General features: G+C 41.3%; 14 protein-coding genes, 2 long non-coding RNA genes and 2 other non-coding genes across 28 annotated transcripts; 9 read left to right on the top strand and 9 right to left on the bottom strand.

Annotated features, from left to right (window-relative positions):
- The first annotated feature begins 2,105 nt into the window (after positions 1-2,105).
- On the top strand, positions 2,106-3,431 carry LOC137191371 (uncharacterized). Its single transcript, XR_010930393.1, has 2 exons — positions 2,106-2,403; positions 2,693-3,431. It is a non-coding gene; the product is annotated as an uncharacterized lncRNA (long non-coding RNA).
- An 11,359-nt stretch (positions 3,432-14,790) lies between these two features.
- On the top strand, positions 14,791-23,172 carry crabp2a (cellular retinoic acid binding protein 2, a). The gene is made up of 4 exons (XM_067601408.1): positions 14,791-15,146; positions 19,754-19,932; positions 20,519-20,635; positions 22,492-23,172. Exons 1-4 carry the CDS (start codon positions 15,065-15,067, stop codon positions 22,540-22,542), a joined length of 429 nt encoding a protein of 142 aa, XP_067457509.1. The 5' UTR covers positions 14,791-15,064; the 3' UTR covers positions 22,543-23,172.
- A 3,542-nt stretch (positions 23,173-26,714) lies between these two features.
- On the bottom strand, positions 26,715-33,474 carry LOC137191384 (uncharacterized). Of its 2 annotated transcripts, XR_010930400.1 has the most exons (4): positions 31,910-33,474; positions 29,126-31,803; positions 28,517-28,668; positions 26,715-28,389 (listed from the first exon to the last, which is right to left on the bottom strand). It is a non-coding gene; the product is annotated as an uncharacterized lncRNA (long non-coding RNA). The 2 variants fall into 2 exon arrangements; XR_010930399.1 differs by having other exon boundaries at positions 28,517-31,803.
- Positions 33,475-36,649: 3,175 nt separating this feature from the next.
- Positions 36,650-65,723, top strand: itga10 (integrin, alpha 10). The gene is made up of 30 exons (XM_067601415.1): positions 36,650-37,381; positions 43,753-43,864; positions 44,002-44,111; positions 44,202-44,290; positions 47,083-47,197; positions 47,296-47,423; positions 48,058-48,206; positions 54,813-54,963; positions 57,757-57,922; positions 59,708-59,781; positions 59,873-60,017; positions 61,010-61,158; positions 61,282-61,425; positions 61,614-61,820; positions 61,912-62,042; positions 62,278-62,444; positions 62,579-62,721; positions 62,830-62,940; positions 63,037-63,122; positions 63,222-63,363; positions 63,476-63,568; positions 63,684-63,760; positions 63,901-63,990; positions 64,084-64,168; positions 64,314-64,427; positions 64,499-64,606; positions 64,708-64,821; positions 64,919-65,014; positions 65,099-65,212; positions 65,302-65,723. The coding sequence occupies exons 1-30, from the start codon at positions 37,330-37,332 to the stop codon at positions 65,353-65,355; spliced, it is 3,516 nt and encodes a 1,171-aa protein (XP_067457516.1). The 5' UTR covers positions 36,650-37,329; the 3' UTR covers positions 65,356-65,723.
- Positions 65,724-65,780: 57 nt separating this feature from the next.
- On the bottom strand, positions 65,781-76,781 carry polr3c (polymerase (RNA) III (DNA directed) polypeptide C). Its single transcript, XM_067601416.1, has 13 exons — positions 76,658-76,781; positions 74,134-74,280; positions 73,263-73,527; positions 72,632-72,945; positions 72,382-72,486; positions 71,860-72,033; positions 71,716-71,767; positions 71,536-71,596; positions 71,297-71,447; positions 66,975-67,076; positions 66,812-66,861; positions 66,129-66,278; positions 65,781-66,017 (listed from the first exon to the last, which is right to left on the bottom strand). Exons 2-13 carry the CDS (start codon positions 74,278-74,280, stop codon positions 65,933-65,935), a joined length of 1,656 nt encoding a protein of 551 aa, XP_067457517.1. The 5' UTR covers positions 76,658-76,781; the 3' UTR covers positions 65,781-65,932.
- LOC137191382 (piggyBac transposable element-derived protein 2-like) lies at positions 69,436-70,767 on the top strand. Its single transcript, XM_067601420.1, has 2 exons — positions 69,436-70,152; positions 70,259-70,767. The coding sequence occupies exons 1-2, from the start codon at positions 69,472-69,474 to the stop codon at positions 70,574-70,576; spliced, it is 999 nt and encodes a 332-aa protein (XP_067457521.1). The 5' UTR covers positions 69,436-69,471; the 3' UTR covers positions 70,577-70,767.
- A 22-nt stretch (positions 76,782-76,803) lies between the features above and the next one.
- rnf115a (ring finger protein 115a) lies at positions 76,804-87,406 on the top strand. The gene is made up of 9 exons (XM_067601421.1): positions 76,804-76,949; positions 81,790-81,848; positions 82,094-82,148; positions 82,390-82,673; positions 82,870-82,938; positions 83,039-83,111; positions 83,219-83,312; positions 84,660-84,775; positions 86,156-87,406. Exons 1-9 carry the CDS (start codon positions 76,872-76,874, stop codon positions 86,273-86,275), a joined length of 948 nt encoding a protein of 315 aa, XP_067457522.1. The 5' UTR covers positions 76,804-76,871; the 3' UTR covers positions 86,276-87,406.
- An 85-nt stretch (positions 87,407-87,491) lies between these two features.
- Positions 87,492-93,731, bottom strand: gba1 (glucosylceramidase beta 1). The gene is made up of 12 exons (XM_067601417.1): positions 93,596-93,731; positions 93,339-93,416; positions 93,026-93,217; positions 92,790-92,936; positions 91,904-92,037; positions 91,612-91,784; positions 91,432-91,521; positions 91,176-91,323; positions 90,220-90,444; positions 89,510-89,673; positions 89,285-89,401; positions 87,492-88,096 (listed from the first exon to the last, which is right to left on the bottom strand). Exons 2-12 carry the CDS (start codon positions 93,409-93,411, stop codon positions 87,991-87,993), a joined length of 1,569 nt encoding a protein of 522 aa, XP_067457518.1. The 5' UTR covers positions 93,412-93,416; positions 93,596-93,731; the 3' UTR covers positions 87,492-87,990.
- dap3 (death associated protein 3) lies at positions 93,596-109,469 on the bottom strand. Its single transcript, XM_067601418.1, has 14 exons — positions 109,370-109,469; positions 101,342-101,570; positions 101,119-101,160; positions 99,661-99,774; positions 99,450-99,551; positions 99,148-99,256; positions 98,494-98,586; positions 98,243-98,373; positions 97,406-97,486; positions 96,677-96,841; positions 96,514-96,573; positions 96,312-96,401; positions 95,272-95,389; positions 93,596-95,167 (listed from the first exon to the last, which is right to left on the bottom strand). The coding sequence occupies exons 3-14, from the start codon at positions 101,155-101,157 to the stop codon at positions 95,082-95,084; spliced, it is 1,188 nt and encodes a 395-aa protein (XP_067457519.1). The 5' UTR covers positions 101,158-101,160; positions 101,342-101,570; positions 109,370-109,469; the 3' UTR covers positions 93,596-95,081.
- LOC137191373 (histone-lysine N-methyltransferase ASH1L-like) lies at positions 103,406-119,404 on the top strand. Of its 5 annotated transcripts, XM_067601409.1 has the most exons (14): positions 103,417-103,941; positions 106,800-107,695; positions 108,594-112,713; positions 114,579-114,930; positions 115,112-115,285; positions 115,377-115,471; positions 115,554-115,627; positions 115,769-115,814; positions 115,926-115,966; positions 116,058-116,128; positions 116,258-116,433; positions 116,964-117,055; positions 117,164-117,306; positions 117,387-119,404. In XM_067601409.1, the coding sequence occupies exons 2-13, from the start codon at positions 107,012-107,014 to the stop codon at positions 117,290-117,292; spliced, it is 6,054 nt and encodes a 2,017-aa protein (XP_067457510.1). In that variant the 5' UTR covers positions 103,417-103,941; positions 106,800-107,011; the 3' UTR covers positions 117,293-117,306; positions 117,387-119,404. The 5 variants fall into 5 exon arrangements, 2 of the variants coding, with proteins under 2 accessions (XP_067457511.1, XP_067457510.1); XR_010930396.1 differs by lacking the exon at positions 117,387-119,404 and having other exon boundaries at positions 103,411-103,941; positions 116,258-116,446; positions 117,164-117,308; XR_010930397.1 differs by lacking the exon at positions 117,387-119,404 and having other exon boundaries at positions 103,411-103,941; positions 116,258-116,442; positions 117,164-117,308.
- Positions 119,405-120,021: 617 nt separating this feature from the next.
- Positions 120,022-136,349, bottom strand: rusc1 (RUN and SH3 domain containing 1). Of its 4 annotated transcripts, XM_067601411.1 has the most exons (13): positions 135,640-136,349; positions 130,885-134,257; positions 127,736-128,629; positions 126,502-126,624; positions 126,301-126,377; positions 126,097-126,114; positions 125,510-125,684; positions 125,027-125,132; positions 124,830-124,876; positions 124,234-124,742; positions 123,906-124,150; positions 123,477-123,644; positions 120,022-122,698 (listed from the first exon to the last, which is right to left on the bottom strand). In XM_067601411.1, the coding sequence occupies exons 2-13, from the start codon at positions 134,129-134,131 to the stop codon at positions 122,533-122,535; spliced, it is 5,775 nt and encodes a 1,924-aa protein (XP_067457512.1). In that variant the 5' UTR covers positions 134,132-134,257; positions 135,640-136,349; the 3' UTR covers positions 120,022-122,532. The 4 variants fall into 4 exon arrangements, with proteins under 4 accessions (XP_067457512.1, XP_067457515.1, XP_067457514.1 ...); XM_067601414.1 differs by lacking the exon at positions 127,736-128,629; XM_067601413.1 differs by lacking the exon at positions 126,097-126,114.
- A 100-nt stretch (positions 136,350-136,449) lies between these two features.
- fdps (farnesyl diphosphate synthase (farnesyl pyrophosphate synthetase, dimethylallyltranstransferase, geranyltranstransferase)) lies at positions 136,450-141,012 on the bottom strand. The gene is made up of 10 exons (XM_067601419.1): positions 140,852-141,012; positions 140,309-140,461; positions 140,076-140,216; positions 139,564-139,644; positions 139,330-139,452; positions 139,158-139,246; positions 138,960-139,032; positions 138,680-138,757; positions 138,426-138,560; positions 136,450-137,244 (listed from the first exon to the last, which is right to left on the bottom strand). The coding sequence occupies exons 1-10, from the start codon at positions 140,852-140,854 to the stop codon at positions 137,044-137,046; spliced, it is 1,077 nt and encodes a 358-aa protein (XP_067457520.1). The 5' UTR covers positions 140,855-141,012; the 3' UTR covers positions 136,450-137,043.
- Positions 141,013-141,449: 437 nt separating this feature from the next.
- fam189b (family with sequence similarity 189 member B) lies at positions 141,450-150,262 on the bottom strand. The gene is made up of 14 exons (XM_067601423.1): positions 149,092-150,262; positions 148,935-148,991; positions 148,024-148,131; positions 147,746-147,862; positions 147,503-147,610; positions 147,196-147,356; positions 146,941-147,040; positions 146,761-146,833; positions 145,612-145,909; positions 145,124-145,485; positions 144,999-145,040; positions 143,884-144,059; positions 143,607-143,753; positions 141,450-143,444 (listed from the first exon to the last, which is right to left on the bottom strand). The coding sequence occupies exons 1-14, from the start codon at positions 149,323-149,325 to the stop codon at positions 143,190-143,192; spliced, it is 2,238 nt and encodes a 745-aa protein (XP_067457524.1). The 5' UTR covers positions 149,326-150,262; the 3' UTR covers positions 141,450-143,189.
- A 1,019-nt stretch (positions 150,263-151,281) lies between these two features.
- On the bottom strand, positions 151,282-157,057 carry rab13 (RAB13, member RAS oncogene family). Its single transcript, XM_067601424.1, has 8 exons — positions 156,482-157,057; positions 155,659-155,719; positions 154,763-154,823; positions 154,536-154,613; positions 153,501-153,590; positions 153,159-153,224; positions 152,959-153,009; positions 151,282-152,845 (listed from the first exon to the last, which is right to left on the bottom strand). The coding sequence occupies exons 1-8, from the start codon at positions 156,603-156,605 to the stop codon at positions 152,774-152,776; spliced, it is 603 nt and encodes a 200-aa protein (XP_067457525.1). The 5' UTR covers positions 156,606-157,057; the 3' UTR covers positions 151,282-152,773.
- Positions 157,058-158,641: 1,584 nt separating this feature from the next.
- Positions 158,642-164,161, top strand: rps27.2 (ribosomal protein S27, isoform 2). 2 transcript variants are annotated; one of them, XM_067601426.1, is made up of 4 exons: positions 158,642-158,749; positions 160,179-160,287; positions 160,853-160,963; positions 162,979-164,161. In XM_067601426.1, the coding sequence occupies exons 1-4, from the start codon at positions 158,744-158,746 to the stop codon at positions 163,005-163,007; spliced, it is 255 nt and encodes an 84-aa protein (XP_067457527.1). In that variant the 5' UTR covers positions 158,642-158,743; the 3' UTR covers positions 163,008-164,161. The 2 variants fall into 2 exon arrangements, with proteins under 2 accessions (XP_067457527.1, XP_067457526.1); XM_067601425.1 differs by lacking the exon at positions 158,642-158,749 and adding an exon at positions 158,773-158,805.
- On the top strand, positions 160,616-160,747 carry LOC137192034 (small nucleolar RNA SNORA13). The gene has a single exon (XR_010930495.1). It is a non-coding gene; the product is annotated as a small nucleolar RNA SNORA13 (small nucleolar RNA).
- On the top strand, positions 162,048-162,179 carry LOC137192026 (small nucleolar RNA SNORA13). The gene has a single exon (XR_010930488.1). It is a non-coding gene; the product is annotated as a small nucleolar RNA SNORA13 (small nucleolar RNA).
- Positions 164,162-178,681: 14,520 nt separating the features above from the next.
- kcnn3 (potassium intermediate/small conductance calcium-activated channel, subfamily N, member 3) lies at positions 178,682-226,286 on the bottom strand. 2 transcript variants are annotated; one of them, XM_067601428.1, is made up of 10 exons: positions 225,615-226,286; positions 223,840-224,966; positions 212,692-212,787; positions 199,991-200,287; positions 198,807-198,928; positions 196,312-196,453; positions 191,290-191,400; positions 184,560-184,687; positions 182,640-182,709; positions 178,682-181,837 (listed from the first exon to the last, which is right to left on the bottom strand). In XM_067601428.1, exons 2-10 carry the CDS (start codon positions 224,938-224,940, stop codon positions 181,406-181,408), a joined length of 2,499 nt encoding a protein of 832 aa, XP_067457529.1. In that variant the 5' UTR covers positions 224,941-224,966; positions 225,615-226,286; the 3' UTR covers positions 178,682-181,405. The 2 variants fall into 2 exon arrangements, with proteins under 2 accessions (XP_067457529.1, XP_067457528.1); XM_067601427.1 differs by having other exon boundaries at positions 225,608-226,286.
- Positions 226,287-240,938: the final 14,652 nt, after the last annotated feature.

A 240,938-nucleotide genomic window follows, 5' to 3' on the forward strand; every position in this document is an offset into this window, starting at 1 on the left:
AATATATGTAACTCTGGAAGAAGAAACTTTCCTACCTCAGATTGTACAACCAGCAGCCCATGAGACCATAAAGACAGTGTTATTATTATTATGATATGGATAAAGGGTGAATTTTTTCCTAAAAGCTAAAATATGCAATATATTTCAATGAATGAGGCATATGACTCTGAATGTGGAAGGGTAGTTATTCAACTATGTTGTTAATATTGTTTACATCAGTCCTTGCTGTTACAGAGCATATGTAGCTTATTACGTACCTTGAATTTACTGACTTTATTTCATGGTCACTTACAGTTAGTGGTGTGATTAATGGATATAATGTGTAATCTGATTGTTCTCTGTGGATCTTGTATATGTTTGTTTCCTGTAGACCACAGAAAACCTCATAACTGTCATTGACTTGGAAGTTCTGCATCACTGTGGTGACGGCTATTACACCTCAACCATTTAGTCTCAGTATTATATTACATACAGTATTGTCATCATCATCATCTGTCAAGTAGTAGCTTTACATGCACACCAGTCCCTGTTGTGTCTTATCCTGTTTAATCCTGTTCAGAGTATGATATTGATCTGGTTGTTAATATCTCTGTATGATTCTCTATTATTCAGGTTACTGATGGTCTGTGTGGGAGTCTCTGTCACTTCTATACTGAGGTGCAGGTGTTATCAGTATCTCTTAGTATCTACGTTTTATGATCCAATATTTATTTTAATTCTTAATTTATCCATCTTTATAGAACTTGTAGTGCACACTTTGGCCATGCATTAAAATAAGTGAAACAATTCAGATGTTTTACAGCTGAACAGCTCTGCATTAAGAGTATATAATGTTTTTGTTTCCTATAATATTCTGTATAGTGTCCTATTGTATCTAGAATGTGCGGACAGGATTTAGACAGATACTCATTAAACTAAGTATTAACTTAGTTTCAACCAACAGCAGCTTGTAAGAGGCGTGATTCACCCACAGAATGTTTGAAGCAATACAAATAAAAAAACACACACCCCTGGTGATAACAGCATGTTGCTCATGAACCATTGTTATCTGTGAATTCAGGAACACACCCAATGATACTATTGTACACATGATGCAGCCTCTGCTTCTCCACCCTGAGCTGTACAGGCAGCAGTCTCACACTTTTAAATTCATTATGACCAACATGAGTTTGAGAAATTTTGTCCATGAAAAAAAAAAGGAAAATGAAACCGAGACACACTGTTTTGTCAAAGTACAAAAGTTCAGGAGCCTTTAATCTGGTGGCTACATGATGAAAAACAAGGCTAATGTGTATTGACTGCTCACTGGTCTTCCTCAGACAAATTAATTAAGTACAAGCTTCAATCACACACGTCAATATTTACACAAACACACCCGGCTCCCTCACTAGCCTGTACTCAATCAATACATGCTACGTCACAAGGGTGGTAGTACACAGAGAATGTGTACTGAAATGCTGAATCATTGTTAGGTCAAGATGACTTGCATGACCTTAACAGACATGTACCGCTTAGTCAGGGACAGACAGACCAGCTACAGATGACTTGGGGAGATGTTTTTGCATCAGTCAATAGACAACGTCAATAGATTGATGCAAAAACATCTCCCCAGGTGTTGATCTTTGAACTTTTGTACATGCAGCATTGTGTGTTCAGCATCCTGTAACTGCATTCTGTGTGTGTGTGTGTGTGTGTGTGTGTGTGTGTAACTGCTTCCTGGGCCCAGAATTAAAGTACTTTCATTAAGACAACTGAGACTAACCAGAGATTTTATGATTTCATTATCTATCAACAGGTAATAAAGAAATCTATGAATAAACCTCCTATCACATGATATAATAGTAAAGAAAATATGTTTGAATAAACAATCTCACAGATGATAATGAAATGAAAAATTAAAAAAATAACAAATTTTTAAAAATTTTGCATCGCTTGTAATTTTAGCCGTCAAATCACTGAGCAGAACAGACACTATTTATTTAAACAAAGATAAAATCTTTATGTGAGATAGTCATATCCCAAGTAAATTTCCAAGCCCTAATGATCAAAACAAGGTCAAATGTATATTTAAAGTTATATTAAACATATATTTTAAAAGACACAATTTGAAAAAAAGACATATACACAGCAGTGCTGAGGACAACATACAAACGGTGAGCATCCAAAAATAGCTGACTGGACCTTGAATAGGTATTTATAGCAGTAACTGGATCTCTTCTCACCATGAACGCTGCTCTATAGCACAGCCGTGTGGCCCTGCACAGACAGCTTAGGCCCCTCCCTCTTACTTACACATAGGAAGTGAAATGCGGGACTGAAACTGAGGAGCTAAGAAAGACTTCACAGCTGGAGTTTTTACGTCTCTTTGTGGTTCACAGAAACCTCCAGCGGTGCTAAAAAAAGGTAGGGAAGTTCTTTCATCAAGCAAGCAGCTGTTTTCAACATCCTCTCTTGCATTCAGGTTTGAAGAGCGACACAGACAGACAGCTGGGATTTTGTCAGACTTTGCCCTTGCACACACTGTTTACCTTCTTACGTCTCGTGGAACTCATTTAGGTAAAACGGGGGAGAGGTGGGGGGGACAGAAAAAGAAAAGACTTGAAGTGATGGTAAAAAGTAAAAGGTTGTAAAATGTAGTTTTTGTTCATGCTGATATGATGTGATGTGATTTGTGGTTTTTGTTTCTCTCAAGGACTGCTGGGTAATGGCTTGTCTCAGGGTTCTTCTCACTCTCATTGCCTTTCTCCTGCTGGGTCATCACACAAATGCTAAGAACGACGCTCCCTGCCAGCTCTCAAAAAAGAATAACGGCTTCAACAACTTTGTCGAGCGCCACATCCGCTCTGGGACTCCTAACTCTCTCAATCAGAATGAATGGGAGACGTACATCAAGAAGAACGGGGGCTGTGAAAGACCCACACAGTCCTTCCTCCATCCAGACGAACTGGAAAAGGTTAAGGCAGTCTGCACCAACAAAGGTGGGAAGGTGTACAAGGATAACCTGTGCATCAGCGATCAGCTCTTCACTTTCGTCACAGTGAGGAGTGAGCCGGGGACCTGCGGGATCAGGAGCGTCCGTGAGGAAACTAAACATCTGATCCTGGCCTGTGAGGTGCTGGAAAACCAGTGTTTGCCCGTCCATTTTGAGGGAAACTCAAGAGATTCAAAGCCAAGTAACAACGCCAGAGGCTGCCAGGACCCACAGACTCGAGGTCATGCTCCCAGCTTTAAAATGACGTGGCTCTGGTTGTTGTCTGTTCTTCTTGTTATTATTTATGGCTATTAACATTTTTTTTTAATTTGAGGAACTGGATGAGACTGTTTTTATCAGTGGAGATTTTGCTCTTTGGAGTCAAAGCCAAAGCCATTTCAAGAATTTTTTCGCTTTAAAACTATTCAATCTTAAACATCACTACTATATCAACCACTTTTTTTTTTTTTTTTAAAAAGTATTTTAAATATTTTTTAAAATATTTTTCTATTTCCTACTATAATATGCTTGTGTATATCTGTGACTTTGCTTTTAATGGTTGTGAATGCATCTTTGAGATTTAGAGTAGGGATTAGTGCATGGCATCTCATTTCATTTTAATTTACATTTAGTTTGGACATTGATTGCACAGATGTGTTCAAATCGTGGACTTGCAAACATTTTACATTTAAAATAAAGGAATAAAAAAGTGATTAAATTGCATTTATCATTTATGAGTTACTAAACAGAATTCAGACATTTACACCAAGAGTTTGAATTCATCTGCAGTAATTTCCACATCACATGTGATACAGATTACTAGATCACAGCCCGCAACGTTCAGCGTAATTACTCCCAATTTACAGTGTAATTTTTTGTTCTAACGGTGTAACAGTACATGTAGGTACCAGGAAACAGGATGTGCAGTTATGGAAGTGGGTAACAATCTGTATTTAACAAAGAATAACAAAGAATTTATGCCGTGGGTGTTTTTTTAACTAACAGGTACCTATTCTAATATTATGGTTTATGTGAGACCCACTGAGCAACAATGCCGGCGCAAAATTATGAGCTATTAATGATTGATGAGAGGACAATAACACTCTACGTTATTGTGGATTTTCTTGAGTCATCCTCCCTCTCTTCGTTCTTCAAAGGACATCTACGTGAAAGGTACAAGAGTAGCGTAGCTCCGTTGAGGAATAAGGCAGTGCGTGTGTGTGTGTGTGTACGTGTGTTTAAGTGTGTGTAAATGTGCGTGTGCAGTTGCGCGAGCGCAGAGGGCGAGTGGCAGAAACATGACGTGAACGCGAGCAGAGCAGAGGAAAAGTTTAGCAGTAACTTGTCAATGTGGCAGTAAATGTACAGTACAGGCTGGGTGTCAGTTACTAGATGCAGCAGCTCCTCAAGACAAAGAAAATACTCACCTATCGAAGGAGGTTAGCCCCGAAGTTATCAACAACGCGTTAGCTTAATTTGACCAAGCTCACTTAAGGTGGACTGACTTTTAAGGTGGACCAGCAATTCTCATTTTAGTGTCAATCTGAGCCGCTCTTTAACAGAGAACGAAGAAATGAGTTTTTCATATTCCCCCCACATATGGCAACCTGCTGAAGCCAGTTGTAAGCGGCCTAGCATCACGCAGTAATGAGTAAAAGCAATTGGCACAATTTGGAGACATTTTGGAGAGGTTTGTGGTGACACCAGTGACACCACAAACTAAAAACTCCCCAGCTCCCATGAGGTTAGGCCCAGAGGTCTGTAATTTTATACAGGTGTGCTTGACAAGATGTAGAAAGTATGTGGTGATTTACATGGTTCTGGCATAAATCATGTCCTAGTTATTGTTATTTAAATATGACTCATTATAGACAAGGACCAAAAACACTTTCTTGAGGCATATTTGAACCATATGCATTTTGGCCTCACAGTTCTTCAGTTATAAGCTTTTCCATTTGGGTATGCCAAATAGATGAAAATTCCCCCCCAAAAATGGTGGATGTTAAAAGGTTAAAAAATACATTATAAATTCTTTGTAAGTTCCCAGATTGTTAGCCCCTTATTCCATAACGTCACATCTTGTTCTCTTGTCCCTACATGTAGCCTATGTACTGTACTGTTACACTGTAAATTGGGAGTAATTGCTGTATGTTGCAGGCTGTAATCAAAAGCCTTACTGATTACTGCAACAAGCTGTACTTAACTTTGTTTCTTTGTTACAGGTAAAGTCTATACTTAGACAACCAAAATACTATTATGTTAGGTAATCAAGAGAAAACCCTCAGTCTGTGAACTGTAATGAACATAACACCAAATTTGTGGACTCATCCAAACACAACATCCAACGATTAATGTTGTTGGCTCGATATCTGTATTATAAATGTTCTGAAGAATGGGATGTTCAATACAAACTCGACTGAACCCTCCAAAACCACGTCTTTGTCAGTACGTCCAAGTTTCCAGACCATGAATAGTGCTGGGAGGCAGTGATTCATGTTTGCAAATGGTGAGTTAGTCATCCAAACATAGAGAAACAAGACGTGAGGAGACTGTGTCAGAGTTTATCTTATTTCAACAAAATGTACCATATGCACACTATCACTGCCACAAAAAGCACAAAAACTGCAAAGAAAATATAACTGATGCAACAAGGATCCTCTCGTCAACATGTTCTGGTTTCAATCCAAAACCAAAATCGTTTGGTTTTGGATTTTGGTTTTTTGTAGAAATAGTTGGGGTTCAGTTCTACTATGCAAATGGGAAAAATAAATTCAGTGGTACATGTTGCTTCTTTTAAATAAAACTGTATTTAAAATAGCTGCAACCACCGATTATTTTCATTTATTGATGAATCTGCCATTCTCTGAGTAATGTCTCCATTTCATCAAGTAATTGTTTGTCTACATGATGTCAGAATATTGTGAAAAATGTCCATAACAATGTCTTAGAACCCAAGAGGACATATTCAAATTACTCATTTAAACATATTCAATTTCTAATGAGTGTGTTTACATGCACATGAGTATCCTGCTTCTGATCATATTCAGGATATGACATTTACATGGAACATGAGAAACCTGGTTATTCATATCCCGGTTTACACGATTCCTACAGTGTCCAAGTTTCTGATAATCTGTGTCCAGTTGTGTCTTGTTTCCTCAACATCTAAGCCTTTCATTTCTCTAGCGACAGATTCAGGTTTCTCAAAACTGGGATAAGGTCTTATCCATGCTACTGAAACCAGGATATTGTGTTTACATGCACAACACATAACTTGGATACTCCAAAAACCTGATCATAACCAGGATACTCGTGCACATGTAAACACAATCAGTGATATAATAAGCTGCAAATACTCACATTTAAAAAGCTGGTATCAGAAAATATGCAATATCTAATATGTATGAGTTATGCAAGTCTTCTCTTTTGCTTTTCAGTGTGCTCTGGGGTATTTTCTCTCTGCCTTGGAGCTTCCACTAAAGTAGAAATCCCCCATATTTATGCACAAGAATCAGTTACATCTAAACACCTTTTCCATCACTTTCCCTCTCTTCCTCTCGCTAACCTACCATGATAGCCATAATGATAACCCTAACAATAGCATACACACTTGTCTATCCTTTAGAGAGATTCAATACTTCCCTAACTCTTAACCCTGACCTTTAATTCTTTAACAATTAACCTCTTACAAGGCTGGATTTACCCACTGAGGGCCTCAGGGCATAAATGTGCGGTGGGCCCCTTTTGACCCCCCTGTTTCTCCCATTCTCAGTCCATTGTGTATGTATTTGTAATTAGTAATTAGTTAAAAGTAACTTGACCTTGAAACTCAGTTTTAGCAGTGTATGCAGTATCCACAAACAAATGTTCAGTTATCAAATTACTACAAACTGAGCCACATTGAGAAAGTCCTTTAAAGGGTTTGAGGTCCCGGTGCAAACTTTGCCTGGTTAGTAATCCAGCTTCAACTCTTAACACGTTCTCGAAACCTCACAGTAACCTTGTCCCAATCCCCTAGAACAACTAAGGGCCTGCATGGATTACATCACTCTGCAGGTCTCCCAGGGAAATTTAGTTCTCACGGAGACAGACTCACACACAGAGTTTTGCAACAGTTTTCTGGACAAACCTGCATATCTTCTAACTGCACCTGTGCCGACGGGAATTGTGAGTGGGTCTGTGTGTGCAGTCATGCGAAGTTGTGTGCCCCAAACAGAAATAAACACTAACTACAATAGTTTGATTGGTTACAGTAGGCCAGTGTCGCTGCACATGCCCAGACATCTCCTAAATGTCAAGCCAAAAACTTCCAGGGGTGAGCCAGGAGACAAAACACTGCCTACTTGTCAGCACTAGATGGCAGGAGAGTACCTTATTACTCAGATCTAGAGTCCCAGGACCCCAGTCAAAACTGAGTGCAGCATCTTTTTGTCCAAAGACTTTTATGTGCTTTGTATTTGGTCCATTAACATTAAAAATACGTTTTTATGATTACTTTTTAATACTCTTCAATAGAGCATCAAGAAAGATTCTGAAACCTGATCTTTTTTTTTTTTTGCTTTTTCTGAGGCATTAAAGCTGCCTGACTTTGCTTCTAAATATACCAATGACACTATGTCTAAACATAGTGATCACGTAAACACAACTTTTACAAAAAGTTACAGTCACACTCAAGAAGATGAAATATGAAACTTAAGTATCCAAAGTCACCAACAAGCTCTCATTTTTGCTGCAGGATCGGGAGTGCAGTTGCTGCTGTTATACTGTTTTTGTTGCACAGTGAAGCTCCAGGCACCACATACTGTAACTGCACATGTGTCTGAGCTGATGGTAGTGCTTACAGATGATCCTTTTGGAAAGAATTGCGGCCCTGATCTTGTAAAACTTCCACCACTTTCCATCCTGCCACAGTGCATAATTTTAACCTCTACTTTCTTTTACTTAGTAGTTAGGTTCTGTCATCGTCTGCCTCGTGCTTCTGCTGCAGAGGCAGAGTGACACAAATGGTTTTCATCTTATAATTCTGCTTTCTGATTAGCTTTATTATATTCTCAAGTTCTCATGGTCCATCCCTCCCTCACAGGCCCGAGGCGATGTCATAAGACTGTGAAGAAATCACAGGATGCACTTGAACTTAATGTTATTTTTCTGTTTTCTTCCCAGAGGCACCATAGAATGACACCATGGAGAAAAAACCCCCAATAAAATACATAAATACGTTGCCATTTTGTCTGGTAAATCTGGAGACTTTAGGAACACACACTGGTCACACACAGTGCAGTAACAGTGACCTGAGGATGACCTCCAGTGGAGTCTCCAAGCAAAGTTGAAGTTAACTATGGCCATACCTAATCCATGACATCATAGGGACACACATGCACATACAGTATACAAAGGCACATGTGCACACACACATATACTGCATGCAATAAGACACACACATGCGAACTGCTGATACACATGACTGAGGAAAAAGCAAAAGTGAACAACAATCGTTGACTCGGGGCAAAGAGGAAAGGCAAACGGGAGAATAAAAGAATGAGTGCAGAGTGAGAGGCAGTGGAAGGGTGGAGGGCAGAACAGGAGGATGCAAGAAGAAGGAGGGGCTGATAAAAAACAGGGCTGCACTTTTATTGAACTTTTTTTTCAGAAAAACAAAACACATGGACTTAAAATAAGGTGAAAAAGCTGTTAAAGTATGGGAACCGAGGCTTGTTTTTCTTCTCAGCTTTCCATCAATCCCCTCTTCTCTCCTTGCTTCACACCACCTCCCAACTCCTTCACTTCACTTTCTTTACATATTTGACCTTCTTCCCGATCCTTCCCCCCCTATTTCTTGTCCTCTGTCTTCCTGTCGAGTGTAAAGCAATTCAGCATCATTCAGCCATATACCATTACAGTGTTGTTGTGACGTAGCGCCTCGGAGGGGCCCGTTGGATCGTTAAACTGTGGGTGGCAGTGAGACGGTGGACAAACTGCAAAAGCAAGAAGGGGATGTTTAGAGGAGCTGGACACATGAAGAGGACCAAAAAATAACTTTGACAAATGTTTTAGCACATCTTTAGCTCTTGTCCATCCTAATCCAACCTCTCTCAGCTCCCACTGGCCCTCCGTCCAGACCGACTCATAACAAATGAGCGCGATAATTAAAACCACAAAGACTTGAGGGGGAGGGAAGAAGGATTTTAGGAGAACAGGAGGGAGGGGGGGGGGGACTAAAGGACAAAAGGAATAGAGTGTGAGTAATACAGGCGTCTGGGCGCAACTGCCCAGGCATCTGGAGGTTTAGTCTCATGTACACAAGGAGACTCAGCTTGAGTCATGTATACACAATCACACACACACACACACACACACACACACACACACACACACACACTCAGATATACTTTTCATCCAAATACAAGAAATACCAGGTAATGTGACATGGTGTGTGCGGGCCAGGAAATTCAGTCACTATTTGCCTCTGATGCTTTCTTTTTGATTCCTGTAAGATGTGATTTTACCAGAGATGCACGATAAATGAGGTAGAGGAAGATTTCAACGCCCACATGCAAACAGGGGCTTGCATGAGCACGAACACACATTTATGTAGACAAAGCAGAGGCGTCCCATATTTACAGTATTCACAGCAGGTTGGCCTCGTCTTGCCCTGAACTTCTGCCCACAGTTTTTGATTTACAGAAAGAACAAAAAAAGAGGATATTGGCGAGGTTTGCTGACACACATCATGCTCACAATCTCTCGAATTTCAGTCTCCCTTCTCTTTCTCTCTCTCTTGGTTCTGCTTTTCTTATCTTTTCCTCACGCATGTGAAGTTAAACGCTGCCATCTCCTCTCCTCTAATCAAACCCACATGGTTTGGTGGGTCAGCGTGCCAGTAGCCCACAGTGTCGTGCACACACGTTTAGCTGTGAGCGTGTGTCGGTCACTGTGGCTGTTTGTTGTGCAACTGTTGTGAACGTCACACACTTGTGAACCATTAAAATGAAACTTCCTCTTGCAACCATCTCATCACACATGGTATTAGTCTTTAAAGCTGTCAGCAATTCAACAGTGAATTGATTTTTGCTTCTCTGACTGTAACTTTTAGAGGTAAAACTGTCCAGTCTACACAAGAACAGAGCAAAGATTAGAGAAAAGGACACCACTTTGTGTCACTGAAATGGTTTTCCTTCTTTCCCGTCCAGTTAGTCATCTCGCAGCCGCCCAGAATCATCTTACGACCCCTTGAGGAGTTCCTGACCCCCTGCTGACATGAGTGTAAATCATAAGAGAAAGATAAAGTAATTCCTGCTACTTTTGTCTGACTGAATTTTGCCCAGTGGCTTCCTGTGAGGCTAAAGGCCAGTGATAATGACTTCCAGGAGTTGGTGGCCTGGAAGGCCAGGGTCAAGTTCACATCTGGGATTACCGGGGTTACTGGGGTGAGCGGTTTTTACTGGAGGTCATCCGGATGATAAAGTGGAGAATGCTACTGAAGTGTGACTTTACTACGGACTGATTACACACATTAACACAAACTGGCTCCAACCTGTGCAGACGAGATGCTTCTTTTGGAAAAATCAGATTGCAACACGAATGTGATATGGATAACATTTATAGTAGGACACTAATATGCTGGACATACACTGTAAATGTTGAATGAAGTGTACATGGGGCAAGTAGTTTCTCATTCCACACCCAGATAAGGAAGGGTTCTTTGGGACGGTAAACAGCCTGTGGATGTTCCACAGATATGGTTCAAATCTGTGTCATTTGAATAAGGAGAGGAAATAGGAAACAATAAGCAATACAAGAGGAAGTGAGAGTTGAGATAAGGTACAGTTCACCCCGGTGAGAGTGTTGATACACAACTCAGCCTGATTTCAATGGGCCCCACAAACCCAAAGAGCAACAGAGAGAGAGAAATCACAGCATAGCTGTTCATGGTCTTTATCTTGCTACTGATTCACTCAACTGTATCATAATAGTTGTAGTCATCTGTTTAAAGTGCGATGACAGAATGACATGAACAGGAAATACATTAAAAAGATGGATATAAAAAAGGGCTGCAACTAATCATTGTTTTTGCCAATAAATCTGTTTTTCAAAATTAATAATTTAATCTATAAAATGTCCATCTAAATTTTCCTGTCCAAGATTAATTCCAATTAAAAAAGCAAGTTTTGTTCAACCAACAATTCAAAACCCAAAGATGTTTAAAGTTCCCCTCCAGACATGTATTAAGACATATAAAAATGCTGTGTCTGGTTTTTCCACAAATTACCTCATTAAAATCCTTCATCTTCATCTTCAGCCCTCCCCATTAAAAATTCCAGAATATATGAATATGCAAATATTAATATAATTTCAGAAGTTTAACTGCTGGACAAGATGTCTCCTACTTCACTGTAAAGTCCATTCTCAATGTTTGTGCACTGGAGGCTTCAAGTTTCCACACCACACCAGGATCACCTTCCATACTGGTTGTGACATCACAAATCCTGCTCGTAGGTCCGCCGCTTAAAATCAAGTTTTCAATGAGCACAAAGACACTTTTAGCAGATGAAAGTGAAAACAGCCTTCTAGTGTCAAACTCTTCACATAAATCATTCTGCACAGTGAAGCTCAAACATCCAACTCTAGGAACAAGAAGAAAAACATATTTTTGCGTGGAGGGGTAATTTAATTTACGATTATATAAACCAGAGCAGCAACTCCCTAGTTGGAGAAGCTGGAAACTGCAAACTGCTGTTTAGCTTCTTTTTTTTTTCCCCCAATAAATGACTTTTATGACTGTTAGCGGATTATCTAAAAGGTCAAAACTCCAGCAACACTTGCAGTATATGGAACAACTTTATTGTTCGACCAACGCGTCTCAGCTTGTGGCCTTCATCAGGGTCATTGATTATTAGCATTAATGGATGATTGAAATATAGCTTCAGCACTGTAAAATATAATTTCAAATATCAGAATTTCTAAAAGGGAAACAGAAAATTTCTTGGCATCCTCCTCTTCTTCTCTATAATTATTGCCGTTTATTTTGATTGTGTTTTTCACTGTGAACTGAACTGATAAAAGTTCAAATATAAGCATAAACAAGTAACAATGCACTTATCATTTGCTTGCACATGCTAAAGCCTGTGAGCTTCTTTGAGTGGGCAGTTGGTGATATCAGTTACCAACAATGTTCCTTATGTGTGAGAGAGAGATAGAGAGTGCAGAAAGATGAAGATGACAGAACAAAAGGACCAAATAGTATACAGGCAAATAATAGTTGGAAGGGAAACATAAGGAAACAAAGATGAGTGAAATAAAGTTGGCACTGGAGGAGCAAACTAATACTTCTTACGTCTCCAAAGACAGAGGAGTCTCTCTTTACATATCTGTCGCCTTCTTTCTTTCCCTGTATCTCAACCTCTCCATCTCTGTCACTCTCTGTTTGCCTTTGATCTCCTGCTCTCTCTGTCTCTGTCTCTCTTTGCTGACTCACTCTCCCTATCCTTTTCTCCACAACAATGAGATAAAAAATGACCTGCACTCTGGTCCCAAACTTTCTTACTCTTTCCCTTCTTTTCTTTCTTCTCCTTTCGATCCTCTTCCCCTTCTCCCTCTCTTCAACGTGCTTGAGGAATGTGTCAGGGCAGCACAAAAGAACAAAAGCTTGACAGGAGGAGGAGGAGGAGGAGGAAGAAAAGGAGAAGGGGGGGTGGGGGGGGGGAGAAAGACAGAGGGAAAGTTTTGCATGAGGTAAAGGAGAGGCAGAGAGGAGAGGCGGAATGGAGGGAAGAGAGAAAGGTTGAGAGGAGCAGAGCACGGATGAGTGCATTTGAATGCTGAGCGGTGCTTTGTCATTACGTGCTGACATGCAGCATCACACACATTTCAGAGCTCTTTATCAAGCCCCCGCTCAACAGCACGCACACAAGATGGGTGAGGCTGTCACCGCGCTGTACTGCACGGTTGCCTGTTTGATTCAGTGGCCTTTGATGCGTTTGTTGTTATGTCATGGTAATATGCTATTGGCCTGTGGCGAGGCTGAAGATGAATTTTCCAAACTCTAGACAGTTCTCTATTGTAACCTTTGTGTTTGCATTAGTCACTTTCAAAGAAGGGGACATGATCAATTCCCTCTTTCTAAACAGACGATGTTCGACAGACCACCATCGCAGCAGAAAGACAGAATAATGCTGCGCTTTAGTGTTTAAGTATATACGTGGACGTGGACCCATCTCACCCTCATATTCTACTTTTCTACTTCACTCTGGCAGGCTGTTTTTTATTTCAACATTGGCAGAGCAAATCCTTAAAAAGTTAACAGCTGCAGAGAGAATGGTGCAGGAAAGAGAGAAGAGGAAAGAGGATGGGAGTGGAAATCACAGCTCTGATATGGTTGCCTGATGGTTCACCTCTGTTTTTTGGACCAGCAGGAATTTGTGAGGACATGCTCTGATTGTGGCATGGTGTGTGGTCAACATGATGGTGGTGGTGGTGGTGTATCTGTGTGTGTGTGTGTGTGTGTGTGTGTGTGTGTGTGTGTGTGTGTGTGTGCTGAAGAAGGAAACAATGTGAGCAAGCTTTGTTCACATCAAACAGCCGCAGGGCCTGGTGCAAGGTGCTGGATTTGGACACAGGTCTGTGCGTAAAAGCGCATATCGCGTTACCAAATATCAATCTGAGGCTGTTATTCACCTTTGTTTAGTCAGTGTGTCTTTGTTATAAGTCTGACACAGAGCCAGTGTATTAGTGGGTTGTGTATATGGAGCCTATGGTTTGCTGGAAGACCTTGATGAACCCCCCCCTTTTCCTCCAAATCGCCCGGGTTACCTCGCGCTAATTCGCCGTGCAGTGTAGCGGATGGGATCATCCATCAAGAGTCAATAGTTAACGTCGGCTTTGTCCCGTTGCCATCCATCATCAGCGCGTGCGTGCGTGCGTGCATACATACAGTGTGTGTGTGTGTGTGTGTGTGTGTGTGTGTGTGTGTGTGCGCGTGTGTGCGTTCTTCACAGGACTACCTCCGACCCCGGGGGCCCCTGACTCTGCCCCACTGGCCCGTCTGACGCGCTGTTCCAAATGCTTCCTCTCCTCCTCCTCTCTCGCCTTTCTTCCGTCCTAACAGCGGGGGGCGAATGCCGACCTGCGCCAACCCCACCTCTTATTTTAATCTCCTTCTCTCTCTCTCTCTCTCTCTCTCTCTCCCTCACGGGTGCGGGCTGTTTTTTCCTCCTCTGACGCAGACCCCGTTAAATGGATAGCCCACCGGTCGAGGCCAGAAGCTGTATCCCATTACCACCGCTTTTATTTTTATGACACAGCGCCGCAGCGCACAGGAGGCTGGGGGTGAACTTGGCCTCCCCCCCCCCCCCCCCCCGTCTCTCTCTCTCTCTCTCTCTCTCTCTCTCTCTTGTTCTCTCTGCCACCCATTCAGCCTGCCAGTCTGGCAGTTGACTGGTTCTTCCTTCACACCGCCCTGCCAAGACGACATATTCTGTCAACAGACTGGCCCGGCTTACATCCTCCCTGTTCCGCACTAATAATGTACTGCAATAGTGTCATTCATTCAACCATGACATTACTGGTTGTATCACATGTGGCAAAGCAAGCCTAAATATTTTATATGGTATTATATATAGGACCATCAGGGCGCGGTCATTTTGGCTGAAGCAAGGTAGCGCGTGGATAAGAGGCAGGGCAGCTCTGAAGTGCACGTTGCCTCCAGAGGCGTGGTTAGGTTGAGGCACTGTGAAACTTTGCATGTAATCTGGTGGCCTGTGGGGCGTGTCCGCATAGAAAGGGGCGTGTGCACCCCTACACAAGTATCCTTTGCTTTCCGTGCCATTCATTTGAAGCGCAGCCGCTCATGACGTGCACTGGCACATAGATGAGATAAGAGCTCTGACAGTCAGTCAGTCATCCCAGGGAGAGGGCAGAATTAACTGGGCAGTCAAAATCAAACCATCCGGCAGGCGCACACACCCAGACAAGAGCACAGCTCTTGGGACAATTGGAGCATTTTTGACGCACAGACGCGCACGGACAGCAGCACCCGGTCCAAACTTGGACCTGACAGTTAACCTGCATTAAACCTCAAACTACCTGCAGCCTAACATGGAGCGCAAAATCCCTGACTTCGCCGGCATCTGGGAGATGAAGAGTTCTGAAAACTTCGAGGAGCTCTTGAAGGCGTTGGGTAAGTGATGGAAAAGAATATTAAAAAAAAAAAAAAAAAAAAAACCTCACCGTGACCTAATGTGGCAGCTTGACTAATTCTTTGCGCAAGAGTGGTTTCTTATGATCCTTTCATTTCTCTGGGTGATGACACAGATCAGACGTGTCAGCTCTAACTGTAGCTTTCTCAGCACATTATAGGTCAAATCTTCCTCTGTGTCCGTGCACCAGCGAGGATCACCCTCTCTGCACAGCATGGGTGGGGGGTCTTTGTCATTCTGCAAAACCCAAAACTCAGTGCTTGGCCCCCAGCCAGCCTCACCCCTCTTTCTCCCCCCCCACCTTTGGCCTGGCCTGCAAAACACAATAGAGACAAACGGCGGCACATCTGTCTGTGTCACAGCCTCAGATTGTGTGTGTGTGTGTGTGTGTGTATGTGTGTGTGTGTGTGTGTGTTGAAGAGGACCGTTATGACACGATACAGTGCAGGACAGTCGCATCATTATCTGAAGTGACAGTCAGTAATCGGGACAAACACCTGCTGCTGAGATTCACACAGTTTTGTCTGCGTCTGCGTAATGGCACTGGTGCAGTCCGGACAGGCGTCAGGGGTGGGTATGTGAGTCGTTAGTAGCCAATTCCCATTAGATGGCCCGCCAGTGCACACCTGGAATTCATGTCATCATGTAAGCGCATATGGAGAGATATGACTGTACCAAACAACGCCCGCCGCCTTTTATCTCATCTCTCTCTCTCTCTCTCTCTCTCTCTCTCTCTCTCTCTCTCTCTCTCTCTCTCTCTCTCTCTCTCACACACACACACACACACACACACACACCCTTACTGTCAAGTGTATAGTCACCACAGGGCGGGAGCTGGAATTAATATTACCCTGACTGACTGACGCACCAATTAGTGTTTAATGTCTCACTAAACCTGTCTATTTATTCCCATCTCTTTTCTGTTACTTACTGTATGTGTAATGTCTGGATATCTCAAGCAAACAAGTTTGTGTGTGTAATGTGTGTGTGTGTGTGTGTGTGCGCGCGCGCGTGCGCGCGCGTGCGTGCGTGTGTGTGTGCGTGTGTGTGTGTGTGTAGCTATGTAAGGCAGGGAGGGGGACTTTAACAAAGGAAAACAATGATGAGATGGCAGGGCGGGCCATAATGTGAGGATAGGATTGTTTTTGTGCATATTTTTGCATGCATATGCACCTGTAAATACTTGTGGGCGTTTTCATGATGTGTTTGTGAAATGTGTGCAAGAGTGCCAAAAAGAGAAGTGCATGACAAGTATTCATGGAGGACGAACTGCTAGAAGAATGCAGGTTAAACTTGACTGAGTTAAACTGCTGTACCTGAGCCAACTGTCTCTCTCTCTACCTCACGCGCACACACACACGCACACACAGACACACACACACACACACTAACAAAGGGACAGATGCAGACATGTATCACCGCATGTGTTCCTATAATGTCCCTCTGTATTGGCATGACAGACAGAGAGGAATGACCCCTGATCCCTCGTTCTATTAGGGGGCAAAGCGCAGCTGGATGCAGCCTGTCAGCACCCACCACCTCCATCCTCTCTTCCTTTCCTCACTCCTGCTCTCTTCCCTCATCTCCCCTCGTCCCAAATGCTTCCTCTGCCCTCTGCTCCTTGACCTCTGACCGTCTGTCTATCTGTGTGTGTGTGTGTGTGTGTTTGTCTCCTCATGTGGCCAGATCTGTGTGAATTTAAGCATTTTGGTCGCAGGTTCGTAAAAGTCTGCTGAGGTCATTTCTAACCTCTAACAACTGGCAGTTACTTGAGAAGCTTCAGCCCCCTCCGTGGCTCCCAAATGGCCCAGAGGCCAGCACTTGACTCCTGAGTCTGAGCCAACGCTGTAGAGACACAGAGGTCAGTTAGTGTCTGCAGGTCAGTTTGTTGCCTTTTAGGAAGGAGACATTTTTTCTCAGCAGAGTTATATTTGTATCTATGTACAGTCTAAAATATATACTATCAGTTTCTTTCTGATCTATAGTCATTACATACATATATAATGGTAAGTGGTATCCGAATTATTTAAATTATATGGAAATGAAGTATTTTTAGGCTGAATCCGTCCATTAATTGATTTTTGATTTTTTTTTGTTTCCAAATACCAAGGGCTGCAACAAACAATTTCCATTATTGACTCTTATTTTTTTTCTTCCAAAAATGTCTAAAATTTCACAAAATGTTGAAAAATGGCAATTTCCCAGAACCCAAAGTGATATCTTCAAATTTTCTGACCAACAATTTTATGTAATTTACAATGACATAATGATGAAACCAAATCCCCACATTTTTAGAAATGTTTGACATTTTTGCCTGATAAATGACTTAAATGATCTATCGATTATCAAAATTTGGTGGAAAATAATTTTTTCTAATCAAGCACCGCCCATCTTTGCCACCACATTACTGCATGTATGTGTGTTTATTTATATTCATTCACAGGAACATCTTAGGTGAAGATCAAAATTAACCACTGCTCACTGAAATGACTCCACTGTGACTTTATTAGGAGCAAACACAAGCTTTCGCCTGTAGCTTCTTCAGGTTTGCTCAGTCTATATATATATAAATACATACATACACACACACACACACACACACACACACACACACACACACACACACATATAAATAAATGCTTCATTATAAGTAAAGGTCTAGTATGAAAATTATTAAAAATTATTATGATGTATTATATGGAAGCAGCCTTTTAATGCTGTTGTTGTTGATATAACTGGTTGCCGTAGGGATAATTTCACTCTTTTACTGTAACTAGTAACAATAACTGTAACATAAATGTAGTGCAGTAAAAAGTAGAACAGTACCAGTAGAACAGTACCATGTGAAATGTAGTGGACTAGAAGTATAAAGTAGCATAAGACAGTACCTCAAAATTGCACTTAAGTGCAGTACTTGAGCAAATGTACTTAGTTACTTTCCACCACTATCTTCACATCTGTGAAATTATGATTTAAGCTATTTGTAAAATTAATTCAATTAATTGTCAAATTAAATTGGAAAGAAAGCACATGCTGCAAATGGATAATGATGTTTCCTGCATAGTGATGTTCTCACATGCATGAAATTTGCCGACTCACAATGAGACTCTGACAATGCACATACATGCATAATGTGTGTGTGTGTGTGTGTGTGTGTGTGTGTGTGTGTGTGTGTGTGTGTGTGGTACATACAGTGCATACAGTGGACATCCTGGTGCATGCTGAATGACTGTGCGTTTCGGAGTGTGTATATATTTACCCTTGATGACAGGTGGGAATGTGTGAGAGGTGAGAAGTGTGAAACCCAACTCAACAGCAGATACACACACACACACACACGAAGACATACACACACTTCCCCTCACACTTGGACAGAGATCTTCACACACCACACACAGACCACTGCCCCTCGTCTGTCTGACTCCCCCCTCCTCCCTCCTTCCACACCAGTCTGCCCCTCGTTTCCTTTCTTCTCCCACGCTGTATCATCATTTTCCCTCGTTCCTTTTTTCTTACAAGTCTTTCTCATTTCCTATTTTCTATCATATCCCCTTCTCATCCTTTATGTTTATCTTTTAAATAAAGGCTGATTGAATTTATGATGAAATTACTATAAAAAAAGAAAAAAAGGAGATGTTACCATTTTAGAACATTTAAAATTTGCATTTTCCTATAAGGAAAAGATTCTATAAACTATGTGACATAGTTTATAGGGTTATACTACTGGTTATACTACTGCAATATCTGAATTGCAATCAAATCATATTCGTTTATACACATGGGTAAATTTTGCAAATAAAAAGATTAAAGTTGAGGTGGTTTAGCATCCTCTAAATCCCTGTTTTCTCACTTCCACAACTTCACATCCATCCATAACTCCAACAACTTCCCTCTTTTCACTCTGCTGCTTGTGCGGTCCCTCACACACACTCGATCATTATGAAGTGCGCTACGTCTTGAAGATGTTAGCCAACGATAATACGCCTTAACTAGAATGTGCTTGTGGAAGATGATGAGGAGAATAATGCAGATTATATGGCAGAAACGACAAACCACCGTATTAGTGTGCGTGTCTGAGTCTGTGAATGTGTGTGGGCGCATGCAAATAAGATTAAGGGGGAATGCAGATGTGCTGGGCATGCTTTGTCATATGACCTCATTGTTTCCTCTGTCATCATTATTGGACAGAGTCGTGCAATGCTAGGCTGCTCCTTTTACCCTGAGTGTGCACAAGAACACGGTGTACAAGCAGCAACACCACACAACTCAAACTCACACACTCACACACACACACACACACACGCAGGGCCTAAGGCGAGTGGTTTGCATAATTTGGTCAAAACAAGTTTAGTTTGCCTTGCTCCTTAGGGCTGTATCCTATAAACCTACACTGTTTGACACAAAAATGAGTTTACCCCTTGTAGGTATGTGATCGCATGGGAATATTCATTCAAAGGAGTCACAAGTGTGTGCAAGAGCAACACTGTGTGTGTTTTCCTTTATATGAACTCCCAGATTTCTCAGTACAAATACTCTGTCTAGTTTTATCATTACCATTGTTTTATACGTGTGGATGTGTGTTTTTCAGGTGTAAACGTGATGCTGCGTAAGATCGCGGTGAAGGCGGCCTCCAAGCCGTTGGTGGAGATCACACAGGATGGAGAGACGCTGTCCATTAAAACCTCAACATCAGTCCGGACCACTCACATCACCTTCACTGTGGGGCAGGAGTTCAACGAGACCACGGTGGACGGACGTCCCTGCACGGTACACAACACATGGACACGAACACATCCCTAAATGCTCTCTTAGTTCTACTTTCTCTGCATACACACACACACAGCAGTAATGGGTGTATGGTGAGGGGGCTGTCCAGATTACATCAATCTGTTTGATTTGGCTTTTCATCATATTTGGACTGGTAGAATATTTTCGCCCCTCCCTTGGTCTCCGAAGGCCTATCATGCTTCACACTCTTTATGACCCCTTTCAACTTCCCGTCTTCCGACAGTTCCCCCTCTTGCCCTTTCTTGCCCTGAGTCCCTCCCTAATTCTCTCTGTTGCTCTCCCCGTTTTCCCATAGATGGCCTCTGTTTGGCCGTCTCCAAAGCAAACACATGCAACCAGCCAGTGCTTTGCTCTACTAACGATGAGCGCATCACAAGTTATCACCTCTCAGTGATCGCCCTGCTCCACCATTCTTGTTGCTGCTTTGTTTCTCCATCAGCCACTCCCTCGTTATCGCTCACTCCTTTTGGATGGCATTGATTCATCCATACATCAATCCATCTATCCACCCTGCATTTAACATGTTTCTAAGGGTTTTTCTCCCTCTGTCTTTCTCTCTGCTCAGAGTTTTCCACGTTGGGAGACAGACAGCAAGATCACCTGTGAGCAGACCCTGCAGAAAGGAGAGGGGCCTAAAACCTCCTGGACCCGTGAGATAACCAACGATGGCAAGCTGATCCTGGTAAAGGGCACTAATCATGAGTGAAACCAGAGTTTAGGTTCAGAAACAATAAGATTATACAACTCAAAATACATTGTAATATTGTTGTACATATGGGGTACCGATAAAATACATACACCAGAGTTTTTAAATTAAGTGATAAAATGGGTTTTTTTGCTTTTTTGCCTAAGAGCTACGTAATTTCAACAACATGAAATTACCAACTTTATTTCCAGCAGCACACTTGTCAAATTACAGACCCTCAACACAAATACTGCAAGGATCCAAAAAGCCAGATGAAATTTAGCTTAGTTTTACAAGTTAGCACACTACTATTGGAAAATGTTAAAAACCTCACATTTGATTGGTAACATAATTTCCGCAGTAAAGTAGTTGAGAGGCATTTATTTCCAATATGCATTAAAGAGGAAGTCCTCCGATAAAGTATGTATACACAGTGGTCTTGGGTATTACTACTGCATATGTGAAAAAAGCCTCATGTGGTTTCAGAGGGAGCAGCGTGACACTTGATCAATTGCATCAAGTGATGTCATTTGGGGCTGAAGAATACAAGTTTGAAAATGAAACAAATCTGTGAGCGTGGAGTTGTGACGTTACCAGGCCGCTGTAACACGCTCCTCATCTCTGCTTGAGGCTATGAGTTGAGGCAACATTGGCTGCTACTAGCATAACACACCTGAATATATGACTGAACTGTTGTTGGTCAAGTTGCATTGTGGGTAATGTAGATGCTAGGTTTTTGGAAGTGTTTGTGGAATAAAAATACAGTATCTCTAGTTTTTGATACTTTTTAAACTTTGATACTTTTAACTATCTGTCCAGCAGTGTTATTGGACTGCAATGCTATATCGGTGGAGTACACTTTTAGATGCAAAACCATTTTGGAAACTGGAAGGTCAAGAAGGTCTGTACTGGTAGCAGCCGATATATCTTATTGGTGCTCCATATGTACAACAAAATTACAATGTAATTTGCAGACTATAGTGTCGACTAAGTGTCGCCTTTAGATTATATAATTATATAATTGTGCTCAGAGTACCATAAGGCCAATCCAATTATTCCCCTGGCAGAAGATGAAAGAGCTTCTGTCGAGATAACAAATGCAAGTACATGCATCAGCTTGAAGTCATGAAAGCAAGTGTGCAAGTAGCATCTGATCAAAAGTCAAAACACAACAGGGGATAACAAATAATCATGATGTGACTGACATGTGCAGTGAAGGCTAATAAAGGTTTGATTGGATTCTGAGTGAGTAATAACATGTCTGTCCACAAACTGAACTGTATTAAATGGGAAACCCCACCCAACCTGCACTTCAGGTTGACTAAATATAACTTTGAGAAGTATTTCAAATAATTATTTGACTAAGGTCTACCAGTAAACCAGTCCAACCAGAGATGAGACACATCCTCCACAGTCCTCTCTGGAGTGAATAGTTTTTGAATTTTTTAACAAATTGTAAATAGAGAAAGTATTTGTGGAGCGATGGATGTCTGAGGGTTGGCATTAAGTTCAGATCTAAGACTCCTGATGTGCTCTTAAGCACCAAACCCAGAGCTGCTTTTCAGAAGCCAGCAGCAGTATAATTTTACGAGTTTTATGCACGTAACTGCTGAACAAAGCATGTTTGCCTCAACAGCTTTCCGTAAATAAAGTTTGTTCAAAATAGTTTCACTGTGTGTTGACAGATTAACTGCTGGAGACATAAAAAATAGCTCAATTTGGAGGTTTAGAGACAATCAACATACAATGGCTTCTTCTACAAAATGCTTAATTTTTAATATGAATTGACATTACGTCATGGATTACTGTGCCAATATTTTTTTAAATGTCTCCATTTTCTCCTCTCTTTTCAGACCATGGGAGCAGATGATGTGGTATGCACCAGAGTGTACGAACGACAATGAACAAGAGCACTTCTTACTTTTCGTCCTTCCAGCCCCCTTCTCCTGTATCACCACTTGTGTCACTTCTCCCGTTGTCAAGACAGCGGCTGGGGGGAGATAGCAGCCTATAGTTTTATTCCAATATCTCTGTTAGCTTCACTATGTAATAATTGTGGTAACTGTATCTACTTTACACATATCTACACCTTGGTCTTATAGCTCCTGAGTTATGTCTGTCTTTCCAGCTCCATCAAACGTGACCAGCTGGGGTTTTAAACATAAAAATCTGTGTTGCTTTGTATGTTTGATTTGCAGCTCATTTATTTGGCAGTGTGTGCATGTGTGTATGTGTGTGTGTGTGTGTGTGTGTGTGTGTGTGTGTGTGAGTGAGACTATATTTGTAGATGTGTAAACCAATCTATATGAACTCTTCCAGTTTCAGGTCAGTTTTGATTTGTCCCTCTTTTCTGTTTCTTTAGCCCTGCCCCACAACTTAAACCTTTTCTATTTCATGACATTTTATATTTATTACTACACTAGAGTCCGATACAGTACTGCTAAGGTTTTTACTTTGTGTCTCTTTTATATGAAATGTGATCATAGGAAACAACAACTTTCTATGGGAAAACAATAAAGCACGATCTTAACTCAGCTTGATGTCGACCCTTGGCTGTCCTGTGCTCGAAACCATTAGGAGCGTAAAAGCAGTTAACAGCGCATATGTTTTATGGTTTGTGAGTGTAGCTGCAGAATATGTGCACATTAGATGGCTCCATCTTATTTTAGGCTTTCTGTCAGCTGTCTGCAACTAGAATAACTTGTCTGTCCCCTCCCTTAAAGTCTCTCTCTCTCGCTCCCTCTCAGTTTTTCTGTCTTCCCATCCCTCCCCTCCTTCTCTGTCAATCATCTCACTGTACCACATGCCCTCGTTCTTCCTTGCTCGCCATGTTTCAAGGCTGAAAATATTTCCATTTGGCTTTTTTTTTTCTGTCTACACACTATTATCACTCATTTCACATGGATCATCTCATCCTACAGTTTTCCCAAGCATAAGAAGGGACAGAGAGAGAGCCAGTTGTGGGAAACACATCATGAGATTCTTCTGGAAAGGTTTTATTTCCGTTTCATTTACCAACTGGCTAATTTGGTTCATACTTTTCTGGAAAGTCTTAAAAAGGCTGCTTGACTTAAAGGGATAATTCAACATTTTGGGAAATGTGCTTATTCACTTTCTTGCCAAAAGTTAGATGAGAAGATTGATACTCTCACGTCTGTACGATAAATATTAAGCTATAGCCAGGAGATGATTAGCTTAGCTTAGCGTATTACCCAGACTATTGAATTTTTGCTCTGAGCATCCTCATTTATGAGCATCTGTTGTTATGGTAACCAAGGAAGGAGATGAGACAAACCGAAGTCAACTTGGACCTGTTTTATTTGCATGGACACTGAGTCACTTGACCAGTCATCAAATGGTTAGGGAGTCAGGGTCAGTGGGCGTGTCTCTGACGGCAGGAAATGCCAATTGGATTACAGGGTACAGCTGATTGACAGCAGATGTGCTTAACAAGGAGAGGGCTGTTAAGGGACGTGGAAATGGAAAAGGGGCTGGGGAGAAAGATGGATGACCTGGGGTTCTAACACACACATGCACACACTAACACACACACACACACACACACACACGTACATACAGTTAGACAACAAATAAAAACTAGATAGGTAGGGATTCTTGAGAGAGGAATTTAGTGATGCTAAAACAGCTTTTTTTTTTTACAGACTATCTCTTCGTCATTTCTCCTCTTGCCCTGCAGCTGTGTGTAGTTACAGTGTGACCCCAATAAAGTCCCCTCCTCTGCCTCCTGCCCTAATAAAAGGGGTAAATAACTACCCCTCCCTCTCTGTTTATTACCCCCTGGGGCAGTAAAAGGCAGCTGTCTGGCCCTCCTTCAAAACGCCCGACCTGCACCGGACCCCCGTAAAAACACACATCTACACACACACACACACACACACACACACATTCACATACCAAACTAAAAACACACATTCTGGGAACTCTTCACACATACCATCAAACACTCACACTGTACACGCAGCTCATAAAACACTGTCGTGGCTCACCCAAAAGGTGAACAGACAAACTGCGTGGTGCTCAAAAAAAAACTCCTCAAAGACGCACCACCACTTGAAGGACTGAAAAAACAAGAACAAACTGAGCACACCATCTCGGCTGCTCACATCCTGAATGCATCATTATTCCTGCAGGTTGCGGCCTTTCCAGAAAACGTAACAAGGAACAGAAGGAACTGAACAGTTTGGCAGCATCAGGACAAACATTCCTCACTCATACACTCTCAGAAAGTCAAGAAATAAAGGGACAAGATGTATAAAACCTGCAAAATAACACCTGAATGATGAATGACTACGCCTACACATAACTAATGCACTTCATGCATCAGAAGCAAGTGGAAATCTGATATCCTCTCACATGTCTGACAAGGCAACAATAGGCAATCAGTGAACATCTGAATAAAAACCCAACATTGGTGCTATTGACTTTTGTGTGAGAGCAGGTTAATTTAGGTTCCCCGGGGCCACGACTAAGTCAGGGTGCAGTGTGATAGATGACTTATGTGCAGGGAAGAGTGGAGTGTGTGGACTGAGTGTACTTGTCTGCATACTTGAGCATATGTCACAAAGCAAGATGGGTGATTTGTGATCTGGTTCAGGCAATTATCGCCCTACAGGTCAAGTGTATTCTGAGATAGATAGTAAAGAAGTGGGAGGGCTGGTGGAAAAAATGCCCTGCAGGCGGCAAAGTGAAAGAGCATGATGGGTAAAAAAGAGGCCCATTCTCTCACAATGCAACATTTACATGAAAGTCTGTTGCACGCACATATTTCGGAGAAAGAGTGTGCATGTGACAGTGCGATGACAGGTAAGTGTCATTAACCACCCTCACATACTGTACAGTCTCTGTCCAGGATATTGATTTACACTCACCCACACCTGCAAGCCTGCACAAACTGATACGCATATCTAACATTCACACGCACCGCACCGATCTCCTCTGGCAAGAGCAATTAGACCACCCAGGAACCTCTGAGGCCTCTTGTAAAACACTGGTCAAGAATAGTACACATAAGGGCATACCACACACCCACACACACTACTGCTCCTACATTGTTACAGTTTGCATGTTTATGGCAGAAAGTAGAAAAAAGAAGTCACCGAAACCACACTGACACATGCATAGTCTCACAAACTATGCAGATGCACATTTTCAAAGATTAAGTTTTGAATATGATCTTATATCATCTTAAAAAGCAGCCTTTCTTTCTCTGCTGAGATGCAAAGTTAATAAGCCACAGAAAAGACATGAGAGAGTGAGGAAAGCATGCAGCAATGGTCAAGGTGAAGGAATCTGGAAAGAGTGTATAATCTGTACCTTAGCCCTCTGAGCCACACAGGACGCTCAAAGCACAAAACTCAAAACACACTTCAAAAACAATTCACTTCTAATGTCTGGGCAGAGAATCCTTCCATTAGGGAAATGAAAACCAAAGAGGAGCAGAGAGATGTGGAGAGTTTGAGTCACAGACTGAAGAAGTGGTGAGGTAAGGACTATTTAAAATGATTCATATACTTACGCACAAACTGGTCAAAAGTTTATACATATACTTATCACAGACATCTACGGATGTACTGTCAGCTCAGGAGGGAGGATTCTCCAAACTGATATCACTGCCCTGACATTAGCTGTATCATCCTCCCCCTCTGTGTGGGACAATGGTCTTACAGTAAACCAGAGGTGAGATGAATGAAGTCTTTGTAAAGATGAAGAATGTAATAATAAATCTGATTACAGACTCTAACATTGACCTCTGGATGGACAGAGGGAGGCAGGAAAGATGGAAGATACAGTTTGAAGACAGAAAGGCAGTGTGTAGGTAAAAGAGACGTGCGCCCCGGTAGCCTAGATGTTAAGACACATGCCACATAACCGTAAGTCTGCGGCTCTACTCCAGTTGTGGATCTTTGTTGCATGTCACACCCCCACCTCTCTCTCTTTATTTCCTGTCATCTCTGTCTACTGTCCCTATCTAATTAGGGCATAAAATGCGAATAAGAATGTTTTATACATGTGATGCTCCTATGAGTATGATATATATGATATGAGGACACCTCAATTCAATTAAAATCTTTATTGTCATATGCACAGAGAACAGACAGTTGCACTGTACAATGAAATTTTTACTTTGCACTCCCTTCCAGCCGAGAATGAAATATAAAACTATGAATGTTATAACAACTATGAGAGTTAGGCTATATACAATATATACAAACTTCACGAGATACAATATAAAACTATGGAAATTTAAATTATGAGCAATACCAAATTTACAAGATGAACTGAATATGATACAAACAAAAAGGGCTACATCTAAGGAACATGTAAACATAATTGTATTGATATAATTTAATATATTAAAGGTGCATTGTATGTGCAAGGTATACAGGGAGGTAGTGATTGAAGAGATCGTTCAAGTATAGCCAAGAGCAAAGAAAGTATGTGGATGCCTAAATGTTATGCTCATACAGTATGTGATCATTGAATATCTAATTTCAAACCCATGGGCATTAATATACTGCTATAAAAAGTTTGTCTCTTCTAGGAAGGCTTTCTGAGAGAGTTTGGAAGCCGGCTGTTGCGTGTTAAGGTCTGGATCACAATTAGCTTCCAGTTCTTCCCAAAACTGTTGGATCGGGTTGAGGTCAGGGCTCTGGGAAGGCCAGTTAAGTTCTCCCACACCAAACTATGAAAACCATCTTTATGGACCTTGTTTTGTACACAGTGGCCCCAATTTTTGCTGAAAAGTTGTAAGCATGCAAGCAAATAAAACTGCATGCTGTACAAATCTAGGTGAACAGGTGTGTCTGCATACTTTGATCATACAGTGCAGCATGTACACATGTAGGCAGAAACGTAAGAATTATTATCTGTGGAGAAGGAGAAAGTGAGATAGAGGGGGTGAGAAGGGAGGAGCATCAAGCATTACAGGGTGATCAACTGTCAGAACACCATGACTCATTCCTTTTTTATAGATCAACTCACTGTACACTCACACATGCACAAAGGCACACACTCACAGGCCTATTTCATCCATGATTTGTTTTGTTAAGATAACTGTATCTTCCACTACTACTGTGCTTTTGTTATGGATCAACATGTTCATCACACAGAAAAAAAACAAAAGAAGAGTGTATTCAGTCCATTAAGCTTGAACTGATCCTTGAGAGCCTTGGGGGAATCAAAAAGGTCTACACGGTGGAAGATTATTAATGTCTAAAGGAAAAAATAATAGGTGGAGTTAGACCAATGGTACTTTGAAAGAGCCTGTGTTTGATTACCGCATGCATGAGGTTCAGCTTATCACCCACTCTCTCTTTTCCCCCTTTCTCCTCTCGTCTCCCTCCCTCCTCCTCCTCTTTCCTCTTTTGACCAGCTCCAGACGGTGGCCAAGCCAAAGCATACCAGAGACCAGCATGTCATAGCTGGACACATAGCGGAGGTGCACTGTGGTGTTGTTTGATTGATTACAGAGGACTGTGATTTGGGAAACAGGGGTGGAGGAAGCACACCTTGTTAAAAAAAACAAAAAAAACCTAGTGGCTCGCACTGGCCTACAGGCTGGCATGCACCTTCACACAAACACACACACACACTGCAACATGTGTGTGCATGAAAGGAAATCCAAAACTGCTACCCACAAGTTGATGTTTGCGTAAGAGAATGTTTTCTCTGGAAATAACAATGCAGTGCAGCTCCTGCCAAATCCATAAGGAGTGACGTCTCAGAGGCACCTGGTGACAGATAGAAAACAGGCTCATCTACTAACACTTCACTGTCACTACCCTCTAACTTATGCACAAATCACAGTTACTGTACTACCCTGATAATATGTAACACTATGCTGCTATGGTTTCTTACTGCTTTCCGTCCATCCATCTACACTGCCAAACTCCATGTCTGACGTTGATTTACTGATCGTCCAACAGGCAAAATATCCCATGGACATGCCAGCTAATGTTGTACGCCCAGCGGACATTCCATTGGCTCCTCATCCCAAAATGTGCATTTGCCTTGAAAGGAAAAAAGGTGGGCACACAGAGAAAGAGACGTCAATTTGAAATCCAATCTTCTGCTGCTGACCTAGCTCACATGCAGTTTAGAACATTTTCTGGTGGTGTATTTCTCAGTTTTATGGTCTTTGTAGCTTATTTTTTACCAAGAAAATCTAGAAAATATTACAGCAGCTCTTAAATGACTTGTCAATGTCAAATTCCTCAGTGGGAACACAGAGCATGAAGTATGCTGTCCACCTGTATTCAATATTCACTTTACTGTGCAGCAGTGGTTTGAAAGAGCTGTAAGGTATCTACTCTGCATTGATTTAAGTTGTGCTGTTACGACAGCTTGACTCTGCAAAGTTCGATTTTATGTCTGCTGTTAATGGGCTCCTGCATAACTCCCACTGGTGTGAAACAGACTGTGCGTGTGTGTGTGTGTGTGTGTGTGTGTGTGTGTTTTGGCTCTCACACTGGTTCCACCTCTGTGCAGGAATCTGTGGTTGTGTACAGTGAGGTTTGGTTGCGTGTGAGCTAGCTCATCTGACTTTACATATGGCTGCCAGTCAGCACAGCTATGCTGCCAGTCGAGTTGCAGTCAACAGCCACCTGCCAAAAACAATGCTAATGTGGGTCACTGCAAACATAAAAAGTGTACCTGTCTCTGGGTGTACATTGTTATTATGGAGCTATATCAACATGCCTCTAATACTTCTAACTAGACTCTCCATGATTGCATGTGAACTGGAACAACTACGATCCAAGAGGAGCAAGACAGAGACGGTGCAGAAGAGGAGGAAGGCAATAACGGCAAGGACACTGATGGAGACCAATGTCAATTAAGCAGTAATGGGCAAGGACAAGGGCAATGATGGAGAGCCTGGGGTCAATGTCCAATAATCATCATTTTTTCCCCCACTGGATTCATAAATCAAAGCTAATGAAGTTCTTCTCATTTCAAGATGTGTTGGCCACTTAGGAGTTTACTCTCCAGCCTCACTGCACTCTCTGTCCCAGTCCTGGCAGATATCCATCACCCCATGATGAGTCTGGGCTGATAAAGCTGATTTGCTAGAGACAGAAAAAGACATTCAGCAACATTACTCCTGATGTTGAAGGTGGAATTCAGGATAATGAATCTGACATCAGCTGACCATCATGAGTCACGGCCCTCACAAGTAGAAGATAAATTGGTCTTGGATGATCTTTCCAATCAGCTAAAAAGGGGAAATCCACCAACTCTGACTAGCTGTTACAGTATTCAAGCTCACCAAGAGTCTGTTTAGTCAGGCTTGGAACATACATTAGTTGAAACATGGCGACATCAAGTGGTGACAATTGAAAATAGTTTTAACAACAGTCAGCTGTAACATGACTTACCACAAAGTTGCTTTCCTGAGATTATATTATGTTTCTCAGATTTTCATAAACCACAACACTAAATATAGTTTGTTTGTCAACCTACAATAAAAGTTGCTGTGATATTGAGTTTTCTCACAAGAACAGCAATAGCTTTTAATTTTTGCAATAGCCTTTTACTGCAATCTACATAAATTGTATTAACGTATCAGTAAGTAATAAAATAATCCAGTAATTCATTAGTTAACAGCAACTTAATTTTCTGATTTTTGTGTTAATTAGAGCAAATATTTTGCTGATACAGTGTGTTATCCACCACTGGCAGGACTCTGCTTTGTCCCTTCAGTTTTAAAGTAGATCACTATGGAATAGTTAATGTCCAATAGCAAAAGGATTTTATGCACTGTATATTTGCTATTTATATTTTATTCTGTATTAGGTGAGCTGCTTCACCAATCAACAGACATATCACAAGCACAGTTGGGGCAGGATTTAGGACCATAACCTTCAAATGAATACAATTCTTGACTTGAAAAAATGATGACAAATTTATGAAATTTCACTGTAGCAGCTATGGGCCTGTGCAATTTAAGACACTATTCAGTCAAATTAAACTAAACAACATATCCAAATCTGGAATAAAAGATCTTGTGAATGAATGTATGGATCAATTCAGAGGAATTACACAACATGTACTGTAACCTATGTCTCACAGACTCCAGAAATTACAGTAAATGTTTGTATGTGGATCTATCCTGAAATGTAGATTGTCTTTTTTATTCCTATTCCTATGAAAATCTGTCAAACAAACTGGGGTTTTCTGGAGTAGGCCTATGTGTGTAACGTTAGTGACCCAGAAGAGCTCAGAGGAAGAGTCTGTGAGTTAAATGAGCAGAGGTATCTAGCTCATTTCTATCTGTATTAGATTATGGTGATGTGATTTACATGGATGCAACATCATCCCTATAAAAACTGGATTCTGCTTATCACTCTGCATTACATTTTCTAACATTTGTAGTCTCATGCACTCACCATTGCATTTTATATAATTCTTTAGGATGGTCCTCTCTATACCAGATGAGAAAATACACATGTTGCTATTTATTGTCAAGACATTGTTAGGTAAACTACCCACTTATATCTCGAGCCTTTTATCCTATCATACCAGCAACTATAGCACTATGGATTCTTTTAAAAGTCGCACAGGTGCACTCAGAGCTTGATAAAACTGCTGTCTCCTTTTTCGCACTTTGGGCATGGAATGAGCTCCAAAATGCCATTACCGTAGAAGCTCTCCCTTCTTTGAATACCTTTAAAGGTATTTTACAAACTGCCCTGAAGGAAACATGTCGCTGCTTTACATAATCTTTGACTTGAGGTGGACTGTGTTATGGATATTGATGGCATGGCCTGTATGCCTCTCTTCTTTTACTCTTTCCCTTGTGTAGCTTTGTATGTGTTCTATTATGTCAAACTGCTTATGCTGCCATCTTGACTAGGACTACCTGAAAGAAGAGATCTTGTATATCAATGAGATCTTCCTGCCTAAAGAAAGGATAAATAAATAAACATCTAGTCAATGTTTTTAATAATGTAGGGTAGCGTTAAATGTCAGGGTGAACTCCAAAACTGACAACTCTCCATGTTGTCGTCTCTCATATTCTATGTCATACATGCTTCACCCTCTAATGGGCTTCGCTATTGGTAATTCAGAGAGGACACCCGTCGAGGACTTCACCATAGGCCTCCTCACCCATCCACATGGGAGGCCCCAACCTTGTGTTGTGGTCCCTAAGATGGTGCCCATCTTCACTTATGCTCAGCACGAGTTGGCTGCTCCACTGAACGTGAGACCTCCAACTGTGGCTTATGGGCCATACACCATGGTCTAGTGCACCTGTGTCCCATTCCCTCCTTCCCGTGTGCTCCCTCCCAGGAGGGAAGGGGCTGGACAGGTGGGCCCATTTCAGCTCTCCCCGTCGATCACAATGACCTGCCGCATATGGACTGTCACTTGGCATGGGTGTAGCTTTGCAGGCCCTCTCTCAGCCTGGCTGGACAGGACTCTGTGGCGGGATAAGGAGTTTCTTCTCTCCAAATTTCCTGATGGCCAAGAAATCAGGGGGCATGAGACCCATACTGGACCTGTACTTCATGAATGGCCACATTGTGTGGAGGCCCTTTCGTATGCTGATGGTCAAACAGCTGCTGGAAATATATCCAGCCAGGTTACTGGATGACATTCAAAGACTTGACTGATATGTCCTTCCACGTCCCCATCCTACCACACAACAGGAAGTACCTGTGATTTGCGTTACTCCTGCGATACTCTCTGGCCTTGCACACGTTCTCCAAGTGTGTGGAGATGGCACTGGCACCATACAGAGAAAGGGGCGTGAGAATCTTTACCTACATAGACAACTGGTGGATTCCCGCCGTACCCAGGTAGGAAGTGGAAACCTACACAGTGCTGGTCATTCATCACATCAAGCAGCTGGGCTTCACCATCAATCCCAGCAGATGCCCTACTGTGGGCTGCTTTTAGACTCCCACGCCATGACTGCATGACTGTTGGAGGAGTGTGTGGAGCCAATATCACAGCTGACCCAACGCGTGAGACCTGCAGCCTCAATTCCAGTGAGAAGCATCATGTTGCTCCTAGCGGCCCAGCCAATGGTGCACCTGGGACTGCTGCAAATGAGAAATTTCCAGTGTTGCTTTGCACAGCTCTGCGTTGTGGCACCGGAGAGTCCAAGTGCCAGGTGGTTCCTGAACCTGGTCTGACTAGTGGTGGCAGGTTCGTGGCTGGTACCCACAGCGTTATGTCAGGTAGAGGGCACCATCCTCTTGTGTCTGGTTCTGAGACAATGCCTCCTGGCCTGGAAGTTGAGAGGGTGAGACTGAGAGGCTTGGGCCTCCTGGCTGCGGTTGTCTCCACCGTCCAGAACGCAAGTGCCCTGTCCACCTCCAGCGCTTATGCGATATGTTGGCAGGTGTTTGAGGACTGATGAAGGGACAGGGACCTCAATAGTGTTCATGCCCTTTACAGGGTATCCTTGATTTCTAGAAGGGCTTATTCAATAGTCGGGCTGCGTCCACTTTGGGGGTGTTTGCAGCAGTGATCATGGCAGGCCACGACAGTCTGGATTGTTTCATGGCCAGGAGTAACCCACTGCTGAGGCATTTCCTTCTTTTCTTGGTTTTTGGCTGGGTTGAGACCTTGGTTAGTTTGGGCCCAGCTGGGGTTACACCTCATGTCTAAAGGTCTTAGATTTTAACCAATAGCGAAGCCCGTAAGAGGGCGGAGCACGTACGACATAGAAATAATAGTTACCTGGATGTAACTCCAGTTAAGTACATGTGTAGCCCTCTAACCACAAGCCCAGCCGGGCCCAGTCGTCTCTGCTGAGCTCCAAAGGGAGACAATGGGCGCAATGGGCCTTTATAAGGGGACGGCATGCTACACAGGTAACTACTGTTTTCCCTGGTTTACAGATGTATGACCACTAGATACCAGGACTTCAAGACAAAATCACAACATTTAGTTTTAAAGTTGTTGGACAAAAACTGCCTACTTACCTCACGGCAATAGGGTCAACACCTTGAAGTCTTGAAGTCTACCTGATGAATGTAAGTCCAATATTTCCTGGTGTTTTAACACTCGTTTGGTCAGCCAAGTCATTGGCAAAATAACATAAATGTTCCTCTTCGTTCACCTGTCACTCGGTGCTGGGAAAACGGTCAGCTAGCCAAAGGTCCTCGATTGCAATCAAAGGACACCAAACATGTCTATCATTTAGGCGTTTATTTAATTTGTTACGGGAATAATGTCGCAATTACGAGCTCATTGAAAGCAAGTCACTTTTCATAAGGAATTATCAGGTGTGGGGAAAACGACGCCAGGTGGGTTTAACAACAAAAACATGACTTTAGTCCGATGGAAAGTTTGTAACGTTACCATACACAATGGGTGCTTTCGATGATTTAGCATGTCCTTATACACAGTATGTGAAATGAGGTTCGCCAGAAGTACCAGGATGTCCTACTACATCTGGTCACATTTTGCACAGAGACGAAACGCTGGTGTTTTTTGACAACCGCCGCTAGATGACGCTGTCGCCATGTTGGACTGAAACGCCATCATATTCATTCAAATTCATCACATCTTGTGTAACCAAAATCGGCGAATCTCACAGTCAAATCAGAAGCGCAAAAGAAGATTTCTCCAAATAAGTCATTAGCAAATTGTATGACACTTAGATTACATACAAGTGATGACACTAGAATTACCACTGAGGTTCCGCTACTCTCAATACCTGATTGATAAAATGGCAAACCCAGAAATCCCATTCAGCAAACACTCCTGTATTTAAAAACTTATTTTTATAAACATTAAAATGTAACAACAAATGCAAATGTGTGATTATGTGCTCTCATTTTGGTTTGCAATCTTGTAAGTATGACTGAAACTTTAAGTGTTTCAGCATTTAAACAAACGCCCTCTGGCTATATTAGAATAATAACACCGAGTTGTAGAGTGAGGCATTGATACTGATAACTAAAAACTTATTTGTCTTTAAATATGCCTGGGGGGGTCTTTAACCATATTTATACAATAGAGAAATACAGACAAAACCATGCATGAAGATTATAGAATCTATTAAACATACTCCAAAGTTTATATCACTTATACCTCTCATTCATAAATAGAGTAGAAGAACAAATAGAAAAAGTTATTTTCCTGATTTAATTGTGTCCTCTGTACCTGCACATCTGCTGAGGATCTACTATAGAGAGCCTGAGAGTGGCGCCCAAGAGCTTTGCAAGAATATGCTGGACAGAGGGTTTTTTTTTTTTTTTTAATTCTTTTAACTCCCTAGGCGACCTTCCTTCCTCACCTTATAAGGCAAATCTCAAAACCAGAAAATAACTCTAACCTTCACCTAAAACGTCTATAAAGTATTTGACTGACCAGCAGAGCTCATTGTGGGGTAACACACATGGGAGGGAGTAACTACCTGGGAGTCATGGTCCAGGGCAGAAAATATCTATAAATATTGGGAGATTTGGGATATTTGCATTTTTATGTGGTGCAAACACACAACCAAGGCATCTGTTCATTCTCTTAGGTTATACATGTCTTTTTTTTTTTTTTTTGATTGGTTAATTACATGATGATGTCTACACAGCAAAATATGATAACCAAGTATATAATTTTGCATGTACTGCTCTACTGCACTGCATTTCATGCCCTTTAATACTAGCCTGGCATTTGCATGCATGGGTGGGATGGGTGACAAATTAAGGAAAAAACATCGTTAAGTTGTTGGCCTCCAGAACAGCTTCAAGGCTTCTTGTTATAGACTCCTTTTTATACAGTATATTTTCCAAATCTTTGAACTCAACTGGAGGGATAAACATTATTCTTCCAAAAGTTATTCCCTCATTTGAAGTTTTGATGGTGGTGGTAAGTGCTATATAATGCGTCAGTCCAAATTCTTCCCATACGTTTTCAATTTAGGTTGAGATCTGGTGACTCAGAAGGCCATAACATACAGTATGATTCACAACATTTTCATACTCATCAAACCATACAGTGACGCCTATAGATGGGGGCCTTCTCATCCTGGAAGAGACCCCTCCCATCGGGATAGAAATGATTACTTTCTGTTGTGCAAATGAAAAATTAGATTTTGCTCAAGAGGATTTTATACACAAAAAACACAAGATTATCCAGATATATAAACATCAAACTCCAGAGCAAGATGTTTGTGTTCTCTCCAATGAGTATCACCAGTTTTTGTTTCGTTCCGTCCATTTTGTTCATTGAAACTAATTTTGCTGACCTGAATCAGATTCATAGGTCTGTTTTACAGGAGACATTTTAACTTGTCTTATCAGAAACAGCACAGGTGGGACAAATAAGATTAACAATTGCAGATATGCTGGGAAATGCCCCCCACAACAGACACACTGCAGTCAAGCATTCAGGCCTTTACCATGTTTCCTTTATATGAATCTGAGTTTGAATAATTTAAATAAAAGGCTGGCATTGCTTTCCAATGACCTTTTTTATAAAGGGTTTGTACTGACACAAATGAAAAAACATGGAAGCTTTCATTAAGCCAAAAGCTTTTCTTATTAAGGGTTTATAAACGTAGCCCATCTAAACAGCTAATTAACCATTAATAAAGCATTTAATTACAACTTATAAACAGTTTATAAAGGGTTCCAAATTAGAAAGCAGCACCAAAAGGCTTTATTATATATACCACAATGTTGTAGATCTTAAAGTCAAGTCAGAAGTGAAGTGAGCAAACGAAAAGATTTTGTGAGAGAGAATCCTCAGAGTGTGTTTGAAAGAGAGAGAGAGAGAGAGAGAGAGAGAGAGAGAGAGAGAGAGAGAGAGTGTGTGTGTGTGAGTGTGTGTGTGTGTGTGTGTGAGAGAGAGAGAGATGTGGGTTTTGAGGTTTGTCAATATGAACCAGGCGCTCAGAGAGGAGTCTGGTGGATGGAGGAGGACGGATGGAGGAAGGGAGGGAGGGAGGTAGGGAGGGAGGTAGGGGAGGTCTGAGGATAAATGCGCTCTTTCATTTCTAAGTTAGACATACCCGCTACTAAGGGCACATATTTACATCGACAGAAACTCATTTTTCTTATTTTAAAAATCAGTGGGGGATTATGGACATCAAGTTGTCAGAGGGACAGCGCACAACAGCGCACCTCAGACTTTTGGCTTGATGAGCGGAGTTTCTGTGCGCAGGAGAGCTTGATCTTCAGAGACGCGCTCCGGAGGCAGGAGCGGTGCCGACGCACTGTTTTACACATTAGTAATGGTTTAATGACTCTGAACTGCGGCCCCCTTGTTGGATGGGACAGGTGCAGGATTTTCTCGGACAAAACATGGGTCACTGAGGGGTCAATTAAGTTTTTTTTCTTTATTCTTACGCAACAATATAACTTAATCTACTGTGTTGTCACTCAAATATTCCTACTGGGACATTGAGAAAAAACCCCAAACCACGGAGAATAATGCTCGTGTAGAATAGTTTCTTTTAATTTTCATCTCTTATTTAATAACTCAAGACTGCTTTTGTGTCCTGAAGTGAGCCAACCCCTCCACACACACGCACAGTAGACATGCAACTGCAGCGCAGTTTGACCGGAATTTACGCATCTCTGGGGGAAAGCTGAAAAGGTGTGTTTGTGTGTGTGGTGGACGCCGATGCACTGCATTTCCACCAGCTCAGGGGAGACCACTTCGTAAACAGAAAAAAAAAATTAGAGGAGAGACTCTCCTTTCATTCGTTTTCATAAATGGAGCTGCGTAAATACCTGTTGTGCCTGGAGTTCATCCTCCTTCTCAAAGGTAAGAACTAACTTAGAGTCAGTTTTTCAGTTGTATTTAGGATTTTGTTTTACTTTTTTTTACATTTCCAAAGTCCATGATCTGTTAAACCTGTTTAAAATAAGATGAAACTGCTGAATTGTTATTGGAAAATTATTAGTCACTGATCGTAAAGCTTAAATTGTGAACTCTCTAAAGTCAACCTCTTATGCGTGATTGATGCATCTTCACCGCCCAGTTGCTCTCTTGTCCTCCTGCACTGTCTCACTAGGTGATATGGTCATTAACCTCTCCCAACTTTTGAACTTTGACAGACGGCATTTGTGAATAATGGCGTCACACGTGCCTCCCTGAGTCCCAGAGAGCTTTGTTCTGTGTGACAGTAAACGACTGACCATGACGACATTCCTAACATGATTGTGTGCAGAAGAGCAGCAGAGAGGCTATATTATAACATATGGCAAAACTCCATTTGCCAAATGGATCAAAGGTGTAGGAAGTTGTGCTCGAGTCCAACAAAAGTGAAGGTTCCTGGTTCAAAGTCTGGTTCTCAGTAAATCTATCAATGATGTCAGTACTGAGGAGATATTTCATTCTTACTTGAGGCCTTCAGCCACCAGAAGATGTTTACTGTTGGGATCCATCAGAGATACTTGCATATATCCTCTGCCAAAAGGTTACTGGTTCATCTCCTCTTACAGCTGACATGTTCTGACCCTGGCAGCTGCGTAACTCGACCTCAGAGGCCCTATCAGCCATTTCCATCTCTTAGACTTGATGTCTAAAGTTCCCCCTAATAAGGCGTCTCTACCATGTGTGTGTTTCTCCATGGAGCATGAACATTAGATTCCCTCCTGTACTCATGTTCACTGCGGCCTCACACACCTCATTGAGTCAGTCCTGCTCACCGGCAAGAAACTGAAGAAAAAGACCATTGTTGTCTCCCAAAACTAAGTGTTTATGCAGCCGATAAGCAGCAGTTTAACTGCACGCAGCCATGAAATAAAATGAGATCAATAGGCTTAGAAATTATGTTGTGCAAGGCATGTTACCTCCTCAGAATCACACACACGAACTCTAAAGCTAATCTATAGATTGAGATGTTGGTATGTGTGCCACAATTTAGATTGTAAACAATTATACTGTTCTGCCCGTATTCATGTGATGCGAAGTGCTTCTGGTCCAGAAGCTAAGGAAGCGTTGAGTTCACTGACACCACACACATATAAACACATGCACAGCAACCTATTTACACACGCCAGCGGCCAAATGTTGCTTGCGGTCAGGCGCTACACATTACCCGCCATTATATGTTTAAATCAAGCGTGTATGGGGTAACTTTTTCACTGTGTTTAACTTGTATTGTAGCTTATGTGTGCGTAAGTGTTCTCGCATGTGTGGGTGAGATTTCTGGCTTGAGCCTGTGTCATACAGGAGCATGTAGGTGAGCGAGTATGTGTGTTATGTTAATGGTTTCAGCAGAGCTCCCCTGATGCGGTCAGCAGGCATCCCATGATGTTGAACACAGGTGTGTGTTTGTGTGTGTGTGTGTTTTCATGTGTGGCCATTCATAAATTCTTGCTATTATTCTCCCAGCTATCTTCCCTCTTCTATTTTTTTTTTTTTTTTTTTTTTTACCCTCCTATCATTTGCTGTTTCGTTCCCACTCCCCCCTCTTCCTCTTCGTCCACCCCCATTCCCCACGAGAGGGTGACAGAGATGAGAACAGAACACGATCGAGATAATGGAGAGAAAAGCTGTGAAAGAGGGTGAGAAGAGGTGAAGGAGAGGGATGCATGGGAAACATTATGAGTCAATTTAATAAAGATGATAGAAACAGACAGTCCAGCAGATACCTCTACTGCAGGACATTTCACAGAGGTGCTATAAGTCAAGGGATGTAAACAAAAAAGACAGAAAACCAGACTTGTTTATGTTAGTCCAGTCAAAACAACATATATCAATGTCTTTGCATGCTGCTATATGTTTTGGCATTTTTCTATGGTATCCAAAATATTATAGTGTCAAGTTAATGCACATACAGACATAGAAACTCAATCACAACCATACACATCCAGCAGCGGTAGCGCCCAGAGCTGAACATGTGGTTGAGAGAATCTGGACCCAGTTTGGCATGATAAATGTTTGCATCCAGTTGTCATGGCGATGGGTGGTCAGACAGGCTGCGGTACAGTGTCATATATAAACCCAAATGAAAATGGAAGCAGAATAGAGAGGACAGGACAGGGAAAACAGGGAATGATGGCACAGTTTGTGGGAGTCAGACGGGCTGAGGAGAGTGGGGGGCTTGTGGTGGTAGAGTTACAGTGTGTATCTGTGTGTGTTTATGTGTGTTATAAGAGAAGGGGTAAAAAAAAGAAAGAAAGGCAATTTATGGTTTGTGAGGGAATGAATGAAATAGGAGGATGGAGGAGAAAATCAGTAGCAGGGGTTGTTATCAGAGGCCTGGTTTGTTGTGGAAAGAAATTTGGAATTGGAGAGGGTGGGCGACGTCGCCGCAAGAAAAGACAGAAGCATTTTACTGCACCAAGTGTGATTGAGCGGTGGTTGGAATTAATAGGAGAGAATAACTTGTTTAAACAAGGCTGGATAGATGGATTTTTATTCTTTCTGGCCATAAAAATAGAAGATTTAGTGTTAAGGAATTACTCCTATACTTGCCTACGCACAGTTCCCATCAGTGAAGTGTATTAAACATCTGCGTAGAATCAGATAAATGGCTCAAACTCATCAAAGTCACTTGAGGTTTGGATGTAGAAGTAATGGAAGCTCACACAGATCTGCAAGTTGCGCAGAAAGTAGTTGGAAGCCACAATTTGTCTCTATATTTGGCCAATAAATGATGTAGATGCTCCCACTTTGGCCAGTAAATCCTGGTGCAAGAAACAGAAGAAACATGACTGACAAAACCAGCTGCAAGGAAGAGAAAAGTGAAAGAGCAGGTAGAAGTAACTACAGTACGTGAGAAAGATGGGAGCAGAGATGGAACAGTAACAGTGAACATATCTAGTTTCCCTCTCAAAGCCAAGTGGAAGCCCCCTCTGATTGGCCTGGCTGAGGTAACTGTCTGTGTATGTCAGTGTGTATTTGTGAGAAAGTATCTGAACACAAGTGTATGAGTAGCCAGTGTATAATCACCGCAGCAGTATTCTGGTCTTGTTTCTGGTCCTGGACTAGTTTTCTCTAATGAAGTCACTGTGTTATGTACAGTAGGAGAGTTACTGTAGACTCCTCCAGATGCTGCGAAATTACAAGTCAAATTTATTTAGAAACCCCCCTTGAACCAAACACATTCAACACACCCTGCTTTTCATGGCAACAAATAACATACAGTAGATACACAAATGGGACAAGTTAAATACCAACTGCCAAGAGTGGTGTAGTGTTTCTCAGACTGAAATGAAAATACTACATGATGATGCTCTTTAATTTAAGTGAAATTCTGTGGCTAGGATAGTCTACTTCCTGTCAGCTGCTGATATCAGCAAACACTGCTGAAAAAGGAAATAATGTGGTTTGAAAATTTTAAGCATACACCTCTAGGTTGTTCATGGCAATCGTGTTATCATTTCTTACTTTTGAGAAAACACAGTGAAGTGCAGACCAGTGTGAGTTTCAATACGAGTCAATCAACACTAAACATCTCACGCAACTCTTGGAGCTAACGTCAAGGTTAGATTTGACAAAATGAGGTTCTGCTCTTTGAGGGTGATATCAAAGAATCAGCAATGAGGATTCTTCTGGAAGAACAAATTCCCCCACAGTAAACATACATAAACATCGAATCTTAGTTAAATCAACAACACGGAGGCACATAAGCAGGAGGTCTGGATGGTGGAGGGAGCCTTGGTAGCGAACAGCACTGACATAAGTGTGAATAGTGAGAAGTGTTGTTTTATGATAGCTGCACTGTGCACCTGCATGAATGTGATTCACCATCACTAGTCAGCTGGTAGACAGACAGCTGATGAACGAGTCAAGCAATTGTGAAGCATGAATGAACCAACTGATGCAAATTAGCAGATGCAAACAAGACTTCAGTGAGCACTATGCTCCATTAATGTTGTATGATATATTTATGGTCATTAATATTTTTCTTGTAAATTGCCCCTTTTTTGTCCACTACAGGAAACATATCTGCTCTATTTCTGCTCTATTATACCTATTTCTTTGGTTTCATGATGGTGCCCCCCTATATTATTTTGATGAAATAGCATTCCATCATCTGCTTACATAGCTGCAGTCCTTATTTCGATACAGCAAATCTTGCATAAAGCAATAACGTGGCGTTCGACCATAGGCAGAGCAGATGGTCACACTGAGCCTGATGGCGTCCTGCTACACAACACAAGAGCCACAGACTCTGAACAACAACCCATATAAGCTTTCCTGCTAAAGTCTCCTTCTTATCTAATTTACAAATATGAACACAGGTCTTGTCCTGCACCTCAGCTTGCTGAACGAGCCACCAAACAAACATTCAGCAGGGAAAGATGCACTAACGTCAGTTAGCAGGCTAGATAGCTAATTAGCTGTTCAGCTGCAACAGTTTGATCAGCATGTAAACACACCTGCAAATGTCATTTTGGCCTGGTTAGATACTGGTTTGGTCACTGATCTTCAAAATCCCTGTTAGCAACACACTGTATGTCCATGGCTAGCTACAGCAGTTTGAGTACTTTGTCCGTTCAGCGTAACACCGCTAATCTGCCAGCTAATGTCAAACAAACCTCCAACACGCCCCCCAGCCCGCTGAGACAAAAAGGATCATTTGTGGCATTTCCCCAAAGATCTTTATTCTTCATTATGATAATATAAAACTAATAACAATATGAAAAAAAAATACACATTGACAGTATTTTTAACTGCAAAGAGGGATTAAATGTGATTAGTGTCAGTTAGACGGAAGTAAATTTATTTGAAGTAAATATTTGATTTGGAAAAAAACTGATGTGAAAGAATGATTATAAGGTTGTTTTGTGTAACTTGTATTTATGATGATTTATTGATTGATTTCTTTTTAAAAAAAAATAACCTGAGTAATCGATGGACTATAATACCAAAAACATTTGGGGAATAAAACATGGTATATCGCAGTTGTGAGCCTTGTTTAGTTTAAATAAAACTTTACATTCCTGGATGCACCAAATGCGTTAACAAATTAATTTACACATTGTGAAGTTCTGTGTTGCTGCTGATGACTAATTAACCCTAAATGTATCCCAGATGTTGAATTCTAAGTATAAAAAGGTCATCAGTAAACATTTGTTACATTGATTCATTCAGTTTCACTGATAGCCTGACTGGAAACATTTATGTACCTTTATATCATTTCTCTGGTGTTCAAAAACAGAATTTGGACTTTCCCTGCAGATTGTGAAAAAATAAGTTCGGTTTCATTTGTCTTGCCAGTTGTAATGTGTTTTCATGCCCTAGTTTTACACGTAAATGTCAACAACTCGGTAAACTGTCTGAAAACCATGTTGCTGCTCTCTGTCCTCTGTGCCTCTCCCTTACTTCTCTCTCTCTCTCTCTCTATGAAGGGCGGGCTTGTGTGTCATAACAGGGGGTTCACTATACTTCAGTTTTTCTAACCCACACCCTTCCCTGCCTTGCTTCTTCTCCCCTCTCTCCTCTCTCTCTCTTTCGCCTCAGACTGAACTCCCTTTTTTCCTCACAGGTTGCCTTTGGTCACTCTGTTTATCCGTCTTTTTGACCCCCCCCTTCTGCCAACTCAACCTCTCCCAAAGCCGAAAGGGAAAATAATAATCTGACTGCACAGTAGATGTAATTACAGTTGTTTATTCACAGTCTCCAGCTCCATGTTTTGGATGTTTTTTCATAGATTTTAACTGGCTGGTGAATATTGTTTTTGCCAAGTAATTTGAATTTTGAGTACAATCTTAACCCCTTAACGTCCAGCTCTCCCCTCCCCCTTATGTAGCTTTGAGGTTAGAGTGTCATATACCGTATATATTCTGTATCATCTTGTTCCAATTTTTCACTGAAGCTATATGCTGTATACAACAAGTGAAATATTTAAATCCCAAGACTCCATGTTTGTTATGGCTGCTGCACTCCATCATTTGGAAACATTCTCAGTGTCTTATAAATAATTTAATACACATTTCCATAAAATTTAGCGTGACTTATTTGGTATCTTTGGAAACTTTAGGATCTTCATTATAATTTGAAATAAGGTTATGTGGGATTGAACAAAGTTTGGCTGCAGTGCATGAGTTTGTAATGACTGATCCATTGCTCAGTGGGTTTTAAGGGAATGGCAATCATACATGCTAATTGTTAAAATAACACTTTCATCTTTTGTTACTTTACCATCTGCGTAATAATCTTTTTGTTATTTTTTCCAGAGTTGTGTCAGTGTTTCAACATAGATGTAAAGCATCCACGCATCTTCACTGGTCCAGAGGACGCTCTGTTTGGCTTCTCTGTTTTACAGCATGAAGCAGGCGGAGAGAAATCGTAAGTTTGTTTGTGGGGATGTGAGTGTGAAAGAGAGACAAAGAAAGAGACGCAAATAGTTATAAACAGTCATAATTCTTATGTGTGATATTTATTGATATATTAATAATTGACTGGCAAAATGTCATTTGCCGAAGAATGTTGGTCGGTGCTCCCTGGGACGGGCCACCCAACAACAGGAAAGGAGATGTGTACAAATGTGTTGTGGGTGAGGAGAAGAACTCAAACTGCAGCAAAGTGAATCTAGGTGAGAGACACAAATTACCATGACAATGAACACATCAAGTTTATTTATGTTACCTGATGCTAAACTGCTCTATCTGTCTGTCGATGTCAGGTGAAACTGCTCTCCAGAATGTGTCTAAAAACCTGAGGAATTCTCACCTGGGAATGACTCTCACTCCCGACTCACCTGACGGCTTCCTGGTATGTGGTCTCAACTCTAGAAAACAAGGCTTTTTATTTTTGCTACGTGGGTTGTATGTGGGAGCTGGAAGGGATGTGGTGAGACCAGGTTGTGTTTGTTTGCCAGACTTCAAATGAATTAGCTCCGTTGGTGTGTTTTTATTTGACTCAAGATGTAACCATGTATGGTTCACTGCTCGCTCACTTCCTGGACATGTTGTTGTGATTCATACACACATTTACAAAGTTCTGCAGAAAGACTAATTATTTACACGCATACACACCAGAGATTTTAAAAGTGATTTGAGACTAGGTTAAATCAAGTCTCAAGTCTGTTAGAGCAAGTCTAAAGTGCTTGTTGACAATTTCAAGTCAAGTCACAAGTCATCAGAAGCAAATTACAAGTTAAGATATAGTCTTGAATGTCTATGATTAGAATGACACTGCTCTAGGACATTTTCCTTTCAAAAATGTGGTAAGTAGTATTTTTTACATAAATAAAGCAAGGCCCGCATTTAAGCTAGTTCAGAAAGTCAACCAGTTCACTGCTACTCTCACGTCATACTTCTTCCACTGCAACATATATCCGAAGCAATCATGATTGCAATTATGATTATTGTGGTATACTTAAGTTTCAGTCAGTGCTCTTCTCATTCTTTTGCTCCCATGCCTGTTGCCACACAGCTCACCTGAAAACAATGCTGACACTGCTGTTGCTATTGTTCATATTAAACTGTTCTCAAACTAATGGTAATTTTAATTATCAAGTAATCTCTCGTTTATTTTATTGATTCATGGATTAATCTAATTAGTTTATAGAAGGTCAGGAAATAGTGAGAAACATCTGGTACAAGTTTCCAGGTCCTGAGGTGGATTTAAAATTGCTCATTTCATCCAACCAATAACCTAAAACCCAAATATATATATTTAATTTACAGTGATATAAAACAGAGAAAAACAGCCAATACTCACTTTTGAGAAGATAGAACCACAAAATGTTTGGCATTTATGCTTAACAGATGATTAAACGATAAATCAGTTATCGAAATTATTTTTAAATTATTTTTTTTGTGGATTGAATAATCGATTAATCGTTACAGCTCTAGTTCATATAGCATTTCAGAAGCCTCTTCCCTCCCCAGCTTCCACCTGGAGGCTCTGAGGCTACATTCCCCTTGGGAGGAAGTTATTATTGTCACTCCCCACTCCCTGCTGTGCTGATGTTTCCTTGAGGAAGGTGAAGAGATCAGAGCCTAGATGCCAAATATCAACACTGTACATATTATGCATTCACACAGTAATTTATCCAATGTCAGTTGACTTAACTATGGTTGTGCTTTCAATTCATAGGCTGTGTGTCTATGCAGTGCCTGCCCGTCTTATTCAAGTTCCATTTTTAGGGATGTACCAGATACAAATTTGAGACATGAATGTTTTGGTTCTCAAGCCAATGTAAAAATCTTTAGTGAGTCAAGTCTCAAGTAAGTCAGATATCAGAACAGTAAAGTCCAAGTCTTAAGTCTACTGCTCTGATTGACACACACACTTATGCTTGTATTACTGTTGCTTTCCCATCATGATTTCTCCAGTTCTGAGGCTTCTGGCTTACAGAAAAAATACAGTGTGTTCGAGAGTGTGTGTAAGTTAGTGTGTCCAGGATCCTGTGTGTGTTTGTGTCTGTGTGTGTGTGTGTGTGTGTTAAGCAAGTGTGCTTGCGTGTTCTGGTGTCTGCCAGGCTTTTACTGCTGTTTCGGGTGTGGAGTCGTGTACAGTTCACGAAACGCCAGCCAGCATAGCCCACTTTAATGTGTGTGTGTGTGTGCGTGTGTGTGTGTGTGTGTGTGTGTGTGTGTGTGTGTGTGTGTGTGTGTGTGTGTGTGTGTGTGTGTGTGCATGTGCACGTGTGTTTATCTTAACCCCAGTGGTCAGGTCTATAACAGGATCGGAATGCGTCTCCGGCCCTTTGTTAATGACAGACCTACCAAAAGCCATAGCACCTCTCTCACTTTTCTCCGTCTTCTCACTCCTTCCTTTCTCTCATCCCTCTCTCCATCCCTTCTTCTCTGCCTGTCTGTGTGCCTGTGGAGAGACCCATCTGTAATGACAGGGCGAGCAAAACCAGGATGTCTCTCTTTCTCTCATTCTACCCCCATTTCACCCCACTTTCAGTCTCCCTCTTTTGTCTCTCAGCTCTGTGCACAAGTTTGTCTTTTATCTTTTGGGCAGCTCTCCTTTCTCCACACTCTCCCCCCTTATTCCCTCCTCTTGGTATGAAACCCAAATAAACGGCATGCTTTGAAGACAGAAGTATTTTTATATGATACCCCCCCCACCACCACCACCATCCCACCCGGCCCCACACCCCACCCTCCTTCATTTAGCACAATCAGATTTAAATTGCTTTACTGGTCTGGTGTTCCAGCTCTGTTAAACCACTCATGACAACAGTGATTGCCAACATGTCAACAATAGTCTCTCTCTCTCCCCCTTTTTTTTCTGTCCCCCAAACCACACTATTGTAGTTTTTCCATGACTTATTCCCTCTCATGACTTGTTCTCTTTTTGTTCCTTGCCTGCATTCATTTAGACTTTTTTTTCTGTGTTTATGCGTGGGTCACCCAGTCACATTGTCTACGTGTTTAAAGCCTTTGATAATAACCAAACAACCACCTACACATTTTGTGAGCGGAACCCAAATACTTAAAAATATAAACTGTACAAATTGACTGTAGACGCTCCTGAAATTGCTGTAAAACAGATGCTGATGTGTGTGTTTTGTGTGTGTGTGTGTGTGTGTGTGTGTGTTTTGGCAGGCATGCGCCCCTCTGTGGTCCCAGGAGTGTGGTACTTCTATGTTCAGCACTGGCATCTGTGCCTCCGTCAGTGATGACCTAGAACCAAGAGACACCATCGCTCCGACAGCGCAAAGTAATAACACATTTGCACACAAACACACAAACTGAAGCAACATGCTGCACAGACCTGTTTTAGCCGACCAAATATTTTTAAACTCCCACATGTGACAGGATGCTCCACATACATGGACATTGTTATCGTGCTGGATGGCTCCAACAGTATCTACCCCTGGTACGAGGTCCAGAACTTCCTCAGCAACATCCTCAGCAAGTTCCACATCAGCTCAGACCAGATGCAGGTAAAACTGCAAGTTGATGTGTATTTTCACTGCCTATAAATATTATTTACATTAGTAATGGAAACTTGTGGGTTTAAAATTGAGTTTCATCTCCCAATTAAATCTCTGGAACCCCCTTTGCTTTGCCCAGAGCAGTTTTGGGGGTTTGAATGCACAGTGTGAGCAGTAAGACAAGCTTTGAGTGAAAACATGCACAGAGTGACACATATAAAGAACCAGTTTGGCAAATATGAACAGAATGAATTGCTGTAGTAATGTAAAGGGAGCCAGGCTTGCTTGAGGTTTGGAAGGAGGGGGGGATAGTGGATCAGGGGACATTATTCTGAGCTAAACAACAAGAGGAGTGAGAGGGGGTTTGGGTTTTGAAAAGGGAGGGTGGTTGGGGGTGAAGGGTAGCAGGCAATGTGAGGTGAAGAGGAAATACCTCTGGTTTTTGAATGAATTCAAAAATTCCCCAAGTGCACTGTCTGCTTTAAGAACAGGATTGGTACTTAAAGAGATAGCTCACCCCAGAAACACAAGTCTCAGATGTTGCTTTCCACAACTATGCGCCGGCACAACCATGAACATGTGGCATTGTTGCAATTCTTGTGTTTTAATTTTTGTGTTTGTGTGTGTGTGTGTGTGTATTCAGGTTGGCATACTGCAGTATGGCGAGGTAGCAGTCCATGAGTGGTCCCTGAAAGACTACCAGACCACACAGGAGGTGGTCGAGGCTGCCAAGAACATCAGCCGGCAGGAGGGACGAGAGACGCGCACTGCATATGCCATCCAAATGGCGTGGTAAGCCTGTCAATCACTGTTACTCCACTCTTACTGGCACATACTAAAATGTTGGCTGGCTCGCTGGAAACTGTCTGGCTGTTTAGATTTTTGTGTAACATTCTTAGGGGTTTTGTCTAAATATACCATTGTATAATTTATAGTTATAATGACAATCATTTCTGTGTTGTTTGGTCTGTGCCTCTTTTTCATGATATACTCCAGTATTATCCCATCAGGATGCTTTTGATTTATAACTTAGTTTCAGACAATTTTTTAGATTTAACAGTGTAACATGTACTTAAGCTGCTATAATCAATATTTTATATTAACAATGGATCAATTTGACTTGGTGATGAAACGACAGATTTTGTCACCTGACTATACAGGCCCACACAGCTCCACAGAGCTTTTTAGTGTCTTTTATATTATTGTTTTGGTTTCACGGCTTGCAACTTTACTGTTTTGGTTCATTCTCACCATTCTCATCAAACATGTTTCTAGCCGCTGTGTAACCAGTCAGCAGTTTCAAGGGTCCTAAAAATGCATTATACGCTACCAGCAAAGCACAAAACAGAAGCCAGACAAAGTTAGCGACTAGCTGGTGAATACAGTCGAGCGTTTAGCTGCTGAAGTGCCAGATATCTCCCTCAGGAGTTACTGAAGACAAGAAAGAGCTAAAAGGGAAGTAAATATTGGACTTTAACAGGTAGATACAACAAACACAACTGCAAATGACTGCTAATGTTGCTCTCTGTCTGCTAGTGAACTAAATTATTCTTATGTTCGTATAGTGTATTTGGAAGTGCAAGCCATCTGTGCACCAGTTACTAAGAGCAATATATAAATGGTAAAATCCTGATAAAATGCATAGACCATCTTTAATGTGCTCCTTTAACTTACTCCTGACTCCTGATCCAGTCTGTCATCACCTTCATGACTTTTCTTCGTAGAAATATGTTGGGGGTGTCTGAGCTGGTAACCCAAGTCTAAAGAAACAGCTCTATAGGTTGAGGGTCAGTGGCTAAGTGAAAAAACCTCTAAGTCTTAAAATATCTTTTTAGATAACAAAAATAAAATTCCTGCTTTATTAAAGTCATACCCATAGAGCACCACACCCAGACCTGCTGTGTGGCCATGACTTCCATTTTGGAATGTGTGTGTGTCTCTTGGAGAGGTGTTCAACTTCTACACACACACACACACACACACACACACACACACACACACACACACACACACACACACACACACGCACACACACGCTCAGGTAATTAGTTCCTGTTTTCTGGTACATTTAAAGGTAAAAGTTGGAGAGGTTTAGAGGAACGCTTTAAAGGTAGTTGAAAAGCAGTGACTGGAAAATGGAGGCAGTAAAATAGTGTAACTGTGGTCTTAAAACATCAGTGACGGGAAATCCAGACAACCTCACTACGCACTCTCTCCACTCTGTACCTTTTACTGTCGCTACCTTTCCCTGTCAGATGGTGAAAACACGATAGGTAGATTTGTCAGCGCTCATTCAGAAAAAAGAAATAGAGCTTTTCTAGAAAAAGTCAACTTTAATTTGGTATCAAGGGGAGGTAACATCAATTTATTCAAACATATGCACTTCCACTCAGACACACACACACACACAGATGGAGAGATAGCAGGGTTGGCAAGGGGCAGGAAAGTGATGGGGTAGAAAAACAGCGAGATTAGCTGAGCTGGACTAGCTGGCTGCTGGCTCAGCACGGCTGCAGGTGTGGCACAGTCTGACCCAGACTGGTCAGCCAAGTAGTGCTCCTACAGCTGTAAAAATACACACGTCGATACGTACAGTACACACAGGCACTGCTGAACACCTACACATACATCAGGGGCTTTACACTCAAATGCTCACACACATAGTCCTGTCTTTATTTCTATACTTACGAGGCCAACATTGACTGCATTCATTCCCTGACCCCCTAGTCTCAACTTTAACACTTGTCACTGCATGTTTGACCTTTAACCTTTACCCTAACCTTGTCCTTATTATAAACCTACCCCTAAACCGCAGCACTTAGCTAAAATAGGTCCCAAAAGAACAGGAGACATGCAAAACATCCTCTCTAGATCTCTAGAGACTTGGACTCGAGTCGCACTTCAGTCATATAAATGAAACTTAAAACTTGACTTTATGACTGTCCTTAGTCCAGGTTACTTGAGACTTGACAATCTGGGACTTCTGGGAAGTTGGTGAAATTATTGTAGTTTAAGTGTTAGCTCACCCAAGTTGGTAGAAATAAATCCACCTAATGTATAGAACTCAATACACAAATGACATAAAAGTGTTGTGATGAGTGGAGAGAACAAATTAAAAGAGGAAACATCCAAAAAAGAAAAAAAAGCTTAAAAACAAATTGCAGGGGATTACAGTATCAATCATTAGGGGGGGAAAGGACCAACAACACCTTATGGACGCATGGCCACACAGGTTGAATATGGAATACTTTGATAAGGAATAGTTTGACTTTTTGGGAAATATGCTTATTCTCTTTCTTGCCAAGAGTTATGAGAAGATTGACACCGCTCTCACGTTTGTACATGAAATAGAAGGCTACAGCTACCAGACGATTAGCTTAGCTTAGCATAGAAACTGGAAAAAGGGGGTGAACAGCTTTTGTGTTGTTAAGTTGTACAGAAAACTTGCTGCAGTCTTTTCATCACTGTGACGGGAGAGGAGACTCCAGGAAGTTACTGCTCACAACCAAGAAATACTGCAATGTGTCATTTTTACACTTTGATTTTTATGTATGGATTAAACAAACAAAGATATAATGTGTTAATTAGTGAGCTATGGAGCACATGGAGTAATCCTCAAGGAACATGGAGAGTTCTTAACAGCATAATTAAAAAGGGTACTGGAAAAGCAGACAATCCAAATTACTTTGTAAAAGATAATACAATTATAAAGAAATTACCAATGAATTTAATGATTATTTTGTAAATGTTGGATATAATTTAGCAAATGAGACTGTGGAGCCAAGAAAAACTCCTACTCCATCTTTATAGGGTATGTTGAAAGGGAAATACTTGACATTGTTAAAAAATAAAGAATAAAACGTCCACTGATTGGACTGAAATTGATATGTCGTTAGCAAATAAATATTATAGAATGTACAGTGAAACCATTGACTCTGTAATCAATCCTTCCAAACAGGTATATTTCCCAGCAAAATGAAAACAGCAATAGTCATTCCTGTTTCAGCGAGCAATTTCTCTGCTTTCCCAGTTCTCAAAAATTTTAGAAAACTATTTCTGCTAAGGCTCGATAATTTCATAGAAAAACACAATTTATTAAGTGACCATCAGAATAGTTTTAGAGCAAATAGATCCACTTAAACGGCAGTGTTGGAACTGGTAGAAGCAATGGACAACAAGGAATATACTGTGGGGGTGTTCATAGACTAAAAGAAAAGTATTTGATACTATTGATCATGGCTTATTAAACTGAAGAGATATGGTATTAGAGGGATGGCATACTGAAGTCACCTTAATGATAGATATCAATATGTACTAAATATGTAAATGTTGAATCTGATTTGTTGAAGGTTATTTGTGGGGTTCCACAAGGTTCAGTGCTAGGCCCCTAACTGTTTAAACTGTATATAAATTATATTTGTAAAGTGTCTAAATTATTAAATAATTATTAATTATTTGCTGATGACACTGATTTATATTACTCTGGGAAACATTTGGAAAGGTTTCTGAATACAGTGGAAAGGGAATTAAAAGTCATAAAGAAATGGTTTGATATTAACAAGTTATCATTGAATTTAAATAAAACAAGGGTCATAGTATTTGGTAATCGGCAAATCAATAATCAAGTAAAAATTATGATCATTGCTGTTGAAATAGTATGTGTATAAACATACATTTGAAAAAAAAGATCATAAATTATGTTGGAAACCATATATAAATATTGTGCAAACAAAAAACCATTACCAAACCATTACAATATTATATAAAACTAAAGATATCTTGAGTCAGACCTCACTATATATATTGTATCAATTGTTTTACATTACCTACTGTGTGGAGATATGAGGAAACACATACAAAACCAACACTAATCCAATTTTCATGCTACAGAAGAGAGCTAAAAGAATTGTAAATCAATTGGATTATTAAACCTAGCAGTGACAGGGTTGTCTATTACAATATGGTCGGTACAATGAGCCAAAGCTTCAGCCTACAGCTTTTCGGTCAATATTTTTTGTTTTCCTTTTAATTGAATGCCTTATTGTTATTTATTTATTTCTATGTGCATTCATTTTGGAAAATTGTTAATAAGGACCAAAATAAATTACTACTACTACCACTACTACTTACTACTATTACTACTGCTTTAGGGGTGGTGTTAGGTGGATTTTGTTGGACAGAGCCAGGGTAGCTGTTTCCATCTGTTTCCAGTCAGTATGCTAAGCTAAGCTAACTGTCGACTAGATGTAGCGTCAAATTTACCTTACAGACATGACAGTGGTATATTCTCATCTAATTCTCCAAAATGCCAAACTATTCCTTTAATTATTAGGCCTATGCTTGGAAAGGACTTGGTCTCAGCTTAAAAAAAAATAGTGTCAACAGTTTTCAAAGGAAAAACTACTAGGAAAAGATACTGACCCCCAAATTGCTCCCAATACGTGTGTGTGTGTGTGTGTGTGTGTGTGTGTGTGTACGTACGTCGCTTTGGACAAAAACATCCACCAAGTTAATGTAATGTAATGAAAATGTTGTGTTGTTTTGGTGGTCAACATTCAGACACATAAAAAACTTTGTATGTACTTATAAAGGGTTGACATAAGTTGACTTGGACGTCCCCTCAAAAAATTTAAGACGTGACCTGAATTTGCCCCAGAGCACTCAAAGCAGCTCTGTAGTCATACACTGAACCCCGCCAACACTTGATGCATTTTCAATCTACCATGCACACAGGTACCAAAAATAGTACATTTTGACATTTCCTGTGCAGAAGGGCACTGTGTAAAGCTTACATGTAAATGACAGTATTGAACTCCAGATTTTACCGTTTCAGTGCGGAGTATGGCAGACTGATGGCATCAACATCAAACAGAACTCTACAATTGGATCATCCACTGATTTTATATTGCTCCACCCGTCTGAGATGCTCTCACTCACCCACACACACACACACACACACATGCACACAAAAGTACACACACAGACCGCTGCGCTGTGTCATTACCACACTGCTGTGACTCCATAAAATGGGTTGTAAATACAAGCCGGCCTCCCAATTAGCTTCACTCACTTTCTCTCTTCTTTCATCTCCCCTTCCCTCTTTCCCATCTCCTTGTTTCTTTCATCTTGATAATTTTGTGCCTTCTGCCTTTCATTTTTATTCTTCCTTCCCTTCTTACCTGTTTGTCTGTCTTGTCTCATCATTTCTTCGTCTGTTCCCTCCGCCTTTCTTCTTTTGTTTCTCCCTCTTTCACTTCAGTTTTACTGTATAGTTCACACCCCCTAATACCACATCAGAGCAGGATTTGCGTGTCTCAGTTTTAATGTTTGTCTTCAATTTAGTGTCTTTGATCATTATTTAAGTGCTTTAACTTTGCATTCCCAACCTCTTTTTCTCCTTCACAGTTGCTGCTTTTGTTATTTCTGTTCCTCTCCCTCTTCTGTAGCTATTTCTTCATTCTTTTCAGGCTTCTTGTATTTTACCTTGTTACAATATTTCGTGTCTCATCTTTCCCAATCTTTTACTCATCACATTTGTTTGTCTCCTTTATTTTCCTTCCATTCCTCTCTTCCGTTTTCCTCTCTCCTCTCCTCTTCTCCTCTCTGCACCCTATGTAATTTGCAGACTGCATAGGGGAAACGGTTGTTTTTAACTCTGAGTTTCTTGCGGCTGACCACAAAATGTTATATTTAGGCAAGGGTTGGAGTTAGGCCTGAAAATGACTGAGTTCACTTGCAGTGACTACTTTTCTCAGTTCACTGTTTGTGTGTGTGTGTGTGTGTGTGTGTGTGTGTTGGTCTGAGGCTTACCAACCCTATTGAATGCTTAAAGCAGGTCTCACTGAGAACAGGTTTCCTGCAGACAAACAGGGTGCGGCTTTGGTCTGTTCGTGCGTGTTTGTCATTTAGGTTTCCTCTCTGTATCGCAGCAGAAGCGGATGGGAATGTCACAGATGCGGTTGCTGTGTGCAATGACACATGCACACTGCATGCGATGACCAATTTGAGTCAACTGGCAGCTAATGGATGTGTGTCAAGTATGCCTAATAAATATAGTTGTGGAAAAGTCCAGCTGCGATGTGCGCCATTTATATCATACTCGATGGGATCTCAGATCCAATGTCTCAGTGTTTTACTAGCTATTCATTTTCTCAGAGAAGCACTTGAAATTGTATATTATTTTATAGGTGGTGTTTATTTGAGATTTTAGGAAACCAAATGACTGGAACTCCTTGGTATCCTCCCTCTCCCTCAGGCCCTTTCACTCCTTTCACTTTGTACTCTCCTTCTTTTTTCCTCTTCTCTTGTTCTCTCTGTCTCGATTCAAGATCAACTCGGCTGGATGTTTTTAGTAAAGTAATTTGACAGCATGAGAATCTGTTCTTTCTTTTTTTGTAGCACGGAGGCGTTCAGTGCTGAGCGTGGGGCGAGAGAGGGCGCCACCAAGGTGATGATTGTAGTGACAGACGGAGAGTCACATGACGGGGAGGAGCTACCGGATGCTCTGGAGGAGTGCGTGAGCAGAAACATCACCAGATACGCCATTGCTGTGAGTATATCTCTACAAGTGTAGCCCACTGAATACGATGGCAGGTCATTCTGCTTTAAGGAGAAATTTTGTGTTTAGTTTGAGAGTCTTTGTACGTCATTATCCTCTAAATGTTGATTTTTCTACCATGACAAGAGTAAAACTATAGTGGAAAACACATAATCACCTAACCTACATTATCAGTGAGGTGTGAAGAGCATCCTTGACATTCTTCACACATTGTGAGAAAGTGGCACGCTGACCGTACACTCCCTCAAGGAACCACAAACTACCACCGCCGCTCCCCCAAAAATAACATTACCAAATGAACCCCTTGGGTCTACTAAAATAGCCAAGCGGGAACAAAAACTCTTCCTTTCCAGCCCCACCCGCCCCCCTCAACAGAAAGAAACGCACTGAGTGGTGCAATGTTTTTTGTGTCAGAGGGGACAAATGCTGGTGGCAGGGCTAGTTACAACCCTTCCCTTCGCCACAAGAGAAGCTGAGGTAACTTCAGACTCTACTGGAACCACAGTGGAGGAGAACATGAGCCAACATAGAGGAGGAGTGGCACTATAGACATACATGAAGATTGGATATGCTAGCAGGCTATGGATGGAGAAGATAGTTACAAGTCTCTCTTTGAATGCTTAGTAGTCACACTGTTTGCATCGTCCATTGCTGAAATATTATAACATTTTATTAGTAAGGGGTGAGTTCAAAATCTGTCTAGAATATGTTTTTAATTACATGGTTTGCATGTACTTTGTTGCTAACCATGTATGGTAGCAATAGTACCGTTCTGTTTGATCAGACCCAGATCCCATCAAAATGTTTTTTCCCATGTCTTCTCTTATTCTTTCTTTAATACTGTCTAAAGGAGGACATGTTGGGAAATGAAATACAATCTGTCGATAAAGGGTTGATTGCAAAAAATGTGTTTCCTCACTTATTTCTCGTGGTTTTGAGCCATGTTGGTAAATTTGGGTTTCATTTTGCCAAGTTTTGAGATCTTTGGTTCTGATACAACATGCCGTAGGTGAGAGAATTTTTGTTTGTGGTGCTCACAGCATTCAAAAATGACATTTAAAATGTTGGAACTGGGGCGCCCTGGAAGCCTACTGGTTTGGATGCACCACATAACTGCAACATTCATGGTTCAGTTTCGGCCACAGACCTTTGTTACATGTCATACCTCTCTCTCTACCTCTGCTTCCTGCACTCTCCGCTATGGAATAAAGACAAAAAATACCCCAAAAAACCTTTCTCCTGCGAAATAGTCCCTTTTAAACTGTCTAGTGTGAGGTTTGTGGATTGTCCAAAGTTTTCTGGAAAGATAGGTTACTAATATGTTGATTTTGAAATTACTTTCACCTCAATTGCATTTGGATGGAAGTAGAAATCTCATACGGATATCTGAGAAAAAAGCAGGAGCAGGGAGAGGCTAAAGGTTAGCAAACCATAAATTGTGTTAAAGCATGTTGTTATTGTCAAATTACTGACTGCTTAAATAACCACTATAACTATTTGACATTTGCACAACATAATGCCAGGTCAAAAGTAGTTTAATTTGAGAGAAGGTTACAGACAGCCAGAGAAAGAAAGGCGCAAAGTACGGTTAGAGCACCGATTGTATACGCAGCCTTGAATTCAAAGAGAAATGAAGAAAACAAGAGAGAACGAGGTGGGTTTTGTGGTCAAGTGTTTGCCCAAAAAGTCAAAGCGATCACAGGTAAGTAACACTTGTAACAGCAGCCATGTTTTGGGTTAGGTTGTATGTGTGTGTGTGTGTGTGTGTGTGTGTGTAGTGAAAATGGCTCACAAGGGAGGGCAGAGCATTCAAAACAAGACCATGGTCACTCCAGACTGTGTTTTATACATCAGTGCAAATCAGCGGGTTGAAGTTTGTGTTTGTGGGGGAGCAGTTTGTGCAGAGCCATGAATATAGTAGCTACAGTTGGATTCATATTTTCATACACAATTGTATCGCCATATCACTAAAATCTGGATTTGTGCTTTACATTTTAACAAGACCTATCCCCTTTTCTCTTTTCTGTCTTTTCTCTTTTTCTGTTCATGACTATATATAAAAGTCACTTGGCAGCCTGAGTGGAATTTCCCAGTCTCTATAAGATCTTAATGTACATATTTATATGGAGGCTCTCTTCATATTACACACTACACCCCTCTCCATGTCCCCCTCCCTCCGTCCCCTACCCTTTGAAAACAGAGGATTTCCTTAGTTTGCTTGGCAGCTGGAGTCACAGGGGGAGATTCTTGGGTTTGGTTTCTCTTATGGAATTTTCTCATTTGTACTTCAGGTGTTAAGCTGTAGGTCACTGCTGCCACAGTGTATCTTCTGCATCATTCATCTCTTCACCTCTCAGCCAGGCCTGTGCTCCTTATTTACAAGTCTCTGATGGCTCCTGTTTCCTCTGTTCTTACGCTTTCCAGTCAATTTGTTGCCTTTAGGTATTGCTTAATTACTGGTAAATTACACAGGCAGTGACATACCTATAAAGTGAGATTATTTTCATTTCAGTCTTGCTGTACGTAGAGGTGGTGCTGGCCCTCCCTTCCCTCAGACTCTATCATATCTCTTCCTCTCTTCACTGTCTGGAACATGGAGAAGTAATTGCCCTGATAAATGCCAAATCTCTGTTTATGCTTTCTGTTTTTTTTGCTTTCATTCCCTTTTTCTGCTTCCAGCTTAATCCCTTAATGTTTTATTTGTGTTGTCTTACCTGTTTATTCATTTATTCCTTTTTTTTTTTTTAAACTTTTTTTTTCTCTTTCTCCCATGCTGGGATTCAGGTTCTGGGTCATTACATCCGCCGGCAGCAGGACCCTGAGACGTTCATTAAAGAGATCAAGTATATTGCCAGCGACCCTGACGACAAATACTTTTTCAATGTGACTGATGAAGCTGCGCTCAATGACATCGTGGATGCCCTGGGAGACCGCATCTTCACTCTCGAAGGTGTGTGGTACAAGGGTGAAGGCTGAGGATGAATTAAAGATACACTAGTTTAAAAAAGAAGAAGAAAGAAAGCCAGTGTGATACTTATTTAGCTCAGCAATGATCTCTGCCGTTGTAAACCACATGATTTTTATAAGAAGGGCTAAATTTAAAATGATCCACCATGCTTCATATATAGTCACATGATGACATATACAGCTGGTCACAAGCAAAAGCATAAAAATCCAGATATTTACTGTATACTGTATATATAGTCGGGTTTTTTAAAGTCCAACTTTAGTTTCAAGTCATTGCAACCTTGTATTAATGCTGGGAAATTCTATTTTAAGATGATCAACTTGAACCACAAATTCGTTGCAATAAAGGATAGGTTCATAATTTTTAGTCTTAAAACTTAAGTCAGGTGGCTAAATGAACATTAAAACAGGTTTTGCTTGCTGTAATCTTTCCTCCTGTTCATACTGACTATTAAAATATCCCTTCCTAATGTGCTTGAAATGTTAGTGATGGGGGACAAAATCCACAGTCCTTGTTTCATGGAAAAATGTATTCAGAAGTTTATTTGATGCTAATAAGAGGCGTCAGACATCTGAGTTAGTCAGATCAGGTGATTGTCTTCCACATGTCTTTTTTAGCATAAAATTCCCCCTTTGTGTCTCGATGGACAATGTTTTCCTGTTCAGCTGCAGTGGAAGGATTGTAACAGAAAGAGAGAATTTGGCATTAAAAATACAGTAACTTTGAAAGATGTCCAATTGATTTGACTAATTTGGACGGATGAAGCCTCAAATTGGCGTTAGATAAACTTTTGAATATCTTTTTGCATGAAACGAGAGCTGTTGATTGTGTCCCTCATCACTAACATTAGAAGTGCATTATTAAGGGAACTTTTAATGGTCAGAACAGGAGGAATGATTCCAAGAAAAGCCTGTTTCAATGTTCATACGGGCATCTGACTGTTGTTTTAAGATAGACTTGAAAAAAATCAAGCATCGTCCTTTAAAGCACAGATGTATTGATGTCAACCAGAAAAGTTATGTGCAAAGTTAATTAACAACTTTAGTTTGTGGTATTATATGGATAATTTTCATGGAGCACTGTTATCAAATCACTATATTGAATTAATTTAGTAGTAGTAGTTATTTCATCATACGACAGCAATTAAATGAGTTATTAAATGAGCTTTCATATTTGATATTTTCAACACCCATAATATGATGTAAATTTTCATTTGGCTCCCTACTTACAAAGTGATTCACACTTTTCCAGTTACTCTTCTGGATTAATTGAGAATGGTTTGATCAGTAAATTAGATTGATTAATCGACCAATAATAAAAATAAGGAAACAAACATGTGGATACCAAAACTGGAGGTAGAGTCTGCCTGAGAAAGAAGAAAATTAAATACAAGAATGTGAGTCAGAAGAGGGCAGAAAAGAGTGAAGGAGGATTGGTTTCATGTGAAAATATAAACATTAGTCCCACAAAGAAAGCAAGAGAAGGAAAAGAAAGTAGTGTGCAGCTATCACAATAGAACAAGAGAAAAAGGCTGATGAAAAGTGATGCCACCTTTAAATGTTTAGAGAACTCAGAGGAAGGGACAGGAGGAAAGGAAAAGAAAGGAAAGGGTGAGGCGTTTCTGCCACCTGTGGTCTTCAGGGGGAGCAAGGGTGCTAATGATGCCATCTAGATCAGATCCTGGGAGGGAGAGGAAGGAAGGGAGGATATGTGCAAAGAAACGTGATGATTAAGAACCCTGTCCTGTTTGTCTCCGTCCACCTTTAGGCACACTTGGCTACAACGAGAGCTCTTTCCACATGGAGATGTCTCAGATTGGCTTCTCCACGCACACGCTGGATGTAAGTCCAACTTGTAGTTGTTTATCTATCTGTTGAGTGAATGTGTTTTTTTCATTTGTGTGTCTCATCCTCGCCCTGCTCTGTCTCTCAGGACGGCATTCTGTTTGGGATGGTGGGCGCCTATGACTGGGATGGCGGAGTGCTGAAGGAGGGGACCAACGGACGCATCATGCCGCCCAGAGAGGCTTTCGAGAGCGAGTTCCCACTGGAGCTCAAAAATCACGCCGCTTATCTCGGTACAAAGATATCACACCACTGAACATAGTGCTCAAAGTGCATGACTATCACAGATTATTGTGTAATCAGAAACCAGGAAATCCACTGATATTCAAGGCTTACTCCAAATGAAGGACAGGCATTGTTGCATCCAGTTGAAACCTTGAGACTGGAATGATGCCCTTGTCCTTTTTTTTGGAGTAACCTCACTCTTATTGTGTTACTACATGGTATAACATGGACTAATTTGAAAAGTCTGTCTTCCATGGTGGTACATTCATGTGTTGGTGGAAAGCCCAGACATGAGAGCCTTATATTTGGCTGCAGGTCCAGATTCAGCTTCTTTGCCGGAGCCCTCTGCACTAGCACCTCATTTAACTGAATGCTTTTCCACATGGGGATAAAGTTGGCCCGAACACAACCTGTAAGAGTAGATAGTTTGGTTACACTTAGATTAAAAGCAAATTTATTGAAGAATATGCATGTAAGCATAATATCAGCTTAAATATCAAAGGTATTCAATTTAGATTTTGATGGGGTGGCCTAGGTGGCTCCAGGCTGGAGACCTTTGTTGCATTACATTCTCCAACTCTCATCTCTTCACTGTCAGCTTTCCAGTGAAGGCATAAAAACCAACGGCATTGTGCCCCAGTAGCCTACTGGTTAAGATGTATGCCACGTACCAATGTCTATGGTTAGATTATAGTAGTGGACTTTTGTTGCATGTCATTCCCCATATCTCTCTCTTCTTGTTACCTGATATCTCTCAACTGTCGCTGTATAATAAAGGCATAAAAAATGCCCCCAAAAAACCCCAAAACAGTGGCAAAGTATAAGAAAAGAAGAAGAAAGAATTACGAGAAACATGGTCAACAGCATAAGTGGAAACTACACTTGATTTGTAGTAAATGGGTTAAAAAAATACAAAAACACCAGTGTGCATCAGTGACTCTTCATTGAAGGATTGAGTTTCAGTGTTTGATGATGTGTGTGTGTGTGTGTGTGTGTGCAGGTTACACAGTGTCATCTGTGGTAGTTGGTGACTGGAGGAGGCTGTATGTAGCCGGGGCTCCCCGGTTCAAACACAAAGGCAAAGTCATCCTGTTTGAACTCAGTAATGACGGCGATGTCAACATCGTACAGGCCCTCAATGGAGAACAGGTAGAGCTCCCTCTATGTGTTTAATTATTTTAACAGAAAACAGAGGGAATCCCATTTGTCTAAAATCAAAGCAATGACTCCCTCTACTGGCCGTAGCTGAAAGAACACGTTTCTCTTTTTTAGATTGGATCTTATTATGGCAGTGAGGTGTGTGGGCTGGATATCGACCAGGATGGCATCACTGATGTCCTTCTGGTTGCTGCACCAATGTACCTCGGCTCAGGAAACAAGGAGGCCGGTAGAGTCTACATCTACACCCTCAGTGGGGTAAGAAAGCAGTGGGATGGTCATTCTCCACCTCATGGATTATTACGCAATCATTATGAGAACACACAGGTTTCCATAACATTTTTCCTCAATAGACTAATAACATTATCCCTTTTTAACTCACTGGAGTGTATCCTGTTACCTACAACTCTTCCATCCTCCTTCCCTCTGCTTTCTTTTTCTCCCAGGAGGAGGTATTTATATCTAACGGTACTCTGAAGTCAGAGGAAAAGTCTCAGGATGCCAGGTTTGGTTATGCACTGGCAGCCGCTCCAGACCTCAACCACGATGGCTTCACCGACCTCCTAGTAGGGGCCCCGTTGGAGGACGAACACAGGGGGGCCATCTATGTCTACCATGGTGACGGTATTTACATCAACCACAATTATAAACAGGTATTTGCCTTTTTCTCTTATAACCACAAACTCACTGATGCATTTCAGAATCCAATCAAACTGACTTCTGTTTTCTTTCTCAACCTTTCAGCGTATTCCAGGGTCATCAATTTCCCCCTCTCTGCAGTATTTTGGCCGCAGTCTGAGTGCTCGGTTGGACTTGGATGGAGATGAACTAATAGACTTGGCGGTGGGAGCACAGGGCAGCGCTGTACTGCTCAGGTGTGTAGAGAGAAAAGAAGGTCATTTTTACTACAGATTTTATTTGCAGTCACTGGGAGAAATTTGAGGGAAGATATAACTGGATAATACATTAAATTCATCACTCAGCTAGTTTCCTTTTTTATTTGAGAAAATCTTTAATTTTCTTGTTAGATTAAAATCATCCGCTGGCTACTACATTTACGCAGTCACATGGCTAAAAATCTAATTCTACTTTATCCTTGACTGTCCCCAGCTCTCGCAGCATAGTCCAGATCAACGTGAGTCTGTCCTTCCAGCCACACTCCATCAACGTCATTCAAAAGACCTGCCAGAGGGGAGGCAGAGATTCAGCATGTCTCAATGCCACCGCCTGCTTCACAGCCGTCTCCCGTTCCCCCGGATCACACAGCAATAGCTTTGGTAAGACACTTCATTCTTTTGTAAACTTCCAAATTCTCTACCCTGATAACAAAAACTGCAAGTTTTGGGAATACGCCAGAATAGGAATTTTCCAGCACTCACCATCTGTCCCAACTACCTGCTTCCCTCCTCAGAACTGTGGGTTTCGGCCATGTTGGATGACAGGAAGTTGTCAGCACGGGCCCTGTTTGATGACAGCTCCCACCGACAGACCCAGCTGGCAGTGCAAGTTCACACAGGACAGACTCTCTGCTACAAACTGCCCTTCCATGTTTATGTGAGTGTCTGTAAGAACACCAAATACACTGTATCACAAACACGTGCATCAGGACTGATTGAGACTTGATTTTTATCACTTACATTTGTTTCCGTCTTTCTTTCACAGGACACAGCAGATTACATCCGTCCAATTAGCTTCTCACTGCGGTTTAAGATCAACGACACAGAGAGTGGTCCGGTGTTGGATGAGGGCTGGCCAACCACTGTCAAGAAATATGTGAGTGAGAGTGGATTACTAGCTTTCTTATTGCATCACATTTCCTTTCTTTGTTCTCCATGTAACATGATGTCCTTCCCACTTGTACCTTTCCAGATCTCATTCTTTAAAGACTGTGGTGAGGATGATGTGTGTACAACAGATCTGGTGCTGCAGGCTCATATGGACATCTCTGGGACAAGGTACAAATTTGAGATTTTCCACTACCCTCTGTTCTTTCCACGCTATTTTATTAATATGAGTTCAATTTTCTGTGAGTTTTCACTGTGTTTTCTCCACAGACAGAAGCCTTATGTGATTCGTAGCCCTCGTAGGCGTCTGGCGGTGGAGGTGCAGCTTGAGAACAGACTGGAAAACGCCTACAACACCAGCCTGACGCTGCATTATTCACGCAACCTGCACTTCTCCAGCCTCAGCATTAGGGTAAACCACACACATATACTGATAACACATGCAGCGCCACGTGAAACGAACCCTCCACATGTATCTACATGCACACTACCTAACACGACCTCTCTCTTTTCTTTTATTGTAGGAGGATGCCCACTTTAAGATTGAGTGTACAGCACTTGGCGCCAACAGCCACTCATGTAACGTCAGCTATCCAGTGTTTCGCTCGCAGTCAAAGGTACATTTATATTGAGGAAATAGCTCCATTGCTCTCTCGACCGGGCCCACTCATACTTCACTTCCTTCAGGTGAAATGTGTCACTTCAGCAGGCCGTTCTCTTCTTTGTATGCAGGTGAACTTCATGTTGGAGTTTGAGTTCAGCTGCACAACTCTGCACAATCGAGTCCAGATGAAGCTCACTGCTGCCAGGTAGAGCAGCATGGTCTTCATACACCATGCACACAGTTAACAGATACTGAACACTTCAATAATAACACTGATTTTTTTTTTATTCTGGTGCCACAAGACACTGTCAGGCACCTTAGTTTAAATATTTGGTTCTCTTACAGTGATAGCGTGGAGAGAGAGGAGACTTTAGGGGACAACAGTGTTCAGCTGCAGAGTTTTGTTCAGTATGAACCAGACCTGTTTGTTAGCAGGTATGTTTGTACAGCATACAGATATTTTAGCTTCTCTTGGACATAGTTTTTCTGTCTTTTCTTGCATATTTACATGCTGTTTTTTTCCTGCAGTGAATCTAATTTGAATAGATATGAGGTTCATCCCACTCGGACAGTGTCAGAAGCAATAGGACCGGAGTTCTACACTCACCTCAGGGTAAAGATAAATGCTCATTGCATCAACTTTAATGCAACCTATTGGCTTCAAGTTTTGTGAAGCTCTAAACTTGAAGTCACTGGGTTGCAATCACTCTAAAAACAAGACAAGGCAACATTAGAATAATGTTTGTTTGTGTTTGTAGCTGCAGAATCTCGGCTGTTACTCTGTGAGTAATCTGGAGCTGAGGCTGCATCTGCCCTCTGTGGCAGCAGGAGACCGAGTCTTCATGACTGTCACTGACGTCTTTTCATACAACGTGAGTAGCGCTTCATTAGTGTTTGTATCTCTCTTTTAGATTGTATCTGACATATCTGAATTGCCCCGCAGGCTACAGGAGTGAACTGTAGCGTGCTGAGTGACCTGGCCCAGCTGAAGGCCAGACAGAGAGACGTGCGCCCCATCCACCCTGAGGACATGATGCCGAATGACGTACTGGTGAGGCCCTGATAGCACGGCAGCTACTGAGCAGTGTGCAGCATCAGCGTATGTGTTAATGCATCATTTGCTTGTGTGTGTGCGTATATCTACATGTCTAGAATTGTAGCAGGTCATGGTGTACAGAGGTTGTGTGTCAAGTCCAGGAACTTCTGAGAGGGCAGGCCGCAGTCATTCGTGTCAGCCGCAGAGTCCACGATGATTTTTTCAGAAAAGTGAGATACACAACAGCACACAGACAACTCATTACAGCCAAATTCCTCTGCCCTATGAAACAAACATTGCTCATCACTTCTGTGTCTCCTTCTGTAGGCCAAATACAAGTCGGCGAGAATAATAGGTGCCCATTACCTCGCAGCTCAGGAGACTAACCTCATCACACTGGGCACAGGAACAGTCTGGAGAGAGGTAAGACTATAACAGGATATAGAACATCAGACTGGGAATAACATCTATTTTCTGTAATCTCTCCTTGTATTTCTCTTTATCTAGACTGTACTGGAGGTGCTGAAGGGCCGAGCAATTCCCATCTCGCTGTGGATTTTGATTGGTAGCATCATTGGAGGTTTGCTGCTACTGGCGCTTATCATCTTCATACTATGGAAGGTATTTTCATGTTACACTTAACTTCAATCTCTTATGGAAAATATCAGTGTTATGGACAGAATATCAATCTCAATTTCACTTCTCATCAGCTCGGATTCTTCACACGCAAACAAAGAGGAGAGGACGAGAACCACGAGGACTGAGCCCAGCTTTTGCTGCCATGACAACAGTCATTTCATGACGACTACCAGAGTCCGCTTCTTTCCAGGCACAGAGATAATCCTGGGATGGGACTCAAGACACAGACACAACAGGGACCTCCAGGACCAAAGAGAGCATCATGAGGGTCCAACAGAAATGCACTACCCACTATTTCCAGGGTTGGGAGCACTTATGTAAATAATCTTTTTTTAATTTTAAGGAAAAAAACAAAGTGTATTAAACCACAATTCTTCTATTTAATATTACAGATGTTTTCATGGTTTTACATTTCAAACAATCACTTCGTCTTTATGTTTGTCCTACAATTTTGAGTTTGTTCTAATAAAATTAAAACTGTTGAAAAAAAAAAGTATTCTTGTACTCGGTTTATTCATGCATGCTGATGTATGCAATAAAAACAAGCAAAAACAATATATTCAGATTTTATTCTGCTTCAAAATTAAACATTCCAGTCATAATAACTATAAAACATCCACACTTGTTAGCATTCATACACAAAAAGTAAAGACAAAATACTATGTTCCATGGGTGAGTTGTGATGCTCATATAATCTGACTCTCAACTTGTGGATGTGGCAGTGGAGTTGACGTAAGATTCTAGCAGAAAGATGGTTTCATCGACTTGGTTCTCTGCTGAATCTAACCTGGAGGGAAAAAGGACAAAGGGAGGCAATCAGAATAGGAACACCGCTAGATCAGGGATGTGACTCGTCTGCTATAGAAAAGGGAACTGCAGTTTTATTTTGTCTTCTTACTTGTTGATGTGAAGCCGTAAGGACTCCAGCTGTTGCTTTTCAGGAGCAGTGATCATCTCCTCAACCTCTGTCAGCTGTTCAGGCTCGGCTCCACTGGCCTGCAGAGATGCCAGGATTGCCTCAATTCGCTGGGATTTCTCCAGCAGACGCCTGTCAATCAAATGTAAAACCATCAACCTTTCATCTGTGACACAGTGAGAGTGAAGCTGCAGTCAGAGCTAAATCAGCCTGATGAAATTTACCCGTGTGGTGTGGCCAAAAGCAGGAAAGGACAGGAAATAGCATGGGTGGGGTTGTGAATGTTTGACTAGCAGGCAAACAACTGCAATCAACAATGTAGTAAATTTAACTTGTTTGATCAAACAATTTGATATCATTAACCTCTGTCACATGCATCATCCCTCCTTCTCTGCTGCTTGCAGGATTATTTCAACATTAAGTTATTAAAGAATATAAACAGGCAACATTTCCTGAATGAGAATCAATAGCACCCTATGTGTCAAAGTTATATCACCTCTTTCAAAGTAGCATTGTGACACCCAGCTCAACATAGAAATGAATAGGATGCAAAATCCAGTCTGACTGCAGTGCAATGTGCAAGTTGATCAATGTTCATGGGAAATTATCTGGTTTGAAGGCTCAGTGACACACAGGAAACATAGAATTACTAATGATTGACTCACTTGCTGTTGCTGGTCTCAAACAGGCGTCTCTCTATGAGGTTTGCCACTGTCTGCACAGGAAAACACAAACAAGACATCAGCGAAAGCACAAACCAGCAGGAACAGAGCAGAATTATGCCACTTGCACTCTTCATCCAAACAGAGTTTAGGTTAATTGTTTCACCTTGTAGCAGTTCTGAAGCAGCATTCTTGCAGTAGGGAGTTGGTTGACGGTGTAAAGATAGAAGGTACGAGAGGGAGCGTAGTCTGGAGTCTTTGGGATTTCCTGAGGAGAAAATATGTAATGGCTGTTTGAGAAAATGAGTGGGTAGATTAAAGATTCAGAAGTAGGGCTGCTCTGTTAAATGTGATGACTCAAGTCATCTTGGAGTCCCCAGTCAAACTGTCAAATCTAAATTTTTATCTGTCAGTGAAATTGCCAAATGGTCACTTTTATTAAATTCACACAGCACAGAATAAATGATTAGGCCTTAATGTTTCACAGGTCTAGTTTTTAAAATGACTAATTCACTTAGTGCATCTTGAAGATGTATGCCAAACAATTTCCAAAGTAGCTTTTTGGACCGGACTTTTCCTACTTTCCAGGCACTCATTCATGTTCATACTTTAGGAAAACTGGCTTGGAAAGACTTGAAACTTGCTTTTTTAAATGTAATTCTGTCACAGTGATCAGTGTGTCCTCTTATATTTGTCAAATATGCATTGTTAACCCTGTGAGGCCCACAGCTGCAAAATTACATACATCACTTGTAGCTATCCAAAAAAACACTGTAAATGTTTTTTTAAAGACCACATTTACATAGTCAATGGGTCCTATTGTTCATCCTTGCAATGCTATTGGATAGTAAATGTGTTTATATGTCCGGCCATCTGGCCATGAACTCATACAGCCTGCAAACTTTCCTTGAAGCACATCTTTTTGTTTTACTCGACTGGATTTGTCAAGATTCAAGTAAGTAAAACACTTTAAGCATTTTTTGTGATGATTTCAATGTCTAGAACATGTAGATATTCAGTTATTGTGGAATACATCAATCAAAATTGATTTTGAGCTTGTTATGTCTGTGTTGCAATTCTACATATCTGGGTGAGGTTGGTGGTCAAAATAATGTGCACGTTACATGGGGACATTGCACTTTTCACATGTTCACATATGGAAAAAAATACTACAGAAATATAATATCTTTTATAACTAAGTTCTAAATCTCTTTTCTCTGTTAAAATTTTGAGTTTAGACCAGAATTTAATAAATGAATACGTTATTTCTGGTTGCAGTATTTGAAACTGTATCTATATCTTTTTTCTGGGCTTTTTGTTTGACCAAAAAGCATCTTGTTGCATTAGGCAGAAACAGGTTCTGAATGTTTTGGGGGGTGAGAATAGTTCTGAATGTGGGGATGCACTAAGTGTTCTGGGGGATGCAAGTATTTCTTTTAGTATGATTAGTAGAGAGGTTCTGAATGTTTTGGGGGACACTCGTTGCATTGTTCGTGGACAGGTGAGAATGGTCCTGAATGTGGGGATATAAGTTTGTGGGGGGATGCATGTATTCCTTTTAGTATGATAAGTAGAGAGCATTATAAGCTCTCCAGACAGTATTGTGGGAATTTAGTGGAATGTGCAAATAGGATCAGGACTAATTTGCATTGAAATTATTTAGCCTGGAAAATACTTAGCTCTCTACCCTGAACACTTGGTACACCACCCTATCTATTCCTTCAGCTTATCTACTACAATAAAATACTCATGTATTAATACTCTATGTACTACACTATAAAATACTCTATGTATTATTTATACTGTACATATATATTTATTTTTTGTACTTTTTCCATTTCAGAATGCAAGCAGCAAAGAGAGATCTGCTCTACAGTGTGCAGGATGTGATTGTTGCTGTCAAAAATGGAGAGAGTGATTTTGAGATGGACTCAGACGACACTGATGTGAGTGATGAAGAGGCAGATGAAGATGTCCGTGAAGTGGACAAAGAAAACCAGCAACCCACTGACTACCAAGCTGGTGATTTTGTGGACATCAAGCCCCAACAAAACAAACAGGCCATGCCCCATGACAGGTATCGCTGGCTGAAAAAGGATTTTATCAGTCCCAATACTGATTTTTCTGGTCCGGCTATCACAGATGATGCCGTTTCCCTCCACACACCACTGGAGTACTTCCAGAAGTTTGTATCAGAAGACATGATTCAGGCTCTGATGAAAAACACAAATGAGTACAGCTTTCAAAAGAGTGGAACATCTATAAACACCAATACAAAGGAAATTGAAAAAATGATTGGCATGTACCTGAAGATGGGCCTCATGCAAATGTCTGGAGTCTGTATGTATTGGGAGACAGACACGCGGTACCCCCCTGTTTCTGATGTGATGCCAAGCAACAGATTCCAATCTCTGTTGACATCATTACATTTTGTAAACGACTTGAAAGTGTCGGAGACGGAAAAGAAAGACAAACTCTGGAAACTCAGACCATGGCTTGATTCGTTTAGAAAGAAATGCCTGCAGGTGGTGCCAGAAGAGCACAACTCTGTGGATGAGATGATGATTCCTTTTAAGGGGAAATTCAGCAACATTAAGCAATATATGCGAGGCAAACCACAGCCATGGGGGTTCAAACTGTGGGTAAGAACTGGAAGCTCTGGCATGCTCTGTGACTTTGATGTGCACCAAGAGAGTGTCGATGGAATACAAGCAAAATCTGAACTTGGACTGCCAGGTGATGTTGTGATGAAGCTTGTCTCCACGCTTCCAGAAGGTCAGAACTACAAAGTCTATGCAGACAACTACTTCACCAGTGTCCCATTGGTAGTTAAGCTCCTTGATCGTGGAATTCATTACATGGGAACAGCCAGGCAGGTACGCCTACCCAACTGTAACCTTGAAGACGAGAACAGCTTGAAGAAAAGGGGGATAGGAAGCTTTGATGTCAGGGTGGAGGGGAACCACAACATCTGTGCTGTCAAATGGTATGACAATGGGGCAGTCACACTTGTGTCATCCTTTGCTGGACCAGAGCCTGTGCAGAAGATTCAACGCTGGGATAATGCCGCCAAAACCTACATTAAAGTTGAGAGGCCTTTCATTGTGGGTACCTACAACAAATACATGGGAGGTGTGGATCTGTTGGACTCATTTGCAGCCAAATACAAGTTCCCCATGAAATCCCACCGCTGGTACATCTACATCTTCTGGCACACCATTATCCTCGCTGTGATCAACGCCTGGCTCCTCTACAAGCGGGACTGCAAAGCTCTCAAGGTTTCTAGGAAAGAAATACTGAACAGGAGACAGTTTCAGGCTCAACTAGCATCCTCTCTCATCCTGGTGAGAATGCATTTCTGCTATTTAATGCTTGTGATATTTTTAATATTTCACTGTTTATAATATTTTTGACTTGTATCTTAATTGATTCTGTTCTAATCCAATTCAGGTGAACACAACTCTCACTGCACCATCTTCAGATAATGGAAGCCCAGTAACAACGACATCAAGGAGCCCTTTGAAAGCTCAGAAGAGACCATTGTCAGATGATGGGAGTCCACTAAACAGGGTCCCAGCCAAGAGGTCAGCTGTACACCCTCCACTGGTTGTACGAAAGGACCAAATCGCACATTTCCCAGTGAAGACGAAGATAGGACGCTGCCGACACTGCAATAAAGGATACACCAACACGCTATGCAGCAAGTGTAATGTTCGTCTTTGCTTTTCGGAGGAAAAGAACTGTCTTTGGGACTATCACTGTAAATGACCATGGCTGATGGGACTAAGACGAAATTCAGAGGCCATCCTCAGGTGATGGGAGTCCATCAAACGGGGTCCCAGCCAAGAGGTCATCTGTACATTCCCCACTGGATGTATACATGGACCTAACTGTTTTCAGTTTTGTAAATACAATTTTATCCTGTTTTTTTGTATCAATAAATGACCATGCATACAAAATATGACTGTTGTGTGATTATTATTCATGATATTATACTGTTATGGGGCTAAATAAGCAATCAACCCTACAAATGAACCGTTAGTTGTTCTGTATATTTGTTCAGACAAGGTGAGTACAAATACAGAAATTCTGCTCCCAACTAGGGCCAACGTTGCAACATTTCCCTAAAAGTTTACTAAAACGTAAAAACCCTTTAATTTCTGCATCAGAGGCCTCCTACAACATGTGACAGGTGATAAAAATTTAGCTAATTTTTTGTGTGGTAACACTTGAGACCATGGAGTATTTTGGAAACTCTTCCATGTTGTGTTCAAATGATTGTGGTATTAAAAGTAAAAAAAATCTAAAGAATGCTTTGTGAAATTATTAAAATATTTATTGCCTTTAACATTCAATGTGTTTTGTTGTTTTTATTGATTTGTCTGATGGTAGTGTGGTAGTGCTGGCTGTGTATCAAATTGCCCCTTGGGGATCGTAAAGGTTTTCTTGACCTTGACCCTGAAAAATCTCCACATGTCAAGCACCTACCTGTAGCTGGACCAGGTTCTGTGAAAGCAGCGTGTAGAGCATATCTTTGGCCTCCTTGGCTGGAATCATGGCAAAATCCTCCACCTGCTTCTGCTCCAGGTGACGTTTCCTTAGCAACAGACGGAAGATGCGCGCAGACCGGGATCCGAATCTGATTTCCGATTCAAAGCGAACAAATCAATAATAAGTTTGTGATAATACGGCGTTCACATGTAAACAGAATTAAAACACAAACTCACCTCTCCTGTACTACAGATTCAAGTGTGGCCCGTGCTAGATTGGCCAACGCTCTGTGCAGATCTGAGATGTGAGTCAAGAAAAGCATCTGTGCATTGTGTTTCATGAGATAAATGGTACAAACCAGTGTATTGGTTCTTGAATAAAGGCTCAGGACTGTCTAAATTTTAAAGAAAAGATACTGACAACGTACATCCCTCCTCCGCTTTCACCAGCCTTCCCCACAAACTCCATCTAAGAAATGAAATGGACAAGAAGATATAAAAAATTACTGAGGATAAAAATTAAGAATGGAAAATGTGATGTTAGCTTTGCAGAGGTCATACCGGGTCATCCACCAGCAGAGTGAGGTACTGGTCTAAGATGGGTCTTGGGATGTTATAGGTGGCTGGGAGGGACTTGAAGATCTCATTGGCTGAGAGGGGCTTTGTGCAGGTGGCTGCAGGCGAGGTCGTCACCTCACTCATCCTCAGCATAGTCCTCACTATCTCACTGCTAGTCTAGAGTTGTAAAGGTGAAAGACAGTGGGAAGATAATCAATCATTATAGTCACACGCAATCCTCATATTAATTGTCCCTGTTATAGAAAAAAGGCAAAAAAGATAAAAGTTACATAAACCTTCTTTGATTGTAACACTTTTCTGATATCCCACATAAACTGGTGGTTAATCAGCCCTTTGAAATGGGACGATAAATTGTGAATATATTCCTGGCTTCAATAACAAACTCACTATAACTGAGGTGCCACACAGCTTACATTCTACTTGTTAGTGACATGCAAGTCAAACTTTTAAAAAATATTCTTAATTATTCCTAATACATTTAAAGCCTCCGTGTGTAAACCTGACCTGGTCCAGTTTGTTTGCTACGGCACCGATGATGGCCTGGTCTCTGAAGTGGAGATGGAACCTCTCAAAATTCACTTGCCAGTAAATCCCCTCATCACCATGTGTCTGAGCGAAAGAGAAACAGATTGTACACAAGAGACAGTCAGCAGCAGAGACAGAAAGATGGCCGGTCACACAAAAGAGGTGGAATATCATTTTCGGATCTGACAGAAAAAAAAAAAAAAGTGACTAAGTTGGTCAAAACACTCACCTCTGAATCTAACTTTGCCCTCTTTGCATTCCTTTGCTCCTCTCCATCCTCAGTGGATAGCTGGCGTTTACCTCGCCCTATGAGCGTCACATGAGGCACCCTGTAGCAGTCAGGGAAGCTCTCTGGTGTGGGCGGGGCGGTGCTAACAGGGGTAGCAGGAGCACCAGGGGTAGCAGACGTAGCAGGAGTCGCTGGGGTAGCAGTGTCTGTTGTTGTTGCTGCTGTCACCATTGGAGGGCAGCGCTGAAGAAAATGGGTCTCCACCAGTTTGGAGAAGGCAGAGGTCACTTCATTGTAGTCCATACTGTGTCCATCTATAACAACAAAAAGACATAGAGGGAAGAGAAAGCTGCTGCTGTGAAAACACTTCTACAAAAAGTGACATCCATCGGTTACACTCCCCACAAATCACATGTAAACCTACTAAGTCATCGTATGTATTTGAAAAATGCCTTCAGCTACAGTTCTTCTAATGGCCACTAGATGCAGGCTACAAAGAAACTACAACAATATTACAACTTGATGGCAATTTGGAGGAGCCTTTTTCCATTAACAAAATATATAGAAAATATAACGACTTTTCCCTTTTGAGTAATAAGTGATACATTCTATGATTAATACAGACACTGACCCTCCATGTTCTGTGTGAGGCGATCGGCGACAGTCTTAACAGTGCTGCTCATGGTCATGTGACCTCTCTGCAATAACTCCTCTATGATTAGCTCTCCAGTGTCACCATACAGGGTTTTGGCGGTGTAGATGTAACGTGGGTAACGCAGAATTCTTAGAATAAAATCACAGCGAGTCCGATACTCTGTGGGGCTTCCTGGTCCTTTGCGTCCTGCGCTGTACACACAGACGCCATGCTGCACAAGCACGCACAGGGACTTTTTTACCTGGAGGAGGGAGTGAAAGAGATGCTTCACCATCATGACTTCTTTTATATGCACAAAAAAACCAAGACAAGAACACAATCAGGTTAAGGCAGAAAACCATATAACACACTTGCACTAAATTCATGTAATACTACTCGTCTCCTCAGTAATCACATTTTCCTGTATCCCTTCCAAAAAGAGTCTTTATCTTTATCTTCTGTGCACCAGTGTAAACAAAAATCAACCATGCGGAGCATATTGTTAGTTTTACTCTCTCTCGCACTGTTTAACTCATTAATCACAATCTTATGAGTTTGTCCAGCAACATGACGTTCCAACATGGTGATCAAAAAAGCTTTTAAAAAATCATAAGTAATTGTAGCTGCAAGGGTATAATAATCAGGTAACTATGGTGTATGTAAACATACTGCACCAAAAATGGCTTGACCACCCACATAGCTGAACTGCTGCTGGACTCTAGCTGACAATGTTGAGAAGCAAATAATGAGTGTGTGTGTGAGAGACGCTGTGCAGATAATATAATATACTGAATTAAATATCTGATAACAGTGTTTCTGTGGTGTGAAGTAGCTGCTATAGAGACAGTAACAAGTCTAGAAATGGTACCAGGTCCAGGGAGATGCTGGTCTCATGAATGATGGCTCTTAAATTCTGAGCTCCATTTCTGAGCAGGTGTGTTCCTACTTTCTCCACCACCTCTCCAAAGTGCTCCCGCAGCAAAAGACCACACAGACGCACCTCCTGAGCAGTCATCTGCATAAAAAAAAAGAGAGGAACACATAAGTGATGAAAGGTCTCACATCTGTACTCACTACATTGGCTGTCAGAAGACTTCCATCATGCTAAAGAAGGCCTCTGTATCAACACAATAATCAATACAACACTGTTCTTTAATATACTGTATTTGGGTTTAGCTTTCTAGAACACCTGATTTAATAAAGCACTAATTAACAAAGACACTCAGCAGTCATCAATGGAGATAAATGTCAGCTCCAACAGCAAAAAGCAAAATGTTGTTACTGTACTGAATATGACTATAAGGAATGAGACCATTTTACAGAAGCCTTTCCCACAATGTGTGAATTTATTTATTTTTATTATATTGGAGGAGGAACAAACGTTGCTATGTGAAAAATACTGGTTGCTATCTGTTCCTATAAGAAAAATATACGTTCAGGGGTACAAAATGTGCATCTTATTACCAGATATTATAAACAACTAACAAAGAATAGTCACATCATGCTTTTTTGATGTATTGTCATTATATGTCATATAAAGTTTATCAGTTTATTACTCATTAATTAAATGATTCTGTCATTAAGTCATTCTGTATTGTACCATGATCACTGTGCTTCAAAAATAGGCGGGTTAATACATATATGCATGCAATATATATTTTAAAAATATATAGTATGTATAATCATGTCCTGCATGTGGTGGCCCAAGACTTTACTAACACATTTAGGTTTTTTCTTAAAGTCTTCACCCATCTGTATGTTGATTTAAAAAATGAAGGCTAAAGGCATCTTAAAACTTAGACTTCAGACAGAAAAAGGTCTCGATGACATACAGTGATAAGAAAATGACTGTATCAGGTTTTCCAGATTGCATATACAATGATGGCTATCTCAGACATCCAGGCACAGGAATGAAAATGAATATTAAAGTGTCCACTTTTAACAGTGTAGAGAAGACTTCTGTAAGCAGGGCTGATGGGTTGTGTAGCACCTCAAAAACTTTTTTGCTACAAAATTATATATTTTGATGACTCTGGCCAGATTAACCTACAACGGGGCCCTGGGGCCAAAATGAGCTACCTGGGCGCTATTAATCCTCTGTTCCTCCGCCACACATCAAACTATTTGCTGTGTGTTAATGTAATTAAACGCATATTGATTTTGTAACATGCACCATGTAAGCACAATATCCACTGAATAATAAAGTTAAAAAAATAGATTATGATAAAGAAATCCTCTCCAAGACAGGGCCACAAAATCACCCACTGTGACTCCTTATAATGTCAGTTAGATATTGTTCTTCCACTTTAGTAATGCATATTCACAAACAAGTCACAATTAATCATATTACCCCACACAGTGAGAGGCTTTTTGGGGCCCCTGGGGGTCTGGTGGCCTCAGCTAGTTGCCCAGTTGGTAAACCAGCCTCACTTTAAAGTTGGAAATATTTAGGTAAACAAGCCATGTCAATTTAGGGTATTTATGAACACATTGCTAAAAATCTACTGTTCAGCATCCTCTGCTTCGCAGTGTGTGCAGGTATATTTACATTTGCCTGTTTCTGCCTGATGCATATTTTGATCATCTTTAAAGTACTGTCTGTATATACTCTTATCATGTGTATATTCATTGTGTAAATTATTCAAGTATCAATAGTTGGTACACTCAGTTCTAACATCCATGGACAATCATGCACCTTACTATTGATAATTTACAGTGTACTATAGCATATTAACATCATTAAACAGTGTATACTCAGCAAATAGCAGATTATAGTTATGGTTACATCTCTATTTCTATTCTACTTTTAGTTTCTCTATTTTAAATATTTGAGTCAGTCTATTTATTGTTCATAATTTAGCATTTAATTGCATTTGTTTCTTTTATCAACCCCATTGTTTTTATATTCTGATTTATGTCAAGTGGCTGCTGTAACACTAAATTAACATTTAAAAACAACTAACATTAATTAAGTACTGTATCTATCTATCTATCTATAATGATACAACATGAAGTGATCATCAGAAGGCAGAGATAAGGCTAGACATAAATCAGTTTTTGTATTCTGATTTATGTCAAATGGGTGCTATAATCCTTTGGGATTAATAAAGTATCTATCTATCTATCTATCTATCTATCTGTCATAATACAACATGAAGTGACCATCAGAAGGCTACACAGAGATAACGCTGCACACAAACACAGTGAAAAATGTCTTCAACAGTTCTTGTTTACAATATTATAACGACAGGAAGCTTCCTTTGACATAAATATTAGTGACTACTGTGCAGTCCAGACAGCTCAGACACTTCGTACTCTATAATCAAAAGTTTGCGTTTACAGCTCACTATTACGTCATCCGAAAAGTTTGCTATGTAGTTGTTGTTACAAACCTTTCAGATAGACAAGCTCCTGGTCACAGACAATCTATGCAGACTGAAGACTAAACACATGCGGCTGCTCGTTGACAACACATGAGCACTTCCGGCTTTGCTCGCTGGGATTTGGCCCCGGCCGTGCCGCGGTGCATGCCGGGCTGGAGGCGGACAGCTGTCTTCGGTTTGTGGAGGACCGACGTCAGTGTTTGTGCTGGTCGGTCTGGGGAAGATGGCGGAGGCTGCGGCTGTTCCCCCGCATCGGTTTTTCTGTCACTGTTGTAAGGGAGAAGTAAACCCCAAACTCCCGGTAAGGCAGACGTGTTTTTCTTCCTGTATTTATCGCATTTTCTTGTATAATCCGCGCAGTTGACAAGTCCGTCTTTATCCCAAAACACCGTGTGTTGCCACAGCTAAACCCAAGCTAGCCTGTTAGCAGTTAGCGGCGTTTGTTGTTGTTAACTCACTAAATAAACTCGTGATGTCTTGGACAAATTTTACACACCAAAAGCAAATGTCAGCAGGGTTTGTTAGGCTTGCAGTGTTTAAGACAGTTTAGTCAAACTGCTGTGCTTTTAGCTCTGCTTTGACAGCTTGAGATTATGTTGTTTTTTTGCACAAAACAACACAAACAGCTGAGAGGAAGAGGGTTTGTGCTATTTGCCTTGACATCTAGTGTTATAGACATTGTCAACATTAGTCGTTGAATGCAGCTATAACTAGATTTTCGTTTTCAGTTTTTGTTTCTGATAACACACTCTTTACAGGACGAGTTGGGGTTTTCTTTTGGGACCAAAAACATTTTGTTTTAGTTTCAATTTCAAAGTCAAGTGAGTGAAGTGAGACTCAAAGACTCATATGCTTGTTGCTAGACTTTTACAAACTTCAAGATTCAGTCAACATAGATTTTATACATCGAGAGTAGTTTTAGTGGCTTTTCCATTTACACGCACTTGCTAGTTTATTAGGAACACTTAAATATAGCTAATGCACTCATCACAACAACAGCCATGCTATAAATCCTATTATCATGAGAGCTGTAATGTTCACTTAAAACTGTAGTAAAGAGGTGCTGATTCAACTTTATTGTCATTTTGGAGGATGTGGTTTGTTGTGGTGCAGTTGAATTGCATTTTCTTATACTGACAAAAACTGAAACATTTGTGGATTAATCGATTAGTCAATAGACAGAAAATTAATTGGCAATCATTTTTATGATCAATTCATCATTTATGTTGTTTTTTTAAAGCCCAAATGCTGCATGTTTTTCTAGTTCAGGATAGTTAACAGAATATCTTTGGGTTTGTGTCTGCTGTTTGGACAAAACAAGTGATTTGAAGAGGCCAGTTAGCATTTTAGGAAATTTTGTAGGCTTTATTTACTATTTTTTTGGCCATATATACGTCAAATGATTAATCGATTTAAACAAGAAGATTAATTAATATGTTAATAATGTTAATTACTACCCTAATACCAAGAGATTGCTTCTAAGGTTTAGTTTACTCTAAATTATATAAATTACGTGGTCAAAATATACCTAATAAACTGGCAACTGGGTTTATATTGTGTTATGTCCCCGGCAGTCATTGTGTGGTTAAGTCAGTCCGCAAGATTATCTCGTAGTTTGACTGAATCCTTATTTTTATGGTATGGCAGAGGGTAATTCCAGCCTGCCTAGTCACTGACTCTAAACTGGCGTGCTTGTCTCAGGCGTACTCAATCCTGTGGCATGTCTTCACTGAGCCAAGTGACTGCAACACCCAAGTTTATTATCACCCCACACTACTACAACGTATTCCAAGGACCATGTCTCAGTCATGTATCCATTTTTACAACAGATAACTTTCTTCAAGTCAATGACGCATAACTTGAATGAGCTTGTGTGAGCGACCGATTCTGCTGATGACCCTGATTTCACATCTCAAAAAACTTGAGCTAGTACAGAGCTGTTAAATTGGCATGTGAATTTGTGCATGATATTATTTTGTGTTCTGTTTATAAAAGCATGGAGTAAACTCAAAAAAGGTCATTTTAAAAGCAATTTTGCAACCCCACTTTTTTATATAAATCTGTCTGTATAAGTTATTATTAAATGCTGATTTCTATCCCTGAAGTTAAGAATCCCTGACTGACACGGGACAATTTATGTTCCAGCTGAACAAGCAGTAGTGTTTTCCTCATTCTATTCAATGCTTTCTGAAACCCTTGACATGTTAGGTGTGGTTGGCAGAACAGCTCTACCTCCTGGGTTACATTTGTAAAACACTAGCAGTCATCTGATTGATATTATCAATTGCAAAGACAAACTGACATAGTGCTCTTTTTTTGACCAAGCCGGTCAGCATAATGTCTGTACATATGTACTGTATGTTGTATGAGTCCCCTCTAGGGCTGGACAACATGACAGAAATCACAATATTAATAATTTGCAAATTTGCAGTATTTGCAAAATAAACACATATCTGCAACCTCCATGGTTTGATTCCAGCTGAGGTCTCCCAATGTTTCCTATCTCTCTACACTGTCAGCTGTCGAAAAGAGACGAAAAAATTAATCAGAATCAGAATCGGAATCAGAAACAGGTTTATTGCCAAGTAAGTTTTCACATACAAGGAATTTGCTTTGGTCTGATGATGCATAACAATAAACAGGACAAAAACAGGCAAGAACTGCACAATACAGGAAACATAAGTGACAAATTAACAATAAGAGATATGAAAAAATGTTATAAGAATAAGTATGATATGTCTGTTTTTTAAAAAATAATACAGCTGTGCAGTTTTGTACAGGAATGTGCAAAATATCGTCAGGGAATGTGTGCAGAAGTTCACAGTATGAAGTATAAGGATTTGTGTAATACAGAATATGTGTAAAATGTGTGTTAATGTAACACATAAGTCAGATGTGGACATGTGCGTTAATCTACGTGTGATGTCAGTGATGGTCAGGATAACAGTGAGTGTCAGTGGGGGTCCTGTGCCTTGTTGATGAGGCCAGCTGCAATCGGGAAGTTCTTGTGCTGCGAGCTTTCGGTCCTGATGGACCACAGCCTTGTGTCAGAGGGGAGTGGTTTGAAGAGTTTGTGTCCAGGATGGGAGGGGTCGGACACAATCTTTCCTGCCTGCATCAGGGCCCTGAAGGCGTGCAGGTCCTGGAGGGATGGCAGGTTGCAGCCAATCACCCTCTCAGCAGAGCGAATGATATGCTGCAGTCTGCCCTGGTCCTTGGCAGTGGCAGCAGCGTACCAGATGGTGATGGAGGAAGTGAGGATGAACTCGATGTAGGTGTAGAAGTTCACCATCATTGGCTTTGACAGGTTGAACTTCTTCAGCTCCCGCAGGAAATATATCCTCTGCTGTGCCTTCTTGGTGAGGGAGCTGATGTTCAGCTCCTGGGTGATGATGGTTCCCAGGAAGTGGAGGGCCTCCAAAGTGTTGACTGGGCAGTCACACAGGGTGGTGGGGGCTGGTGGGACTGGGTTCTTTCTGAAGTCCACAACCATCTCCACTGTCTACGCTGGTCATACCAGGGAACCAGATGGTCAATCTCCCCCACAGGGAAGAGAGTAGAGGGGAAAGGACGCAGCCTTGAGTGGAACCGGTGCTGATGGTCTGGGAGTCAAGGACATGTTTCCCCAGCTTCATGTGCTGCTTCCTGTCAGATAGGAAGTTGGTGATCCACCTGCAGATGGAGTCAGGCACATGCATCTGGGAGAGCTTGTCCTGCAGCAGAGCCAGGATGATGGTGTTAAAGGCAGAGCTGAAATCCACAAACAGGATCCTGGCATATGAAGCAGAGGGCCATGTTTACTGCATTGTCCACAGACCTGTTGGCTCTTTAGGCAAACTGCAGGGGGGTCCAGGAGTGGATCCATGATGGTTTTAAGGTGGGACAGTACAAAGGGCTCAAAGGACTTCATGGGGGAGGTGAAAGACCAGCGTGCTTAGGTCAAGGTGACAGGTATGTTGTCATTGAGTTCTGTGGTCCTTAGTTTTTTTGGGGACAGGGATGATGGTGGAAGTCTTAAAGCAGACTGGTACGTGGCATGTCTCCAGTGAGATGTTTAAAATGTCTGTGAACGCCGGAGACAGCTGATTGGCAAAGTGCTTCAAGGTGAAGGGAAAGGCAGAGTCTGGTCCAGATGCTTTACAGTGGTTCTGTCTCTTGAACAGTCTGTTAACGTCCCTCTCCAGGATGGAGAGAGTCGTCATTGTGGTAGGGGAGGAGGAGGCCTCTGAGGTGGGCAGTTGTGGAGAGGCCCGGGCTCTTGCTGAGGTGTGGGAGGAGAAACTGGTCCTGTTGTCTTTCAAATCAACAGTAGAACTCATTCAGGTCGTTGGCCCAATATGAGTCATTAGTGGAGTAGGGAGCTTTCGGTTTCTAGTTGGTGATCTGTCTGAGGCCCTTCCAGACAGAGGCCGAGTTGTTTTCTTAGAACTTCTGTTGAAGTTTTTCACAGTACAGTTGTTCTCTCACCGCCTTGCTAAACCTGTATTTAGACTCTTTAAACCGGTCCTTGTCCCCACTCCTAAACGCTTTGTCGCTTTCCAACCTTAGCTGTCTGACTTTAGCTGTAAACCAGGGTTTGTCATTGTTGTAACTAACCCTGGTGCGTGATGGTACACAGCTGTCCTCACAGAAGCTGATGATGATGTCACGGCCTCTGTGTAATCATCCAGACTGTTGGTGGCAGTCCTGAAAATATCCGAGTCAGTACAGTCCAAGCATGTGCGAAGATCCTCCATAACTAATATTAAAAACCTTAATAATACATTTTGTTACAATTTATAACACAATAAGATCACATCACCACAATATAATCCAGTTATTCATTTGAAAGAAGATTTGTCTGCAACTACTTAGATCATCATTTTAGTCATATTTCAAGCAAAACTGCCAAATATTTTTAGTTCCAGCATCTCCCATGTGGGAATGTGCTGCTTTTCACTGCTTTTTATCACTGGCAACTGAATATCTTTGGCTTTTGGACAGTTGGTCGGACAAAGATTTCATAGGTCGCCTTGGGTTCAAGGAAATTATTATGAGCATTTTTAACACTTCAGGGGTTTCATTTATTAACTCATAAAACATGGACATTACAGTGCTCCCATCCTAATCAACCAAACTGTCTTTGTCCTGTCTCTTTCTAGGAGTACATCTGTCCAAGATGTGATTCAGGGTTTATAGAGGAAGTAACAGAAGATTCCAGGTAAGGGACATATGTCTGTCTCACATCTCCACACAACATGAGATGTTATGGCCTGTTAGTGTTAGTCTGGCACAAAAGTAGATAGATGAGCTGTTATAGGTTTTCTTGTGCTTATTTACAAGAACCTACATGTTGCAACATGTAGTTATACTGTGCAGTGAACACTAAACCTGAATATGTGCAGAGGGTTCAGTACACTTTGCTAATAATGCGTCTTTTGTCCCCTTGTGCGCTCTTTCCCTCAGTCTCCTAGAGGGTGGCGCTAACGGGATAGATGACACAGCCACACAGTTTGCAGAGGTATGATTTCATCTGAGGGGATTTTGGGAGAAGAGGGTGGTGTAGGGGGAAAAAAAGGATTGATTGTGATAATTGTCTGTGTTTTCATTAACTTCGTCTTCTTCTTTTCCTTCCTTTGTCTCCACTCACCTGTCCTTCATTTTCTAATTACATGCTGGCTTCCTCTCTTCTTGCCTCTTTCTATGTCTGAAACTCCCACTCTCTTCAAACCCTTACCTGTCGTATCCCAACATCTCTGTAGTTATGGCACCTGTTGTTACTGGAGCGGCCGTTTACAACAGACAGCGACAACCCTGACTCAGAACCCCGGCTCCCTGGAGGGCGCTTGGGAAGTCTCAGTGACCTGGGAGGGTTGGGAGGTGGACCAATCGGGGGGTCAGTCCCAGCAGGCCTAGGGGGACCCATGGGGGGTCTACTAGGAGCCGGGGAACACTGGGGACCAGGACGTCCCCCTCGCCTGCACAGCCAGAGGAGATACCGGTCCAGAGGCAGCAGCAGGCCCGACCGCTCGCCCGCTGTGGAAGGGTGAGTAACTGACTGTTCAACCTCACCCACTCATCCATCCGTCTTCCTCACTGGCCATTTGGCTCTCCTCTCCGCCTTGCATACTCCCACTTATTATAATGACAGTGCTATTTATGCACTCACATGTTCTTATTTTTGGTGATCACATAAACTATACCTAACTAACTAATTTCTCTCTCTTTCTTCCGTGTCTCAGGATTGTACAACAGTTTCTTGCCGGTCTCTTCGCCAACTCTGGAGTCCCCGGCTCACCTCCCCTCTCATGGTAAGATGACACTAATTTAGTGTCACGGTGTTTGAATTAAAGCATCTATTTTAAACTTAGATTATTTTTTATCAACTTGTGCTGCCTGCGTCTCTTTCAGGACGGGGATGCTGCACTCTAACCCAGGGGATTACGCCTGGGGGCAGGGAGGGTTAGACGCAGTGATAACACAGGTAAACCAAACTTAATGTAACTTCATACCAACTTTGTTTTCTTGTCACATTTTAATTTCTCTTCAGTTTACCTGTGTGTGTGTGTGTGTGTGTGTGTGTGTATGTAGTTACTAGGTCAGTTGGAGAACACAGGACCTCCACCAGCAGAGAAAGAGAAGATCTCTTCTCTCCCAACTGTTAATATCTCTCAGGAACAAGCAGGTGAGACATTTCTCATTTTTTGCACTCTGTCTCACCATGTTTCTGTTGTCCTTCAACTACAAATTATAACATTTCTTGTGGACACAGTTTGAGCTGTCAATCTAATCCTCTGCATGTAATACCTTAATTTAGAAAGTTAGCTAAGCACACACCTTTGGTTTGACCATCTGCTCGTGAATCTAAGTTTATCGGTGAAGTCATAACCAAGTTCTTAGTAACTAGCAGCTAACTTTAAAGTAGTGATTTACAATAGAGTTGCATCAGAACAACTTGTTACCAGTGTGTCAGTCTGTGTGCTGTCCTGTCAGAAAGCGATCAATAATGTCATGACAGAAGTCAACTGCATCACCTCTGTAAAGTTAGGTATGGCTTTGTTTTATTTGAATGCTTACATGGAGACTCGTGTTTCATAATAAGAAGTATTCATGTCGTTTAATGAGACAAGAAAATATCCAATTTATGCTACCTAATAGTAGATGTAGATATTTACAACTATAACATCTAATCTCTGCATATGAACTAGTTTGTGCAATGCATTCTGCTTTAATTTGTGATATAAAAATCCCACTTGAACTGGAACATGGCCAAGATTGAACTTATGAAGAGCTGGAACAACTGGCTGCTGTTTCTCATGTGTTGGTAATTCAGCCGAATCCATGCTTTATGCATAACAGAAATCAGTGCACTAATTATAGCTCTTCTCTTTAAAAACTGGGTAATAACACATTTGTCATCATGTAAATACATGCTTATTTGTTAAGAAGTTCGTGCAACACTTGCATATAGCATGAAAAGTCACTCGTGGTTATATGCTGTTGCTGCCTGCCAGGAGAAAACTCTGAAACTTTGTCTGTTCGGGATGAGATGTCCATTAACCTTGAGAGCAGTTTGGGCCATAAATAACTTTTAAGATGATGTCTTTTTGCATGCTGGTCTTTCACCTCCCCCATTTTCTTCCAAGCCTTCTTCGAGTCTGTTTTCAACTTCCTCTTCTGTCTAAGTTGTCCTGTTTACCACAGATCTGTAGCTGTGTGGTTGCGGTTTTGCAGCCCAGCTTTTGCAGGGCTGTTGATTGCTGACTTACCTAAATAACTGGCGATCTGTGTGCTTTTTTCAGGCCTGAAGGCTTCAAAAATAAATTTTTTGCTCCTGTGTTTTCAGTCAATACGAAACCATGCTTAGCACCCTTAATATTGTTTAATATTCTGCTAAGAAATTTTACCTACTGTAACTTTTAGAACGAGGCATTCTCAAGTTATTATAGTGACTGATGATTACTACTGAAAAACATGAGGGTATTGATATCAGGTAAGTTATGAAATCACATTTCTATCGTGTCTCCTGCAGACTGCTGTATGGAATGTCCGGTGTGCAAAGAGGACTTTGGGGTGGGAGAGCCTGTCAGACAGCTACCCTGCAACCACTTCTTTCATTCAGACTGTATAGTACCATGGCTGGAAATGGTGAGTCACAGCAAAGGAGGCAGAACTTTTTGGACTAGACTCAAGACATAGATCCTTAATGACATGTAGTAGTGTATATGAGATATGCACCATACTCACGAGGGTATTAAAGGGGACATGTGATTTTCTGTTATTTTTATACTGGTATAATGTTGGACACCTATGTTAAACAAGGTCAAAGGTCCAAAACTTTAGGTGAATATATGTAAGAATGCTGCTTGAAAGTCAAAAGCCCAGGCTTCAGCCTGCTCCGAACGCTTGCTTTGCAAAGTTACCTCTACTTCCTCCTTGTGATGACATCAGATTGTTCGTGTGTGCCCACAAACGGAGATTGTTCCATTGCTTGTTTGTGTTACATATTTGGATTGGTTTTGGGCTCAAACATGTTTTGATGTATTTTTAGAACTTTTCATGTCAAGAAAAGAATGAGTAAAATAAGTGAAATCCTACTACTGATATGAGTTTACATAGCCTCCAGATCCTGCTGAGGGACAGTTTCCATTGTGGGCTCATTGTGAGGGAGGCCTTAAAGAGACAGGAGCTAAAATGGCCTGTTTCAGACAGGCTGAACTGAGGGGCTGTATGAAGAGCCAGAATAAGATAAAAAAGGATTTTTTAAAACTGTAACTCACAAAGTTATTCCAGTAGAGCCTCAGAATAGAAATATAGACCTGCGAATGTGGATGATATGTTCTCTTTAGGAACTTACAGAAACATATGCTTTAGTTCTCTGGTAATCACCACTGAAACATTAGGGCATATTTTAGGATTGCTTCTGTTTAATGAATGTCTGTCTAATACTGGATTTTGGGGGCTGATACCAATATTAGGGAGTATAATATAATCTTATATATATACAGAATATATACATAAACACACATTTTTTGCAATGATCCCTCAAATGTGGCTATCAAACACATGTGATGAAGATATGTAATGGAGACATTAAATTTTATAGTTTAACAATAAACTTCATTTTATAAAATGACATCAGTGCACTGAAACAGTGAACTTCACTGCGAATTTAATAATTATAAATTGCCATAAATAAAAAAACATGAACAAAAAAACCATATATACGTATATATTAAACTTGAATTAAGAAAAAGGATAAAATATATATAAAATGCTGCCTACATAACTTTAAAAAATAAAAACAAATATTGGCGTATATCAGACAACATATACGCCGATATCGATATATCTATGATAGGCCAATATTGGCTGACCCATATATCGGTCAGGCTCTAATTCAAAGTCAATGAACAACCACAGCATCATGAAAAATAGGACTAGAATAAGAATTCATCTGTTAAAACTCTAGTCAGACACTTATGAGAAAACTGCTCAAAACTAATGTTGTCTACATGTCGTTCACAGCATGACACGTGTCCAGTGTGTAGGAAGAGTTTGAATGGAGAAGACAGCAGCAGCCAGCCCTCGTCAGAGTCCCCCTCCCTCTCCATGGACCCTCGCACACAGGAGAGATGGTCCTTCTGAGACGCCCACCTGTCTCATCCCTCAGTTCCCCTCGCCTACATCCAATGACACACAGAGAAGCCAAAACGCTTCTCACTTTCCTCTGTTTCACCTCTGTTGCAGTCATAATCATCTCAGTTTGATTTTTTTTTTTTTTTTTTTTGTATTTTTCTTTTGTGTTTTAATGCCTTTCTCCTGATCCATGTACACAAACACCCATACAGACGTCTCTTTTTTTTTTTTTTGCCTAATAACAAACCAGCCTCGATTGATGATCAAGCCCATGTCCTCTCTACTTCCACCTCTCAAGCCAACTCCTTTTCCATCTTTTCTGGAAATGCACTGCTGCAATACACTATTGTGGAGAAATGCCAGACTTTATATAATATACTGTTCTCTCTTTATTTGCCCGATGATTCGCTGAAACCTGCAACTGAGCCCTGTAGGGGTTAATTTCACTCTCGGCATTTACAGGAGCTGAATGTAAAAACATGAACACCTGAACAATATATGAACCCTGCAATAAATTTTATATTTATGAAGGGTGCAATGGCTATTTTTTGTCGAGATTGAGTCAGATTTTGATTGATCTCTAAGGTTATTTATTATGGTGGCATTTATATTGGATTACATTGTAAAGGTGTTCATGGTATTGCGTCCACCCTCTGTAGTGTACTTCAATTAAAGATGCAACTGAGTATTTTATAGGAATAATGTTGAGTTGTTGCTGTTTAACGCTCACTTATGGGAGCTGTGACATCATATGAAAGCAAGGGATTCCTCACACCTTTCGGGACTCATCTACATCTAAAAAAAAAAAATTAAATGTCGTACCAGTAAGGGAATAAAATTCAAATCTTCAGAGCTCGGCCCATAATCTAACGCTTTAGATTTCCTCCTCTTGGTGTATATATTATAGACAGATGGCATCCCTGTGTCATTTTATTCCTCTGTTGATGACTGTCTTATGTTTCGCATTTTTATCACTTTTTTTAATGTAAATAATTTTAGTCCAACAACTTATGGTTTGCAAAGGAAAAAAAAACATTGAGAATGGAGACACAAATGTGAAATACCTGGTTATCAAACTGTATATTATATATATGAGAAAAAAATGTCTATGATGTATTAATAAATTGACAAAAAAACTTATCAGTTGAATTTTCATTGTGTCATGTTATGATCTGTGCATCCACGAAGCATCCGATCAGATTTAAACATCCATTGAAACGACATATTAAGGCTGAACAGTGTGTGCTTTATTTAAAATTAAAAACAAATTAAATAGCAACAGTGAAAGGCATTTACAAACTCTGTACATTATTTATATTCTTTAGAGATGTGAAAGAGGTCACTTCAAGCATCTTATTAGTTAAAAGTCAAAAAGGCACCAGTTGCACTTCAGCAGGTCACTCTGGTGTTGATACATTCATTACTTTTCCTGATCACAAATCAGTGCAGAAAAAAAACATTTTAGGATTATAAATGAAAACCAAATGAGGTGAGGTTGCTCTTGTTTGCAGAAGGTTAATTTAAGTGACCTGAAATCACTAAAGCTGTGCCAAAAAGCACAGCAGATAAGAAAATAATTTAGAATCTGTTAATTTTAAAAAAAAATGTGCGTGAGTGGCTCGATACTGAAAAAGTATTCCATGTAATAACTGTTTTGTTAATGTTGATGTTCCAGATGTAAAGGCTTACATTCAGGAGAAACATGTGTGAACCTGTACTAATGATCAGTGTGTGTTCCAAGCAAGTGTGAGTAAGGAATGAGCCGGAGCTGTGCAGGGGATGTAGCCCACAGCGGGATCCCAGACTTCAAACTGGATCTCTGATGACGACCTACAAAAAAACACAAACACATAGTTCAGTAGAATGAATTAAGTCATTCATGTGAAAATTTATTAAAGATCCCCTCTAGAAATGTTTTAAGATGTATATAAAATACCCTACTTTGAATAATAATTTCTGTCCAATATGGTTTGTCCACAAAAAAAGGTTAATTATCTCGTTATAATGACATCTCCCCCGTTTCCCTTATTAAAGTCAAGTCTAAATCTAATTTATTTATAGAGCACATTTAAAAACAACAGTTGAATTACAGAAAAATGTAAAACACAGTTAAATAATTAAAACAAAACAAAATAAACAGATAGGTAAATGTAATAACAATTTCATCATGCTATGAGAAATTACTCATAGCATGTGACTCAAAAGTGATTCTATAAAGGTGGGTCATTAGCTGGGATTTAAAGGTAGTGATAGATGGGGAGGATCTGACAGCGAGGGGCAAACTGTTCCACAGTCTGGCAGCATCGATGGAAAAAGCTCAGTCACCTTTTTGACCGGGAACATGGAACAGAGAGAAGTAACTGATCACAGGATCTGAGGGGTCTGGATATAGAATATGGACTGAGGAGATCACATTCAGAGCTTTAAAAATAAATAAAAGAATCTTAAAATCAATTATGTATTTCACTGGTAACCAGTGGAGGGAGGCCAGTACAGGGGTGATGTGGTCTCTTTTTTTTGGTGCCAGTGAGGAGTCTCGCTGCTGCATTTTGAACCACTTGCAGACAAGAACGAGGACTGACTGACTCCCATGTGAAGGGAGTTGCAGTAGTCGAGACGTGAGGTGATGAAAGCGTATAAAATGTCTCCAGATGAAGAATCTAACTAGAATCTATGAATACCAGGACTGGACATAAGATGTCTCCTACTTCACTGAAAAGTCAATTCCCAGTGTTTGTGCACTGGAGGCTTCAAGTTTCTGCATCACACGTGTAAGTTGCATACTTGCCCATGATTGGCTCCAAACTAGTTGTGATGTCACAAATCATGCTCGCAAGTACGTGCATTAAACTGGGAGAAATTTTCCTTCTTCAGCAGATGAAGGTGAAAACAGATTTCTAGTGTCAAACTCTGCACATACATCACTCTGCACAGTGCTCGAACATCCAACTGAAGCAACAAGAAGAAAAACACATTTTTGAGAGGAGGAGGACTTTAAACACTTTCCACATACAGTACCTATTGAGTATGATGAGCACCGCCGAGCCGTCCGGTCTGATGAAGGCAGAGGATTCCAAGTCTGTTGCTACGCTGGCAGACACACCCACTCTCTGAGACCCCTCCCACAGGAACTTACTGTGTCAAAAAAGGAAATTTCTTCAGATCTCATTTGACTGCCTGACAGGTGAAATATGCCATTCAGCATGAACAGTAAGAATGTAAGACTAAATCCTAGTCTGCTACCTGAAGTGGGCCATGCTGTAGAAGTTCGGCTGCTTGTAGAAGACGTCTCGCTGTGCATCCACTATCACAGGGCTGTCCACGAAGTTTTTAACCCAGTTTGGCCCACCAGTCTGGTCCAATGCAAGGTTCCAGTCAGTCCAGCCCACCACATAATGATTTAAATCCTGCCATGGAAAAAAAACCACACACATAGTTGAGTATTTGGCAACTCATGTGTGTTTTGTAACATTGTAGTAACATCTGTAAGTCAAGCTAATGGACTGGTGCCAGGTGTTTAGTTTAAATTTCACAAGGACAGCACATCTACATAAACACATCCCTCCTGATTCTCAAGAAGTCCAGGGAATGAATGCAACCATGACAAAACGGATAAAAAGAAGAGAGTCCAATTTCCTTTGAGAGAGAGAGAGAGAGAGAGAGAGAGAGAGAGAGAGAGAGAGAGAGAGAGAGAGAGAGAGAGAGAGAGAGAGAGAGAGAGAGAGAGAGAGAGAGAGAAGAAACAAAACACCAGTTCCAGCTTGCTTTGATGGCCTGCAGGCAGTATCTGGAGAGCGTGCAGCAGAGTGCAACTTCTAAACCTGCGCGGCAGCGTTGAGGGAGGTGACTCACCTTCCTGGAACAACTCACGGCTTGTCAAGTCTCACATCTGTTACCGTGGATCTGACTGAACAAGCATAACCCTCATGCAAAAGATAAAAAAACGATCTTACCTGTAGAATGTCATGTGCGTACTGTTCAGCCCTGTCCCAGCTCCCCAGCTTCACCCCTCTGTCCAGTGGGTTCCAGCCAGCGCAGGCCTCAGTGCCAAACAGGTAATACTCTGGGTAGAGGTGATGGGTGACTCCCAGGCTTATCTCAGCTGGGACAAGGCCGTCCATGTACCAGTGGACTGCCACACCGTGAATGTACCTTCCTGCATGAACATCATTTAAGACCTGGAGGGACAAGAGGAGACAAGACTTGATTTAAAGCGTGCTTTCATGTAAATGCGTGCAAGTACGGCACGCATGTATCTCCTCTTTTGAAAGCCCCTTTATAGAAAGAGCTTTGTTTAGTTTTTTTTTCTTCTTGTTTTTCCTCCTTTTCCCTAAAGACATGGTTTAGATTCTCTATGAAAAACAAACTTATCTCAGCTACAACACAAAACAAAGGCCTTTCTTCTGTTTGATTCCTATCAGCTGCATTATCCCTTTTAGCATCTTCCCTCCATGTTAACCATTTGGAGCTCAAAGCTGTGAAAAGTCCTTTATTCCTGCAGTTGCTTCACTACTGACTGAATGGTAGCTGACTACATTTGTTTTAGCTTTCTCTTCGCATCTAAACTATTTTATTCTATTTTAGAGACCAATTTTGGCTCAAGGACAGCTGTGAGTAAGTGGACCTTGAGCTAAGATTGTAAACTGGTGTTTCCAAGGTCAAGAATGAACCATCAAGTTCAACTTTTTTTTTGCTTGTTTATCTTATGTCTCTAATTTTGTTTATTTAAGTTATTGTGAACTGTGTTCTGCACTTACTGTTTTTAAGTTGTTGGTTTTTTTTTTTTTTTACATATTCTCTTTTGTTGTATGGATTTTATGTTGATTTCTTTTCTGCAACACCAGCGTAGTCTCAGGTAAAATAAAGTTTACCGTGACCTCTCCCACTATCTCTCTGTCCTTGGACTCACCACTTTAGCCCAGTGAGGCAGCAGCAGGCGGTTGTCATCTAGTATGAGGATATGCGTGTGTGGGTATGACGAAGCTTGCAGCGCAGGGCCCAAATCCAAGGCCACCCAGTCCCTCTGCTCCTCAGGAGTGAAGCCCAGGGCCTGGAAACTGCAGAGAGACAAAAATACTTCTCACTCTGTGATGAAATTTAGGAGCCATGATGCTCAATTTTGTGTCACATCTTTTGTTTGTATATAAAATCCTGTGAGGAGAGACCTGTAGTTTGTCATCTGCCCTGCAGAGGGCTCATTCCCTGTAGTCAGTGCCCAGAAGGTCAAGTTATATTTAGCATATTCCTCAAGGAACCTGGCAGGAAAGAGGGAAAAAAACAACCATCGGAATAAATTTCCCATGTATCAAGAATTATCAAAATGTTGAGATAAAGCAACATGTAACCTGATGTAGTAGTGAGCCCAGGTTTTATGCTCTTTGCCCCCTGGCTGGCCCTTCAAGGAGCCCTTTCCTGTGAGTGCACCATTAGTTTTCATCCAGGCGGGGGCACTCCAGGCGCTGCCCAGCAAAGACAGGGGGTGAGGAGACAAGGCCTGGGCACGCTGCAGCAGAGGGATCTGAGAGGAAGAGGAGGAGGAGAGATGAGAGGGATGAACTGAATGACGTTTGTGTGTGTGTGTGTGTGTGTGAGAGAGAGAGAGAGAGAGAGAGAGAGAGAGTAGGAGAAGAGAGAGACCTTCATGTTGATGTCCTCGGGGGCCAGTGTGAAATTGTCCAGGCTGTAGTCTCCATGTGTGTCAGCGTAGGTGTACAGACGGGTAGAGAAGTCACAGCTGGCCATGGGCACACGCACCACGCTGTAGCCGATACCTGCCAGACACACAGCATCACTGCCAAGTAGATAATAATTCAGCACTATCATTTATTTTCCGTTAGCTAAACCATATTGTGATGACATGTTTAGAAATGTTGTTCAAATGAGTGATTCCAAGCAAGTTGTAATGAAAATCTAACAAAATGAGTTATTGAAGCTTTTCTTTTACACATATAAAGAGTTTAGTCTCAGGTAAGTGATTCTGCATACATTTGTCATATCATGATATATACTGTAGATTAAAACATATCCTTATTAATACCCTAACTTAAACCCTCTTATAACAACTGCTATCAATGATGCTGCACGATGTGATGATGATTCTGACAATGTGGGGCCCTGAATAACTTGTACATAGAGACACCTTTCACAAAATATGTTAAATGCATTTTCTGTTGGAGCGGGATGACCGTTGCTATGTGAAAAACACAGGTTGCTATGTGTCCATATATGGGCCCAAAAGTGACACAGAAAATAAACAAATGTGGAAATCAATAAATTAATGCCTGAATAAATGTAGAAATAAATGAAAAAATGTAGAAATAATGTGGAAATAAATAAAGAAATGTGGATAAAAAAGAAATGTAGAGATGAATGAATAAATACATTAAATTTTATATATATAAAACAACTGGCATATGAACAGTCATAGTTTTTTTTTTAATGTATTATTACTCTGCAGTTGCATAGAAAGTGGTGTGTGTTCAGTGGTTATAGGTGTCCACATACTTTTGGCCATATAAAATACCTTCAGCGGAGAAGTACTGTCGTAGCAGCTGTTCCTGTGCTCCAGCAGAGAGGGACAGGATGTTGATGGCTGCTGCATCTGTCATGGCTCCACCAAACCCCCTGATCTTCTGGTACTTCTGGTAGGGAACAATGGTCAACCTGAGGCCTGAAAAGAGACACATGAACAAAAAAACAAAAAACACCTTCTCCAGCACGTCTGATATTGCAATAAAAGCTCACAATCTGCTCACTCACCTGCTCCGGTTCTGTTAACCTGGACTTGACCCTGGCCCGCCTCTAGTCTGCTGCCCGCCCTGCTGCTCAGGTAAGAGAGGTACTGTCCCAGAGGAGGGAGGGTGAGTGATCCCACACTGTCACAGTAAGTTGAATTACACTCACACACCACAGAGTCATGGCCAAAGTCCCTGGCAACACATTTATTGCTTCCTGGAAGAAGAAAAATAAGTCAGAGAAACATTTTTTTTTCAGTGTGACGGTGAAGAATGATTTACTTAACAAGCAAGCAACTTGTTGAGTAAATCAGCTGTTTTCTTTGGTGTTGTATTACCTGTACAGAGAGTCACTTCTACTGTGAGGAAAACAAGGACCAATAGGACAGATGATGACAATGACAACGCCATTTTATCTGGAAACAAAGTAGATACAAATTAGGCTCCGGAAGTATGAAATTTAACTAACAAAATCAGGCAGCATTTCAGACTAAAAACGGCAAATGAACAATGACACAACTGCTCTGTCCATTTAGCTGACACACACACATTCATTGTTTTGTCATTCAGAGCACTTTAGAGGAGATCGTCTCACTTTAGAGGATCCAGACAGAGACTCTCGCATGTCCTGCGGGTTAACTCAAGTATTTACACTGAGGCGTCACCTCAACTTTGTCCAAGCTGCCATACTAACGGCTCCCAGGCTGTTGGTAGTTTGTTTTTGACGATCCGGTCATGTGATCCTGTCAACGATCACGTGAACAACCGCGCAATGATGTGTAGCTGCCGCCAGGTGGTGCTGTTTCACAAAATGAGTTAGAATAAAAGATTGGACTTGTTTGACCTTTTGTGTTGTTTTGACATGGTTGTATAATATCTTCTCATAATAGATAATATCTGTTCTATAATACATCCATGTATTTTGATCTCATTCAGGATAAGCTTTTTGTTTATAATGACACAGGTTTTTGTGCTGTTGTCAAAACTAAAACATTCATTGCTTGAATTCATTTAAATAGACACATGACAATCTACTAGTTTCCTGAACATGTTAAGAAAAGAGTCATTAAAGGCACCTTAAATTCAGATTTTTTAAATTGTCATAGGCCAATTGGTTGATATCATTATCCCTTAAAAAAAAGTCCCTGTTCTGAATTTGGTAAAACTGCATTTTCGGATGACTCACCAGACAAAACTACATAACAATTCATAACCTTATCCTATTGTGCAATATGTAATTGTTGTAAATTATTTTTTTATGTGACTGTTAGATACTCTACACTGCCTTTTGGCAAAGTCTCTCTTGAACAGGAGAGCATGTCTCAAGAGTTTTTGGTTAAATTTAGGCTCAATAATAAATAAATTAATAACAGAAACTGATGTAATTGAATCTTTCTCCATGGTGTCTGGCTTACATCTGAATACCAATGACTGTGAACTTTTAGCAATTAAAGATTGCATGTTGACTTTGGTATTGCTCTAAAAAAAAGAAAGTGTCACTATGGATTTGAACTAATAATCATTTATTCTTGAGCTGCAAAGATTAGTTGATTAATCGATTAGTCGATCAACAGATAATTAACTATATTTAACTATTTTGGTGATCAATTACTTTTGTCAGTTTTGAAAGAATAAAGAAGAAATGCCAAATTTATTTGGTTCCAGCTTCTTAAATGGCTATATTTTCTGGTTTCTTTAGTCCTCTATGATGATAAACTGATTATCTTTGGGTTGTGGACTGTTAGTCGGGACAAAAGAAACATGTTGGGTTGCATCTTGGGCTTTGGGAAAGTTATTGACATGATTTTTCACCATTTTGTGACATTTTATAGACCAAACAACTAATAGATTAATCAAGAAAATAATTGACAGATTAATTCATAATGAAAATAATCATGAGTTAGAGCCCTAAATGACAAAGACAATAATCTTTTTTTACTTTGGTCACCATTTTATTATCAAAGTAACACACATGCATCATAATTTATAGACATTATAGACATTTGTATGTTTATGTATTTCTAGGACACTGATATGTGTGTGTATGTGTGTGTATGTGTAGGATTTAAGTCTCTGTGACTTCATAAGGCGGCACAAATTTTTTCGAACATCCATGGATTTCTGTTGCTCAAAAATATGAGTTCTTTCTTCCCTTCCTCTGCTCGGCCTGATGAGGAAAGAAAAAGAATCCAGAGTGACTAAAACAGAATCACATGAATGTTTGTTTTTGTTTTTTTTTAACAGAAAAGCAACCACAGTATCAACACTTACTCTGTGGATGCTGTAGCCAGTGGCGGTCCATGTAGTAGAGGTAACAGCTCTCAAACTCCCTCTCACTGTAGTTGGGCACTGACACCGGGATGAACGGGTCCATGCTGTCAAACCCTCTCTGATGATCAAACACACAGGTAGGAAGTCAACATGATGGACAAATCTGTTTTCGTCAGGTGAGGTTAACACAGAGCCCGCCGTCCTCATAAATGGTATGTTTGAACATGAAATGATCACACATAAGATCAACATAATTTAACTTCAGAAAAGGCTGAATACATCTGTACACATCAGCAATACAGACAATAAACTTGTAAGAAAAAACATTACTGAAAAATGGTATGAAATGCATCACAGGTCAGGTCAATATTTATATAATACTGATGAAAAGAGGAGGCGAAATCAATAATGCATATTTTAAAATATTAATTAACCCATTATATAATACAAGTTGAAGTCAAGCCCACATAGTCAATGGCCAAGAGATGAATATTATGCATAAGCGCAAGAGGCGGGAGATTGAGACTTGCAGATAACATTAAAAATGACCAAATATTATTACAAACCTCTGCAACAAAACCACCACAAGGTGCAACAGTGTCTTTGACTAAAATGATAGTGAGCAGTAGACAGGATGGGGACAGTACTGACGCATTTGAGAATTTACTATGTTTAAGTTTCTGTTCGGCAAAGCTTTGCTTATGTGCTTCTCCACTGTTCCAAATAACCCAGTTGATACAGAGAAAAGGCCTCTATGTGCTAAAAAAAACTCTGAGACTCATCCTTTGTTGACAAATGTCATATGTAATCAGTTTCCTAGCAATATTACTAGATACAATGGCTGTTTTGTTGCTCACAGACAACAAAAAACTTGAGATATCGTCCACAAAGCAACAGAGATGAATTGTGCAGTCTGGAGGTCAGCTTTGTAATTTCCTGACTAGTGGACAAGGTTAGAAAAGACAGGACAAGACTAAGCTGGTGTCAGAGCTCGAGGGCAAGTGTTATAGATAATACAGTACAGTAAAATGACCTCTGACCTCTCCCAGCAGCTCTTGAGGCAAGTAGTCAGATTTCGAAGTGTAGAGAGACCCGGTCTGAGACAGAGATGTGATGATGGCGCCTCCGATCTGAGACAAGAAGGTGAATGTTAAAGCAACAAAAAAAAACCTGAGATATATTATTATATAATATAATATTTTCATGCAACTGTGGTCAGCGCCTTTAGGGTGTTGTTCTCACCAAGTCATTCTTTATCAGCTTCCTCAGGTTATAAACCAAAGTGAGCTCCTCCAGATCCACCTGATGACAGTGAAAAGGAGACACATGTGAGATCTGTGGGAATTGAAGTGGAGGCATGAAGACAACTATGAGGAATGACAGGACTGTGAATGTGTTTTCTCACAGCGCTCTTATCCTCCTTCTTGATGGTGGATCTTCCCCACAGGGCGTTGACACCATCCACAGCCACGGCCAGGCGAAAGTCTGACCCTGGCTGCCCGCTTTGCTGCCTCAGCTCCTTCATCACCGCCCCCACCACATCGCTGCTGCTCTTTGCGCGAGATATACCCTACAGCGAAGGAAACAATGTAATATGTAGGGAAATCCTTCAGTATGAGATCTAATCACAGTAAGACCACAACAAGCTCACAACAACAGCCACAAAATATTAGTTTCTATGACAAGTCGGGTGCAATATGGCAGCACTAATGTCTGAAAGTTTCCCTTATTTTAGAGCAAATGGTAGCAGAACAAGATGACTGATTGGACAAAGTGAGAAATTCATAGTGATCTTTTCTGCCTTTGTCTGTGTGTGGTACAAAAACATTGCATTGATCCATCACTGTGCTCAGTTCATCGACTATTGATCACCACAAAGCACGGGCAAGGTGAAAGATGAAACTTAAATGATCCCTGTAGAGGAATCGGTGGGGCAGAGGGAAAGAATAGGTAATAGATAGAAATACAACAAACTGATGAAAATGTCTAAGAGGGGGAGATAAACCATCTGCATTTCTGATGAACACAAAAAAATACTAAGAACTAACGAAAAAAAATCAATAAACCAAGGTGGCATATCCAAACTCCCCACTCGTTTTGCATTTGTATTTCTCAGAGACAGCGGAGGACTCACCTGATCCACCAGCTCTCCTAGTAGACTTCCCTCCTCAGTGAACTCTCTCTTTGTCCACACATAGCGCTGCTTTGTCTTTATCTGGGAAGGAAACAGTGCGGTTTCATTGATAAGGTTTTCATTTGAGTTCCTGAACAAGGTTTCCGATGTTTTTTCCCCCCCTAATGTTTTCAATCTTCCCCACACAGGTGTTGCAGAAAATAAGATCTTAGGTTCACATGAAGCTAAAATGTTTTAGTTTGTTCCACGATTACTAACAAATGATTACCATCAATATCTCAACCTTAAATCTCAGACCTTTGTGTGATTATCTTGTTTAACAAAATGTGTGTATAGCACAAGTTACACTCTAACTAGACCATTTATCTTATTCTGTGACAGTATTTAGACTGTATGCATAGATTGCATATAAAACTATTGCATTCATATTTGTATTTACACTCTATAAAGCAGAGCCTGAGTACTTACTCATTTTATTAAAATGTCAGAGTTCCTCTCATATGATAAACCAAAAACACTATTTGCTAGATGCTACTGTGATATGCAGAGACTCTGTAAATTCAAACTCTTCCTTTTTCTGCAGTATATGTGGGTAAATAAATTCAGGTGGTGTCATTAAGCAGTTCAGTTACTTGTTATCAGCATGTGACAGACTCTGCTGTGAGAGCACAGTGAAGCCACATTTATGGTTTATAAATACCTTCGTGCTTGTTAACAATGTGACACATTTCGCACTCTACAAATCTTGATTTGAATGCCGTCTAACCAGATTCAAATCAGACAGCGTACCCCATGTAAATTAAGTCTGTTTGATTCTCACAAAATAAAAATCATTACCTTTGAAAGGAATTGCTCGTTGGTGGTCCTGAAGTTGCGCAACCATTCAATGGCTTGTAACGGCTGGTCAAAACGAGACGTGTTATAGGACGAAGGCAGCAGCTCCTTACAGTTCTTCACCCAGAGGTGGGCTGTTTGAGGCAAACACAGAGGATGGTGTCAGTCATAGGATGGTGACTGTTGACACATTCTGTATTTCTGCAATGCTTAAAATGTATGTGTGATGGTGTGTGTGTGTGTGCTTGTCTCACCATCAGGTATATGCAGCACCAGCCATCCTTGTGTATAGCAGAAGTGGACTGTGTGACAGAGAGACATCGTCTTTCCACTGCCCTTTAATCCATCTGAACAACTCGATAAGGTTAATAAACCAGGAGCATCAAGAGAAGAACAGAGTTTCTGCAGTGTTCACCAAATTAAATATAAGACTTTAAGATGTTTTAATACCACTTTTCAATAACACTTTTTTGTCAGTACTTGCCAGCTATAATTTCTAGTAATATAATTAATCAATTAATGTGACCTGGAGCCAGTAAGGAAGAAACTGATGGATGGGTTAACAAATTACAAGATAATTTATGTTTTTGCTAAAATTTTCACTTTCACTACCCATTATGAGTTGATGAACTTCCTGGCTACTGTTGTGAGCAGCAGCAACAGTGTTTGCTACAGCTCTGATGGTGCTGACTGCAACTCCACAGAAAAAAGGATGTCACAGCTTCCTGCAGCACAATTCACTGTTGCACCAGTTTCACTTGTAGTTTATAGATGTATAATGTCTCCTGACTGACAAAAAAAGTATAACTAATGCTAATGTCTACAACAGGCAGGAACTGCGTGCGTGTGTGCATGTGTGTGTGTGTGTGTGTGTGTGTGTGTGAGAGAGCAGATGTTTTAAAGGATACAGAATAGATATCGAAGAGCAGGTTTGCTGTTGTCAGTTTTCTTCAGGTAAGAGATGACCTCCAGTGCAGGCTGCCTCACCATCACACAGGCTTCATTAAACGTCTTCACCTGAAAGCATACACAAGAATCACTACACATGCTCTTTTTCAGGGTGTTCCTGAAAAGTGATACTTCCCTGGTTAAATAAAGGCCAAAAAAAAATAAATTTTTAAATATGTGTCTCAGACCACAAGATATATTATGAGCCAACAAGTCTAAAAAAATATATGTTTGTGTGAATAAAACATAAACAAGAACCAACCTGTTGTCGATAGCGCCAGGGGAGGCCATGAGGGAACACGGTACGGATGTGTGCAGGGGGTATAGTGTAATATTGTCCAATATGTTTCTCTGACTGACATGCCTATTGAGGAAACAAAGATTAGACACAGACACCGTCATGTGTGTTCATTCTGTCTGTTACTGATCAGCTCAAAAGCGGTCTGGACACCGTTGAAGCCAGATTCACTTACTGGATCTTTCTCATGTGTTCTGAAGACTGAGAAGGGCTCAGGTTCTGACTCTACAGCCACAGCCTCCTGCTGCTGGCCACATCCGCTGGTATGAAGGGATCGTACATGCGTTACCTGCAAAGGTTTAGATTGAATGAATGAATACTTTCATGGCGCACAGCTAACATGGGCTTAAAAGACATTGCAGGTAACACACATAATACTGTAACCCTATGGGTCAAAACATAATATATTGGATATAAACATAACAAATTGGTAATAAGCCATTAACAAAAACTAAGCCAAGCAGAGCTGCTATGATTAGTTGCCAACTACTAACTTAACTGCCAACTATTTTGATAATTGATTAATCATTTAGATGCATTTTCTAAAGAAAAAAAGTCCCAATATTCAGATTCCAGTCTGTCAAATGTGAGTATTTTCTGGCTTCTTTAGTCTTCTATGATAATAAACTGAATATCTTTGGGTTATGAACTGTTGGTTGAACAAAACAAGACATTTGAGGACAACATCTTTCACCATTTTCCAACATTTTACAGATCAAACAACTAATCATTTAATCTAAAAAATAATCAATAATGAAAATAATCGTTAGGTGCAGCCCTTAAGCCAAGTCAACATCCTTGTACGTAATCATGTACTGTAGTCTACATTCATCTTTCATGTTGAGCCGGGATGTCTGGCAGGTTGAGGGTGACATGTTGGATGCTGTATGCAGCATGTTCACAATTTTGGTTTGCTTTATATTTCATCAAACCATTTTTCTAAACAATTTTCAAACAACAGTCTTAAAAAATAGGTTCATAGGTTCTGTCTGACACTGAAACAGGTTTTGATTGCTGTAATCATTCCTGTGGTTCATACTGACAATTAGACGATCCCTTCCTAAAGCACTTTCAATGTAAGTGATGGGGGCCAAAATCTCTTTGTGCAAAAATGCAGTTTGATCTGAAACTAATATGAGGTTTCAGCAGCTTGAGTTAGTCAAATCAAGTGGATACCTTCCACAGTTAACGTCCACAGTTAATGTCTTTTTAGTACGAATTCCCTGTGTTATCCTGTTGAGCAGCAATGGGAGGACAGTGACAGAAAGAGGGAAGTTTGTACTAAAAAGGCTCAAACTTTGGAAGATATCCACTTGATTTGACCAATTTGAACGACTGGAGCCTCAAATTTGATTGTGGATTCTGTCTCCCATCACTTACATTTAAAGCACACTAAGAAAGGATCTTTAAATGGTCAATATGAACAGGAGGAGTGAAGACAGCAAGAAAAATTGTTTCAATGTTCACGTGGGCACCTGAGGGTTGGAAAATTGTGAAACAGTGAAACTATTTCTTGCCTCCTCGCCTTACAAACGGGGCAACTTGTCCTGTATATCACTGTCAGGGTTATGTATCTGCAGCTTCCCAAATAACGCAATGGCACCAGAAAACACACTGTTTATAGCTATCTTACCGTTTGTCGTAGTCTGAAGGACAATCTTTGAAGGGCCATGATCTAAAATAAGGAGGACATAGTGAAATAAGGTTACATTCGAGGCAAATAATGCACGAATACACACACCAGTGTCCTGTAACCTTGCGTAAACACTTAAGTTAGCAACTAGCTGCTGGAGGCATGTAATCTACAGGCAATGTTAGCTGTTTGCTAAGCTATTTGAGCACAAATAGCCGTTTACCTGCAGGTCAGTTCATTAAAGATTAAGTGACGACAATTTCTGTGTATATCTCCTACTGACAGACGTCCCAGGAGTCGGTTACGGAAAGCGTGAAGTACACACGTCCAGTCGAAGTCAATGTGCCAGATCTGTCACGGACACCGCCATCATGCAGCACTGAGCAGGAAGTGACGTAACGCCATCCCAATTCTTTGTAGCCAATCAGGTCGCACGAGTCAGGCGACAACAACTGGGGAGAAAATGGAGTTTTATCAGACTTTGACACATTTCACCTGTAATCATTCAAGCATTTAGACAATGACAGCTCTAAACACACTTGGGAGGAGATCAATAATGATTAAACCATTTGAAGAAGGAAAGTTGTGTTTGAAAGCATAAAATATTTTGACAGGAGATCCAGGGAGATTTTGCCTCAAGACACAAAGGGCCAATTAAAGTACTTTAAATCCTATAATCTCAGTTGACAAACTGAGATCTATTGTGGCTCTAGGAGGATAATATAAAAAGCAGATGTTCATATGGGAAGAACAAAACTGCATAATTTCATTTTTAACTCGCTTAGTTACTTAATCGTCAGATTTCCACACATGTATGTAGAAAAAGGCACAGCCTAAAGTAAATATCCTTTATATGAAATGTATAGATATGTCTGGTTCACCAAATTTGCAATGAATATGCATCACTAAAGTATGTTATCAACTAAGGTGAGTCCTGTATTATCAGGCTACTTAGTCTCTGTCTAAATTTATTTAAAGGCCTATACTCTCAAAAGTTTATACTGTGCTCCCATGATGCATATTCCTCAAAGTTGTGTTTAATCAAAATGTCTCAAACTAATTTACATACATGGGTCCAGGTAGTGCAGCTACTATGAAATAGGTGTATTGGTTATTTTCTGGGTCTTGATTTGAACTTGACAGGGCGCATACATACAGCACAAATTGTGGGAGATGAGGGGTAGGAGGGATTCACATGGGCTCACCAAAACCTTTTTACCCATGGGCCTCCTATAAAACTTAATCTGGTAATGTGAATGCCCCAGGACCCAGACTCCCAGGACCCCAGGTTCACTGTATGTAATTTTCTTTGGAAATTGTGTTCTCCAAATTTTTGAATATGCCCCACGACAGCACAATATCAATACTAATGACATTATGAGAAGTCCTGCATCATTACCTCATCATCAAGCTCTGTCTTGTAGATGGCCCTGAATCAAGATCTTTTTAAAGGAACTTTTAGGTGATATCCTCAAATGGTGCATATTCATAAATAAAATTGTGTATTCTTATTTCAATGACCCAAAACAAATGGATATACAGCATATATTTTACTGAGTTTCTAGGTAAAATATAATGTCATATACATAGTACTTGTGCTTAATTGGTTTTTGGAGGTGACTGCACACATACAAGGGGGTGAAGGGGGTGGTCAGTAGGGTTCCTAAGACCCCATTGTGGGTTAATTCAGCCATGTATATAGACCTATTAACAAAAACTAGTTGCAGTAGTAATTAGTATAACCACTTTAACTACTGCTGTTAGCACCAAATAACACAATACTACTAATAATGATTAGTATGCACTTTGACTAATATTTCTATATTTGTGTTGTCGCTGTATTTATGTTAATACTGATTAAATATATTTAAAACATGTATATAAAAATATAAGTTTCGGTGTTTGTAATATAAGATATAGCCGTGTTATACCTGCTTAGACACTAGTTCGGGAAAACATCGCTTAGTTTCAAGTCAGTATTTTCTGTTGAACTAATACATAAACAGCTCTATGTTAAGTTTTTCATAAGTGCTTACAGACCAGCCTCCTTTTCACTTGAAAGCAACATGACTTTCAAAGACGTAACTTTTGAGCAGATCCCTGAAAATCCTACCAGCAGTCTACTTTAGCCAAGTCGTCGCCATTTTATTAAGCGTCTAAATAGCCCTCCCCAGTCGCCTATTATGAACCGCAATGAGATCCTGTGCTGTTTTACCTCCTCCTCTGGCCACATGAAAATGGCCACGCAATTGCATTCCCGCACACCCACCAACCACTCTGCACTGTCAGCCTGTAACCTAGCACACACACACACACACACACACACACACAAACACACACTCACACACACACACACGCACAAACACACGCGCACAAACACGCACACAATGCTGCAGCCTTCAGCCCGTCGTCATGACACGTTAACAGCTTGTATGCATACGAGAGCAGCACAATCTCAGCCATTATTACTGGCGGGAGCGATGTAACTTTCCCCGAGAGAAGTGGGCAAAAAAAAAAATAAAAAAATAAGATCCAGTGTAACCAGTCCGCCACCTAGCTGCGGAGACGCGCCTACGGAGATCTGTCGACTGTATGATTATGAAAACACCCGCGCCAATGTTGTTGCACAGTAGGCTCTGCGCTCCGATGAGACCGAAACTCGGTTTTAGGGGGTGTTTTAACCTCCGCCGGCCGTAGTTATGTAATCAAAGCAACATCTAATGCACCAAAAGCTCCGGATTGCTGCTGGTGCGAAGGGGAGAGCAGGACAGCAACACCTTAACCTCCTGCCTAAACGCAGTTGGCTCCGGGACGCGCTCTCGGGTAAGTAGCCTACGTAGCCTTATTACAGCTTGTCATGGCAGTCTGTATTAATGTGTGCAGGCCTGTCATCATCAGCGAGCCCAGAGCACTGTAGGGTAGTGAGAATTTTGTGCATCCGCTTTGCGCTAATTTTATCCCTTGTTGCTGAGTGTGTTTCCCCCCTCTGTTCTCCGTGCATGGTGATATTTCTTATTTCAATGTTGCTGACACCAGCAGAAGGGCTGGCAGAGGACAGATAGAAGAGAGAGGAGAAAAAAAAAGGTGGCACGGCACTAATCCACATCACAAACACTACCCAGCGAGCACATTTTTTGATGCTGCGTAGCCCCCACTTCCATATTGAGTTTTAATTTGCAGCTGGGTGTGTTTTAGGAGGCGTAAATGTGGGATATATTTCGTTATGGAGATAGGAGTGACGACAACAACAACACGTGCATGTGTGTATCATTTGTAAGTGCGACAGCATCAGGCGGATAGTGATTTTCCGAGGTGCGCAAAGTCATTATGGAGAAGGAAGCTCCTGTTGACGTCCCAGTAAACCAGTGATAGGTTGCTCCAGTGCGGTAACACCCCCACTGCCCATACTGTATCTACAGTAGCAACATCAGTCAGCCTACGCAGCTGCGACCTGGGTACACAATGTACGACCAACACACTTCTGATACACTAACTAGGGGAAAGTATGTGTGTTTGTGTGTGTATGTATGTGTGTGTGTGAGAGAGAGAGAGAGAGAAGAGGAGGAGGAGGAGAAGGAGGAGGAGGAGGAGGAGGAGGAGGGAGACTCACGTGAGAAACTTCCCTGTATATGTGGAGTGAGGCTGCTGCACTGACTGTGAGGCTTTCATGGTTCAATATTTTGTGATGCCATCACAGCAGCCTAATTTCCAGCTGGGTTTGCTCGGCTCATGCTGTTGTCAGGCAGATGATAATGGTGTTGTAGTTATTGATGATAACACCGTCATGGGATGGTGATGATGGCTGGAAATATGGTGGGCCATTATCATGATTTAATCGTCGCCTCAGCGCTGCCGAGGAACCACACTGACTACAGTGTCAGGTCCACCCATCATCCTGTCACTGGAAATAGCTTCTGGTCTAATGTTAGAATAATTTTGAGTTATGTTTGAGAGGTATAGCTATGGAGAGTATAAAAGGCGATTAGTATGCACTTTGACTGATGTTGAATGGGTTTGCCCTTTTAAGTTTGAAAACCTGCCACTCTTAGTCTCTTCTTATAGTCTCTTTGCACAACAGGAGTGAAACCCACATGGCTCGAGCTTCTCCTCGGGCCTGTATCCTCTTCAGTTTGCTCTTCTTCATACGGGTCAGGCTTGTAGTAATGGTGATGATAGAGGTGGCTGCAGTTATTCAAGAGGACCACTGTCCATTTCTACGCTCATTTTATTTTATTGTGAGGAGGTTTGGCCTTGGAAATGCTTTCCAAAACTGTTACATAACAGCAGTTACTGGAACAGATGTTGATTTGAGCTCAGTATGATTCAAGGAAAAGGGTTTGGGTGTGGAGGGACCAAGAGGCAGGAGAGATAGCCCACTGAGCTCTTAAATGAAAACATTATCTGAGATGCTCTTGTAAGTTTAAGGGGGCAGTTCAGTGTGTTGAGAGACAGTTAAGCTATTTCATAAGAGGCTCTTGGGAGAGAGCTGAAAAAGAATGCTTGGCAGGGTGTGTTTTATTAGAAAATGGATGAGTGTCTGTCTCCCTTAATGAGAGAGAGAGTATAATGAAGGAAGCATGACAGAAGATGCTGCTTCCCTTTGCCGTGGTAGGTTAAAAATTGGGCTGAACGCGGTACGAGTAAGAGTGAAAGTTTTTCTGGTGAGGAGAATGTTATTTTAGGGTGTGTTACTTGCTGTAATGTCACATTAAAAGTCCATTTACAATGGGGTCAATGAAAAGCTTACTTGACTTAGAGGAAGCAATGGGAGGAGGAGGAATTTGCACTCCTTTCCAAAAATAAGTTTTACCCTTTCCTACGGATTTGTGTTACCACTACTGAAAGGGGAGGAGGGGAACGGTCGGATCGTGAATGGAGGGATTTAGGTTGGAGAGGAGGAAAAGAACGAAGTGGAGGAGGAAATATGGTTCTGATTAACATGGATACAGTGCATGAGTTGACCATTTTACTGTGTGGTCTACACAGAGAGAGAAAGAGAGAGAGAGAGAGAGAGAGAGAGAGAGACAGGATGGGACCAATAGAGAATGCATGCAAAAGCTTACAGCCAAACATGAAAAGGGGAGTTTCGGAGAGAAAAGAAAGTACAGCAGAGCAGAGGGAAGGGTGGGAGGAGAAGTGCTTGTGGGAGTAGCTGAGAACAGAAGGAGCAAAGACGGTGGGGAGAGGAGGGGAGGAGACTGGATCAAGTGTTTGAATAAGTGAGGAGCTGATTGATTGATATATTGATTTGAAGAGAGGGGGGGCACAGTCAGGATTAGAACATAAGTAAAAGTGTGGCGGTTTAAGTGAGTGTGTGCTGTCTTTCAGAGGTGCCGTTATTTACCGACTGTCAGAGAGAACTAGCTGAGGCTGTTTTTTAAGAATGTGAGTGAGTAGGTCTCTCTTCCAGTTAATGCAGAAATTCTGGGAATTGGCAGCGTTGATTGGTCTCCTGGGTTTTCTGTATGATGAGATCATCTCTGTGGACACAGACTTTAGCACCTCTCTACAGCTGCCTGCGGGAAGGGGACTTTCCCCTCAATTCCTGTGCTGCTGCTACTCAGCATCTGAGCTCACTGAAATGACTAATCACTGGCCTCTCTATCTTTCTGTCTTTGTCTGTCTGTCTGTTCCTTCCCTCTCTCTCTCTCTCTCTCTGTCTCAAACTTACTCCTTCTCAGCTCAAGCCTAAAAGTACAAGAGAGACCTTCCTCCGCTGGATGAAGGAGCCTAACTGTACTGTTACAGACTGTTAAAGGATCTTTTTTCAAATCTCCTGACCTACACCTGCAGGCTGCTCTCAGCACTTGACCTCACCAGCCCCACCGGAGGCATTTAAACGTGTTATACTGGGAACCCCACAGCACCCTGTTTCTCCCCCCTGACTTCTCTGATGGACCAGAGAGTGAAGGGGGGTACCCCTCCAACCACGAACTCCACTCTGGACCCCTCCCCTGCACCTGAAGATGCTGACCAGGACCAAGTGGCGGAGAAAAGGAGGAGAGGTGAGGGGGAGAATGGAGATGTAGGGAAGAAAGAGGAGGAGAGAAGAGGAGCTGGGAAAAAGAGAGAAGGAGACAAGGGGGCAGTACTGGAGTTGCTCATCGAGGGGCGCTGTGGAAGCGCAGGGCAGCAACAGCTTCAGATATCTGGCAGAGAGACTAGCTGCCCTGAGGGGAATGTACGACTCCGGATTGGACTCCAGGCCAAACGCACCAAGAAGCCGCCCAAGATTTTGGAGAGCTATGTCTGCAAGCCCACCATCAGGACCTATCAGAGACAGGCCAGGGGGGGACTGCTGAAGGGGGATGGAGAGGGAGGAGCGGGCCAACAGAGTAAAACCAGTTCTACTCCAGACGAGGCAACCAGGGAGAATCGCTCAGGCTTGGATGCTGTCCAGACCACATCCAAACAAACTGCATCTGCTGCTTCACCACCAGTTGCATCATCATCATTATCATCGTCATCATCATCTTCGTCATCGCAGCCACTGTCTTTATCATCGACATATACTACAGCTCCTACCCCAGCCTCAGTCCCTGCCATAGCCAGCCAAGGGACCAAGTCTGCCAAACAGGTAAGTTAAGGGCAATTTACCTCACACGCACACAGTCTTGTCATCTGTCAATGTTAAACCTATTATTAGTTGAAGTTAGCTTAAAGTGGGAAAAAACCCAGAGGGATACAGTGACTGAAGGTATTAAAGGCACAAATGTTATGTAGCTCTGTTTTGCTTTTTGGAGTTAACCACCAGACATGTTTATGTGGTGCAGAATTGCCCCGCTTTGTGCTCAGTTGTAATAAGGTCAAATGAACAATTGTCTCAATACTGAAACCTAAGCAGCGCATTTGAATAAACAGACCTATAAATAGGATAACAGCACAGCAACCACTTGGAGCTATTACAGACATTGGTCCATCAGTCCTTATGACAATCACCCAAAGGGAAGCTTATTGCTTTAGCTGCACAAACGCCACTCAAGCTGCAGCATACCAAAATTACAGGACAAGTACGAAATGTCAAGCCTTCTCATCTGTATTAGTGGCAATTTATAGCTACCAATAGCACAGCTTTCTCTCTCTCTCTTTCTGTCTCTGCCTGGCTCTCTATATCTGTCCCTCTCTTCTATTTTTACATCCCCTCTTTTCTCTACCTGCTCTCATTTATCTTTCACTCCCCCTCTGTCCCTGTCCCACTCCCTTCCTCTCTGCTTCTCTGCCTTTGTATTTCTCTTTTCTGTGTCAACCCCATTCCTGTTTCCATCACCTCACTATCTCCTTCTACTCAGTGTGCCCTCCTTTCTCTGCCTGATTGAGTCATTTTGTCCTCAGTCTCTCTTTTAATGGGCAGACAAAAACAAAAACATTTTGGTTATTGTGTCTTCTCCATTGTCCTTCACTGTTGTCATCAGCAAACTAATGGATGTCGCAGCCATTGCTGTCTATGACTGAGATTGCGTGTTTGCATTCCCCAGGTTCCTATCAAACTGGCAGATAAGACAGAGGCGAATTCAAATGGCTCATCTGAGAGAGTGAAGAAAGAGAAGCTTCCTAGCGTCAATGGCCAGCCAGTACCTGCTGGACTCAAACCCTGCTCGCCCACAACAGACCAGACAGCTTCAACAACCTCTTCCACCCCATCCATCCAAACGCTCTCTGCGACGGAAACCAGGAATGAAGGAAAAACCTCCAAGAAACATAATGGTTTGGTGCAGACAAAGAAACAGAAGGGGCTATCGAATGGAAAAGGCTCTGCTGACAGCCTTGGCAATACCCCTCCTTCGAAAATCAAAGTTGGAAAACACAGCAGTTCCTCCTCTGTTTCTCCCATGGACTCGTCTACAAGACCTCCAGTCTCCACCAGCTCCTATAAGAGTAGACCAGACTCTCCTTGCTCTCCCTCGGTCACCCCTAAACCACAATCCTCCCCCACTGTGGATCCCTCTTCGGCCCAATCCCAAGATCAGGATCCCTCCCTACAGCCCTCACAAGAGAAAAAGAGAGAGAAAGAGAGGAAAGTGAAGAAAGAGAAACGGAAAGAGAAAAAATCAAAGCGAGATAGGTTGGAGGCTGAAAGAGCAAAGAGTGAAAGCAGAAAGGAGGAAGGCAAAAAGAAGAAAAAAGAGAAAGGGAAAGATGGTAAATCGAGGCACGGTAAAGAAAAGGATGAAAGACATAGGACTGATGATACATGGAGGGATGAACTCAAGACTGAAAGAGGAAAGGCTGAGAAAAAGAGTGATAAGCTTACCCCAGACGGACAAAGAACAGAAGATAATAATGCAAAATGTGGTGAAACAGTTGACTGTGGTAAATTAGATAAAACCTCTAAAGTAGTGAACCCAGGAAGACCAGATGAGAAGGACAGGGCGGACGACAGTTGCAAACCAGTTAAACAAGCTGAGCCAGCAACAACAACAGGTGACACCAGTAAATCAAAAGAACAAGATGTCTCAAGACATTCAACTGTGCCTCCAAACCACCCCTCTTCTTCTGCTCCTCCCTCTCTGCCCACTCCTCCTGCCCGTGCCCCCGTTTCTCCCCCTTCCTCCCCCCAAGAGCAGGACAGCAGACCGCTCAAGAAACGTAAAGCCAGGCGGCCCAGCTGGACCAAGCTGGTGCACCGAGCTCAGAGGGCGGAGAATCAGGAAGCCCCCTCAGATTCTCAGCATAATCCTTTACTAAGTTTTCCCCAGAACCCCAAGACGTCCCTTCCTGCCAAGACTGCTATTCAGCAGACTGATGAGTCACACCCAGCTCCCTCTAGCTCCTTAACCAGCAGCTCCTCCCCTCTCTCTTCTGCAACCAAACCTTCATCCCCAAAGCAGAGTCACCCCACATCAGATCCTAGCCCCCCTGCTTCCAGATGCCCTGTAACCCCTTCCCGAAAAAGGGGCCGCCCTAAATCCCACACCTATATCTTAGATGAACCTCCCCCTAGACTGTCACCAAACGCCATCCCAACTGAGGTGCCGCCTTTGGGGTGTGACGGAGTTCAGAAAGCCCCTGTGCTGGAGCCAAGTCCAATACTGCAGAGTGCTGCACAGTCTAAATCCAGCCCGAAGAAGCGTGGCCGTCCTCCCAAACGACCCCTCCCTGAGGACCAGAGTGGAGATGCACTGAATCAAACTGATGATACCCTCAGGAGTACAGATTTTCATCCTCCTGAAAAGGGAAACAGGCAGCTAAAGATCAGGAGGCTGATAAATGAGATGAAGAAAAGAAAGAAGAGGAGACTTCACAAAGTAATGCTGTCTGGGTATGTAGGGAAGGAGGCAAGGAGAAGCGAGGCAGCAGATGGCGAGACCTCTTTAAGAATGTGTAAATCGATAGAGACTACAACAGTACACACGCTCTCAGCCCTGTCCTCCTTTGGGGGTAAGCTGGGCCCTCAGATCAATGTTAGCAAGAGAGGGACCATCTACATGGGCAAGAGGCGAGGACGCAAGCCTAAAGCTCAAACAGCTAACCTAAATTCCAACTCCCAGAACTACACTCAGTCGTCTCTGTTTACCAATCCCTCTGAAACATCTCTCTTCTCGTCTAACCAATCCCAGCCTCCTCCGTCTCACCCCTTTCCCTCCCCATCTCTCACCCACTCCAGTGGGGCCCAGAGCCCTTACAGTGAGGGAAGCGTCACAGAACCTACATCCCTACTTTTTCCTCACCCTTTCTCCCTCCCTTCCCCATCATCCTCCTGTACCTCCCCCCGTCCTCCCTCCTCCTCATCCCTCTCTCCCTTTGTGAAGAAGAGTTGTCCATGCCAGGGAAGGCATCACTTCCCCTTTCACCAGTCTTCATGTAAGCTGTCCTGTCCCACCCCTCCACTGCATCACACACCTGGCTCTCCTGGCCACCTAAAAGAGGCCACCCCCTCCCCCAGGAGCGAATCGCACAGCGAAGAGACGTTGCCTAGTGACAGCGGCATTGGAACGGATAACAACAGCGTCTCTGAGCGAGGGGAGATGAGGGGAGCTCGAGGCATGCTCAGGTTGGGTCAAGGGTCAGTGATTCTAGGGGGTCAAAAACACTCCTCTTTTGTGGACCGTTCCTCCTCTGTCTCCTCACCCCTCTCTCACATCCCTAGACACACAAACCCCATCACCAACTCGACTACTCTGGAGCAGCACAGAGATAGACACAGGCACAGGCGGAGGGATTACGACTGCTCCTCTTCCTGTACTTGCTTGTGCCCGTGCCCCTGTCCAGGACACAACAAGTGCACTCATTCGGACTATTATTCTTGCCTTGGGCACAATGCACTGAAGAGACAGAAAAATAAACACAAGAAGAAGCACCAGCAGCTGCACATGCAGGATCCAGAGTTTCTGTCTGAACTAGAAGATCTGATCGCTCAGTTCAGCGAGGTCCATATCGGAAGGAGAAGTTGGGCAAGGACAGGATTGGGACAGGGATTTGATGGGAGCGGAAACGCTGCTGGGGGAAGGCGCCATCACTCTTCCTCTCATTCTCTCCGCTCCAACATCTTCAGGATCAATCTGAATGGCTTTTACTCGCCTCACCCTTCATCTTACTCTGCTAATCCCTCCTTCTCCCCCCAGCCTTTCTACCCCTGCCAGCCAGTGCATTGTAACAGAAAGCCGGACCGTAGGCAGTGCGGTTGCCCTTCAAAGTTCCAGGAGACCATTGAAAATATGGGCTTTTACAGCAGCTATCCCCCAGCCACAACACTTTACCACCACCTACCCAGCTCCTACCCGCTTCCATCTCCACACCAGTACGCCCCACATCAGCCCCACCATGCCCACTTCCTCCTCAACCCTGCTAGATTCCACAGACGCAGGAGCAGGTTGCTGAGGGAGGGAGCTTTAGGAGGAGAGGTCGAAGGAGATATGGGAGGAGGCGGTGGAGGAGGCCCACACCTCAGCTCAGGGTTCACATCCAGCCTCTCCTGTGGCTGTGGCAGGAGCGAACACAAACACAAACACAAACATCGTCACAGGCAATGTGAGCGAGACATGGATGACGAGGAGGAGTTGCATGAGGATGAGGAGGAAGACGGTATGGAGAGAGAAGGGCTGTCCAGTTCAAAGCCAAGGTCAAGATTCATTTTAGGGCAAGGAGAAGGAGTAAGGAAAGGGACAAGAGGAATGGGGAGTATGATGTCGCCTTGGTTATGTGAGAACGGAAATGATTCCTTCTCCTCTGCTGCTGCCTCATCATCTTCATCTTCAACCGAGAGGTTCAAACATACATCTCTCACCTCACTGGGCCTGGGTTCCTCTCACCTGTCTTCATTTGGAGGAGGCTGGGGTGGCCTGGGCCAGAGTTGGACTAAACTCGGGGGCCTTGGAGGTACAGGATTTGGAAACTCCAGCTGGAGATCCTTCAACGGGGAGCGACACACAGGCCGAATTATTGAATCAGACGGAGAGGACGATGATGGGGAGGACGTTCAACAGTCACATCTGTACAGGACGTCCCCATCCCCGACACATACCAACCTGTTCACATCAGCTGCCATGGCAACAGGGGGGCGCGGTCTGAGGAGTGGATTGGCCAGTAGGAATCAAGGAAGTGGAGACCGGTCATGGAGGAGAGACGAGCCAGCTTGGACAGAGAGGAGAGAAGCAGGTGAGTATGTGTAAATGATTTAATCAATAGATGCATGAATGAACAGATCACAGACATGTCTTTGCTTCTGTTTGGTTCAGTATGAGGTTTAGAGCTGTGACTAACGATTATTTCATCATAGACTAATCCGCCGATTACTCATTGATTAATCATTATGACTATAAAATGTCAGAATATTGTAAAAAAAAACAAAACAAACAAAGACTGTTATAATCTCTTAGACCTTACAATGACAAATTGTCTGATTGTCCGAATTCCAAAGATATTCAGTTTAATATAATTTAAGAGAAAAGCCTCAAATTAGTAGACAAAACTAACACATTTTTAGCATTTTTGCTTAAAAAATAACAACTATTTGATTATAAATATAGAGGCTGGTTCATTTTCTGTCTTGTTTAATCAAGTAATTGTTGCAGCTCTAATGAGGTTATGTCAGCTGTAGATGCAATGGACGTACTGCAATGTTAGTATTTCACTGGCTGGAAACTGTCTGTGCTGATAAATGTAACAAAAGCTCCATTGTTAACATTGTTTCTTGACTTGTGTGAATAATGCATAATTGTATTCTGTTATATTGTTTCACTGAGAGAAAGTATGAATATATTAAAATATTGACAGTAATCTAGATAATATTGAAAATCCAAAATCAACTATGCTTATCATTGAATACAACAATATCAACCAAATCATAACAGCTAGCTGACTGACAAGGATTTATACCAAGAGCCTCTTTTCACTTTCGCAATATGACAGATTTTTATATTTGCACAATGTGGAAATGAGATCGTTGCAGCAATAGTTTGCCCAATATAGTGACAGCATTGCTTTTTCTCAGGTGTTGTTGAGCCACACATCAAAGCCTGGAGAGTGTTTGAGAGGAAATCAGACTCCGTTCTTTTTATAGCCAATTTCTGACTCCTTCTGCTGAGCAGGGGACGTGCTTTACACGCAGCCACTCAGCAACCACTCTGTTGGAATTTTTAAAAAGTGTTATAGCAGGAGAGCAGCATCTTGATGGGAATCTGCCAGAAAATCTTTGAAATCTTCCCGGTCTGTAGCGAACCGCACACAGTTGCAGCCCAGGGCTACCCAGTGAACACAGTCATTAGTTAACCGCCACATTGGCTATTTAAAGCCTGGCCTATCCCTCACTGCTGGCCAACAGGGCCTATTTGACTTGGAAAAATCCAATAAGGAAAGAGTGGTCAGTCTTGTTAGGGACTGTGGAAAATGGAACAAAAAGATAGATGACCTCAGAAGTGATTGATGAAGGAGAAGCATAGAGGTCAGAATGGGGGCAAAAAAGCTTGTGAGGGGAAAATGTTGTTTTTTTGAAAGAGATGGAATACATTTGACATCAGTTCATCATCTAATTAAACACACATGTGTTTTGAAGTACAGCACACTAGCATGGGCACACACAGACACACACACACACACAGACACACACACACACACACACACACACTTTTCCCTCTCTCCCTCCCTCTTGCCCTGTCTGTTCACCCTTTTGAGATTACGTTCCACATTAAAGGAATGTGCAAAAACAATTTGTGTACAAGAGTGTGCACATTATGCACTGTAAAAAGTATGCATGCAGCACTGGGTTTGTGACCATTCTTGTGGTTTTTTGCTGTGTGTGTGTACATAAATCACTTCTTAATGCATTTCCCAGAAGTGATCTGGTCAGAGGAAATGTTGTGACTCACCTAATCTGTGGTCCATCCGCATGACTCAGCCTAGAGTGGCCTCACCTCACACCTCCTGCTGGCTCAATCACTGATGCACATCTGTCTCATTTCCTCTCTGCCACTTACACCCCACCCTCCCCTCCTGTCTCCCTCTTTCTGTTTCAACGACTGCAGGTTTACAAGGTGACTCAAGAAGCCGGGGGCAGCAGAAAAGTGTGCCAACACCAGACAGCGTAGAGGTGAAAAACAAAAGAAGGCCAGGACGGCCCAGGAAGCACCCACTGCCCTCCACTTTATCTTCCCCCACACACTCCTCTGCAGCTCCCCCCATGTCATCACCCGACCTCTTGCCAGGATACAGCCACAGCAGAGATGGGAGAGAAGTGGGAGGGAGAAGAGAAGAAAGGGGCCCGGAGAGAGATCGAGGAGGAAACGACACAGTGCAGCAGGTGACAGAGTCAGAGCTGCAAGCCAAGAGGAAGAGAGGACGAAAGAGAAAACATGGTGACTCTCCCTGTCATCAGAGGTAAACGCTCACAACTCCATTACATAGCACCTGAGCTGGTTGACTTGAAAATACAATACAGCCACTCACTACTGCTATATTAACCCATCGTTTTCAGCACTGTGTGCTAAACCAGTGCCTTTTCTTTCTTTCTCTTTTTCCTCTCTATCATTCTATCTCTCTCTTATCTCTTTCCTTTTAGTGTCGCCGAGGATAAACCGGAGTGTGACACCCCCACTGAATGTTTTAGCCAATCAGATGTCGACCAGGCTCCGTCCCAACCAGTAACCGTCCAAAGAGAGGAGAGAGCAGATGGTCCTCCCAGGAAGAAGTTTCTGAGGGCTGGTCTTTATTCTGATGATTATAAAACTACAGAGTGAGTTGACTGAATAAATAAACAAACTATTATAACAGTCTTTTGTTATCATTTATCCATTTGTTTATTTAATGCTCTGTCCCTTTTCTAGTCCGCCCTCTCAAGCTCAGCAGTTATGCAAAGGGAGTATGGACTACACCCCAGGGGAGCATGAGTTTAGCCTTTTACCTGCTCCTATCCATGTTGGTGAGTAGAGAAGAATATGCAAACTCCGCTGTAGTTTGTTGCAGCTGTGGTAGTTTATTTAAACTCCCTTTGTGTCCTACAGGGAAGTACCTGAGGCTGAAGCGAATTCATTTCCAGTTGCCCTATGATGTTATGTGGCTCTGGCGACACAACCAGGTACTGTAGAGCTCCACAACACAGCAGCAGGAAATTAAAAGGTCAAGCTGAGGCATCTTTGAAGTAAAAATAGTGTTGAAAGGAGATTTGTGAACTTTCATTAATCTAGAAAGGTGCAATTATCATGTTGTTTTGTTACAGCTTGAAAGGCAGCCAGCTGTCCCCCTGAAGAGGAAGCGGCGTTACTGTGAGTTTCTAGTATTGGATGTGTCGTCTTTAGGTTTAGTTGAAGGGTCAGAGGAATACTCTCATACAGTATCTTACTCTATTTCTCTCTCTGCTTTTTAATTTCACTCAGGCCGGGTAAAGGAGAGGACTGTATCCTCTCACCAGACAGCGGTGAGTTCCTGTCACTACAAGCTGTTGAATTTGGGCAAAGAATGCAACCTTGACAGTTAAAACTTACATGCATTTTCTCTTCGTTGTACAGGAAGAGAGCTCTAGTGACATTACCAGCCTCTTTCCTCACCTCGACATGGAGCCTTTGACCAGCAGTGAGAGGTACGGAACGAAAACAGACAACAGTGATTCACATTTCAAGATGAACTCTTTAATACGCTGTTACTAAACTAATGTTAGCGTTGACAGCTAAATGATGTGCTGAATGTTTCTCCCTCTGTGCTGGGCCAGGAGCTTTGTGGTGAAACACCACGTATTCCTCGTGAGGAACTGGGAGCTTGTGAGAGACAGACAGATCCGAGTGAGGATAGAGAGGGAGAGAGAGAGGGACGCAGAGGTAGAAGAGAGGGACTCACAACGTCTGTCCTGTGATGGAGCCAATGGGGACGACAGCCACATCAAGTCAGGTCCATGAAGCAAGTGTGTGTGTTAGTTTTTGTTTCTGTAGGTGTTTGTGTATGCATACGTGTATGTGGTTGAACACGTTTTCATTTTTACTGTACATCTGTATAGACTTCTTTTGGTGTCCTGTGTTTGTGTCTTTTTATTTTGTGTGCATGTATGTGTGTGTGTGTGTGCTCCGCTTACAGCCTGCCGTCCTCATATTTGGCTTGTCTCTCCATATCATACTCAGCAGTACAAACTAAGTGGTTTTCCAACCACAGAATTTCAGCCTGCAGAAATGTTTCCCTATTTCTGTCATCTGCCGCTGGTGTCCAAGAACCCAGCAGGCACCAGCTTTCCCCATTAACAGTGAAACCACACAGTTTCCATCAAAGACTCCCTGACTGATTACAGATAGGAATCAAAGGGAAATAAGGACACTCGCATAATTACAGATACATCTGTAAAAGAAATGATGTGCTATTTTGATCCCTTCCCTCCTGCACTGCCTTCACTAACATATTCAGTATATTGTGTGACCTCTAACCTACAGATCAACAAGTGGGGGTGGAGGTGACGGTTATCAGCAGTGATCCCCGCCAGCAGAGTCAGGACACCTCCAGCTTGCTCACTGCCAGCCCCTGTGTGAGTGAACAAACGCAGCTCTACCTACGGAAAATGTCTTTTCTCTCAAATTTCCACAAGTATAAAGATCTGTTTTAGTAATTAGTTGTGCATTCTCATTCACCACAGCCCACCGAAACCCAAAACAGACAAGAGGAGGAGGGAGAAGAAGAAAAGCGAGGGGAAGAAGAGGTTTGCAGCAGAGAACAGAGGAGGAAACGACTGAATGATTTACTTTTGACCCTGCAGCATTCATAAGCTAACGGAGAGAGGTAAGTAGAGCATAAGATACAGAAACAGGAGAGAGACTCAGAAGTATATGCGCTGTTTTGTTGACCGTGCCTCTGCGTAGGTGGGACCACTCCGAGAAAAAGGACCAGGCCCACTACAGGACAGATGGACAGGAACTGATGTCACAACATGGCTATTAACAGTAGCAGCGCCACAGAGAACAAGCCAGAAAGGAAGAAGAAGAGTTGGACAGTTATAGCGGCCGATAATGCAAGAAAGACATCTCACACACTGACAGATGAGTGTGTTGAACCTAGCGCTCTGAAGGGCATCACACCAAGGATGAAACCATGGCAACACATCTTTTGTCCAAACGGCAAGGGATGAGAGAAACAGATAAACTGTCCCGGATTAAAGAAACAGACCAGCTGAAATGAATTTGCACTAGTGCTGGATGAACAAGCACACTAAAGACTGTATGTATGCTGAGTGGACACACTATAAACACACACACATACACTTTGATTGCTCTTACTTCAGCACCTTAAGCAAACTTGGGAAAGACAGACATTGCTCTGAGACTGAAAGCAGACATATATGGTATTCAGAATTTTGGCTCTGAAGTTTCCAAGAGACGAGGAGCTCACACGCTGCCCAGGGGGAACAAAAATGTAGCCTGGGCCCTAAGTAGGTCAAAATTGAACCCTCATTTACTCGTTAAGCTTTCAAAGTCACATTGCACCTTTGGGAAATGACATGAGGAGAAGTGAGCCAGTTTAAAAGCTGTTGAGACAGTGTTAGGGTTTTCTTCACTTTACCAAGACAGTGTCTGCTATGTACCAGTGAATAGACAGGGGAGGGGGTGGGCTTAGTGATAGGAATGTTGGCATCGCTGCAAGAGAATTTCTAATGAGGTTTTAAGAAAGAAGTTATTTTTGAAAAAAAACACAAAAAAAAACAGCTTGTCTGCTAAAGAAATGGACGAAATATATTCATGATAGGAATGTTTATTGTTAACTATTTTCAGTATTGCTTCCTGGGGAAGGGCGGGCGGGAAGGGTAAAAAAGTGTTTTTGTTTACTTCAGACTGCCTTTGAGAATGTTTCACTCTTTGCTCCAGAGCATTGACAATCAGAATGTCTCGGGGGGGTGAAGGGGGGTGTGTGGAGAGGGTGGGTGGGTGGGTGGTGGTGGGGGTAGGGGGGTAAGAAAGGAGAGAGGAAAAGGGAATGAAACATGGAAGTGATTCGCCCCAAATGCTCTGTAGAAGTGCCATGTTGTCTTGTGTACGTACCTAAGCGAACTCATGCAGTCTTTAAAAGCAATATCTCCCGTGATAAGGACTATATAAGGACTTCCTTTGTTGTGTTTTATTAAGTTGTGAATATTTGGGGATTGGAGGTCTTTTTTTTTTCTGTACAGATGCATAGTAGATTGTTCTCATTTTAGGAGTATCGGGCTAATCCACTTAGTGGACGTAACCATAAGCGTTTAGTTTCATGTGAATGTACATAGAAAGAGACCTGTTTTCCTTCTATCAGCGGTAGCGTGTAAAATTAGTGTTATACATGACGATACTATTCGGAATATACATAAAGGTTAATAATCAAATCCTTCATTTTACTAAGATGTTTTTATCAAATTAAACAGCTGACCAATATATCAGACATTTCTCCTTAAAATTGACTATGATTGTATATGATTTTTTTTTAAATAGAATACATAATTTGTCTCTTTTTTTTTAGCTGAGTGTATGTTTTTTTATTGGTCAGACAATCAGTGACCGTGAATTAGTTTTTTCCAGTGTTAGATTTCTGCTCTCTTTCAGTAGTGTGGCTTCTAATAACAAGCCAAAGAAGTGCAATTTCTTTGACTGTTTACATACTGTATGTATATTTTTCCTCTTTACTTTTTTAACTAAGAGCACTACATTATTTCCAGTGGATGATTAACTTTATAGCAAAGGTACACATAAAGAGTTATTTATCTAGTTTGCATGACATGTAACCTTTGCCTGTTGCCTCTGATAATGTGCATCTGAAAAACAAAACATCAAAAACAGTTATAACTCAACGCCATAGAATGTCAGTTCAGACTTTTTGCCTCTATATCCATAATAATAAAAGCATTTTATGTCTACCAGTACTAAACCCTGCACAATCTTTTCACATCAAGGCCTCCTTCTTGCTGTGTGTTATGTGTTTTGTGGGCAATGCTGCAGTGATGTTAATCAGCTTGAGCTAACAGTGCTATCTAGTGGTGTTAGATTGTATATCTCACACTGTGTTGTCCTCCATAATGACCCACAATGGAGGACGCTATCAAAGGAACAGGGCTACAAGGTGGGGGAGGGCTGCTTCTCATTGTGGAGATTTATTCTCTCTCTGCCCTTCACAACATCCGAGGGCATCCTGGGATCTTTTTATCTGAGCAAAGAAGTGAGAGATACTACGGCATTCACCAGGAGCTTAAAAAGGAAGGAGTACACAGTTAGATATTAAACATGTTTTGCAAAAGACACAATCATGAGTCTTTACTTCCTTTCCTTCCTCCTGCAATCTCACACGTGGTGCCAGGTAGCTTCCTGTCACATTTCAAATAGCAACACATAGAGGATGTGCAATTCATGTTGAACATTTTCTGAGTGATATGTCCCCTACAATTTTATAGGATGGCTTAATACATGAATTCCTGATTTTTTTAAAGCCTTTTACATGAGCTTCAGTGCAAAAATATGACTCGAACAGCTGAGCAGGTTTGGTTTATATTGATCATTTTTATTTGGTGTATTTACAAACAAGCACATGCAGGAGGTGGACAGTGACTGACACTAGAGGGGCACTGAACTATATGCAATAGTAGGACACAGGGGAGGTCTACAGGCTACATGACACCAGAGAGAAAGGGAGGAGGAGGAGGAGAGGGAGGTACAGAACTCATCGTTACACTTACACACACATTCAAGTGAAAGTGCAGGATGTGCAGACACACAGATGTGCTCACACTCATCGCTGCTTTCCCTGCCACGTACACCGTCATGTGCGCACACACACACACACGCACGCTATCTCTCTCCTTCACACACATAAAGAACCCAGATAGATAGATAGTGATTCCTTTCAGAAACCTCAAGATCAATAAATAGTACATCCAATAAATTAACAGCTTTTAAACAAATGCATTTTGACCATTATCTCACATTTGGATAAATGCACGAATAAAAAAACAAACAAACAAACAAAAAAACATTATACACAATTAAATGTGTCAGCTGAGATTTTATCTTTTAACAATTTTCTTGCAAAAATCTATTTATCATCCATTTAATGGCAATGAAGATGCAATTTTATTGTGTTCATTGGTAAGTTATGAGCACTGGTCTAACTTAATGCTACTGTTGCCATAGTGACAGTAATGCTACATGGCATTGACACAATAACATAAGCAAACCTTGAAGAACTGAGCTTTCCCTGACTGATCGATAGCAATACTCAACAATGAAACTTTCCTGCTGAATTAGTGTTAGCCTTTCATGACAAGTTAAAATCAGGCGCTTTTAATTTTACTTTAACTATTTAAGCCTCCTATTATTTTAACAGGCTTTAGGTGTCATTTTGCACAAAAAGACAAAAAGGCTTTTAAGTTGCACATTTACTCATGTGCATAGTCATCGACACAGAATCTAGAGAACTAATAACTGCAAAGCAAAGTATTTTATATGATTAACATTAGAATCAACATATAACTTCCACCACTACCACTTCTACTACCACTTTCATTAATACCAATGATTATGATGAGCAAACATGGCAGGAAGGGTTAAGATAAATACAAAAGCTGAGGTACGAGGTGAAGACCAGCCACCAAACCTACAAACTTTACAGTAGCCGTTATGAACTACATACATCAGGGTTTCTCTTACTGCATTAAATTGGAGTTCAGATAGTGTTGAACAAGAGCTGAGCATAGTTTTGTGAGGCGTTAAGTCCAACCCATGTTGGCCTGTGAGGTTTTTGGGACAAGTAGAAAGATTAGCTACAGATTGCTGTTGTCTGGGTTTGCGATCTGGGTAGGTTTATCTTCTATAACTGTGTGGGATAGATAAGATATTTTCTGGCATTCACTCGAAGCATTCATGGCACATTACAATGCATACAGTGTTTAAAAGGTATGAGGCTAAATCTTATCATTTTTATGAATATGATCTCAAGACAATGGCAATACATGAAGCACACAAGAGGGAAGATACTGGATTTCATACTTAAAACAAACACATACACCTTTCTTTTTGCATGTATGACAACCACTTAATGTGTGTGTAAAGTTGCAGATGTAAAGATAAAGAAGTAATCCACTCAATTTTAATCCACGTCCTCACTGCGGCCACAGTATTAAGCTGCTGCTTGTGTCTCACTACCTGCTTTCTCTTGTTCACCTATCTTTCTATCTATTTTTAATATCAATCTCAATTTATATACCTATATATATATATATTTATGTATATTTATACAGTCAAATATAGCAGAAACATGTCAAACACACATGAACCAGGCGATAAAGGTGAGAGGTCAATAGGGGTGAAAGGTCAATAGAACACAGATCTACACAGCTACAATTCACTACATTACTACGCAGTATGCAACAGGAGCTACGGCCCAGTACTCTAGCATGCTTTCTCCACTCGGCAAACCTGTGAGTCACGACTCTCTACTGCTGATGGCTGGAGATATTAACGTGGCTACCGCCAGGCTGTCGACTGTCGCCTCCTCACAGCTGGCAGCCGCTGATCTGTACGCACTTAGATCTGCTAGCGGTTGATCCCACAGAATTTCCCCTGTGATCATTTTCAGATCAGCGGCTGACAAGGAAGGGAAGGCAGACACTGAAGAAAGGACATTTAAAGGGATACTTAACTCCAAGATCAAAGTTCTTCCAGTATGAAATGGTCTAAATTTGACTTGAGTCATTATTTCACACCATCTGCTGCATTCCTGCTGCTAAAATCCATTAGTTTAATGCTACCAAACTGAATGGATTGCGATGGGAAAAATCTCCCATATGTTCGTAAAGGGAGAGGGGACTGCAGGCTGCTGCTGATGCACGTAAAGCAGAGCAGATGGTGTTAATGCACTCAAATCAAACTAGAACCACGACAGCGTGAAATATCCCTTTCAGAGTAGTGTAGCCTCACCATAACCTCTCAATATTCGCCTAAAATATATTTTTTTATTTTTCATTGATTGAGTGCAGCAGTTATGGTGCCGGAGTCACATGATGAGCGAGGTGTAGCCAATAGGTACCAGCCCCTCTTTATCTCCCTGACGACAGCGGATCCAGTCTTGATCAACGCCTCCTAAGATTACGAGTTCCTCCCCCTTGCAGAAGCTGAGCTCCGAACCTGTTCCAGTGTGGTCACACAGCGTTCTTACTGACCTGAGGACAGACGACAGACTTTCTCAGCCAAAATGGGATACATGCACACCAACCACAAACAGTAACGTCATCCTCTACGTATGATGTAGTGGACTCTTGGATGAGTCACAATGAAGGATTGCTCCAAATCTGACTGGTGATTCACTAATTTAAGTCTCTTAAAGACAAAAAATGACGACAGGAGCGCTTCTGATGTTCCCTACACAGATGCAGATGGTGCCTGAAATTTGATTTTTTTATGTGACACCCTAACCATGGATGAATGCACATTTTTTACATTAAAAAAAAAGTCTTTCAAAGATTGACATTTTTACATTAAAATACTGCTTCCCCATCAAGCCCACTGATATTTTCTTAAATGCCAGAAGATACATCCCTCAAAAATATGTAGTGTCTAAAAAGTTATTATATTAGGTCAGTATCATTTCTAAAATAATTATAATTACATGATAATAAAGAATAGGTGTATCAATCAAACTGTTAACCATACATTTTGAGCTTAGATTATAGCGCCACCATCTGGTTTTGTCAAAACTGGGTTGGTGGTGTCTTGAATTCAATAAAATCTTTAATATTTTTAATAATAGAACCCTTAGGACAATTTGTGTGTGTTTTAAAGCCTGCAAAAATGACACCCTTCAAGTTTCATTAAAAATAGATAGACAGTGTAAGATATCACTTGTAATATAACATTTCATGGACTGAAGAATAGACACAGCCTTATCTATCATTCCCTCCCCCAATTTCATTGTGTGGCATCACTTCATGTCTGTTGTACCTGAGTGGTCTGGGTTTGTCCTTCATCTCCAGTGTGTCAACCTCTCTCTCTGACTCTGGCTCACTTTCTCCTTGGGCCTCCGCAGCCCTCCTTACCATCGGGGTGGAGCTGCTGCTCACCATTCGGGTCAGCGCTGTGACACCAGGAGCCAACCACTGAGAGGGACGCCTGAAGAGACAGAAAGAAGAGGGCAGAGGGAGGAATAGAGAGAAAGAGATAACGAGTGGGAGGGGACAGGGACAGAAAGGGTCACAGTTACCATTCACACAGTTTATTGAGCAGTTTCAAATGTAATAATGACCAAGTTTTAATTCTATCAAAACACTAGAAGACCTGATTGCTCTGATTCAGTGGAGTAAACTGCTGTGGTGAATTCTGGAGACACAGTGAAACCTCCACAGAACAGGACACATATATCCATTGATTTACCTGGATGGTGGTGTGTGACCTGTTGGGCTGTTGGGGCTTTTAGAAGCACCAAAGAGACGCCCCAGACCCCAAGGAACCTGAGTGCCACTGCTGACCGGAGCGAAGTCACTCCCTGCCTGGACCGGGAGATCCGGCAGATCCATCTTCATCTCCTCCCTTTTCCCTGCAGACAGGCTCAGCTCAGCCAGATTCTGGCTCAGTCTGCCTCCCCAGCGCATCACAGCCCCCCATCCCTGCTGGATAACCTGTGATTAAAAAAAACACAACACATGTCAGCCCTGCAGGATCACACAATAATAAATGACTCAAACACTGAAAAGTCACACACCTGTCCAGCCTGCTGAGCAAGGCTGTCCTCCTCGATGCTTGGAGGAGGTAATTCCCCAATTTCCTTCTCCTGCACCCACAACAGCTGCGGACTTGTCTGCCCGAGGCTGACCGAAGCCTTTATGGGTGCAGCATTGCTATTTGTTGACGCCCCTGAACCTCCATTCTTTGGATTAGCCAATGGTGACGAGTTTGCACCATCTTTATCTGCCTGATGTTCTGGACTTCCAAAGTCTACTTCTGAGAGGCTTTCAATATATCTGCAGCCTGCGTTCTTAGATTGGGACCCCTTTGTTGACAGCTGGAATCCTGCATCCTGACAAGGTGGACTGGGGATCTCTGGACTGTGACTATCATGCTCTAAGTGGTGGTGCTGAAAGAGCAGGTCAAGGTTAAAGGTCAGCAGGCTGAGAGGCTGCAGCACCAGGAGCAGTTCCTCAAACAGAGGTTGGCAGGCGGTTAGCGACAGACACATAAAGGAGGAGGGGCGGTAGTATGTCTCCAACACATCTGGGAGACAGAGAGATCATTGTTACTCACATGCATCATTGTTATTAAAAAAAACAATGATGTGAGATGCAAGTGAAGGAAACTTACCACTGCAAGACTGAAGGTGAGACAGCCAGAAATCAAGAAGCTTGGTACTAGAGGAAAAGGAAAGAGAGAAGGAGAATACTGAGGAGAATACAGAATGGATATGAGCAGAGAAATCAAAATATTTTTAACTATTGATTTTCATAGCACTTTTCCTTGCCAAGGGTGAAGACCAGAGAGGGTTCAGAGTCAGTACTTACTTCAGTAGGCCAAGGAGGAATGCGTTGAACCTGTGTTTGCTCTGTCTGAGCTGCGGCAGCTCTCCAACTCGAACTTGCAGGTTGAACAAGGCTTGTGTTCTAGGGCCTGGATGAAAAAGGTGTAGTGGATGGGGAGAAAATACAGAGGGAGAGAGGGAGGGAGGGAGAGAGGGAGGGAGAGAGAGAGAGAGAGAGAGAGAGAGATCAACAGTAGAACTTACAGAGGTGAGTAAATAACTGCAGTGAAGCTTTGCCACTTGTGGGAAAATCGATATCTGCATCCTGTTGTTCATTTTAATCAGCATTTCAGACACTAAAATCAGAAGTATTGACTGATGTGTGGGGAAAATGAGAGACAAAGTCCAGGGTTTATCAATAGAAGGCAATACAGGAAATGTAACCCACAGAAATAATGGACTAATATCCAATTCTAAACACTTAAGTTTATAAATTTTAATTTCTCAATGCTATTAGAAGTGCTACCTGGCTTGGTGGAGGCCTGGACCAGGCCCCAGGCTGAATTTGGCCTCCTGCCTGCAATCAGGTCACTCTGGTGGGGTTTTAGGCCATCGGTCAGCAAACTGTGCAGGGCGGGGCAGAGACACTGCAGCACCAGACGGCCCAGAGATGGATTTATAGCGCTGTCTCCTGATAAGGCCTGAGAGGAGAGGAGAGGAGAGGAGAGGAGAGGAGAGGAGAGGAGAGGAGAGGAGAGGAGAGGAGAGGAGAGCAGAGGAGAGGAGAGGAGAGGAGAGGAGAGGAGAGGAGAGGAGAGGAGAAGAGAGGGGAGGATAGGAGAGGAGAGGAGAGGAGAGGAGAGGAGAGGAGAGGAGCATGAGAGGAAATGGGATAGAGTGAGGAAAAAGATGTGCAGTGATGGGGAGAGATCAGAAAGGATGAGTCAAGAGAGGAAGGGAAGAAAAATGGGACACACACGGGGGTTGAGAGAAATACGGGGCAACGAGGGTCAGTATGTTGTGATGAGATATGATTTGGGAGGGGGATTTGGAGTTAGTTTACAATAAATTTGAATGACTAAGAGACTGGGTTATCTAAAGATATTCTAGTACCTTGTTAACTGAGAGAGACTGAGGAGAGACAGAACAAAATTCGTAGAGTCAGAACAAGAAGGAAGGGAAAGGGAAAAGCATTTTTAAATAAATTCAATACAATATGATATTTTGTTTCTAGACAGAAAAAGACACAAAAACAATAACAACAATAACAACATTCAAACAAAAAGAAATCCAACTCTAAATTCAGTAATGACTAACCTTCTGAACTACGGTCCGAGAAGAGCTGAACTGGGCCAAGACGGCTTCCACTGCCACACTGACCGCACTGACCAGAGCTGGAGGGGAGGAACAAAAGTCTACAGTTAAATGGTAAGAGCTACAGCTGGGTAAAAGACAAACATGCACAGCTGGACAGGGAAACACACACACACACACACACACACAGATGTTCATCCACACCTTTCTTCTCCTGCAGGCACAGAGAGGACAGGCCAAGACCTCTCATTGGATGCTTCACATCTTCGCCCATCCAGGATGTCTCTCCTCTCTGTACAGTTCCAGCGAATGACACACTGCGAACAGCTGACAGTGGCAGTAAAAGAGGAATGACTTACTAGTATAAAAAAAAATTTAATTCAACAGGAGCAAAACAAATCACGACAGAGAGAGATACCATAACTAAAATATTTGTGTCATTAGTGGGAGCAATTAAGCAATGGGAAGCACTGGAGTAGGCAGATACAAGCAGATGGTGATACTGACGACAAACAGCATGTGAGCGCATCCTGTAAATATTAGTTTACTGTGGCCAGTTTCCACATATGAATCTGTGAAGAGGTCTTTTTGTCTGCATCTGGGATAAACAGGATCCCATGCATTAACCTTGACTCACACAAATACACTAATTCAAACACTCACACATACTTAATATAGGCATAAGAATACATAGGAGGAACTGTAGATACAATTGTATAAGCTACCACATGAATCAGGTCAGATACAATTACACACATGTGCAAAGGGCAGGTGTTGTGTAAAGTCTGATGTTTATATAAATATATTTATATAAACTAGTTATATAAATGCAAACATTCATATAATGAACAGGATGCTGTGAACCTTAATTACTGTGATATCACCTTAACACATACATACGACAATAAAAAAGGTTTAACATAAATTAAAAAATTTGACATTGACATCATCAACAAGCTACTTGGGTTGTGCTTTGCATGAAATGCATGTGTTCATGTCAACACTCCGTGCAAAAACAAAAACAACATGAAGGCAGACAGAACAGACAAGACCGACACGAAGACGGACAGACGAAGACAAAGAGGGAGAGAGTGATGAGAGTGAGTCTAGACACCCTCTGACAGGAACAGCTGTTACCCCTCTGAAGGCCCTTTGAAGGCCCTTTGCAGATTTGAAAGGACAGTGTAGATAAGACGTATCGGATGACCTGCGGGGAGCTGCCTTCTGATACGTCTGAACAGCTACAGGTACCCAGTTCTTTCAAATCTGCAAACCTCTGGGGCTGAGCAAATGACAAAAGTGTGAGGGCCACTATATTAAGAGAATAAATACAGACAGACAGACAGACATGCACGCATGCAAGCAAGATGTCAGACAGACAGACAGACAGACAGAGAGTGTAAGATGTAGGGAGAGAGAAGAGAGAGAGAAATCTTACTCGCCACGCGCGACTGCAGAGGAGCCTGGTGGAGTTTTGGGGGTAGGGGGGGAGCCCTGGGCGGTATAGGAGGGTAGAGGTTTGGGTAGTAGAGGGGAGCAGTGAGGGCAGGCAGGGTGTGCGAGCGGGGGAAAAGCGGGGAGCTGAGGCAGGAGCCTGCCGCACCTGGAGGGGGCGCTCCTGAGCGCTGAGGAGGGGAGAGGGCTCCTATAGGGGAGAGGCGAGGAGGGGCACCCCTGTGCAGAGGGCAGTTTTTGGGGTGGTACAAGTAATAGGTGGGGAGAGGGGGGAGCTCTTTGGATGTCCTGGCCTTGTTGCTGTTGAGGTCTGCGTGTGAGTGTGCGCGCTTTTCTCTGCTGTTTGAATACAGTGAATCCCTAGCATTGACACTGTTAGAATACGTCATCATAACATCGATGTTCTTATACGGGGTGGTGCAGCCTGGTGCTTCGGTTGTGCTACTAACAGGTGTGTCTGGTTTAGCGGGTGTATTGGTCCGATCCTCTGAGTCACTGCAGTAGAGAGAGTCAAAATTACTGATAGATGTAGAGCCCCTGTCATTGGGTTTGGAATCACGGTGTGCAGAGTGTGTGTTTTTCTTAAAGATATTCCCATAATCATGAGAAGAGTCTACACCAAGATCAGCCAGGGAATCAGAGTTAAACCCGGAGCTTATATCAGCGCTGGAATCATCTCTGTGGATATAAGCTGAGCTGGCAGTATGCGCCCACTGCATGTTGCAGTGTTTGTCTGTGGACTCTCTGCCCACATGGCGGTGGGGCCTGGAAACTGTGAGGGGATGGGAGTTACAGTAGCCTGGGCGATAGGAAGGGAGGGCAGTGTGGAGGAAGTAGGGTTGGGAGGACTGGGCGAGGGACAGTGGGGGGGAGGAAACTGCTTATTGGAAAGGGCAAAAAGGCCAAAAATTGTGAGGTGCAGAAGACAGGAGAGGGCAGGCGCACAAGCAGAGTAATGAGGGAGCGAAGCGAAGCCATGGACAAACAATGGAAACAACAGAATGGGATGGATAGGTGAGAAAAACAAGGAAGAGTAAAGTAAAAAAAAATGTGGCAAATAAATGGGAAGGAGAGAGAGATGCAGAAAATGTTAGTGTCTGTTGAGAGAAAAATGCACATTCATGAGTGTATTTCTGCAGATATCGTTATCATGTAACATCATGCGGTAATGCAGTATTTAAACAAGTCAAACAGTTGATCCACAGTTACACACTGAAGGCGCATGAGAGTCAATGGGGTTGATTTATGAAGTGCAATAACTACAGTTTTTCTTTTAGGAGGATTGGACACAACAGGAAATGATACCGTTGCCATAAAACAATAGCTGTTGAGCAGTCTTAAAGCTGCATAGTAGAAATACTCAATCCATCAATCAGCCACTCATTCAACAATGACACCATATTTAAAATGCCACCATCAATAACAAAGATTCATCATATGTATGTTAAGGATCCAAGTTTTCTTTACGGCATCTGTTTTCACTTTCTATTCCATACTTGCTTTGAGAGATATAAATATTAAATACAAGACACCGCAGTGAGTGCCAATCTTTATGCTAAATGTTTTTTACTTTACTGCAGTGCGTGCCATCATCACCTCTGGATCACCTTCTCTCTCTCTCTCTCTCTGTTCTCAGCTTTTGTTTTCTAACTCTCTCGAAGCTCCTTCCCCACCACCCTCCTCTCCCCTCCCCGCCAGTACAGCATACAGTGTAATGCTGAGTCAGTCAACAGATAGCAGAGATCTGTCCGTTCCGGCTCAGTCACAGAGTCTGTCTGTGTAAAGATTCAGAGACTGACACTACAGTTTTCATTGCACTCAATTACCTGTGACAGACTGTAAGACTACAGGCTACAAAATGAGTTAAAGAGCAACCATACCTTGGTTAGACTTGAGCTGTGTTTTAACTGTAACCTACACATGATACTTCCTATTTTTTCTGACACTGGCTGTCAGTAATTGGTCCATGCACTAAGATCCACCCCTCAGGTTCTTAAAGGTGTATGCATCTATTTCTGGTTTCATTCCCAACTCATTGCACTTATTTTGGGGCAACTTTTTCAGCATATAAGTTGGTTAGTTCATTTGATAATTATTAAGCAAAGGTAAATGATGAAATAATGATAATGAAAAAGAAATAAAATTAGCAGTCATTTAGCATTTAGAGATGATAGGTGAGACTGACTGACTAGTCTAATCCTTTGTAAGTTTCTCTGTGGCCCACTACAGCACTGCATGAGATAAGTAACTTGATCTGAGCTATCTGTGCCACTCCAGGGAGCAGGGGGGTGGGTGTGGGGTGAGGGGGCATGAGGAGACAGGATAGACAGCGAGAGAAAAGCATATTAACATCCCAAGCTGATGGGATTTAAAACCAGTAAAGAGGCAGAGAGAGAGAAGATTTAAGGATGCAGACAGAACGAGAAGAGAAAGGAGGAATGAGGCAAAGAGAGAGAGAAAGGTAATGAGCTCAGTGGGCTCTCCATTATGCCCCTCCCCTTGGTCTGAAGAGTGGATGAATAATTGAATAAGGCAGTGATGACATCACACTCTGATAACCAGTGCAGGAAAAAACTGGCTGGAAAGTTTCCAACCTCTCCTTTTTCCTCATATTACCTTCAGGCTTTCTCCATCCATTCCTCACTCTTATGTTCCCTTTCTAGCTTGCACTGTCTTATTTGCTTCCCCCGTCTAAAATCACCCTCTGTTTGTCGCTCGTCATCATATCCATCACATCACGCATCACTGTTTTCTGTGACTCATGCTCGTCCTCCATCTCTTCACTCTTCTTCCTTATATAATTTTGATGAATGAGTCTACATTTTCCATCTCCCTTGGTTTTCTGTTCCTTTCAATTGTACCGACCAAGGATGTTATTTGTGCATCACTGAGGAAGTGAATAAACTGACTGTTAGACTGTCTTTCTCCATCTGTTTTTGCAAATCCCAGAGTTATTGTGCTGTCCACATTACACTGAGCTACTGATGTGTTTATTTTCTCCAATGCATACACATGAATGCACACACACAGACATAATACTTAGTTTGAAAACTTATAAAGAAGTATTCTCAGCTATCAGATGCTATTAAATTTAACTTTATCTTTAGCAGCATCATGAAAATTACTGCTCACCTGCTGTTCTTGATTCAAAAGTCCTTCCTCCATCAGCTCGTCCTCTCACCTCCACCTCCTCCTCTTCTTCTTCCTCCTCTTCTTCTTCTTTCCCTTCCTTTTCCTCTCTCCTAACTTCTTCACCCTCCCACTCTCTGCCCATGGTCCACAGGCTGCTGTCACTGACCGAGGAGCCAATCTTCTGTGATGGGCATAGCTCTGGACGTCCACCCTCCTTATCAGCTCTCTGGAGCATTTCCTTCAAAGCAGCCATTGAGGTCAGGGCTGGTGGCGGTTGCATGAAGAAGGCCTGAGCCTGAGAGGTGTACTCCCATTGGGTGCCATCGGTGCCTGTCTTCTCTCTTCTCCACTTCAAGTTGTACAGTATATCTGGATCTGGAGTAACGACTGTGGGGTCAGGGTCTGGCTCCATGATCAACTTTGTTGGTGGGGAGGCGCTCTTGTTGCGGAAACGCAGCTCTTTGAACGTTGTGACTTTTGGGGCTGATCCTGGAGTTGACCCTGATGAACTGATCTTCTTTGTGGTTTCTATGTGTGATTTTCTCATTTCAATGGGCGGGGGCTGTGGTGGGGCATCACAATCAGGGGTGAATGCTATGAGCCAATCAAATCGCTCAGGCTGTGCAGAGTTAGCTGAGAGAGTGCTAACTTTGGGAGTTGGCAAAGACGGAGGGATTGGGGGTAAGGGACGAGGAGGAGGAGGAGGGGGAGGCGAATCTGGTAATTCGGCAGGATAATGGAAAGTCTCAAAGCTCATATTCTTCCCTTTAGTTTCATGCGTATTGCTAAGACCGGTGCTGTAGTAAGGGTCTGAAGTCAGACCGCTGTTCCTCTTCCTTCTTCTTGCCATCTCGGTGAAGGAGGTGGTTCTTTGTGCGTCCTCTTTCTTTTTGCCTTCTGTGGCTTCTCCGAGTACATCTACTCTTCGATCTCCATCCAACTTGCCTCTGCTGCTCCATCCATCTCTGGCCATCAACTTGGAGTCGCATTCCTTTTCTTCCTCACTGTCTTTTAGTCTGAATTCATGTAGCTCCACAGATCTAGATGTGATAAGATTATCACCGTTGCCCTGGTCCTCTAACCCTCCTACACAGTCGCCAAGCTCTGGGCTGAGTTTGAGGAGCTCAGCTTGGGTCAATCCTGCAAGCATCAGTAGCTTCCGAATCTCCACATCCAGTGCATGGAAGGAGGGGGGAGGAGGCAGGGCAGGTGGTGGTGGTGGTATGGCAGGGGGAGATGAGGAAGAGAGTGAGATAACAGGTGGAGGAGGCAGAGGTGGAGGGCGTGTGGTAGGAGGTGGGAGGGACAGAGGGGTCTTTTCCTGTTCGGCTTGAAGAGCAGCAAGACGCTGTGCTTCCTTCCTGGCAAGGTGTCGTTTCCGAGGGGGAGGGATGGGAGGAGTTGGGGTGGGGATAGATGGAGGTGGAGAAGGAGTGGTATAGAGGGTGAGGTAAGGGACGGGTTTAGAGGCAGGGAGTGGAGGAATGGATGGGGGAGATGGAGGTAAGGGTTTCTCACATCTAAAAGTGGTGAACGTGGGAGATGAGGAGTTAGGGGAGAAAGTCGACAATGTAGGAGAGGTGGAGACAGCCATGGAGATGGTCTCCCTGCTGATATTGATGTAGGTGTGGAGGTCAGAGCTCACGCTGGCATGACGCGCTGGAGGTTTGGGGGGTCGAGGTGGTGGCTCAACAGGGGAAGGGGTGAGGGAATCTGGAACAAGAGGATCATCACAGTCTGAAGGAGCAGTGAGGTCAACCCCAGCGTCAGAAAACTCCTGAGAGTCTCCCATACTTCCCCCGCGGTTTTTGTACAACTTCCAGGAAATGTCGATGTTACCCATTTCATCCATGACATCTGAGAGGTCTTGCTCCTCCAGATCTCCAAGATCAAATCCCTTGTCGTGGAGTCTAGCGATGTAGGCCAGTTTTACTTCCCTGTTAACTTTCTCCAAGCGATCCAGGTGATCTAACCTATCCCTCAGAACATCCCAGTGCTGCTCCCCCTCCAGATCCCAACGAGCCACTTGGATCACCTGGCTGAAGCGCTCCATTTTCCCAAACTCCCCTACTGATTCTAAGAAGTCAAGCAAGCCTAGCTTGGTAACCTCTGAATCACCTTTGACTCCTAAGTAGTCAGGAGAGGGGGAGTCTAGGGCAGAGGGGTAGCCCTCATCTGGGGAGCAAGGAGGAATGGGGGAGTGTGAGAAGGGATTACGGTTGAGAGGAAGGGAAGGGGGTGAACGTGCAGGAGGCTGGCATTCAGGGGCTTGCGGAAGAGAGTGGTCTTTGGGAGACAGAGCGACAGAAAGATTATCTTGGTCGTGGGAAGAGCAGACGGAGGCGGATTGATCTGCACAGTCAGACTCCAGGTCAGAGCAGGAGCTGATGGAGGTGGAGGATGAAGAAGTAGAAGAGGTGAGGGAGAACTCCAGGAGGGAGGGGGGACAGTCACAGCATGAAGGGACCAGGGTGTCATCATCATCGTCATCATCATCATTGTCACCTTCATCATCATCGACGTCAATATCAATATCCCCGCTGTTCTCTTCCTCATCTTCCACTTCCTCTACTTTTACATTTTTCTTGTTGTCCAGATCAGCGTTTTCATCTGCATTCTTGCCTTCATTTTCCAGATTGGCAGCAGGGCGAGCAGAGGGATCCAGCTGGGCCTGTGCTTGTGAAGGAGGCTGAGGCTGCTCCTTGGCCCCTGTCCCATCCTGCCTCTGGGGTAATGGGGCCGGAGGAGGAGGAAGCTGCATTTGCTGTCTGAGAGAGATGGTGTTGTTGTTGTTGTGGTTATGGTTGAACATACTGTTGTTGTCCTGTGGTGAGCGGCCATCGCAGCACAAACACGGGAGGCTTGGCTCGTTGCAGTTGGGGTCAAGAGGAAGATCAGGGGGAAGCGCAGGAGGAGCGGCTTCAGGTGCAATTTGGGTTGCTGCCGATGTACGAGCAGTCTTCGGTTTGGGTTTAGCTGATTTGGAGATGGTGGAACCCTGTTTTTGTGAGCCAAACCTGGACTGGTTTACTGGTGCTCGAGGCTGCACTCCCACTCTGGTCCTGGAAGGAGCAGAGGGGCCTTTAGAAACCCGGCGTGGGGAGGAAGTAGTGATTGTGTTCATGTTTTTATCCTCCCTCTGAAACCCAGGGCCATGAGACTTTGGTCCAGCTACGGTATTGTTCCGTCGGTTGACGTCAAAACGCCTAGCCTTTGGAGGCTGAGAGGAGCAGTTTGAGGACTGCATTGTGGGTATGGGACTTTTAGGATACTCTGATATTTCTGTTGCTATAGAAACAAGGGTTGTAAAGGCTGGACAGATCCAAACTATGACGCGCCGTGACGGTCACATCTTGGCTTGACTCCCAAGATCCTGTAACATCAAAGGAGAGACACACAGTGAATAACGACTAGGAGCAAACTCTGCTCATCAAAGACCATTTTCCTGCTCTACACATGTTTTCGTATTAGGGTAAGTCTTTGAAGTTAAACCCGTCATCTGGACTATTCATTAAAAACTCAATTGCTTTTGGGCTTTCTGTTTTATAATTATCACAGCTTAAGTCCTGGGAGGACGCAGCAGTGATATGAACACACACTGTGTCTCAAACAATCCTATTAGAAAAGCCAGTTATCAAGCATGACCACTTAAGGAAAATAATGTTGCATCTTTTGTTAAGTGATACACTGAATTACTACAATTCATCTTAACATAGCTTCTCTACAAAATTCCTGTAATTGTATTTAACATCTTGAAAATATATTTTTGGGGAATATTAAAATGCTACAAATATTTGGACTTTTCATAATTTGCTTTATTGCTTTTACAAATCCTATCTATGTATTCAAATTCAAACACCCACACACCCGCATATCACATGAAATAAACCCCCCCCCACTATAATAATTGCAGCTAATTTTGAGCCTAATAACTGTCACTCATCATCTTCATCTGTTGTGTCCTGCTTCACTGAGCAGTGATATTCATGAGTTTACAGTAGTCAAGCTGTCTCCATCTGTGCTAGTCCATCCTTACAAGCTGACAAGAGGCAGAATAAGATCTTGATCAAAAGAAATGACGAAAAAAAAAACACCCACCCACCATACCTAAAGCAATGACTGAACATAAAGCACATTTAACTGGAGCGTGAAATAATCAGGCAGCACTGAACAACACTGAGCCTGCCTTTTTTTAAAGCCTACCGAAGGCTATTGCTCATATATTCCTCCACAGTGCCCTTCACATAACTGAGGAATATAAATCACTGAAGTGCTTGCTTACACTGGGCCTTTGTCATAATGGGCACTAAAAGCCAACCAAACCTTGAAATAAGAGAAAAAAACAGAATATAATCACTGTGCATAACTGTGCTGTGTTCAATATTTACCCCTGCATTTATTGATCCCACAGAGCTGATGGAGACAGGGAGGATGGGAGGAGGGGGAGGAAGGGAGGAGGAGGAGAGGGGGGGTGGGGGGGGGTACCTCCAACCGCATCGCCCTGATATAGGCCCATCCGCCCTCATTATAACTCAAATATTGCACCTTGCATTACATCCCATTTAAAACGGACAATAATAATAACATTTACATAAAAACTGTCCAATAAATATCACTGTTAAAAGCAGAATTTCTTCATCTACGCAAGCTCCGTATGAGAACAGGAGGTTTTGCTTACCCGACGGGCCCTTTCAGGTTTATTTTAAAAACGAAAAAAATATATTCACAGACATAATAAAATGGGACTGCACTCACGGTCAGATTCAGGTGAAGATGGATGAAGGTCTCCATCTCGTCGGGTTCTCTCGCATCCCAGTCCGTGAATGTGAGCTTCTCTCCGACGTTAACAACCTCAGCATCTGTCGTCTCGCGAGCATCCAATAAACTCTCGTGAGACCCCACCACCATCACCACCACCACCAACATCAACGCCTCCATGCCAAACCACACCCCTTGCTTTCCTTATCATAACATCCAATTTATCATAAGTCATAACTGTAATTGCATGCATTTAATCTGATTTAAAACGTATTATCGTTTAAAGGAGATGTTCACTTTTTTTCAAGTCAGTGTTAAAATAACATTCATGTCCATATGTACACTGAAACAGGTTTTGGTTGCTGTAATTGTTCTTTCTATTCATACTGGTTGTGAAGAGATACTTTCCTGGTGATGTAATTCTTAAGAAACAAAACCTACAGTCCTCATGATGTGCAAAATTTCTTAAGTTCAGCTGAAGGAATTATGAGGCGTCAGCAGTCTGAGTTTGACGAATCAAGTGGGCGTATCTGAGTCTTTTTTGAGCAAAATTCCTTCTTTGTGTTACTATCCCTCCACCACAGCTCTGCAAGGAAACACTCATGGGAAACCAAATGAATTTATTCTAAAAAAAAAACCTTTTTCCCCATCCAGTATAAACTGCAAGAACAATTATAATGTGCTATTTCAGTGCACATATGGGCATGTGAATAGAACATAGACTTGGAAAAAACTTAACCTAAACCTCAAACAGAAGCTACACAAAAACAACTAGATATCAAGAGGATGAAACAGAGACACACAAAATACTAGTCATGTATTTTTTTTTATTAAAATTCAGGCCAGTACAGACTTTATAGCAGCAATATAAAAATATATGGAATTAAGAAAGCCTATGTTCTGTCCTGTGCCTGGATGCATCTTACGTCATACATGCACTGTCCTTTTTGGCCCCTAATCAATTAATAAATCTATTCCTACATGATCAAAACTAGTTCGACAATTTCATTTGTAGCCTCATCCTGCCATACATTCTTTTAACAAAGTGAGCTATTTAAAACAATCCGTGTGTGTAATCCATAACGACATCATTCCTCCTCAGTAGAGAAATGAGTGGAGAGACTGTACATAATGCGCTAGGTTCAATAAATAGATAACAAGGAGCAAAAGACAGACTATTCGATAACATTCACAACCAAATATTTACGAATCACTGAAAAGTAAAAACAAAACTGCCTGCAGGATTTCTAAATATCACAGTCGTGTTCGGGCCATGCTGCTGTAGTCAGAGCCTCGTCCCACTCCTAAAGTTAATCTGTGCATCATGACAAGAGTCAAAAGGGGGACCGGGCTGATGTACCTGACACAGTTTATATAACTTCCAGAGACCATCATTCTTTCTCACTTGTTCCTCTTGTAGATTTTCTTGGCAAAGTTGAGGAAAACTGAGTGAGGAAGGTTTTGAGCGTGACATGCGATGAGCTTCTGTAGCCGCTGGTAGCTCTCATCTTCATAGTTGTGGTACAGTGTTGGCATTTGCAGGGTGTTGTACAGAGCTTTGACCTTTTCCACACTGGCATCATCATGGCGTCCGTAACATGCCTGAGGAGGAGATTAAAAAATGAAATGAACTTTGACTAATGTACTAGCAAGTGACTGTAGCACCTTTTAAAAAAAAAAAAAAGGTGAGACTAGAAGCCTCCACAAACATTGAGGAGACAGAAGGATAAGAACCATAAATAAAAGGGCAGCAAATACAGTTTGATTGTTCTCAGAAGCAATTTTTTTCTGGGGTGATGAATAGCAAAGTTTCTATTGATGCAAAGTCTTGATTACATTTGCACTTTTGTTTGTATTATTGAATGATGTTTTAGGTAAAAATATAGTAGAAAAAGTATTCAATATCGGGAAAATGTGATTGACCATCAACACTAATTCTCTCTTTTAAAAGAAAAACAGCCAATAACACACCAGAAAAATGTATGGTTAGTTAATGTCACATCAAGAACCACTTTGGCTAAACTCTTGTGTACAACCACCACAATTTCTTAATGTGGTAAAAAACAAACAAACAAAACCCAACACACATTTATCCGATGCCTTAATTAAATCCAAAGCATTAGCATTGATATTTATTTATCAGAGAACGTGTCATTGGGCCAATGCTCAATTTTAAATGTGTGGCACTACAATTGTATATAATTAATTATGCAAAGCATGCAATTTTTTATGCTTCTATGCCTCTGACATTTTGTGAAGGAAACAGTGCATAAAACCTGCATTTTAAATAGAGCTGCAATGATTCATTAATTCTTTCGTTAACAGAAAATTAATCAGCAAGTCTTTTGACAACCGATTTATCGTTTGATTAATTTTTTATGAAAAAATGCCAGTTTCTATATTCCTCTATGAGATTAAACTGAATATGTTTGGGTTGTGAACTGCTGGTCGGAACAAAAGAAAACAATTGAGGACGTCACGTTGGCCTTTGGGAAATTGTGATTGACATTTTTCACAGTTTTCTGACATTTTACAGACCAAACAACTAATCAATAAATTAAGAAAATAATCATCAGATTAATAAATAATGAAGATAACCATTAGTTGCAGCCCTTACTTGTAAATATACAGTACATTGTAATACCACACTTCTTTAATTTCTTGTATAAATGCCCTCCAGCCAAAGAATCCTTGCATATCTCTCTGCACATGGTTTACAGCCACATAATATCAGTACATATTTGAGGTATTCAAATTGAAAGGCTTGTTATATGAAGTCCCACCTCCAGCTCCACTCTCTGTTCAGGAGTCATGACTTCCATGGCCGTCACTACCAGCCAGCTGCATTTGTTATCCTGGATGTCTGTACCAATCTTTCCAGTCACAGCAGGGTCTCCGTAACAGTCTAGGTAATCATCCTGTAAATGAAATACACTTGGTGATTATTAACACTGTTCGACACAATGTCGCCTGCAACATATTATTCAATATGTGCAGAATTTGAATAAGATCGTTGTTGACGAGTAAAAGTAATTACCTGTATTTGGAAGAACTCTCCCATCTCAAGTAAGATGTGTTTGGCATTATTGTGTTCTTCTTCACTCACAATTCCAGCCTACAAAGATATGATAAAATCATTTTAAGGAAGAGTATATTTTATTTTCCCTGTCAAGACTGTCCCAGCTGTAAAGGCTGCACATTTACAGCACTGGCAGCATGTATTTATGCATGCTGCCAACCTTTTAGTGTTATCACCACCATGATGCCTATCAGTTCCTACTGTTATGTGTTCAAATTTATGATATAAACACACTCACCATGTACATTGCTGCTGCCACTGGGAGGTAAAAGGAGTAGAAGGCAGTCTTATATTTTACAATAGCTTTATACCTGTAAGACAAAGATAGAAATGTAAATGTAAACAACATTTTTCTCTGTAAAATTACTTTATAGATTTAATTTTACAACTGTGTATGAGGTGCCTCCCTTTTCTCTTCATGCCCTTGCTTCCTTACCTCTCCATGGTGAATCTATTGAGGTCAATCTGACCAGGTGGAGCCGTCATGAGGTCCAGAGCTTGGCCGAGCTCTGTCTGGAAAGATGTCTGAAATAAACAGAGTTACAATAAGAATACTGTATGTGTGTATGAGTGTGTGTGTCTTTTTCTTCAAATCAAATCTATAGTACCTCAGTAAATAGCTCAAGTAGGTGGACATAGTAGGGCTGATCCCTGCAGTGTCTGCGAAGTAGTCTGTAGATTGACCCTTCCAAGAGAAACCCATCATTGATGGCATCCAGACCTATTCCATCCTTTAAGACAAACAGACAAGATTTACATGAGACACTGAGTAACACCATTAACAAGTGAAAAATTATTTACCACACTACAAAAAAAGCGATTTGGAATATGTCAAGTCTCACCTTCTTGTACCAGCAGGGTTGTCCTCTCCGAGTCACAGATGCATCCATAATATCATCAGCCACGAGGAAAAATGCCTGAAGCTACAAACAACACAAGAGACGCAGCTGTAACACATAGCACATGGAGTGTGACATCTTTTCTAAGTGTGAACTGATGTCTTCACAACAGTCACTCTGAGCCTTTCCTTGTCTGAAGTTTTAGCATTGTGTTAGGCTGCACATAACAACCTAATTTTATGAAGCCAGATCTCTTTCTTGTGCTTAAGCTACAAGACCTCTTTTCACTGTAATGAAGGATCATTCGTCTATTGCAACAGCGTGGCTGAGTTTTTAATTATTTTTGGACAGTAATGCAGGTCTATGGAGGAAAAGGCTACACCAGACTTTGGACATACAGACAAAACTTGTTTATAGGATAAATTCACAACTCCTTTTTGGTCTTTTTAATGAGATTTATGACAATAATATTTCCAGACTTATCCTTTCACAAGCCATGACATATCATAACTCACCAATTCAATGCACCAGCCAACCAACAGAGCCCGCTGTACGGTGTCCTGGGTGAGCTGAGCGGGTGGCAGAAGCTCCCGCAATGAGCCAATCACAGACAGGCCTCTGTTCCTCTTGCCTCCAGGAGCATTGTACACCAAAACCTGAGGTGGGGGGAAAAAAAGATGGGAGGGACGATTCACTTTAAGTGGCCGAAACAGCCCATGACATGACTGCAAGAGACAAGACAACATACCTCTCTCAACCTGTTCAAGGCATCAGCTAGCACATGATCCGTGAGGTCTCTCTCTGTCAGCTCCGCCACTAGCTCGTCAAACTGGGCTTCAAACAGCTGAGCGTCTGACTGCAGCGCCTTTCCACCGTGCGTCCCGTTGCAAATGCTATCACCCTGGAAAGACGACGTGCAAAGTAGAGATGTACTATTTTTAAACTTAAACGGAGGGACGGTAAAGAACACGGTCCTGACCATTCTTTGAGCATTAATGAGCAAGCTTAGCAGGCGTCTCATTCCCATAACAACCGTCCGAGTGTCCCGACCAAACCGGAAACTAGCTGATTAAACTTGTTTGACTGTAACAGGTAACAGTTACAGTTAGCAAAGAGGAGCAAGGATTAAGAAAGGTGAAACACTATTATTATCGCACAAGTTCCCCTGTCATGAAAAGGAGCGTTGGCTGACGTTAGCTTACATTAATTTCCCACATCCAGTCTGTTATCAACGCTAGCTATAGCACACCAAATATAAATATTTTTTATTCACACACATGCCTTTACTTACCATAATTATACTGTCCGCTTATCCTAAACTATTTAGTATAATATGGCGAAATCGTCTCTCTTCTGTTTTTGCGACTTGCTGTCAAACTTAAAGTCTGTGAACGTCTCCTGAATCCAGGATGTGCTGATTGTAGTTCGCAGTCACGCCGCTGTCCGTTTTATTACATGGCAGCAGGACTAAGGTTCCCAACGTCCCTTGCGAGTGGTGCATGTGGGCGTGGCTTCGGAAGGCTCCATTTGACATTGAGCATTTTCATTGGTCGGCCGCATCGAACCAGGATGGGCTTTCACACTGGTTGACCAATAGGATTTAAAAAGAGGCGGGGTTTGAGTGGAGTGGGGAGATTAGTGAACCTATGAATGAGCCTCAGCTACTATAATTGTAGTTTCACTGATAAAAGTAGAAAAAAAAGGAACAGAGAAAAAGAAAAATAATACCAACCTTTCGTTATAGTCTGTAATTTTGCCCTTTATAATATGTACAAAACATCAGCATAGGTATTTTTATTTTATGTCTATCATTTATTTCATATGTTGAAATACATAACTTGCATTGAAAGTTTTGCCATTGACACTGCATTTAAAATCTGGAATAGGTGTCATATTTAGATACATTTATTATTCAGGTTTCAAGGCTGTATCCTGTTAAGCCTGCCATACAGATATACATTTCTTCAAATAAATAATGCAAGACAGGAGGTAGAAACTTAGTGCCTTAATAAGGGGGTGTATGAGTGTGCCTGTATCTGTGTGCAGGCTAAGTGTGTATGTGTGTAAATCTTTAAAATTAGTTACATATGAGTGTATCCAAAATGTGCCTTTACCAATATGGAGCCAATAATCATCACTTGGTGAGCACATCAAAAAGACTTTCCAAAGAAAAAAACTCCAATCTGACACACACATATATTTATACGCTTCAAAATCCCATATCCAGAGCTGCCAGACCTATAATGTTCACTATCACCAGAGTGTCAGCAGCCTGAGGCTTTTTTTTTTTTTCATTTAACCACCCTCCCACAACTGCTGCCAACACATAATGTGAAGCCTGACCTCATAACAACTAAGTCTGTACATTTATGGCGAGAGACTCTTCATGTCATCAGAGTCACAGTGCAATTTACACCTATTTATCATACAGGATCAGGCTGCTTTAGCCGATGTCACAGATATGCCTGCACACATGAAGCATTTTCAAACCCTATTAAAATCAAATTAGGATGCAGAGGCATGTTTGGAGCCATCTGGTAGAAAACTTTGGGAATGCTGCCTATCTTTGACTCTGACCTTCCCTTTCATCTATCTTTTAACACAAACACATTTCAAATGGCTATTATCATAAGTCTTGGGTGCAAGAGAAAAAAAGTAAGAAGCATTGTCAAAACATGCAGATTAAGACATTCTGAGGACATGTTACTTAGTTACACAGACGGTCAGGATCTAATGCACAAGATTTCCTGCTGTATTCGGGAGGCTGCAGCAAAACATGCATACATACGCAAATCAAACCATCGGAGGCCACCCACAGAGAATACATTTCAAAAGGCTGAGCATGTGTCTGTGGCGTGCATTAATGTCAGTGTTAGAAATGCTGGCTGCCTTTCATTGAAGGCCAATGTGGAGGTGGACAAAGGCGTGGAGAAAGTCATCATTTCAATTGCAAGAAGAAAAAAGACAAAACTCAGTAAAGGGTTTTCCATGTGAAAGCATTTGTCCTCATATACACCCCCATCTGTTTATCTTACATTATACTCAGCTAGCTATGTGTGGATAGTCTATTATGATTTTTTTTTTTTTTAATGGAAGACAAAATAAGGGATTTTCATGATCACTCCACCTGAGCCATCCTGTGGATGAATAGCAATTTACAAAAGGGCCAGAAGCATATTGCAACCCATTATTATGTAATAGACTGAATGTACACTAAGTGGTTGTTGTAGCATGAATGCTAGAAGAGTTCTGTCTCCAGTCTTGAGGAAAAGATGTTTCCAGATGAGGACTGTGAGGGACGGAGTGAAGAATAAAGCAGTGTCGATGCTTCTGGTACGTTGGTCTCTGGCTAGAAATAAACATCTAGTTACCATCTCACTACTGATGAACAGTGAAGTAAGAGTGAACTCTGGCTTGATGTTCAGAGTGATGAAGAGCACCACTGAATAAGGCCATAAGGCTTCAGGAAACTGAGTTGACAAAGAGAAAAAGGAGGGAAGACTTTCAAAATTTCAGTGCTAGATGACTCCGCTAAACTAAATCCTTATCATTAACCTGCCTTTTTCCTTACAAGCTCTTGCTTGCGCCTTATTTTCTTCCTCCATCCCTCTTTCATTTTCCTCTCCTCCTCACAGTGCAGACTCTGAGTAGAGAGCTCCTGATGACCCATGTGGCAGATGAGGCGTCACTAATCGCAGTAGTGACACTGAGGAGGAGGAGCTTAAATCTCCACAGCTGCGCAGGTGGATCCCCTCTGGGGCCCGGCTGCTGTGATGCCGGTTGTGTCGACTGTCACTATGGGAATGGTGGTGTCCACGGTGATGAGGGTGATGGGAATGATGGTTGGGGGGTCCTCGGCTGGTACTCCAAGGGGTCCGCAAAACCTAAAGATGATTTTATCAAGCAGAAATTTACACAAATGACTGATGTAGTGATCTGGACATATAGTTTGGTGTAAGAGGAGATGTGAAATAATATTTTAAATCTAAGAGAGAATAAATAAAATTAGTTAAGATTAGTTAAGTTAAGAGAATTTATTGTCATACTTGTTCCAAGGGCAGGTGGTTGGTGGCAGCACCCTCAGCACCACTCCTCCTTTTAGGCCCCGGTATTGTGCCCCCAACATGCTCGGAGGAGGGCGCAAGGTTGCGTTTAGAGCGCTGCAAGAAGCGAGCCATCAGAACACGAGTCACCTGAAGGACAGAAAAAAATCAGTAAAGATAAAGAAGGAATAAGTCAAACAAACAAAAGTCACATACCGTACTATTTTATATTTTAGTGTTTATTCTTCCTGTATCATTTATCAACAATTTTCAGACTAACCTTAAGGTCCCCAAGGGAACGGTGGCAATCTTTAGGTAAACGCATTGGGGAGGTGGGTGGAGGTTTGGAGGGAACCTGCACCCCGGTAGCATCTGATTTCATGTTTTCTTTCCTTGGCAAAGCTGCAGCAGGAGGCAGAGAGGTGCGGGGCAGCAGATAAGCCTCAGAGGATGGACCTTTGGGAGATGGAGTCAGAAAAAAAAAGAAAGATTTTGGGCTCATTTGTCAAGTTTTAATACTGTTATGACCCAAAGTTGGTCTAATGGAGAGGTGAGTAAAAAAACTAGAAGAATATGAGAAATCAATTTGCATATTTTCTATTTTTTTATTGACAGATATTGATGCTCAAATCTAACTTTAGGGAGAACCCCGGCCAAAATAACAAGCCATTTCAAAGAAGTTTACATTTTCCGCAGTGTGTAAAACACTGTTTGACTTGTTACTTGCAAGACTGTCCTCATACTCTGCAACAAAGAATAAGGGAATATATTTTTTAAGTTTTAAAATGTAATAAATTAAACAGCATATCTCATGCTACTTAAAGTCTCAAAGAAGAAGGTTCATGTAGGGTGACTCCTGCAGTTAAGTCCAGTAACCGTGGAAGATATTTTGCTGTTTCATGATATGCTGCATGTGAGGTACTATATTCAGACATTGCTGTGTAATCCTTTAGAAATCAGGGTGTATCATTTGAAAAACAAAATGAACTGGTGAAGCACATCATTTTCCCACACAACGTAATCTAATTTATCAATGGAATCAAATCATGGCTAATTTAGAAGTTGTCGAGCAGTTTCATAAATCACATGCACATGTAGACAGATTTGCATGTCTCCGCTGGTGCTTAAATCTGCTCTAGTGTCTAACACAGTTTGATAAATGATGGCCATTAACTGCACATTTGTTGAATTGTATCTTCTAAAAACAACTTAGAAGTGTTTTCTTTTGGGCTTCATGCCCAATTAGACAGTCAAATCTGACAAGAGACACAAGAGAAGAAAGAGGCAATGGCAACAAGCAACAAAGGCTGTGAGCAAGATTTAAACCCTGAACGTTTTAGACCATTGAGAGATGAGAGAATAACATCTTAAAGCCCTTTAGATAACAAGTCTTACCCGTGTCTGTAGATGCCTTGCTGCCTCCTGAGCCAAAGTCAACTGAAGAAGAGGAGACACAATAAGAAGTTATGAAAGCAGAAATAGTAAGGTAAGACATGTTTTCATGTTGGGGTCCTAATTACTTGTATCAGTGGAGGAGCCGAGGCCTGGCTCACTGTGTGACCTCACGAGGCGTAGGAACCCTTCGCTATCCCTTCTCACATTCTCTCCATCTTTCTCACTCTTTCCAGCCCTTCGTCGAAGGTACAAAGGTTGACGTGGGAGGGCCGGCCCGTTACCCTGACCACCAGCCTGCTCACTGGCAGCTGAGGAGGATGAAGTGGGGGGAGCAGAGGAGTCGAGGCCAGCTCCTTGGCGTGAAGGAGTGGAAGGGCGAATTCGAATCTCTGGGATGGAGGATCGCTGTTGAGAGGTGGAGCCCCCTATTGCTTCCAGCTGGGAGCAGCTACTAGCTAGCATGGCCTGGCGACGCAATACTGGAGACCTGAAGGACAAAACGGGAGAGCACAAAATAATATTTCTGTTTGTGGATATAGAACACTTCTCCCTTGTTATATTGAAAATTTGAGACCTTACAATATTATGTGGCACTATGTATGTTTGTCCTCACCTGTATGTGGTGGTAGCTGTGCTGGGTGAAGAGCAGGAGTTGGACCTCTCTCCTCTGAGAAAGCGCCTGGCTCTGGGTCCTCCTGCCAGTGGACTCTCTGGTGTTTGGGACGGGGGACCACGGAAGCTGATGTACTCCCCTCCATCTCCCATTTCTCCCCCCTCACCAGCAGACCTGTTGTACTTCTCTCCCTGGGGCCTCACTCCCACCTCCATCAGACAGGAGTCCTCGGAAGGGGAGGAATCATCGGGGATGTCCACGATCTCTGACATCAGCAGAGAGCCACTGTCCATGGACACTAAAGAAATAAAATGGTAATTCTTCATTATCAAGGCCAAACTTTAAGTAGAACATTGTTATCTGAAACTTACAGCAAAGTTTGAAAGATAAAATGTTGTGTTTCTTCTTCTTATTTTTTTATTTTACTTAATTTTGTCTATCCCCTTAAAGTACGCCATAACTTACTTTAATTAACTTTTAATGCTCATTTTAAACTCATGAAGACATGTCTTTTAGATGAGCAACATTTCATTCTTTTTATTAACACATCTTAAAATATAGATAGAATTTAAACTATTGTCTAATCTAATACAGAAAATGAGTTTAGACTTTGTCACAGTGCCCAAAAGCACAACAAAATCTCCAAATGTCCTTCCAACATGATGTTTACCTTTTTAAAATGAGCATTTTTCACAGTTTGGATTGAGATTGGGGGCATTATTGGTATTTCAAATTTAAACATTGTAGCAAATAAATGTCATCATCTACATTCAGTCTCACATTCAACGGTTATTTTCATCATCAATGATTCTGTTTATTATTTTTTTGATTAACTGATTCACTATTTGGTCTATAAAATGTAAGAAATTTCTAAAATACAGTCATCATAATCTCCAAGATCTAAGATGATGTCTTAAAAATGCTCATTTTGTCTGACCAACAGTCCAATACCCAAAAAAGTGTTAATTTTACAGGATAAAAAAGAGAAACACAGCACTGACTGGATTTTCGGTTGATAAAGTAATTGATTATAGTGCTTAACAAATCATTGGTAGTACCAACAGCTTTTTTTAAACTACAAAACCATAATAACACTACTTCTTTCATCAAGCACAAGTGGATCTGTAAAAACATGTGATGTTTTCTCACCCTCTCCGCTGAAGGCAATGGACGTTCCTCTCTCTCCAGACAGCTCAGTGCCATGGGGGTCAAACATTGTTGCCTTGACAGTCACAGTAGACAAGGATCAGCATGGTCACCAGATACATCACACTAACACACAAGCACTCAGACACAGACACACACCATTACATCTATACTCATGCTCACCTGGCTGACAGCTCTTTGTCCCATCACAGCTTCATAAGGAGGAGGGCAATCAGTGGGGTAGAGAGGAACAGGGCTCTCCATGGAGCCATTATAGGTGATGCTACGAGTAAATACAAAAACATCGAAGTCAGTTCTGTCAAAAGTGTCCATATTCTGATGATGCAAGTGCATGATTGTCACATACTGCACAAGTGTTTTCCAGGATGTGGATGTATGATAATACATATAAAGTGCTTGTTTTTCAGCTTTTGGTACCTCTGAGCGTCTGTCTCAGAGCTGCAGGTGTACTCAGGAGGATAGTAGGGGGGCGGAGGGATGGGTGGAACAAACTCCTCAAAGTCCATGATGTTGGTCAGGAAGGCGTCCTGAGGAGTAGTGCATTCTGGGTTGACGGAGCGAGAGCGATGTGGTGCCAACTAGGCGGGGAGAGGAGACACATCAATATCATACAACAGAGGGGAATAGGGGTACAACATTTTTAGCTTAAGGCAGAAGTGTGGTTCTTTTGCTGAGTACTTTTCATTTGTAAATGAAATGTAGAATGTGCTGTGTCTTTGCTCACCAGGTGCACAAGGTCCAAGGAGAATATGTGGATACTGCAGGTCACAGTGGACAGAGTGCAGATGATGGTGGAAAGAATGCTGAGACCACATGCACTGAACAAAAGGTCCTGTAGAGCAATATGCATTCAGAAAACTCAAAATTCTACGACTACGTATAGGCATTTTTTTTTTGACTAAGTTGTAGGAATAAGTAAAATTTTATGTTCAAATTGGGTCTCCAGTATAGATAATGTTCTACCCACCTTCAGCTGACGTCTGACTGAGTGGCAATCAGTATTCGGGTAGAGCACTAGGGTCTCCTCCTCTGTGATGGAGCAAGAGTGACTGGGTGCACAACACACACAGTGTTTATCCTCCACCTACACACATTCCCAAACACAGAGAACTGGTGTAAATTACTCATCTGTACACTAAAAACATATCCTTTTAACAAAACTATTCCTAGCACATCCCCCATGCATCTGGCTTGAAGGGCGTTTCAGCATGAGGCAGAAGACAACACTTGCATAACGTTGTGTACCTGGCAGGTGAGCATAGACTTGACCATCTGTGCATTCTGACAGGAGAGCATTGAGCCGGCCAGACTGAGGATAACACATACTGCAGACAGCAGCATGAACAGTGACACCTGTGGAGGAGCACAGAGCCAAGGTTTGATTCAGAGCAGGGTGACGAGACATGTGACATGGAGAACTGAGAGTTGTATTCTCCCAAACAAAGACTACAGTCAGTTTCACTGATACGTATTCTTTAGATCAGAGAGGAGGTACTAATAAGTGAAAATACCTAATTTAGTTTTTGGATGGACAAAAAACTACAAACTTTTTTTCCCTTCGTGGCATGGCCAGATTAACCCACTAGGAGACAGACACACACACTCAGTTTTACTTTGTCTGACTTATGCTAGTTTGTAGTAAGTTTACAGAATATGTAAAAATAATATTAAAAAATGTGTTTTACAACTACACAGAGGTCCCATCTAAAAAGTGCTCCAAAATTAGGAAATAATATAAGAACCATTTTAAGGCCCTATCAGTTTTCAACTGCTGTTTCCCATGTCAAGAATGAACTCTGAACCTCAGATTTGAAGCCCACATGGACAATAAGTCCTTAAAGTGCTCCAAAAAATAAGAAAATTTAAAATCTAACTGGGCAAACTCCATCTGCTCATGAAGACTTTATGATATGATGAATGGTAACTAAATTGACCTTGTGGTGGGATTTTCTCAAGCTTTCACTTGAGTTTGTATCATGCTAGTTGTGTATGTTCCAAAAAAAAAATTCAGTGGTTGACACAAAGTGAACCTCTGGCTTTTGGAGGGCCCCTGTATGTCTTGGGGCCCTGCTTGCCTTTTTGCTAATCCAGTCTTGCTCCATGTCACACTGTTTGACATTTAAAGGATAGTAAGCATCAGATGAAAATATACACACCACCAGCGTTAAAGGTCTCCTCCATGAGATTATTCCAACGATCCCTGATGCCACCACCTGGAAACAGAGTACACATGCACAAGACAACACACAATTTAAGATCTCTGTTGTTATATTGTTAATAGTGTATGTTGTTGTCAGTCAATTTCATACTTACAAAGAATCCAGCCCAAAACGGGCAGGACTGCCTCACGCGTGCTGAGGAGGTGAAGGCCATGCTGGTGAAAGAGAAGGCCAGGACCATGGCCCCCAGGCCCAGGTGGCACAGCCCCAGGTACAGGAGCAGCCGTGCACCACCAGGCCCCCGGCCTGACATGCCACGGCGGCTGTCTGACCAGCCTCGAGACCCCGAGGCTGAAACCACGCTGCTGGAGTCTGACGGCGAAGGCATGTTAGGCTCTTCTGTGTTTGGAGGAAGGAGGTTTGACGCTTACTCTGGGATCATAAAACAAAGTTCAGCTGTGTTGGTAGATGCAGAGGAGAGTAGAAGAGGGAGAGACATAAATTCTGGCATGAGAGCTCCACTCTGTCACAATTATGCACCAAGCTCTCCACTGGCAGGTGCCATAGTTTCTGCGCAATGCCCCATGGTGTGCACTATAGTCCCGTCAGTGAGTCCAAGAACTTTGTCAGCAGAAAGTTGAGAATTGAGCAGCCACTACACACTCACAGCCACCGTACTCACCTCATTTGACATTTCAGCCATGATACAAAGACTGCTTCAGTCAATACAGTGTCTCTTTCACCCAATGCAGTTCACAGGCCATTATAGCCAATACTATAGCAGTCTATACCATTCTCCTGCTCAGTCGTTTCCTGATTAAAACACAAGCACAAAAACTGGGCTAGTTTTTAGCAAACTGTACATTTTTGTTATACTCATTTCCTTTTTTCTGCTCCCTCCTCTCCCTCCTCTCGCCAGTGGCATTGCGGTAACTCGAGACCCGAGCAGGCCGCAAATTCTAAAGCATCCCGAATAAAACAGCTGATGACTCGTTTGTTTCAAACCCAGCAGAGATGATACGAGCCGGTCAGTTCGCGTGTCCGGTCAGGAAGAGCATCATCCGAACATGCGCGCTCCCCTCTCGCGACCTTCTGTTAGGTCCTCATGCTGTCACGGAAGAAAAGACGGTGTGGGGATCAAAGCCCAAGATCAGATCAGTTCGTTCGGGAAGCGAGACTAATTACCTCGACATGAACAGGAAATAAATATCTTCCATCGATTTTCAAACTGCACCAAAAATAGCAGCCGGGCTGGGATGAATCTTTCCTCGCGGGGTTCGAGCTTTGATAACTCCACCTCGGGGGTTTTGCGGTGGTCCACACGCACCTAGACCCCCCCACCCCCCCCTCCTCCTCCACTGCCTCTTCCCTCCCTGCAGTCACGCGGGCATCCCGTTCAGCCCGTGTGTTTGTGTATGTGTATGTATCCCGGACGTTTACCTCACAGCCTCCCACCAGACGTCACATGAACATAACAACATATCCTATAGCCTACCTATATCCAGGATAACATATTTAAATTTGTCCAAGTTTGATTTTCTTCTTTTTATTTGTCCCTCCTGTCTTTCCTCTCCTGCTCCTGCGTTTTTTTTCTGTTCCTCGGCGGAGCTCCGACTCTGGAAAGAAATGTATCGTGTTTGCAAACCGAAACCTGCCCTATACGTGATGACAAGGCACGCAAAACGTGCAGGCAACTTGAAGATGCGGCAGAGCGCGCGCACACCGTCGTGGTGCTGATGCTGCGAAGGAGGGGCGGTTGCCTAGCGACAGGCTGCAGCTCCTGCTGCTGCAGCAGTGAGAAAAAAAAAACAAAACAACAAACTATACTGGCCGTTGTGTTGGGAGGACAGTAGTTAAAAACAAGGCAACATGGGGTCCTAGTAGAGGGAACGAGTGTCCTATAGGTGCCTGGTTTTATCTACAAAATAACCAGCAGTGTGTCTGTTAGTAGACATGTCTCCTTTCTGTGTCCTTGAGACACAAAGCCACCTCCTGCTTAACTCTGTGAAATAAACATACTTCAATCTTTAAGTTGGAAAAAAAACTATGATTTAAAATTGTCAACAGTAATGCACCTGAACAATCACAAAAAAGTAGATAAATGCATAAAAGACAAACAAAAATAGCGTCAAATGTCAAAAATAGACTATGGAAATGACTGCAAATGTGAAGGCTGAAGCCCAAAGTTATTGTTTCAACCAAGCTAGATAGATAGATATCCTTTATTGACCCCCAAAGCGGAAACTACAAAGTCTACAAGCTACACTGTCCAGATAATCCAAGCTACATTCTCTGATTTTTTCATTGTGCCAACAAAAAGTTTCAAACTACAACACAAGCACTATTTTTTTTTTTACTGTTTTCAATTTTTATTCAGCAAGCATCAGGTCTGTAAACTACATACAAAGTCTTGTGGCAGGTCTACAGAGAATGTGAAAGAAACTTGAAAGACAAGATGTGGAAAATACAGTACGTCTGTGCAGAAAAAAAAGACTGTCAGGAGCAGATGAGCGGATGAGCAGATGATCACAGTAATTTTGAATGATCTGGAAATTGCTACAACAGGGAAACTGTCATGTTTGACATAGATAATGTGTGGCAGTGTTTAGTGGGAGAATTACCAGGCACTTCAGATAAAAGGCAAGACCCACTAAATCAATTCAAAATGCGGGACGTGTAACCGCTGCTGCTTCCCAGGCTCTCACATCCTGTCCATTCACTTGCTTTATCCATCATTCTTTCATCTCTCCACTCATCTTCTCATATTGCACTTATCTCTGTTCCTATCATCCACATTCTCAATCCCTTCATCTATTAAAACCAGGCTTGTTTACCACCAGTGTTTGTTTCGAGCTTGAACTCCATGCAGCATTTATTAGGGTGAAGAGAAGGTTTTCAGCTAGTCATGGGATGTGGTCAGGAACTTTTCATGATATATAGTCAGAATCTTTCGTATTTAATGGCATAGATTCTGATGGTAATGTATACTATTTAAACATCTCATCCGGGGAAGATATTTATGTGAAACTACACATGTGGGGAAAAAATGTGTCTCATATGACACTGCAGGAATAAGATGTCTACTTGTCTGTAAATCACTGGATTTAAAACAGTAAACTGACAAAAGTGAAGGTGCACTGCTAAAAAAAGGTGTTTTGAGACTTCTTAAACAGTCAGTTAACCAGTTCTGCTCAGTATTTAAACCATCTAACAAAACAAACATTTCGGGTTCAAGACTACAACCAGAAGTCTGCTGTGTTGTAGGTGAACCAAAACACTTTCCATCAAACTCCTCTTCTACCACTGAACTGTTTAAAGACCACTACTGTACTCTACCCAGACCAAAAAAAGATTAAAAATACCCAGATCTAATTCTTAAACAACACTGAACAGCACTGTTTCCGGTTGATAATGCGGTTGTAAGGCAGAGAAATAGTGTGCAGGGTGGAAATAGAAAATGTGTAGCTGAACTATAGGGAGGGGACTAGTTGATGAAATGCTGTGTCATAGTTTTAGAGACATTGAACACTCCACTTTGCAACATTTTCATGGCAGAAAAAAATGCTTGATGAATGATAAACTATGACCTCAGTCAAATTTCAGATCAAAGGAGGATCAATTATTTTTCTGGCAAAATACATTTTTTGGGGAACCACACTACAAACATTTGGAATACAGATAGTGTAGGTATAAAAACATACATTTGGCACCTGTATGTATTTGATATCTGAGCCCACCAGATGGAGACAGAAAACTTGCTGTATTTTTCCCCGGTAATACTGATGTGTTCTTTAACTTTAATGGCGACTCAATAGGTGTGCTGGCTGGTGTCACATCTAGAGGAGAACACATTTGGAAGATTTTTTCTCTGTAGTGCTGGTGATTTTCACCTCTCTGCCTGTGGGGCCCTGTCAAACAAAGAAAAAGAACATGACATGTACATTAAGGAGCCGACAAAGCTCCATAAAGGAGTAAACGATTCACTTTGATTCATATGATATGTCATTGTCTTCTGACTTACCGGTTTCTTGTTGGACTTCTGTAATATGTCACGTGCCAAAGCCAGAAACGACTACAGACAGAGATAAAGTGAGATGAAATGAAGGTTAAGATCTGCAGTATGTGTAGCATATTAACACATAACTACCAGAAGGTTACAGGTAAAGTTAAATGAGGTATGAAAACACTGTTTTTATTTTCAGTGGTTACGTTCCGGCTCACCTCCTCAACGTTAATGCTGGACTTTGCACTGGTCTCAAAGAACCTGATGCCATGATCCTTTGCCAGCTGTCAACAACAGACACAAGGTAGGTATAATAAAGACATCCTGCTTCTTATCTTAAGTAAATACAAAGCTGGTACATCAAAAATATGTGTAATACATGCTCCCTTCCACAAATAACCATTCCCTCTTATATTAAAATAGTAGGAAAAAGTCAACAAAGTGCCCACAATGGTACCATTGTTCACTGAATTATCTCTACTACTTTCATACTACTACTCCAAAATGAAAAATGATACAATAAATAGAGTACAATTAAGTTTCTGTTTGTCTCGTCTCACCTTTTCTCCTGTCTCCTTGGTAACTTTCCGCTTTGCTTCGATGTCGCACTTATTTCCTAGCAACATCTGACTGACCCCGGCTGATGCGTTCTGAGAAAGACAGGAATGCAATTAATTGATTAGGCCAAGTTGAACTGAGTTCACGTGGACTTAGACAAGAATGTTTGCTTCGCGGAAATGCACATTTAAGAAGATGAGATCAAAGGGAGGCAGAGAAGACTTCTTTACATCAAGTCTGAACTGAACAGCCAGTGAGATTCAGAGATAATCACAGCTGCTGCTCAGTGGGGGATAAATAGAAAATTAAATAAAAAAATAGGGTAACAACCATACAGGGTAGCTGGGCAATAACAATGGATCTGTATTTGTTTTGACACATTCTAGATTTTCATAATAAACAATAATAATAGATAATAATAAAGATCTGTGATACAGATGTTTGCATACTTTTTCAGTTTTGGTAAGAATGTATCATAGTTGAATATGTAGTTTGCATTCTGTGTATGAATACTTTCACATTTCCTAAAAAGTGATAAACAAAATAGGTCATGATTTTCTTTCTACAAACTATTCCAGTTAAAGGGTGAGTTCCCCTTTTGGTATCTAGTCATACTGAGAGTTGAGGTTTTCTTTGGGTTTTGTACTGCTGATCACACAAACAAGACATCTGAATACACCACCTTAGGCTGTGGGAAATTATAACGGGCATTTTTCACTATTTTCTGACAATTTATGGACAGAACAATCAATTACTCGAGAAAATAATCTGCAAGTTTACTGATAATTAAAATAGTTTAGTTTTCATTAGAACAATTTCTTCTGTAAAAAGAAGCTGGTGGGGCAAAAGGGAAAATGTGGAAAACAGATTTGGGTGAACTGTCTCTTTTACCAGTGATGCAATGACTGATTCCAATAGCTTTGTTACTGCAGAGAGTTAAGACCCATACTCATGACTAATATGGATTCAACTGACTAAGCACTCTTTTTAAGTGTTTCCTGATTATCTTTGCTGTGGCTAAGTGGAAACAGTCTCACTTCTTTGATACTCTTCATCCAGTTCTGAATGTTTTCGAAAGACTTCTCATCTGTGATGTCGTACACCAGGATGATGCCCTGACAGAGAGAGAGAGAGAGAGAAAGAGAGAGAGAGAGAGAGAGGGGGGATTTAAGCAGTCAGTCAGAGGTACACAGAGCGCACAAAGGGAGCAATGATGTCAGCCTGATTATCCAGTCTGCTTGTTCTGCAGGCGTCCTGTGCTCACCATGGCTCCTCTGTAGTAGGCTGTCGTAATGGTCTTGAACCTCTCCTGCCCTGCTGTGTCCCTGCACAAAGCACACACATTCAAATCTAAAAAAACGTGCACTGATGCATGGACTTTAAAATACAAAAAAAAGTGGTCTAAAGAAAGTCTGAGATGCTTTTAATGTAAATCAATTAAAAAGACAGTATAGCATGAGAAAAAAGGTCACTCTTATATGACATGAAGTGACTCTGGGTGGTGGCCATGTGTAATGAATATCTGGACATTAAACCCTGTCATAAAGTGCTGATTTGGAGAACAAGAGGGAGGTTCCTCCTTCCTCTCTGGCAGGCAGAGTGCAAAAGAACATGAGTTAAAGGACGAGCTCAATTTTTCAAGCACCAAAACAACAGTCAGGTGTCCATATGGACACTGAAAGAGGTTTTCCTCGCTGTAATCATTCCTCCTGTTCATACTGGCTGTTAAAAGATCTTCTTCAAATGTGCTTTCATTGTAAGTGATAGAAGACAAAATCCAGAGTGTGTCCACACAGTCATTTTATGAAAAAATGTATTTACAGGTTTATCTGAGTCTAAGTGAGTCATATCAAGTGAATAACTTTCACATTTACAGTGTCTTTCGCATAAAATTCCCTCTTTGTGTTTGCTTGGACAGTGTTTTCCTGTTGAGCTGCGGTGGTAGTATAGTAAAAAAAAAAAAGGGACTTTGGCACTTGAAAGATATCTGCTTGATTTGACTAATTTGGACGTGTTTCAATGTTCATTCTGGCACCTAACTGTTGTTTTAAGACAGACTTGAAAAACTGTGAGCCCATCCTTTAACGTGAATGTTATCTTCCTCATCAAATCACAAAGCAAGGCCTTTCCAGACAAGTCAGAGGAACTGTCATCTCTTACCAGACTTGTAGTTTCACTTTCTTTCCATCCACCTCAATGGTTTTAACTTTAAAGTCAATGCCTAGGAGACGACAAGAGGACAGGAAAAAGAGTTAAATACCTCAGATATGAACAAAAGACACACCCACCCAGGCACACACACATTGCTGAGTAGCATATATAGGTCACTCTCAGCTGGGTGGAGACTGATTCATAATCATTTCCACTGTGACCCCTCAGTGCTCTCTACTCCTTCTGCACACTGTATTCGGGTTTTGTTTTTTGCCTGGGTTTCCTGCTGGATGGACAAGCTGACAGACAGACGGACAGACAGACAGACAGACAGACAGACAGATTGCAAGGGGCAGAAGAGAAGGGGGTTGTCCTGTGCAAAACTGTGCATGCCAGACAGCCAACCATTCTTCTGGGAAACGTAGAGATGGTAAAAGAGATAGGAATGAGGGTGGGTGGACCTTCTGAGAGCCAAGTGAGAAGAATGAGATCTGAGGGAGAGATGGGGGAGAGAGGGTCAGAGGGAAGAGACAGCACTCACATTCAACGAGGATAAGAAAAAAAGAAAAGAAAAAAAGCAAAGATAAGAGAAAGTTTGGGAAAAAGGGGAAGAAGAAGTGAAAGAACACAGGCTAGTTGAGGCATGAAAGCGGTCTGAGAAACCAGTTTGTACAGTGGCCCGTATCAAATAGAGGAAGAATGAAATGTCAGCATTCAACAAACATTTGTCTTACTCATATCCCCGAGTTACACGAGTAACAGAGAAGCCAATCATAAGCTGGCGCAGAAATGTCGCAGGCTATTAGGGAAACATTACTCTGTAACAACGTACCGATGGTTGAAATGTAAGTGGAGTTGAAATTGTCCTCAGCAAAGCGAATGATCAGACATGTTTTGCCCACTCCGCTGTCCCCGATGAGTAACAGTTTGAAGAGGAAATCATACTTTTTCGCCATGATTGGTGCTGTTCTTCAGAGTTGAAGCAGAACTCAAAGGGGGTAAAAGTTGTGGCTGGATCCTTTTCATCGACTCAAGGCTTTCACTCTTGATTACAATTTCCTCTGTGATTAAAATACAGCAGAGTTTTAAAAAAAAAAGTTGTAACGAGTGGATCCTCTTTTTCTTTTTTCCCCCTCACAGACTTGTCACCGGTAAATTCCGATCCCCCTCAGTGCCTCTGTGCTCTGTTTGGACAGAGCTGCTGGATAAAAAAAATTACACTAACATCCAAAGTTGACCAGTCCACTGCAGATCAGCGTTCATCACCAAAACTATTCACATGTTATTTTACTTTCAGCCAAGAGTCAGTGTCTCTCCGTTTACAAACATACCCGGGTGGCTACGTGTTTTTTCTGCCTCCCAAAAAAAAAAAAAAAAAAAAAAGTTGCTGTCGGCCCAGATCCCAGATCCGCTGAAAGGCTACGTAGAGTGGGAGTGCTTCATGGGAGTAACGGCGCAGACTTGCAGGCACGCAGCACCGACACTAGATGGCGCCGTTTGATCAGCTAAAGCAGCACTTTTTCACGTCTAGGACCCCTAAACTGACACAATTTTGACCACGGACCCCCATTTAATAAGATTTTGTCCCAGGGTCCCCCATCTGGTAGGATTTTTGCTTTTAGGTGTTTTATTACAGAAAGTGTATGAAACCCATGGCCAAAATAGTCATACATTCTGTCATTGTGTCATTTATGGAAGGATTATAGTGAAAATAAATTATTCCCCTTTTTGCTGGAACCCCCTCAAGGACCTCTGAGGGTACCTGGACCTCACTTTGAGAACCACTGAGCTAAAGAATAACATTCCTATGATACACCTGAGGAGACAGTCAGTTTGTGGTACTCACAAAAATTATATACATTTTCTCACAGCAGTATCTGCTTTATTTAAAGTCCCCTTCCACTCAGAAAAATGTTTTTCTTCTTGTTCCTTCAGTTGGATGTTTGAGCTTCACTGTGCAGAATGATGTATGTGTAGAGTTTGACACTAGAAGGCTATTTTCACACTCATCTGCTGAAAGTGGAAAGTTTCTCTGTGTTCAGTGAAAATCAGATTTTAAGGTGTGGGCCTATGAGCAGGATTTGTGACATCACAACTAGTATAAAGCCAATTCAGGTCCAATATTCAACATACACAAGTGTGATGTGGAGACTTGAAGCATAAACACTGAGAACAGACTTTACAGTGAAGTTGCAGTTAAACTTCTGAAATCAAATATATTTGCATATTTATAGATTTTTAACAAGGGAGAAGGAGTAGATGTAATTTAAGGATTTTTAAGTAAATTACTACTTAATTTGCAGATGAAGAGTTAACATAAAAAATATATAATTACCTATTAAACAAAAAAGATGATGCATTGTTATAGCTGGAAATATCCCACAGTATATAAAGCCTAAATGATTTATCATTTCAGCCCTGAAGTTTCAGTCTAACCTGCGCCACCTACAGGCCAGGTAAGAAACATCTCAGCTCATTGTGACACTTCTGCCACCTGCAGGCAATCAATGTTAACTGCAGGCTTTAAAAATAAATCTGTAATTTTACATTTAAACATTATTCTAAAAGTAAGTCTTGTTTACCGGAGCATGTTGTGCTTTGAGTGCTGTATATACATTTTTAATTATAAATTTGTAGTTTTTAACAGGCTAACTGTAGTTTAATAGTAGAATAGTTCCTGACGAGCTCTTCTTCTCCAAACAAGCAAGACTTAAATACTAAATAAATGATAAAAATATAAACAGATACCAAAAAATAACTATACATCTTTTCAAAAGTGGTGATTTAACCACAAGTTTTATCGATTATATGAGTTCATCCACAAATCAGAAACGGGTGTAATACACTTATGCACATTTTTAAAACACTTTATCAAATAGGTGGTTAATTATTTATTTATTTATTTTTTTTTATTTTTTTTTTTACAGAATCACAGATTGAAAACACCATATATTTAAAAAAAAACAAAAAAAAAAACAAAAACAAAAAACATTTATGCCAGTAAGTTTCCCTCCCCGGGTGTTTGCTCATCAGCCAACAGTTTCCGGTTTATCGTCAGTGTGACTTTTTCCGGTCAGAGTCCAAACACGCAGACATGCCAGTAAGTAACATCACGGCTTTTACAGTCGCCATCGATCGATGAAAAGTGTTTTGACAGTGAGAATATAATGTGTTGTTAAATTGTGTTTTGTTTCTGATGTTTTCAACGTTTTGATGTCGCTGTTATTTAAATGTAAAGATCTGTGAGCGGACGTAACGTTAATATGGCGGAACACGTGTAGCGACAGCGGCGCACGTTGCTAGTCGGTACAAAAATATATAGTTATTTATACAATATACTGTTACATTTAACATCTGATGTTGTAGATGACTTCATGTCAGTATGGTAGTTATAGCTGGTCAAACCCGGCACCAGCTTCAACATAAAAACTGCGTATTTAATTAAAATTGGCTGCGTTGGTTATCAGTCACGTGTTCGTTTCTTTTGGAGGATCAAACTTTCCTAAATTAGACCTAAATAACGTTTTATCTTCTGTAATTAATCACTAAAAGATTCATGTGTAAATCTGCGCACAGATTAATATAAAAAAAATAAAACGTTTAACTATTATTATAAGTATTTTAAGTCTTATAATTGTATTTTTGAAAATGATATATTGTTAATTATATTATTGTATATAGTAGTGTAGTACAGTGTAGGGCTGGGCAATATTACAATATTTTTGACCAAACACCTCGATATCGGTATTGCGACAATATTGTAGGGATGACTATTGGTGCTTTCACAAAATACTTCCACAATGAGATTTTTGATAATCATCAGTAATGTAAATATAATGGCTAAGTGGGTAAAAGCAAATAATAGAAAAACTAGAACAGTCTAAGTTCAGAAAATTACATCACTTTACTCTAATGCAGCCTTTAAAACCAGGAAATATTGATATAATATCGATATTTTTCCCAGCCCTACTATAATGAATGTAGTATAGTATATAGATGTTATATTAGCATATTAATAATTATATTATTACTATGTTAGTATTAATGATAAATTAGTAATACAATAGTATTATAATAGTTATACAGTTCATAATAGATTGCAAATCCGTAGGCATGGATTCATAAATCGAGCATGGTTTATAAACTGTGCACACATATTTCTAAACACATGGATCTTTCTTTTTTGTCAGCTGACCCCAGAAGGGCTCCAGAAATCACTTTAATAACCCTGGGAATATTTTGTCTTTCTTAATTTGACCATATTTACTTTCATTTTAAAGGTGTGTAGTAAATTGATTCTGACCTTTGTCTAGTGTTGTAAGATCGACATAAACTGAAAGTTGACTAAAACTGAAACTCATTATGTTAGAATAAACTGGAAGTTGACTAAAACTGAAACTCATTATATTGAAATAAACTGGAAGTTGACTAAAACTGAAACTCATTATGTTAGAATAATAGAAAACGCCCTGGATAAAATGAAAATATCAATATAGACTGACATTCATCTGTTGTCTGTTTCTTTTCAGCTTGCAAAGGATCTGCTGCATCCCAGCTCTGAGGATGAAAAGAGGAGACACAAGAAAAAACGTCTCGTCCAGAGTCCTAATTCATATTTTATGGATGTCAAATGTCCAGGTGAGTTTGTTTACGTAGCAAAGCCCCAGACTTTGATCATAATTGGCATCATAAACACTGGAACAAAGTAAAAAAAAAAAAAAAAATTACAACTTTGTGATAAAGTAGTGGCATTTCATTTGAGTAAAAAGGAGACAATAATTATAGTCAACCATTACTTTTTATTTTTGATATTTTAATAGGCTACATTTTTTTTATACAGAATATACTTGATATTGAAATTTAAAATGAACCCTAAATGCAATTAAACCTTAACTGAGTGTAATTCAGTTTTGATTTTGATCATTTTATGTGTAAAGGGTTTGAGTCCCTCTTCCGCATCTACATTTGCCTTTATGTGTTGCCCTTTCATTGCTTTCTTAGTGACAGGGGTGTCAAATAAGGCATACAGTGACACTTGTGGCTGTCTGTGAAGTGAGTTTTAACTGACTCGTTTTAACAAACCGCTGCAAGGACACAAATAATTGAGTACAGAAATGTTGGCAGGAGGCTGTTGTTCACTGTATCACAGTTTCACAGCTGTCCCATCCAATGATCTGTTTGTGTGTGTGTGTGCTGTTTGCAGGATGCTACAAGATCACCACAGTGTTCAGTCACGCTCAGACTGTAGTGCTTTGTGTCGGCTGTTCCACAGTCCTCTGCCAGCCTACAGGAGGGAAAGCTCGTCTGACAGAAGGTACAGAACACAGTTATATTCTGCATAGTGAAGAAAATTGTTAACCTTCGTCTTGTGTGTACACATGCATGTACTAATAATAGATAATTCATGACTTTTAAGTGTACTGCCGTTTAATACCATATGACAAAAGGCATCACATGTCCCTGCACAAGCCCAAAAACTAAGACCCAAATCAGACCCTGACTGGTAACCTGACCTGAAACCAACCAAAGCTATTGATGTGTCCCATGTGCATACTAATCCATATTGTTTCCTGCAGGTGGTATGCAAGAAATCAACATACTTAACTGTTTAATACTAACAGACAATAATATACAATGGGGGACCTCAAAATTCCTGGAATTGTGAAACTGTCATTATAAATCTTTCAGTAGTACCTTTCTAATCCCCTTCAAAGTAGTCTCTTTGAAATGCGATACACTAATCCCAGCGCTTGTCCCATTCCTGTAAATATTTCCTGCAGTCATCTTTTGTCACCATGTACAGAGACTCCTGTGTTTTTACTTGGATGTCTTCCACCGTAGCATCTTCTTCATTTCAGTCACAATTTATGTATCACAAAGATGTAGGCGCACACCCTACTCCCAATGCTATCGATGGCTTTTTGGGTCCAGTAAATTAAACTTAAAGAAACGGCAAAACACTTTTCCAAAAACTATTTTTTTTGTTTTGTTTTCCGAGGTGTTTCAAGAGGATCCACAGTTGTTTTATTTTCTCTAATTTTCTATGTATCCTGCACTGTAGGAGAACAGTGTACATCAACAGTCAAACTTTAAGTGTTTTTGAGTATACTTAATTTTCTACACACTACATCCTTATAACCAGTGTTGGTATGTAGTATGGATTTTGGACACAGCTTATATTTTTGTTGTAATTTTGTTTAAATGGACGCAGATAATAGACATATAAAGAGAAAAAAGAAAATCAAATTTTAAATGAGTTACATTACAGAGTAATTAAACCTGAGCCCAGGCTCAAAGCTTTGTACAATAAACTTTCCCAAACCTGGTGCTTTGTCGGGATCCGTTTGCGTCTGGTGGCAGAGCTTTACTGTACAATACACATGTGACACGTGAATATTTGCCTTTGTGTTGCCCTCTCATTGTTTTCTTCATGAACAGGGTGTCAACTAAGGCATACATTGATTCTTGTGGTTGTGACAGAAATTCATCATCACTGATCCATTTCTACACAGTCAACTGCAAGCACAAATAAGATGTTTTTCAGTCACACAGACGTGATCGGACTTTGAACAATAAAGCAGGACGTACCTAATCTGATACTTCTGATAAAGTTTGTGATAAAAGATCAAGTTCCTTCACCAGTCAGACTACATTGAATGAACTATGATACTCTTAATACAGTATGTTGGTGAATTGGTTTGAGCTGAAGGTTGAGGTTTGTTTTTACTGACACTCTCACTGTCCCACCCACCTACTCTACCCTGTGCTCTGCTGCCGTGGTAACCAAGGGCACTCTGCTTTCTGTCACTATGGGTGCAGCAGCAACCTTTAGCGCTAACACCACACTTGTTTGGAAGTGATTCAGTTGTTGAAAAGGCAGGTAGCATCAGTTATAATGTTCTTTTATCAGTTATAGCCTTGTCAGTGAGTCAGTTTATATGGCATTGGAGATTGTTTACAGGGTGCTACGTCTACTGAAATACTTTTCTGTAAATTCGACAAGAACATACACACACACTCAGTTGCCATTTTGTTAGGTACACCTGTCTAAAATGTAAAAGTTTAATACAACAAAATGTTTGCTCCATTTACACAATTGAGGTTGGGCAAAATATTAGAAACATGTCTCAGTATAATATTATACACACTAAAGCCTCCAAAATGACCATAAAGTCACTTCTCAAACAGTTTCAACAAAGTCTGAACATTTAGACAGTTGTGAATAAACTGGCAACTGTGTGTATAATATGTGTGTGTGTGTGTGTATGTATGTGTTTTTGGTAAATTTACTCCTAAGCTGAACTGCAATGTTTCTCCATCTTTCCCCAGGATGCTCATTCAGGAGGAAACAGCACTAGTTTGAGCAGAGATTGGTGTGACACAACTGAGAGAAATGAACCAGAACTTGATGGTCATCAAGTGACACTGCCATGGAGCGGAAGCAGCCAAAAGGGAATGGAGAGCGGGAAAACAAAAATCATGTAATATAAGAAGCCTATCTAAATGATAATAATGCGCAGAGAAATACTTGGCCTTGTCAAGACCCCACCACATATTCATTTATGCTTCTCTGTTAATAAACTTAGGTTTTTTTGTTAAAATAATCTTGCATGTTTGCCATCTGGTTTGTTCTTTGTATGTCATGAAACTCCTTAGATGTCATTTGTCTGGTAAAAGACACTTGTCAACTTAGAAACCCTTTCAGGTGGAATGATATGTGAAAAAATCAGGGCATTTGAGGACACTGATATACACGTATATGTGGTTTCAATATGTTTTGAAGCAAGAGATTTGCATTTGTTTGCAGTGCGGTTCATCCTTCATTGATTTTAGCACAAACATCTAGAGAAAAGTGAGGGGATGAAATGAGCCTTGCAGATATTTTCCAACAGTTTCTCAGCACTCTATAGATTTATGCAAACTTCCTTTCATAAATATTGACCGGCTTTAGGAAAGGAGACACACTGTGGCTGAAAATGCAAATTACATCTAAGAAACAGTCTTTTTACTACAGAATTTTACTACGTTGACGCCACACTCTGCATAATTCAGTGTTGATTGATGTGTGTTTAGAGCTTGTAATAAATACAGACACTAAATATATATGTATCTGCCAAATAAATGCCGCAGTGAAGTCAACATTTTATTTAAGGAAGATGATGTCATCAGTGCCTGCTCCACAGGCGGCGGTGTCTGCACATGGCCCCGCTCTCAGATTCAGGGAAAGCCGTCGCTGGCTCTGCTTCTGTTTCCTGCTGCTTGTAAAACAAACACAGTGACGTGACAGCTTAAATGTCATCATAATGAACACTGAGGTTGTGAATTTACATCTGATTGCAAGCTTCCTGTGAAAACGAGATCGATTCTTGTTAAATTGCACAAAAATCTGTTGCTTGGAAGAAGTGGGAACTGTTACGAGGATTTCAATGAAATAATTGTGGGCATGTAGGCCATTTGCACACTAGTATGTGACAGAATTGAGTTGTACATTGAATAAAGAAATAAATCAGGAGAGAGTGATTCAGTGATACTTTTTACTTGTTGCTATGGTGACATTTTTTTGTGTCTTGCTTGTATATTGAAAAAGGCTTACAAATAAAATCTTGGTGAATGGGAATGTGTTTCTGATGTGTCTCCTGGTTACTGAATGACTAATACAGGATGATCATATATTCTACATAACTTCATATTTCATACTATGCTCTAGTGCTGCCACTGCAGGTCTAATTTACTCCATAGTTCTCATTCATACTTAAAAGCCTTGTGATGGATTTACACCTTGGTACAGTATGTTCATACAACCATTACTGGGTGGATGTATAATTTATATTCTTGTTTTTACTGTATTACTGCCCAAAATATTGGAAATGAAGGATAGGTGTTTTAGTGCAGCAATCAAACCTGAAGATTCGCAGTGAAAAGCAGACTTGCGAATAACTAAATGGTGGCCAATGGTGCACATCCAGCAAACCAATATGGTCTATATGTGTTCAGGAAGTGAAGAAGTAGCTCTGCAACTACACAAGCTGTCTCACCTGGACACTAAATGATGATTAGCTGATTGTTTTTAATTTGTTTTTTGTATGCAGATAATGACAATTGTGTTTCAACCTTTGAATTGGACCTGTGGACACTGACTGACACTGTTACAATGTGTGTCTGCTGAGTATAATTACACTGGTGGAGTGGAGACGGGGTCTGAACTCTGTCCAGGGAGATGGAGTCAGACATTGTCAGTGAAGAGCTGTTCTCTGTCTGTCAAGGGTCAGAAAGCACAATGTTCAGGCTGCTGCTTTGAAACTAAACCCAACAGGAAGCGAAACAGTGCTCACTGCATTGTCATGTCCAAAGTTAAATCCTTAAACTAGCCCAACACTTGTGAAACAGAAATCGATATCTGCGCACAGCTGCAGGTGCACACAGTGTTTTATTGATAACAATTTCTGTTGACACTCAGTATTGATGCTTAATTCGGAAGTGTCCAATGTAAAGTATTAATATTGGACAAATTAATTATAAGGACATAAGGAACACTGACAAAAGTAAAACAAAATAGATAAATTAACACCAAGTTGAGCTTTGGGGTGTAACAATTCAACAAAAGTGAAGCATTTTCTGTGTTTTCTAACTTCCATAAAAGGGGAGTCTTTGCCACAGAGAACGTAACAACTTATTTGTCCAAACATGGAATTGATTCATCAAGATTGAAGATGCCCAGATTTCATGCTGTGTCACTGAATTTGCTTTGATGTGCTCATAAGACTTTAAACTGACTTTACGGCTCATTGAAGTTTTAAAAGGCTGCATCACAAATAATGTGGATTTTTGTGTATATGTTTGTGTGGGACACACCTTGAGGGATGAGAGCACGTCCTTGATACCAATCACAGTGAGCCCGGCCCTGGGCTGGGGGCCAGTTAGAGACGGGGCCAACACGAAGCAGTGAAACGCCGGCAGGTAGGACAGCTTCTCAGGGACACCTGAGAGCAGTTGTGACAGAGAGGGGACTGACCCTGCAAAGAGGCCTAAGAGAGAAATGGCGAGAGGGATGGCAGAGAGCAGCTGGAAAACAGACCCCTCCTGAGGGCGGACAGACACTCGGCATCTGGACACACCTGCTGGTAATGAAAAAAAGAGGGAGAGTGCACATTGTACAGTGAAACCCTGCCAAGCAGAGGATTATAAAAGGGCTATTTATGTTTATTACTGATGTTGTGATCATAGTGTGGTGATCCTTTTAACACAAACTAGAATGTTAAACTGTAGGTAGGGGACAATAAATTGCTCTGTCTCAGAGTGCAGCTTACTCTCTGTAGTCTTCTTCTGTGATAAATTACATGAAGCTGATCAAGAGCAATAGGAAAAGAAAAAAAAACATAGCTACATGGTGTATGTAGGCAAAATGTATTGAGCTGTTTTTTTCTGGTCCTAACATGCTTTTAGTTTCTTGTAATACATGTATGACGAATGTGATGTGTAGGTTTGCACAAAGACAGATGCACCAAGTGTTTTTTCAGGTATATTCAGTTGATGTTTAATTTCTGTGATAGTGAATGGCCTCACTTTGACCCGGAGACACGACACATTCCCATAGACACATGGGCAACACAGAAGTGACTTATGCATTTATCCATCTATACATACATTATTCTCACTTCCATATATTCCTCTAGCCTGTCATAGGCCATCACAGTCCCACTCTGCCCTTAAACACCTAACGAAACACCCAGCTGACCTGAGAGACAGTTTGGTTTTCTGTGCCATGGCCCTCCCACGCTGCACAGGGATGAAACCATGAAAAGAAGCACATCACACTGGAGAGACCAAGAGTTAATGTACATTTACACACACACACACACACACACACACACACACACACACACACACACACACACACACACACACACACACACACACACACACACACACTGACACACGCAGTGTTTTGTTTGTTTGCTTGAGTTTCTCCTTTGCCAAGGACAGAGCCATTACACATCATTAATATCCAGCGCACAATTAACTGACCTGAACACTGATGAGCAGGGGTCTGGCTGACCCCATGTGTCTCCATGGCAACAATCTCCAGCAGAGCAGAGTCAGTGTCTGTACCACTTGTCAGAGGCCCCTGGGAGTCTGCAGGGACAAGCCGTGTCCTGTCACACACTGACACAGTGCATGGTGCACAGGGCAGATGGCATCTCTGGTACACAAGACAACAACACACAGTGGTTATGACAGACTCTTGATTCCTGGCTAAAATGTATTTGCTACTGCTAGAGTATATTAAACTCTTCAGAAAAACTTGTTTTTGGTTTACAGGTAGACACAGGTAGGGAGTGAGTGTCATGGTCATGCAAGCAGATGCTTGTTGATATAAAACTTTAAACTCTGATTCAAGGAGAATCTTCCAACTCACTCTGTTGCCTGTATGCCATAAAAAATGACACATACATAGCCACACACAGACAAACGCTTGCACACACATGGAATCTATTTAATATGAAGATTAAGAACAACTGAAAATTGGATTTAAAATAAAATATTAATGCCAAAATACGGGTGGTAATTGGATTGTAAAAACACCATTTGCAGCACTCTCACAGTTTAATTGCTTATTGTGTTGGTAATGACTTTGATGACTCAGGTTGATCTGTAGCACAATTAGCAGGTCATTTGCATTATCTCTCCATTTTTTCCACCTCTTTTTATTCTGAACAGTCTTTGCAATATGAGAAGATCCTGTTTACCATAGACTGTGGTGAACAGTCTCTTATTTTAGTAGGAAACACACAAACCTACAGATGTATGGACACATGAAATATGAGTAAAAATAACTGAGCTAGCTGAGACTGAAGGCAAGACAGACAGCAAAAAAAGATATTTTGGTTGGACAGGTTATACTTCTTCCATGTCTAGGTAGAAGAAGATAAATATGATGAAATATCAGTGTAAGTGTGTGTCCCTTGTGGGTTACATCGGGGAGGTTGTAGAGGTTTAGGGTGAGTCTGTGCTGCTTCAGCATCTCACAGAGGCAGTCAGAGTACTGGCCCCTGAGCTCTACAGTCACAAAGTTAATAAATTAGTAATCATACACTTATATACACACACAGACACACATATGTGTATAAACCATGCAAATGCACATATACTATGCACATACAGACAAGCTTGCATGCACGCGCACAGAAATACACAGCTGCAGGACTGAGGGTCACTGTGATGGATGCTATTCCTCCATGGCTGTGAGCATTAAAAACCTGGTGACCCGGTAAAACAATCAGTCATGTCAGTTTGTCACAGCTTGGAATTAATCATTCTTGTGTCTGTGATCATTTCCTGCATTAATTATTCTGCCCATGTAGCTTAAATAGTCTGCCGGCTCTGAGTGTCTGCCAGCGCCATGTGTGAAAGAGTATTTGGGCTGAGCAAGAGGAGTTAGAGGGAGTCACTTAGAGGGATTTGAGGATGTCAAACTGCATCCCCTTCTGGTCTAACCCTACTAAGTGCAGCTCAGCACACCTACTACATGACACTGGGAAGACTAGAGATTTGAATTAGAGGTGGAAATCAGGAATCACTTTGCTGATGCGAATCACTGCGTTCAGGTCAGTTCAAAAACTCATAGTCACTGACTATATACGTTGTTCACTTTTTTCCTAAACTAAGAGGACGCATCACTGTTCAAATACACCTCAGTTATTTATCTGTGCTTCAGGTGGCCCATATAGTAAATGAGCACATCACCATTCATATGACCCCGATGACCAGAGCTGACCCTGACTATCTTCAGTTCAGTAGTACTTTCAGTCAGATGCTAGTCCAGTTCAGTACAAAACTAGTCTATGCAAGCACTGCACATATGTTTAATAGCTTAGCAGCCTATTGTTTATGACAGACTTGTCAGATGCTTTAATGAGGAGGTAACACACTGTGAATCCCGGCTCAGCTGGCAATGACAACCTACTGATTCAGACAGCGACGATGATGATTCATTAAGTTCACTTTGATTAGAGAGTTCACTTTCTAATGCAGTTCTCAGTGGTAAAAATATGAAAACACCAAAAATATCTGTTAAAGTCATTTAGCAATGCAATGAATAGAGTGACGGAGGGAAATGAGCTGGAGGGAGAAAAACAGGGTGGCAGAGAGATGTAAACACAATCTGTTCCAACCACTGAGAATGTTTGAGCACACTGCTTTGTGTTGGCTAATTGCAGCCTTGCTCAGTGTGTAAGGACTGCTGTCAATAGTTTACATGGGAGACAGGCTCAGAAAATGTAAATATATAATCAGTAGCCAGATGCCGCTCAGTTGTTTTGGTTAGCCAAGTTGTTACGGAGTATGTTTACACACAGGTGGCAAATGGATTATTTCCTGTCAGTAATGTCCTGCGGTTGGAATAAATAATTTGATAAGTGTACACATGCCTATTTCAACTGGTAGTTTACACAAAAAACAAGTAGATTCATTCTGTATTTGAGTGATAATTTATGAAAGGGTGTTTCAAAATTACAGACACACTACAGACACAAATATGTAAAAAGGATGAGACTGAATGTCTATGCCTCAGTTTGTTATGTAGGTTGATACAATAGTTTAATTCATTCATCCTATTGTGTTCATTGTCTATACCCACATATTCTTGTTTAGGGTCATAAGGGATGTGGGATCTGTCTGTGCATGCATTTGGATTAAGGCAGGAAACACACTCACAACAATAGGCAATTTACAGTCTCCAGTCCACCTGACCTACATTCCTCGGGAAAGTGAGAGAGCACCGCAGCAGCACAGAAACAGACACAAACATATCAGGCAACATAAAAATTCTGAACACCATTCTTATTTATATAACACAAATAACCTAAGACCTAATAACCTGTGACATAAGAGTCATCATACGATCCACTGTACACATGTTCATCCAAAAAAATGATGTAAAACCCTGTAGAATTGCTGATCGATACGGTGAAGTGAATCAATACAGAATTTATTTTAACTCAGTACCCAACGCCCCAGAACTATCACTGCTATAATTATTGGCACTTCAGTGCAATATGGAATAAAAATAAATAATGAAATCTTAAATCATTCTCACATTACATGAATTTGACTTGAATATCCAATTTGTAATATTCTCAAAATCCATTCCTGTTGGAATCAGCCAATCAACAGCTTTCTCTGTGCTCATTAAAAAATAAATAGTCAGTGTGAAGGACACCCTGATTGCTAATCAACAGTTTCACATATGCGTGCATGTGAGCGTGTGTTTGTGTTTTTGTGACTCCCCTTGCTCGGCATCCTTTCTAGTCTGTGTGAGGAAACTCCCCTCTGATACAGACACAGATGGTTGCTACGGAAACCAGCATCACTTCTCAGGAAAGTAAATGGAAAGGGTTGGAAGGATGTAGAGAGAGGGGGTGGTGGTGGTGTGTGTGTGTGTGTGTGTGTGGGGGGGGGGGGGGTTAAAAGCACTGAGTCCAAAGGAATATGAATTTCTAATGTAATTCTGTCTGTGTATGTGGTGTTTGCGTGTGCACTTGTACACGTGCGTGCTTCAGTGTCTTTCTACATAAGTGTGATAAGAGGAAGAAGTTATACCACTAGCAGGAGGGAGGCAAGATAAAAAAGAACAAAGGAAATTAAAGTAAATGAAGAAACTTTTTGTACTTGTGGGGTACTGGGACTGAGGGCAGGGTTTGGCCCCAATGGAGGGTAGAGTGGAGGAGGAGGATGAGGAGGAGGAGGAGGGATTGAGACAAAGTAGCAGGGGAGCTACAGACCACTCTCAGCTTGTTCTCTTCCTTTGATGACTGCTGGTTAGAGCCCTGAAGTTTTAACAGTGACAAACATCAGTTGCTGGACAGACACACATGCACAACTTTGATATAAAAATATAGGCTACCAACTGGTCCAGAGACAACTGCGGAATGAGGCTGTGTTACTAAAAATATCACATTTGACTTGACTGCCACCTGGACACCAAAAGCTACACACTGCTGGCATATTGGTGACCATGCCTAGGCTTTAATTGGCCAACTGACTCCACCTCCTCCAAAGGATCAGAGGCCAGGACTTGGGACTTGCCTCATATATAATAAGCCATGTCACTCTGACAGAGGGCACGCCTCAGACATAGAAACCTAGAAAAAGATAGAAAACGTCACACACAGTGAGTGAACTGGGAATTAAATGTACAAGTGGCACTGTGCTGTGAGTGTAGTATGCAGAGGAGTTACAGGTGCAGTAGCAGAGTTTTATCAGTGGAAGTGGCTACACTAGAAGTCCTGTCAGGAGAGGAAGCAAAGCACAACTCCCCAGTGGCATCATTAAAAATCCTATCGTCTCCCCCTTCATCGCGATTCAACTGAACAGCCTGAAAAATAGGTCAATTAACAACCTCTGCTCTCTTACTCCCTCTCTCTTTTTCTCTCTCACTCACATACATGCAGGCACGTCCCCTGTATGCAGCCTGAGGGGAGTGTGGGCGGCCAGTGTTGCCATGGAGCTAATGTTGTGCTGGTCTGTGGTGATAGTGACAAGGGTATGTCCTGGTCCCAATGCCTCTACCTGCGCAGCAACTGGGACCACGATCAACAAGGTTTACGAAACAAAAAATTATTTCCTGTATTTTGGGAAAAAAAGGACAAGGGATGTACTCACACACAGCAGCATTAGAGTAACACTTCAACAAGTGTATCTCTTCTTTCTAGGAATAATCATCCCCTTTCATTAAACTGCCTAGCTGAAAGTATATTTAACTTCAGTCTACATTACTGTATAAACTGCTGTTGGGATGCCGGCCAACCTTTTTAGGACTTGGCATGAAATATACATAAAACATTTATGGATTTTGAAAAACAAAAAGGACTGCAGTACCGTCAGGGTGTGTTTGATTTGAATGCCTAGGAAGCTGACTGCACACTTAACTAAAGCTTGAAAGGATCAGGTAGACATTTAAGAGCCTGTAATATGATCTGTTGTGCCAACACACACAGATACACACAAACACACACACACACACATTTTATCCAGTATCGCTAATGGAATGTCAACATTACTTCCAGGACTGCCTATGTGAGAGAGACCTCACTAATCCAATTATATCTCTAATGGCATGAGAAAAGTTAATTGAACAGAAAAGTCGGAAAACATATTGCAATAAACTCTTAAACCTTTTAATGTGGGCATAAAATGAAAATGTCTGTGTAGGTGTCTAGGAAATGTAGGGTTGGCAATAAGTAAAGTGAGGGATGGTGATTTGCTTCCTCAGCTTTCCTGGGCCAAGCCATTCAGAGCTGAAGACCACAGATATCACTAATGTAAGATGCTAAAGTGTTGAGGTAATAAAAAGTATGTGTGCTGTAGAGAGGATGCTGGACAGACACTGACTCACCCCCCCCCCCCCCAACCAAATACAGTTAAGGATGATGCGAAGATGTAACTGGGCTTCAATATGCAGTAAAAAGAAGTGTGATAGTGTTGAAGTTTTATAATTTAAAATAGTCAAACCATCTTTAAGCCTCACTGACTATAGTTATTATAAAAAATGACATTGCAACACTTTTGCCTGCAATTAAGGTGCCTTGAGGCCACATACTGATATGGAGATTGAGCGGGGTGCAGTCTATGGCCTCCAACAGAAGGTGGAATCACTGCAAACTGGTCTGGTTCTCTCGCTCCCTGCACAGGCAGCGTGATGGTCTTCGCCCCTGCAGTTTCGTCTCTGGAGGAACACAACATGACTAGGCCTTAGCACATCTGGACGGATGAGAGAGAGAGAGGAAAGATGGGTAAAGAAGGGGGAGTGTGAAAGTGGGAGAAAGTCAAAGTGTCACAGTTCAGATACAGAGCAACAAGAAAGACAGTCCAAAATGCAGACACACACACAAGCTGATTGGGTTGAATTAACAGCACTTGTTTCAACATGAAAATACTACCACTTAAAACTATGGTCAATAAACAGGCTTAGAGTTTGGCAAAATGGAGGCAGTCCAAAAAGGGAAACCAGACTGATATTGCAAAGGCAGAAAGCAGATCACAGACGGCAAATGCAGGCAGGTTTATGTAACTTGGAACAGACTGGCAGGAATGGCTTTAACAATGGCAGTATGGCAAATTAGTGAAAAGGGGTAAGCATATATACACTGGGACTTAATGAGTGATGAGGGACAGGTGTGCAGGTGCTGCATGATCAGGTGCCTGAGCAAAGGTTGGGAAAGTCTAAGGGTATCTGTTGGAAGGACAGAGTCAACAAAGAATACAGGGACACAAGGAGCGATTGAACATTTTGCTTTTGTTACTATGAATCTATAATTTATTTACAGAATGTGTGTGTATACACTGACCTATCCTGGGATGGTGTTTTTAGGATTATATACATCTCATACCTGAATCACATTCCAGCCCAGCTTCTTTCCCATTATTGTTTCCTCCTTTTATCATCACCACGGCAACACGACTGTCACTCTCTGACCAACTCACAATGCTGCTCCCGCACTTCTACTTGTTCAGACACACAGACTCATCAACATGTAAACACACAAGTGCAAATACAATCTTGCTGAATTCAGTACTTCCTCTAATCCCTCTCACACATAGATACATAAATACACACTCGCATGCATGTACACACATGTACAGACGTGTATGGATCTGTCTCTGGTTGCCAGGGAAACACACGGACATGGGGCATCAGAATAAGGGGTTCGCAGATCTGCACTTCCCAGTGAACTATGACTGATGGGGTCATTGGAGGGTTTTTACTGCTATGAAAAGTCAGGGAGCAATAGTCTGTGTATGTGTGTTTGTGTATGTGTGAGTACATGCACTGTTGTCATGTGTCTGCTGCAATGCTGAAGAGCCACAACATAATATGTTATGTTAGTAGAAGCTTCCAGTACAGGTAAGCACCTCGACTCATCTCTGCTGTCTGCACAAAGAGAAGTCAGAGATAAAAGGATGGTGTTGTGATGGGAACAGTCTCCCGCTGACAGAACCTGGTGACATTTGGGCTGCTTGTTATGATGATGACATTATATTTGACAGGTGTAGCACATGATCGTGGATGAGCACAGGCAGGTGAAAATTGTATCCGACCTCCAGCGTCCATCCGTCTGCCTCCTCTTCTAACAATAAGGCTACATGCACACACAGTGGACAGATACACTCACTCATAGGCTGTCATGACTATTACAGGAGTGTAGTGTTAGGTCTGTTTTAAAGATCCCCTCCAGATGAATTCAGATGTATTAATACATATACAAATACTCTGCTTGGATAATTACCACTTTAAAATCCTTAAAATTGCATCTACTCATTCTCCCTCATTAAAAATTACAGAAACTAAAAATATGTACAGTACCAGTCAAAAGTTTGGACACACCTACTCATTCAAGGGTTTTTTCTTTCTTTCTTTCTTTTTATTATTTATTTATTTATTTTTACTATTTTCTACACCATAGAACAATACTGGAGACATCAAAACTATGTAATAACACATATGGAAATATGTAGCATACAAAAAGTGTTAAACAAGCCAAAATATCTTTCATATTTAAGATTCCTCAAAGTGGGTGCTGTTGCTTGACAGGTAACTGGTAATCTGTCAGACCAAGGGTCACATCTAGGCAGGAAGAGACAGGAAGAGTATAAAAAGACAAATAAGGAAAAGAAAGTAATTGTTTCATTACATACATTTGCATCTTAAAAGACACAATAGTTGATGCTATTAATCAACAAATAATTTCAGATTTTTTTAATAGACTGCATATAGTGCATTTATTCAAAGCTCTTAATTATTTACACACATTCACACATACACACACTGATGTCAGCAAGCTACCATGCGAGGCACTGGCCTAACCATCGGAACTATTACAGTTCAGCTTCTTGTTTAACCAAGATTGAATTGCCAACCTTGCTATAACTGCTCTACCTATTGAACCAATTTTCTACAGTATAAGCACACGTGCTTCACTTTGGAAAGTAGTCAGTTATTATGTTAAGTTTGTGTTTTATAACAAATAAACCTGCAAAAATATGTGTTTTTGTTCATTCTACTAATGCATCTTAATTACATTTATTAAACTCAGTTCTTTCTGATGTTAAAGTCATGGCCATCTCTTGATTTGTTTTTATTAAAACGTTCCTGCAGTCATATTCTTTCACACTTTGGCTAAGTTTGGATTGGAATAAAAGTAAAAATCCAATTTCCATTTTCACCTCTTTGACTGTCATGTCTCTACATCTGTATGTCTTTAGCTGTATATCAGCCCAAACAGCCACACTGAAAAATAGAGAGACTGAAAAACAGGTGGAGAGAGAAACAGTGAAGCAGAGGCTAAAGTGTTAAAGACTAGTGAAATAAAAAAGATGTCATACATTACAGACATTACCTTGGCCTAAAAATTATAGCCCCCAATCATGAAAATGCTCATAGCCTGAGAAAAATGATGAAAGCCCTGGGAGCAGAAGAGACTGCCAGTAAATAACATAGATAACAAGCTCATCACGTCTGGGTATCTGCTGTGCCCTGGGCAGTGCATTGCCTCAGGCTGCCTGGCTTTCACACCTCTTTTACTGTTACTTTATTTTCACCCTGGGCTGAACAAACAACAGGCTGGGTTTATATGACGCCTGTTTTATGGAAAAAAAAAAAAATCAATTTCCTCTGTAAAAGAAAAATGGTGTGAATACCGTGACCGCCTTCACACTCAAGTAGATTTACTTACACATGATAAGCCCTGAAAATATCAGTGTGTGGTCACCTTTGGGACAAGCATTGGTGTGAACTAATAGGAAGGCGTTTAATTTAAATAGCTTTGACTCAACTATCACTAATCAGTAAGAAGATGTGAATAAAGGGAAGGTGCAAAACATTTGAATATTATATATTATATATTTGTGTCATATATTGTCTGTAAAAGGACTCAAAAGCCAACAACTACATCCGTAAATGGGTGGGCTTTCCTCGATGTCTTTCCAGCACAGCACTGTTTGGGAGAAACACTCTGAAGCTTCCATTGAAATCCATTAGCTTGGGCTACAAACAGGAGAAAGTGAGCCTTGTGTTTGAGCTGAGACACTTACCTGACCTGTCTACCCAAAACACCAAGGCCCAAGTTCGTACAGGAAGCAAGAGGAATATAATGCAGACAGTAGACCAGACCATCAATCAACTAAAACAGCAGGAGATTATTGGATTGCTGCAGCCAGGCAGAGCCAGTTTTGGATGGGGAACAGCACCCAAGATGTGGTCCAAAACCAAAAAGAAGGAAAGGAAAGACCTTGTGATTTCTGAAATTGTGAAGATGGAAGAAGAAAGCTATAAAATCAGAGCTGTGACCCAAAGGCAACAAGGAAGCTGGACAACTTGGGAGGCTGTGATCAACAGGGCTGTTATGTGGGCGGATATGTGGAGGATGACTGAGGCTGAGCTTCTTTATCAGGGCTACATACAATACCCTTCCCAGTCCCCTGATGATTGATGCAAGGCCGGTACGGATGCTGCCACGACCGGGTATGCGTAAGTTAGCTGAAATCCTGGAGGCATGCAGGCTGGAAGCAAACAGGGCCAGCCTGGTAACATCACAGCAACTGATCCAGTTTGTCAGGCAAGGGGCTCACACTCAGAGCAGCAGCATGAGGGAGTGGTCTCTCCTGTCAACCAGAGGCGAGTGGAACATGAGAGCTGACCTCAACCATCAGTTGAAGTTCCCACAAGAGATCACCACAACCTCCCTACGGCCAGATATCATGCTTTGGTCTACCTTCACTTGGATGGTCATTATGGCTGAATTGACTTTTCCATGGGAAGAGGGAATGGAGGCTGCCTTTGAGAGAAAGAAGGAAAAGTACACAGAGCTGGCAGCTGTGTGCTCACAAGTAGGGTGGAGGGCGTTCACCTATCCTGTGGAAATTGGTTGCAGAGGCTACACTGGAACATCCAGCCAGCGGTTCCTGAAGTCTCTTGGGATCACAGGCTCCAAGCTGAGGAAGGCTCTCAAAGACCTTGTGGAGGAGGCAGAGCAAGGGAGTTTCTGGCTCTGTAAAAAGGACAAGGCGTGGGGAAAGCAAGGGTCCCTGGGCTGGCTGCAGGGGGCGGTAGGGAGACGTTCCTGACGCTGCTCCACCACTTTGAGATGTTACGGGTTTAAAGGAGCACAATGTCAGTGAAGGGTGGCTCCTGGCTGACGACCCTGCAGCTGGCACAATGGCACCATCAGAGGTGTGTCAGGCAGAAAAGCCCAGCATGTAGACCCACCTGTGTTCATATGTGTTCTAATGTGACTTATTTCATCAGGTTTTGCACATTTTTCAGACTATTTTAAACAGTGATTTCTTTATTACACCCTCAGGATGGTCTCTTGAGGCAAAAACTCATTTTTTAGAGTCCTGGCCACAATTACAGCACAATGCAAGAATATGTTGTTTATTCGTTAGATGAGACTGGAATTTATGTATTCCTCTGTTCTGTCTCTTTATACTCTGCAAATATTAGTTAGACAAATCCACAAGACAAGTCAGAAATGGTTTAGATGAACAAATAAAAAATCAAAGAGAAAACTAACTTTGACTATTGTGAGCTTTTTTTCACTGCTAAAACATTACAGCTAATGTTGTTCCAAGGATCCTGGGATTACACCCAATTAAAATGAAGACATCTGACAAATATGCAAATCCGAAAACAAACAATCCTGTGTTATAAAATGCATCTCTTGCTGGCAAGGAATACTTCCAACTGCAATTTGAATTACAGAAAAATGGAAAGGAGGACAAACAATTTTGCAGTTTGACTGAAGGAGTGACCAGAAATGTTTTTTTTACCACAAGTGTTCAGGCATGCTCATTTCAACAAGGACCAAACTGAAAATCAGTTAGCCACATAAGTGCAAATGAATGCCTACCCAGCAAGTAGAAAATGTCTTTCTTTCTCTTGTATTGGTGTTTTTATTTTAGACACCGTGCGTTTTAGTAAATTAAATTATTCCTGCTTGCTTTCAGTCGAGTGAAGTTTTGGCGGTATGCTGTATGCATACATGCTGTAATCTGTCTTAATTCTCGGTAGCAGCACTGAGTCATCTGCATCATTACATGTTCACTGTTGTTGCACTGATTGTTGCATGCCAAGTAAAAGTTGTAGGAGGTTTACCACAAACATAAACCTATAAGCAACACACTGATACACCCCTTCCCCAAACTATCAGTGAAGACACAAACCATTTTAGTTTTTGCTGAATACAACTACATTGAAAACAAACTGGAGATACCAATTCTATCCACATTTAGACAGTCTTTCCTAATAAGGTGGATTAACATGTGTAATTGGTCCTGGAATTTGACAATGGCCGGACCACAAAAGCACTTGCAGGTGTATTTTAAGTTAAAGGCCTATATTTCATATTTCAGGCATCATTTATATTTAGTTATATAGTTAGGTAATATATAGCCTATTGTGGCTTGCTCAAAACACCTATGTCATAGTTTTTCTATTCAGTAACCAATAAATAAGGAAACTATTTGAATATATCCTACAAAAAAACCTTTCAGTTGACCTTTTAACCTTTACCAAGTTGCTGTCCATGGTGCTTCGTCAAAAGATCGCAAAAGGAGGAGCAAGATGTCGTCCGCCTCATTGTTCCATCAAAAAACAGAAAATACCCAACTTATTATGTTCCATAAATGAGTTGACAGTAGTCACAGATGAGATAATCTTCTTAGTGAGAGATATGAGTAAAAATAGAGATACGGGTGACATGCAAAATAAGTAAAATTGCCTTTGGCCTTTCTAAAAATAGTCTTAGGTAATTATTCAGTGTGTAGATAAGCAAAATTAACCACAAGATTTGCTTATTAAGGTCAGACATTAAACTAAATGGGGAATACCTAATGAGAGATATATCTAATCTGTTGTTAATTCAATAAGTGGCATTTTTCTTAATCACCGCACCATTAAGCCCCCTTGGCAGCCGAGAAAGTACAGAATAAAATAAATAAATAAAAACCAGCCACACAGAAAACATGGAAGCTGTAATGTTATAGATATATACTTTATTAATTCTCTCTGATAAAATAAAATTACAAAATAATTTCAACCTCAAACGGCACTTTCCTTCTTCATAATTATTTAACGTATTGTTAATACATATATCATAATTGTCATAACGAATGAGAAGAATACTATAGTTTAGTAATATTAGATATCAGCTATAACTGCGTTTAATCATAATGGTAGAAAAGACTAAGCAATCCAAAGCTAGATTTCGTTAACAGCATACTGTACAATATTCCAAGCGTATGTAATTCAGTATTCCGGCCACAGCGTGTCGCTATAAGACAGTTTTGAATATTGTCTCCAATGCAAAGGGTAGGCTTGTCTCTTTTTCCATCACACCATTACAAATCCTCTCAGATATACCTTAGTCTGTCTATGTTTTATTTATTTCATGAACAGCTGTTCCTTCATGGCCATTTATCCTTTATAAGGTTTATTTGTGTTCCCTTGTGTTCATCCGAAGTCCACCTTGAGCTGTTTTAAAGCAGTGAAGAGCAGTCCATGTACAGCACTGTAACAAGTCCATGCCCAGATTTTCACAGTTATTCCCTCAGAAATATTGTCAAGATATCTGCAACGCCTCCTGCTATCTTTTGTCCCCAGTGACAGCAGCGTTCCCTGCCTCTTATTGAAGTCCATTTAAGAGAGAGCACTTTGGTTGTTGAGGTGTGTGTATTATATCTGTATGTACATGCGTGTGAGTGTCTGTTCTTGTGTCTGCATGGCAGTATAAGTGATCGAGCAAGCGAGAGTGTTTGAGTGTAGGTTCCTATTTCTTTACACAGAATACATTCATGATAACAGTGAGTTGTTTTGGGACTGCAAGCCTGAAAAAAAAATGGCAGTTAAGTAAAGTCTTCTTCCCTTCATGAAGGGTCATAGACTGACATACACTGTGAAAAAATATTAATCACATTAACTTATAACCACACAGATAAATCAGTGTTGGATTAAAAAAAAAGTCAAATTACCAATGTAAAAAAATCAACATTTTAGAGATTTTAAGTAAAACATTTTTTTCAGAGAATGAAAACAAAACAACAGATACATACAGCATCTCAACCAACCTGACTCCACAGCTACGTCTACATGAAAAACAAGATCATTTATTATTGATGGATAACGTTCTGATTGTTATTATAACTGTCTGCAGTAGAACTCTAGGTAGAAACATTATTTTTTAATGACATAAAATGAGAAGACCCACTACATATGGAGCATTAAATTTGTGCAAAGCTCCGACTAGTCGAGTCAGCGTTTCAAATATATAATATATAATATATGTGATATCATCTTGAACATTAATAGACCAGGTTGAAATGCTAGTTTCATGAATGCTTGTTTTATAAACCATCCCAATAGTAATGCACTTGATACAACTATTAATTGAGTTTTTCCTTTTATATGAAATGTTCACAGAAATTAAACAAAATCTTCTACAGTCTCATTTCAGTACAGCAAGCATACAGGTACACTTTAATGTCAGTTAAACTAAACTGGTAATTCAATCAATAATATGCAGTAATAATGCAATAATAAAGTCCTGTTATAGTTGTGTTAGCGCATTTTATCATCTGCTACTATCTTTTTCATCACAAACAGATGTTAAGATGACTCATGTCACTCAGTATCTGCTTATTTCAACTTGATTTGTAATTTGAGTAGTTCAGTGAACGGTTACAATTGAACAGTTTAAGTGTCACAACTATGCATTGTATGTCTAAACTACTGCGTTACAAAAAAAAAAAGAAAGTTGTTTGGATGAACATTTTTTACAGTGTGTCGACATTGCTTGGCAGTGCTCTGTGGAGATTGACAGTGCATCCAGTGCTTGGCAGTATAGGCTATAGTATTATCTGGTGGGCTAGTGCATTAATTTCTTTATGTGGGTGCAAATAGGGCCTGCATTGTGAAAGATTGTGTACTTATGTTTGTGCTGTGTTAACTTGTATTGCGTGGATGTGGAGTTGATATAATGCGTGTGTGTGTGTGTGTGTGTGTGTGTGTGTGTGTGTGTGTGTGTGTGTGTGCGGTGCATGCCACTAGTTTTTTTTAATCGTGGTCGTATTGATCGAACCTTCTGTTAAAGGGATGCTCGTTAACACACAATTAGCATTCAGATATAAAATACATCATAAGGATAAAAAGTCATGGTCATTAATTCCTGATGAAGGGAGAGAGAGATTGGGAGAGGGGGAGGGAAGGAGAGAGAGAGAAAGAGAGAAAGAGAGAGAGAGATAGAGAGAATAAAGGCCTTTTTCAGTAATTAAAGTGGATTCCATTTAGGAGCTCTGAGTTCATATAATTATTCCTCGTTATTTCTCCTCCTCTCTCCTTCCCCCTCCTCATCCTCTCTACCTCCATTCCTCACCCTCTTGACATCCTTCCTCCCCCTCACACCTTTTAGAGTCTCCATTTTATCTCCATTTTTCTTCTTCCTTCCCTCTTCAAGGAAAGCGCCCCAAAGTCCCTAACATGTCTCATCATTCATACTAGCCATCCATCTTAATCCCATTATTTCTCCTCATCGTCCCGTCTTCATCCCTCTCACTCGTGGAGCGTTAGTTTCAGAGGATTGCCTCACATTTCTCTCCTTCTCCCTTGTTCCTCTCGTTTAGTCTGTGGTGAGAGGACACGCACATCCCTCTCCTCTCTCCCTGTTTCCTTGCCGTATTTGTCCTCTCCTGGTCCTCAGAGCTGTCTTCAGCAGCTAGAGGTACAGGTGTTGGGGTTGGGACTTGCTTCCAGGCTCCCCTCTGGGCTCAGTGGTGGGGGCGACAGAGGGGAATCCAAGGCCAAAGTAGGGACCTGGGCTGAGGGTGGTGCTGGAGCTGTGACCTGGACTGGAGACATTGCGGTTGGAGCAGTGGTTAATGAACCTGCTGGGGACAGTGGGACCACAGCACCTCCCCCTCCACCTCCACCCCCTCCTCTGCCATCCCTCACATCTCTCTCTCGGAGCAGGTGGACCAGGGCGGCGTGCTGAGCACTGAGGGTAGCTGAGAGGTGGGCAGGCAGGGCGTTGAAGCCGGCGGTGAGCTGCTCCACCCGCTGCTCCAGAGACAGCATCTGGCGCTCCAAGTCCTCGCTGCGGTCGTTGAGCTCAGACATGAGCTCATACATGACACTCTGCATCTACAGGGGGAGAAGAGTAGAGAGGAGAGGAGTGTGGAGGACAGGAGAGGAGAGGAGAGGAGAGTGGGAGATGAGTCAGTGTACATGGAGTACTTTGAAGAAGGGAGACAGATTGCAAATACGTAAACAAGAGTGCAATGAGAGTTGCTTTATTGAAGCATGTTTAAAGAAAATTATTTTGAATGGAATGAGGGGAGACAGTAGAAGGAGTTAGAGGGTAAAGAAAAAGTAAAATGAGGGCAAGCACGAGGCTCAGGAGGAGTGAGTAAGACACTGAGCAAAAGGAAAAAATGTCCAAGAAGGAGGAGAAGCTGGAATGAAGAAGAGGCTGAAGGGAAGTCTCTACGTGGGTGTTATAACATTGTGAAGAAAGAGAGAATAAGAGAGAGGAGAGAGAGAATGAAAGGAGCACACACACACACACACATACACACATACACACGTGTGCTCACATTATCACTCAGACACCCACACAGTAACAGAAAAACAAGAGCACTCCCCACCCTCCTCTCATTTCCTCCTCACTCTCTCACTCAGTCATCCCTGTTTTAACACTTGTTCCGGTTGCTAGGAGACGCAAAGCCACAGAAACGTGCAGGTCAGCATGGAAACGGAGGAATGCTGTGCTGTATTTTGGTGGGGAAAAGGCATGCTAGGTATGCTAGTCCGCATAAATTATGTGCTACTTATTAACTGTATGATGGTTGTGTGTCAATGAAGTGTACGTCCTACATAAATGAAGAGCAGCGTGTGTGTGTGTGTGTGTGTGAATGTATCAACTGTGCGTGTGTGTGTGTCTCACCTTTGAGAGGTCCACTAGTGTGTTGGCTTGATCACTGAGTTTCCTCTGCTCCATTTTCACACTGCGTAATCTGCAAACAGGTGCACACACAGGCACACATAAATACACAAACACACATGCAAAGAAATGAAACACACAGTGGTCGGTCCAGAGAGCTAATCCCTCCGGGTCCCGATGACAACACTGTGGAGCGGTCACCTTGCCTAGTTCAGCCTAATTTCTAGCTGCACTAGATTTGAGTGCAGAAACACAGTAAGCAGAAGACATAATACACACATACATTTTTTTGTTGAAATAAGACAGAGACCTTAAAGGGTATGTTCACATTTTTTAAAGTCTGTCCTGAAACAATAGTCAGGAGCCCTCCTGTTCATACTGACCATTAAGAGATCCCTTCATAATGCATTTTCAATATAAGTGATGGGGGACAAAATCTAGTCCTTCTTCTATCTAAAAATATATTTGAAGAATTATTATAAGCTAATATGAGGCTTCAGTCATCAAAATGAGTAAAATCAAGTCAATATCTTCTAAAGTTATTGTCTTCTTAGTGCCAAATTTCCCGTGTTTGTTACAATCCTTCCACTGCTGAACAGGAAAACTGTCCATCAAGACACAAAGAGGGAATTTTTTACTAAAATGACTCTTACTGTGGAAGATCTCCACTTTATTTGACTAACTCAGATGACTGAAGCCTTGTATTAGCTTCAGATAAACTTTAAATAAATTTTTTCACAAAACTGGATTTTGTCCCCCATCACTTACATTCTAAGTGCGTTTGGGGGCGATCTTCTGATGGTCAGTATGAACAGGAGGAATGATTACAGCGAGCAAAACCTGTTTCAGTGTTCATTTGGGAACCTGACTGTTGTTTTAAGACAGACTTGAAAAATTGTGAACATATCTTTTAAGCTCTAGATAAACGAAAAAGGTAATTTTAATATTAAGAAACCTTCAGGGTAGTAAGGCCTACAGGGAAATAAACTAAGGGGAATAAAATAAAATAAATCATCTTTCTACGGTCCAATTAAAAATAGGAGCTCAACAAAATAATTACTGAACTACAGGTCTAATCTGTGTTCATGAAACAAACCCTGTGGCTTCCTCCATTATAGTGAATTGCAGACTGATTTTATGAGGCTGCACCCCCAGGTGAACTTGTCTCAATGTTACGCTAACATGGTCGAATGAGAAAATATACTCATATCCGCATAAAATCACCCTGTCACTGTGTTCACAGAGTCAGCCTCTCATCCACAGTCTACATGCTTCAGGATTAGCCTTTCTATGTTACAATTAAAAGAGTCTTAGGTCTAATGACTCTGGTTTTGAAGGCACTTGTTAATATTTTCAAGTCTTGACTGAACTCTTCGAGATCAAAGGAACAAGCCACATTAAAAGGGGCCACTTAATTTTTTGATGCTAGACAGAAGATATACAAAAATCCTTTAGAAAAAGAGCCTTTAACAAGACAACCACACTCATAGCCATTCAAAAATAACTGAACAACGATGCTGTGGGAGATTTCTGTCCTGTTGTTTGTATTTGTGTCTTCGACTAAACTCTTTAGCGAATTTGATATAATGGTCAGAGTGTCTCTAATAGTACACAATACACTGATTATCCAGTCCCACAACTGTATTTGCCTGGAGTGAACTGTCCCTTAGTAAAGGATGATCCATTTTGTGTGGCTGTGTGTGTGTGTGTGTGTGTGTGTGTGTGGCTGTGTAGGGACTCATGCACTTTATCTGATTATCAGCGTTGATTCAACCTGTGGGTGGATAGAAAGTGCAGCTGATTTCAAAGGCATCATCAGCTCAGCAGCACAGTTTTGTGCATGTACTTGTGTGTGCATGTGTGGGTGCATTTGTGTGTGTGTGTGTGTGTGTGTGGGTGGGTGTGTGTAAGGTGTGGCCTCACTGATGTATCGCCTGGAGGAACTTCCGCTGGTGTTTGCGGACTCTGGAGTGGTCGATCTTCTTCATGAGCTTGGTGTGTTTGTAGATGAGCCAAGTCTCTCTTAGCACGTTAGCCGCCGCGTTCTTTATCTGCTCCCAGACGAAACACACACACACACACACAAACAAATAAACATACACAATCATTGTTAGCAACAGGTAGCCCTTGGCAACTGAAGCAGGCAACAGGTTTGCCCAGCCCTGTTCTCTTTCTCTTTTTCCCTCCATCTTCCATTGTCTACATGCAAAGAAAAAACCTAAACCATCTTTCTCTTCTTACAGCCTGCCCTCATTCTCTCTGTCTCTCTCTACACATAACGGCTTGCTTGCCAATGCTTTTCATGCACGCATAAACAGCTCTCTCCTTAGGGAGATTTGGCAATGAGAACCAACGGGAGTCTCTCCCTCACACACTTCTCTCTTCTCTCGGTCTGTCTATGTGCCACATTATACCCATTATATCTAGACTAACTCAAAGGGACCACATTATCTTGACTGGTTTGAAGTAAATTCAGTACAGTACCACCGCAGTTCATTAAGCCCAGTGATCCCCCATTTAATTATGACAACACCCGAAAGAAACAACAGCAGCATGAGCCGCAGCTCTTAAACTAGCTAAGACAATCTTGTTCCCTGCAGAAGAGGAACATTAGAGAATGTAATGATGCTCACTTATGGAAAGCCTGATAGCCATCAGAGGCAATGGCCTGATGGTTATTTTCTCCCTTTTACTGGTCAGACATAGGCTTCAGTTGCATTTAGCTTTGTATCATCTGGATGTGAGATTGCTGTGATTCAATAAAATACTGATTCAAAAGGTCAGTGTAAGCCTCCGGTCCATTTATGCGGACACGGATCAGGATTCTGTTACATTAACTTACGTCCATATCTGCTCTTGTATGTTTCATGTACAGTGTGTATCTATAGATTGCTATGTAATTACAACACAGGGGTCTGACACCCGGCAAAAAAGCGCGGGTGGATACCATAGAGAAGGGAAAAGGGAGAGAAAATCTCTAAGGACATAAATTGAATGAGAGACTTCAAAGAGATGCTGCACTGAACAAAGAACAATTATACCCCCGTCTGAGGAGCACAAAAGACCCCGGCAGCTTGGCTAATCAGCACCCATCCACCGCAGTCAAGGGCTGCTCACACACATCATACACTCCTACACACACACACACACACACACACATGCAGACATACACACACTATTGGCCACAGATGAAGAGAGTAGGAGGCCCTGGGCCTTGCAGATGTGTTTTCAATGACACAGAGGAAGTCAAACCAAAAAGAGCTCATCTAACATACTATAGATGATATATAAGGCCTCTGTAGCAGCTTGAGTCATACAGCTAACTCGCCGTGTTGCCAATCATTCATAATGACAAATTTCTAAATTCTTACCTTTATGATGCATGTATACAGAGAACATATTCAAATATAGTATGTACATTTCATGTGAATAAAAACAACAAAATAAAGATATTTATGTATATTTATGTACATATTTATGTTCGGTTCATCATCACTAATGTGATTTGCATGTACTGTAAATCTTGGATTGGAGTATGAAACAAACCCTGCTATCCCATGTTTCTCTTTCTGAGCCTCATCTCTCAGTGTGTATCAATAGGATTACAGAACTCCCATCCATGTAGCGAGGACAGCCACTGACAGAGCTGCAAAGATCCTAAAGAGGCATCACAGCCATGACATATTGTCAGAGGGGCCCACGACACTGGTGACAGCATCTTTTTAAAAATCTTAATAGCATTGCTTTTTTTGGGTAGTGTTTTATGATAACATTCAAAATTTTAAAAAATGATATTTGCAACCAAAATTCAGTCAGTGATAAAGACATAAAGAGTTAAGTTGTCTGGATTATGTTTGAACAAATCACACTTCCTCTAGCTTTAATCATGAGCCAGGTTGCTGAAGACCACATTTAATATCCCTCAACATCCATCAACAGGCCTATTGGTAAATTGATATGTCAAATGCTGCTATTTATCAGTTGATTGATCACTGCAGGGTGAGTGAAATATGATAAATGATGGCATCTTGTGTCTGTCTGGCCAACTTGCCGTGGAAGTTTTCACACAAACATTCCAACATCTGTCCAGCAGTGCACAGTGAGCCTGTGAGCCTGTTTCGTCACTTTAATTCAACTTCACCCTTCATTTAAACGCTCCGAGGTGCTTCACGTGCAGATAACAGGGAGTGATAAGTCTCAACGTGAACCACTAAGATTGCCCCATGAGAAACCAAACGACAGCAGCAGCAGACATTCTTGCACCATATGGCTTGTACGTGGGCAGCCATGTTGGGGCCATATGGCTGGTTTGGGTCAAAGATCTGTTCTGCTGCTCCCCTACATAGCACACCTTATGGCAGGTACATGAGAAATCTGTTAAAACAAGGGGTTCCCATATCTCAGCATGTTGAGCGCTTGATGTCATATTTTGGAGTATAAATCAATCAGTCCAAATAGAAATATTTAAAAAATGTCAATACATGCAATACTGCAACTGTTATAAAACATTTTTTGAAAAGAAGCATGGATGAAATCTAGGACTATATAAATAATCTTTGGTGTCAGAAACTAAGACACTTCATTAGTTTACACTGAAAAAAGAAAAAAAAAAATCCTTGTTTGTTTTCCTTGTTTTTTCTGTAGTGATGGAGACCTTGTTTGAACATCAGAGGAAAAGCCGAGACGCCTGACCCTTCCTACCCAGGAGAGCCTTAACGACCTGTGTATGCAATTAGTAATTAGATGCTGCGGTGCTAGAGATACAATGGTGTTTTCTAGGAGAGCAGAAAACATAAACAAACAGGCCAATTACCTTGGCAACAACCTCCCACCTTATCCATGTGTCACAGTGACACATGGCCTTACCTTCTCTGACCTTCCCATCACAGGCACTTTGACAAAGGGAAGAGACAAGTCTCACACATGCACGCACACGCACAAATCAGATCATGCACACAACCACAAGAAAAATATCACCATCTTACCATCCAAAGCTGGAGAAGATGTGTGCATTCAGTTTTAAATAAAAGGATCAAACAAGTCCATGAAGGTCTGTAAAACATTTAATTAAAATAAAAATTGGCTTCCACTGGTGGTTTTATACATTTTTTGTCTCCTGAATGAGGTCATTTGGTTGATCACCATAGAGATCCTTCATAAATCTAGACCAGTGCTCCATTAAAGGACAAACTCAGGTTGAATTGGCAAAAAAAAGAAAAGGAAAAACATCAGAGAGATGTGTAAATGCATTCATTGAGTGACAAATTAATGTTCATTGCTGTCATCATACGTCTGCACTAATAATGATCTTTTTGGCTTGCTTGTGAATTAAAAGGCTGTTGGAAGAGGAGTTATTTTTACTGTGTGGAGTTGAAGTGAGCTTAGTAGGAATCTTCAGGGGTTAGATTGCTCCCATTTGGCTGGTGGTGTAAACACTGGAAGGCATTGCAGCACCTCCTCCTTGGCCAGAGCCCAGAGTGCACTCTGAATATTCAGACAGGGAGAAGCTCTGAATATGCCACTGGGACTTCTAAAAGTGCTCTGAATTAACCAATGGTCCAGTGTGGAGGCAGGATATGCATTCAGAGTGCAAATGTATAGGAAGACCTAATGTTTTCAACTTTGCAACGAGATTAAAAAGCTTGAAATAAAAGTACTGACCTCAGAAACAGGCATGGTCAGCCATATTCAAGTGGTCAATTGGCTTATTGCTTCAATGAGCGGCAGTGACATCGTAGCACCATCAAAAGGAGGGAGACACCACTCTACGGACTTAACGCCTACAGTAAAGTGTGTCATGCTTTTTCCAGTCGAGAGCCCTGTGTGAGTGTTCGGGGCGATGCACTGACCATATGGACTCCCAGCGATGCTTTGAATTAAGTGCCAGCCTTTTAAACACACCTTTAACACTCTGCATCAAGACAACAAGTCCTGACATCAAACACAAGCACTTACAACCTCACACACACGCTCGACTTAGTGGCTACATTAACTATTATTTAATTAACATCCGTGTTAATCCTATCAAACGGTGGGGAAGACTTCACTTCATTGAATTGAAATTAACCCATGTGCATTGAACTTTGAATAATGTTTTTAAAGCACATCGTCCTCCCTGATAAGGTTATTACTGTAGGTCTTCTGCACCAAATCTGCATCGCACAAGACTTTAACTTCAGTCCTGTCGGGCACGTCTACATTTCTGATCTCATGATGAAAGCAGAGAACACATGAAGAAGTTAATTTGCTTTAGTTTTTTTTAAGGATCTTACTCTGTACTGTGTGGGTGCTGGTGAGCAACCACACCCAACACTTTTTGCACAACACATGTGTAGAGATATAGACACATCAGCATCAAACATTGACATTATCAGCCGCATGGTCCATTGGCTGAAGGCTGCACTATTTGGCATTTAATTGACATTCTTGTTAATCCTTCAAAGGGAAGGAAACACCATTTTCACTGAAGTAGAAAGCCAGTGTGTGCGCTTTTCTGTCTATTCTTGTATATGTGTGTGTGCATATACAATGATGGCAGGATGTGGAGTCTATCATTGCATTATTCATCATAAGGCCTTGAGTGATTGTACTCTCTTGTTACGATGATATAACAGAGAATGGCCCCAGCCATGTTAATCAATGTGCATACAACAGCTTCAATCAATGATCTCTCTGTAATAGAGGGCAGGAGACAATTACCACCGCATAAACCGGAGACCCTTTGAAGGAAATGTCACCATGCACGCTGTATTGTGTTGAATGAAACTCCTTTACTTTGTTAATTGAGGATGATATTGATGTTGAAAATTTGTGAAAGTTTAATCTACATATTTGCAATGAATGGTACTGCAATGACTAAAAAAAACTTCAGGAACATGAATCTTCACAACCTTTAGATCAATGATTCCCACATCCTACAGTTACCAAGAGGAATGTGGAAATATTGAGTGGGAGAATGTGAGAATATCAAAACTGCAGTTTAAAAAAATATATCCACACATGTGATTAACAGGAAAATAAACACACAGGTAAGATTAAAAGTTAGTTTATGGTTGATCCTCAGCGTGTTTAATGGCACAATAACCAGCTACGGTAAGTGCCAGCACTGGACACGGCCTCTGACCAACCTGCGATGGTTGTAATTAGAGCTGTAATGATTAATCTATTAATCGACTAGTCAATTGACAGAAAATTAATCTTGATAATTGATTAATCCTTGGATTCATTCTGTCATATTTCAAACACAAGTGCAAAACATTTTCCGGTTTCAACTCATCAAATGTGATGATCTGCTGCTTTTCTTTGTCATATATGACAGTATATTGAATATCTGAGAGATTTGAACTGTTATTTTTTTCACTATTTTGTAACATGTCATGATTAATCAAGAAAATAATCAGTAATGAAAATAATTGTCAATTTGCAACCCTAGTTGTTATAATTTATAGCACATGCTGGGAGAGTTGAGAGTGCATGAAAACTAGTTACAGTAGAAACTGAACAGGGAAGTTGAAGATTGAGATAAATGATTGAAACGTACAGTTCTGCCATTCTAAGTGGTATGAATAGCAGTTTGTATTCAGTACGTATTCAAACTTCACCAAACCCATTGAAAAAAACCCATAGTAAACATGGACAATTCCAAGATGTCTTGAAAAAATATGAAAAAATAATACTGTGACAATATCCTCTTTTATATAACTAATCGTGTTGAATGATATCCAGTTTAACATCCATTCTGCTTTAGATGGTCAGTTGAATTCCAGCCTGTAAATAATGTCCATGCAAACACACACTCAAGCACACACTCTTCAAAGTGTTAAACGTCTTGTGAAAATGGACTTCGGCCAACCTGGTCAGAGACTGAAGGGAGATGAGGTGAGAGCCCCGCGCCAGAATCTATTCCACTTGTCTGTCGATATTTTATCCACACTGAAATTATTGATCACCCCAACTCAGTCACCCAGATACCCTGCTGCCATAATGTACCCTACATATTTGATATGGGAGCTATTTTTAACACTTGGGTCTTTCAACTGTATGAAAAATTGAAAAGGACCGGAGGAGGGAAGGAGGGAGTGAGAGATGGAGGGAAGGAGGTGGGTAGGGGGCAAGGAAAGGAGGGAAAAGGAGGAGAGGAAAGGTGACATATAGAAAGAAAGAAAGAAAAAGAGATTTACAGTAAGAGAGAGAAATGTCAGGGGGGAGTGGAGGTGGTGGGGAGGAGAGATGTGGGAGGAAAAAAGATCGGAGAAGGAGAGAAAGGGAGAGACGGTAAGTGACCGAGCAACAAAGAGATGACCTTTTATTGCCTTCGCTCACTCAAATAACATGGCAATCTGTCACAACATTACAAGGTGATAGTGTGATGTAGTAGTTGGGGAGGGTGAAGGGGGGGCAGTGGAAGGACAAGCTGTTTAGCCAGGTTCTCAACCACCTTGTCTGCAAACCCCCTCCTTAAAAATCCAAAAATATAGTGTAAAACCCCCCAAGGGATGATTGCACATAACTACTGTACTTAACAAATTACAGTTCTATTAGAAGCCCAAACCTGGTGCATATAGAGAATGTGTGTTTTCTTTTATAAATTATATTTACTCATTCACACTGTGCGCAAACACATCAGCGACATCACAGAAGCCTACATACACACCCTCTTGGTGAGTTGCGTGTCCATCATGAAGTTGTGTACATGTTTCTCGGCCTTGGTCAGCTCCAGCTTCCTGGCTACCACGGCAACCACCAGAGCCGTACAGCCCGCACCCTGAAAGAGAGGAGAGAGGAGGAGGAGGAGAAAGCAGAGCACTGAGTCAGTCAGTCAGTCAGTAAGGGGGAGGAATTGGTAAATCGGTGGCTTTTGGCCGGGGAATTAGCCCAGATGATTGAAAGGAGTGAGGACAAATATGAGGAAGGGAGTGCATGACAGAAGGAGAAGCGAGTGGGGGAGAGAGGAGAGGATTAGGAAGGACAGTTCTGTTCCAGATCCACATTTCTTCATGTTGAGAGGCAAGCCAAGTCTATTTTCACTTCCAATCCATCTGGCGTGAGATCCCCTCTATATCGCCTCTATATGTAGCTGAAAAATATGTCCCCGTATAGACAAAAAAAAAAAAAAAACCCATCAAAGATTGACACCACCTAATTTTATTTAATTAGATGCTGTCAATCTGAATTACATGGTGTCAGTCTTCTCCTGTCACTGGATGCTCGCAGGCCTGCAGGAAGTGTAAAAGTGTTAAACATGGACCGGTTTGTCTGTATTCCAGCTCGACCCACATGGGACATATGGCAAATTCATTTGGGAGAGAGTGACAGCAGTCTCTCAACCAGAAAGACATGCTTGAGAGGAGAAGAGGAGCGGGAACACGAGAGAGGAAGACAGACTTAATTAACTTTCCGATTAGACACTGTTTTCAATGGGGCTGTTGAGTGCTCACAGGTTCCTCTGAAGGGGCAGGCACCGAGAGGAAAGAAGGAGAAAGGGAAGAGAAGATAAAGAGAGCGAAGAGCTATGAGTAAATACGAATAGGGAAGGGAGGAAACACGGAGGGCGGTTCGGAGAGAGGGATGAGTGCAGGGAGGCGAGGGTGTGTGCACTCAAAAGCAGGAGAGAAAGATGGAGAAGAAGGCAATGTTAATGAGGTCACATATCTCCTGATAAGTAATGAATTAAGATTAAGAGTTGTTTAATGAAAATGTATGAGTGCTCTTCCTTCCTGCTTGTGAGTGTGTGCATCTCACAGTGGGAGAGAAAGAGAGAGAAAGAGATAGAGAGTGAATAAAGGCATATAAGGAGAGAAACAGCGAGTTAGAGAGTGAGCGAGGGAGCATGCAACATTTTGAAGCGTGTAGGAAATAGCCAAGACTTCAGCGTGCACACTCTTGAACGATAAGACAGGTTTGCCAAAAATAACTTTGGCTGGGCTCAGTAAAATGTAACGCACAAACAGGCATTAGTGCCCACGTCTATACACTCATCCACTCTATTTGTGTTTATTCAAAAACTATGAATAAAATATGATGAGAGCCGATGGAAAACCCTCAGAGCATTCATACATGTCTGTGCTTTAGGGAAAAGAGCCCTCGACCAATTGCTACAGTACAGTATGTACCAGTGTGCAAGTATGTGTGTGTGTTTTTGTGTGTGTGTTTGTCCTCTTTGGTCAGAAACAGTGGGGTACTGATTGGTTTGTCAGAGGGGGTAATGTGTGTATGTGCGCGCATGATGGTGTACGTGCACGTATGAGAGTTTGTTTGTATATAAGTCTGCATCCGTTTCCGTTTGATTCCAGCAGGGTTCCCTGTGCAATCTCCACAGATTGACACAGCTGATGAAGGCTGTGCTGCTGTGATTTGTTTCATATGCCTGGGTGTTTCCCTTACTTCCTCCGCTACAGTGCAGCCTTCTACCTAGCTGTCAGAAAAAAGGGAATCACCCATCTGTGCCCCTGTGCAACATTTCCACACTCCAGGTAGACAACTGCATCTCTTTGGTTTCAAAAAGAAAAAAAAAAAAAACAGCAGAAAAATCAGTTTCCCAAAGAGGTCAGCTGGAACATGTAGAGGAAAAATAGGTGTATTTCAAACACTAAAAGTGTGAAATTTTATTTCCTCAGTTAATGCACACAATACAAGCACTTAGAGGCTAAAAGAAGGCAATAAAGGTTGGAATAGGCAGCCACTCTGCATCTCTTTAACCTGACGACATATCTAAGAGCTACCGCAGCTCAAGAAGCTGAAAAAAATGGAAGACAAACAAAAATACAAACCCACATTCATACCAGCATGCGTGAATGAAACTGTAAGCAACAAATACACACTTGCATGCCATACATAAACTGCATTATCTGATATGTGTTGTAATTTAGACACGCATACACCTTTTTGCTGTATATAAGTGCAACAAATGTACTTAAACATGTTGTGGTACCACCATCCACCCACCCACATGCACACACTAACACACACATATACACGCTAACACCTGGCACACCCCCAGTTAGCCTCGGGGCAGTGGTATATTCCAACATTGGTAGCCTTCATGTGTTGTCATAGTAACGACAGAGAGAATTTCTCCTATAGAAACTCATTAAAATTATTCTCAACCAAGAAAAAAAAAATAATATCCTGTTCTCTGCTCTCGACCTGTCACCCCTGCCCCCCTACCCTTCTCCTCCTTTTTTTTTTTTAATCTTCTTTTCACTTCACTTCCGCAACCTGTTTTCCCACGACCTGCTGCGCCCGGTCTCCCTCACACATAAAAGCTTCACCTTTCTCTTTCTACCTGCAGCCTCACTCCTTCTCTGATGATCAACGAAAATAAACCTCTCTGAACACTCTGATGAGTGTAGTGAGCGTGTTTGTGTGTGACAGGGGAGGAGAGCGTGTGTGGGAGTCACACGAAGAGTGTATGTCAAGCTCTGTGTCAGTGTTGTGTGGAGGATGCAGTCTGTAGCAGTGGGCTTGGGACGTTCAGCATCCACCCCCTGATTTGTGTCTTTGTGTGTGTTCACATTACAGTGAGAGTTGTACACTGTCTCAAACGCCTATTGGATGATTTATCCAGCAAATGGGTGTCTTCTGTGTGCATGTGTGTGTTTATTCACACATTTGATGGACTGTACAGTTAAGAAAGGTGTGAGCTGGCAAATATAGAGGTTGCACCGTGAAGATGAAAGAATAAGTGCAGGTTTTTGGCAGTTTTGGGGATGTTTAGTTGCACACTTAACTAGCAAAACATCACAACACACATTAGAAGAGTTTGACTTTGAGAGTTATGCTGAGGGTTTTAAATCCACTCTCTTGATTTTTTGGGAACCAGAACCCAGAATGACATTAAAGCAACTGCGTCTTCAGGCACTTCTGCCCTGGCTTCAAAATTCAGGCACGCAGGCTGCTGCTTGACTTTAGGCGTGCTTTAACAAAACACACTCAGCTCATGTGCAAAAAGCCTAGGCATAAAAGTCTGTAAATGGAATACAGACGATTTCCACAGAAATAATATTAGTAATAAAATGCTAATAACATAACAGCCTATTATCTAATTTTAACGATGAAACACAAACAATTCGAAAGCTTTTGTTGCTGATTGTATTTATAATCACTCAGCCTGTGGTTGCATCAGCATGCTTTACCACGTAACTTGACTCGTGTGAAAACTGTTTCAAGGTACTTTAGGAAAGTTATAGATGGTGTTTCTTCAAGCAGAGAGGGACATCTTTTTTACTTTACATTCACTTTAACAAGCTCAAGTAGGCTACTAGCTACAGTACTCATTATTTCCATGGGTAAAAGGTTTCCTTTAGCTTTTAAAAATATGTTTAAAAAAATGACATCAATGTGGCATCCATGGCATTACTTAGTTAATAAAAAATGACATTTTAAAACGCCACATCCAGGAATTTGCATCAATTTGTGGAAATGCTGTTGATGTAGCACTACTTCTTTGCTCTAAAAATTAAAGCATTATATCAGTCTGTAATTCAGAAAAGTAATAATATTATGTAACATATAAAAAAAATACATTATCCCCAACTCAGGTGAGCACCCACCGTGCAGTGACTTTCAGCTTTCTAGCTGTTCACAGTCGTCTATTACTCACTGTACTCCACCCTTTGGCAACATTAAACATGTGGCACACTGTGTCCTTTGGGAAACTTAATCCCAGGTAACGTGTTATTTTTGAATCCTATTTTTTTTCCTGACCTTATAAAAATCAACATACTTATTAGCACATTTAATTTGAAATTACTTGACATTTAGCTGTAGAGCTACTAAAAAAATGCATTTTCTTACATTTGAAAAAGACACTAATTGCCTCCAGTCATTCAGAATAGGGTATGTTAAAGAGACAGCATGGAAATAAATGAGCAGTATCTACATTTTACATTAAATCAGCTGGTTATTCTGTTTATTCTGGTTATTTTAGCAAAGGGATGCCAGAAATGAAGAAGAAAACTGACAGGATGACAAATCAGAGGCAGGAAATGAGACAAAGACAGAAAGCAAGATTGAGAGAGAAATAGTTTGAGGAGGGAAGAGCACCTGTGAAGTGAAGCAAATAGAGGAGAAGTCGGCAGCTTAAACACTGATACTAACAGATGGACGGAAGATAGAAATAAACACATGGCCTCAGGGAAGGAGAGACGGACAGAGGGAAAGAAAGATGGAGGGATAAATAGAGAGAGAGAGAGAGAGAGAGAGAGAGAGGGAGAGGGAGAGAGAGAGGGAGATAGAGAGCGACAGAGAGAGAGAGAGAGGAAGGGAGCAAAACTGAGAGTGGGAGGACATGGCACCCTGAAAGGTGGGACCTTCATTATGCAATGAGGACAGACAAGGGAATAATGTGCACACACGCAGACACACACACACACACACACACACACACACACACACACACACACACACACACACACACACACAAACAACTAACATGCTCTTGTTTGCATGCCTACACAACCAAAACACACAGATGCAGGCTAATTCAGGGAGGATTGCCCAAATTACACAAATGGCAGAATTTTCTTGCAAATGACAGCATGCTCTCTAATCTGCTGACCTTTGAACGAGGCGAGGACAGCGCCAAAGGGAGATTGAGCGTGAGGAAGGGATAGAGACAGAGAGAGAGAGAGAGAGAGAGAGAAAGAGAGAGAGAGAGGGAAGGAAATTTACTGACCATGATTCCTGTGAGCAGACAGACTCCTTTGCCACAGTAAGTGTGAGGAACCATGTCTCCATAGCCGATGGACAAGAAAGTGATGGAGATAAGCCACATGGCTCCCAGGAAGTTACTGGTCACATCCTGGGCATCATGATACCTAAAGGAAAATTGTTCAGAGGATAAAGTCAGTAAATAAACAGTAGTTAAAAAACAAACAAAAAACAAAAACAAACAAAAACAGAACTGGCCCACTTTCCTGTCTACAAATGTGGGCGTCGAACCTCAAACACGTGTCCTGCAAATTTGCCTGACACAGAACATAACACATAACTGCAGCTCTTGCCTCCGTCATTTCTGCCCTACGCTCAACACTGTTACCATAGCAACCATCCTGGTGCAGATCTAAAACAAAGTTGTTTTCTCAAAAACTATTCAACAGGAAAATGTATATTGCAGCCTTGGTAGTTAACAACAAATATTCACTCAGAGCTCTTTATTCTCTTGCCCGAAGGGAGACACTCTCTTCAAATTCTGAAATGTGCACCTTGTTTAAAGCAGTTTAATTGAATTTTATATTTTATTTTCCTTCATTAATTTGGTTTGGAGAGGAAAGGAAATGCCAATTAAACTTGGATGAAGACCAAACCAACGGCTTCCCAGCAGCCAGGCAATGATGCATTTAATCAAGCTAATTAACCAACTGACATTTTCCCATATTTCTTTGATTATCTCAAAAAGCGCTTAAACACATCAAAAGGGATGGTCACTTTTTGCTCTTCACTTGATGGTACATCAATAACATTACATAACACATAAAATCAGATTGTCAGTCTTTAAAATGTAACTGGAAAATTTGATTTACAATTTCCAACAGTGATGTTCAAAACCAGAGAGGCAGATATGTGAGTGGCTATTTCATTTTTGAGCATCTGCCTGCTGGATTAAAAAAAATGTCCAATAAATCACCAGCCTGCATTGCCATATGGTTACAGCTGTGAAGTATTTAAAGCTGCAGTGTGTATAATTTAATGGCATTTAGCAGAACGGAAATGGAATATAATATTCATGAGTATGTTTTAATTAGTGTATAATCCCATGAAAATAAGATTTATTGTGTTTTCGTTAACATAGAATGAGCCCTTTAACGCTTCATAGGGAGCGGGTCCTTTTTCATGGAGCTCACCATGTTGCACCACCATGTTTCTACAGTAGCCCAGAATGCACAAACCAAACACTGGCTCTAGAGAGGGCCTTTCCTGTTTTTTGTGAGTTTTGCAGCTAACATAGTCTCTCCTACACATTTGAAAGGTGAGGATGCCACTTAGGCCAGGTGAAATGACATACATTCCAAGAAAAATATTAAAAATGCTCTGTGTAGAGAAATATTTTTCCTCTGCTGTGGCTTCCATAGCTTTCTAGATATGCCAGTAACATTTTATCTCACCCCCCTATTAAGCATTTATAGGCAGTATATAAAGAATTAATAAATGGTTTGTAACACATTTAACTAAGCAAACATGAGGACAGATTTTTCATGTATAGGGCAATTGTTAAATCATTTACTTGTCTCCAACTGTAACTCCTTCTGTAAAGCATCAGTAACCGGTGTGTGACAATATAATGTAACACAAATGTACTAATGAGATATGAAGTATGTGTTTATCATATTTATTTATTCATTTATCTATGAATGCATATTTATATTCCTAAATTGAATTATTTATACATTTATTTATAGATACTTCCTCTTCACTCTCCATGACAACTGAGCAAACACCATCTGCTGATGAAGGCCATGACATGCAGCTGAAACCCCGGGGATAAATCTAGTAAGTAGGCCTTCTACTATTTGCAAAGTCAAGACTGAACCTTGATACCTCAATATGTGTTGATGGGTTTTCAACATATTTGTCTTAGATATGCCTGTGAATGATTTGTACATGTGTAAATACTTCATAACACACTGTAGATATGTTCATGTGTGTATGTTCATATGTCGTTATATATACTAACAGCGATGTTATAATGTGTTGTCAGTCAGTCATTATCTGTTTATACACCAGGTATGGATGCTTAACAGGAGAAGATTTTTGACAAATGCATTAATAAACACTTACAATTACAATACAGAGTGTCTTAGACAAAATTAAGTGTTTATATCCTGCTTGTAGATGTGAAAATAGACATGTTACCGAAGGTATCTTGCAGGACTCTTTATCATTATTGTGTCCTAATTTGTTCATTCATGCAAGACAAAATGGACAAACGCAGTAACAACTCCGTCGCCTGGATCAAATTAAGTGTACAACTGGTGATAAAAGCCTCATAAACTGTAGTCTAAAGATGGATTATGTTGCACACATGTCCCAGATTATATTTCCTGCCAATTGAATTTAATTTCTCAGCCGAATTCCCCATCCAATCACAGTCCATTACTCTGTCTCATGCACACACACACACATACACACACAAACACACAGTAAACCAGATGGTTTGGCTCTGCTACTGACCTCTCGCAAACTCGTACGGTCCAGGCAGCGATGATCCACAGAGAGATGCTGAAGACCAGCAGCACCGTCCCGGGGCAGATAGTCATGAGGGTTTTCATTACAAACCGTGTGTTAAAATGCACCTGCAATACACGCACACACACAGGCACATGCAATCAATATAAACATTATTTCAAGGGCTCATATTGCATAGCTCTGAATCGCCATTCCCACACAGACTTGATGTTTTAGTAATTAGTCTTCTGAGTAGCTTTTGATAGCGGCAGCACTCGGAGAATCTCCACTGTAATTGGAGTCGAGATTGGGGCTTGCCCTATGACTCGGGTCAAGCTATACAGTGTCTTTGAGTAATTGGCCTTTTTCGGAGTAGTTTTTATCCGTGGCTCATTTGTCAATAAGAGGCACACCGTCAACTTGTGGCAGATGGATCATCTGAGAGCAACGGTTGAGCCCTGGAAGGGTTAAGGAGCTGATGAATGAGTTGTCATGATGGAGTTGCACTTCAATGGCAGCTTCACCTCCTCTCCCTGTCACTGTAGCCTGAGGGTCAGAGTAGTGCCATCACAGATACACTCGCAACCTGCTAAATTACTCATCTAAAATCTACTCCATCTCTCCTGCTGTCCTCCTCTCCTCCTCCTCTCCTCCTCGTAGTTTTGTATATTCCCACTATGTACTGCATCTCTACTGATTTTACAATAATGTTAATCGTTTCATTACAAGTCATTACAAACCCGGCACGAATAATTTATTGCAAGGCTTGTACACATTTCTTTGCACTCTACTACCGCAATCTCATTCCAGTCCTTTTCTTTTCATGCCCCATTTGAGCCGTATGCAATATCTTGTTCCCATTTCACACTCCCATCTCATATTGTATTATGAAAGATCAGCCGTAGCTTACATTTAAGTCTCTATGCATAGTGATAACAAAAGGACAGGAGGGGCATTTGAACTGATAGATGAAAAGAAACAGGGTCACTAGAAGGACAGAGTGGAAGGAATGACTAGAGATAGTTGGAGAGATGGAGGCCAGGGATGAAAGGGACATCACGGACACAGGTTTAATTCAAAGGAGAGAGCCCTTGACCTTAATAACTTTACAACTCCCCCATCTCATTGCGGCTAAACCTTTGACAACCACACTCTTGAATGCTTATGCACAGATACAAACCCCTTCTGACCTTATTTAGGGCACCTATACTCCTGGAGGAGGCGTCGGTGAAGAGTTTGCTGTGCAGAAGCATGACTCTGGCAATGAGGTAGAGGCGCAGGAACATGGGCACGCTCAGCACCATGTCCAGGTCAGCCTCAGCCTGCGACGGTGCATAGGAGAAGGCCAGCCGCGCCCGCCACTGAAACTTAAAGTCCCCGGGTACAGGATGCACCGCAGACACCAGGAGCTCCAGAGCAATCAGCAGAACCCTCTCCATCGTCATGGCAATGCGCCAGTCGTCCGCTCCGTTGTCGATGACAAACAGCTGCAGGGACAGGAAAGACATGAGGAGAGTTAAGTGAGGAGAGGACTTAAGACTTATTTTAATGTGCCGCTGTGCAAACTTTTCATCATCATCCTCTGCTGGTGCAGTCCACTCATCAGCACAGCTGACTGATCCGATGATTAAAGGAACCAGTGGCAATTTAGAGTAAATGTCTCTTTCCTGAGATGTAAAACACCATCCATCTAATCAGTAATCTATTCAGTCTCCACACAGTGCTTTGGCTCATTTTCATATAACCTACAACTCTTGTCTTGCTAAAATTAAACTAAAGATGCCAAGTCATCTGGCGTAGTGGGAGCAAAAACAGGTTCTTAATTATCACAATCTCAATATTTTTCTGAAAAACCACTATACCAGTCTCATGAGAATGTGCATAACGACTTAACTTTAATTGTAGTTTTCCCCCGCTGTGTGTTGATGTTTTGCGTTTGTAATTGCTGTGATTACTTGATATTGTTGCCAAAGCCGTTGTTATAAGGAAGTGCTAAGAACAGGTTTCATTACAGGGTCCCTCCTCCAGACGGTACTGACAGGAACTAGGGGTGGTGGTGGGGGCAGGTGGGGCTGATAAGAGGATAAGGCATTGGAAAGAGATGGATGAAGTGCAGAGGAAATGAAGAGATAAAGATAGGGATGAGGAAATATCGGGGAAAGGAGGACACCGCAAAAAAAAAAAAAACTCCATCGTAATTTTTTTCTATTTTCCTAAAACAAGAGAATTCACCAGTGAGGCAAAATTATATATATATTTTATATATAAAATACATTTCTAGCACAAAGAACTTGTTTCATGAATTTTCAAGGAATTTTTGTCCATAGACAAAACATACAGTATTCCTTCACATATATTTTTTTGGCATTTTTGCCTTTTTTATTGGATAGAAAAGTGGCAGATAGGAAACAAGGAGACAGAGATGGGTATGACAAGCAACAAAGGTCCCTAGCTGGAATCGAGCCCGGGATGTTGGAGTTATGTGGCATGCACAATAACTATTCAGCTACCAAGGCGCTCATTCCTTCACATAATTCAAGAAAAATGACACTTTAGAAAACGTTTGAAGCACATGGACTCAAATTGGAAAAAGGTTGAAATAATCTTCAGATATTTTTCCATTCATTTAAAAAAAAAAAAAAAAAATCTTTTTAGGGCTTAGTTATGATATGCCTGGATGAGATAAAGATTCTTGCAGTGGAAAGAAAAGGTTAAAGAGAGAGAGAAACACTACATAAACCTTAAAAAGAAAGGCCTGGGTACAGTGAGAAAAATGAGGAACTCCCCTGCTGTAAATCAGCCGAGTTTACCAGATGCTGTACTGCCTCGAGAAACAGCCAGTGCTAACAATTGCTCTTTACCACATGATTCATCTCAAGGGCTTTTAAACCACACAAACATTTATTAAGGAAAACAAAACAAATACAATAACAGTTCAAACGTCAGAACAAGCGGGCATGACAGCTGCTCTGTGTTGTGGCCATCTGGTCACCGTCATGATGAAGGCGCACCAAAGCCCCGCCACTTCCTCAACCACCTATGGACACACACGCTTCATCATTATCTGTATCCAGCTCAGCAGGACATGTGTGTTTTCCTTGTTCTACTGTTGTAACGTGTGTGCACACATGAAGCCAACATGTGTGCACACACACACGTAGCCCACGCACACGCCTCAGTCATTGTGTAAGCTATCATTTGAACTGAGGGTCAAACGCTGGCTGTATTCTTTAATGATTTCAGTGAGCGAATGTGTGTGTGTGTGTGTGTGTGTGTTTGCATGCCTGCGCGTGTGTACTGTACTTCTGTGTATTTGTGTATGCCTGAGTGAGTTTGAGAGAGAGTGTGCAGACCCAGCCTCGTCATGGTGACTGTTGCCAAGGCGACAACATCAAAGAGCAGCCAAGCTTAATTAGGATCCCCAGCGAGAGGGAGAGAGAGAGAGAGAGAGAGAGAGAGAGAGAGAGAGAGAGACAGAGAGAGAGAGAGAGAGAGAGAGAGAGCGGGAGGAAGAGGGCAAAAGAGAGAAAGAGTCAAAAAGAGAGAAAGGCATCGGGAGACGAGGCAAGGAGGGAGAAAAAAGGAGATACAGGAGAAAAAAGACTGAGAGGTGTGTGTGACAGCGAGTGGAGAGGTAAAGACAGGTTGTCTAACACTTGTGTTCTCTGCAGAGACTTGCAAAGATTTTTGTGTACCTGTGTGTGCTCGCATTTTGGGGACTCACTTCCAGTTTGGAGACAAAAAGCTGCTCCCCACAAGGTAAACCATTACATTTAGAGTTAAGGTTATTGGTTAAAAATTTTGTTAGGATTGGGTTTAGGCATGTAGTAGTTATAGTTAAGATAAGTCAGATAAGTCTCTGGGAAATGAATGTGACAGTGTCACATGTGACATGTGACAGTGTCCTCCTGAGTCATAAAAGCACATTTCTGTGTGTGTGTCGGTGTGTGTTTGTGTGTGTATGTGCTTGGTTGAGCCAGGGAGTAGAGAAACAAACCACATGTATATTCATTCACACTTACAGAACACTGCTTTTGTCTGGAAACCTGGCATCATCCATTCTACGTTTCTCCCAGTGTGTGTGTGTGTGTGTGAGCCTTTCCATCAGCCCTGATTCTCTCTCTCTCCATCTACCTCTCTGTTTTTCCTCCCTCCAACATCCCTCACTCCCCTTCCTTTTCTCTCTGAATGTCATCTCTCCAATTCAAAACGGAGGTGATCCAGTTTCTTGCCACTGGAGGAAATGAGCGCCCTCCCTTCCTGTCCTGTCCTCCCTCGCACTCCTGCTGTCGGTCTTTTCCTGGCTAAATCGCCATGAGGAAGGGATAAATAATTAAATTCCATTAGGAGAGTAATCTGTCAATGGGAGTGAGTGAGTGCCACTGCCCCTACATGACCAGGACAGAGGAAGGGAATAAGCCAGGAGGGAGGAAAAGTAGGTAGGGATGAGTGAGCAGGTAGGGATTGTGTGTGTGTGTGTGTGTGTGTGTGTGCGTGAGAGAGTCCAAACAAAAACTGTCAGCTCTATCAGAAGGGAAACAGGGAGGAAGGTCAGAGAACAGCAAAGCTAAATAAACTTGGACATAAAGAACAAGCCCATAGGGAAAAATGAACAAGATCATGGCAAAAAAATGTGTGTCTTCTGTTGTTTTCTTAATTCTAACAAAACATGGCATTGGAGGGCAGAGGGCACGGGACAGGGAAAAGGAATGGAAAGGAAAGGACAGAAGGAGGTCAGAGCAAGAGAGAAAAAACAAAGGGCAGGCCAGCGGGAGAGAAAGGAGACGAAAAAAAAAAGGAGAAATGTGTGAGAGGTTGAGGTCTCTTCACAGGTGAGGGTGTGAGGTCTTAGAGGACATCCTCTGCCACTACATTAGCAGCCCGATGGAGGACTTTGTCACCCTTCCATCTTTTCTCCTCAGCCATCCATCCATCCATGACTCGACCCCCTCCAGTCCCTGCGGCCACCTTGGGAATCGCGTTAAGTCCCTGATTGCAGATGTCTGTCATCATGGAACCAGACGCAGTGCTGGCCAGACTCTGCCAAGCGAGACATATGAGGACAATTTTGCACACATACACATGCACACACACACAGACATCCAGAGGGCCTTGTCAGATGGAGTACAGACTCTAAAAAGAGCTGGATGCAGGCAAATGAGCCTCAAGTCAGCATTTCCCACGGGAGAGAAAAAGACTAAACCCCAGTCTGGGATGGAGACGGCCCTAATCACTGAAGGAGACGGTATAAAAACACTGAAAAGCGTGCATGCATACTTTTATACACACATAGTCACACCTCTGGGAAATGTCTGGGTCCTACAGCGTGGAAATCCCTCAAACAGGCAGAAAATAACTGGGGCGAGCCACACACATATACAAACACACATACAAGCCAGATTCACACACCCAGATATACGTGAATATGCAGAGAGGATAACACGCTTTCCTTGACTGTAATTGGAGCTCTGAGGGAACACCCCTGTGGCTGTTTCTACGCAGCCAAGAGAGAAAGAGACGAAAGGTAGGAGAGAGGGTGCCGTGGAAGTGAAAAGGAAGTGTTAGAAAGTGTGAGAGATGAGGGAAGGTTCACCGTTTCGGTGTGTACATGAGTGATGTTGCCTAGTCTGCCACTAGTAAGTCTAAAAACAGCAACTGGGAGTGAGAGAAGAAAGGATTCCACCAGTGGTGCCTGAAGACGAGAAATTTTTCTTCATTCAATGCAAATAAGAAAGACAAACTGTGTTACTAAAAATGGCCACAGGCAAGCGAGACACAAAGGGCATCTGGCAAATTAACATTTCTAGGAAATAAGTGGGTGAAATGCATCTTTCATGTCTACAGTCTGCAGAGGACACTGTGTTTTCCCTCACCCTCATTTTCTCGTCCATTATAGTTCCCAGGGCGGATGTACATTATGCAGAATCTGCAGAATGTGACATCATGAAATGACTGTCCAAGTATCAGGCATCTCAGGACTGCATGCTTCACTTTAAAGAAGACAAACGTTTTTGGAAGACTGCTGCTCACTTTATTTTCCTAATGACATCTGCCTGCCTTTGAGTGGCTGTGAGTGCCAAGCCGGTGTCTTCTTGATCAATGGACTACTTCGAAAATCCTCCAAAAGTAACTGAATAACGCAGTTCACTAATGTTTAAAGTGCACTAATGGACGGGAGAAACATCCCTTTTTCAGTCACTCTCTTAGAGTTTCTATTTGATTAATTTCAACTACAATTCAATTTTTGCCTTTCAAGTCTGTATTTCTTGCAAATGTATGGGCTAAAATTCATGCGTTTAATTTTAGAGTTACTGTCTTGTTGCTGGGTATGTAAATGGTTGTGTGTATGTGTGAAGAAGAAGAAGAGAAGGCCACTGGTGAGCTGGCAGATAAGTGAGTCACGCAACAGACCTGAACTTCAAATACATACACACACATGCACAGACATCCCTGGATGCTACATGAACTACATGAAAGATACTGAAGGTGGAGGCTTCCTAAATTCATATTTTTTAAGCAAAGATTTAGCCTGGTTTTGAATCTATGAATCATTTATCATTCCTCATCAGCCACATGACCATTTGGAAACTATGATTCATAATAATGGCTTGGCTTAGGCCAACGAAATTTCAATCCATTATTTCTGACCAAACTCAGTCAATCGAATGCAACATTAACTCAGACTAATGGTGTGTGGTTGCACAGATTGGTCGGTCAATCACAGCATACTTAAAATGTCTCCTGAGTTCATGATGATGATAAAAACTGCTGCTGAAATTCTAACAATGTCTGTACAATAGTTGTCTTTATCTGTCAAGAATTTGTCTGTACAGTAACAAAGAACCAGGAAAACAACCTCACAAAGAAGTAAACAAAAAGCAAGGTTAAAGTCAATGGTAAAAAGTTAAAGTGATGTAGGAAAGGAACAAATCGTCAAGGAGGAAAAACAGCGTCACAAAATCGAGCAATTAGTTTAGAAGCACGGGTGGTCAAACTGGATCACCTCTTGTTTTAACCAGTGTCCGGTGAGCAGCAGGCATACAGAAATACCTAAGGCATACCTAAGAAAATTCTCAGAAACATTCTTACGTTAGGAACAACTCTTAAATCATCTGTCACAGTCCAGCAGGAAAATGGTTACCATGGTTATACTGTTCAAGTTAATGCAACCTTGATTGTAATAGCACTGGCTCTTCTTGTGTGTCTTGTGTTTATATAATGTGGTTATTAAAATGCTTTACAAAAATCTGAGAACAGGGGAGGAGATGACAAATGTGCTACAAGTGCATATTAGACAATATATTGCAAAGTAAATCATCCATCCAAACTCATCCAAATCTGAAAAACTAATATTGCAAGAAATAATGGACAAGATTATAGATTAACTTGTCTGTTTAAAAGAGTTTCTCTACATAAACTGTCGTTTTTCAATGATGTTTGTCAAACAAAAAAAATACTTTCAATATTCCTTGAAGCCTTAATGATACACTTCGTGATTTAGTTGTATTCCTGAATTTGTCATGGTGCCCCAAAGTACCTAAATTTTAACTCAGCTGAATGATGAAAGTATTAAGATTCAACTGTGAACTGGGAGGAAATTTGGGCCCCTGTGAATTAAACTCTAAAGATAAAACCTCATGTATATGAGTTAAGTTAAATCTCTGCAACTCATTGTTTTCTTAAGAAACCTTCAAATAACTACTAAGTAAAAAACTGTTCTCAGGACGCTTTATGCAACAGAATGCTGCACATCTGAACTGTCAATGTACAGAAGTACATTTGTCGATGTGTAGGAACAAACAGTTCTGTTAAGAGCTGAAATGATGTATTCCAGACGGCTTTCAGATAACCTTTTCACCGAGCCAGAGTCAGCATGGTCTGATGGCTACTTGCAGTCCAATCTTGTGCTTTTATGCAAATTGTACAGCAGAGCTAGAAATACCATAGATGACACACCAATAATCACCTGAACAGGCACTTGAGAGTAGTGCCTTTTTGCCAAGGTTTAAGACATTATCAGGACAAAGAAAAGCTTATTTCTCCCACAGAGGAAAAGGAAGAGAGGAGGAACAATCAGAAGTACTTCCACATTCTCGGAAAGTATCTCTCAAATTTTCACAATATTCGACCTTAACTTTTTATAAAGTACAAGTAACTAGTAAATACTACTAAAATTCTAGCATTTCAGTCACTTTTATGTGTCACTACAATATTGCCTTATCTATTATTGTATTGCACTACTATACTACAGTGGCTGTGTCTGTGAAATGTCTCAACATTTATTACTTTTACACAAAATTTTGCCATTTATGGTTTCCAGATGAGAATCCTTATTAATTTGCTGATCCCTTGTATTTTCCTTTGGCACCATGAGGTTAACATTTGTGTTTTTGAGTAAAATGTTTTGACAAATGTTGGATGGATTGTGGTATCTGATCGGTAAACTCTTTAAAATATATTCTGAGATGATCATAGTATCAGGGATAATATCTTTTTGTTCCAGTGAGAGCCCTCACTGCAATTTGTACAAGTTTAATTCTTGTTCTTCGGATTTGTTTGCTTTAAGAAGGATGTGAGAACACCAGAGCCTTGAAAAATGACTGATGACAATGAAAATCAAACATTTGGGTATTTTAACATCAAATATCTCACTTAAAAAGATTTAGAGAATTTGGCAGTGTGCTAACTTGTGCTCCACTGATTTGAGTAAACAGTAAACTAATGAAAATGAGATTTGAATTCTTTTTGTGTTAACTTGCTGGATTAAAAATGAAGGAAACAAACCAAGCAGAGTCAATGAAGCTCAGCTGACTAAGCACAACACAGAACTGCAATGTTCTCACTTCATATCAAACATTTCTCATGTCAGCTTCCTGTCTCTTTCCTCTTTCATGTCACTTTTCAACCTAACGCTGCAATGACCTTTGAAACACACACACGCTTTCACTTCATGTTCATGTCTGTTACTGTATGTTCTCATTTGCTTTATTCAGAGAACAATTATCTCTCTTCCATAACAAGCTAATCACTGAAAACAGTTAATAGGAACTTAAACTCTTTCTTTTGATGGCAGTGAATAAGAGAGAAATTTGCAATCTGTGATGATCACAGATGTGTTGCACTGTAGTCTAGATTGATTGTTTTTCCTTGTTTCATGCTGAGCACAATTGTTTTGGGCTTTCCTCTGACAGATTAAAAGAGACAGTGAAGATGGAGAGAGAGAGGAGGAAGAGGAGAGAAACGTCCAAAAGAGGAGAATAGAGAGGAAAGATGCAAGAGAGGAATATCGCAGAGAAACAGTGTGAAAAGGGAACAAGATAAAAGGGTGAATAAAAAAAAAAAAAAAAGAGCGTACGGGTTTATAGAAGGAGAGAAATGCAGGCGAGTGTTAAGGTACAACAGGAGAAGGCTGAATGGGTGAGAAGTTGAATGCTGAGTAACAAGGGAGGAAAGGAGTCACGAAGAAAGGATGTGAAACTCAGCAACAAAATTGAATTGAAGCCCAGTGGAGGAGAAGGGAGACAGATCTAATCTGATAATGACGGAGAAGCAGATGGAGAAATAAAGGGAAGAAAAAAGAAAAAGACAAGCACACTGATGGTGGTGAACAAAAAATACTGTGAGATAAAAGACATGAGGAGAGAGAGAAATGGAGATCAGTGAGAGAGAGAGGGAGAGAGAGAGAAAAAGGTAGTATAAATGCGAGCTAAACTTGATAACATCATTCTGATCTCTAGTGTTTCTGACTCTCCAACCCTCTGCACAAATATATATATACGTGTGTGTGCGTGTGTGTGTTGTCCGTGCGTGTGTACGTGCATGTAATATCCTGTTACATGCTGGGCAAAATGCTCCAGCAGAGTGTGTCATAATCTGAGAATGAGATCTTTATTGAACAATGCCTTTCATTTCGCACGGCATCACCTCTCATGGTGTGTGTGTGTGTGTGTGTGTGTGTGTGTGTTTGAACAATCCAACAATAAAAAACAGAGGCAAACTGGCTCTTCTTATGCTGCTCATGTATGTAAGCAAACAGGCTTGGTGCCAGCGGGAAGGTACTGAACTATAAAGTTAACATGCATGTAATGAAACACTTGGATGGTTTCAGGTGTAGCCTACGTACACAGAAGCAGGTTCGCATGCAAACACAAAACAATGTGTAACGACAATACTCGGCACACTGTCACTGAGCACAGTAAGTGGTTTCAGCATGTAACTCCCCCTAAAACCATAAATGTACGTTTTCTGTTTCTGTTTGTTAAAAAAAAAAAAAAGCTACAATGTGTTCATTAGGCTAGCTGTTTATCTGTGCTTCCAGTTTTAGTGCTAAGCTTTATGCATATTTCATGCACAGACATAGGATGGATATTGATTTTAGCAAAAAAGGTGGATAGGGTGCACATCCAACCCTTGTTGGGTACAAGTATGGGACAAAAAGCAGCAATGAAAGTAAAGGATAGGCAAAAACGTCAGACAAAGACCTTGCAGGTCAAAACGTTGCAATAAACATGTGGGAATTTGCAAAATTCAGTATGCGGACAGCCTCTCCTTTTCTTGAATGGATATTGATCTTCTCATCTAAATCCGCAAATAGAACAAATAAGCACACCTCTCACTATGTTTACTAAGTATTATCGAACGAATACCTTTAAAGCAGTTCATCAATATTTAATAACAATGGATGATGTGAAATGTGTCGCTCATAGTGACGAACACACAGAGAATAGTCACCTGTTCTCCTCAGCTCTACGGAGTTTTTTTAGTGCCTTTTAGCTCATTGTTTTTTTACGGCCTGCAGCTTTATTGTTCTGGTTCACCCTCAATTCTCTCATCAGAGTTGTTTCCATACACAGCAGGCAGGTTTTTTCTGTAAAAAAAAGCTTGAATAAACCCACTGTACACCACCTGCCCAAACGATGCCATACAAAATTAGCAACTAGCTGGTGAACGTGGTGGTGCATTTAGCAGCTAAAGTGCCAAGACCAAAGCGGAGCTAAAAGGAGAGTGAAGATTGGACTTACATTTGTCAGGTGGCCAGAAACATGACTCTAAATGAATGCTAATATTCCTTTATATCTACTGGATAATAAGTTTGCCATATCTACTTAAAATTTGTCAACTTGTGCTCACAGCTTATTTCTGCTGCCTGAAAGTGGCCACAAAAAAAAAAGAAGAAAAAAAAAAAAAAAGAAATCAGATGTTGCAGGTTTAAGGTACATTCCCTATTTATTTAGTAACAGTTTAAACACATCATTCCTATTGGTAATAATACCATTGTGCTCACAAAATTGAATTTTGGGAATGTGGAAACATTGTTAAAAAGGAAGAAAGCATGAAATGATTCAGTGAGGTTTTAAGGTATTTGGAAGAGAAAAATAAGGACAGAAACAGAAACCTGATTACCCGAACTGTGTTGAAAACATCCATCAAAGTTACCTGGTTCAACTTTGACCTATTGTACTTGCAGTGGTTGTATTAATACACAGTTTCACCTTTGGTTTTACCTCCTAATAAAGTGGTTAAAATAAACTGGCTAAACTGTTGACTTTGTTTACAACCTGTCTGATCATCTCAGCAATTACATTACTTTAGTGCATGCAGTATTATAACTGATAACCAAAGCTACTAAAATAAAAAAGTTGGAATAAACTGTCAGCTGTTGTAGAGTAAAATGCCTTTAAATTATCACTGTCCTCACACCAAATATTATAAAGTGATTTGGAGATAAATCCGAACATCACCTCCCCCACCCTGCTGTGCTTCCCACCCATACCTTCGCAGAACCCTCCCCAAACTCCTAACTTCATTTAATCAAAAGGAATTATTTCTCAAAGAGATTAACAGAAGACCAGTTTATCTCTGTCTCTCTCTCTCTCTCTGTGTCAGCCTTACAGTAGCTACTCTCAATCTCTACTTCTCCTGTCGGTATTAGCGTGCCTGTCACGTGCGGCAGCCACAGTGTGCGTGGGTGGATGACTGACTCTGTATGTGAATGTGATATCAAACTTGTGAGCAGAAGCGAGGGTTCTTTTATCAATGAATGCTTAACCTTATACGCAAACACACACTTGCACGTGTATGGCAAGAGCACACATCGACTCGGCTCCTTTTTGGAATCTTAATACACGGTGGCTGCCTATTACAGACTGATTACCAGTCTATCAGTCGCTGTGTATGACAGTGAATAAGCAACGGCCATCCAGTTATTGATCCAGAGATGGACAGCCTGAACCTCAGAGCAAAATGCATCAGAATCCCCATCACAGACCTGTTGGAGCTTTAATAGACGTTTCCAGCAACATCCAAGCCATGATGTAATCAAAAACAGAACAACATTACACTAATATGTGGTTAGATTGATGACTGTGGCTCTGTGGTTTAGCTGGTACAAGTAATAGCTGGTGTGGGGGCACTCATTGGGTCTGATTCCCGCAAGGCTCCCATAAATAGTCAATGTGCATTGATTGCAAATGGCTTCAGATGAAAACCCCAGCTAAATGACCGTGGTACCATTATATTAGTGAAATGACAAAACACCAAAACAGATATCATGAAGCATGAAAGCATTTCTGATTGATTGTTTCAGCTGTACAAGAGATTGAGGCTGTGTGTGTTTGTGTTCCTGGCTTGTGTGAGCGTCCACATGTTTATGTGTGCTCTCTTTGCGTCTATTGAATGATTGTTATTGGCTGAGTGTGTATTTAACATTCTGTGTGTATAAACTCGATGCAACACCATGCAGACTGTTTTGTCAATCCCTCTAAGACTCTCATTAATGTCATTAATTGGCTGGAGTCGACACACACCTGGGTCCCCTGATCTATCTCAGGAGCCTGAGTGACGACAATGTAATGTGTATACTACAGACAAAGCTCAGATGTGCTTTTGCTTATATTTGAATAAAAACACTCTTAAACAAAAAGCTAAAGGCCTTAAAGGCATAGTTCGCTGTTCTGGGAAATACGCTTATTTGCTACCTTGCCAAGAGTTAGACAAAAACATTGATACCACTCTTAGTGTTTATCTGTCCACTAATTATGTAGCTACAGTCAGCAGCTGGTTAGCTTAGCTTAGCATAAAGACTGGAAACAGGGGGAAACAGCTAGCCTGGCTCTGTCCAAAGGTAACAAAATCTGCCCACACCAGCACCTCTAAAGCTCATTAATGCTCTAGTTTTATGGGAGGTTATGTGTGGGACTATTTCTTGGCCTGGTACAGTGACTTCCTAAAGTCTTGAAATAGACCAGCTTGTAACTCCCCCAAACTACAGTCTAACTTTTTTTTTTTTTTTTTTTTTTACAGTTTTTGAATGGATTAAACAATATAGATATAGTGTTTTAATCAGTAAGCTTTAGAGGTGCTGGTAGATTTTGTTATCTTTGGACAGCCAGGTTAGCTGTTTTCCCCTGCTTACAGTCTTTACGCTAAGCTAAGCTAATTGCCTCTCGCTTCTACCTTCATGCTTAATTCACAGACATGAGTTGTATCAATCCTCTTTCATATGTATTTGTCTGCTGGGCCCGTTTATTTGCCCCAAACAGCCAAAATACCAACTGTACATTAGCTGTAAGCTAGCTAGCAATGGACTCACCAACTGTGTTACAGAGAGACTCCAGTTCTTTCTGTTATTTCCACCAGTCTCTCTCCCTTTTCCTCTCCTCTCTCTATGTTTATGAAGCAGGGTGGATGCAGGCGAATTCGCATCTACTCGCATTTTTCCATTGCCTTTATATGCAATCACCTCTAAAATATGCTTTGCGTTCTTTCTAAACACAGTAGGCGAGAAAGTGATTATGCATATTTCCCAAAATGTCAAAATGTTCCTTTGAATTTCAATTTAACACCTCATTTGTGTCAATTGTGTAAATGTCTGTTGATGCATTTCTTTTACCTGAACCTCCCGTGCATGGTAGGCTATGATGAGGCCCAGCAGTATGACTGTGGACAGGCTGATCAGACACTTCAGGGCCAGAGAATACATGGAGCTCTGTGGAGAGATAAAGGGACACAAACACCTTTAGAAACATGCTGCACAAACCCGTCCACATTTCAGATAGATTTTTACCACAATGGCTGTTCCTGAGAGTTCACATTCGGTCACAAGTCTGGTTTAACTTGGAGCGAGTCCCAGATATCAGAGTGTGTCATCTGTCACTCCTCTGCTAAATGGCGTTAATGATGTACCATAGCAGTACTGCCTTAGCATAGACAATAAGAACTAACATTTGCAAAACAGACTTTCAAAGGCTGAACAGAAGAATGGTAGTATTCCACCTGTCAATATCACTCTGCAGTCAAGCTTTAAATCCTCTGCTCGTCTGGTTTCATAGGGCTTATAATCAATGCACTGGGGAACTTCCAATCAATACAACTCATAGCACTTCAGTGGCTTCTTTAACCCCCTCACCTCACACACTCAGAGCACAGCAAAGTGTACTAAAGTTATCATACGCATGTGCACACACAAATACTTTTGCGTTAGCAAGAAATACAAGACACACACAGCTGCAAACACCTGATCTACATAAGAAAAAACAGGAAATATACATCAAAAGGACATGCTAGAGAGGGAGAAACCCCAAAAAACGGTGGCTGCATGTGTATATGTACCGCAGAGTGAAGATGAATAACTTGTATCAGACTGTTTTTGTTGCTGTTTTCTAGTGAGTTTATGTGTCCAGTTTAAAATATATATATTTTTGGTAACAGCATGGTCTACTCGTGTGTGAGCCAAATGTGTTAATGAATTAAGTGTCAAAATATCATTATCAATGATGCATGCAGAGTACTTTAAATTCATCATACCATAGCTCTGTGGTATACTTCTTTCTGATTTCTTTAAATTCTACATCAGGACACCCCAATCACAGTACAGAGTATATGAAAGTGCATGTAACCATAGCAACAGCACTAATGCTTCACACTGTCAGGTAACTCTCACTGGAGAACTGTACATGGCTTAAACTGACGATAAGCAAACATATTCATGATTCATACGCTTTGGTGAGTGGCCTAAGTGCAGCAATATCCTCCGAGGCATTCTGATACACGAACAATTATTGTCATACAGCAGGAAACCTTGTTTTGAATGATCACTTACAAGATACTACATTTCATTTTATAAAGCTGTTGCAATGTGGCCTCTGAACCAGTCTACGCACAATCAAGATGAGTGAATTGACCAACACACACTCAATCCTTAGACTCTCAACGAGGGAAACAAACAGAAAAAGCCATTTTACCAGGAAAAGTAGAGTACACAGAGGTAGCAACCATAGAATTACAATGAATTACAATATTAAGTAAATAAATAACATCAAATTATAAGTGTCATTAATTAACTGAAGTAAATATTATTAGTGCATTGTCATCAGGGAGAGTATTATTTATCTTTATGCTCTGTTCAGGTGTAAAACATCAACATATCCTGCCTTTAACTTTGAGGAAAAGAGAGAAAATAGAACCAATAAAAAGATCAGGCAAGCTTCAGGTAAAACAATATTTTGTCTGTCTGTCTACATGTTTATTTATCTGTATACACGCAAAGGCATGAATTACGGTGAGCCTGATATCGGCTTGCTGACACTGACCTTTTAGAGACTGGATTTTGTCAGTATATTTCATTCATTAATTTTTAGTTGAATACTTTAGTGTTAATATTCTGTTTCAAAAGCTTTACCAACCTGTCAAATATTGGCAAAAAAGATGCTGCATGCAGATTCGAAATGTCAGGAATCAGTAGTCAAACAAAACATTTAGTGAGACTCATTTCCTAAGCTTTAGAAATAAAACTAGTTGCATTCAGTGCTTTGGTTTTAAAAAAAAAAAAAAGCTACACTCACTGAATTTATTCATTTGTCTACAACAGCTTGAGGACTATGTTTTGAATAGCAGAATAAACAAAAAAAAACCCCAAAGGGCATTAATTTTCAAGTTCACTAAGGTCACATGATGACCACAGCCTGGTGACCTTAAGCCTGCAGCATCTTTCAGCTGCTAGTAGGATGCTGTTAGGTATTCCTTGTCCAACACTCTTCATCTGAATGTGCACTCTGAGTTGAGACACATATTACTCAGCCTTTCCTTCATGACGTTATTAAGCAGCATCTACATTGCATTTTAGGTTCATGAATATATATTGCAAGTCAGCGTCCTGGAAAATATAGAGTGTGTTAGTGTGCTATTGTGTCTATTTAGAGTCCGTGTGGATGCTTCATGGCCTTAATGGTATTAATTCAACATGACACACACACACACAGTCTAGTTTGTTAATCTTCACTGACACCCTCCTCTGGTGAGTATTCCTTTTTACTGTAATTATCACAATATGAGAAGATTGAATATGTGACTGGGTGCCTTTTCTACCATTTATATAACACACACAAACACATAGAGACACTCGCACACGCACAAGATGAGCATTAAGTGAGTGTTGTTCATTTGTTGCTCATATCAGTGTGGTTATGGGCCACTGCGCTACACTGGGAAAATACCATCTCGCTTTGGCTCTCCACTGATTTCCTCTATCAGCTTGCCCAAAGCTCTAGCTGTCTTTTGGTCTCTATTTGCCCATGCTCTCTTTTCCTGTCTCAGTCTGTCTCTCCTCTGCTAACATCTCATTTGTACTCACTGAAGCAAACTAGGTGCGAAAGAAGCCAATGTTGTTGTGCTAATGAGAGAAATGCAGACTTTCAGGATTTCAGCAGCGTATGTGTTCAAACACACAGCCACACTGGTGAGCTGAAATGTGATCTGCTTGCATGTACCTACAGCCGTCTGTTTTTTTGTTTTTTTTTCAGTTGTGCCCATCACACTGTCAGCCCATCACACTGTCAGAGGCATTTTGCTTCTGCCTGTTACCACTTCACTTACTCTGCCTGTAAAGTAAATGACTTGACTGTGAGGGAGATATGTGTGTACATGTTTGCCTCCTGTTCTTTTTTACCTTGGTTCACATTGTGGACACTTACAATTCTCCATTCTGGTTGGCTGGCAGGAGTCCAATAATTTCTAACTGGGTGTATACCTAAACATCTGACATGGGTGTTTGCTGTTCTAAATCAACTCTAGGTAAGGTTAGTAACTGTGAGGCTTAGCTGAAGAGCTTGGAAATTGTGATGATGGAACAAGCTAAAGTGTGACATTTGGGGAAATATGATTATTTGCTTTCTTGCTGAGAGTTAGATGAGAGGATTGATAAATTGAATATAACTGAGGAGATTGAGGCATGTCTGTGAGTTAAACATGTGGTTAGCTTAGCTAAGCAGAGGGAAACTGCAAGCTTGGCAAAGTGTAAAGTCCAAATATACACATAATGGCATCCCTAAAGCTAACTAATTAACATTGAATATTGTTCGCTTAATCCTTATCCAAACACAAATCTAAAAAAAACCCCGTCAATTTGTGGGTTTAGGGGGACTTACAAGCTATGAGCATTTCTGGGTGAACATCAGCCAGGTGCAGTGACTTCCGACAGTCTTGACCTCACTGTGAGGTTGCCAGGCAACCAGCGGAGACACCGCACAGCAGAAGCCTTTTTCAAGGAAGACATTTTGACATGTCACAGCAGGAAAAGCACAGGTGTAAATGATAAAATTAATCACGGCTGAATTCCATTTAGCTGCTTCAGTTTCAGGGTCCTGGTATTGTGCATGCTGGCTCACTGTCACAGTGTAATGGCTTACTGAGACACTTGAGTAGAACAGAGCCATCCTTAATGTTATTAGCGACACCTGTGCTTTTCCTACTATGACAAGTCAAAAAGTCTGCTGTGACGAAGGCCTAGTGCTGACAGCAGATGGATGAGCCATAGTTCATTGAGAAACAGCATAACAGCATGTGGCTACATTTAAAACCTCAAATTATTGTTTTTTTTTTAAAAAAAAAACAAAAACGAGATATGACATTTTAATGAGTGAGCTTCAGAGATGTTGATAGGAGTATTTTTTCAATTTGTATTGAGCCAGGCTAGGTCCGTGCAAATGTACAAACAATGAGAGTAGCATCAATCTTATCTAACTCTCGACAAAAACACAATAGTGAACTATTACTTTAAAAAAAACACACAAATAGCTGCTTAGTATGAACCATGCAGATTTAATGTGTGATATTTGTATGGATAAACTAACTGTAGGAGGAGGAAAGACTTTTGAAATAATGCTACACTACAGTGAAGCTGGTAGCTACTGTCAGTCCAACCTTAAAGGCAAGTTGTTGGATCAGTGATCAGTGACATACAGTATGTAACAAAACTGAGTCCACCGCTGGTCAATATTACTAAAATATGAATTATAAATCCTGTCCATTTAATACTTTTTTTTGTTTCTAGACACTACCCAATAAGAATTAAGCCTGCTCACTTGAAAAACAGAATGTTTGACTAATGAAACTATAATGAAAGATCCATATTCAAGAACGAATTACAAACAAAGTCAGCACACCCTCCATAAGTGAGACTCCATTCTTTTATTCTTCAATATTTTGTGTGCCCTTCTTTATTTATGATGGCAGATTCGATCCTCCTGGGCAGGGATGACACCAGTCTTGCCCAAATCTGTGGAGAGATGTGCTGTCATTCTTCACAGATGATTGTTTTCAGCTTCTCTTTGCTGGAGGGGTTTTGTTGCTCTATCTTCCTCTTTAAAATACTCTAAAGGTGTTCTATTTGATTCAGGTCAGGGGAAATACTTGCCCAGGTCATAGTTTTTACTTCTTTCTTCTTTAAAAACTCTTGTGTGATTTCTGAAGTGTGTTCGGGATCATTGTCATGTTGGAAAATTCTCCTCTCCTGCTAACATTCTTGAGAGTAGTAGTAATCTTTTCATTCAGTGTTTGGGTACAAAAACTTGCATTCATAGTGCCATTTATAAATGTCATCTCCCCTACACCTTTTGCACTAATGCAGCCCCACTCAGCACATTCCTACTTCCATGTTTCATGGTTGCCACTATGTAGTCACTGTATTAGTCCAGGTCAATGCCAAAACATGCTGGACCCCATCTGATCCAAACAAATTTATTTTGGTTTCATCTCACCAAAGAATCTGCTGCCAGTGCTCATCAGGCTTATTTTCAAGTTCTTTGGCAAAGTTTAATCTTGCAGTTTTATGCTGATTCGTGAGCAATGGTTTCCTTCTTGGATGTCATCCATAGAGGTTGACGTCATGCAATGTCCATCACACTGTCTGAGCACTCACTAAAAAAACAATTTCCACAGATAATCCTTGTGCCAAGTCAGAAGCACTTGCCTGTCTTTTTTTAAATGCAAAGTTGCGTAAATAACCTTCTGTTATTGTTAGTATGGGTCTTCCTGTATCTCCTAACCACTGTTGCAACTGTTTTGCACTGTTCTGGCTTCTATTCAGTAGCCTACTGATGATCTTGTACCCTCTCCCATCTTTATGAAGTCTCACAATCTGATTTCTTACTTGTTCATTCAATTCCTCACCATGTGGAGCCATGTAGCATTAGACACAACCGAGGCCAAAATTGAGAAAGTTGTAGTATTCATAGATTCTTTTATAACCTTGTTCAGGCAATTAGTCTTAATTGGAAGTCACAGGTGTAATAATTTTTGTTTCAGTGTTTACAGGTGTAATCACTTTTGTTGCATTGAGGTTGTACTTTGAGGCCTATATTTTCAATATAGTCTATCTAACCTGTTGTTTTTAATTACAAATAACCTACACTTCACCCTAAAATACTACAATTATTGTAAGATGATACAATTTTGAATCATTTACCATTTTAGGGATAGTGTACTCAGTTTCGTTATATACTGTATATACTGTATGTTTGCATGTGTGTATGTATTATGTAAGTGTGTGTGTAAATGTGTTTCTTTTCCTGTTTCTTTTTGTCCAACTGTGTATAAGTGTGTCCTTAGTGTGTATTGATCAATGGCTTGGTGGACAGCATGCAGAGATAATGAGCTTTTTGAGCTTCTTCAGTGAGAAGACACACACACGCACACACACACACACACACACACACACACACACACACCAGGTAGTATCTAGAGGAGGTTTTCCTAAATTGTCCCCACCTCACCCTTATCGACACAGCAAATACACGTTGCTTACCAACACATTACACTTGTACTGATAAGTTGCTCACTACATGTGTTGGTAATGAATATGAATGTGTGTGTGTGTGTGTGTGTGTGTGTGTGTGTGTGTGTGTGTGTGTGTGTGTGTGTGTGTGTTGTAATGAGTTAGCCTTGGGGGTCTCTCCCTGTCAGAGCGATGCCTTCTTGCAATCAGTCTCCAGGGAAACAGGCAGTAGACAGAGGAGCGATGTCACCTTACCAGGATAAACACACACACACACACACACACACACGCACACACTCGACTGCACATTGACACACGCCATTACGGCCCTACACACTCAATTAAATCCAGACAAAGGGAGATGTGAGCACACATACGCACACACGCATACACGCACACACAGACCAGCAGGTGCACCCATGGGTACTAACATGACAAAACTGAATACATAGACACACACTCCATAGGTGAATATACACAGAGGAGGCTACATAAAGTCAGTGACGTGAATGTGTTACCGGTGGGTGATGCAAGTTCTAACACACCCATGTGTACCAACACGCTAACACATACAGAGCAAGATAGCCTAGTCTTGTTACACTGAAAGAAATTAGCATATTTGTACCTGTTAAGTAGCAAGACATTGGATGGGATAGCATGAGATCTACCGTCCCTTAGAAGCCTGTGATCTAGAAGATGAAGGGAGTGTTGACTAGAGTGAAGGAAAAGAGAGGAGGAGGAAGAGGAGGATGCGAAGAGAGAGGGGCGCAGAAGTGCTGAGATGGCTGATGGTTCCTTTAGAGAGTATGGTGACAGTTGGTGAGTTTAATTCCCTGATGATCTTCGTGTAGTGTCTGAAAAGCAGCACCCAGGCGCTATAAGTGGCCTAGTAGAGAAAGGTCTGTAAAGGTCTCCTTGTAAATGTCTGCGAGAAATGTCATAGATAGAGGGGGGGCGAGGGCGGGGAGGGAGAGATGGAACGGAGGTAGCGCAGGGAGAATGAGATGTTGTAAGCCTGCTGAGATGGCAATGACCCCATTGGGGAAACGGAGACATATTTACGAATCGCTAGGGAAGGAACACAAACACTCCATGTAAGTGAGAGGAAGGAAGGATGTGAGGGAAGGGAGAACGGGAGTGAGCTGTGCTGCTAATCTGTGAAATCATTGATGCTTGTGGTGAGAAACAGACTGTAAGTGGGTGTATGCTCACAAACAATACCTTATCCCTCTGCCTGTCACACACACACACACACACACACTGTACTGTATGTTGTGGTGTCAAGTGTGTGTATTGACAGTGTGACAGGTGAAGTTGACAACAGCTGTGCATTCCCTCAGAATAGCCATGTTCCATCGCAGGCCTGAAACGTGGCGTGGAGCCCTGAGGAGCCACGTGGGGCTTAGTGAAATGATCTATTGATCTGACAGTGACAGGCCACATGCTAAGGTCCCAGGTGTCCGAGGGCCTCAGTTATTCTCAGATAGAGACACATGTCAGACTGGGATGCCCCTCCCCTTTAACCTGTTGCTAATAAAATCAATAATAGAAGCTCATAAAAGTGTTTTTGGGAGTAACTGTCCTCTCCCTGCTGTTAACACTAAGGTTTCAAGGTCCCTGGATAGCAACAGTAAACTGGTGACGTCGATCATGAAAAGTGGTCACAGTAAATTTAGAGTTAAAAATATAGTGTGATGCTTGGTTCTCTGTAGATGTACAGTGTAGAAACTCTTAAAACAGGTCTCAAGTTTAATTTATGATCGCAATGTGAAAGGCTCGGTTTTGCTTTTGTCTTGGATGCTCTTTGTGTGAAAACTTATAATCCTGCCTGAGAGCAAATTAAATTATTTCACATTTATGAATTAATTCATCATCCAATATTCTCTCTGCATAATTTATCTAGGCTCAACAACTGACTGGATGTTTACAGTACAGGAATTTACTGCTGTAGCCTTGAGCGCTGAATATACATACATGAGAACAGTTTCTTTTTTTTTTTAATCTGCAACCAAAACTTGTGGCCTTGTGAACAAGTCCATGGCCTTGGTCATGTACTTGTTCTTTGTCTTGAGCTTGACTGAAGTGGACCGGATAATAACTGAAGATAGAGGCTACAATGCAATGAATGAAAAACCTTAGCTTTTGCTACAGTGTGTACTGACAGGGTTTGAAATCTACTTCTGCACATGAATATACATATGCTTACTCACTATGCCCACAGTCACGAACACCATGTCCTCCTCGGTTAACCTCTCTCCATTTATCCCTGCTAACACACACACACACACACACACACACACACACACACACACATACACACACACATCAAACCCACCCTGTTTAGTTCCATTCTTATTCTTCATCTCTATTTTTGGGAGCTAGATGGAGCAGCTGGACCTGCTGAAAAAAGTGCAGGAGCGTTTGGTAGACACATACACAAGCGTCGGCAGTGACATTTAGTTTATAGCAAGTCTTACGGAGCTGTTAACAGGATCTATCTATACATACAGGACATATATCTTTTTTTTTTCAATAATGAAACCTCTCCCTATCACATTTCCCCCTCTAGCTCTCTCCACCACCTCTCAGGGATGGCTGTCAATACACAGCATACAATATAGCACCTCTGAAAGGCATTTTCAATGTGTGAGTCTGTACAGTATCTGTGTACGGGGGTGGACAGTGCATGTGTGGGTGAGTGATTATCAATAATCAATAGAGGAAATCATTCAAGGCCTCCCCCCTAGATTTAAAGCAGTGTATGAAGCTCTCCACTTCTCCCTACCATCTATCTCCCCTTCCATTCCCTCTTTCATCCTGATGATCTCCTATCCATTTTTCACAACAGCCAGCAGGCTTCTTTCCACCTCAATTATCTAAGTGAGGGCTTGAACTGTCTGTTGGAACTCTACTATCTGTTGGATTCAAACCAAATCCGCAATTGTAAGAAAAAAATTTTAAAAAACACCCAACTTTGCACTAAGCATTTAAAATGAATTTTGATCAGGCTTTGCTGAAGCATACTTAACTCTTTCAACCCCTTCTAAAACCCTAGAGGGAGACAATGAAGTGCAAAGATAATTCAAACACAGTATTCATTCTCAACTCTGAAAGTCCTGTTCTTAACTAGGTATCTTAATGAGCATAGATTATCAATATGGAGAAAGCACTAGCAAACACAGTGGTTGCTGTGCTTGAATACATAGCTGTCCATCAATCCTTATTGATAGACAGTGCTGCCTGATTCAGATGAGAACTGTATTGGTTGTAGCTTAAGAACCTAAATCAGGCTTTTCATTATCGCCTTTCCTTTTTTCTCTCTTTCAACAGCCTTTCATTTCTCGCCCAGACGGTTCTCTCTTCCGATCACACTCCCCCAGTTTGACGCCCACTGGAGGACCAGAGAAGCAGGGGGAGGGAGAAAGAGAGGGGAAAAAAGAAAGAGAGAAAGAAAGAAAGAAAGAAAGAAAGAAAGAAAGCAAATGGTATAAAGAGACAGGCGTGGAGTTGAAATAGAAAAGAGACAGACAGAGAAAGAGAGCATGAAAAGTGTTGGCCGTCTCCTTCAGGGAGAAGAAGAATAGGCTGACAAAGAAAGAAATGAGACAAGGATGCATTGAGAGAAATTCAAATCATGAATTTTCATTAATAAAAAGAGACTGTCTCTAAAACAGTGATTTTCATAAAGTAATGAGGCAAAGGAGAATAAAAGGGAGCAAAGGCACAGGCAGGAAAACAGAAGAAACAGATTTCTCTAGCAATGACAATAACAGAGAGAGACCAAGTATGAACTAAAGCCCACAGTCTGCAAACACACAGAAAGAGAAAGAGATAGAGATGAGGGACACACCCAGCTGGCCTATTCTAATAGGCTACCAGTTCTGTGCACTCACATACACATCACATCCTCCTTCACATGATCACTGATCCATATATGACAGGCTGCATAACTGGAAGTGATGTTTCCACCTTATTAGCTAAAGAAAATCAACTCTCTGTAATGTGTCAGAGTAAAAAGAAGGATGGAATGAGGAGTGAAGTATCTGTGAATCAGGAAGGTGAGCGCAACATGCTCAAAGACTCACCGGGACTGTCACAGACACACACACACACACACACACACACACAAACACACACACACACACACACACACACACACACACACACACACACACACACACAACCAAAATAAACAGACAATAGCAGCCAGGGGCCGATTCAGCTTATTACACTCCCCATTACACAGACAAATGAGATCTTGGCCTCCAACAGATAATCTGCCCCCCATGTCCTCTGCATCGTTGCATTACATCACCCAGAAGCAGCAACTGTCAAGCCTGGTCATTACAGTACACAAGCCTCCAACAAAATGGACATGGTGCTGGTCAGACTGGGCAGGGTTTAGCGATCATGAATTAGCTGGTGAAAGCTAACTGCGATTATCAGGCCACTAAACTGTCAAAAACAGTCAAAGCTGAGGCGCCCCTGTGACCTGGAGGTTGAAAACGTGTAACATTCAATGTCCCTGGTTCAGATCTGGCTGGTGACCTTTGCTACATGTCATTTCCTTTCTTTCTCTCTCCCCCTACATTTCCTGTCGCTTTTTACTAGCTATTATCAAAATAAAGGCAAAAATTACCCAAAAACACTTACACTTAAAACACTTAGTCCCTAGTGTGGGCTAGACTCCAAAAACACTAGATCCTGCACTTCCCATAATGCAACTTATTAGTGTCTTTCATTGGACCCTTCCTGCCTAGTAAATTCCCTCATCTTTCAAAACTCCAGTTTGTAACGCAGGCTTTCTGTTATAAATTTGTAGTCTCCAAGCCCAAGCCGCAATAACCCTGATGACATCACTATGACATCATAAGGGTTATTTTCTCAGAGCAACAGAAAACATTGCACAACCAAGTACTACCCATGACTGAACTTAATGTGTCAAATCCGTGGAGTGCCCTTATAAATATCACTGGTCCGTACCCTCACCTTTGTGTACACGCCCCACGACAGCTCCGTCTCAATCACCATGACGACGATGCCAAACATTCCGAAGATGAGGGCATAGTCACTCAGCCTCTTCCTCTTCTCAAACAGTGCCCTGCGATGCCCCAGTTTATAGCCAATGTTTTGGTTCTTCCGTTTGGAAGCCTTGGAGGTGCTGCCCCGGGCCCCGGTGCCCACTGACCCGACCCCTCCCTGACTGCTTCCCCTCCCTGGCTGCGCCCGCCTGCTCTCCACCAGCGCGTGGTTCTGATGGTAGATGGACATCTGGTTGGATGTGGAGTCGGTGATGTCATACCTTCCTCTGGGGTATGGTGAGTCTTCTTTGGATGAAATCACAATCTCTGGAGGGCTCTGAATTGGGGGTTGATTGGTAGAGGACTGGGCCACCAAGGAGGTAGGAGGGGCTTCACGCTGGCGGTCATGCCCCCCAGCGGCTGTTGCCCCGGCAACAGCTGAAACACCGCCCTCTTTGGTTTCACTGCTGCTGTCTGATTCGATGAGGTTTCTGCGGGAGGCGCTGAGGCGGCTCAGGGGCTTCATGACCCCGCCCGTGTACTTACAAGAACTCATGGCGATCTCCGTGAAAGGGTTACTGTCCCGGCGGTGAACCAGAGGGCTGGCCTGCCTGTGTTTGCAGCCCCTCTCTCTTTCCCTGTCCCTGTCACGCTCTCGGTCCCTCTCCCGGTCCATGGACGGTGAGTGGGAAGAGTAAAAGAGGGCGTTGTAGACCGGGGAGTTGTCTCCGCTCAAGCTGTGCTGCGAGCCCAGGCAGGAAGAGAGCGGGGTGCTGGTGGGGTGCAAGGCATTGGGAATGGGTGGAGGCAGGGGCTGTGCTCCAGAGGAGGACAGGGGCAACTTGGGGAGCGATGCTGGAGGCAAGCTGGGCGTGGCAGGGGATGGGGATGGGGTGCTGCCATTTAGACGGTCGAGGCTTGAACCTCCCATGTGGTTGGAGTGGTTCGATCCTGGCTGGTTGCCAGTGGTGGAGGGATGGGATATACTGCCCAGGGGAAGGAGGAAACGCTGGTCCTCGTCCTCACTCCCTCCTAGCAGAGCCAGGCTCAGAGAGGGGGGAGGCTCCATGGTCACGGCTGTGGCCACGCACCTGTCTACAGACGAACACAAAAAAAGAGAAAAGAAGAAACTGTAAAGACAGACAGAAGAAAAATGATGTAGAATACAGACTATTTATCATGATGGAGGGAGGAGCAGAGGAACATTGTGATGAATAACAGTTAAAACAAATGAACTCAAAACTCAAAAAGCTGAAGATGCGTGACAAAGAGGGGCAACAGAGTGAAGAAAAGTAGGCATAATTGGGGAATATGTTATTCCTTGAGTCACATTTGAGTAAGCTGCCCAGTCAGCCTCTCTCAGTGCTCTCTCTCCCTCTGTTTCCCAATGTCCTCTCCTTCTCTCACATCCCACAACGCTTCCAGCAATATATGCCATAAAATGTCATCTGTGTTACATTGTTGTTAGCCAGGAGGATGGTGCAAATCCTCTGGCTTTACACCATGGAAATGAGATCAGGCTCAGAGACTGAAGGATAATAATTCCACATCAGTCTTTTTTTTTTTTTTTTTTAATAACAGGAGAAGTATTTGTAGTGACTGTGTGCATACCTCAGTTAACCATAAGTTGGCTGCATTTGGATGCATTTGATTGATCCAAAACAATAACCTACTTTTAGCATGATATAACCAGACACCTTCACGGCCCCATCCTCCCTGTCTGTTTCTCTACCTACCTCCTACCTCTTCTCTCTTAGTCCGTGTCCCCCAGGTTAGTTGTGTTGAATCACTGGCTGGATGAAAATAGACTACCACACTTTTTCTTTTTCATGTTGTCACGGCCATCAGCTCATCTTTTGCCTCGCCTCCTTTCATATAGGTCCCTCCACAGGTCCTCGCTCGTCTCTCGAAATTGTGCGTCGCTTTCCCACAGATGTTTGCTTCCGTCTCCGCTCCACTTGATACGATCAGTTTGTTTCTTTCCCAATCATCAGCGGTGTATCGACGGTGCCCATTTCGATCCCGTCAGTGACAATCGGCACGACATGAGAAGGAATAATCCATTATGAGTGGATTAAATCGGTCAACCTGTGGCTGCACGTCAAAAATGTGCAGCCACATAACCCGGCAAAATAGGAGGATAGAAAGAAAAAAAACGTAAAGCTGGTCGTTAAGTATGAGTCCTCAGATGAGCAGTGAAGTCTGTGATTTGATATGTGACTCCGCCGGCTTCCACTCAATCTACAGCTCACTGTCTCCCCGGATCTGTCTCTCACTCTCTCCTCCAACTTCGCTCCCTCTTCTCTCCGCCTCCAGACCTGCCGTTCATTCCCATTGGACGGAATCAGAAAAGCGAAATAAACGCTGGAAACAGGTGGTAGGATCTGTAAGATGTAGCCGCCAAACAAATGTCTAATTTATTGTACACGGGCTATTTTGGGGTTATTATATATTTTTCTACTGTAGCCTCAAAAAACATGTGATCCAATTTGGCATTTAGCTTCTGCAGCTATAATAACTACACGGCCTATTTGGACGTTTATGGCACCTGTTACGCCCGCTCAAGGACACTGCAACTGACGAAAACGCCAGTCAGAGATTTTTTAATTTTTAAAAAAAATCTTTTTTCACATTTGCACAATGAATGTGAATAAATATGTAGAGCAACAATATTTCTTGCCATCACACAAATAAGTTTTACAAAGAAACGCTGCAACATATGGCGAGGAGGAGGGTGTGGAAGCAGAAGAAGGCGCGGCGCGGTGCGTCTCTGTGAGCCTATATGGAAAAGAACTGAACACTTCTCTCCGTTGTGATTGAATTTACTGATACAAGACAAACGAGATTAAAGTTTAGGCTATAATAGGATGCTATAATCTAATATATGATTTTCATTATGAATACCTTATACAATTAAAGTCACGCTTAAGAAAATTTCTGATGGATAACTTAGAGGAGGTGGATGTAACCAGGGATTCTCTGATACAGCCCTATAGCAGACTAATTAATTTATAATTCTAACTCTAAAGAGTCTATTCAACATAATCCTACATAATTAGACTATTCTACCTGGCCTAATCGTGTGAATATTATGTTTTTCTATGTGCGTAATGTGCGCCCCTAATCGGATGAGCGCAGACGCGAAATTGTGTGGGAGCGGATTAGAAGGTTTCCTCATAAAAGGTCAGCCTATCCTGCGATTATGCAACCTGACAGTCATCTATAAAGCAAATCATATCGTGTGGAGGATGATTCCAAGTATTTAACATCAGCCATATGCCGACGCCTCACTCACACAGTTAATGTGGACTGTAGACAGACAGTGGTCCATTAATGAGAGAGAAAGATGGTGACCTCCTACATTATGTTTTAATCTACTGTGGATATCATATTTATTTGTATAGCTTTGCTGATAATAAAGCTCTATGAGTCTCTCTGACTCAGATTATTCCATCAGTTTCTTTTTCATGATGGGGAAATGAACAGTAATGTGTTGTTTCTGCCCTGGGAGGATTCGTGATGGGTCAGTGATGGAGAGTGTGTGGTTCAACAAGCAGTAAGATTTTCAGAAAGGCCCAAGGACAGGTCAAAGGTCAGGCTTGCACCATTACAGATCAAAACCATTTATTTAGCCTTACTGTGGACAACGGGGAAGACATGGTAAATGAGATAAATAGGACAAAAAATTATGTATTACGGAATGTCCAATAACTTGTTGGGGTTGATTTTAGTTTTAGGTTGTTCAAGTGAGGATATTTTTTTTTTTAGGATTTTTCAGATTAGGACTGGGGTTTAGGATGAAGGTTAGACTCAAGGTTTTGGTTATGGTAAGGAAAGAGTTAGGATGATTAATGTCAGAAATGTAGAGTGGAAACAATTAGTAAATAATCAGTTAGCTGATACAACAGAATATCTATTCACAATTACTTGATACTAGATTAATCATTAATGTCATTTTTTCATGCAAAAATGTCACATATTTTCTGATTTCAGCTTCTAAATTGTGAGAGTGTGGTATTTTCTGTATTTTATATCACTATAAACTAAATATCTTTGAGTTTTGGCCTGTTTTTCAGACAAAACAAAACATTTTAGGAGGACATTTTCACTATTTTCTGACATTTTACAGATCACAGTTAACGGATCAATCAATTAATCAAGAAAATAATCAGATTAATATTGGAAATAATAGTAAGTAGTAAAGGCAGTTGAGGAGTTTAAAAGAGTGTGCGTGTGTTTGTGGAGCATAAGCCCATGAGATTTTGATCTCACCTGCACAGTCAGTAGATTCCTCCAATTTGTTTTTTTTACAACATATCTGCTCAAATAGTCTCAACTAAATTATGTAAAGAATAATAATCCAGGATAAACTACAATGTTCTGGCAGCAGTTTCTTCACAGCTGCTCTGCCAATAAAGCACAAGAGCGACAGTAAGACAGAGAAAGAGATTTGACAAACACAATACAATACAATGAAGCATGGTAAATGGAAAAAGGGCTGCCAGAGACCCAGAGGGACATTAGAATGGACAGAAAATAGAAATGGTGGTAGGCCGCACTGTATATCTTTCACAAGTCTTAATATTGTTGACAGAGGTTAGGGGGCAGCGGAGAAAGATGGAGAGTTTGGAGCAATGAAAGCAGGAGGGAGTGACAGAGAGGAGGAATGATGGGTGTATTGAATGAAAAGGTTAGTCCACAGTCCTGCCCTGCAGCATATGTCAGATGTATGGAGTGAGAAGTATGTGAACGAGAAAGTGAATAATAGAATATAAAGAGGAATAATAAAGTGGGGTAGCAGTTGCTATGCCAACACTGTAGTATACAAATGAGTTCTCACTCCACCTGATCCATCTCTCTCAGTCTTTCTCTTTCTCGACTCGCTTGCGAGTTTAAAGCCACATAAAAGCTTGGCTACAGGACATAATACTGTATAAATCACATAAAACTTCCAAGTGACACAACAGGCGAGTGGGTGGGAGAGGAAATAGAGGAGGAGAGTAATGTGTATCTGGTGGAAAAAAAGGAGATGTATAGGAAATGTGAGAATTTGGAGAAGGAAGCTCATTAGTGAAAGGAGAGAGGCATTGATTAGACTCTGAACCATAAGGACAAAAGGACAACCCCCCATTTGCATTTTGAGTACAAAGTGTTATATCAATATATATACATATATTTTTAATGATTGAATTAGTATTACTGATACATCAATGTATCAGCAGCATTAACTACTGTACATACTATTGGGTATTTTAACAGTGCATCAAATGCTTTGCATTTAATATCTCAACCTGCAAAGTAACAACTGTAAGTGTAGCTTTTAGATGGTAGAATGTAGTGGAGCAGTACAATATTACCCTCTGAAATGTAATGGAGTAGAAGTATAATGTGGGAATAGTATTTAAGTAAATATAAGTGCATTAAAATCATACTTAAAGAGAACATAACATGCACATTTCCAGGTCTATATTTTTGTTCTGGGGCTCTGCTCTCTGCTCTCTCTGCATGATTTACAGTTCAAAAAACTCCTTATTTATCTTATATTGGCCATTTACGCAGCCCCTCAGTTCAGCCTCTGTCTCTTTAAGGGTGCCCTCCTGATAACCCACTTTGTTCTGATTGGTCAGCTCCCGGAAGCTGCCCCTCGGCATACTTTCGACCTGCTCTGGAGGCTACGTAAACAAACAGTAGTGGTAGGATTTCACTTTTTTCCCCTGTTCTTTACCCGAAATATAAACTTTGCAAATACATATGTACATGTTCAAGCCTAAATCCAAGTGGACAGTAGCTGTGTTTACATGGACCCTAATATTTGACTAATAATCAGAATAATAGCCCAACCAGAATAAAAATGCCTCATGTAACCACCTCAATTGGAAGAGACTGGCCTGATCTGGCCCGATTGGAAGGAATTTTCAATCGGGTTGAGAAGGGTGGTGTAAACCTTTGATATCCATTCAATAGGAAAACATTAGTCCCTAATAACCATGTAAATGCTTAATCCGATCGTTTCTCTCTGGTTGGAATAAGTATATTCTTTCTGCACATGTTTTCCCCACATGGGGATAACATCAGGTGATGGGATGGTAGAGAGAGAGAGAGCATGCGTGTGAGAGAGAGTATGAAGTTGGCAGCTGTGTATGTAGCAGCGCAGTGTGTGTACAGTTTAGGTTATTTGTCAGTGAACAAATGCTACAACTCTTCAAGACCCAAGCCAAGTTCCTGTGTTTTGCTTGCCACCTGCTGATTACAGTGAAGGGGGTTAGCCCCGACTTGACTTGTTTATCAGACACCTGACATTATAACAGTATTTAAATGACAGAAAATCACCAAAAGCATATGTCCCCGTAAAGTACAGTACCTGCGTAAATGCACTTAGTTACATTCCACCACTGAACACTCTGACTGAGCAAGGAAGTCGATCAATAAAGAAAAGAAAATGGAGGGGATGATTTTTCTCTTTCTCTAAACCACACACCTGTTGACCAGGTTTATGGTACATGTCAGAGAAGTGATGAGTAAGTGCATTGCATAGCTATATGGCTCTTCTTAATAGACCGCTGGGCTGGCCCCACTCTATCAGACACGCTCTAATCGTTGCCCTACACCGGCTCCATCGTATCCTAATGGCTCAGATTGCATTAGGGGCCTGGAAACTGTGTGGGCTAACCCACAGTCTAAAACCAACCGTTGTAAGCAGATGGATCACTCTGATCTGACTCTCTGAGAGAGACTAATCAACTACAGAGAGTGGGGGACTACAGGGGGTAAAAGATACAGAGGAGGAGTGTGTGTGAGTGCGTGTGTGTGTATGTGTGTGTATGTGGGAAGTGAAAGGGAAAGCTTGCATAAAGCTGTGGGTATCGCGTCCGCTCTCCCATTTAAGTGGCGAGCAAGCAGTGCAGAACATCTTGCCTCCAAACAACTGTGCCCTTTTAATGAAAGGACAGACAGGCACACACACACACACAGACATACACACACACACACACATATACACAGCATACGGATAAAGCTTTATTAGACTCTATATTAGACTCTATATCATTCAGAAATTGTATTAGACACAAGCAAAATACCTACCATTCCATGTCAGGCTTTGTTCTATAAGATATATAATAAGGTATTAAGTGGAGAGCCTCAGGCCTTTGGTTAAGTGTGCTGCTTACACATATGTGCAGCTGTCTTGTTCCTAATATTATGATGTGTTTGAAGAGTTCAGAGGTTAATGACTGTTTCACAGTGTCAGCACGAAAGCAAAGTGTATGATGTGGTTGGTGCTGATGTACAGGATGGTGTCTTTGTGTTGCAGTCTTCCTCAGTCAGCTGTCTGCGGACAAAAGGGCACTAGTCAGCAGACTATTGACTCTGCCGGATATCCACTCATACACACTTTTCCTGTCACTTTTACATTCAGGTCCAGTTATTTCTTCCCTCTGAGAATTCATGGTTGGCTTTAAGGTTTCTTAGGCTGGACATTGGACAGCTACTCTTGTTCAGTAGTCCCTAAAGCTCACTGGTACCCTGATGCATCAGCTTCTGTATCTTCATGCCAAGTGGTCTCAACCAGGCTAGGTGATTAGCTTGGTTGTTGTTGAAGCCACATATCACAGTGCCAGGGGCCAATGGTGAGATCATATTCCCAGTTGTCACTAAAAAGATGATGACTGTGGCCAGTGCTCCTCTGCCATCAACATCCCTCTTTGAGACTGTTTGCCCTCCTGATCCATCTCTTCTAGAACAACCTGTTACTTGATATCATCATTATCCACGCCACTATCTCCACACTCCGTTAGTTTAATGAAATCCAAAGCAGGGCCTACTTTGGATTTCCAGCCTGATGTCCTCAAGTGTGAGCGTTGTGTTATTTTGATGTGCTGTTTCTGTTGCTTCCCCTGGTTTTATTGCCCCAGCTGCTAACAGAGCCCAAAACAGTGATACTCTGTGACAAACACTGGAGTTGGAGGCCTTATCCTAGTCTGGTAATCAGACTGAAATAGTATTTTACTTCATTATTATCATAATTGCATCCAATGCTTTGGTCCTAACCAATGAGTAGCGAGTAATGTTTCTGTCCCGCCATCCTCATTTTCAGTGGACACAGAAAGTGCAGAAGCAATTGCTAGGAACAGTTACATTCAGCATTTTTCACACCAGGGACCTTTGTTGCATGTCATACCCATCTCTCTCTCCCCTTGCTTCCTGTCTGCTTCTTCACTATCCCCCATCCAATAAAGGAAAAACTGCCCCCCCCCCAAAAGAGTAGTCCTTAATACATAGCCTAATTACATAAAACACATTGGAAATATCATAATTTACATTGCAAGTATATTTGTAGCATGCTTCACATTCAGTACATTTAAATACATGTTAGTACAGTTTCAAGTCACAGTTACAGTTTTCAAGTACAATTAAAGTGTATTGGAAATGCTCAAGCGGTTTCTGGGTTGGTTTCTGTTTCAATGAATTTACTAAGTGCTGTCCTGCTGATGAGATTATTGATTATTGCAGCTGTTCTGATAACCATTGCATCTCTATAACCTTCTGTTTGTTCGCTCCACAAGCACATTTTTCTCCTCCTCTCCTCTCTTGTCTCTCAGGCATCTCTTGCTGGACCAGAACCCAATCAGGAACCACTCTGCTTCCCTGGCTGTCGGTGCCATTTCCAGAGGTTTCGGATCCTGCAGGAGTTCAGCCTCACCTCACATCTCTCATTCTGAATGATGTCTTTATCCTTCTCTCTCTCCTGTGTGAATAATATCTTTTCTTGTCTCTTCTCCAGTGTATGAATGGTGTGATGTGAGTCTCCCCTGTGTGCATGTGTAGTCTGTCTTCCTGCCAGGTCTCCATGGTGATGGAGGTTTCATGGCTCAGGTCCTATTCTGTTCTGGTGGCACCTGGAAGCTGCTTGGCATCCTCTTCATCACATTCTTCATGTGTATTATAAATCCATTATAATTTAGTTATCCTGTTCATCGTCTGTCCATCCTGAGAGAGGGATCCCTCCTCTGTTGCTCTTCCTAATGTTTCTTCCATTTTTTCCCTATTAAAGTTTTTTGGGGGGGAGTTTTTCCTTATTTGAATTGAGGGTCTAAGGACAGGGGATGTTGTATTGTTATACAGACTGTACAGCACCCTGAGGGAAATTTGTGATTTATGATATTGGGCTATACAATTAAAATTGACTTGACTTGAACTTCTCTTCTGTCCATAGTAATGGCAGTGTGAAAAATCTGAGACCTGATCTGCATCCTCATTGTTCTGAGAAGCTGTGTCAAATTTAAGCCTCTTTCTATGCATAGGCATCAGAGAGTCAAGGTCTCAAGCCTTTTTACAGTAGGAATGCTATATTGTGTCACCCTTGATTGAAGAGGCAATTGGCAAAGTATGCCTGCAAGTGTGTGCAGCTGTCCTCATACTAATATTTAGAAGTGTTAAAGGAGTTCAGAAGCTAACTACAGTTTCAAAGTGTCAGCATGATGGTAAAGTTTATGCAGGGTTGGTGTGTGTGTGTGTGTGTGTGTGTGTGTGTGTGTGTGTGTGTGTGTGTGTGTTTGTGTGTGTGTGTGTGTGTGTGTGTTGGAGATGACTGGAGCCTTCCTGAGTCAGCTGTCTCCTATCTCTCAGCTAAATGACAGTGCCTGATTCCTCCCAGATTTTTTGCGTCACTGTATTCCTTAAAAAAATACCATTAAGTGCAGTGCATTTTACTAGTACCACAGGGGTAGAGCCCTAATTACAATGCCAGTGTACCTACGTAATGCAATAGTGCTGCGCCATCACTTTTGGGTCAAAATTGCCATGCAATAGTACAATAATCAACATTATTGTTGCATGGAAAAACCATCACTGTGCCAACATAGAATACTATGTGCAGAGTAACTATTATTACATTTAGCGACCCAATTTAAATAGGAAAATAATACAAAGAACATACACTTTATGTCAATATGATTTAAGGAAAATCCAAATACCTGTTTCCAATTATTTGCTGTAGTTTAAAAAGCATCACCACATGAAAAATGAAAGCATATTGAACATTTATCAAAGATAAAAGTAGAAGATTTCCTTGCAGTAAAAGTATAAAGTGTAAAACAGAAACAAACACAGTACCTCAGCATTTGGATAAAATTGATCTATGTGGAGTCCTTATTACCAAAATTCTGCCCTTCCGGCCTCAGTCTCCACATAATCTAGTTTTTTTTTAGATGTGTAATCTAAAAGAGTAAATGAAAAACATCTTTAATTAGCAATCAGTTCTCATGATTGTATGGTTCTTCTCATTTGGCCAAATATACTCCTTGCATAATATAATCCTGGCCCAACTTTCAGTAGAACATGTAGATGATATTATATAACATAAATAAGCTGTCCTGTTTCTCAGTCTGTCCAGTGTGTTGCTGCCTTTCTATTCTGTAATAACAAAATAAAACTGTAAGTTATATAGTACACATAATCTATATACCAGATATTTTGTAGCTAAAACATCCCCTGAGCCTTGATTTTGTTATATTTCTGCTATGGAGGTCCACTCATGAGACAAAATCAATTTACTTTTAGGGTATGAAAAGTTAAACAGATCAAATATCATATTCATCATATTAGGTCTGTAATATTCACCGCAGCATTGCATTACTCAAGTGTGACACATTTATAATGCATTATGTGTCATAGTTTTGAACAGCCCAAATTCACAGAAAAACTCAAAATAAGAGCCAACACACTATCCAAGATTACCAAGTAAAGACACTTGGTAATATTCATATAATTGTAAGTCTGTTGGTACAAGATGTTACTCCGCAAGAGTTCAGATTGTCATAATTAATGTATACCTTTGTTCACATACTGTACATTAATGTATGTACAAGTAACATTACCATGTTTTTATAATGTCATGGTGTCATTTAGGCCACAGTGTACCATTTACACAATGACCAATACCTCTACAAACTGTAAAACATTGCTGTACCACAATATGTGATTTTGTACTATGGCCAGTACAATGGGTAGTACCATGTTGTATTTTGTTCATGGCTAAAAATAAAAAAAATATACTGTTTATTCTGTCTTATTTGTTCCATTGTATTAGACCATAGGTTCTCATGATCTTGTGTTTTTTTAGCTCAGCTTTCTAAGCCATTTCACTCCCCACTCAGCCTTCATATATTCCCCCCTTCCCCATTCTCATTTATTTCCTTAGGAGAGCATCGATTGGCTCATTTAAGCCCTTCAGTCTGGACTAATATTTCACTCCATGCAGCCCCATTTCACTCGTCCGCCTTTGCCTCCATCGTGCTTTACTCCTCTCCCCCCATCATTAGTTGCACCCCTCTACCATCCAAATACTCGTGTGGAGAGACAGTATGAATCCAACTTGCCCACAGTATTACACACAGACCATTTGGATGGCACATGCACATACTGTATCTTTAAATTGCTATTGCTTACTTGAGAGGCAATATTGAATATAACCTTAATCATAATTAAGAGCTCAATTGTTAGACTCTAACTATAATTAAAAACAAGTCCTCCAAAGTGAATGACCACATAGGTTGTTGGACCCTACACTCCAGAACGACCCATATGGTGTTTTCAGAACGACCGACAGGAGCATTTTCTAATGAGGCGCTTCTATCAGCAGTAATCAGCAGGACAACATCATTTGTCAAATCACTGGTAAAAATAATTATCTATTATGATGTGATAATGCTGTGGTTAAGGTCTGGTTAGGTTTAGGCACAAAAAACAACGATCATACTTTGGGTTAAAATGATCACTTGAACTACTTCCTTACAAATCTCGTGAGAGTTTCGCAAATCTAGGGTTACCATCTAGACATGACCACACGATCCCACCTCCGATTATGGAAAGGTCTCACCTTAATCATCCAATTTACAATGCGGACTGTTTGAGACGACGCATGAAAGGAACCTCCCCTGAATGGTATTCAGGTGAAAATCTGCAAAGAGATGGACATTCAGTTCAAGGAGGACTTTTTAAAGGAAGATAGCGAAACCCCTGCCAAACTGTGGCCCAAGGTGCAAGAAGGAAAAAAAGGCCTTTCTAAAACTAGGCTATACACTTATTGATAGACGCAGAATTGACCCTGACCTGATATTTCCAGCCAGGTAATACTCAAACACTTTGTTAAAGTATACAAGGTTTTGTTACATGTAGCTATACTAGATGGAATTTAATTGATAGAACTGTTCAATAAAAGGCTTTAAGCCATACATTTATTTCCAATAAGTGTGGTTTTGTTATTAAGGACAATAACAAGATACCCTGCCTCTTTTGCACATGGAACTTCACATTCGGTTGGAGTAATGGTATTATTTAACAGGTTTCCAGGCATTGTAATTGACCATAAAGGATAGAGAAGGTCATGGTTAATGTTGGTAGTGGAAGTAAATGACAAATGTTATATCTTACTATGTATCAATGGATATAATAACAAAATTGTTAATAGAGAAATGTGTGCGAAACTTGGTAAACTTGTGAACAAATGGAAAATAACCTGTACTTCAGATACAGTGATAATGGGTGGAGACTTTAACATAGACCCTGATTCATGGTTAGACCGAGTACCTCATAGAAGCCCACAACCTGAATATACAGTACTTACACTATACTAAATTTGTGTACAACAGCAAATGTGATTGACTACTGGCGGATATCTAACCTGACTTGTATTCAACAGACATGGTTTAATTCTTCAGGAAACAGACAATGTTCAAGGCTAGATTATTGGATTATCTCTTGTGAGCTGTGTAATGATATTTCAGACTGTGGAATTTCAGCTTCTCCACTCACAGATAACTGTATGAATAGTCTAACCTTATCAACATCTAAGCAACCTCAGATCTCTGCTAATATTTGAAAATTCAATAATGACTTGTTGCAGAATGGAGGATTTTGTGAACAGGTGAAGGCTCTCATTGAGGAGGATGAAAAGCTAGATATGTCTATTATGAATAAATGGGAATGGTTTAAATATAAAGTCGAACAAATAGACATTGACACACGTAAAAAATATCACTTGTAAGGAATCATAAACAAAAGGAATTGATAGATAAAAATAATTCATAACACTATTGTCAGAAAACATAGAATTACAATCCGTACAGTTTCAGTTGGATGAGATATACATAGTGAAAGCAAATGGAGCTTATATTCAATCAAGAGCAAGACAGATTGAACAGGATGGAAAAAGTTGATCTTACTTCTTTGGCCTTGAAAAACAAAGACAGACTAAGAAAAAAAAATCTTATGACCAATGATAATGTAATAGAAGATCCAAGATTGATTCAGGATAAAATTTGGCTTCTAGTCAGTCAAACTATAAAAAAAAATCAGTGTGATTTTCTATTTGAAAACGTCAAAGATGACATCAAAAAACTGAATGAGGAAGATAAATATTATTTACTTGATGAGGAATAAATGAAAATTGATGTAGCATTAAAACAAATGAAAAATGGTAAATCACCAGGAATTGACGGTTTAGCATCTGAATTTTTAAAATGCTTTTGGGATGATATTAGGAAGTTATTATATAAAGCATTTTTGGAATGGATTCAGAAAGGGTGTTTACCCTCTACTATGAAAACAGGTTTAATAACATGCTACCTAAAACCCAAGAAAGATTTGTTGTTGATAGACAACTGGAGACCAATAACTTTACTATGCAATGATTATAATTACTTGTAATATTTGCTAATCATCTTAAACTTGCTCTTGGAAAACTTGTAGAGGAATATCAATCAGCTTTTATTAAGAGAAGATATATTCATAACCAAGTTAGACTGATTCTGGATATGATTGACTATCAGTCATTTATTCAGTCAGTCTCCTTCAACACTGGAATTACATCAAAATTTAAGGTTTTATGCAAGATTAGACAAGGTTGCCCAAATATTTATATTGTGTACGCAAATGCTAGCTTACTTGATTGTGAACCATCCTCAAATAAAAGAAATAACCATTTTTGATTATGAATACTGAATTAGTCAATTTGCACAATTTGCAGACGACACAGTAATCTTCTTAAAAGACAAATCCATAATTGGAAAAGCCTTGGACATATTTCAATCTTCTCTAGAGCATCTGGTCTGTGTTTAAAGTTGAAAAAATGTGAATTGTTACCTCTTTATCCTTGTGTTGAGGCAAATGTTGAATCCATTGCTGTTAAAACTAAAATAAGATACATAGATATAATAATGCCTAAAGACAGAAATAAAAGAGAACAAATGAACACAGAAGAAAAAAATAGATAGTATGAGAAAATCTCTTAATCATTGGCTCATAAGAGATCTTTCTGTTTTGGGCAGAATTCTATTGACAAAAGCAGAAGGTATATCTAAACTAATGTATCCATTTCTTCATCTTTATGTTTCTCCTCAAATGATTAAAAAGGTGAACTCTGTAACTTTTAATTTTACATGGAAAAATAAAACCCACTATCTAGAAAAATCTCAGATAACTCAAGACTATAACAATGGTGGCCTGAAAGCCACTGAATTTGAATCTATAATCGGAGTGTTCAAGTTGAACTGTATAAAAGCTTATTTGGCACAGCCTGGTCCTATATATAACCAAAATGTTTATTCCAGAAAGTTGGAGGGTTGGAATTTTTGGTTGAGATGTGATTTTGAGATTTCTAAACTGCCTACTAAGCTGTCAGATTTCCATAAACAGATATTGTATTATTGGAAAATTATATTTACCCATAATTTCACACTACATGGCTCCACCTTGTGGAATAATAGAACCATTACAATTAATCGGAAGACCTTAGTTAAACAATAGTGGTATGAGAAATAAGTTGTATATGTTATTGATTTGATGGATAAACATGGCCATTTTATACAGTTCAATTCATTTATTGAGAAGTGTGATTTAAAATGCTTGTTCAGAGAATTCTGTCGCATTTGCAAAGCCATTCCACTTCCTTTAAAACACATGATACAAAATGCTCTTACATATTCAAATGTGTCTATTAAGTTACCTGAATTGAAGATTGGTGAAGTGTACATTGGTGAAGAAAATGTAACAACAAAGTAATTGGTAATGTTTTAAGATAGAAATTATTTTCTTATTTTAAAACACCATTAAAAGTAAGAATAATTGATAACGGAACAATGTTAATGAACAAGTATTGTAATGATCTTAAATGGCCAATTTCACCTAAAATAAAAGGCATACAGTTTAAAATTATGAAGTATGTTTATCCAGCTGCTGAAACCTGATGGAAAAGGTCCTTGTGGATTTTGTTTGAAAAAGCCTGAAACTGTTGAGCATTTATTGTTTTCTTGTTTGGTCACATTGCAGTTCTGGCAGGATCTTTACAGCTGGTTATATATCAGGACTGGCATTCCCTCATTTGATTTATTTCAGGTTTTGATTTACATGGATGGTTTCTCAAGGAAGGTGTTGGATATGGTAAACATAGTTATCATTATGGGTAAATATATATAAATAAATGCAAATGGAAAAACAGTAAAGCCTCCTTAATCACCCATAAAGATGTTATCTTAAGAATAATCAGTCTCTTAATGAATTATATGAGGTCATGTCTAAGCCTCTTTCATTTAAAGTTATAGCCCTTGTTGCTCAAATTCTTTAAGTTTACATTTTGTTATATTGTCAATATTATTTAAATGTTTTTTTTCCTCTTCTTTTTCTTCTCTACTGTTTTTTGTTATACAATGCATATGTGTGTATGTGTATATATATGTACACTAACTATATGACTAGAGGTATATGTATATGTATATATGTATATTTTCTGGCCTTTAAATTATTATTTTGTATGCAAGCTACTGTTCCCTTCTTGTGTTTGTAAATTGTAATTGTTCAATAAAAAGAAAAAAAAGAGGTCATAATTACTACTAACATTATGACCTATTGTGTCGTCTTTCTTGGGAGGACAGGCTCAGAATTGAGTAAAGGGTTATTATACAAAGTCAACTGCTGTATGTCTTAAAAGACATCCGTGATTTTGTTGTGGTTGTGATTCCACTGCTACACACCCTCCTCTCATCCAACATGCTGTTTGGGGGAATTAACGATAAAATCATTTATGAGGCACTATACTGATTGGCTGGCTATACTGCCTTGTCTCTTGACAGAAACAATCACTGCTCAAGAGTGGATCTGATGCTACAAAAAATGATTCAGAATTATACACAGAATATCACTAGGCTATTTGTTCCCAGTGAGACATCACACCAGGCGACAGCTCTAAATGGCTTGTTCAAATGTTCAGTGTATTTTCATCACATTAAGATGTCCATGAAACAGTGTGGTGTATCAATATTATCTGCCATCATGATTTTACAACCGACAGAATCCCAAAACCCCAAAACCCCAACCCCACCTGCAATAATGATTATCGCCCTGTAGCCTAAACCTCTTTGGTGATGAAGAGTTTTAAAAGGCTCATTCTACCCCAGCTACAGAGGGATGTTTGTGGGCTCACAGACCCACTCTTGTTTGCCTACAGGCAGCAGAGAGGTCCTAAATCCTAATAGCAGAGACAACCTAAAATACTTAATTCAAGACATGGCTAAAAATGTCCACACCCTTAAGTACAGGAACATAAACATACCCAGCCTGAAAATGTTAGGGCCAAATTATTATAAAATAGAATCATTCTGAATTTACCATTGGCTGTGTAATTAATGTGAGTCATATACTATAATGTGCTGATCTATGGGCGAGATAAATGTTTACGCCCTAAAGATCTTGATAAGAAAATCTACCAACAGATTTTGTCTGGCGTCCACCATGAGCATTAGGTCACTAGGGGCTGATTTCATGTAGTCTCTCCCACATAGGTACACACACACACACACACACACACACGAACACAGCTCTCGGCTCTAAGGTGTGGACACATTTCCATCTGCTGATCCTTTAGAGCATTGCAATGCGCTCTGCAGCTATTTAGAGCCAGACCGGATCTAAACGCTACCCTGAGGAAAAGTGCCTCGCTGAGAAAAATTAGCATCTCAGATTTACTCAAAATTTTCATCCCAGCAAATCTCTTTCCAGTCATTGCTTCTGCTT

This window comes from Thunnus thynnus, chromosome 10 (genome assembly GCF_963924715.1).
Source record: "Thunnus thynnus chromosome 10, fThuThy2.1, whole genome shotgun sequence".
Classification (NCBI taxonomy): Eukaryota; Metazoa; Chordata; class Actinopteri; order Scombriformes; family Scombridae; genus Thunnus; species Thunnus thynnus.

What these genes read in the sequence shown, in the direction of transcription:
- crabp2a (XM_067601408.1), top strand. Translation starts at nt 15,065, where the DNA reads ATGGAGCGCAAAATCCCTGACTTCGCCGGCATCTGGGAGATGAAGAGT. An exon ending in TGGACGGACGTCCCTGCACG is followed by an intron (nt 19,933 to 20,518) that starts GTACACAACACA and finishes CTCTCTGCTCAG; the next exon opens with AGTTTTCCACGTTGGGAGAC. An exon ending in ACGATGGCAAGCTGATCCTG is followed by an intron (nt 20,636 to 22,491) that starts GTAAAGGGCACT and finishes CTCTCTTTTCAG; the next exon opens with ACCATGGGAGCAGATGATGT.
- itga10 (XM_067601415.1), top strand. Translation starts at nt 37,330, where the DNA reads ATGGAGCTGCGTAAATACCTGTTGTGCCTGGAGTTCATCCTCCTTCTC. An exon ending in GAAGCAGGCGGAGAGAAATC is followed by an intron (nt 43,865 to 44,001) that starts GTAAGTTTGTTT and finishes CATTTGCCGAAG; the next exon opens with AATGTTGGTCGGTGCTCCCT. An exon ending in TGTTTCGCTCGCAGTCAAAG is followed by an intron (nt 63,569 to 63,683) that starts GTACATTTATAT and finishes CTTTGTATGCAG; the next exon opens with GTGAACTTCATGTTGGAGTT.
- LOC137191382 (XM_067601420.1), top strand. Translation starts at nt 69,472, where the DNA reads ATGCTCTGTGACTTTGATGTGCACCAAGAGAGTGTCGATGGAATACAA. An exon ending in TAGCATCCTCTCTCATCCTG is followed by an intron (nt 70,153 to 70,258) that starts GTGAGAATGCAT and finishes AATCCAATTCAG; the next exon opens with GTGAACACAACTCTCACTGC.
- polr3c (XM_067601416.1), bottom strand. Translation starts at nt 74,280, where the DNA reads ATGACTGCTCAGGAGGTGCGTCTGTGTGGTCTTTTGCTGCGGGAGCAC. An exon ending in TTTGAGACCAGCAACAGCAA is followed by an intron (nt 66,279 to 66,811) that starts GTGAGTCAATCA and finishes TTTGATTGACAG; the next exon opens with GCGTCTGCTGGAGAAATCCC. An exon ending in TTACGGCTTCACATCAACAA is followed by an intron (nt 66,018 to 66,128) that starts GTAAGAAGACAA and finishes TTTTCCCTCCAG; the next exon opens with GTTAGATTCAGCAGAGAACC.
- rnf115a (XM_067601421.1), top strand. Translation starts at nt 76,872, where the DNA reads ATGGCGGAGGCTGCGGCTGTTCCCCCGCATCGGTTTTTCTGTCACTGT. An exon ending in AAGTAAACCCCAAACTCCCG is followed by an intron (nt 76,950 to 81,789) that starts GTAAGGCAGACG and finishes GTCTCTTTCTAG; the next exon opens with GAGTACATCTGTCCAAGATG. An exon ending in TATCTCTCAGGAACAAGCAG is followed by an intron (nt 83,313 to 84,659) that starts GTGAGACATTTC and finishes TGTCTCCTGCAG; the next exon opens with ACTGCTGTATGGAATGTCCG.
- gba1 (XM_067601417.1), bottom strand. Translation starts at nt 93,411, where the DNA reads ATGGCGTTGTCATTGTCATCATCTGTCCTATTGGTCCTTGTTTTCCTC. An exon ending in AGAAGTGACTCTCTGTACAG is followed by an intron (nt 93,218 to 93,338) that starts GTAATACAACAC and finishes TTCTTCTTCCAG; the next exon opens with GAAGCAATAAATGTGTTGCC. An exon ending in CCGAGGACATCAACATGAAG is followed by an intron (nt 91,785 to 91,903) that starts GTCTCTCTCTTC and finishes TCTTCCTCTCAG; the next exon opens with ATCCCTCTGCTGCAGCGTGC.
- dap3 (XM_067601418.1), bottom strand. Translation starts at nt 101,157, where the DNA reads ATGGCCCTTCAAAGATTGTCCTTCAGACTACGACAAACG. An exon ending in CCTTCAGACTACGACAAACG is followed by an intron (nt 99,775 to 101,118) that starts GTAAGATAGCTA and finishes AAACCTTTGCAG; the next exon opens with GTAACGCATGTACGATCCCT. An exon ending in AGAAGGAGGATAAGAGCGCT is followed by an intron (nt 96,574 to 96,676) that starts GTGAGAAAACAC and finishes CACTGTCATCAG; the next exon opens with GTGGATCTGGAGGAGCTCAC.
- LOC137191373 (XM_067601409.1), top strand. Translation starts at nt 107,012, where the DNA reads ATGGACCAGAGAGTGAAGGGGGGTACCCCTCCAACCACGAACTCCACT. An exon ending in GGACCAAGTCTGCCAAACAG is followed by an intron (nt 107,696 to 108,593) that starts GTAAGTTAAGGG and finishes TGCATTCCCCAG; the next exon opens with GTTCCTATCAAACTGGCAGA. An exon ending in TATCCTCTCACCAGACAGCG is followed by an intron (nt 115,967 to 116,057) that starts GTGAGTTCCTGT and finishes TTCGTTGTACAG; the next exon opens with GAAGAGAGCTCTAGTGACAT.
- rusc1 (XM_067601411.1), bottom strand. Translation starts at nt 134,131, where the DNA reads ATGCAGTCCTCAAACTGCTCCTCTCAGCCTCCAAAGGCTAGGCGTTTT. An exon ending in CCAGGCCTCCACCAAGCCAG is followed by an intron (nt 125,133 to 125,509) that starts GTAGCACTTCTA and finishes TTTTTCATCCAG; the next exon opens with GCCCTAGAACACAAGCCTTG. An exon ending in TTCCTCCTTGGCCTACTGAA is followed by an intron (nt 124,877 to 125,026) that starts GTAAGTACTGAC and finishes CTTTTCCTCTAG; the next exon opens with TACCAAGCTTCTTGATTTCT.
- fdps (XM_067601419.1), bottom strand. An exon ending in GAGAGTTCTTCCAAATACAG is followed by an intron (nt 138,561 to 138,679) that starts GTAATTACTTTT and finishes TTTCATTTACAG; the next exon opens with GATGATTACCTAGACTGTTA. An exon ending in AACAGAGAGTGGAGCTGGAG is followed by an intron (nt 137,245 to 138,425) that starts GTGGGACTTCAT and finishes TCTCCTCCTCAG; the next exon opens with GCATGTTACGGACGCCATGA.
- fam189b (XM_067601423.1), bottom strand. Translation starts at nt 149,325, where the DNA reads ATGCCTTCGCCGTCAGACTCCAGCAGCGTGGTTTCAGCCTCGGGGTCT. An exon ending in ACAGCTACCACCACATACAG is followed by an intron (nt 145,486 to 145,611) that starts GTGAGGACAAAC and finishes TTTGTCCTTCAG; the next exon opens with GTCTCCAGTATTGCGTCGCC. An exon ending in CGGCTCCTCCACTGATACAA is followed by an intron (nt 145,041 to 145,123) that starts GTAATTAGGACC and finishes CCTCTTCTTCAG; the next exon opens with TTGACTTTGGCTCAGGAGGC.
- rab13 (XM_067601424.1), bottom strand. Translation starts at nt 156,605, where the DNA reads ATGGCGAAAAAGTATGATTTCCTCTTCAAACTGTTACTCATCGGGGAC. An exon ending in CACTTACATTTCAACCATCG is followed by an intron (nt 155,720 to 156,481) that starts GTACGTTGTTAC and finishes GTCGTCTCCTAG; the next exon opens with GCATTGACTTTAAAGTTAAA. An exon ending in AAAGTGAAACTACAAGTCTG is followed by an intron (nt 154,824 to 155,658) that starts GTAAGAGATGAC and finishes TGCTTTGTGCAG; the next exon opens with GGACACAGCAGGGCAGGAGA.
- rps27.2 (XM_067601425.1), top strand. An exon ending in TATGGATGTCAAATGTCCAG is followed by an intron (nt 160,288 to 160,852) that starts GTGAGTTTGTTT and finishes TGCTGTTTGCAG; the next exon opens with GATGCTACAAGATCACCACA. An exon ending in GAAAGCTCGTCTGACAGAAG is followed by an intron (nt 160,964 to 162,978) that starts GTACAGAACACA and finishes ATCTTTCCCCAG; the next exon opens with GATGCTCATTCAGGAGGAAA.
- kcnn3 (XM_067601428.1), bottom strand. Translation starts at nt 224,940, where the DNA reads ATGGAGCCTCCCCCCTCTCTGAGCCTGGCTCTGCTAGGAGGGAGTGAG. An exon ending in ACACGCAACTCACCAAGAGG is followed by an intron (nt 184,688 to 191,289) that starts GTGTGTATGTAG and finishes GTCTGGGAGCAG; the next exon opens with ATAAAGAACGCGGCGGCTAA. An exon ending in TTCCTCCAGGCGATACATCA is followed by an intron (nt 182,710 to 184,559) that starts GTGAGGCCACAC and finishes ACCTGTTTGCAG; the next exon opens with ATTACGCAGTGTGAAAATGG.